At 41.3% G+C, this 288,358-nt stretch overlaps 5 protein-coding genes and 1 long non-coding RNA gene across 16 annotated transcripts; 2 read left to right on the top strand and 4 right to left on the bottom strand.

The window, feature by feature from the left end:
* Positions 1-947: 947 nt before the first annotated feature.
* Positions 948-54,386, bottom strand: ptprea (protein tyrosine phosphatase receptor type Ea). 10 transcript variants are annotated; one of them, XM_034212645.1, is made up of 23 exons: positions 54,263-54,323; positions 54,100-54,167; positions 30,774-31,040; positions 13,676-13,753; positions 13,025-13,121; positions 12,547-12,620; positions 11,627-11,671; positions 10,622-10,758; positions 10,023-10,113; positions 9,135-9,211; positions 8,760-8,796; positions 8,553-8,650; positions 7,829-7,948; positions 7,372-7,535; positions 7,022-7,157; positions 6,741-6,890; positions 5,657-5,750; positions 5,326-5,402; positions 5,079-5,213; positions 4,721-4,846; positions 3,585-3,736; positions 2,823-2,958; positions 948-2,690 (listed from the first exon to the last, which is right to left on the bottom strand). In XM_034212645.1, the coding sequence occupies exons 4-23, from the start codon at positions 13,746-13,748 to the stop codon at positions 2,616-2,618; spliced, it is 2,094 nt and encodes a 697-aa protein (XP_034068536.1). In that variant the 5' UTR covers positions 13,749-13,753; positions 30,774-31,040; positions 54,100-54,167; positions 54,263-54,323; the 3' UTR covers positions 948-2,615. The 10 variants fall into 10 exon arrangements, with proteins under 10 accessions (XP_034068536.1, XP_034068548.1, XP_034068525.1 ...); XM_034212657.1 differs by lacking the exon at positions 54,263-54,323 and adding an exon at positions 31,876-31,930 and having other exon boundaries at positions 54,100-54,145; XM_034212634.1 differs by lacking the exon at positions 54,100-54,167 and having other exon boundaries at positions 54,263-54,386.
* A 1,069-nt stretch (positions 54,387-55,455) lies between these two features.
* On the bottom strand, positions 55,456-59,815 carry LOC117544876. Of its 2 annotated transcripts, none has more exons than XR_004568731.1 (4): positions 59,629-59,815; positions 59,280-59,433; positions 58,936-59,044; positions 55,456-57,612 (listed from the first exon to the last, which is right to left on the bottom strand). It is a non-coding gene; the product is annotated as an uncharacterized LOC117544876 (long non-coding RNA). The 2 variants fall into 2 exon arrangements; XR_004568733.1 differs by having other exon boundaries at positions 59,280-59,413.
* LOC117544871 (clarin-3) lies at positions 55,646-58,552 on the top strand. The gene is made up of 3 exons (XM_034214362.1): positions 55,646-56,009; positions 56,565-56,753; positions 57,373-58,552. The coding sequence occupies exons 1-3, from the start codon at positions 55,778-55,780 to the stop codon at positions 57,648-57,650; spliced, it is 699 nt and encodes a 232-aa protein (XP_034070253.1). The 5' UTR covers positions 55,646-55,777; the 3' UTR covers positions 57,651-58,552.
* Positions 59,816-81,187: 21,372 nt separating the features above from the next.
* foxi1 (forkhead box i1) lies at positions 81,188-83,172 on the bottom strand. Its single transcript, XM_034214336.1, has 2 exons — positions 82,492-83,172; positions 81,188-82,220 (listed from the first exon to the last, which is right to left on the bottom strand). Exons 1-2 carry the CDS (start codon positions 83,087-83,089, stop codon positions 81,700-81,702), a joined length of 1,119 nt encoding a protein of 372 aa, XP_034070227.1. The 5' UTR covers positions 83,090-83,172; the 3' UTR covers positions 81,188-81,699.
* A 10,633-nt stretch (positions 83,173-93,805) lies between these two features.
* Positions 93,806-278,322, bottom strand: dock1 (dedicator of cytokinesis 1). Its single transcript, XM_034212611.1, has 52 exons — positions 278,084-278,322; positions 253,584-253,667; positions 253,209-253,249; positions 253,032-253,087; positions 252,391-252,487; positions 251,623-251,771; positions 250,875-251,010; positions 249,278-249,435; positions 248,161-248,242; positions 246,443-246,578; positions 244,662-244,734; positions 242,183-242,262; positions 240,221-240,346; positions 239,760-239,884; positions 236,115-236,213; positions 235,536-235,608; positions 232,650-232,753; positions 232,074-232,257; positions 227,011-227,108; positions 225,286-225,375; positions 224,148-224,248; positions 223,916-224,044; positions 221,847-221,955; positions 219,122-219,192; positions 215,704-215,810; positions 210,891-211,018; positions 208,598-208,693; positions 155,476-155,577; positions 153,025-153,119; positions 133,802-133,880; positions 132,876-132,976; positions 126,492-126,550; positions 125,702-125,850; positions 124,503-124,588; positions 124,058-124,214; positions 123,337-123,377; positions 122,859-122,949; positions 119,210-119,323; positions 117,880-117,969; positions 117,688-117,792; positions 113,217-113,358; positions 112,707-112,788; positions 110,621-110,705; positions 109,065-109,151; positions 107,321-107,497; positions 106,192-106,275; positions 100,603-100,740; positions 99,606-99,748; positions 99,100-99,298; positions 97,166-97,343; positions 95,404-95,555; positions 93,806-94,600 (listed from the first exon to the last, which is right to left on the bottom strand). Exons 1-52 carry the CDS (start codon positions 278,124-278,126, stop codon positions 94,505-94,507), a joined length of 5,607 nt encoding a protein of 1,868 aa, XP_034068502.1. The 5' UTR covers positions 278,127-278,322; the 3' UTR covers positions 93,806-94,504.
* Positions 168,703-203,551, top strand: LOC117543945 (inhibitory synaptic factor 2A). Its single transcript, XM_034212623.1, has 4 exons — positions 168,703-169,136; positions 178,230-179,460; positions 189,200-189,271; positions 202,585-203,551. Exons 2-4 carry the CDS (start codon positions 178,235-178,237, stop codon positions 202,766-202,768), a joined length of 1,482 nt encoding a protein of 493 aa, XP_034068514.1. The 5' UTR covers positions 168,703-169,136; positions 178,230-178,234; the 3' UTR covers positions 202,769-203,551.
* Positions 278,323-288,358: the final 10,036 nt, after the last annotated feature.

The raw sequence follows: 288,358 nt of genomic DNA, 5'->3' as shown, positions 1-288,358 counted from the left end.
GTGGGCGATATGACGATATATATCGTCGTGACGATATTAGGTCTCCACGATATGCTTTTTCAGAGATATGGTATCTATCGTGATAAAAAAAAAAAAAAAAACTATAAAAAAAAGAAACTGATGTGAAAGACATACTCTAAAGCTGTCTAGTCAGGATTCAGACAGTATTGCACTTCATTTATTGTCTTGGTTGATTCTGTTGGCTTATATTTAATTTTATTTGCGTGCATATGAAACGCTAACCATTCCCATTGAGATCATTAAAACTGTCATTTGAACGGCGATCAAGCCTGAAGCCACAGAGACGGACACGATCCCCTGCTAGTGCTACCTCAGAAAGTTCATTTTTATACTGAGAAACTGTGCCTTGAAGCCATATCAAAATGTTGAATTGTTCATTCAGGGATTCATTTCAGAAATAAAACCAGCTTGAAATGCTATTTTGGTCTGTTACTCCTTTTTGTTTTAGTTTCTGTTACCTTGTAGGTGCTTGTACTGTTAAGTAACTTGAAAAATAACCATAATAACCGACATGAAAAAATATCGTGATATATATCGTCTATCGTGATACTGCTTGAAAAATATCGTGATAATATATTTTTCAATATCGCCCACCCCTAGTATAACATACTATATTATGTTGTTTTTTTCTGCTGCTTTAGAATACATACCACACTAGGACGACTCTCCATATATTGTCGATGTCCGATACTATGTTGTTTTATGTTGCTTTCGACATACTTTACACAGACGATTTGTATCTGATATTTTCAACACACTGTAGCTTTTTCCTATATTTACGACATACTATATTATGTTCCGTATTTACTGTATTATATTAGTATGACTGTTTATGTATTGCATGCTATACTATAACTATATAATTTGACATCCTGTATGATTTTTTTTTCAAATGCATCTGAAGAAAACTGTGACTGACCCCGAAAGCATTTTTAGATGAATTTAATATTGCAACTTGCATTTGAAAGACATTGAGAATCCAAAAATGGATATAGACCACCCACAGAGAGCAAAGGCAAAGAGCTGTGGTCTAAACAGACCCTCCTCCATACTCTTAACAGGAAGTGAGAGACAGAAAATAAACCGTGGTTTAATAGACTATGGGTTATTTTGTCAAATCTCTTCTTTAACTTCACTGCACATCTCCCACAGACATATAGCACACAAGAAAATGAGCAATGACTTGACAGTCCCTTGCTGCTCAGCCATTTTGATGTTAGCACTTTTTCATGTAGTATCTACAAACAGCATTAACAGTTTTTTAAGGATTCGATCAGAGCTGGGTGAAATTATTCCAAATGTTGTGTTAATGTTTGAGTACCAGATGAATCGGGAGCAGTGTCATATTCAGATGCTTCCCTATAAATAAAACAACCACTAGATGCTTTTCTATGAAAAACTCTGCTTCCTCATTTTAACCCATGCGAAAAAACAAGGTATTCCAAAAAGTGACTGAACAATGATAGTACTTTTTTTTCTCTGCCATAAAGCAGGCACTGAAGCACCACGTGTGGTTTTACCATAACATGTCTTATCTAATGTAGCACTTTATATACTTGACTATGCGTTTACAGTGCATCTGAAACAGGTTGTCAATAAATCGTTCCAACTCTACTGCATTTATAGCCCACACTTACCTTTCCCTAAGATCACCTTTCATTGCTTGGCCTTCACTCTATAGGTGTTCTACTTTTCCATGTCTTACAAAAAGTACATATGGCACTGATTTGTGAAAAATCTATTATATAAAGCAATAAACAAACTCTTGGAAATTGCAGGTTCTTGGCAAAAGGCTTAGTTATATGTGCTTTTGAATGTGCAGTCATTTTAGCAAAACTGTTTTTGCTGTCTACAGAGAAAAGGCAGACTGTTACATCCATGTTAAATGCAGTTGCATACCACTATTTTGAGGTACAAAACCAGTTAAATGTTATTGTATGACTGTGAGAGAAACTTCTTCCTGAATCTATCCGTAGGAATTTAACTCCAGTATTGTCACCTCCACCTCTGTTGCATAAATTCATGTTTTCTGCAATATGGCTGTGGTGATTCATTCTTTTTCTGAAAATATTTCCATTGGAAAGAGTATCGCATTCGTGATGGGCATATAGTTTCAGTATCGCCTCCAATCTCAGATAGAAGTCATCAATAAATGAAATTATGTACGGTATGTTTACATAAAAACTAAAAAATATCTTAACATTCCCGTCATGTTCTCCAAACTCAAGAATGGAATGTCATCGTCAATACATAAATACATTTACAATAAGTACAACTTTTAAAAATATTACATGGTCAAAGTAACACTTAGATAAACATTTGAAGTACAGTATTATACAACATAACTGAAATAAGAGACCAACACTTCATGACAAATTAATTATCATACATGATGTGAAATATACATTAATAATCTAACTTTTTTCATTTACAATTTTCGTCAACTGACATACATTATATTACAGCGAGGATGGAGTTAATGGAAGGACAAGTGCATAGCAAAATAGATCATTTGACTGAGTTAAAGAAACCCATAAAACTGACAAACCAGCTTTAGAAAACAACATTAAAAACCATGTTTAAGGCAAATCTCGTCATTTAAAATTGGCATAGTCTGAGAAAATGTCGACAAAGTCTTGTACCACCCTGTAGCAGAAGTCATATTGTTCCTATGGAATAAAGAGAAAAATAAAAGTGGATTAGGAGTCTGTCAAATTGATTTTCAGTCAAGCTAAACATCAACATGAGGTGAGGAATATTCTATGCACTACATTTTGGATCCAGTTGATGTAAATACTCACCACGGTTTGGACCATATGAGGCCTCTGCATGCGTAAACTCTTCACAGTTTGGAACACGTCCAGCAGGCCCTCTGCTTTGACTCGCTCCAGGATATTGCTCAGTGCAATGAACGTACCTGTTCGCCCTGCACCAGCACTGCAGCACACACAAAAACTCAACTCAATTCATGCATAAACAGTTGCTTGCAAATACATCATCTGACTGTTTTAAAGGTCCCGTATTATACTGTTTTTCATCAAAACATGTCTCTGAAGTGTTTGACTCCAAATACCAAATTTGGGGGGGTGTAACCTTGTATCAGATCAAATCAGGTTTTATTTATATAGCACATTTTAAAAACGATTTTTGGTCGAGCCAAAGTGCTGTATATGCAAATAACACATTACTACAGTCACAAACAGAAGACAATAAATTACAACAGCAAATATAAAAATCAAACACAGGGAAAAGTCATGAGTCGTGCTCCGCTCTGACTAGAAGGCCAGGGAGAAGAAGTGAGTTTTTAGTGTTGATTTAAAAATGGTTTAAAAACCTTGGTTGGTTATTGGCTAATGGTTACACAACCCAAAAAAACATTATGACATCAAAATCTGATCAGCTCATTTTCACAGGTTTTTGTATAAATGGATCAGGACAAAAAGAGAGCCAATTTTTTTTCCTGAAACTTTCAGAATCTCTTAATGCAGAGGGGACACATGTTGATTTATAAAAAAACATGAAAAAAGTGGATTTTGCACAATAGGTGCCCTTTAAGTAGCTACCTGCAGTGTACGACGATGGGATGGTTGCCAGATTGCTGCTGCTGTCTCTGCACCGAGGCGATGATGTCGATCATGCCTTTCCCCTCGGCCGGGATGCCGACCTCTGGCCAGCCGTGGAAGTGGAAGTGCCTGATCACCCTGGTCTGCTTCTCCTATGAGAGGAAATGGACGGAAGAGAGATCATAATACCGTTTTAAATATGATTCATCAGTAGTATATGAAAGCATAATGGCAGGTGCAATGTCGGTGGAGGTTAAGTGTGCAGTAGATTAGTGCCGGGCTGATGGGTGCTGCACAGGGAGGCAGCAGTGTACTGAGCCTCTGAGAGGGGATGTGGGTCGAATGTAATGAAATATGAGATAGGAATCTCCCACTCAATAATCCTAAACACATCCTGCCCACCACATTTCCTCTGGCAGCCACAAGAGTTTCATCGACTCACTTTGCTTTTTGCTTATAAGACGATTATGTTAGATCCTGTGTACGTAAACGTTATACTTTATACAACGCTTGAAGGCTAAAAGAGATTATTATTATTATTATCAAATAATTATTATCAAATAATAACATTATCAAATCACAACAATGCAAAGATTAGAAAGATAAAATCCCATTAATCATCTCATTATTCTCTGTGACTGTTTTGAGAGGATCATTATCAGCAGGTAAATGCTAATAGAAACATCTACAAATAAAATGTTAATAATATATCACTTAAAGAAGTACTTTTCCCTTTTTATTATACCTTTTTTTAATTTCCTTTTAGAAGTTGAAGTTCTGCATTTAAAATGGTAAGTAATGCATTATTTTTAAATTGGGGTACTGACACTTTTTCTTGAGTAAATGATGAATCATTCTTTCACCCCTGGAAGTCATTATAAATAATTTAATAGGAGAAAAATCATAAATGTAAAGTGGAATTTGGGATACAATCTTACTCGATCATGGTTTGTGTAGTTACAATTTATCATGATGAAGATGGTTTTGCATTCCTTGAAAAAGAACGAAGGCTCAATGGGTTCGCATGAATAAATACAGAAGATGGTCTTTTATCCTGACAGGCAAATGTGTAATGAGCTGTTAACTGCCTCTTTAACAGTAGTGTGATAGTGTGAGTTTAACTTTAATTTGCTTACCGGCACAAAGGTGAGTACCAAGTCTCGTAGACTGAAGGTGTCACACAAAGTGTCTCCCTTCAACTCTACTTTGTAATCTCCGTAGGTGATAGAGTCCTCTGCTGGCCAGTAATGGCAACATTTGTCCTGCAACGACAGACAAACAGATACAAGTGTTGATTTACTGCAAGCAATACGTTTGATTTAATACATGGAATGTAAATTGAATATTCTGAAGTAGTTTTGGCTAAAAGCTTGAAAGACTGCACAAACATGAACTGAGATAAAGTACAGCTGTGTGAAAGAAGCAGGGAACAGGAATATGCTTTATGCTGCACTGCTGCTGTAGTCTGTGCTGAAGCCATTAATCACTGCTCACCTGCTCCCTCTCCTGGAGCTCCGTCAGCATTACAATGGAGTGACATTTCCATTCCCACACCATTCTCCAGAAATCCTCCACTGTGTGTGTCAGAGGGCCCTGGGTGGCGATGAAGTAGTCCTTCTGTCTGTAGCCCTGAGTCGAAGCAAAACACATGCTCCTTCAGCTTCTAGAAATGCTTTTAATAGCAAAACTATCCCATTTATAAATGCAAGAAGGAAAGGGTTAGGTAAAAAAGAGGGCTTACATCTATAAAAGACGCGTTGACGTAATCTGTGAACTCCTGACCTCTTCTCATGGAGAGAATGACTCTGTTGAAGTCATCTGAAATGGAAGTGAATCAGGGAAGCCTTTAAAGACATTTAGAATAAAGCGACCTATAAACATCATCACAAAGTATCAAGTTCACAAAGTGGCCGAGTGGCTCTCTGAGGAAATTGAATTCCACGACGCACACGATTGAAAAAACATGTTAAGATTCCAAATATCGTGACAGACAATAACATTTGGAGGTCAAAAGTTGACACGTGGAACAGACATCCAATCTGTTCTCTTCTATGGTTTTGTTATTTACTTACATGGAATAATTTGCAGAACTCTGTTCTTCTTCATGTTGGCAGGGAGGTTCCCTGTTCTCATGTTCTCCTTCATTATTCTCATGTTGGTCAGTTTCTGGGCACAAATGAAGCAAACGGAGTGTTACAAATCGTCAAATGTTCACTATCCTGATGCTCACAAATGACCATAGCAAAATACAATTCTTAAATTTGATTAAGTTTAGAGTATAAGACTTTCGAAGTACAATACATACATTTGATTCTGGCATCTTTTCTCAGTTTTTTCACAAGGCATGTTTGCAATTGTATACAGTACGTGCAAAAGGCAACACTAGGCTTGTGTGTGTATATGTACTGTAGGTAAAGATACACTTTAATATGCACACGCAGCTGAAACGGTTCTGGGGGAGTTATTATGCCCCAAAGCTATGGAACAAAACACCTATAGACATCAGGGAAGCCTGCTCGGTCTTTACAAAAATAGAAGCTCAAAACATAATTGTACAATTTAGCTTGTTTTAGGAAGCTAACTCCTGCTCTCAATGCATTTTAACCTGTCTCCTGATTTTGTGTTCTATTTGCACTATCCTCCTTTAATGCACAATTTTATCGTTGTAACTTTAATCTAAATGTATTTTTTACATGTCTATTACTGGTAACTGTATTCTGTGATATACATTTTCTGTGAGTATTTAAAGAGATGTCTACTGTGAAGCACTTTAAAACTGCAATTCTTGTATTAAAGGTGTTATTATAATCATATCATAGTATTATGAATTGTTTTAGTTTTTGTTATTAAGTGACAAGCATCTATAAAGGAGATGGAAAGTAGTGAAAAGCCCAGGCTGGAAATAATCCTGTCTTATTTGATGATTATAGAGACAGTTTGTTTTCTGTGCAGGTTTTTTTTGGTAAAAATATATTTGAATAAAAAATGTAGTGTTTTATTCTGTATAGTGAATTCAATCATTTCTATAGTATGGATTTGTATACTATAATTCAGAAGCCATTTTAAATAAAGAACTCCTGGTATTGAAGCTATTTCTGATTCTGTTGTGATTAAATGTGATCTTTAACAAACCAAACAGTAAATAAATCTGTTTACCTTAAACTCTTCCTCTAGGCCGACCCGGTCACCGGTTGTGAATGTGTTGTGCAGTTTGTGCAGATGTCCTTCCAGAGACGACACGTCCAGCTCCGTGTCTCCGTAGAGGTAGTATTCAAGCAGGGCCTGGTAGATGAAGGAGTACTGCATCTGGAGAGAGAACACACAAACAAATCAACACAAACACTATGCAGAGGCACATTTCACAGATGAGAATGTACTGTCAAGTATGAGTTCAATGTCATGTGGTAAAAAAAAAGGGGAACTTGTTTCCAACTCACATCTGTCTGAACAAGCTGTGATCGCTGCTCTCGTATCTTAGCAACAAACCCAAACGCATCAACTTTCTGCCCTGCGTGCATCATGTCGATCATGGCGTCTATTACGATGAAGGTTCCTGTCCTCCCAACACCAGCGCTGCAGAGAAACAAAACAACATCTGTTAGTCGACAACAGCAGGTAAACAAAGGGACATCTGTGCTCGTAAACATGTATTGTTATGGTCACTCAATGTTTAATTGTCTCCATAGAAACACATTGAATGATTAAAACAATTTCAGAGGAATGTAGCAAAAGCATGAATCTAGTAAACAACACTTAACAATGATGTATTATCTCAGTGTTCTGGTACCTGCAGTGGACCACAATAGGCCCAGAGAAGGGTGGATTGACCACCTTGACCTTTTTGAGGAACTTCAGCATGCCGATGGGGGAGAAAGGAACTCCAAAGTCGGGCCAGCTGGTGAAGTGGAGCTGGGTGACAAGCCTGGGAGTCTTAGCAGCATCGCTGGCCTGCTGCACAGAGACACAGACGCAGACAGACACCGTTTACAACACCTGCACTGCAAATTTGACATCTGTGATAGGTCACATGATATATATGATAACAGTTCCTGTTGCAATTGAGACTTGACAAAAGGGGACAGCTTCTTTATTTAGAAATGATAGACATTCACAGCTACTACTGAAATATTCTAGTTGACTCACTATGAAAAAGGAACTGAGCTTCACACTTTAACGAACTTCACCCATGTTCCTGTCAATTTCCTATAAAGCACAGTTATTTCATGTCACCGCATGACACTTACATATTGAATACAGAACTTGCGGATGGTGTAGTCCACAAGAACAGTGAAGTCTTCCACTGCCACCCTCACACTCCCATAGGTCCAACAGCCCTGATCTGGCCAGTACTGGTAACACTTGTCCTGTAGAGAGAGACAGTCATGACTTAACATGTATTCAAGGAGTTTCTTTGCAAGCAAAACAATGGCATTCATAAAGCTGAGCTACACTAAAGGCTCTTGTGATTCAATTCCACAGCCAGTCAGTCTAGATCAGTATAAGTGAGAGGGGAGAAACCACTCAATATAAGACAATGCTGGGTGATTATGATAGTGCTGTATACTGTAGGACTTCATTACACATTATGTAGTCATGGATTTTAAAGTGTCCACGTGCTGATTGAAATCTTCACCAATTCTCCTCCTATTGATCTTTCTATCCTCTCTCCTTGTTCAGTGAGGGAGTTCTGGTTCACTATAAAGACTGAGCAATTAAAGCAGAAAACAGAGGGGAGATTACAGGTGTGAAATTAATCATTTTTAATTAAATCCACGGTCTCACCTTTGACCATTACTAATGAAATCAATTTGGATTTTCAAATCATCTTGATGCTTCATTAATCCATACAGACAACTCTGATTTTTCGCTTGTCCCCTTCACAGGCTCGAACAATAACAAACACTGGAGCTCGTAGGACAACAGGAGAGCAGAGACACATTCAGAAAAAAACAACGCCAAATCACTTACCTCTTTCCTTTCTTTAAGATTTGTCAGCATAACAACAGTCGCTACTTTCTGCTCCCATATCATCCTCCAGAAATCTGCTACCGTGTCTTCTTTTGGACCTGTAAGACAATATGATGGTAATATTACAAGATTTATTTAGACTTTGAAATAATTATAAAGATCTACATAAGTATGCATCATGTAAAGTATAAGCTCGCTATATCTTACCTTGTGCTGCAATGAATTTTTTCTTTTCCGTGTAACCCTGTTGAAGACAAAATGAATTAAAAAAATGTAGAAATATGGACCAGAAAAGATACTAATGAACCTTGAGGGGACACTGTCTCTTCAAATGCGGTTTCTATGGTAAAAGTCTAATTACTTTTAATCTTAATTTTCAAGCCAACATTAAGGAAAAGTATGACTGGGCAAACTGATTGTTGGATATGATCCAAAGTTCAGAATAAATATGAAAGTGTACCTTGCCGTGACCAACCAACCATTATAGGAAATTAGGAGGACAAATTGTTAATATGCCACAGTTATTGTTGCCATTTTGGCAAGTGAAGTTGTTTAACAGAAAAACTAAAAAGCAAAACTCACATCAATGTAAGAAGCGTTCACATAGTCCGAACAGGGATTTCCATCTAGCTGAGTCAACACCACTCTGGAATGATCATCTGTTTAGAGGGTAACAGCAGAACAACAATACTGAGTATGTAACTTAACTGATTAAACACTCTATCAGTGCACATACTGTAGCATAAAGAGCATTAAACACAATCATCGCATCAAGTTAGACGCCACTATGAAGCTACTTCCTCCATAAAGACTATAAATATATGGGGAAAGGAGTCTCCCCTGGTTGCCTGGCATGTGCTTAAGCCAAACAAAGTGCGGCACATAAACTCCTTTGAAACAGCCAACTGACATCAGGCTACTGTAAAGATTAACAATTAAGATATAACATACTTATTTGTGAAATTTCGAAGTGCTGGTGTTTTCTTTTAGCTTTTGACAGAGACAATCTAGACATTTTGTTGCTTACGCTACACATGTTTATTGCAGAAATAACATCAGTTTTTCAATTATTTTTTCATATTTAAAAGGGCAGTTAAGCCCGGAAATGAAAAATGCGTATTTATCAATCTAGATTTCTTTGGTGTGAACTGAACAGGTTAATGGGAAACATATGAATGTTTTGGTGTACATTGACTCTATAAGGATCAGAATGTTGCCGTTTGTTGCAATGAATGCATAATGAGAGAAAGATAAGTGATAGGAAGTGCAACTGTAAAAAAGGAAGAATGTTGGTGAAACAATCAGGACCGAGGTTTTTCATAGTGAATAACAGATGAGCTGATGGGGAGGATCTGCTCTGTCTGAACTGTGAGAAGAAAAAAAGACTCAAAGACACGTGCACACAGGCAGGAAACTGTGAGCTCTGGGTGTGAGTCGAGTGAAGTTCTGCAGAACAGAAAGTGAACTCACAAGGAAGGATGTTGGGGTATCTGTTCTTCTCCTTGTTTTCGTCCTTGTTCGCCTCCTCATACGTCCCTTGGGCATTCCCCCCAGGCAAGGACTGCATAAGAAAATCACAGTTAGATTCTACACAACCTCCCATAATGACATGTAACTACTCACGGCCCGGTGCATTGTGTTCTGCTGTACGTAAAGCTTTGTTCAGCCTCGATGTAGGCACTTCCTCTGCTACCTACAGTAAACATTCCCCTATTAAATGCAGAGAACTTCAACTTCCTCTGTCTGTACTGACACACTGTCTGGATAAGAGCATACTTTAAATGTGTTACATGAACCATGAGTTATACTGTAAGCTTTACTTGACTCATAGTCATAGCCATAAATAACCAAATAGGGTATTTCTTTTATGCGTGTGCGGGTATATGTGTACAGTATTTGTTATGGACACTGTGACACATGTAACTCCAGTAGTTTTCCTGAATACAAATTAAACGCATGTCTGCATTTTTTGCCTCCACATGAACAATCATCGCAATTGAGGGAAACCTGCCAACTCTGTCTTTTCACATTATTTTGTGACCGTCAGGAGGAGAAAGGAGGATGCTTACATTGTACTCCTCCCTGAAGAGCTTCCCATCGTCGGCGGAGCGGACCCTGTTCTCGTCCTCCAGGTGCTCCACGGGGATGGGGAAGTAGGTCTTAGAGGCTGAGGGGGATCTGGGCAGAAGGACCACCGTCTGTTGCTCTGTGGGGAGAAAAGTATGTGGGTTAATGATCTCTGCTGGACTCAGATTTGAAGAATAATTTGTTGAAATATTTGTTTTTTTTAAGAAAATAATGTTATTTTAATTTGTTATTAAAAGATCTATAACAGGATTTGGGTTAAATTAGACCAATGGTTCACAACTAAATGTACCCATAAAGCACTGTCAGCTGAAAACATCACCAGTGATTGATATATAACACTACTGATTATTTGATTGTTAAGAATGTCTGCATTCAGCGGTCAGTGTTTAGCTTGTTTTCATTTTTACTTCCATAACTTTGAGTGGCAGAATTATATTTGAACCATTAATTTAAAAAAAATAGCTAATAAGTCAAACAATTCATTCATTAGTTTGAAATAAATGTTTTAAATTGTCTTTCAAAAAAACGGATTATGCTATTGTAATATAATTAAATGTTGCATCTCATTTTAATTGAAAAATATATAACAAATGTAATATTTGCAAGGATCTTTACCAAAAAGAGATTGTTTCTCATGTCTCTAGAATATAATTTGTAGGCCGGAACACAATATTTAATTAAAAATAATATGACACAAATTTGCTCTACAACTGATTTCAAATTGTATGACATGTTTGCATGTGTGCCAACAAATTGATCATTTCAAAAGAGGAGTGTGAGTATTCGAAGATCACCAAAAACATCAACAGTTGTTAGAGAATCAAAGCACCCCAGGGAGAAGCCACTTGTTTCTGAATAAAACCTCTCCAAAGAACCCGACTAAGCATTCAGTTAGCACTCATAATTTAGAAAATAGATGTTGAAAAAAGTACTGCGAGAGTGTTAGTAACACGAGGCCTCTGATACCGCCACCCTGTATACCTGACCTGGTGGCACAGTGGTGTATAACGACTCAGAACTGTATCCAAACTCTAAAACACAACACATGTCACATCAGTCATAAAGGCAAAACACAAACAATACCGTCATTTAACATCATGTTTCCTTAAACATCAGAACCACCTTACAACAGAAATTGTAAACATTTTCATCTACTTCCTGACATTATTCAAATGTTGACTTCATGTAATTGTTAGTCTATATATCTATGTCTGAACATATTCTGTCGTGCTTCCCAGCACGGAAAACTCAAAGTGAACATTAAATATAACGTCACTCTCATATGACCATGTGTCATGTTTGCAATCATAGTAATAAGCAGCTTGGCTAATACCTTGACATGTACTCAGTGTTTGTAACAGCTACTTCTAGGTGTGTGTGTGTGTGTGGCGTGTATTCCAGCCATATATCCTCGCTACATTCCTATCTGCAGAGAATACAACCCCTCTGAACTTTCTATTGTAATTGTCAGATAAGAAAATACTTCCTAAAGAACACTCGCAGCTCCTCAAGACCAGTCGTTTCCTGTGAGGCCGAAAGCTGGAAGCATATTTCACACAGCTCATAATTTAATTTCAACAATGCAGCCTCAAAGCCAACATCTTCTGTGATCTTTGCACCTCTAACTGTGTATACTTATTTTCTATGCAGTGTACAAAAGTCTGTGAAAAGTAGTGAAGATGATGCCGAATTGTTTGTCGCATTTACCACAGGAAGTACACAACCACAAAGCTGTGGGGGGACAACCTGCATCTGCAGTTACAAACATAAAAATAGTGCCTGTTTGCTTCTGTATGAACCTATGCTGCATGTTTCAGTATATCTACTTTAAGCTCCAACCATGCTTTTTTCCTGACAGCCTGTTGCTTTCACAATCTCCTTCACACAGTCTTATCTACAACGTTACCTTGTTCCTCCAGGATGCCATTTGGTATCTTCTTGTCAACTGTTGTGACGACTGCTTTTCTCTGGTTCTTCACCCTGTCAATAAATAAATGCAATACAATGAGAAGTAAGTTCAACTCAAAGGAATCACACCTCCCAACATTACAAATGAAATAGGTAGCCATCAAAAAAATCTATACATCCTACCATCTAAAACTTGAAAAGCCACTCTTTCTCATTAGCGGATTGACGGTTCTCTATTCCGAATGTGATACAGAATTTGTTCTTGGTTTTCTTCTGTTGCCTGTCTAGGTCTGCTGTCAGAGCCTGCTCTCCTCTCACTAAGCATGACAGGGAGTCAGCTAGCAGCCCTTCCTGACTGGGCTCCGCCTCGATGACTAAAGGAGGAAGTGTTTGTCACCCTGAGCTCTGCCCCCGAGCCTGGCTCACAGCCAGTCAGCGAGGCCCAGAGAGGGGGTGAGGTGAATGGGAGACTTTACCTGAGGAAGTACCAGGCCAGTAGCGCGATGATGAGCAGCAGCAGGGACAGGACCAGCACAGTGGGGAGGACATGTTGGCTGGGGGACGTAAAGCCTTCTGAGGAAGGAGAGGCAGAGGGTCAGGGAGCAGCGTCAACAAAGAAGAAGGAAGAGGGAGCAAGGCCGGCATCATAAATGTGTGTTTGTGTGTAGCTGCATTCATGGGTTTGAGCCATGTGTGCATCGCATTAACTGATAAAACAAAATCAATACTTGGCACCTCCCAGTGTTCTCTTCTGGACGCAGGCCTGATTTAATAACTGGCCTCTGCAGTATTTTGTCTACAGAGATAAGTATCAGCTCATTTTGTCCTGGCGGTATGTCTGCCTGACAGAAAATGAGAGGCTCTTAGAATAGAGAATCAGCCAAGAGTCACAGCCACACAGCCAGCTATTAGCTGTGTTTACAAAGACGCACAATAAGCCGTAAATGATGGTCCAGGGCTGCTGAAGTTCATTGTGACCCGGTAATTATTAAGGCTCTAGAAAAGGCTATTATTAAGCAATGCGTGTGCTGAGGAAGTCTGAAGAAGATGCCTGCAGTGGATACTAATTTGATTTAGTTGGTACCTCAAATTTCTCAGTCTCACATGTCTCCTGTTATTATTCTTACCTTTTGTATGGTTGCCATTGCCAGTGGAATTAGATGATGTTGTGGTTGCCACCAAAAACAGAAGTGGGACCATTGTGACTGCAGGAAAACAAAATTAAATTGGATATTAAATGTAGTGATTGCAACGTTAAGCCTTGTGAGAACATAGCTGCTGGATAATAAAACCATTTAGGGAGCACTAACTCTATTGACCGATCTGAGGCATATTTCTTAATTCATGACTGTTGCTTTCAGGAATGTGCTCATCGGTGCAAAGTTCATGGAGACACAATGGAACAGCACACTCATATCCTGGTCATTTATTAGTCCTGTCATAAAGCACACAGTGTAATGCCTAACATGTCCATGAGGAGGCACAATCCACCAATATTTGATCAAACAAGGCTTGCCATGATAACATGCTCACCAACCCATTGAGAAAAACATTCCAAAAGATAATAGGCCAAGGAAACATCGATTTTTCCATTTCTAAATAAATAAATATTAAAAGAAATCACGTGTCCTTCATTCATACCCAATGCTGCTACTTACTCCTCTAATAAAGGCATGCTTTGATCAGTGCATTATTAGAATGAGACTGATAACACTGTTTTCCTTCAGCTGTTTTCCGTGGCAATGCTGAAATGTGGGATTTCCAGGATATAGCATGAGTAGGGTCTTAATGTGCTATACCTTAGAAACCACAACACACACACACACACACCAGGGTGTCAGCTGATGTCGTGTGGCTAAGCCGAGCCAAACTGGATGTATCCGATCATGGTGAGCAAGGTCTAGAATCAGGCTGCCATAGGCTTAACACCTACACCCTCATGCTCTGCTCTTTGCCACCTCCCCCTTCACTTTTTGATATCCTTCCCCCAACACAAACACTCGCACACGCGCACATGCACGGTCGCAGCAGCACCATGAGCTCTATGAGTGACATTCATAAGTCTGAATGAATCTGATCATCCCTTCATTCTTCTTCCAGTAGACAAATGCAGAGGAGGGGGGATAAAAGACCATCTTCGATCGATTATCGTGTTTGAGCATTCAGAATAGGTTTCCCATCACATTGATTTGAGCACCTCCTTTCTTCTGAAATCTAAGGTTGGGAACCAGTAAACATTAAGATCCAGGCAGTTCTTTTTATTTCCATAAAGTTCAGAGAATCTAAGTGCAGAGCTGCATCTCCCCATAAAGAGAGCAGGGTGTGCTTTGTCTCCCCAAGGCTGCAGGTGTGTGTGTGTGTGTGTGTGTGTGTGTGTGTGTGTGTGTGTGTGTGTGTGTGTGTGTGTGTGTGTGTGGTGCTCTGCAGCTGCAGTGAAATGAAAGCTAAGGCCAAGTGCATAGTGAATGAAGACACTGTGCTGAAGCCTCCACGCTGTGCCGCAGTGTCCTGTAATGTGTCCAGGCAGGACACCGGAGGAATGTGGGGGCAGCGGAGCAGAGACACTGACTGCAGCAGGGAGAGAAGGAGCAGAAGGTCCGGGTCAATAATATTTCCTGGGGCGATTAATAAACCCTGACATGTCTCTCCGTTCCACGGGGAAGACTGATGAGATCATTCTAATGAGAGAAGAGGGGAGAGGAGGAGCATGCTGCCCCCTTCTCCAGCTCTCCTCCCTCTTTATCCCCCATCTTTAAGACTCTCTCTGCAAATGTCACATGCCTGGATGAGGGGGAGGCTATTGACCTAATACAGTGTGGGAATCCTTAGGGTAGGGCTGTGTGTATAAGACTTGAGGTTTTGTGATGTGGAAATTCACTCAAGTAGCCGTATGGGACTTTCTGCTACACAAGCTGCGAGGAATTTGATTACTGTGTCTGTTTGTTTATTTGCGTGTATGATGGTTCAACAGGGACAGCCGGCAGAGCGCTCATAGCTAGCCCCAAGGCTGTGTCTTGTAGAATAGTGCTACTGCGTCCCCTAGTTCCTGGCTCCCTGTTTCCCCCCCATCACCTCTGGAGATATCACCCAGTCACGCCTCAGCCTCAGCGTGGCTTCAAATGCACCCTTGGGACCCGAGGCTGTACGCCCCGTGCTCTAAAGCTTTTCCCATCTAGTCATTACAGTGGTCTCCAGCCTGACCTTTTTAACATCTCTCAGGAGATCGCCAACTTCCTTTCCTCCATCTTTGTGGGGAAATGTCCCTCATGTAACTATAAATATCACCGCCTCCTATTCCTCGGGGTATATAATGTGTTCTTCTCTATTTCTCCTTGCTCAGCAGAAAGTCTCAAATTAGACTATTAGTATAAGTCATCACTTAGCTTGGGTCAGACTCTTGGTAACAGCTATCATCACATAGTACGTGCTGTCATCTGTGTATTGTCCTCCCTTTAGCACTCAGCAGCTGGCCACCAACCGTTAGCCGTAATGAAAATAGGTCATGAGAGATGTCAGCTAAAGGGAAGTTCTAATGCGTCCTTATTTTCTGATAGGACACATTTGCAAGTAGCCTAGGGGAAGGGTATTGTCCTGGCCAGCTAGACAGTTTTTTCAGGGGTATGCGTGTCACCAGTTACTTTGTATAGTATTCGCTGTGTCACATGCTGTATCCGTATCGTCCTCAGCTGCAGAATTGGAGGCTTTATTCACAGGAACACCAGCACTTTAAATACAATGTATTAAGTAGAACACTAGGAATTATTTTGAACTTAGCTTAAACTACTGCAGAATTACAAAATGACGTGGCTGAGCTAAGGTAGGGGTGTATTTCACTTACAGTATTGGATTGCAATGTAATTAATAAGATGGTATCTTTTTACAAAATGATGCTGTCCAAATTACATACTATTTTATATATATATATATATATATATATATATATATATATATATATATATATATACCCTTAATAGTCCCAAAGAGTGGAAATGTACATTCTGCATTTGACACATCCTAGTGTTAGGAGCAGTGGGCTACCATTATGTACGGCACCCAGGGATCAAGATTTCAACTATAGTAAAACAAATACAAAATTATAAGAGAAACATTATGATGTTGAAAGGCATTGATGGATAAACAGTAGAACCGACAGTTTGTACCTCAAAGTACAACTGAAATCAAATCACATGTATTCTAATGCTACAGCTGCTACATATCCAGTAATATAGGTAAATACTTTGTCAGACCACAAAAGGGTGAAAGTCATATGTTTTGATCTCAAGATCAACGACTTGTAATCAAAAACAATACATTTCCAAATTGAACCATGTTTTGATCAAATATCTTTGTGTCTCTTGATATATTCACAAAGTAAAAGCTAGACAACAGCCTTCCTCACATCACAACAAAAGCCACTGACAACACCCATTAGCTATATGTCCACTATTTATATAACTACATCTCTAAGGCATTGTGGCAAACAGCAATGGGACCGGAAGAAAAAAGACATAATACCTTCAAATTTAAATATTTATGATGCTTTTTTGCCATACCATAAATCACCTAACCAAGAACACATCCTGTATGACCACACCTCAGCCCCTGCCATGTGTTCACAGAGATCTCCAGCACCTGGTCTGCAGTGTATGACTCACAGCTCTGTCTCCACTGATTACACCCTGCCATCTCTGAATACCTGTAACCTGACAGCATGTAAACAAAGATGTGGACAGTGGACACTAACACATATATCACACAATGCATAGAGAGGCAAACAGAGAATACAAGCAGGCCTCTCTTTGCTTCTTTATCCTTGCTCCTAACATGAAATTGGCAGTTGGGGACTCATTTATAGTCCCAAACCAGAAAGCTGATAAATGTTCTTCGCTGACAGTGTTTTGTTTTTGAGGATAAGCTATCCCTCCCTGCGGTCTCGTGTTTTCCTCGTGGTGTAATTCCCTGCTCTGTCATTCTTTCAGTCTGGGTTAAAAGTGACATAATGATATCCCTGCAGTTCTTCTCCGTTGTCTCCCTAATTAGCCCGAAAACCTTACCATCAGAAAGCACAAGCTTGTTACAATTAAAAGATAAGACAGATACATTGTCTGTCTTTGCCTTTGACAGGACACATGGTGTTCTCTGGCATGGAGTCTTCTCGCAGACAGACCACTGTCAGTTCCACTGACTGTGGTTTCTCTGGGCACAGAGTCGCTCTGTCTCTTCAAATACATCAGCTGGGGAATTTAGAAAATGGTTGGTGGGTGTAGTGATGTGGCAGGGTGAACAGGCAGGCAGTAGGTACATTGTGTCCTCTCAGGAAAACCCTGCCAGACTATTTATCCTTTAGGCAACACAGTTTTATTTTTATAACTGAAACCTGTCAGTTTATTAAAGGAAAAACAACCCCTAACCTTAAGCCTTCTTCTCGTTTCTCACCGCGGTGTTCAAAACATATTGTCAACCTTTTGTCCTGCTCAAAGCTGATCAAGTGTTTAGAAAGCATAATTAGACATGCATTAGTTGTAAATGTGATGTAGTTGAAATAGTAAACTAATTGGGAATAATATAAGTTTCATTTTTGCAGAGGATTATATATGACAATACCACTGTCATATCAGTACGTTAGTCTGAAGCTACTGTATAGCAAGGAGACTGTTAGCTTGGCTTAGCAATACATGCGAAACAAGGTGAAAACAATTTGGTTTAAAAACGACGCTAATGCTCTCCCATACTATAAGCATATAAGCAGAATAAGCAAGCATTTTTTTAAATTGGCGATCAGAGATCAGCCTATGCCAGATCAGTAACAGTATACAAGCCAGGGAGTAATAAGACATTACTGTTATTGTTTTAAACAGTAGGTATATTTCAAGGCCGAGGCTATATACAGGACGGTCCTGTACACAACGCCAAATGGCTATATACAGGACCGTCCTGTACACAGCTCTCTGAAATGGCTATATACAGGACCGTCCTGTATACAAGCTCCGAAATGGCTATATACAGGACCGTCCTGTATCCATTTCAGAGAGCTGTTTACAGGACGGTCCTGGATATAGCCATTTCGGAGCTTGTATACAGGACGGTCCTGTATATAGCCATTTCCGAGACCTTATATACAGGACCGTCCTGTATATAGCCATTTCAGAGACCTTATATACAGGACCGTCCTGTATATAGCCATTTCAGAGGGTTGTGTACAGGACGGTCCTGTATATAGTCATTTGGCGTGGTGTACAGGACGGTCCTGTATATAGCCACTCCCATATTTCAATGTTATCCAATTTTTTCATATTGAAATATCAAAAATGAGGATCAACCCTAAATACTTTAGGTACAACACTGATTCTCCTAAATGATAATACAGAAACATAAACAGCCCATTTAACATCAAGTGCATAGACCTTACTTACAACACGTGGTTGTGGGCGATGGCATCAGTTTAGTCCAGAATGTATCATGAATGTAAGCCTGGCTTATTTCAGGTTCAACACACTCATCTTCACTTTCTTTGTCTACTTCTCACACTGCAGGGCTACCACAGAGTGACCTGTGTGCAAAATAGAGGAAACGTATTTACAGAGCGTGCGTGTGTGTGTGTGTGTGTGTGTGTGTGTGTGTGTGTGTGTGTGTGTGTGTGTGTGTGTGTGTGTGTGTGTGTGTGTGTGTGTGTGTGTCAGAGTTCCCGTTAGCCGGTAATTACCGGACTACGACCGGTAAAATATGCTGAAGACCGGCAAATCTAAATCTCTCCGGTCAAAGTGTCCGTTCAAAATAATTTCCGTTTAGCGCAATACCGCATCAGTTGCGCAACTTGTGCCACTTATGTGACAGACAAAAGAGTATGTGACAGACAAGAATAGTCCATTCTAATGTCTAACACTTAATGTGGAGAAAGAGATGTCCTGTGTGGGTTGATTGTGCGTTGATCTGTTGGTAATGCCTCCGGGTTCCGGTGGGCATGTAAACAAATGCATAATGCTGCGCTATACTTTGTGGCCTCACCCAGTTGCATAGCGACACTTATTGTTTAGGTGTCTTTTAATAAGCAGGTAGTCCTATCATTAGCTAGAACTAGCTGGATCTGATCGATATGGACATAAACGCGAGTAAAGTCTAATCTGGGGCGGGAGAGAGAGAGATCAGTTGCTGCTGACGAGTCGACAGGCAGCTCTGCATAATCACCTGCAGCGGTGAGCGAAACAAAACACACACTTCAGTTTAGAATATCACACATAGCTATTTTAATGACCTCTCAAACTACCTAAACTAGTTATAGATATGTTTAGTTTTACTGTCGGGTCACTCATTACTGATCCGCGAGCTGCATGATACTGACGGGCTGTCAGGAGAGGGAGAGCGCTCCGTTTATTATTCCCGTGTTATTATAAATTACTGTACACTTTTGAATAGTTAATCTACTATAATTAGTTTGTTTAATATCGAATCATATCAATTAGTTTTAAAGCACAATAAATAACAAAGAAGGCCTTTGACCGGCACTTTTTTCATTTTGTCCGGAAGATTTAAAATGTAACGGACATGTTGACCGGCGAAAACATATTCTAACGGGAACTCTGGTGTGTGTGTATATACAACCCAGTCTCACGGCATTTCGTGTTTATCAACACGATTTTTAATCTATTGATTCGTGTTCACCAACACGATTTGCCCCTTTTTTTTCGTGTTGCACAGCACGATTTTAAAAGCAATGTATTTCTACTGCCTGCAGCACGTCTTTTTCTCCGGTCGGGTCGTGGGAGACCGGAAGCTGTGTGGTTCATAAAACATGTTCTTACTCAATATCAAGCCACAATTATTGCTTTTATTTGAAATCGTATAATTTCGGACTTTTGTTGCCGTCTGTGAGGAAAATAAATGGGGCTCTGAGCCTCAGAATACGGAAATCTGTATTTTAAATATTTGTTTCCTTCTAATTCGTTATTCTTTTCAAAATAACACACTGTTATTTACTCACCAATAACACACAATTATCCTTGCTTTTATTTATTGGTTTAATTCCATAATCTCGGGCTTTTTTGGCGTCTGTCAGGAACTGATTTTCAAAATAAAAATAACCGGAAACAACCGTAGGCCTATAAGGGACATTTCGAGCATCATTGCGATTGTCAACATTTCTGAGTTTAGGATGGCCAAAGACACTACACTACCCATAATCCCCAGCTATCGTTTAGGACTACAGTCCCCGTAAGGTTACGCAGAGCGTCAAACAGCTGTGTGAAATGGAACGAAACCACGCCAGACTATCCAAAACTGGAATCGAACGCCCCCCCAGAACTACACATGCTGGCTATTGTGTTTCGCAAAATGTTCTATGGGACGTCTCTACTGAACGGTTTCGTTTTTCCCACAATTAGAAGTTGCCAGTATTAAACACATTGGTGTTATCAAATGTAAAACATATAATTAATAAATGGGTGAAAATCGCTTGTGTCCATAATGCGCAGCATTAATACCCACATGACAGCTCATTGTTACTTTGTAATTCTACTCCACTACAATTCAGAGGTTAACCTGGCATTTTTACTCCACTGCATTTATTTGAGTTACTTTGCAGATTCTGATTAATTATGTGAAATATAAACAACCCTTAAATCAGACTTTAGTTACACCTGAGTAAAATTCAGGTAAGGTGATTGTCAAGTGCCAACAATCAGGAGAGATATTTGATAGTTGGTGCTTGAGAAGACTAAACATGTATCTGCAATTGACATGAATGGAAACGAGTAATAAAGTATATTCATTACTCGTTATTCTCTACTAATAGTTAATTAAAGACTGTATATTATGGCTATTTTGCATATCCCTTTCAAGATTTTCAAAGGTTTATTGACATATCATATACACAACTACGGTGTAGTTAGGCAATGAATGAAACACTTGGGTCACAGGTTCCTCAACAGTGCATTACAAGACATCTATCAATATGTGTTTACCTCCACCATTAAACTGTCATATTCTGCACATTTCTTATTCTATCTACATACATAAGAGTATAATTCATATGTATAATATCAGTTAAAATAAGTGCTTCAACATAGTTAACATTGCAGGAAAGCAATATATTAGACGTTAAGTATTTTGTCAGGCTTAATATTTATCTGTAGATAGATACCCCCAAAGTTTTTTTCTTATTTAAAAGAAGACCTTAATCTGTTATTTAATGTTTAAATAAAAGTTAATTCGTTTTTCTGTTTTGCACCTACTCCTATTAATATCTTTGTACATTCTGCACTAAACTGTTTTATTGTAGAGATCACTTATAGTATCTTCTTGATTTTTTATATTCTATATTTATACTTTCCTCCTATGAAAGTATGTACTCTTAATATTTTTTTAATCAAATAAAACACAATAATTCAATAACGTGCTTTAACCACTAGGAGGTGCACACAAGGTACACACAGCCATAATAACTTTGTATTATTAGTGTAGGACACTTCTGTTTTCGTACAACATCTGAAGATGTGTAGTTTTATGCATGCTTTCACATAATTTTACAGCATATTGCTATACTATTTCAGACTCAGTATTTACATTCTTACATTCAAAGAAAATCAGTAATATCTTTAAAAACTACAGTCCTTTTATATCAGCTGTGCACCGTTATGGTGTAAATATAACCTATCTGTGAATTAGATCAAATGTAAAAGTCAGCCGAATTAGTGTTGATACTGCAAGGAGACGTATTGTGTGAAGAGAAATTGAAGATGTTGTTTAATTGTTGAATATATTTATGATCCACGTCAAGTATTCAGTTTCGGCGGCATTTTCTCAGTTTTTCCAAAGGTCTTCTCATCAGGGCTCTATAAATAAAGAACTACGGCAGATCTGTAATATGTAATGCAGCCAAACCGTGTATTACAATGCCGTTATGTGATGACTTTCAAAGAGAAAAGCAAGAGCGCTCGGAATTAAGTATTATTTTATTCTTTTAAAATGTTTTCCGGATTTCATATCATATAAACACCAAATCCCAGCATGCATTGCGGCTAAAACATCCAATAAGTGAGCTTAAAACCATAGCTGAGGATCTTGGGTAATCGCTCGAAATGCCTACGTCTGTTTCCGGTTATTTTTATTTTGAAATTCAGTTCCTGACGGAAGCCAAAAAAGCCCAAGATTATGGAATTAAACCAATAAATAAAAGCAAGGATAATTGTGTGTTATTGGTGAGTAAATAACAGTGTGTTATTTTGAAAAGAATAGAAGGAAAAAAATATTTAAAAAATACAGATTTCAGCATCCTGAGGCTCTGAGCCCCATTTATTTTCCTCACAGACGGCAACAAAAGTCCGAAATTATACGATTTCAAATAAAAGCAATAACTGTGGCTTGATATTGAGTAAGAACATGTTTTTATGAACCACACAGCTTCCGGTCTTCCTCGACCCGACCGGAGAAAAAGACGTGCTGCAGGCAGTAGAAATACATTGCTTTTAAAATCGTGCTATGCAACACGAAAAAAAGGGGCAAATCGTGTTGGTGAACACGAATCAATAGATTAAAAATCGTGTTGGTGAAAACGAAATGCTGTGAGACTGGGTTGGTATATAGCATGCCATGTACAGTCACAATGTGCCTTCTCTTTGTATTATACATGTATTTTACGTGGTTATTTAACTGTACATAACTTTTAAAGAAATGACCAAAATCAATAAAAGGTGTTGGCATTGCATTATGGGACGTATAGGATTTGATGCATTTTGCAGCATTACCAATTTTATGGACTCTAATACGGCATTGATTTTGACCATCATTTTTTAAATACGTCTCCTCTGAATGCTTAACTTTCTTCAATGCAGTATGAAATCAAAAGGACTATGAATGTTATGCGTTTGTATATCTCATGACAAGGACATCAAGAAAACCTCTAAAAGAACACCTCCAGGGTAAAGTGTTTTATCACCCAGTTTAGACCTGAACTGCAAGTTCTGGTTTCTATTTCAGAACGCCGTCCTCATATATTGCAGCTTGTCTCTGTCGCTGGGCTCTCTGCCTTTGGGAGCTGCAGAGAGTAGACCTGGGTCGGGTTAGCTATATAAAGGAGAGTGAACTACATTCACAGACTTCACTGAGGTAGGGTGTCCATCTGCTCACACAGATGCACAACTGCCTCTCATGCAATGTAACCTAGTTGGGCAAGGTTAGCAGTGTTGCTCTTTTTAAACTCATTCACCTATTCCTGCAGATATCATCCAAATGCAGACTGTATCACAATGTAGTCCATGCGAATATGCTTTAGATTGAAATAAAACTACAGGGACAAATTGTCTCCACTTGTAATGTAGACTATTTAATAATATATTTTTTATTAAAAAAGGCACGCTGTGGAAAATGTACATTTGTTTTATTATTTACATCACATCTAACATCACTGTATTTCACAATGTGTTCCCATGGTAACCTGGCCAGCAGTACTGCCACCAACGTGGCACCTGTGAGATGTCGAACTCATCGGGTTTATCAAGAATTAAAAAATAAAAGCCAGGCATATAGATAGACATTAAAAACCACTGAACCTTTTTTTTAACAGCTCTCGTAGATCAGTGATAATTGGTAAAAACAAAAGGAAGGCAAGTGTTTTGTATAACGTTTAACACCCCTGGATCTTAAAATACAATTGTTATATGTTTCCCATAACATTTAGAGCGGGTTATCAATCTAGATTGTATAAATTGAGTTACCAAGTGTTTGTGATATCATAAGTCCTTGATGGATATCCTCGTGGATTCATCTTCCTGCATGCATTTCCAAACATTTGGACTACATGTTGTAAATGTATTATCTTTTCAATTTTTTCCTCTATCGCACGTCTGTCCGTCCTGGGAGAGGGATCCCTCCTCTGTTGCTCTCCCTGAGGTTTCTCCCATTTTCCCTTTAAACTGTGGGTTTTCTCCGGAAGTTTTTCCTTGTACGATGTGAGGGTCTAAGGACAGAGGGTGTCGTATTGCCATACTGATATTCTGTACAAACTGTGAAGTCCACTGAGACAAATGTAACATTTGTGATATTGGGCTATATAAATAAACATTGATTGATTGATTGATATTGCCATAGAGATGTCTGCCTTCTTTGGCACTTGCTGATGAGTAATTAGTTCAGTTATATCATTACTTTTGTAATTAGTTAAGAGTAATTCAAGAGATTTATAAAGCAACTTGGCCAACACTGTCCAAACTGCCAACTGAGAATGAGTCATTGCTATATAAATCCTTCCATCAACACCAGCCTCTTCACTGAAGATTACATTTAGAAACAAAAAGATAACTATTATTATCATCATCAGCAGCAGTAGTTGCAGTACTGAGTCACACCCTGCAGTATGTCACACTAGCACTATCTATAGCACCGTTATACAGTAACTCTGCAGCGCTGCATTCCTGCCAATTTGGGCTCCTCCCCTCCTGCGCTCCTAGCATTGTCATTAATCAATCCCTGCTCCTTCCCAGGGCGCCCAGACGCTGTGGCAGTGGTAATGACCTTGGAGACCCGCTGGCTCCGCTCTGCAGAGTCAGCCTTCCACCTCTTTGGGAACAAACGCAGCATCTCCCATGGAGATTCAGCAGCATGTGTGAGAAAATGCACATATTCTTATATACGTTTGCATGCAGGAAAGAAACCTTTACAGAACAAAACAACTGAGACAAAACCACTCTAGCCACTGACGGGTGAAAACAAAGTGTGGTTGGTTGCTAGGTTCATCCAAAAACATCCTGTTGACTGAAATATGTCAGCTACTGTGTTTGACCGTGAAAACCACTGCCATTAGAGGTCTGCACGGGAAATAAGAGCTTTTAGCTGCTGCATATTAGTTAAAAAATAACACGTTTCTAGATGAAAAGCGATTATGGATAATCCTCTTAAAAACATTCCAGTCATAACATTTGAGAGCTGCTCTCATTTAGCGTACACCATCATGCTTTTACCGTTTAAAGCATTTAAAAGTCACACTCTGGTGAGGCATGGAAACCAAGAGCGTAATTGGTAGTAAATATTTACTCCAGTCTGTCGTCTGCACTTGCAAACACCACATCTGAGCTTACACTTGGTTGGCTTGTTTGAGTGTCATTTAGTCTGTGTGGGGTAAGTGTGTCACACACTGTCACAGTTAATTCTTCTAAGGAGCCAGTAGGTCATTAACTCACTTCTGATCCACAGATATACACGCCTGTGTTTCTGCCCAAAATCTGCTAACAATTGGCATGCACATCGACATTGCCTGGCATGACACATGACACATGACACATGACACATGACACAAGCATCACACACACACACACACACACACACACACACACACACACACACACACACACACACACACACACACACACACACACACACACACACACACACACACACACACACACACACACACACACACACACACACACACACACACACACACACACACACACACACACACACACACACACACACACACACACACACACACACACACACACACACACACACACACCAGGGCCTGTCTGAAGACCACCGTGCCAGAAATCATTCTACTAGTGGTCCATCATGGGTGTGGAGACAATCTTCCCCTGAGGGTCTCATCATGTCCGCCAGGCCCCTTACACCTCCAGACCTGACAGCATTGAACACCGAGCCATCTATCTTTCTACCACCTTGACACCTCTGGGATTTACCTCCTCCCTTCTTTCAATTATTCAGAAGCAGAGCAATTACGGCCAGGAATCAGAGCCATCGATAGCCAGCGTAATGCGTGGCAGCTGGGCTGGAAATGATGAAGCCGGCGTTGTGACACTTCTCATTACCACCCAGCACTCTGTGATTATTGGAACTGTGCTGTGAACAGGTATTAGTGTGAGAGACTTGTGGAGGAACAGAGAGAGAAAAAGAAGAAGATGGGATTTTGTTTAAGCTGGGCGCCCGTCAGCGCGGTGATGTATGGGAAATGTATTGCTTGAATTGTTGAGCTATTAAGAAGAGGATGAACGTTAAATAGAGTGGTAACGTAATGAGTTCTTAGGTTATTGAATATGAGGCGAGGGTCCTTTTTGGTGGTTTGCTGGAAATGTATGCATGCAGAACCTGCATTCTTCAACTGGTTAAAGGACAATTCTGGTATTTGTCAAGGAGGGTGTTATCCTTATGTTTTATGATTATTACTTGCAGTAAAACAACTAATGATGTTGAGGCAAGAACGCAAGACTCCTACAGCTTTGAAAACAAATTTGCATAAAAAGTCTCAACACTTGTCCATTTAACTGTTGAAGTAAATTGCATAGTATTTGTAGTACCTTTGCTTATTGTTTATTTTTTTAAATGTAATATCGTTTGGAGATATCTAAGGGAACTATTTCATGGCAGGGTGCAGTGACTTTGTCAGGTTGCCAGGCAACTATCTGAGGCTCCACTCAGTCACTGGCTAGCTATTTCCCCCACTTCCAGTGTTTATGCTATTCTAATGTGATGGGCTGATAGCTGTAGCTTCATTCATTGACTCGAGAGTGGGATCAATCTTCTCATCTAACTTTGCAAAGTGTTTTTCACATAACAGACAGCAGTTCCTTTTTTTTTTCTTTTTTTTTAAAGCTGTAGGATGCTCTTTTGGTGCTGTGTTGGTAATTGACATGTGACTACCATCAATAGTCATAGTAGTGACAGGAATATGAAAATGACACCCAGTATTTAATCAGGATATCATTTTCTTTTCTTTTAAAATGCATTTGTTTAGCCTGTGTGGTTCCCCTTTTAGTTGTTCTGAGGCATTTACTTAGAGGAATCAAAGCGGAAACATTAGCCATGCAGGAACCACATCCTTTCTTATAATAAGCTTAAACATCAGAATACATCTGAAGCAATAAACTAAATGATGACTGGTGGCAACATTAGGGGAATATCACTTCTTAAACTGACCATAAATCAAATCAGACTTCCTTTTTAGAAACTTTAATGGTCAATAAAAAGGATTAAGCAGATTAGACTGTAGTTCTTTGCAGAATCATAACAGCTGACTCAGATTGGCATCTGGGAGGCTGGTTTTAGAGAGCATTACAACCAACCACGCTGCCTCCCCTGAGAATATAAGGCTCATTTTTATGTCATGTTATTCAAGCGTAGAAATAACAGGCAATTGAGAAATCCTGTGGGATAGAGAAACCTACTTCACTCAAATGAGGTAGAATAAATTGCAGTGTCAGTGCCTGTAATCATGACAATCCACAACACTTGTTCTACTGGTGTGAGATTTATTTAACATCAGCGCAGAGGCAAAGACCAGGCGTGTGGAAAACCAACCCCCACAGAAAGAAGTGGGGGGGGGGGGATCTTGCATAGAACCCCCATTTTCAGACACAGACAGAGATAACCACAGTCTTTGGGGATCAGAGCAGGACAGACAAGATCTATCCCCCAAAATATCCTTTCATTCCCTGAGAGGAGGACAGGGAGGAAGTGGGGAGGGCACCCGTGGAGAAACAAGTGATGTGCACTGCTGCGGGAGAACAAAAAGCCACTTGATTTCTGAGGGGAGGAGAAGAGGAAGAGGACGAGAGGAGATGTGGGACCAGAAGGGATAAGTGAACGGGCCACGCAGTGAGGAAGAGGAGCCTGCCTCTGCTGCTCTGCAGAGATAGAGCAGACCTGTGCAGACGCAGGCTATAAAACCCTACAGTGAGACTTTAAAAAGGGATGTGAGTGACTCCTAGAGAATCTGGAGATGGCAGCACAGTTATTATGTTACCCAAACCAAAACCCCAACTTAACACGTTTTTTTACAATCCTCTTTGCAGGATCACGGCTCCTGCAGAGTATGTTATGAGCAGCACTTTGTTGATTAAGATTGTGTAACCCTGTTGTTTGGTCTAGAGGAATATGAGTCAGTCAGTGGGGCCTTGGGAACCATAGTGAGCCTCATTGTCCTCCCTCTTAAGCAGGCTTGATACATGAATGAGAAAATGCACACACACACCATATGCAGAGCAAATGAGGAGTTTACGCTTAAGGCCCTTTGGAGAACTCGCTGCACTCTTGGAAACAGGAAGTTCAACGTCTTCACACGCTGTTGACAAAAGCTCTGTGAGTTGGGCCTGCATGCAGGGATAGACCGGGGCCAGCACTAACAACTCCTGACAGAGGTGTGGAGGCGTGACAGGCCATCAGAAATCAGGGGCATACACACCAGGCGGGGGGGCAGGAGGGGTGGAAGAGGAGGTGATATATTGGGTATCATTAATCTCAACAACAGACAAATGTGTTCGACCTGCAGGCCACAGAGGTAACATAAGGGTCAACATATCAGTTCTGCTAGAGCTCAGGGGATGAAAAGGAAAACTGAACTGTTGTTTTGTCCCATCCTGACAGATTGAATCCTTGGGTTCAGATCAGTTTAATCTGATATGTTTTAAGTTTGGGGAACAAAACCCTTTCTGACAAGCTATTGAAGTAACAGCAAAAGTCCCTGATGTGCAAAGACTTTTTAACTTTGCTGTTTTTTTAAAGGTGAATACATTTTAAAGTTGAAGAGCAACAAGGGACTGCAGCACTATGTTGAGTATAAATATGATATGGGGGGGGGGGACTTTGAGAAAAGTCACAAGGGCAAAATAACCTTCTAGCATAACAAATAATAATGTCTTTGCTTTTATAAAAACATTTCAAAACTGCAATTGAAATGCCAGAGTGCTCTATCATTCTCATTCAACCAGAACTCTATGAAAACTTCTCTATAGCTGACAATTGCAGAGTGCAATCTGGGTCACACTCTTGATAAGAGCTAATACATTTATTTACACATAGTTCCTAATGTGTGTAGGACTACATGCATGTGGGCCTTTGTGAGTATGTGTTTCTAAGCACATGCTGTCCTCCATCTGCTGTTTGATAGGGACTGTTTCCTTTCCTGTGCAGCTAGCCAACCAACCAGCCAGCCTTCCTGTACCGCTCTGATCCAAAGCGGAAACGGGAGCGAGACCACCGCACACTACTGAAAAAAAACCTGGATAAGATACGTGCACAAGCAAACACATGTTGATGGACAATGACTTGCCCCCACATTTGAACAGTCTCCTATCCGTCTTAGACGTCTGATTTGTTTTCCATTTCTCCATCTACTGTATGTGCTCATTTTCTTTATTATTTCATGCTCAAACACCTCCAGTCTTTAAACAGCTTGGAAGGGGACCACAATATTGTATTTGCTCAACAATGAAGGGGATTGTTCAATATTAGCAAAGTCAAAGCACGGGTGTTGGGAGGCTTTCGCAGTAATAAAATACCGTTAGCCAAATACCATGGGTTGTTATGGCTAGTTTATCAGTCCATAAATATACAGACTATTACAGTATGTGTGTATTTATAATGTTACAGAAACAGACCAACTGTGAAAGCTCAAGTCAGCTTAGTAGATGGCATAGACTAATAATTATTTAAATCAATAGAAAAATGTGTTTTATTTAGTCATTTAGTCTCCTGTAATGGTGTCATATCTCTTTTATAATAATTTATAAGATAGTCTTTAAAAGGCCGTGTTCATTGTTTACTATACTTTTAAGCGAGTGGAGGGTTGTCACCAGACAGCTGGATCTTAAATGATCAGAGAAACAGTTAAGTTAAACTGCTTTATTTAGTGTCTGTACAGCTTAACTCACAGCATTGATAAACTCCCATGAAGACACCAGCCAACTCCCTCTTTTGATCTGTTTTATCAGTCTCAAGTCTCCAGTGAAACATGTTCAAAAGCCTTTTTTTTTACATGCAAGACAGGATCTACAGTAAAACGAGGTCTTCCAATAAAATGCACTACAAAACATGAATACAAACATTACCAGTGTATTTTCCAAACAATATAACTACTTTGAATAAGCCTGCAGTCAAGCTAGTGGCAGTTTTACTACAGTGTACCTACAGTACAGCCCTCTGTTCTCACTGCTGTTTCACACTACTGTCCAACTTCCTGTTTCTCCGTCCTATTTACCAGCTGACATAGGCTCAGGCCATGAATCTCCCGAAAGAGGAAGTGACTGAATAGCCACAAATATGTCAGGAACTTGTGATAAGAAAATAAGTCCAGCAAAACACGAACAAAAATAAACAGCCCTGTGCAAATCAAAGGAGGTTGAGAGAAATCCTCAAGAAACCCGCTATGTCAAGAGTGAATTCATAAAAAGCAGCTGAACATATTCAAACAATCTAATGTATGCCGGGCACGTGGTGCTGAATTACCTTAATGAGTGTTGATTCAATGTATGGTGATTCTCAGATCCATAACAGCAGGTCACATGGTTCTGACAGAGTCCAATCGTCACATTGTCGTCTTCAGTGAGAGGTTGGACAGGAGCTGGAAGGTGGAGGGGGGTTGAGGTCTGCTCTCACAGCCCAGTGACGAGAGGCGATCCCTGGATCTTGGCTGTGCAGAGTTGCGGTTCTCAGCAGTCCTCTTCCAGGGGCTCACTGAGCAGCAGCCAGCCTCAAAGGGATGCTGCTCACCACCTTTGTTTTAACAAGGGAGCAAGAAGGACAGAGAGCATATTAGAAATGTAACAACAGAGCAGAGACAGACGAGGAGCAGAACCTGGAGGGGGAAGGCGTGATGCAGTTCCTGTCTTAAGCAGAAATGGTTTGTAGCAAGAAGACAAGATGTGAAGTTAAGAGTAGATGACCGCTTCCTCAGAGGAGGAGGCTGTGAAGTGATAAGGAGAGCCAAGAGCATTGTGAAACAGCATATATCGCTCCGTAGGTCACACTTTGCAGATAATGATGATGCTTTGAGGGAAATTCAGAAGAAAAGTATGAACATTTTAATCATGGAAAATAAGTAAAGGAAAAGAGAGGATGGCACAAAAAGGAGCCCAATGGTGATGGGCAGAAAATGTGACCATGAGTTTGTGTTTTTGGGGTGAACATTTTGCAGAGCGACTATAATGCAAATGAGTCTTCGAAAACCAGCAGACACCGACTGCTAATGTATCCAGACCAACCTCATTTAAAACTAAAATGGTTCCCCTGATTTCAGAATCTAAAGACAGAAAATATATGCATAGATATAGAGCCACATTTCACATAAAGCATTTTGCTGTCTCGCTACTAACATATTTATTTTGGTACAAAAAAGGAAAAATAAATGTACTTGGATGCTTTTTTCCCTATTTGAGTCTATTTTTATGACAACATACTGGTGCATAAGCTTTAGTAGAGATGGCAGGTTGGTGCCATCTAATATATAATCCCTGCTAGTACCCACGGGAGGCCTGAAGGCAGTGTATAGACTAGAGGGAGGAGGGGGTGGGAGGGAAACAAAAGGGGACAAGGAGCACAATTTATCTACCTGGGAACGCTGAGCAGCCAAGGAATCTGGAGGCAGCATTTTCACGTGGAAGTACCTTCAAATCAAGGATTGTGGGTAAAAACTTCAATGGGCTGATTACATTCATTAAAACGTAATTCAATCATTTATACATCTGCAAAAACGTAAAACCATATGCTAACAAGTCTTCTTTACTCTGCTCTCGCAACTTTGACATTTTGTAGATACAAGGTTTTCTCCCATGTCACTGGCAGGGAGCATGCCGAGCGGTTGCCATGGTGACGATCTCGTCTAGTCGAGCAAAAGGGAGGTGTGGAGGTTGTTTTTTTCTCTAACGATAAATGAATGGGCACATCTCCTACAGCCCTCCCCATCTCCACCCCTCTCCCTTCTGGAGCTCAATAAAAACAGGCAGTCAACATTTGCTCTATGACATCTTGGAAAATGAGTTGTCATGCTTGAGGATTGCCATGACAGCCAACAAATGGCACTCGCTAAAGAGTCCGTTCTCAGAAGGCTGAAAGGAGTGAAATGGAGAAAAGAAAGAAGAAGTTTTATCATTAATCCTGCGTATTACAGTTTTTTATTTACAACTAAGTTCCTGGAAAGCAATGTGAGGGAGTATTTAAAATCCATATCATCTCAAAGCTCATAAATAAATAATAGCAGGTCTGACAGTGGAGAATCAGATCAAGCAAACTATTGAATAATGGAGGAACCTTCCTGGAATGCAATCCGATGCAGAGTATCAGGCTTTGGTGAGAAAAACACAGCAACACACTAAAGCTGCTGAATGCAGAATATGAAATGATTATAAAAGTCTAGGTATCCCCCTTTTGTGTGTGGATCTAACAGCAGCCCATCAAGGGAGGGACAGCATTGTGTCCTCTCACAGCATCAAGCAGTCAGTACTGCTGCAGCGATCCACCAAGCCAGCAGGGACTGGCTAGTTGAGAAACGTAAGAAAAGATAGCCGAGAGGCAACATAATTGAATTGTTTTGAACCTTTCAACAAGGTTCCCCAGGTTGTGCCCCAAAGACAGAATTATTGATTTAAACAGCAACACCCTTTATTACAGACTTTTTATTTAAAAAACAACTAATTTCAGCATTTTTTCTAAGATAAAATAAGACAATGAGGATTACAGGGTTTATGTGAGGGTAAGCACTGAACCGACAGAATGTGGTGGACAAAGCAGCCCTTGGTGACTGTCATTAGCTATTAGTGTATTATTTCCCCAGTCATGAATGGACTACCAGTGCATGTGGTAACGGCTTTTTGTAAAAAATCCATAACAGCTGCTAATATCTGGAATCAGAGCACTAGCTGTTTGTAGTTATTAAATATGTAACGCAAAAAAACTCATGCATTCAAATGAACACAAGGAATATTTGCTTCAAATTCAACATGACAGACCTTTCTAAGGAACACAAAACATACACAAATCGGTTCTGATACCGGCTCTCTGCTCTTTGGCAGACCAGATGCTAGGTCTTTGCGAAGCAATGCACATATGCATATCACGTTAATGTACGTCAGACCTAAAAACACTGTTTCTCCCAAACTCTCATACAGCTGTTATTTCCCCACAACAAGACCCTGCTTAGCTCAGCTGAAAATATCTAGAACCAAGGTGGCAAATACCAGGTCAGAGACACACAAATATATGGATACACACAGCAACACACAGTTGGCTCAACCTTTGGGGTTGTGGTCAATCAGATTACAAGATCTCCCAGTGCACCAACACAAATCCATTTATAGAGATAAGCTCTGATGACAACTGCTGCCCAACACCCAGCAGGAGAAAAAGAGAAGGAGAAATGACACTTGACCGACTGAGGAGCCATGCGGGTTGCTTTCTGGCCCCAGCATCAGTTAACGCTGTTTTTACAGAAGTCCTCTCTGAAACTCCCACTGTGTCATTTAAAAAAACAAAAACGTTATGCTTTCATTACATTACATTGCATTTAGCTGACGCTTTTGTCCAAAGCGACTTACAATAAGTACATTCGACCAGGAAGACACAACCTTGAAGAAAACAGAATCATATAAGTATATCAGGTTATGCTTTCATAAACAGTTCATGACCCAAGATAAATCTCATAAGGTCATATGATAATTCAAAATGTCTTTCTATTCAGTTCTGTCAAAGGTTTAGGTTTTTGTTCAAGAAAACATCTGCAAAGGCTAAAATCCCAATGTTCCCTCCAGAGGGAGTTTCTCTCTTTTATTCTTCCATATGACATCACATTGTAACACTCACGCTTCTTTTGGCTAGCAATCCAACACAATGTAAGTGATATGCTAAGGAGTGGGACATCTCTAAGCTGTTGACAAATCATAACAGAGCTGGCCAGCTAACCAATCAGAGCAGACTGGGCTCTGGTTTCAGACAGAGGGTGAAAAGAGGTGCTGTAGCACAGGCAGTGTGAGAAAAATAAAGAGCTTTTTGAACATTGAAGCATGGAGACATGTAGAGACACATAATACAAATATGAAACCTGTAAATACAAATACAAATAAAGTGCAGGAATCACTAATGAGAGATTCTTTCTTATGAGCGCATTACTATTTTCTAAATGCTGCATAATGGAAAATAAAAAGCTATACAGTAATAAGGTGGTGTTGAATTTTGAATGAGAGGGCTTTAATTAGAATAGAGCAGCAGCAGTCTAGCACCTGCTTTACAAAGTCAGTGTTAGAGGGATGTAAAGGGGAAAGAAGTGTCGAAGCTTATTGTGATTTATGTTGTTCAGGCAAACCTGAAAGGGACAAAATCAGCCCCAAGATAAGAAAAACTGCAGCAGCAGGAAATTATAATAACTGGCACTGCAGGAGAGAATTGCATGTGTGTGGATTCAATGCTTATGATCAAATGAGAAATGCAACGTGTCCTTGATGAGCTGCTGTCCACACACTGTGAGCTTAATGTTGCAGAGCGAGAGGAAAGAGGGCAACAACGAGTGTGCTTTTGTTAGCCCTCCCTCCCTGGCCTGTCTGTCTGCCTTACCGGTCTTTCTTGGCATCAAGGTTTGCTGAGCACCACTGAGTGGCCCTTGGCCAATGCAAGCAGGATGTGAATGTGATAATATCATAGAGCTGCACTTCTAAACTTGGCAATCGCTGTTATAATCAAATATCTGGAAATGTCCCGGGGCCCGTTCAGGACTAGATCATTTACCCACCGACAGTGTATGTGACAGACTATATCAATAGTGGTATTCATTTAGTGGGTAATTCAATGAGAACCCTGACTTAATACTCACCTGTGGCTGTGTAAAATCAATAAGAAATACAGTGATGGAATAAGCCTAACAAAGAGTCCTTCCAAAACTAAGTATGAGAGTCATATAAACTGCTGCTAAGGCCTAATTCCCATCTAGATTCAAAATATATACAAACATGAAAAGCTAATGACATCGGACTTTGTGTTAATAACCTATCTTTGTATGCTAACAAGTTTAACTAATATGGAGAATCTGGTAAGCCTTAAACCTGCTAAACATCAGCATGCTAACATTGTCAACATGAGCATGTTAGCATGCAGATATGTAGGATGTATTTTGACTTGCATCTGCATTGATTATTCAAAGTCCATTTGTCTCGGGAGTATTCTTTATTTGACCTCCATTTCATGTTGCAGCCTGTTCATTTTTTGAATGTCCAAAAAAGGTCTGTGAGATGTAGCTTCTTTAATCAAATAATGTGCTTCACTGTTGGAGATTTTGTATTACTTTCCATCCTCCTACACATCTGCCTTTTGGGTTTGCATTAGGATATACATTTTGGTTTAACAACAATTAAGCGGACCCTTGTAGAAAGCCTGTTAATTCCTAGTTCTCGGTCGCAAGGCCCAGACATGACTAACATCTGGCCAGAGGCCTTAAAAAATCCCTAGGTTATTATAACTGCAGCATGTCAAAACTGAAATTATTCAGACTTCCATCCCAAAATCCGACGCACTTCACCTCCGTGGTGATGTCTCTCTCCCCTTTCTCCTCTCCCAAATTCTCCAAGGCACCTGGGAGCAGCTCAGACAGAACGGGGTTAGGATTAAACAAGTCCCCCGCCGAAGATTTCCTGCAACACTTAAACTCCACGAACCACATCTGGGAAATATTCATGATGACAAAGTGGTATTCTAGGGACAAGGGAGGAGTAACAACCCCATATCCACAGATAAGCAGATGCAGACCATTCTCTAATACACACAAGGACACATGCAATATGGACTGACATTAATGGGCATGTTAAGAAACATGTACAACCACACAAAAGGGAAAAACATCCTGTGGATTTCTCAAGCGTTCTGTGTGTATATCTGGCTACAGCCCAGGGCTCCTTGTCTCGTCTGTCTGCACAACCTTGTCTGGAAACGGAGATGTTTTGCACGTTGGTGAAAGAGCCATGAACGCCTCCGCATCTTTTACAAAGAACTGTCAAAAGTAGGAATCGGAATGAGAAATAAAAACACAAATCTAGCTGTGAAGTAATATGAAACAGTGCTATCTTTTCAGGAATTTGTTTTATTTAACGGCTTGAGATCATTTCAAAAGAAGCTGAGGTTGTCTAATGGATGGTTTGCACAAACATTAAAGGTCACCTATTATTCAAAATCCACTTTTTCATGTATATTATACTCAAACATGTGTCCCCTCTGTGTCAAAAGATTCAGAGAGTTTCAGGAAATAAGATTTGCTCACTTTTTGTCCTGATCCATTTATATAAAAACCTGTCTGAAAATGAGCTGATCAGATTTTGGCCACTTGATGACGTCATAACGATTTTTTTGGCTTGTGTAACCATTAGCCAAAAACCACCCAAGGTAACTTCCACCCCCCCCATCACCTGAATCTCCTCCTAGAGCACCATTGTGTTATTTTTAACCAAATGTCTCGCAGAGGGGCGTGGCTCCTTATTTTCATCTAAAGAAAAAAACAGTAATTTATGGGATGCTACAATGATCCGTTTGGTATTTCGAGCCAAACACTTCAGAGACATATTTTTTATATATCTGAGACCTATAATATATTGAAGGAAATCAGTATAATTGGGGACCTTTAAATTGAAGACATGGGTGAGAATTGTGTTAAAGAAGCTGATGTAGGCTCTATGAATAATAAAACACAAACACCCCTGTCCCTCCAGTCTGTATATATCTTACACCTTTGGCTAGTGGTCAGAGGAACTCTCTCTGTCTCACGTCTCTGTGATTGTGTGAAACTGACTCAGAAGACTCGCTGTCCACAAGTAGGAAGAGAGGTAGTTTAGATCATGTCCTGTGTTTCAACTGTGGTTTACATCCAATCACAGGGGTTATAAAATTAGCCGGTCTGTGAGAACTAGAAAGAGAACAGACAGAGAGCCAAGGGAATGACTAAACCCCCCACTCACAAAAAGACTAGGTTATAGGAGAGTGAAAGAGTTGGAACCATTCTTGGAATAGCTCTGCATGCGCCGTTTTCCTGTCAAGTGTGACAACTCGGGCTACGCTAACACAGATGTCAATGTTTGCTCAACACCGGCTAAATTGTGTGGTATATAAAGCCAGATTAGAGAAGGAAATGGCTCACTAAAACTGCATTTTGTGAGCTATGACCTAGAACATTTAATGTGGGTGTGGCCAGGGTTGGAGTTACAAACTGAGCTCTATGGGGGTCTTTAACACACACACACACACACACACACACACTTTTGTGTTAGCCTATTTACCTCGTTAACGTAAATAATACTCATTACATTGACACATGCATTATTTTTGATTAAAATAATGGTTGTTGGTAATGTATTAGCGACCCCCACAGATGTATGATTTCACTGCGTCCGTGGGAGCTCAGACCCCTCCTTATGGGAGCTCAGCTCCCATTGGCTCCCACATAACTCGAACCCTGGGTGTGGCTAACACCCATGAGCCAAGTGTTACTGGTAGTGCCAAAAGTAATGAAAAATATAAGACCAAAGCTGACCTAGACCAGCTTATAGGCAAAAAAAGGTGTTACGTCATGAAACACAAGCAACACTTTGTCAATTGTAGGGTGTAAAGCTTAGTTTTGGGGGCTGACATTTAAAAAAAAAATCTTAGTCATTGTTGATACAAGCTTGACTATTACAAAATGAAGGGTTTGTTCAGGTTGTCGCATTGAGTCAAGTTAAGTAGAGCTGCACCGTACCATTCATTAGAAATGCAGCCTAAGGGAGTTAAGAATGATTTAATGTTGTAATTAATCTTATAGTTAACGCATCACAGAAGTCAAGTGAACTGTGATCTCACTACAACAGCAGGACACCACTATACTGCCCTGAAGAAAGTATGCCTACGACAGGAAGTAGGAGCTCATAGGAAGAACGCCCTGTAAACTTAAATCAACAGGATATGGATGATTTACAGGCTAACATCCACTCAGTCTGTAGTAGTAACCAAACAGAGCTGAAACAAGGTTCTCAACAGGCTCTGTATCTTTCTCTTCAAAGGCATCACTTCAGCTGATCTATAGGCAGGGCTGTGCGCTCAAGTAAATACAGTAATCTAGTCATCAGATAGAAGGGGAACATGTACCCCCCTCACCCCACCCTCCTTTCATGAAGCAGTCTTGTAAATACTCTGCTAACATGCAACATAAAACATACTGAAGGACACTGGCTGCAGCTTGGAGGGCAAAAGGATTAGATGAGTAGGGCTGGGGGCAAATGCAGTAACCACAACTTCAATATACTCTTAAAAAATAAAGTAAAGATAGAATAACATCTCTTTCTGCGGAGAGGCTGTTCATTTCACCAACAGTCCCGAGAGAATTGAATCCTGTTCTTCAGAGTATTGTGTTACAGTGTGCCAAACAAAAAAACAATATCAAAAACAGGATTTCATCTTGGAGTGCAAAATATTCAGGGGCTCAGATTACAAATGCAAATACCCTGATGTGTTTTTGTTTTTTTTAAACAGAGGGAAATCATGATCTGGAGAGCTGGGAGAGAAGCCTTGCTTGTTGTGCTCTATCTAAAACAGGTAACAGGAAATTGGCCATTCAGCACATCATCCACTGGCTGCTCCAGTCATGCAGCGGACTGACGGATGGCAAGTCACACCGGAGCTGCGACACCATTGATTTCTTCGCATACAACCCAGGACTGCTGATTCAAAATAATGTTACATTTTCAAAAAGCTTTGCTGTGATATTGTGGTGATACATTCAGCCCAGGAGACTGACAGATGAGCTCAGCAAACATTGACGAGTGAGATTTATTTCCAGGGCATTGATTTATACGTCTAGATGATGCACATTATTTATGGTTTATCGTTAAATGTGTTCTTTCATTTCTGGTGCAAGATCAGTCCTTAAGAGACAAATGTATTATTGAGAAGGCAGCAAAACTCCAACCGTCATAAGACCTGTTTTCCTGTTAGGGAAGTTAAAAGCTGTGATGAATGTCAAATACTGTCTTTCCAGTGAACCACAGTGTCATTTAATGACATTTTCAATATTTACCACATCACAGTTCACATCAATTATATAAACTGAGGCCTTTTGTGATTTTGTTGTTAGCCTCCATTGATCCAAAACATCAATGCCCTTCTTTGACTTGTCTGTAAATCAGACTTTAGAGCTACAGCAAATATCACAGTGCTTAGATCCAGAGATATTCTGTAACCCTTTATCTTTTTTACAATCCATGTTACAGTTGATGAAACTCGCACAAAGTCAGCTTCTCCCTGGTTTTTACTCCGATGCACACTAAGCTGCAGCTTTTCACAACCAAACAGAAGCTTTTCATATAAACCAGACACTTTTTTAAAGGGCTGGGCAAATCAGAAAACGACTCAGGCTTTAGTGCAGATGGGTTAAAGGATGGCTGTATTCAAACACAGTTTTAGTTACCATGTTAAGCTGGAGGTAGGGTACCAAATGTGTGGTTCTCCCTGACTGTTTCACTCCTTAACAGATGTTGACTGACCAATAGTTTTTTTTTGTTTATTGAATTAAAACCTAGGGAAAATAACATATTTTGTAATTTTCCTGTCTATACGTTGGAAGGAGATCTTTAAGAAATCTACATGAAAACACCAGGTTCAGTTTGCTTAGCATGTGCATGCGGTCGTATTGCTAGCTGTGGTATCAGTTTTGGCCATCACTGTAGTGGTGAAAGGTTGGAGTTAGTCAGAGAATCATGCTACCTCTACCTGTCATGGGGATTATGCTGCGCATCATTGGAAAGAGCTGTAAACAAAAGCGACACGTGCGCAGCTCTGAAGAGAGTAGATAAGGAGGGATTCTGGTGCCGGGAGGGGGGGATGTAACTGATCATTGTGCCAAGCTAGCAGCTGTGTGATGGATTTCACACAGGTCTACTCGTCTACGTCTGTATCCTTTTGTGTCTAACGTAGAGCAAAAGAGCCCCTTCTGAGTGCACGCAGTGGAGGATCCCCATTTCACCATTCATGTAATTTGCCCTCGCTGCGTGTCGTGCACGGATGAGCAAACACACCCCCACGGTCCTTTGGTGTGATGAACACAGGCATGCAGATATTGTGTTTGTCAGCCACACTGGTCTCATGCATGAATATTTAAGGAATGGAAGGTAAACAAATATATTAAAAGAAACAATTTGCCATCAGGAAAGCTGGTTGAATTTAAAGTGAATCAAGGGATAAACAATACAAATCCAGAAACATGTCAGTGCTGCATTGTCTGCGCTGGTATCAGACAATTGCAGCATCTTGGCTTACACAGCTGACAAAATCTGAACAGGATATTGCATCCCTTGTGTCATAAACCCTGAGCAGCCCCCTTCATTTTTTTTGAATCAGTGACATTACACAAGCAACTAACAACAGAGATGCCATGTCAGCCTCTCCAGAGGGCCAGAAATGTGCGGATTAGACTGTCATTAATACGGAATCTGGATTATGGCAATCCTGAGGCAGCTCTACAGCTACAGATTACTTCTATCCCAGCCGCAGCTATGAGAGACAATGGTACTTTTTGTTCCCCAAGAACTGTCAGTACCGCACAGTAACAAAGAGGACTCGTTTCTAGTAGGGTCGGGAGTGATAAGACAAGTGGCAGGCCTGGCAGTCCATAGAGAGGCCAAAGATCCCCCAGAATGAGACTGGATTTGTCAGATTACGACTCAAACACCAACTCCAATTATCCTATTAGTTTAGTTAAATGTTGTAAAACAGGTAAAAATGGCAATATAGTCTCTCTAGGCTGCACCTTTTCAAGATTGTATTGGTATAACATGGCTCTGTTGGAAAAAAACAGACTGAATTTTAACAGAATATGTCTTTGCAGGATCCATCAGCGCTACAAATCGCACTTTATTGCGATAAACAATTGGCACCCAACTGTCTAGACATCCCAACATACTGTAGATTGTTATTGCAGGCTTTATGACCGTTGTGATCATTTATTAGACCCCCACAAAAAAGTATAATTTTACACTGAGTCTTACAGACTCTAAAGATCTTCCCCTATAAAGCAGACTAGTTGTGTAGTGCTATGAGTGTTAATAATAATACAAGTGGAATTCTTTTTCACACTTTTCTTCGCTATACAATCTCAAGCAAAAGCTCAGAAATATACTAAATAGCTTGTTTGTCTTCTGCTATCTCAGCTATGTTAGGTAATTTTCTACAGTGATGTATACAAATCTGCACTATAATGATATTCAGACAAAAACCAGTACCAATGTTTCTTTCTTATGGCACCAAACATAAATCAGAGCAGTGGGAAATAGAGTTTTTTCATGCATTAACAGTCATTTTAGGAGATATTCTACCTTGGGTTTCCTTAGCATTCATTTGTTCACAATAATAATGTTTAATGGTATTTCAAAGGGAGAAATTCAAAAGAAAGACACAAAAGAGAGGATCAGTGGGAGTTACAGTAAACAAGAACTAAAGACAAGAAAATCTGAAGAGTGAGGGGGCATAGGGCGGGGAGAGAGACTAAGTGGGAGAAAAAGAAAGAAAGAAGAGAGAGAGAGAGAGAGCGAGAGAGAGAGAGAGAGAGAGAGAGAGAGAGAGAGAGAGAGAGAGAGAGGAGAGAGAGAGAGAGAGAGAGAGAGAGGGAATACAGATCAGCCAGCGTGACCTGTCCTTGCTGCACAAAAACAAATGACATCAGAGTAGCTGCCAATCAGCTGACGTGGCTCAGAGGGAGGCTGTTAGAAATCACTCCAGCTTTTTTCTCACACTATGCCATAACCTTATCAACAACGAGAAAAAATGCTCACTGAAATGGCACCGTGGATTGGTGAAGTCACACAATGTTTTAACACACAACATCATTTTTTCATAGGAGCCTACAGTAGTGATTGATGGTTAAACAAGCTTGGCCTGTTATTTTTCATGAATAAATCTTCTTTCAGTTAAGGGATTCTAAGACACCAAAGTCTAACTCATTAATTAACTAATCAATTTAGAGGGACATTTTATGAGCAGTTACAGTGGCTGGCTTTAATTAATTTAATTAGACTCATCTTTGGTGATGAGGCATAAACCATTTCAAAAGGAAGTGCCTCAGGCTCACTGACTGCCTTTTCAAAGCCAACATTCTCATCACACACTTACTGAGTGGAAGCACTGCTTCATCATTAGAGAAAACAACATCTATGGACTGCACTTCCAAATTAAATATGATAAATCAAACAAGATTTAAATGTACTCATTTCTAAACCCCTTTCCCATTGTTCAATAATAACCAGTTGTCTAGCACGTGGAACATAACATCACCGGTGGACTTTGTTGCATGTTACCATGCCTATCCTATCACTGTCAAACTGTCCAAAAAAGGACAATGCTTAAATCTCACCTTTGTCTTTTCGAGAGCTATTTGGCGCCCAAAACAATTATGATTTGACACGTATTTGCTTGGAACAAGTAGCTTCAGCCTTAGTCTTTAAACTTCATATGAAATACTCATCACCTAACCAAATGATTTAGTCTGTGATCACAGGCTGTACATGAGAGTATTGTATTGTTTTTAAAACTGGAGAGGCACTCCTTATGGAATCAAACACTGTTGACAGAAAATCGTTTCAAATCTGGTGAGAATCCAAAGGTCAAAAGCATGCTCCTGCTAATCAACCCACCTACTGTTCCAGAACATGGATTTGAACGCCTTATTTAATGATCTCTATTTATGGAAAAAAACTAGACAAATATTGATTTTAATGGCTGAATATATTGACAAGGACCTTCAGAGTTACTGTGCCAATCATACAGCAATGAAATAGGCTGTTCAAAGTGCCTAGCTCAGATTCATCATAGAAATGTAAATATAAAATTATAATGTCTGGTTTATTGAACCTAAATTCAGCCTGAACGCAGTGGTCGCCAGCTGTTTCAAGCAGATTAAGCTAATTTAACTGATTTACGACGGCCCCCACACAATGAAAGGCTGAGCTACATTTTAACAAGGAACTCCAACACAAATGTGCAACAATATAATAACTTAGAGAATTTCAGGTCTGTATGCAAGAAAGCAAGATAAACAGAGAGCAAGTGCTATCAGATGATAACTATGATCTGTGCAGGAAGAATGTAAATAGCAAAACATGTTTGGTCAAGATAAGGTGATAAGGAGAGTGTTCTCATATGATGCAATGACGGAACTGAATTCATTATCGATGTTGCATCATAACGACAAATTAAGTGAAGGGTGACAATCTTATTAACACAGCATTAATCCTATTGAAGTCACATCAAAGTAAGTGTTAAGTCTATAAAATAATATGAGGACATGTGTTTAATTAGCTTGTTTTGTCTGACCAACAGTCAAAACTTGAGAATATTTAATTTACATTAAATAGAGAATAACAGGAATAACTCACATTGTAGGAAGCTTAAAGCATCAAATGTTTTGCATTTTTGCATGATAAATGACATATTTCAAACAATACTTTAATTTGTGCTGTTATATATAAGCTCAAGGGTAAGTGTAAACACATGAAAAGATGCCTTATAAAACTGCATAATTTACTCCCCAAAAAATAAATAAAGCCAATAAAACAGGCTCAGGAACCAAATATTGGCACGGCCATGTCATGTCTGGCAGCCACAAGAGAGGAGATCCCAGAAGCAGCCGTGCCACCAACACCCCATCAGGATCTGAAGGAATCTGGAACACATGCAAATGAAAGATGTGTTGAACATTCCTCTTCCTCATGGGGGAGGTGTTTTGGCACCAGCCACCACAGCTCCCTGTTTTTCATCCCAGTTGTGCTGGTGGTTGTATTTTGAAGTGATATATATACACCCACCCCCTATTTCTCTCTCTCTTTCTCTTAATTTCCCCTTCACAGCTCACAGCTCACACCCAACCCCCCCCCCCCCCCCCTTACATTTTGACAATAACCAATTTCAGGCATAGGAATGCAGGGGGAAATGTGTGGCCTGGAGCGTGTAGGTTGTATATCATACTCCACACCGATATGATTGTAACAACATGGGTGGGGAAGCTATAAAAACAACCCTCTGCTTCACCTTTCAATATTTTTGGAGCTTTTGGAAAATTAAAGCCAAAGCGGTGGCTGGTGGTGTCAAGCTACCACAGGCAGACTAATAAAAACAATCACGCAGAGCAGTGGCGGTTCTAGACCAATTTGACTTGGGGGGCCACTGGGGGGCCAGTTATTTTCTGAGGGGGGCACAATAAATGCAGGACGAAAAAGAGAACTAGACAGTATGAAGTAATTGCGCATAAGAAAACAATGCAATACAGTTATTGGTATTTGTTTCAGTACACTTATTTATTTCAGATAGATCTTATAGTTATTACTGTTAGCTTCAGCTTAAGTTATAGTGCAATGTTTGCACTAACACCATATTTATATAAAAATAAAGGCAATGAACAGTTACATCTCTACTTTACATAAGGGTGTCTGCACAATCTCACATTACAGCAACAAAATCCTGCGGTTTTTGGCAAACCGAGTACCAGAAAATATACATTTAAAAAAAAAAAAAAAAAAACTTTTCATTGTTAGGGGGGCCACAAGGGGGTCAGAGGTCAGTGTTAGGGGGTCAGAGGTCAGTGTTAGGGGGTCAGAGGTCAGTGTTAGGGGGGCACTGCCCCCCCTGGCCCCCCCTAGAACCGCCCCTGAAACAGCTGTTTCACTGTTTCATGAGTGCAGAGCGCCGAAGGACCAACTGCTTACCGGAGCAGCCACAGGAGAAGCAGCGTGTCGCTCCAGCTGAGCATAATGAAAATGGACTCAAACCAGTCTGCATTAATGAGTTCTACCTTGAGACTGAAGGCATCTCTCTCGCTAACTAAGCAGCTAACTAGACCCCTGCTGGGGCCCAGCTGCTGGATGTGAGAGTCCAGCAATGAACTGAGAGCCTTTTACTTATTTCCTGTTGAAGTTCTGCTTAGTCGGACATACATTGCTAACACTTTAGAGCTTTGTCCATGAGTGGGATTTGGCTTAAAATGCTGCCTAGGACAAAAGAAACTCAACAACTGTCCCAAATCAAACACAACACAACAAATAAACTCTGCAAAACAAAACAAGTCCCTGTTCAGAGACCAAATCCCAGCATGCAGTGCTTCTAACAAAGCCAGCAGACCTAGCATCCACATCTTACACTAGCTCATCCCAGACAGTCATAAAACACTGCAAATGAGGGAGTGTCTTCAGAGAGAGCAAGGCGTTTTCCCTCTCCAGGGAAGACCGATCTGATGATCAAACCCTTTCCTGGTTGAGCCCCTCTCCGCAGAAAAACAGAGGGTCTCTCATGTGTCACGGTCTGCTGCCCACCAGTTTGGATGAAAGGCTCAAATATGTACAGCCAAGAAAGATTGCACTTGCAAAATATAAACAAGAAAATCCGGAACTAATTACAGAAAAATGTACAATCCCCAACATCCATTCATAGAAACCTCATTTTGTGCAGAAATCAACTGGCAGTGATACCATAAGCAGGTAATGGTAAATAAATACATGTAAACAATAGACAGCAAAGGAGGAAATGGTTGGATTTATTTATAAATAAAAACAACACAAATGAAGCCATCCCCTGTGGTTGTTGTAAAAGCGGCCGTGTAATTTCTAGCAGGATAACAAAGTATTCATTGTGGAAACACACAGCACATGGAGGAAGCCCACAGGGGAAGCAGACTCTCCTCGTTTTTCAAAAACACAAGTCCCATAATGTATGTTTGTCTTCTGTTTAAAGCTCCAGATGCAGAGAGTGAGTGCGGGGAGGGGGAGTGTTCCAACAATTCATAATTCACCAGCAGTAAAATAGATGTCTGTCTGAAGACCCGCCCACAAACAGCGTGGGCCTACAGAGAGAAACACTGTGTGATATCCAGCTCTGGGACACATCAGTATTATGATTACTGTGATCTCTAACCTTGCCTGCATTTCTTAGAGCGCTAGGAGCAGAAGAGAAAACACTTCTCCTCCACATCACAACTGTCTCACTCTACAAGGTGCTTTGAAACAGGGAGGATGGGCAGATATAAGAGGAAATAGGTTTTTAGCATTTGTTGCTCAAATATCAACACTACAGCTAGCAAAATCTTCAAGAGCTTATCAACAGCTCTAGGGAGAAACAACAACCACGTTTTTTACATCCAGGTTTGTGGATTTGAGTGATGTTATTTGTATATGATTCGGTCTATACAGGCTTTAGTGTGCTACACTATAACCTAATTTCATCAGCAGGTCATATAACACCACAACAAATATGTGTCCTTACTAGTGAACGAGGATTTGTTGATTTATTTCTGGTTTGTTATAGACAAAGCAAGTTGCAACTAGTCCATTTATTGAGGAAACATAAATATTTACCAAAAATATTGAGTTGCAGACGTAGTTTAAACCCATTTCCCACAAACTTTACATGCCAACAAAAGCCCAAATGTGTTGATTTATGCAGCCCAATCATGTTGACCACCATGTGCCGTAACACACAACAAGCATTACAAATATAAATAAAGAGAACAATGAAAGAAAAACACAATTAACTTCCAACCTTCTGATAAGCACATGAATGCCCAGCTAATTCACATTTTTTGCAGATTTATGCCAACACTTAACACTATTTGAAGCTTAATTTGACGCTATGCTCTATATCTATATGGCATTGCCATCCAATTACTGGTTCTCACTTCTGTAAAAACATCACATTTGTCCTGATGGTTGAATCTCTGCTGGCATCAAAGCGGACTGTAATTATGATAAACAAATATCCCATCACTGGAAGTGTTTGGTGTGGATCTGGCATTGTTTCTGGCTGAGCATAAAAAGGCTTTGGCAGTGTGTGATTGTCAACAGTGTGCCACAACGCTGCAATTTATAGGAACAGCATTATTTAGTTTTGTATATATGGAAACCTAAACAAACAAACATAAACAAAGAAAGGAAGCATGTATGTGGAGTTATGACTTGTTTTGTTCATTCGTAACCCTGCTGCACTTATAGATTAAATCTCCAGATCTGAAGGTCAGTGGGACAAAGTCGTGGTGTGGTGTGGCATGTGTTTACATGGATAAATCAATCCAATCTTCCCAAGAGGACTTGTGAAATTGTATTATCTATTCAAAAGTATTATTGATGACTATGATGTCTTTTCTGATGGATAATACCTGGCGTGATGACACTATAAAGAGACCAGAAGCGCCCATCTAACTTGCTTGAAGCAAACAATTACGTTAATCAAATTCCAAACACTTTTGAGTAATGTGATATGAGGGTTTTATTGGAGAGGTGGCATCTGGAACAACATCTTTGATCAGCATTATGAAAATGAAACGCTCTATAAATCAAACAGTGTCATTTCAACAGGCGTAAATATATCTGTCCTGTACAAAATGAATGGATAAATAGCAGTAATGGCAGCCAATGACAGACTTCAAGTATTCATCAGTAAAGATGTGACATGTGGGTACTGGGTGGGTACACATCAAAGTTAGACAATGGAAGTTTTGTGACTAGACAAAATCAGCTGATATTAGCTTACCATTGACATAGTGACATTGATAGGCATTTAAGAGTAAAGCAGTATATCAATGTTTTGCAGCCTTTTTGGATGAATTCTTTAATTATAGTTTAGATTTGAGTTGAGATGGTTTGGATTACCTTTGGTTATGTTCATTGTTATGTATACTTATGAATTACATTTGCCTAAAACAAGAAAACTAAGGGTTACCAAATAAGGTAGCGCAAAGCAAGCTGTTGAAAATAATCTGAAAATATTTCATTCTGGAGAAAAGTCCTGGATCAGGCCAACATCCCTAGAGCTAGCATGTCTAATACAATAATGCTGCTATTATTGTTTTTAGATTAACCCATCTACAGAGTTGCTGTGTTGTACTTAATCCTATATTTATTTCTATGGGGCTTCATCAATATTGGTTCATTCCAATCAGCAAGTTGTCAGACATAAGAGAGAGAAATACTGGATTTTATGTTGACAAGGCCTTCATTCCGTTTAGGCTATCATCAGTGATAAACATGTGATGTTCCTTCCATCTATAGGTGTTTGTTTTGTATGTTATCTAAAACATATCCTCTCTTCTTTCCACACAAAGATGGACACCAACCCATAAAAGCAGCTGAAATTAAATCTTTAAAAACTGACAGGAATTCAATAAACTGAAGCATGTCCAAGGTCCATCCCCTCGTTTAATTTCCGACACACTGTATGATCCAGGCTGCCCTTAACCTTGGTCATATATCAGCCAGGACAGCTGTGATTATCCTACCATACATTAACGCTTTCTGCTGCTCGCCTGAGCCTCACATCCCGATCAGCATGCAGGACATGTCAGCTAACCCCTGACTACTGCGGGCTCTCTGCAGCATCTAACGGTGCTCATTTAGACTCATCCATCACAGTCAAAACAGACCTCAACACTATAAAGCTTCCTGGAGAGTCAGAAGTCAAAAGGTGCTTTGAATTAAAGAGATCCTATCAGCTTAACACAAAAAGTGACAACGCAAACATTGAATTAATGCTTGTTGCTGTCACTGCAGGAATTTGTGATGTGATCAGCTCACTTTTAATTACTACAAGCTTCAGGAATACTGATGTTAAAAGGAAACAGATAGATGAATGAGAAAAGAGTACTGACTGTAGGGTGGGTTCAAATTGTTGCTCTGTATTTGACACAACGATCAAACAAAAATGAGCCCTTATTTTGAATAAGCCTGTTGTACTTTATAGGAGTTACTCCGGTGCCTTCAAGCCGCATCATGTTACTGAAAAACACAATGAAAATATTGAAGGGCTGACATGATGATCACACACAACTCCCTGTGTGTAGCAGCCTCGAAAGAATGAATAGGAAATGGGCTGCTTTAGTATGCATCCATTATTCATTAGAACTGTACTCCTCCATGTCAACAACCAGCTGTAGTGACACAGCCAAACCATTATTTCCTCTTTCCCTCACTTTTATTCTCACTCTCCCATGTGTTGCAGCAGAAATGAGAGGGGATAATCACTCTTTCTATATGCAACATTTCTTTGTGAGACACAGCCACTCACCTGCTGCTCTTTGAACTATTCACAAGATGTCTGCATCAGATCAAGAACATTTAAGAATATTAAAGATCAATACCGTTGATTTGAGGGAATTAAACAACTAAATGAACAGAAGTACTAATAAGAAACTTCCATGTTTCCATGCATGTACACATGTACAATACTTAGCCTCAGTTTCACCTTTTTTGCATCGTCTTTTAACCCCGAAGACATGATCCTAAACATCAAGCTATCTCTGAATGTGTGGGTGTTATATTCTTGCGTTCATATAAGATGATTGCATCTCAGAGTGAAGATCAAACAAACAGCCTTCAAAGAAAATCCACAATAGCTGAGTATTATTCTTCCTGGATGTCAAAGCAATATTAAGCATGTTCTCAGCGTGTGGGTCGCCCTTTGTCTTGAGGAGAAAACCTAATATTTGTTTTTCCATGGTCTTTCATTCAGATAAAATAAAGTACACTGAAAGGTAGCAGGAAATGTTTGCTTTCACTTCAGTTAAAACCAGGCCATATAGCACGGGGAGTTAATCTCTTTTGGGCTCCACCCTGCTTTCCCTGAGCGATCAACGACATTAGGTTGCCATATTTCAGACAAAAAAAGGCAGCGCTCAATAGAATACGAGTTATCAACTGACATCTGTCAGCATGCTGCCTTTACCAGCAGCTGATGGTAAGTATGGGACTGTGGGATTATAACTTTTGGCTTCCTTTATGGCTTCTCTAAAGGCTAAAAAAAGCAGACAAAACATACAGGTCTTAAAAGGTGTTATCAACAATGGGTTTCTCCCCCTTTCGAGACTCATAAAACAACTGCAAGGTCACCAGCTCAATCTCCCAAAATGAGTCTTTTTAGAGCTTTGTGGTGTACTTTGTAATGCGCTCATGTAGCAACTGACAGAAATACAATAGAGAAACTATGTGTTGCCTGGAGGGAGGAATACACCCATATTACTATTATAGGCAGATGTTGACAAGTGACATCATGCAGTACTTCCCTGGGACTTATTCTCTTATTCAAACCAGACGGAGGTTTAACCTCGTGGTTCCCAAGCCTGAAGGGTCCTAGGATACAACTGAGGGGTCACAAGACAATTACAGGGACAAAGATGTATTTCTGTTGCGCAAAAATCATGATTAATTGTCCTGACTTTTCTCAAAATATTAGACAATTTAATCTCTTCAGGTCTGCTTTTGCTTTCAACTCCAATGTTCAAATGATAGTCCAAATCCCTAATAGCAAATTACCGCATTTGACTTAGAGTCATCAAATGTTTTGAATTACAGCTTGATAAGTGATTAAATCCATCATCAAAAAAGTGTAATCTCTCCGTCGAAAGAGAGGTTCAACACAGAGTGGTTTTTGTAGCACTGTTTTGGAATGACAGATTGATTTAGTATTCACTTTTCCCTTAAGGACCGTCTTTCTGTTGTGCCTCATGTGTTCAGCCTCAATATCTCTGAGCAGCAACTTACAATGGCTCCTTTGAGCAGAAGGTGGGTGAGTTCTGACGCAGCTTTAAAAAGGGAGAAACCTTGATCTCTGTCCAGCTGTTTCAGGGCTGCAGTGGCTTAGCTAAACTTTAAACACAGATATCGTCAACAAATACAAATCTGCACAGCTTGAGTTTGCACAAATATCAATCAGGAGCCACCATAGCAGTATCTCAGTTCCCCAGCAGCAGCCACAGCAGTCGTGGCCCTTGGAGCAACACAGATCAGATGGTGAGGGGGTGTGTGTGTGGGCTGCAGATAGACTGTCCTTGCGACAGCCATGTGTTGGATAGGTCTGACAGAGACACACCTTCTCAGTGTCACTGAGGTCCCACCTCTCTCTGAGGCTGCGGGGGTTTCCGGATCCTTTCTCCCAAACAGGAAGCAATACACCGTTCACAGGCTCCGTTTCTGCTTTCCCTGCTGCTATTCTGGCAAAGTTTCCAGTCTTAGTTCAGAGTTTCTGTTTGACTACAATGTCACATCAATTACTGGCTGAACACAACCCCTCCTATTACTCATTGCTTTCTTTTAAATCCATTTGACTGGTTAGATGAGGGGTTAACATGTCTTCACTCTGCTTGAACAGTAATAGGTTTTATCGTTAATAAATTATTTAAGCATGAGCCAAAATCCAAAGGATGACTGCAGGGTTCGCATTCTGTAGCACTAGCCGCAAGCACAAACAAGCATACGGTTGCAACACACTGCAGCTTAATTTGTTTTAACAAACTCCCACTAAGGAAAAATAACATGTCGGATGCTGTTTGTATTAAAAGTAAGATCACTATGAAAGTCCTAATGTTTTAATCATGAGCCCCTCTCCAAGGCTGGCTAAACCTATTTCTGCCAGCAAGGATCTGACACGTTCTGGGTCAAACCAGGCACATCACTAATTGTCGGGAATTTATACCAATTAGATCCTTCTCCGCCTATTTGAGAAAAAAGTGTATCTCAAGCAGAGTGTAGTTGATGTGGTTGCAGCCTCAGAGAGCGCGCAGCACAGCGTGTAGTCTCACAGTTTAAAAAGTCTGGCTCTGAGTGTTTCCTAGACTCAGAGAGAGGTGGCAGATACAGAAATAGAGGGTGGGCGAGCTTCAGGGATTTACTCCAGGCTGGCAATTTAAAGTTTATACCTAGAAAGCTGTTAACTCCAGGTATGCACAATTCATGACTCTCCACCTCGCTGTGGATTTCATTAATCACCACATCTGTTCGTTTCACACAGTGGCACACCCACGCTCCAATAACAGGCACTTGACAAGCATACCAATATGCCTTTTTGCAGGTCTAACTATAGCAGACAAAAAGAAAAAAAATAACATCTTGGCAGTGTGATAAAAAAACAATTAAACGCAGGTTGGAATAGCTACTGCAATTAGAAACCTGTTGAGTTTTTGCACCATTTTGAGATGTAGAATGTGTAAAAACAACCTTCTTTATCACAGTGAAATCATCGCGCAAGATATACTGCACAGTTGATATTCTTCTCCAGAGGCCTGACAAGAGTAAGACAATTGAAACGAGATAGAAGCCGAATCAATCTGCACACAGCACTCAGCAGTTAAATGTTATTTCTTCCTGCGTCCCACCACAGTCTCATTTGTCTCGAAGAGCGATTACTATTTATTTATTTCAATGAATCCTTATTAGCTTCTGCCAGAGTAATTGTCCTTCTTCCAACGACCTATACTGTGTAACTGATATGGAATTTACACTGAAAAATCACCGCTGTTATATGTAGGACAGAAGAGATAACATAGTTAAATCAAGATGAATGAGGATATCTGCATACACTAAATAGTGTAATGCAGCCAGGTGTGTTATAATAAATATGGAAAAATGTTTTTTAACTAGTTATTAAAAAGTGGATTGTATGGCTCCAAATGAATATTATTTTCAATGTTGTGTTCTATAAAATGTCAGAATGAGTGTGGAAGTGTTTTTGGCATATTCTAAATGCAGTTTTTTTTATGATTTTGAGATATTTAATTTACTTTGATGGAGAAGTAAAGCAACAACAACATATTCATATTTAAGATGCTTGAATCAGACAATTCTTTCTGGTCCTAAAGAATTACTCAAACTTATTTAGATCATAAAATGAGTTAATAGTTGACAAATATTTGATCAAACTTAGGAGCTCTCGTTCTAATTATTTAAGTTAGAATGAAGAAAAGCTAAACTTATTTGAAAATGCTGCCTTTTTCAGTGGAAAGGGAGCAGAACTAGAAGTGACAGCAACCTGTTACACATTTCAGTGAAGGTCCTATAAAGACAGCGAGGGGCTGAACTCGAAACCCTTGTTTTTGGCTTGTTAGAATTTTGTATTCAAAAATAAATAAGGGTCATTTCTTATTGTTGTGATAGTAGTTCAACTTGCTATGTTAAAATGTGTCTGTTTTCTTGCTCAGCATGCAACACATGTCCCTGTCAGATGGTCTAAAAAAGATTTACTAGCAGAAGAAGAAGAATCTAGCAGTATCTCTCTGATGTTTTCAGTTTCATAATGATGTCTACATTAAAGCGTCTTCAGGAATACAGGCTGTCAGAGTCCTTAAGTTCTCTTGTTGCTGGTCAGTGGGGCACAATGTTGATGATGTCTGGGTTCATTTAACTTTTCATTTCCATGGTCTGATTAGACAAATGTCGAACACGGTTCACCTCCTCTTCCCTTAACCCAGCTCCTTGCCTGTTGGAGACAATCTGCTCCAAGGATGCTGATGTGTTGCTGACCCTGACCTCTGACCCCCCCGGGGACAGACCTGCCCTCCCTCTGGAGATAGATATCATGTCCAAACCACGACTTAATCAAAATCTGTGAAGCAAACACAACATTAAGCAACCAAAGCTAGAGTCAACATCTTAGTGATCTTACCACATAACTCAAACACCTCGAGGAGACCTCCTACAGTAACAAGTCTTAGCAGATCCATCCATCATATCTGAAGTACCAATATGTTCCTCTACATGTTGAAACTGGCTCAACTGCAGCCCACATAGACAAGCACCTAGTCACCAAATATGAAGCAAACGTTCAAAATCTTCATTGTAATGAAAGACAAACATACAAACGAGAGGAAAAACACGAGGGGAGGACACAAACTCTTGCTCCATTTACCCACATTGACACTGACTGAAGTCGCTGCTGCAGGTAGTCAAACAGAGAGCTCTCAGAATGTAAAAACACGGTAAACATCGCCGGTTTAACGAGGAATGTATTCACGGCAACGTAAAAGCTAAAAACGCACCTGAAATGGGTGAAAATCAGCCGCGCGCTGCTGTGCGTAACGGACAGGTAACACGGCGTTCTGTGTGACTGAAAAAAAAAAAGGACTTGGAATTTGACGTGTTCTGCGTGAAAATTGAGATGCAAAAGACAGAGCGATGACACGAAGTAATGAGTTCACTCACCTTGATGGCACCGACGGTTAGTCCCGGAGCAGACCGGGCTGGAAAAGGCGAGGCGATGCTTCAGTGTTGCCGCCTGTCACACTGGGAAGGAGGAGTTTGAGTTTACTCCTACAAAACACAACTGGCTGTCAGCGAGCACGGTCCTCTCTGGTCTGGAGAGGAAAAGGGAGCCACCGTCTGGTCACACACTGTGTTACAACATGTCTGCTTCCTTACTGTAGGTGGTCCAGTTTGTCCACAGTTGTTGTACTTGTTAATTTAATTCCTGTTTGAATACAATGCGGAACGTTATTTGTCAAAAACAACCTCACTGATAACTATGATTTGAATGAGTTTCTTACGATTTGAAACATTGTGTGTAATGTAATGTGTCATTGCTTCTTCATAACAAAAGTACCACACTGTGAAAAAAGAATGTAAGTTATGAAATAAAAATGTAAAAAGTTAAAATTATTCTTTATCAAACGTGATCTGTAGGACTTTAATACAATTGTAAATTATAAAATGGTTAGGACACATTATTATCGTCCATTCAATGTTGTTTTGTAATGTATGACAGTTATGTATGAAATACATTTTTATAAACATGTTGCTAAAATGATGAACCTTTTCTTATTGTAGTTACATCTAAGGAAAGAGGATTTATAGAAACATTTCATAAAATAATAGACACATTTTCTACCATTAACAGGAACCAGGAAGTGGTGGAAATCCTGCTGGAAAAGAGCGCACTCTTCCTCTCCTGTCTTCATTTTTGTGCCATAAGTCACCAACACTGTCATTTTACACCAAGAGGTCATTTTTCTCTGTGTTTTTCCTCTTTATTAATCAAACAAGGTCGCCAATTTTAACTGAAAAATAATATCTGTTTAAAACAATGTTGCACTTTTAACATTTCTAATCGTGAACCCTGATATCTTCTATGCAATAATAACAACCCATTATCATGGCTTTATTACGTCATTATATCACTCACATGAGATCATATAACCATTCGACTTCCAGTAACTCTTTTTAGGGAGTCAGGTAAATAATTAATCTGCGTTATGTTTTATGACCCTATCATTTGAAAAAAGGACTTTGAACCCAAGACATGGTTCCCTCAAAGTGTGGGTGTCTTTAAGAAAATGTCTTGAATGTATTTCAGGCAAGAACTGAAGCAGCTTTGCGATATTTTTATTTTGTATCAACTGTTAGTACAATTCAGAAAATAATTTGAAAATATTTCTCAATCATCGCAGACCATTCAGATAACACATATGACCAGAGATGACGCAGGGAGTAAACTGCTGTCCCTTCCATGACAACCAGCTCTGTGTTTTCTTTGCTAACCAAAGGTCACTGCCATAATCAAGAGATTTTATGACCAGCAGTCCACTCCACCCAGGAAGGTAGCTCATACCCAGAGTCTTTAGAGGATCAGATGGTCCTAATCTGCTTCTCAGGCTTCATCCGAGTTTTAGAGACGAGACGCCGGGATTTAGATTGAACTAGTCCAACTGGAATACAGCAATAATGCCTTCCACTACGAAGACTCTGCTTTTCTTGTCCAGTGCTCTGGCTACCTCCCTCTCTGTTTTAGTGTTGGGGTACGGCATGTCAACACAGTGGGCTCAGACCACCATGGAGTGCACAAGAAGTGGAGATAGCTTCACCAATGGGAGTGCTCTGATCACTTGGAAGCTTTTTGTGGGGGATTTGAACAGAGACTATTGCCCCTTGTTCGGAAACAAAGAGACATTTAAAGGTATATATTCTATCCCTTAAACATCTCTCGAATCAAGCCATTCCTATACTTTTGATTTGATTTTCCTTTGTTTTAACTGTCTCTGAGATGTTTGCCTACAATAACAACACTAACAATACATCGAAAGAGTTCCACAGCAGCATGTCTTTCTTGAAGCAGTGCCTCACTTTTTTCTGTCGAAAGTATTCTCAAAGGTCACCTATTATGCAAAGTCCACATTTTCATGTTTGTTATACATGTGTCCCCTCTGTGGAAAGAGGTTCTGAAAGTTTCAAGAAAAAAGATTCGCTCACTTTTTGTACTGATCCATTTATATAAAAACCTGTCTGAAAATGATCTGATCAGATTTTAGCCACTTTATGATGTCATAACGATATTTTGGCTTGTGTAACCATTAGCCAATAACCAACCAAGGTAATAGGGTTTAGAAATACTGAACATTACTGCTAGTCAGATTTACATGCAGTTTGTCATATAGTGCAGTGCATTCAAGGTGTACTTAATTACATTAGCCCAAATTCATGACTTTGTATATTGTGATTTTATGTGTTTTAGTGATTCCTAAATTGGTGGAAACAGGAGAAGTTCCCTCTGTGGTCCTTCACGGTTTGGTGGTGTGCCTGTTGGCCCTGTGTCTGCTGTGTTCCGCCGGCAGCATCCTTATCTCCCTGTACAACAGTGTCAGCAACCCATATGAAACCTACATGGGGCCGATTGGCTTATATGTCTGCAGCTCGCTCAGTGGTAAGTGACACAAAGTCAGAGCAATAAGCATCAAGGAGTTGAGGCCCCTGAGCAAAGTTGGGGAAAGTGATTCATGATTTACTGGTGGTGATGATGCTTACTGTGAGATTTAAAAATGTTGTTTTCATTTTAAAAATACACAGATAATATCATGAAAATAATCCAGTGCCTTGTCAATAATATCCATCTGACTTATTTCTCACTTTCCCAACACCTCATACACAAACAAGTGTAGAAAGAAAGAAAGACAGAAAAGACAAACAAAAAGAACAAAAGATCAAATAGCTACAAATGTAATTCCTCAAATCCGCCATTACACATTATTTACTGTAAAACAGAAACTTGCCCAACAAAACATTGAATACAAATAAGCAGGTAACTAGGAGATAGGGAACATTCATAAAACACACACACACCCAGATAAAAACATGTGTATGTATAGGCCTTTCTACACAAGTATGCAAAAATATACAAATCCGTATATACACTTACAAGAATATACAGATTTTCTATGCATTTTGTTATTGTACATTTATTTTAGCCAACATTTTTGTGTAGAAACATTTCAATTTTATGGAATTCCTATCAGGTATATCATCTTTCTCTCTTTCTCTTGCAGCATGTTTGTCTGTATTGGTCCTCATTCTATTTGCGGTGAACCTGACAGTGACCAGAATGGCAGAGAAGTTGGTAAAGATCTCGACGGGAATTACTCAAGCAGACCTGAGGAACGAGTCGACAGAGATGATGCTCGGATACTACCTTGTCATCCTTTACACAGTGCTCTCGCTGGTAGCCATCGCTGTGATCTACATGTACGACCAGGCAGCCTACACACACCGGAGAGAACAGCAGAGGCCTACAGAGGACGCCCCCAAGGAGATCATGATGTATTAGTGGCCTGCCATGGAGACACATTTCAGTGACATTTATGAAGACTTTCTGGAGTAACTCACTGCAAAACAGAAAATCTACAATACCCAATGACATGTTCTGTGTGTTATGTAAAACAACTAATGAGATTAAGTCTTACTACCAATTATTTAAAAGTATTACATCCAACTTGTAACCTGTGGTTTGAAATGTAATGTTTTAGATTTGCGGGAAAATGGACAAACCCCAACAACTATTGAGATTAGAATTAAATCATATTTGGGGGTTCAATGTAAAAGTTACATTTAAATAATGGTGAGAGAGGTTTAGGAGAAATATGGGAAATAGACACATGGGCTTCACTGATCTCTACTGCCCTCTATCTCTGAGATGATGTCAATGCAGAAATATATCTCGTACCACAATTTTAAGACAATACCTTTCCATGAAACAGGGGGGCTATAGAATAACAGTTTGCATATTTTCTTGTATTTGCCTGTTTAACTATGGGTACATTTTGTAAAATGGTCTGACTTAAGAAAGAATGTAAAGATCGTTTTCATAGGCCTATATCTTAAAATCTTGAGAGCACTGAGACAAGACTCACACTTTGATTCTGAACAAATCCAGACATGGGAGAGACCAGTTGTTCCCAAAAATCTTTTCAGATGTGACCCAACCTGTCAGTATCTTACTGTAAGTATATTTTCAAAACACTAGCTATCCTGTTTCAAATGTCTCAAGTTTATTTGAAATGTGATGTGTTGTACATTTACTGTACCATTTCCACCATCTGGAAATACAGAAGCTGGATGTTTCAACTATTTTTCTAATACTTGCATCTAACTATTCAACTAGTGAGCAATCTGGTCATAACAATAAAGCTGATCATATGTAATAAATGGTTGAATTACCTCCAATTCAAATATTGCCACTCCACTGGTTATCCATTACCTTTATCCAACAATTTCATTCAAATTGTATTCATTTACTTTAACTATGTTTGACTGTTAAGATTAACCATTTATTCATTGGTTTTCACCTTTTTTTTTTTTTACTATTTTCTCACTTTATACCTTATTTTCTCTGACATGTTCTTAAGTCAAAACACAGCATTATAATTAGTTAAAAAATGGGAGCAAATATGTATTTCTTCTTAGTTTCAAGTCATGGCTTCTGTAATTTGGACCTCTCTGCTAACTAGTTTTTTTACACACTTTATCGCAATACTGTTGATTTTCTCTACACTCTTTCCAAGTACTGTATCCCATAGCAACTGCAGAGGTTCCCCATGGATTACTTTACTTACCTTCGTCGATTCATGGCTCATGGTAGCGGCAGTGCTTAGCTCTTTAAACTGAAGTCATGCCTTGCATCTTAACTGTATCCACTTTCACGTGGGATTTACTTGCAAAAGCCTTGAAGAGAGATAAACATAATTACAGATCTGTTTAATTCATTTCAAAAGTCTTTTTATAAATAGAAACACAAATACTGCTGACATATATATTGATCAAAACAAAGCTTGCTGAATGTGTAGAAGCTGAGATAGTTCTTGCTGAGAGTTTATTGTCTCCTGGATCTTCAGACGCTCTCACAGCTGTATATCACATGACTGTGTTGACATGAGAGCAGAGCGAGGTGTCCTCTTACCGTTTCCCGTGTCCCATCACTCAGGGCCTAAAGTCTGTTTGGACATGCCCTTCCCAGCGCCTCTCAGCCCCGCAACGCCTTCTACCTGCCTTCAAAAGAACCACTCTTCCTTCAAGTCTCACACTTCAAGGGACCTGTGGAAGGATGCAGCAATCTGCTTTGTGGTCGTCAGTGTGAATATGTATTACATTTCTGAGGATGCGTGCTTTCTTCAATGAATCAAAAGCATTTCAAACTCCACCACGCCTTCTGAGGTGCAAAAGTTTCAGGACAGAAAAAACACTTTTATTCTACTAAGGCCATTGAACTACAGAAATCAATATTCAAATATTAACATTTATCTTCTCACCAAAGTCCTTCTGTCAAGATATTCATGATGCAGCCTGATGCGTCCCTTCAGCTGTGACGGGGCTCAGTGTGAGGCCGTAGCAGGTTGTATTCTCTGGAGGAGGCCACGTCAAAGCCTGTTTCAGTGCAAAATCGCCTGCTGTGAAATTGATAAGCTCTTCACCAACACAGCATCAAACTGTCAACAGTTAGAGACCATCCTTTTTATTTAACACCCTTTTAAATTTGAAATTGACCTGATCAGACTGCAGTGAGTCACTACAGAAGAGATATTGTGGAACAAGATACTAAAATGGACTTCTAATATAATTATTTAAAGGTATTTGGGAAGTGTATGAAGTTCTCGTCCCTCTTTAGCCAAAATAAGACATAAAAGGCCTCTCATGGGCATGAATACAATTATTTTCATGTTGTCAAAGATCCTCAGATTCTCAACATCAACCTGTTAAACAGTTTCTGGGGGAAACAGTTAACTATCTATTACCGATCTCCTCCTGCGTGCACTGAAGTGTGAAAAGCTGAATTTCTTTTGAGAGATACCTCTCATCGTTTGCTGTGCAAACATTGGTAGAATAAAATCAGAAATGGACAGTAATCTCTTCCTCTCTGACCAACTCTCTGTCTCTGGGCTCACCAGAATGGATAAACCCGGGATTATGCGTGAGCCCTGAGCCCTGACCACTCACTCTGTGTGATAGGATTAAAGCGGAAACTTTTGTACCTGTGAAACCTTATCCTCTCAGGTCCCGCATTACAGAGGCCTGTGAAACAGACACCTCCAGCTGCAGGGCAGGGGGTGCACACATTCAGCCATGTGGAGCCCACTGTGGAGGGGCATTGCGGGCTGGGGGAAGGGGTCTGGTCTTCTTCAACCTTTGGGAGTTCATTTCACATTGAAAATAATGTGACAACTGAGATGTTTTTGGAAGGTGTATATAATTAAGGGGTTTCTACAACATTAGTTCTAACACTTTCACAAACACATTACCACCCTAAATACATCAAGTCCACTGAATACAAGTACACTACATACCTGCTAAGTCAACAGAAACATTCATCAGAGAAAAAGCTTAAGTCTATCAAATGGAAATGTGCAACCATGCCCCAAAGCCTTTTTATTTGATGTCCTTATCACTACTGTGGGACCTTCTCCCTCCTCACAGTAAATAGGTGTATGTCCCTGTTGCATTTTTCTATGATGTAATCAACATTTATGGTGCTGTTTAGTGCCGTGTCTTAGCAACAACTGTGATACAGTACATTACACATTTAACATGCATCACACTTAATGTGTACTGTTGTTAAAGGTTGTTTGTATTTTAAATATTTCCGCACTTTACTGTCCCATATTTTAGTATGTTTTAATGAGAAACTATTCACTCTTGATGACTTGGATGTAAAATATGGTTTTCAAAATCAGGCAAAACATTGCATTTTTCAAAGCAAATATAACCCTGAAAAAACTGAAATAAATAAAAGATGCACTTTTTTATCACTGATTTTTTGATGTGTCTTTAAATTCTTATATTAATACCAAATATGTATTTTAATCTGATCTATTTTTTCGGTCAGTGAATGAGGCAACAATGAATTTCCCTGCAATCTCTTTGCCCCACACCAGTGAACATCCAGGGGCCACAAATTGATATTGTGGAATCGTACAAGTGCCTGGGTGTTCCTCTGAACAATAAACTGGACTGGTCAGACAACTCTGCTGCTCTGTACAAGAAGGGACAGAGCAGAGTGTACCTGAGGAGACTGAGGTCTTTTGGGGTGCAGGAGTCCTTCATACAGACCGTCTATGACTCTGTGGTGGCATCAGTACGGTGGCTGAGAGGTGCAATCGACAATTACAAAGTGTGAAACACTTTAACAAAGCTTGAGACAAATTTACATTTTCTAAAACAAATTTAGATTCTCTTTTTTTGTTTTAGAAAATGTAAATTTGTCGATTGCACCTCTCAGCCACCGTACATCAGTCATCTTTTATGATGCATCTCGGCTGCTGACAGGAAGAGACTGAACAGACTGGTAGAAGGCCAGCTCTGTCCTGGAGAGTCCTCTGGACACTGTGGGGGTGGTGGGAGACAGGAGAATGGCAGCAGAGCTGTCCTCCCTGCTGGACAATGTGTCGTCGTCCCCTGGTAGACCAGCACACTCACACAACAACACAAACTATAACACCTCAGGTTAGCAATACTACTGATGTGCAATATATATACCGTAAATAGCTGTGCAACATATACTTCCACCTTTAATACTTTGCCCTGGCTGCTATCTCAAAACTGTACTGGTAATGGATATGCATTTAGTAAATTGTGTTATTTCTACTTCTATTTTTTATATTTTGTATGCATGCTTCTTAATTATATTAAGCTATATTTGGCTCTTTACTTCCTGTAACAGTGTAAATGTTCACTCTGTTGGACGAATAAATGTATTCTGACTCTGATATGTGTAATATGAAAAATGAACCAGGGAGAGGAAAAGTTAAATGGGAACAGGTATAGGAGAAAAACTGCAATTGATTAGGTGTACCTTGTTGTTCTGGTGAGGTGCGCTCACACTCAACCTGACCATACGGTATTGGAAGGCAGGCAGGTTCCTTACTTATCTCCGTCATTAATCTTAATTTGTCAGAAGGCTGAGGTGAAGGAGGAGGAGGAGGAGGAGGAGGAGGAGGGCTGAGAGGTAATTGCACCCCTGCTGCTCCATTATGGTGTCATTCCACTGTTAACACAAGATAAGATCTTCTCCAAATCACCTGAAGCCAATTCTCCACTTTACCTGGCTGGGACAGAGAGACAGAGAGAAAGACAGAGAGGGTATCCAGCCTGGTTTCTACAGCTCGAGATGGAGACAAACTGAACTAATCAATCTGTGCAGAATCTTTCTGACCAATCTGCAAGTGTGACGGTTTACAGCAGGAGTGATGGATAGAGGGAGGGAGGGCCAAAGACTTTCTCTGCCCCATGCCGCTCGACACCATGTTGATTTATGTGTCCCTGATTGGCAGGTGTGATAGATATCTGCGCGTAGGGACACACAGTTAACCTACTGATACAGCACATGGAGCAACTGAATTGTTGCAATTTGACACAGACACATAAACTGTAAAAATGCTGCATATAATTTTATATATTTTTGTGTTTGTAAAATTAAATCCCATATTTCAGACAAATAGAAACAAATACGATTTAAGAGAGTGTTTAAAAAGAAGATAAGATTTTTGTGAGAAATGGACATGAGAGAGTGAGTACATTTTTTCTATATATATGCTGACATTCAAGTATTTTAAGTGTTATGTTGTCTGTGAATTTGTTTTATATCTCACATTATATATTTGCATATCTTGTACACAGAGCTGACTGTGACCTATTTCTGTCGAGTAATGATGCCTTTAACAAATCATCCTTTTAAATTTAAAATTGGGACATGCAGACATTGCCTATTTCCTGGACAAGATACATAAATGTCCTCAGTTGCTCTGTGAGTTCCTGTAGATATATTTTTCGATAAATAAATGAACAATGCTGTAAGTGGTTGAGGTGTTTGAACAGTGTTAAAAAAAATCAGCAAATGGGAAAAAAGATGTAGGCCTACATTGTTATTCTGCACTGAGATTTTAACAGTACATGTGGCAGAACTACACTTTGAGACTCGTGAATGAGGCACATTCGAATGCACTTCAGTATGATCCTCAGTAAGTAAACGCATCACTGTTCCTGGCCCTGATGTGCAGCACTGATTCCAACTCCCATCAGTTCAGGGTGTCACATTCAGTTTAGATACTAGCCTCTTAAGCCCCACGGACCCGGTTCTGGGGCCGAAATCGCGTCATTTGCAGGAAACAACGTCTAAGGAACCTTCATATTTAATAAACTATGAATATTTTTTATCTATATCGGGAAAAAACTAATTTAACTGATCTTTTTCATTTTTCCCCCCAAAAAAAACACACAATGCTAACACTGACCCTCTGAATTAGCCCCGAGCGAAAAATGCTAACCTATTACTGCACCGAAAATCACTCCTAGCTCCCTTATTACTTATCCTAGCTGCACATCCAACACATCGTTTATGATCACCTCAACACTGAAAGATACAAACTCGCGACGTTATCAACAAAAACTTACATCAAAACATGTGGCGTTAGGTAGCCTAAAACGCTAACATGGCTTACCTTGGTTTTGTCTGGTTAAAACTGGTCTTCAATGGCATTAAAACGATAAAAACGATGCTGTAGTTAATCCATAGGTTAATATCCAATGTGACTGTGTCCCCTTTGAAATGTTCTGATAATCTATAAGCAATAAAACTGCAATTCCGTTTTCAAATATCAGAGCAGGGATATTCCTACGCTCTGCAGAAGATTGCATGCGCTAAGACGCACCTTTTTTAACACGAGTGTGTGCGGGACGATTTCCCTTTGATTCTATTGGCTCTAACGGTCAGGAAGAGATGTCACATGTCAAAATCGAGCAAGGGGGGCCAGAGATAAGGAAAATCCACCCAAATGGCCCCAGAAGAGGTTTTTTATGCTAAATCTGTCTAAAAATGTCAAATATCACTTGTTTTGATAAAGGCAGGGTACTTATTATATGTTGTACTTTGGATTCCTAAAGCTTATAGTCTACCAACCCATCATCCAAGGTTAGTTTTCACTATAAGTACAAAATATCTTTTGGACGGACACTATAATTTACAGTTTTTTACCATGTTCAATCTGAATTTTCTTTAAAATGAAAAACATCTATATAGATTCTGACTTTTCTACATCCAACTCACAGGTTTATCATTACTTTGAGAAAAAAGATTATGAATTTAACCCTTTTAGAAGGGAAGATATGGTCATTTGTTCTGGGAATGTCATTTTCGAGCCTGAAACCTGAAAAACAGGCTTGGGGCTTAACAGGCTAGCACTGTGCATGAAATTCATATATTTTTTCTTTGACAACACTTAAAGTCACACACAGTCCAGCACCAACCTACATTTCCTCCCAGAAGTGTCGGTTACTCAAGCTTTGCACCAGGTGGCAGCATTCAATAACTAAATCAAACAAACCCCTGTCTGACGCTTGTGATACAAATAGCTGCATTAACTGTAACACAATTATTAATCTGTGTACTTTGTGTTACAAATCAGGACTGAATGTCTATGTCATATAAGCTTGTGTTCTACAGAAAACAACGACATAAAATCAGCTTGATTAAAACCTACTGACTTTACCTCTTATTTCTCATGTGAGTTTACTACTCCTAGCAGTTTCCAGGTTGGGCTGTGTCTCCCTGAGATAAAAGGCTTCTGTGTGAAGGAGGCGCTCAGACTGTCACTGGAGCGGGACACAGATCCATAGATCACACACACTCGGCTGTAACCAAGACACTCAGTCACAGACCGCAAGCTGTTCTCCGATCCATATGGTCATAAAACTACAGTCTGCAGCCATGGACAGCACATATAAATTCTAGCCTGCCATCCACAGTATTTCATTACCCTTGTTGGTCCTTTTCTGAGTAAAGGGTGTATTAAGATATTGTGTGCATATTGCATAATGAGCCTCCTACATATGCTTCATTAATACCATATTGAATTTCCGTGATGAGAAGTCGTGTCTCATAAAACGCTCTCAATGCTGCATGTCATCATCCTGTCAAGCCTCTGAGGGCGCTGAGTGTCTTTTACAGAAGCCAGATGGGGAGAGGTGCTAGGATAAAGTGCATCAAGTGCCCCCCTATTGAGCTTTATGAACGGATTAAAGGATTTGCAAAGCTCTGTCATAAGGCTGTCAATCATTGTCACACCCATCCTGAAATGTACAGCTCTGACTGCAGAAAGAAAAACCTTGGCCTATCTTCATATAGAGTATAACTTCCTCTGTCAAGTCATACACCTCAACATCAACACCTTGAGCAATCGGAATAAAAAAAGAAAGAAAGAGAGGGGAGACAAGACACTATACAAATTACTACAGCATTTCAATACCTGAAGTTAACCTTAGGGAATGTTTGTGCAATTCAATCCTCTTCTACTTCTTTCATCATCAAGTTTTCCACCACTCCTTGAGTAGTGTCACTTTGGCACTTCAGCCTGTGATGCAAGGTCTTAAAAGCTGCACTCACCTGCCTGTCTTTCATATAAAACAGAGGTTCTTTGAATAGAGCAGAATTTGATATCGGCTTTCTAAATCCTGCATAAGAAACAATGCAGCCCCTCTACAGGAGGCAATATTCAGTGTCATTCAGCATCGACGTGGAGACACGCTGTCTGTCTGCTGCAGGGATCAGAAGTGCCTCAGGCCTGTTTGCATGTTTATGAAACAATTTGTCAGCCTCTATAACCAGCTGACCCCTCGCTCACCAAGGATAAGTGTGGTTTAGGTCTTGTTTGTAGTTTTGGACGACATTTCTATTGATATGAGAATATTATACTCACCACACTACAGACACTTTGAGACATGGCCACAGCAAACTACAAAGGGGCACCATCAAACACAAACAAGTCAATCAGACAGTTTACCCTGATTATAAAAATCACTTTAGTTTGGATTTAAAACCAGAAGTGAGTGCACCAAACTGTTGGTTATAATCACACAGGAAATATGTATTAGCTACAGTACTATGAATACAAGTTGATTTAAGTTTACAAGGTTTACTGTTACACTTTGATTTCTCCAAATAAGTTTGCTTTTGGATTTCATTTTAAAACCTGTGATTGTATTTCTTGCCCTGCTAGACTACTTCTTTGTGAATGCATTACATTGCATTTAGCTGACGCTTTTAACCAAAGCGACTTACAATAAGTGCATTCGACCAAGAAGATACAAACATGAAGAAAACAGAATCATATAAGTACATCAGGTTTCATAGAGCCAAAACATTTCAAGTGCTACTCAACTGGCTTTAGATAAGCCAGTCCTTTATTAGTATACAAGTGCTTTGTTAGTAATTTTATTGCTCGAAGTGGAGTTGAAAGAGATGAGTTTTTAGTCTGCGTCGGAAGATGTGTAGGCTTTCTGCTGTCCTGATGTCAAGGGGGAGCTCATTCCACCATTTTGGAAGGATAGCAAACCGACGTGTTTTTGCTGATGGGAACTTGGGTCCCCCTCGCAGTGCGGGTGCAGCGAGCCGTTTGGCTGATGCTGAGCGGAGTGCACGTGCTGGGGTGTATGGTTTAACCATGTCCTGGATGTAGGAAGGGCCAGATCCATTCACAGCATGGTACGCAAGTATCAGTGTCTTGAAGTGGAGCAGCAGCGGGTTGTTGCAGCGATGTTTGCAGTGAAGGAAAGGTTGTTATCTAGGGTCACACTCAGATTCCTTGCAGTCTGAATCGGGGAAACAACAGAGGGGCTGATGTTGATTGTTAGGTCAAGGGTGGGACACTCTTTTCCCGGAAGAAAAAGCAGTTCAGTCTTGTCAAGGTTGAGCTTGAGGTGGTGAGCAGACATCAACTGAGAGATGTCAGCTAGACAAGCAGAGATGCGTGCAACGACCTGGGTCTCTGAGCGGGGAAAATACAGAATTACTTGGGTGTCGTCAGCGTAGCAGTGGTATGAAAAACCATGCGGGATAATCACTGATCTGAGCGAGTTTGTGTACAGAGAGAAGAGGAGGGGACCAAGGACAGAGCCCTGAGGGACCCCTGTAGTTAATTGACAAGGGTCGGACTCAGACCCTCTCCAAGTTACCCTGTAGGTACGGTCTTTGAGGTATGAGGTGAGGAGGGAAAGTGCAGAGCCTGAAACTCCAAGTTCTTGGAGAGTGTGAAGGAGGATCTGATTTTTCACCGTGTTGAATGCAGCAGACAGGTCCAACAGGATGATGACAGAGGAGAGGGAGGCTGCTTTAGCAGTGTGCAGTTCCTCAGAGACAGCGAGGAGAGCAGTTTCTGTGGAGTGACCTGCCTTGAAACTAGACTGGTGCGGATCCAGAAGGTTGTTCTGATGGAGATAACAGGAGAGTTGTTTAAAGACAGCGCGTTCAAGTGTTTTAGACAAGAACGGGAGGAGAGAGACAGGCCTGTAGTTTATAACATCAGACGGGTTGAGAGCTGGTTTCTTTAGGAGAGGGTTTATTCTTGCCTCCTTGAGACTGTTTGGAAAGTGACCAGAAGTTAGAGAAGTGTTGATGAAATGGGTGAGAAACAGTAGAATATCAGGAGTGATAGTCTGAAAGAGGTTTGAGGGGATAGGATCCAGAGGACAGGTGGTAGGACGGGCAGAGGTAATGAGGATAAGAACCTCACTTGGAGAGAGAGGGGAAAAGGAGGTTAGTGTGTGGGTGAAAGCTGGGTGATGTCAGAAGAAGAGCGAATATCATCAACCTTTTTTTCAAAGTAGTTAACAAAGCCGCTTGGAAGAAGAGAGAAGGGGGAAAGGGCTCTGGGGGGGTCGAGGAGGGTGGAGAAGATAGAAAATAGTTTTTTGGGATTGGAATAGGAAGAATGGATCTTATCTTGAAATAAAGTGCTTTTTGCCTGGGAGATTGAAGATGAGAAAGAGGAGAGGAGATGATGTGATGTAACATGTTCTTCATTACAGCAATAAACCTGAATTTAACATTTAAAGACCAATAGTATTTGCTTGCAGATTGATATTCTGTTTATGTCAGTCAAAAATTAACAAGTAATTGCAGTTGAGAAATAGCAAACAGTGTGGCACTCTGAAGTGCATACGTTGAAATATCCTGTCCTTGTTCTTTTTTTTAACATTTGTGTCTTAGGTATTTTATTTATCTCTAAGTAAAAAACTTTTTGGCAGAAATTGCTAAAAAGAAAGGAAAAATAAAAATACTCAGAATGTCAAAGCAATTAAATTTGACTTTAAGTGCTGTATAATAACAATCCTCTATACATAATTAGCCTATACAAGAAGCGGTAATGGTGGAGATAACACTACCGGACCCGTCTTCACCCTCTGCGTCAACTCATCACCTCCTGCTTGGGTGTCAATGAAGGGAGGAAGAGGAGTAGGGGGGTGGCGGGAAGGAGGGAGAAGGGGAGCGGCTGGCAGGAGATGGATTGGGGGATGGGGGGGGGGGAAACTGAAGGGATCACCTTGCCAAATCCGCTGTGAAGGCCTCAGCTCGGTGGTGCACTTAGCGTAGCGGCCGGAGCCAACACGTAGCGGGGACTGGGTCTCCCTGAGGCGACACTCAGGCCCCCCCGCCATTGTCATCTGTCCGTCTCTCAGCCTCTCCATCCAGCAATCAGCCTGGAGGATACTAACTTCCTCTCTCCACATTCTTCTTCCCTCCATTACCCCCAGGAGGAGCAGGGGAAGCTGTGTCGGATGGGACTCCCAGGCAGTATCGATGTCGGAGCCTAAATGTTGAGGTCTTGCCACTAATTAGATCACCCATAAAGCTGTAAAAGATATAAAGAAGTGAAAACTCCATGCATATATACTCGGGATTAACGCTAAATTGAACCGTGGATGTGTATGGCTTGAGCTGATTGATCTCTGACAGTGATAGGTGATAAGATATTCACACACCTCACTGAGCGGAATGGCAAATATGTCATCATCCTGAGACAGGGTCTAGCCGGGCCGTTTCAATGAGTGCACCCATGTCAGGGTGATGTATGGACGCAGTAACACAACCTCTGAGAAGGCATAGGGGGGAAATACTGCGCTGCCAAACAGCCTCTCAGATCCTGAGCAGAAGAATAGGGGCCGCATGTAAACATTTGAGACATGTCACTCATTTTTCCTCTGGTGATTTATAACCGTCCTCTGCAGCCATGTGTGCAAATCGGACTCAAAAAGCTCCACTATAGAAGTCAAAAACTATCCTGACGTTCAATGATGAAGATAGGCATCAGATAGTTCAAACCAGAGGTCAGACACTCTGCTTTAACACTATGGATTACATCTTCAGAGGTTTGTCTGACAAAACCCTGCCCTTTGGCTGGTTATACATTTTGCAAAGCTCACAGAAAGCCAGTCCCTAGTCTCTTAATGGAACTGGCTTGGGATCTCATTTGTGAGGAGCAGCAGAGAAACACTATGTCTTGGAGGAATTTCTTCCCCTGGGGATCCCTAAGTGATGTCCATCTCCCCTCAGTCCTTCAGAGAGCTGAAACTGGAGAGCATGACTGACACTTTGAGTTCTTCACTCGGGAGCTTTTAAACGATCTATCTATCTGAATCCAGCAGCGGTTCAGACACAATTTGTATTACCTGTAATAGTATTTACTGCCGAAAACACCAGACATTAACTACACCTCTTTGTGTTTTTTAAAGAATGGAAAGATTACAGTTGATACTCTCCAAGGGCATTTTAGTTACCAGGAAAGTATCCTCGTTGGTAACTTTTTTATTATTTCTAAAAGTTTTTAAATGAAAAGTTCCATTTACCTCCAATGAATAGGGTTGAAAATTCCTAGATAATAAATCTTAAAATGTCGTTAGATATATAACAATATATCACTAGGGCTTAATAAGAAAATATACTTTAGTTTTTCAAAATGTAATATATATATTTTTTGTATTATTTCATGTTTTAGCATTATGGAATTGTGTATTGATTTAGAAAAACCATTCATAAGCCATAGTTAGTTTTTCTGCTGTCTATGCCCAGATGTGCCTAGACAATAGAATAAAAAGTAATATAGATATAAATAATGTAATGGTTTAATGCATTAGTAAGGTGCATTCCATACTTAATAAGAATGATTTTTAATTCATTATTTTATTATTATTAAGCTGCAGTTTAAAGTGGTCAGTTATAGAGGGGTATGCAATACGTTTTCACTGCCAGGAAATTAATTAGAATTTCTTGAAATATATTTTTTTGAATTCACATTCCTCTGAGTGCTATCTGTATAACAAAAATATTAGAGAAAGAAAATCAATATTATATTGGGAAAAGATTTAAATATTTTAACTTCTGTCTTTTGTGATATCAGTGGCACAACCTGCCCAGCAGAGGCCCTCGTTCCCTGTCCTCCCTTCAGTCAGAAACCAAAAACCTCTGTCACCATACCAAAGCAATATCAAGACGAGTATCCTAAGACACAATAAAATCGGAGATGTATGGGAACCATCTAGGTAGAAATGTCAGCAGTGATTTATCCCAGCACGCCTCTCCCAGTTTAGACTCAGACATGCCTCAATGTGAAGATTTAAATGTGAGATACAGGTGAGGGGGATTTAAAATGACCCTGGCAGAAACTATGAAATATGGGAACATAAATGTACATTCTGTCAAATGGGTAAAATATCATATACACACACTCGTCCATACAGTGAACCCTGCCAGGTCCTGGATCAGTGCCCAAACCTGGATTCTTACTATACTCAAAATGTGCTAATGTTGACCTACAAATAAATGTGTGGTTCATTGCCTTGATGACCTGCTCAGTAAAACTGTTCAGTAGGTGATTCCAAACATTATTGGTTGTGCTTTTCAAATGCTTTCTAATCCTTTAAGTGTGACAGAAACCCTTAACAAAGGAATGCTTCTTCACTGTGCTTAAGCACAACCCACTGAGAGGAGAGTTGTACTTGTCACAAGATGTCAAAATAATCAGCTCAGAGTGTTCGGGCGCTGGCACAGCCTCAAAGGGTCGGTCATCATGTATGACACAGCCAGAGTCTGCAGCAGGACTCAGGGAAAGCACCATGAGTGCAGGGGACACATGTGGCCACACAAACACACAGTGATACACAGTAGTTCTATTTTAACCTGTTTGCAATCTTCAGCATTACAAATAATACAAAATAAGCATTTTAATTGTAGGCCAAACTGACTAAATACCTTACTGCATTCAGTTAATAAAGAATAGACTAATCTGATTACAACCCAAACCATTATTGCCATAATATTTCCAGCTTCTTAACTATCCGATGTTATTGTTTTATTGGATAGGAAACGGAATATAGTTTTGATTTGAGTCAAAATCAAAACTTGAAAATGTTATGTTGTTGTTTTGACTGATATTTATGTCAGTTTTAGTTATATTGTCATGTCATAATGAAACCAACATTGTCACTGCTTGTACCAAATATAAGGGATCTCAGCCTATTTACGTGGTACAGAGATGACTTATTTGCTTTAGACTTATGTTCATTATCCTTGAGAAAACTGATACAAGTGAATAATCCTGGGACTCAGTAGCAGAACATTATATTTTCTTCACATTTATGACAGTACAGTAAAGGTGACCATAAGCCAGGAAGCTGATTACTATTCATAACTCTTGATCCATCCCACATGTGGATCCCCAGTGCTGTTTACTGTAAACAAAAGTCCAACCTGACCTGCTGGTGCTCTTCCTTCCAACAGTGGCTGAGGAAAAATGAGACAACCTGACAGGCAGTGGGAAGTTTTCATACTTCAAGATATGTCTGAGAAAGATTTGAGGCCCTTGTCAACACTTCAGAATCCTCTCTTCCACCTCCATTTATTTCCTCATTCATATCCACTTATCAAGCAGCCTTTCACTTTAGAATCAGTGAGCAGCTAGGGCTTTGTTGGAAAATCTTGGGTTATATGATATGGACGTTGGAAAAGTGAAGGATGCATTGTCTGTGAGAGCAATGTTTTTTCTGTCTTACAACACTGCTGACAGCTTTCCTGGCTCTGACATGAGCTTGGCATATCATCAGAAACAACACTGCACTCCTGATCAGTCCATTTGTGCTGTTAGAATACGCCAGAACATCTATTCCTTATCAGATATCTCAACAGGGCTTTGCCTCTTGTCTAAAATCCCACCAGTGGCACTTCCATGCATCTGCAGTTAAAAACACATTTGATCATTGAGTCCACTTGAAGCCTGATTCATCTGAGGATCATATTAAATGGTCGCTTGTCTCTGACCATGCACTTTAGCAGGTGGCTCTTTTCATTAAACCTAAACGCCTGATGATTGCGCTCTTCATTAAAGGCTGTCCAGTAATACAGGCCCGAGATGATTGCCCACTGCAGTGGTTAAATATAGTGATTGGACAAGGCCTCTGCCGCCGCGTAATGACAAAAGTCAATAGAGCCAGGGCTATTACGCTGTCAGCGCTCATACCATTACACACCATTAAAAACAGCACAACTCTCTGATTCATCCTCATTATATTTATTGGATAGATGGCTTGATCTAATTGTAGGAGCAGTCCCATCCCTGTGTCATCTTTTTAGCCTCTCTACAGACACTCTCCTGTAGTATCTAATACATCTAATCATTAATCTAACACTCTGTCTTATTAATGAGGGATTGATGTTTTCAGTATATGTGAAACGTGAGAAATTTAGTTTTACCTCAATATTTTTTACTTTCTCGCGAGTGGAAATAGTGATTACCACTATACTAATACTTTCTGCTCATTCAGAGAGAGAAAAGTGCTAAACTGTAAACTCAGCCATTAGTGTGTGACCCATACAAGCCCCCGGTGTTGACATGTACGCAGAGGGCAGTGTGCCTGGCTTATTTAACAGAATGGAAATTAACCACTTGTCACTCCCCCTTCATCAAATTCTGCCTCAGTGCTATGGGTCCACATTTGGCACTGTTGAATGCTAACTACAAAGCCCTCAGTTTATTAGCACAGGTACAAAAAGGGGATTTGTGAGACCTAAACGCGCACGCCCAGACTCTATAGCAGACCAAAACAAATTGTCTTCTGTCTGCTCATTTGTGAAGGCCATTAATGTCTAATCATATTCAAATGCTCTTGAGGAGGTGTCTGAGCAGCCCACCAGTATGCAGATGCAGGTCAGGTTAGGGGGGCCTGCCCTCCAGGACATGTCCCAAGGCAGCTCTCCCCTCCTGGATTGAATCCCCTGTGGGCCTGCAGACATGTCGCGGCCCATCACCCTGCAGACAGACAGCTCTGTGACTGGGGTCGTCCACCAGACTGGCAGACTAGCTTGATAGCTACTGTTGACCCCACCTCCATTGTGATTTAACTATAAGTACCATTAGCATAATGATAAGAGATAGTGACACCTCCCTTTGAATTATATCAGGTAGCCTGAAAGCTGAGTGTAATGAAAGGGATAATTACACAATTTATAAAGGGAGGGGCTCTGACAGTTGCACAAAGCTATCTGGCCATGGCCTGACCCACCTAATTAAGACAGTCCTATCAATCTTGATGTAAGTAAGGTGGTCCCTGGCAGTTTTAAGTAAATACAAAAGTGTGTCTCCTAAAAATTCCTTTAGTGGCCAATTTAGGATAAAGTGGTAGAGTGGATTCTTTTTTTTAATAGAGTTCGTAATTTCATGTTTCAAAAGAGTCAAAAGGATATGGGCAAAATTAGTTTCATGGATACCAAAGAGTAGATTTACTATGTCAAGTGACATCTTCATTTAAAGCATCAGCCACAAGAGCCAAGATGGCGTTTGTATGTAGACGGGGCTTCAGCTCACAAAGAGCTTTTTTCTTAACCATTTGAATTCTAAAGAAAACTTGATCATTACAGACCCTATTACAGAAGCCATTCACTGCATGCTTGTTGTAGTGACAAGGTTTTAAGAAGCTGCTCCATGCTGAGAACAGTAGGGGTTAGAAAAACAAGGTTCTTTCAATCACAGCCTGGTTTGCAACAGAAGACAGCTGAGAGGGAAGCTGGTAGATAACGTGACTACCAAACTGATGGCATTGGCACATGATCCATATCCACTCATACAGCTTTCAAATGAAACATCAGCATTACACATTTTCTCTGTTAGGGCAGAGAATGCATCGTAATACACTGGCATCTGCTATCACAATAAAAATAAGCATAATAAATTGTTAATCTCACTAAAGAAAAGACTGTTCCCTGCAATTAGGCTAAATATATGTTTCTATATCAGCAATGACATTTGGCAAACATGAGTTGGATAATATTTCGGCATATCAGATATCAACCAATATTTGACTAAACTAACATTTAACAGTTTTTTCACTGATACGGCAGTTTCTCTACAAGACCTAAGGCCTATGATGCATTCTTGGTTTCCTGAGTCTATCTATCTATTGTAATCAGATGATCCAAGGTCTTTTAAATTGGGTCTCAGGTAAAGGAAAACATACGCTGCCCTCCTTTAGTGTGCCCTTCTGTGTTCAACACAGGGGCATGAGAGTGGCCCAGTGATTCACACAGTAATCAGCACCATCTCAATTTCATGGGCTAAATACAGTGCTTCCCTTGCGCTGTTTTAATTACGCCTTTGTGTGCCTCAGATTATCAGAGGCTTGTAAAAACCTATTTTCCTTCGTACGGAATAAAAAAAGGCCTCTTTGTCAAGTGGGGGCATGTCAACACACTTCTGTGGATGCTGTCTGCCTCTCAGTGCTGCTGTCAGCATCACCGTGGAGTGGATACACACGCACATATGAAAACACGCACTGCCGCACGTGTGCATGTGCATCCTGGATTATGTCACAGCACTGGAATGCCATCACATGACAAAAGGGGAACCGACTGTGTTAAATGAGTTAGAGCGACACAAAACTTTCTTGTTTTTATCCCGAAACAGCATGGCTAACAATGGCAGACTGAGTTTCAGCTCACAGTGTTAACAGAGAAGCATTTGCAGCAGCGAGCCTGAAACACTGTTTCCCCAGACAGGGTGCACGTCTTGTGTTTATAGTTGACACAAAAGCTGTTTGGGGTAGAGAGACTCCAATACCAGAGTCAACACATAGCACTTGCCATGCGCTGATGTTTGTTTGAACACTTGTCTGGCAAATAAGCATCTCCTCTCTGTTTCCTGGCATGCTGCCGCACACAGGCTGAGTTTCATGTCCTAAAATAGTCCCTGTGTTACATGAGGACATCATCGCATTCAAAAGTTTTCTAAGTATTAAAAAAGAGGGACAATGACTAGTCTGTATTTTTATACTGTGTTGAAATGTCAGCATGCTAGGCAATACAAGACTCAATGTGTGTGGTAATAATATTAATAGCTGATTGTGTATAATTGCATGCTTAAGGGGGTGATCAACTTATCATGGTATTACATCTTCTTGATTAAAGCAGTTTAAAAGTGCAGCCTTTCTTTCCCTCCTCTTTAAGATGATAGCAGCTGCCTTAGAAGTGAGCCCGGGCCTTGAAGTGCATGCTGGGATTAGAGGCAACACAAAGGGAGCATTTGGAGGGGGCCTGCCTGTCCCTTTTGAAAGGCTATCATTTAGAGCCTTCAGCCATAGATCATCTGTGGCTTACATGGGGAAAACTTGGTTAAATGTTGATCAGGCCCATTATTTGACTCTCTGTGAGGGTTGCGTTTGATGGTTTAGGTCCAGGGAGGGCTCCAGAGGTCTCTGAGGCTCAGTCTGTCTCCCCTCTCCTGTCTCTCTATTGGTATGCATCCCTCATAATAGAGGCAGGAGGTAGGGGGTCTCATTAGGGACCGGGGGAGTGTTGTTTTGGGGGGGAGCACTCAATGAATTCCTCGGGGCAGATGCACCAGCATCACGCAGGACTGAGGCCGCGTAATGCTTCATGGGAGCAGGTGAAACACATAAGGTCAATTTTCGTTCCTGTAGATAAACACTATGTGCTTCTAAAAGACGTGCTTAGAGATGTATCTCCAAGTACTCCAAAAGTGTTCCAGGTGGGCTGCGTCTTTTGACAACAGGAACTTCAGCCGATGTAACATTCACACTGAGAGATAGCTTCCTTTAGTACTACTGACAACGAGTGACAAGTGGTACAGAGGTAGCTATTTCCAGCTCCCCTGAGTACCGAATCACTTCCGTCTTGCCACCAAAAGTCCAGCCTGCGAGGGGTGGAACAGATTCCCTCTGGGTTGCTACTTCCTCTGTCATCTGTCACCACTTCCTGTCTGTGAAGAGCAGGTAATGACAGCACGCAGGTGTTGCTAGCCGGGTGGTATCACTGCAAAGCGTCAGCACCACAAAACAAACTATTTTCCCTAGAAACGTGTACGCTGTGATTAGTTTGTACATATAAGGGAAGAAGGGTAAGTCCTTAGTGACATCTCGCAAACGTTTATTTTTTATTTTCCCCTTCATGGACTTTTTACAGTAGCTTTGATTTCAATTGAGCTATATATTTAAATGTTTTGTCTCCCATTACTTCACACTGCAGCGGTCCCTATGGTGAGTTTTACTGTGTATAGATAGGTCAAAAGCTCCATTATAGTAAGCAAGACTTAAAGTGGTCCCTGAACCGAGCTAAAATGATTACATATCGGCCGTTACTCAGATATTTGTTCTGCTGCACTGAACATAGAAATTGATGTTCCATGAACCCTGGATATTGTTCTCATAGGGTCACGGTTTGGAATGTCATGTAAGTGATGAATGGCTGATGATTTGCTGAGGAGCTTATGAGTAAGACATTGACTATATTGAGATTATAAGGGAATAAAGTTATAAAACTAAAAACGTGATAAGGAATTTTGAAAAATTGTCTTTTCATATTAGATGTTTTGAGTCAGAATGACCCATAACGTATAAGAAACCTCAGCCTGGTTGATGTGAACTGTTTTTGCTTCCCGGCAGTGTGTAAAACCACTGCCACGGTTTGTTATGACAAAGGTCACGGATAACGGATGATCTGCCTACAGTTCCCTAATGTGAGAACAAAGACTTTGTCAAAATATATTCCCGCAATAGAGTGAGCAGGGGATAAGTTACATTGTTTTGGGGATAGGTTTTCCAGACGGAGCGATGTGAAGACAGGCCCTGGCTGTGGATTTACTGGGACTCGTTCTAGTCCGTTAATCCTTGTATCTCTTTGACTCTTTCAGCAGGTTCCTCTGCTGGCAAGCCTTTCGGCCTCTGAAGTGGCTGCCCTTCCTTTGCTCACCAATAATTCTAGGTCTCTAAACCAGCTTGTTTCCACTCCTGGAATGGAGGGAAGCACTCCAGGTTGACATGATAAAAAGAAAATGATATGTGCAACAAAAATAACAAAATAACATAGCAGGAAACATGATTTAACAGTAAAAGATAAATAGTTTTTGGATATTTTATGCTGTGATAATACCCATATTTGAATCTAACTTAAAACAAATCTATTGGATGTGTATTTTGTAAATCGTGTAATTTTTGTAATGTCTTTATCTTTAATATTTTTTAAGGACTAATTTAAAAATAGTTAGTGTTAGGTAAGACATGTGGTTTAGTGAGAGGTGTCTCCACTTTTTTCTCATGCTCTCAACAACCGAGCAATTTGTGCTAAAAAATGGCTCTTGTTCTGTATAAAATAATCCATATGTCTGCTGGTCTGGAGCGGAGATCCCATGCCGTTACCGGCCCATACGTTAGGACTTTTATGGGCCTCGGAAGGAGAATGATGAAACCGAATCAGGTCATGCCAATTGATAGACATTCTCCTCAGCTATCATTTGCACTGACACTCCTTTTATAGTGCATTGAAGAGTGGTGTCCCCCCCTTCCTTTCTGCATTCCCCAGAAGCTGTCATCATATTGTTCCCTAAAATATTTAACTTCCTCAAGAGATTGAGCTGTAATATAAGAAATTATCCCTATAATGCCCACTGACTGCTACAAACAGATGTGAAATGTCAGGGTAGGCCCAGACTGTAATCTTCCCCCCTATGGCCAAGATATCATGTTCTTCACCGAGGTCAGACACAGAGTATCCCTTTTCATATCACCACTCAGATTTGTCTGTAAGGTAGTGTTATATGGGCTGTGGAGAATTATTAAGCTCAGGAAAAAGCTTTTTATTTGAAACCCTGAATGCTTTACAAACCCACAAAATGCCTTAAAGCTCATCTTAAAGTGACCCTACACATCATCAACAATAATCCCACAGCACAGGGCAAAGAGCCTGCACAGCACATTTAGAATCAGGTTTAGGTTTAAAGACGGGTTGCAAGTCTTGTTCTAGTAGCTTGTTTATCTGTCGAGGAGATCTAGCTTACCAGCTAAGGGGAGTTACGTTTCTCACTTTGCTGAGTGCAACTTTATCCAGTGATTCATCACTCCAGTTTATGTCACTCACTAGATAACATGGACAAGCCTCCGGGTCGCAGGCAGACAACTCTTCTTCAAGTGTTTCTGTTGAGATGTTTAAAATGTGACATCCAAAATGTTAAATTAGTAAAGTATTTGTTGATGTACTCTCTCTTTTTAGTAAGATCTTTCTCAGTCAAACTATCTGCAGCTGAAGGTAATTCCCATACCTGCTCTGCATAGTGAGCTTTGTTTGGAGTATTTATTCTGGAGTATCCCGCAAAGAGAAAGGGGATTGAAATATTCCAGTTTTGATACACCAGCTCCTTCTAGAGTGAGTCAACCTCACCTTTATAGAGGAATGACCCTTTGAGGCTGACACCCATCATTATAGGTTTAGCCCACTGGGCAAGTGTTGGGGCCGGGGCCACCCTTATGCTGAGGTATTCTGCTGGGCCTTCAGTCCTGCAGCCGGGGGCCCTGGAGCAGGGAGAGGACAGACATGGTGGCCTGACTGATATTCATGTGGGCCAGGTAAATGTGCCCTACAGGCACAGGGCACTGGAGCGTTACGTTCCTGAGAACTGAGAGGGCTGAATCGAACTTGGAAACAAGTGTTTAAAATACTCTGTCAAGAAAAAGCTTTCAACATATTCAACATACTTCAGGGAAGACCCTACAGAAGAATAGGGTAACATTTGTACCTTATCTCAAGGAAGAGCCTTGGCAGTTTAAGATATTACCTCGAAGACAATTATTTATTATTATGGGTGACCTGAAATGTTATGTTTAAATATGCAAACAAGGTGCTATCACATTATATATTTGATCATTTGAAAGAAACACAATTCTGAAACACTGCATAAAGCAAGGTAAAGAAAAAGTATTTTACTGTAGTTTGGATGTAGTATAAGTATCAAAAATATAGTTAAAGTATTAGAAGTTATAGTACTTGTACACAGAATAGTCAATTTCAGAGGAATTTATATTAAATTAAAGATGCATTTATATATGAGCGTGTTGCTCAACTCATGTTGCAGTTGGTAAGGTGGGCCTAATTTTAAATAATTTTAAATTGATTACATTTTGTATTATAATTCTGAATCAGGAAAATAACTATTTACTAAAGCAAACAAATACGTAAGGCAGAGTAAACACCGTCATAATGTATTAAGAGTAAAGTATGCAATTCAAATACAGTATTTTAATGTATATATTTATAACTTATAGATGAAGTATTGAAAATACTAAAGTGCAAGTACGAGAGTAATTAAGTAAATGTACTTTACATTCCACAACTGCCTGTTTTACTAATACAGTATAATACTGAGTTATCGTGTCCTGACAATTCCACATGAAAGTGAAAAACTAGCTGATCTGAGTGCCAATAAAATGACAGTAATAAGAAGTAAAAGGCCTTTGATCGTGAAAGCCTTTACACTCTATTCACTGGACGTGATGAGGATTTCAACAGAAAACTTGTTACTGTGAGAACCTGCTGCTGTATGACAAAAATCCTCTTTGTCTGATCAGTGGCCCTGCTCCACAGATAATAGAGCAAAATGAGGGAGATAATTTGTTCCCAGATCTTCAGATCCCAATATTTTCATTTGAGCCCAGGAGGCGATCTCTTGAATTGCCAGCTTCCATTGTGTTCCAACAAGGGGGCACGAAAGTCTTGTCAATTAATTTCTCCTTTATTCCCGATCACAGAACGCCTGAGTGAATTCAATTATCAACCAATTAAGAGGTGTTTCCTTTTATTTACAAGCTTTGATTCCGTGCGTATCTCTGGAAATAAGACAAGAGCGGGGTGTTAAATCACTTGAACATTTCCTCTGCGTGGGATGCTAAATATTTTCTCCCCAATAGCAGGCTTTGTGTCCCCTGGGTCACAAGCGCAACAAAAGAACATTACATGCCATTGAACTCTCTTGCAATTGTTCAGCGGATGCTCTTCCAAAAGTGGTTCCCAATACAACAAACAAAAACACAAAACTCCCATTAACAGGATTCACGCACACTGCAAAGAGCCAGCTTTTTGCGTAACAAGACTTTGGGAATAGATGGAAACAGGTGCAATATTGAGCAATAGGTTAACATCAAACAGGCACAGTCTGAGTCAAATCCAGAATCAGACAAAAAGCTGAACTCCTGAACCTTGTGGAAGTAAGTTAAAGGTCTTATTGCTTGATGAAATGGGGCTATTGGAAGTGACAAGCGGAAAATGTCTCTGTCTTACACACTTTACTTACAGCCACTTGACTTCAGATTTCCTGACAGGCTCAGAGCATTTATAGGTTGTAAATGTATTTAGGCCTACCACTTGGGAACAGTTTGAGAACTTTAATATTTGCCTTCTGTTTGCTCTCATTAAGAGACATATAGCTCAATGGGTGTCCAAAATATTATAAACTGACTAATTAAAACTGTAAATCTAGAAAATAGTGGGTTTACATTGGTTATGCTTCAGCTGAATATTATGTTGTACCAATTCTTAGAAACAAGGATACCCTTCAGAAATAATACAATTACATTGGCCCTATACACCCTGTTAGATTCAATGGGAAAATATAATAGGAATATGAACGTTTTCATCAAGTTTGTGTTACAGTCTCAAAGCAATCTCTCAGATTGTTTCATCTAACACTCATGCAAATATGACACATAAGCCTTGAGTTAAAATAGAATGACTTTTATTCAAACATATACGTGTGTAAAAAAACACACACAACACAATGCAGTCTAAAATACATTTCATATGGTCTTATGAAAAAGTATTTCTGTACATATGTTTCTCCTTCTTATTCAAGACAGTTAGCCCAAGTGGGCAGCTACAATTAGAAAATATGGTAAAAAAAACATCCATGAGTTCAAGAATAGATTTCCATGGGCTGATTTGTAAATTGATTAATTATCTACATATAAACACGTTTGTTGTACTTGTATGAACAAACCAAAATGGAAAATTGACAGTTTGTTCAATTCCTTTTCAATACAGCTAAATAGATTTCCAGTTAGGAAAGGAAATTGTGTGGAGAAAAAAAAAAGTGAATGTCCAGTGCTAGTTCAACATGAGGCATACTAAACCTGGAGTATAATAATAGCAGGCTACTAAAGAAATGTGAAGACTAACAATGAGTGATAAATAACTTTTTTACGTCACATCCCAACACTGAAAGAACGACAGTCTATACTTCTGTTCCTTCCCGGCTGTATATGAGGTTATTAACACTAAAATGGTTGGACAGGCTCTGTACGGATGTGTAATAGTTGATTCTGTTGTTGTCAGAGTTCAGAGGAGCGATTAAAGTGGGCGAGTAGGCGCCGAGTCCTGACATGCCCTCTCTATTCTGGGACAGATGCCCGGAGCCGTAGTCCCGCTCCCCGGCCCGTGAGCCCTCGCTGCTTCCCGCCAGTAGCGAGTTCACGCTGGACACGAAGTTGCTGTAACACGGGCTGTGCTCCGCGGAGGGAGACGGGGACGACTTGTGCTCCGTGGGGGAGGCCGGGGAACCGTGCAGGCTGGGCGGGGAGGAGCTCAGCAGGCTGGCGGTGTCGGCGAGCTTGTGCGGACCGTCCTCTGAAGTGACTGGGAGAGAGGTGCTGTCAGCCCCGCTAATGTCAGCTCTCCTTTTCCTCTTCCGTCTGAAGTTCCCATTGTCGAACATCTTCTCACAGTTGGGGTCCAGGGTCCAGTAGTTTCCCTTACCTGTTTAAGAAATAAAATGAGGGTTTAATGTGGATGTCCAACTTTTAGCTCACATTTTACCTGCGTACTGAAGTGATAATCTATGTTTTTTCACATTAAAATGTTCGTAACAATGACAATGAACTGGGATTATTATCCTAATTGTTTAAATACAAATTGAAAGAAATGTGTCAAGGGAAAATACAGCATTATTACGGCAAAGCTACAAGAGACACATATTGATAACATCTAATACAAACATATCAAACATAAATATTTAATTTTGATTTACCGGGGTCATCTTCATCCCGTGCCACTTTTTTGAAACAGTCGTTCAGTGACAAATTGTGTCGGATTGAATTCTGCCAGCCAGCTTTGCTCTTCTTGTAGAAAGGGAAGTTTTCAGCCACATATTGATAGATCTGACTGAGAGTCAACTTTTTGTCTTGGTTGTTCTGTATGGCCATGGCGATCAGTGCTGAGTAGGAGTAAGGTGGTCTGACCATCTTGAAGAGTTCCTGCTGGCTGGATATGGACAGCCAGCCCAGGTCTGCGCCACCAAACCCAGTGGGAGGCGGTAAGAACTGCCTTTGGTTTGAGCCGTATCCAGACTGAATATAGGACGAGCCGTTGTTCCCGGGGAGATACGGAGATGAGTTGATGCTGGGTCCGTTCAGCCATAGGTACGGGTTCGTGGAGGGAGAGGTGTATTCTCCGAGGCCGTAGCTGGTGGGGTGCGTCGGCGGCCTCTGAGGGTGATGGTGGTGGAGGTTCTGTTGGTACACACCGTAGTTATCGCAGTACACGGCCATGTCCAGGATCTCCTGTGCAGTGTGGTGCTGAATAGGGCTGGTCTGCTGGTTAGATGGTTGGTGTCCAAAAGCGTTCATAATCCACTCCAACCAGATTCCCCAAACCTAAATGCGTCTGTATGTGTCTCCTTCAGGACTGAACTCATCCTCAGAGGGCGGAGTATTTATGCGCAGTGCCCGGAGACTCTACAGGTAGCCCATTGAAAACTTTTGGGTTGGTCACACCCCTTTTTCTGTCCCGCTGCAGCTCATTTCTATTGACCCACATCTCCCTATGAATGAGCACTGATACTGCCTTTAACTGCAGTGCTGAGCTCCATATTATTTACGGTTTATTCCCATTAAGGCACGTTAGTGACTTATAAGTGCCCGTGCGTAATTACGCACTGGAGTTTTTGTTAGATATTTATTTACATTTGGATTTGTTCAAGCAGCAAGTACAAAGTGCAGCAATGGATCTATATCAATCAATAAATATGTCAAACTGGCGAGGGTCACGAAAGTAAATACTTTGTCTGAACTTTTATGGTTTTGAAATATAATTCGGATTTTTATTTTTATTAGGATGGAGTGATTTGTAAATTAGCGGCAGTGAATCTGATTTTCTTTTACAACATTTCAATCTGGAACCAACAGATCACCATTAATCTCACCTAAATGTGTCTTAAAATATGTTTTCCAGTTCTCTGGATGAACATTAAATTATGGTTGTAACAGCTCGATACAAATCGAACCAATATTATTCACATGTTGTTACGCACTGATATAGTCATCATGTTGGGACTTGTTGACTTTCTTGAAGAACAGTGTCAAACCCAAACAGTGACGGCCCGCGTGAGTGTGTAAAAAGCCAGCTTCTCTTAAAAGAAATCCGTTTGCAATAAACACTTCACAAGTGCCAAAGGTTTAGTGTCAACAAGTGACTCGTGAAAAAAACACACCCAGAAGGCTCCAAGGAACTACGGCTCCTGAAATAATAACAGTGATACTTAGACTTGATAAGAACAAAAACGAATTTCGTAATTAAAATGAGATGTAAAAGAAATTACAACTCTTATGGTATAATACCTGTTAAACGTTTAAAATTACTTTACAAATACGAAACTTGCATCTCTTAGCCGCGCTGATTCAACTTCAGATATTGAATTGAATTAACATCAACAATGTATATAATATATAGCCTCCATCCAGGGAGGTTTTTTAAAGTTTTCGGAAGAGCACATGCACATAATTATCTGCTCTGAAATGACGAGCACACTATTCTAATTCATGTATGTGTTCACAGGGAACAATAGTCCTGACGTTTTCTCAGAGCTGACACTGATCTGAGTTTCGATATGGATAGTGATAAAGCCCATAATAGCCCACCGAAACTACAGGCGACTCGCCTTATAAAAGTTTGACTTGTCTCCCACGATATTACGTTATTATAAGACGTCTGGAGCTTATTACAGCATGGCCGTGAACTACTGTATGTAATAAATCATTTTTGAAATGTGCTGCCGTTTTAAGGGCACGTCTAACAGTTCTCCAGCATCAATTTAAAGGACACAGTTCTTTAGGACTGGATTTAACATTTGTTTAGGGGTCTGTGGTCATCCAGAGACGCTTCGCAGGAAGCTGCCGGACCCCTGCACTAATCGGCACAACATTCCTCCTCTCCATGACCTTGATGTAATTGTTTGGCTCCGAGGTGTTGTCCCAACCACAGGCTGTACATCAGCGGCGAGCAGTGGACTCTATGGGGGGGAGCAGTGGCATTTAATCCCCGACATGAAAACAACACAACCTGTTAGGATATATATCCAACAACCAATGCAGCTAATTATTGCTGACTGGACATCTGAATCTCAAATGATGATTCTTCTCAGCCTAAAACGATATCATCCAATGTAAAGGAATTTGGTGTTGCTGAGGTGTCATAAACCATATGTATTATATTTGTAATTATTACTATATGTGAATAATTCTTTACTTTAAGTGCCGTGATGATTGTTTTATTATTTGGTATTATGGTAATTATCCCATCAATGTTGGGTTTTGATTAAGTGGCCATCAATCACAATCCCCCTATCTTTTCCGATCTTTCCTCCCAGATTAAGTTCAGAGATGTCAAATGTGGCTCAGCATGGCAACCCCAAGTCCCCATGTCATTGTAAAGTAATAATTCCAACATGCTGACTGTGAGTGTGTGTGGAGGGGAGGGGGATGTCTATTGTTGCTCTGCCATGTCTGTCTTCATCCCCTGTTTCCTCAAGCTTTTTGAGGTCATGGGAGCTTTTCTCTGGGAGATCAAGTCAATCACGGCGGGGTCAGAGAGGCTGAGGTTCCGCAGGCCCCTTCAGGCTGAGACTAGAGACAACCATTACTGCAGGTAACAGGAGAATAATACACACTGCAAGTCAGCATGTATCTGCAAAACTAACTTCTGGATTTACAGATGAACCACAGAGGAATCAACGAGGCCTTAAGGGTTTATAGAGCTTGTGTTCTGTGTGAAACCTTGGCTTTAATGCAGCTATATGAGTTAGATATCTGCTACTGTTTGTTTACTGCTTTGAAGTAATCACCAGACTAGATGCTCTTAGGCCAATACAATCATGAGAGATAAAGTCATCCATTCTGACTGTGTAAACAACTGTATCCCTTTATCTATCCAGGGGCTTGCCCTGCTCAGAGTCTCCCCCCAGTGGAGGAACCAGGCAAACCAGACAGCGGTGCTAATTAATGTACATGTGAGAATCTGGTCTGGCTCAATACAGAGTGCAGAAAGGCCATCCTCAGCAGGTCTTACTTAGATTGAAGACACATCGACGTGTTGCGATGGGAAACTTGGCAGGCAGAGGAGCTGTCTGGCCTCTGAGCATCCTTCATTTTTACACTCAATGGTCTTCATTCTTCAAGAAGGAAACGCCATCTCCACTGCAAGACTCATTTATAATAGGGTCTCTATAGCTGAGCTTTGGGCATTAGGAAAATGATGTTTAGCATTTTATACTCACATTTAGCCGTGGAGAAATGCCATTCCTACAAAATAATTATAGACAAGTACAGAGTGATGATAATAATAGCACAGATCAATTTCAAGATCTCAGATGTGTGTCTGGTTTCTCTCATATTAGTCATTCTGAAGTGCACTTTTACTGTCTGCTCCTTATTTCAAAATAAATGAATATTAAAGTATTTTTCATTTAAAGTTTGACTACGAGGCAGCAGTTGCCCTATACCGCTGAAAAGAAAAATCCCGATGGATGTTCACTGTAGGCTTCAAGTTCCAATATTACCCTGGTTTAGGTTACATATTGAAGATTGGCTTCCAAACTACATATGGTCACACAATCATGTTATTCAGACACACCTTTACTTTAAGTTGAGGCATTATCTTCCTTCAGCAGATAAAGCCACACATCAGTCTGCAAAGGAAAGTCCAAACATCCAAGTGAAGTAAGAAAAATAAACTTTAAGTTTGCTTCGAAAGGCATTTTGATCAACAGCCTCAAACCATCATTAGCACATAAATATCTCGAGGTATCCGTCTACCTGCCAGGCCCAGGGGAAGGGAACCTGCTTCTTAGTAATTAGACGTTCCTCCAAGTTTAGTCCCCATCCGACCAATTACTGTTTGACCCTGACACTCCATCTCCAGGAGTTAAGGAGGCAGCCCTGCAGACAGCACGCTGACCGAGGGAAAAATACCACCACCCCCCCCCACAACTGCTGCACGCCAGGCAGATTTACACCTCTGCTCCTGATTACATCCTCGGAGAGATCAGATGTTACTGCTCTGTTCCTGCCAAATATCACACTCTGCTGGGCTCACAATCCACTATGGATACTGGTGTGGTCTTTAAAGTACAGGAACTTGACATAGAGAGAGTCATGAAATGAGAATTAAACACTAAAACACATGCTGCTTCGATTCACAGTTGCAAATATACTGTGGACACGAGTTGACATAAAAGGGTGCTAGTGTCAAGTCTATTAATTTGACCTTAAATTGTTCAACCACAAGCCAAAGGTTTATGTTTCTTCAGTTATTAGTCATCCAGGGTTGTGATGCATTGACTGTTTTAGCCAGATGAGGGCAGCATTGCTTCAAACATACTTCCTTCAGCATTACTCAACAAACCAACATTTTTACAACACTCATATATCAACCATGCAGTGCAGCTTCCTGGGATGCAACATATATCAAAATGCAGAATCTGATCAGTGTATTGATTTTAATCACGCTGCATTTATGAAAGGAGGCGTTAGAGTTTAAAGTGAAAGTAATTAAATATGCTCCGCTGTCTGGAAGTTATTGCAAAGGATTTTGCTTTTACAACTTTATATTTCACTGATAATAATTGTACTATTTGTTTAGCCTTTCTTCTTTAGAATAAAGCATTATATTAGGAGAATAAAACATATACATAAGGGCGGTGGTGGCGAAGTCCATAGGGACTTGGTTTGGCAACAGGAAGGTCACCAGTTCAAGTCCCGGAAAAACCAAGTGCTACAGAGGTTTCCCTGAGCAAGGCACCGTTCTCTACACTGCTCCCCGGGCGCCGTATATAATGGCAGCCCACTGCTCCTAACACTAGGATGGGTCAAATGCAGAGAAACCGTTTTGTTACATAGTACGATAATGACAATAAGTTTAATCTTCTTCTTCAATATTCTGCTGTGAAAAGGTTGACAAACGTCAGTGTATAATAATGCCACATGTAAGCATTACCAGAAATATAATAAAAAAGTCCTTTGCTCTCAGTAAAAAAGTCTTAGTATCAAAATATCAATGTGCTTTATACTAGCACAGACCATACTTCTGAAGCAGCTCAGAAATATAGACATGAGATCAAAAAGACCAAATTACAAAGATTTAATGAACTGGCTCAAATCAATATTCTGCTATTGGGACAGCCAGCCTGAAGCACTTCAAAGTGATTTCCGTGTGCACCGACACTGGCTGGGAACTCTGCTTCCTCATCAAACCAGCTCTCCACCCCCCATCTCTAGGTATGTCTCCTAGCAACACGTCGCACCGACTGCCTGGGAAAACCCAGTGCTTCATAATAGCCTCAGCTAATATAGATCACCACCAGTTGGCTGTTCCCCTCAAACGAAGATAATAAGCCTGTGTACAGAATGTACATTTTGTGTTAACGGTTGGATGCAGATTTAAAATGCTAACCTGTGCTTTATAGACGGAGTAGACTCTGGGCTTGTAAGAGTCGCTCGTAACATCCACACTTGATAAGAGAGTGATGAGTGTCTGTCTGGAGTGTGTAAAGTTGGAGGCAGAACAGAAAAACAGCATTAAAGTGTTTCAATCAAAGGCTTGCAGGTGTTCATTATAAGCTCCTGCGACATGTTCAAAGGACAGTTTGCTATCAGAAAAATCTCACCGATTAACAGTGTGAAGACATTTCAAACTTCACTTAAAGTAGCTACAAATACAATTTTATAAGTATTTGCTGCAGCTTATATAGTTAGTGTAAGACTGTAACTAATTATTACTCTCACCAGAAAGAGCAAATCCAAGGCTGGATCAACATATGTCAAGTACCAACTAGTCATAGTAGTTAGTACTGTTTACACTGTGATCCAACAACACATATTTTCCATATAGGTCATAGAGGTTAATCCGGTCTTGATCAAATGTATTGCTTCGTCCAAATTAAAACTAATATGCCTTTCTATAATTTCAAACAATCAAAATATGATAATCTTTTGAGATACTGGAATTATGAAATGTCTCGCATGTTTATGAAAAATCAAGCAATTTTCAAAATATAATAATATTCAGTCAGACATCTAATTGTTTGCTTAATTAATAGAGCTTTAGCTAAGAAGAGACATGCAACTTAATGTACCATTATATTTCTAACACCGCCTTTATACGAGGATCACAATTGAAATAATTATACAGTACGATGTCCCAATCATGAATCTGTTAATATGGTTGTAACTAAATTGAAAACAATCTACAGTAACGCACAATGGAGACTAATAACACGAGCCTTGTAGTTGCCACTCAGGAGATGTTTGTCACAAAACACAATCCATTCAAGCAGTTTAACTGAACCACTGTGACAATCAAACAATCACTATCTTTGACAGCCACACACAGCACAGTGTCATGTTGACATCGATTGGCTGCTGGTGAAGATCCATGTTTGTTCCAAGCAGCAAAAACAGACAGGTGTTGTACGTAGAGTCTGCATCAGGTGATGTAAATGCAAATCTTTTTCATTTAGTTTCAAGCGCTGACATTTCCTTCCCTTTACGGCGAGTCTTTCTTTATTGTACAGTTAACTGTGAATAGCATCAGTAAATACAGGGAGAAAGGGATGGCAATGAATAACAACGTAAACGTGTATTCATCCCAACAGGGATTGTTGTGCAGCAGTTGCAGTGCAAAGATGAAAAGAAGGACAATATCAATGAAGAAGCAAGTATACAATATATCAGACACAATTATGACAAACATATAAACAATGGTAATGGTAGGGATCACAAGCTGCTCATATTTTAGGTGCAAATCCAGTAGGTTGGCACGCAGGACATGATTATTGACATACAAAGCAACTTAAGTCACTAAAGAGTTATATGTTTTCAGCAATCTATAATAACCTTAACCATTCCTGGTCAATGCCTAACCTTAACCATCTCGCTAGAGTTTCACAAATTAAGGCTTACTGTCTAAAAAACGCCCAACAGAGCTGCTAGCATGGCACTTATCTAAAAATGCCCACGTTTTTAAAGAAAATATGAATGTATTCTAAACAACATACACTTACATCATTTATGTGTAAGTTAAACAGACAATAACCCTACTCAACTAAAAATGTATCTGTATAGCAATACTGGTTATTCTTAGAAATCTGTTCACCACATCTACAGTAGGCTATAATAGGAACAATCCTCCATGGTGGTTTCTGGTAGCACGTCTACATTTGGGAAACAGGGATGGAACTCCTACATACAGCTGTGATTGGATATATGGAAGATTGTTGATTTATGGTAATACAGTCCTCTTTCATTATGTGAATGAGACATTCAGGGAAACATGCACATTTGCAGCAAATGAAAGTGTGTCTAGAGGGAAGGAAAATATACACATAATTCCAGGCTGAAATGGCAAATGAGAGGAGTATAGAGTGCACTGTAAATATATTTCTCCTGGAGAGTAGGCTCACAGCTCTCCCTCCCCACAAAGCCCCTGGAAATCCCAATGCTTTGAGGAGAGAGAGGGTGAAGCATAATGCCTGAGCATAAATCACTGAGAGCCTATTGAAAAAGCTGCCAGTTAACTATGTAATATTACCACTGCTGAAATGCGTCACCCTTTATCCCTTTTCAATTGCAAGGCAAGTATGCACTGGGTATTCTTCACAAGTGAATTATACTATTGACGAAACTTTTGAATCCCAACTCACAGTTTGAAGAGCATGTGCTCATCATTGAAATGCAATAAGCTGTTACAGTGACTATTAAAACGGATGGAACCCCTTGGACTTTGTAAAGTGTTATTGTTTTACAACGTTGGTTGTTAAAGACTCTTTTCATTCAAAATCTTTTAAAAGCCCGGGTGAAAACAACTCTGTAAAATTGATGTAAAAAAGTACAAACATAAATAAATAATTGATTGTATAAGGATTCACCTGCCCTAAAACTTTATTTAGTTCACGTATCTTGAATCTATGCAGATGGATCTGTATCAGCTTTGCACACAATTGCAGTTTTCATCCATTGTTGTTTGCAGAAAACTAACTCAGAGTACAGTTAGGTTTACTTTATTAATGCCACACATATATTGGACTAAGGTCTGTGCTCTGACTTGGCAACTCATTAGTATTGCTGTAGTAAGGCCATTTCTGTGTCCCTTTGTCTCTATGTTTGTGGTCACTATCTTGCTGAAATATAAATCTTCCAAATGGTACATCTCTTGCCGGTTGCAGCAGGTTCTCCTCAGGGATTTCTATGCATTTATAGTGCCTGTACTTTTACTAACGTCCCCCACTGTGATACACTGCCACTGCATGGCATCACAGTGTGCCATGTCTTTATTTTCTCTTTAACCACAGCTACAGAAAGCTGGGTTTGCTGAATCACAGAGGCAACACTTTAGTATGCACATCCTCAGCTATAGAAATAGCTTCTCGTGTCCACAGCCCCGCTCAAGGCAGATTTACAGCGGAGCCATTTGTTTTTTATGATTGACCTCACTGGGCTTTGTTGCTTTTCAGTAATCTTGTTGCATGTTGATTTACTTTGTATTTACGATGTAGCCATGACAGGGCATTGACTAAGTAGGTACAAGATGAATAATTGACACTGTATCAACCTCAAATCATGACCTTGATTACACGAAGATGTTCTCAATTTAACCAAAAACTTTTGTATTTGGGTTTAATATTCATTAGTGTGGGTAGTTGTTTTTTAAAATGTGAGATACAATTATTAGTTACATTTGATGTGATCAAAATACAAATTATGAAAAAGTGCCCAAAAATGTAACGGGGAGGTGAATACTTCTCATAGGCGCTGCGTACAGGAAAAGTATACTTTAAATCATTAATGTATAAAGCATTTATGTTATGTTGTTTAGCAGTGCAGTGTGCAACATTCTATACCTTGACTTGTATTGATCAGGAACAAGTTAGTGGCCATTAATAGTCATTCATTCTCCAAGTGACACCTAATTCTCTCCCTTAGCTTTTTTGATGGAATCAATTGAAAGCATGTATTCAACAGTTGGATGTTCAAATTACCATGGAGTGGGTGGAGTGCACATTAACACTAGAAGGCTCTAATGAACACCATCATGTGTTTTTGTTATTGTAAGCAGTGTATGGTACTGCACTAAGGCAAGGGTAATGGTCCCTAGAGAAAGTTAGGTAGGCGAGCCTTGGGTGGAACTGGAAGAAGGAATGAGGAAAGAGGGGAAACCACGAGAGAAAATAACATTGGTGTGATAGTAGATCTCGCATTTTTATTGAATATTACTTACTCCATTTATTTTAGTGTTTGGAGAGCAATGTATCATCTAGACAGATAGTATATGGTCAAATGAAGGTGGAGCACAGGCTGTACCTTGTGTTCAGCAGTGGTAACATATATAGGATTTGTCCACAACAGGAGGAAATGGATCTTACAGTCGGCATTTAGGGAGGAAGGAGCGTGGTGATAAAAAAAGAAGCATGACAAGAATTGTAATGGATTCCAAATTATTATTATTATTATTATTATTATTAATACAACTATTTTTTAAAGCTGCACAAACTTTCTGATTCATTCTATCCCATTAGAAGACTGGTTCGGTGAAAATGTATTTAAAATCACTAAGTTTATGGATGAACAATAGGAAACAGACTCTGCATTTTGATAGCGGTTGAATTACCAACATCTTAATGAGACATTTTACAGGCTGAGAAAATATCACACATGAGCTAAAGTATTACAAGTTGTCTCTTTAAAATGCATTCCCCACATAACACTCCAAGGGAAAATATGTCATTCAGTGTTCCTAATTAGGACAAGAGAGCTTCATAAACCCCACATTTCTTGAGCTGTTAAGAAAACGCAGATTCAAACAACAGTTGCTTCAGTTTGAGCGTTCATCCTCAGGCGAACACCCACTCAGAGTGTCAGCAGAATAAAGAGGAATACGAACCACATGGAGCTTCAAAAAAAATCCCAACAAGACGGGGTTTGTGGTACACACAACGGGGCCAGTAACTACATTTACAAAATGTGTAAATGAGGACTCGGATATTGAAGGTTTCAGAGCCTAATTTACAGACGCTTTCAGCCACTGGAGCACAAGTAACAGCTGGTAAAAGACTACATATGTGTGTTCAGTTTGCGCAACATGGAAAGGAAATGAGCTGCTGCAAATCACAGATTATCATACGGTAATTTAAACTGACTGTGCCGATAGAGAAAAGTCTGTTAAACACATCACATTACATTAAAAAGGCATTATGATTAAAGATTATACTTCAGAAAGAAGTATGCTTAAATGTCATTTATGTAAAAATAATCAGTCACAGAACTTTATATGAGTCATGCTATTTCACCAACAATACAACTGATGCACATATTAATAAAGTAGTAAAGTGTTATTCAATTTAAAGCTGCAACACAACAGATAATTACAGACTGACTTAATGGCTCAAACTCTAGTCATTCATAATAATAATACATTAAACCCATGAAGCATTGAAAGCTGAGAACAAACTTGCCAGCCTGAGTCTTAAATGGGAGTCCCATGACACCAATCTATAATTGTCAAATGACAAAATTAAACAAAACCATAATTTACTCTTTCACACAACGTGTTATTAGGCCGCAGCAGTGCAGAGAAACCAGCGTTTTGAATACATATCCTCAAGTGTGACCTTCAGCAGTTTCTATAAAGCAGAATTCACAATGCAAGGACAAAGCTGGCACCTGTTTGTTGGCTCATCTGACTGTGTTTCAAAAATGGGCCGCATTCCAGATACGTACTTCCAGCTTTGAAAAGAGAAATGATCGCTTGGTGAGCGGACACATTATGTAAATGTATTGCGGTAGCTGGAATAGAAGTCATTTTGTGGCGTAACGCGTCCCAGTATAAAATGCCTGTGTTGATAATGATGGGGATGTTGTGATGGCTGTCAATCAAACGTGCAGAAAGCTTTGTTACGGAGTGTTCGGTAGTGAGGAAAGCGAACAGATTCCCAGATTGTTTTGGATTTCAGAAATATAGAGAAACACACATCTATTTACAGCTTCTCGCTGAAGTAAAATAATGAGGCAAACATCTTTTTAAAAATACATACAATTTAAATTTTATTCAGAAGTCATATCAGTAGTGAATTGGGAACAGTCAATATTATTGAAATCCAAGGTTACAGCGATCTATGAACAATGATAATGCGATGGGAGTTAGTTGTATGTGCACTCCAAAGTTTTACCATGATAGGTTCTCACATGCCAACTCTGTAAAGTCCCTGTCAATTCAAAACCTACAAGCCCTTTTTTGTTTCATATAAATGCCACTTAGTCTAATGATACGTTAATACAAAACATGATCAAATCACATACAAAAAAAACCCTGAAATAAAATAAAATCATATATACAAACCTCTGTACATAGTGGGAATATGAATAAAAGAGAGGGATTATTATTTATGAGCTTCCATATACTTGGGAATGGGTCAGTTTAGTAAAGCGGCTGTCTGAACAAAATGTCATGATTAAGTCTTGAAGTGGCATGGTTTCGGGCGTCCCTGTTGAAGACTGCAGCGTCGTCAAACTGTAGGCAAAACAAGATAGGAAGTAAATAAAAAGTTGATAATAGGGGGCGGGCTTCAGTGAGGTATTCATCCTGTCAAGCTGGGACAGGAAGCAGGAATGTGTGGGTACATCTAAAAAGAAACAGCCGCTTTTTGGTGGCAGCCGTTACTGTTGGTGCTGTTTTTGTTGTGTTGTCAGCGTGTTGCTTGGTCCTATATTCTTTGTTCACTGTACAATTCCTGAATCGATAGAGGCCTGTTTCCTGGTGGTCTTGGGAGGTGGTGGAGGAGGGGTCTTGCTGGGCAGAGGAGGTGGAATGTGCTGAAAACAGACAAAAACAGTAACCTTGAAACGCCATTTTCAGGTGCCTTTTTCATCTATCAGACAGACTTACATGTTATTTTTGTTAATATACCCCATACTTGTGAGGTCAACAAATTAAGATTAGGGCTTTAACTGAAGGAACTAAAGATGTTCTCTGTCTATCTGAGTGCCCTCTCTAAAACACCTGAGTTTATAACAGATAAGGAGTTAAGCTCATCACTGACCTCACCTCTGCCTCCATCAAGGAGTGTAAATGAAGAGCGGCTGTCACTCATCCTGTGAACATCTGCTCTCCCTGCACTACTGTCCGCTGAGGCTCCGCTTTACTACCTGTCCACAGGCCGTGGCAGTGGATAAATAAGATTAGTTAACGGAGTGGCGAGGCGAGAGGACGGGCAGCGTAGACGCCGGTGAGTGTGGAGAGACGCACCGCTGATTAACAGCGGGAGAGCTCCTGATGGATGTGAGAGGTAAAGTAACCATCCAATCCATCACGTCTGAGCACTGGGCTGGCTGGGGGAACAAGTATAAATAACAGCGGGGTGGACAGGCGGGCGTGGGCCCTCGCTGCTAACTGACTGATGCCTATACATTCTTCTGTGGCACAAATTACAAAAATGAAGCACAAATGTGGGAGGAAACATGCATGAACACGGACATGAACACAGGACGTACAGGTGTAGGTGGGTGTACCGGGGGAGGAGGCCCCGAATGTAAAGTGCGTGTCGCGACCTCTTGTTCCATTATATATGTGCCATACATCATTAGGGGCTTCTTTCAGTCGTAATTAAAACACCTACTCTTTGATGTGGCGGGGGTGGCGGAGGCGTCGAAGGACTCGTCAAGTCTTGATTATCTAGCAGGTTGCCGTAATCAGCGTTGCTGCCTTTCACCGGCAGCGGAGGAGGGGTTTCACCTTTGTCGGAACAGCCCATCCCGTTGAGCTCCAGACCTGTGCAGGGGGGGGGGTCATCAGTTCACATTCATCAGAAAATACATCAGGGATCAACAGTCGGACTGGGATCCAAAATACATCACATGGCCTGTTTCTAGTTCATTCACCATCACAAAGGCTCATTTTATGTTTTAAAGAACACAACAGTGATAATGAAATGTACCAGAGCTAAATGTCTTCACACGCCTTAAGGGGAACTTGATTGATTTACCTGTTGAAATCAGTTCAGCAGTCAAGAGGAATACTAGTGAGGCTCAAAAAACAAGTGGATCTTCAGATCAAAACATTATTTCCAATATTACATATAAACCTAAATGCTCAACCTCGATCCCTGAGAGTTAACCTAACTCAGAGAGTATACCTATGGTAAAACTTTACCTGAACCCCCCGGGCACTGTATACAAATATAATAAAAGGTTTAAAAAATAATGAGAGTTGACATCGCTAATAGATAATGGCTAGCCTGTGTTACAGAATGAGTGTGTGTAGATATTCTTTCTAAAAAAATATATTGGTTGCTGTTGGGGAATAATTTGCATAGGTATTCAACCTTTGACACAGTTCATAATTTTCCTCTTTTCACTGTCTCTTTCCCATGGCATAGGTCTACGGCCTTGGGTATTGCTGCTATCTCTCTTAAGGAGGGGCAGCTTGGGCGCATTGTTGTTGCCAGCTTATGACAAGCTGACATGAGATAGTTTATTGTTCAGGGACATCTAGAAGCCCTTCTTTTTAGGAACGTAGGTTCCCTGGCACACATTCTTTTCTATGGACGACAGCTCTAGTTAGATTCAGGGTCCATATTTGTTTAGTCTCGCTGATAAAGAATGTTGATTATTACACTCTGAACTAGTTAAAACCTGGAACTACAGAAGAATTCTTCAGAATTGATTGTGGCATCTCAACCGTGTGGTCAAACCGTGGCCCGTGACATGTCTTGTGAATTCTCCGGCCGAAGCTCGTAATAGACCGTCAGTGTTTGCCATCAAAGCTCCAGCTCTCCTCGTGTCTCTTTGAGTCCTGACTCCCATTGCTTCAGAAGTTTCCCCCACAGTTGCTATGCTGTTAGACTTGCATCATGGGAAGTGTAGTATCCACTATTTTACGAGGTTGACCAATACAGTTAAAATAAAGTCTGGATATCTCCGCCTATGTTATATTGATATTTGAACAATTTTTTAAGCAAATGCAAGACCAAATAGGTGGAGCAGATTGATATACAACAATCCTCTATCTTACTTGCTGGAATGAAAATGATGTATGACCCTAAAAGAGGAAGCATGCATGTGAATTTGAAGATATTTTCTAAAACAATGGATATCCTTGATAAGTTAAGTGAACAAATTGAGCCTATTTTGAGTGATTCTGGTGTTATCAGCCAGCTCAGTGACAAAGAGTCACATTTAGAGGTAAAATGAGGTAAATGCTGAAAGCTGTCATTTGCAAACCATTTAAAGAAACTAACATGACTCATAGCGCTGTTATTCATATCAAACGGAGCGTCATGGTGTCGAACAGTGATGCAAGATTTCTAACAAAGTCAAAGGCAGAGAGGGCCTACAGAAAAAGTTAGGTGTGTTTAAGTGTGTAAGTAAGATTGCTCATACTGGAAACAGTGAGCAGGCTGAAGGAGAGTTTGCTCCTGGGTGTGATGGGCGGGGGTCCCGGCGAGGAGGAGGAGTGCATGGATGAAGAAGGGGGTCCGGGGGACACGGAGAGGCGACGGTCTCCCCCGATCTGGCTGAGAACTTGACTCCTTGGTCTCTGAGGTCGCAGGGGGCTGATCTGATTGGATAATATCCAAACGAAACAAGTGAGTAATCAGAGTAAAAGTATTTACACTACAATTCAATTAAAAAGGTAGTTGAAACAAACTGTATTTGAAAACGAGTCGAGTCGATGGTGAAATATTACAGAATATTAAGAAAAGATCATTTAAAAAAGGGAAATTGGTTTCACATCTCCTCTGGGGCTGTTGACTGATCCATGCTCGCATTAAGACGGCTGTTTTTATTCCTCAAAAATAAACCATTTGGATAAATATGCTTGGTTCTGCAATATCTTATTTGTGGTTACAATCATTGCCTGAATGCCAGACAGACCACATTGTCCCAGCTCTATGGCAGGGATTTGAATATGAAAAGGTCTGTCCTCAGGGCTATTCCACACTGTAGGCTACATTAACAAACATCTTTGTAATTGGCCAAACTCAAACAGTCAGCTACAAGAGAGGCACTGGAAATAACAACACACTTCTTTCAAGGGTGTAATACCCTTCCAGAACTAAAACTAAAACTGCATTAGGGGACAGAAAACAGTTTTCTTAAAATGTACGTACTTCAGATAATAACTCAAATCTACTATATCCTACTACTTCTTGTTAACTACCAGAGACCCCTGGGAGCCTTACCCTTGACCCCTGAGGCAAGAGGCTCCTATCACAAGCCAGACGGCTCCACCACTGCCAGGGACCTCTTTAGGATCCTACCCTTATCTTAGTGCTGTTAACCAGTGAGCATTCCCACTGGGCATGCAGAACACAGTGATACCTCTCTGCTGTCATGACACTGGGGAAGAGGGACTTTAGCACAGGGGAAAGATAAAGATATGTTTAAAGAAACAAAAAAAGAAAGCATTCCGTTGGGGGGTAGAAATGTGAGCCATGTGACTTAGAGAGGAGTAGTTAAAAGAACAAAGGGAAAGGATAAAGGTCCTGTTGGAGATATGAAGATCATTTCAACACCACATTCAACAGAGGCCTTTCACCGCTGTGGCACAAAAGTATATTTATGTTTTAAATCAAAGTACATTTGGTGCATTTAGAAGAAAAGTCAAACGGATTGATAACAAATCTACAGGATTCTTCCCTTTATGAAAAAAGTTCTTAATGCCTAGAAACTAGAAAAAAAAAGAAAGACTGGCTTAGATGAGTCCATAGTAAAACAAAGTAGGGCTGCTCAATTAATCGTATTTTAATCGCGATTACGAATATGGCTTGCAACGATTACGAAAACAACGTAACCAAATTAAAACGATTATTTTTTTATTATTTTATTTTTTTGGTTTTTCAGTTGAATTATACTTAACGTTCAGGGTAATCAACTGTTCACATTTTTTTTCTCCAATAAATGGATGTTTTCAAAGTCAACGAATAATCGCATTTAATAATCGCAATTACAATTATTGACCCAAATAATCGAGATTATGATTTTTGCCATTATCGAGCAGCCCTAAAACAAAGTAAAAGAAGAAGCATTGTGTATCTTAAGGAAGGCTTTTAATCAATTGCAATACACAATATAGTCCAGTCTAAACTGCTTTGTGTCAAAGTCTACTTGTGAACATATGAAATCTTCTCACTCTTTGTGAACCCTGAACACATACAGCAAAATGTCATTGCTTTTGTGTAAAATAAGAGAGAAAAGAGAGAAGCAGGAGAATACAGAGTGGTTTGGGATAACAGCAGATCAGTTAAAATAAACGGAAAAAGAGGGAAGGTAACACATTGGAGGAATTGCAGTACAGGTCACTTTTTCAGTACCGTCTCTGACAGAATGACGGCTTCAGCGGGCTGCAGTAGGATCTCTGTGGTCTTCATCTCTTTGTCAAAGATCTCCTGGTGCTTGCTGTTCCTCTTCTCCTTCTTCCTGTCTTTGCGGTCCCTCTCGGGGTCATCGCGGTCCAGCTTGTCCGTAGACTTGGTGTGCAGCTTCTTTGGCAAGAGAGGCTCCAGGGCAAAGCTGAAATGAAGACGGTAGGATAACGGTCCACTCGAAGTTAAGATTGATTTACATTTTCAGAATTAAGTTGCAGAGGATTTATGTTTAATGTGACAGAAGGCATCAGTCATTGCTTAAGCAAATCCTCTTAAATTTGACAATAGAATCTTTGAGGCCTGATACTTAGTACTTGATATAACAATAACGGCGCTTAATACAAGACAGTAATCCGAAATCAACTTCTAAAACTGCTCCAATAGGATGGCCAAAAAGCAGAAGAAGTTGTCTGTTTTTTTATCCTGTAAAAAAGCTTTGAACTAGGAGTTACCCATCAGAGCCAGGCCTGGAGGGCGAGTTGTCAGAAGAGATGGAGTTGACTGAAGCCACCGACAGCGGCCTCTGGGAGGAGGGCATGGTGAAGGAGCGCACCATGGAGTGAGGACGAGACCCCCGCCGTTCGTCTGCTGCCGGCTGACACCGCAGAGAAAAAGAAAATCACAAAGAATTTAGCTTAAAAGCCACTGACTGCTTTGAAGTTACCTGTGCATATTTTCTGTTTACAGTACTGGAGGAGGGACAGGGGAACTGTGAGGTTAATAGCAGTATTATGCTAATAATATAGTATGTACATAGAGAGAAAAAGAAAGAAAACTCTGGCTCTAACAATGAACCCTTTTGTATTCAAGTCCTTTCAAGCGAGGAAAGCTGCCATGTAACCTTATTATCAGACCATGGAAAGTGATGGCTTTCCTCTTGTTTGAAAGGTCACCACCCGCTCCCTTTAAATTGAGCAAGGGCGCCTTCACCTCGGGCAAGATTGAGGGTGGAACTTGGCCAAGAAACAATTAAAACTTAAAAGGAGGGGAGAAAATGTAAGCTGCAAACAAGCTGACTTCAGCTAAAAGTTAAAGCAAGTATGAAATACATGTTCTAAGTGAATTTGGTGGACTTCGTAAATGTGTAGCTTATTAAAGTATGTTCTTGACATCAGCTAGCTCTTGGAAATGCTCTTAATTGCAGTCTTATCTTTAAATGTTATCTTACTTTTTCAGTCATAGAAAATACCAAGGATGGAACATTGTCTGATAACACAATTGCATCTTAAATGTATCTGTACAAAAACATGTTTAAAAAAAGGGAACAGGAGGACGAGAACCCTTAAAAAATGAATGGCCTTAAAGGGGATAATAATAACATGCTGCTATGTCATTAACTGTGTATTTTACATATCAATTTCCCTAGAAATCTTTTGCAACTAGAAGAAAAGGCTACATCTTCCAGTACTTCCTGTATCAGAAAGCGCCCAAACAAGCAGAATCTCTTACCAGGGACTTCACCCCATACGTTTTCTCCACCTTCTCCCTCAGTTGCTTGAAGCAGGCCTCCAGGCGGTCGTGGAAAGGCCTCAGCGCCTCCGTTACCTTCTCTCCGTGGATACGAACGCCTTCCGAGAGGTGTGGGACCTGCCGGGACGAAACAGTAGAGTAAGAAAAGTTTCATCAAACACGCCCCGGAGAGACGAGAGGTTAGATATATGCTGGTTCTTCATTGATCAGGGAAATATGCTTCTGTACCGCCACATAGATCCAATTTAACTCACAGGACCTTTGCCCTCTTCTCTGTGCACACTCAGCACAGGAAGTGAGTGTACTATCAGTCTCAGTGCACAAGAAGAAATATCACTGCAACCTTATCCAGGTGCAGAATATAAAGAAGACTGTTGCCATGACACTCCCTTCCTCTGCTTCCCACCTCCAGCATCATCACATCATAAGTATATTAAACATAGACTGACTACATGTAAAGGCATGTACTGCACATGATGGATGTTTATCTCTCCGACACAATTAAAGACGCAATGCAATGTCAAGATCTGAAAACATACAGAAGCATATCAGGTAGAGTGAAAGAAAGGGAGACAGATAGAGAGAGAGAGAGCGGGGGAGAGACTGCTGAAACTAGTCATTAGGAAACCCCGTGTCACTGTCGGTGTCAGCAAGCTCTGCTGACTAATCTAAACACCATCCCTTCCCGAGTGTTTGAGTGATATTTTCTCTCTTCTGGTTCACAGGAAGATATTTTTTTTAAATGTTATAGACTTGGGTGTTAGTGCTACATGCCATCTTAGGTTTGGAACATGTGTGCAATAACCTGCCAGTAACCAGGTACAGTCGGCTGTGGTAATAACAGCTCGTTTTCTTTCCCATGGCAACTGTAAAAATATGTCCTGACTGTCTAAGTGAGAAATACTGTTAAAGGTGAAATGAAAGCAGCGTATGCTTTTGTGCTTATGAATAAGTAAAAACAAAGTCAACTGCATTAGAGGGGATTTAATTCAGATGTTCATATTAAATCGGTCAGAGTAGTTTATTTGCCCATTTGGAAAACAAGAAAACACTTAACTGCAGAGTGCATCTTGTGCCTCATCTCAAGTACAGTAGCTTTAAGGGCTAATACATCCCCCTAAACCCTTGAGCAAATGGAAAAAAGGATCCGCTCGGAGTACAAAGAAGTGTGTGAGGTTTCTGGCATAGGTGGGCCAGGAGGGGGAGAGAAGAAGAGTGTGTCCTAACCCTAGAGACTCCCTAGAGACTACTCGCCTTTCTTCCTTTTCTCTGAGGGCAAACTGCTGGCTGCAGCCTGAACCTCGCTCAGCTGGCACGCACCGCCAATTCACTTTCCTGATGCAACATTTTGTAATCATTTCCAAAGGTGCATGTTTTATTTACACAAGTTTCAACACATGGTGGGCTTATTAACGGAGGACAAAAAGGCTGATGCAGGAACATCAAAATGTTGTAGCTTCAGTTTCTCAGCCATGTTATACACTGCACTGATAGATTAAACAGTATGCTATGATAGGAGAAGCACATCGTGAGCAGTCTGCTTTGAAAAAGATGATATATCAAGATGTGAAAAAAATCCAGGATATTTCACTCTGCATTTAAGCTAGAGTGCTGTGCTACATACAATCATAGCTCTGGCACAGAAAAATAAATGAGAGAAGGCTACAGACACCCTGCCAGGATTTCCCATGATACTGAGCACCTTCATCATCACCGCTGGGACCTTTTGGAGGAGGCGGAGAGAGAGAAGGTGAAAGGAAGAAAAAGGTAGAGTGGAAAAGGTTTAGGAGAGAGGGAAGTCAAAAAGGACGAGGTGTTGTGAGACGAAATAGACAGAAACAGACAAAAAAAAGAAATTGAGAGTGAAAGCTGAGGCAAGATTCCCGTCTCTCAGGATACCCACATCTTTTTTTAGACCTTAGGATGATCAGGTGCAACTGTGTGGCGGCATGGCAACAGCATTCTGCTAAGTGGCCACACAGCGATCAGCTAAGTGTGGAAGACTCAAGGTTGCTAACACACAGATGAATAAACGTTTTTTTGATTTAATTACATAAAATAACTTTTTGAAAATGTTTTTTTCAGTCGGAGAAAGAACCTGTTAATATGAGATTCACAAAGAGTTGTTTTTATAGGAGAGAAAAGAGCAAAGCTGAAGCTAGACATTTCTGTGAGAGATAACTAAATGTTAGCTGCTCAAGTTCAAATGTCTTAGCAGGTATGAAGCACAGAGTAACATTAAGTGTACCTGCTTCAAAACTGGACCTTTATAACATTTACTTTTATAAAATGTATTAAAAGAATAATGTTAGAAGAAGCGATCAGACACAAAATGCATTGAAAAAGGTAGAAATCCAACTTCAGTGTGCAACAGTAAATGAGAGGCTGGTAACAGAGTTGAACATGCCTACGATTAGGAGACTGATGTTAATTGGTGTCAGTTACACTTTGCAAGGCAGCAACACTTGCAAAGTGGTCAGAAATCCTTTACTGCAGCTATAAATGGGGACATCGTGAACCTATAAAAGCTGACTGTAGTTAGGGAGCTAACTAGACAGAACGAAGCAACACATTTCAAAATGAGGACAGGATGTTCCTCTGCAATACGAGTTCCCTACACCTCCAGAATACATAAACGCAGGGTCAACGTCTCCTTCTGCATAAGCACTTCTCCCATCATATTTCCATGCACATCACAACTTATGAGCTAAACATTCACCATTCATGCTGCAATCTGTGGGCGTGCTGTGATTACCAAGAAAGCACCTTATCCATTGACATAGAAGAAGTATCATAGAAATACTACCACGTCTTTATTTCAGCAGCATCTCTCAGAGCGAAGTGTTTCTTGTCACCCTGCCACACCCTTTGGTCAGAAACAGGGTATTAAGGCTATGATGACATATTAAGACATTTCATGAAGGTCACAAAGTTGCAATAGATGTCAGTAAGGAGTCAGACGTACTAGTAACAGGGAGACTAAATAAAGAAATGAAAAAGCCGGAAAAACCCAGAATATTTAAAAAGACATAAAAAGACATAAAAAGACAACTACATGTGTCACCAAAATATTCTGTTTATGTTGACATTGTCTCCTGCGCTGTGATCCAATTTATTGATTACTCAGCTATCTCTGACATCCGTAAACAGAATGGATCGGGCTGCAGTGAGACGTTTAAGGTGCTGATTTAGACATCTGTCTAGAGCTTTAATTATATCCAGATACATCACAGAAAACTCAGACCTTATTTATAACAGGGAGCCTTTTACAATACCTAATTTCCTGATTCCCAGTTGCTCATTTCCTCTCTAATGACTAGACGAGGACAATGGGTATTTCAGAATAACAGTGCACACTGGCTCATTTCGAACCGTTTAGTTTGCTCATTGGAGCAGCCTCTCCTTCATTTGTCTCATTTAGACGGATTCAAGATGTGAGATAAACAAGCATGCTGGCTCTGGCAAAGAGACAGCTGATGCCATTTAAAATCAACAACTCTCTGCCTTAATCATCTCTGTATAGGTTCCTGTGTGTTTGTTTGGCGTGGGCAAACGCATTACTGCTTTCTCTATGACATGATTCTGTGATGATCACAACACACAACTTCAATCATGTGCAATCATTTCTTGTGCTTTTGGAGGAAACATACCACCATGATTTCATACGCTTAGTTAGCTTGATGTGAAGGAGGTCTTTAACTGGGCACATACTGGGTCTATCTACATCTATCTACATCTACATAACTGGGATGAACAACAGAGCTCCTGCTAATTAGCGCTGTGGATTGTGGGTGGAGGATCATTTATAAATGGCAGTTGAATCTAAAATGAATGCCGGGATGGATACGGCTCTCACTTCTTTGCATTGGAACCAACGCACAGATTTAAAAAGACAGACATTTTTGTTCAGTGGCTTTGCTTCGAGATTGATATACAAATAACTCGATAGGTCTTAAAGGTAACATCGAGTTGCATACCCCACCCTTGTCAGATATAATGTATTTGTGATACTCATGTCTTTCTAGAAGTTATGAAGCTGCAACTGTTTATTTTTAGGGTGCACACACCTGCTTTGACTTCAGTCGGTTGTATTTTACATTTCGACATGTTGGCATAATCTGAACGTCTCCAAAGAAAAAGATGGAAAAACTAGTAATTATTAGTTTTGTTTCTAAGGAAAAGATAAACATGCAATCATCATACATGACATAAAATAAGAAGCCACAATATTCCCAGGTGAATCATTGTGACTTATAAAGAGCAAAGTTTTCACAAACACACAAAATAAAGTCAGATTCGAACATGATTCCCCAGAGATGCAGAGCACAAAGTTGACCTATTTTTCAGCAACGGAGAGGGGAACAACTATTCCAAATTAACTTACTTTTCCCTTGCAACTAGCGATAGGAAGCAGACACGACTTGTTTCTTTGCTCAATTCCTGTGTGGACCATAAGGCAGGGAAAACCATGACTTCCTGATTATTAAAGTGACTCTTAGATCAGAATAATATAAGAAGGGAATCAAAACAGAAAACCTACGATGCAGCTTTATAAAATCCCAAGGGGAGAATATGTTTGTGTTTCCACTAGAAAGCACAGACAGCCAGGAGTTTATTAATTGAAGATGAGCCACAAATGAGCCCAAGATCTGTGTGAGTTTCATCGTAAGCTGTTAAACAACACAGGCTGCATTCCAACAATCTGTGTGTGTGTTCATTTCTCATCTGCTGTGTGTGCACTTCCTTCAGGCTCAGTGAGGGTGCAGAGCTCGCAGAAAAAGTAACGCCAATGCTGATCTCACACTGAGGAGCATTCTCCCTAACTCCAGAATGTTTGCTTCAGCACTCTCCCTGGCTATTATCTCCAGTGAACTATTTAACACACTTTTCCCCACGCTCACTTCAGTTACTGTCATTGGACACTCTTGGCAGTGCACTCAAGTTCTTTCAACTATATTTTACTTTAAGTTGTAACCTTTAAGGATGCAGCAGAAGTGCTTTACTAGGGGAAAAACATTTCAGATAAATGCTATGATATACAGGACGAGTATCTATCATTTAAACTCTCTGGTGTGCATGTGAAGGACTTTCAGAAGACTGAAACAAACTGCTGTCGGGGTGGTGCAGGACTCCCAAATGTCTGGGGCTGTTTCCATAAATAAACCTCATAATACCATACCGTACATAACTTACATATACGGCCAATATGTGAATAGCCCAAAGCATTCACATGCGAATTAAGAACGCTCAATCACGCTGAAAGGCCAAGTGGCATGTATTCTCATTTCCATGCATCTCATGCTCCCGTACCATCCCAACATGCTCAGTGCTTGGCTGCCTGCAGGCTGTACCTCCCTCTGCTCTTCACATGTGCCACAGAAAAAGAAACACCATCAAACGCCGTCTTGTAAAGTAAACCAAGCGTGCTATTTCTGATGAGCAGGCAATTACACTTTTCTTTGAACCCTTACATGTTTGGTGATGCTTTACAAACTACAGTCTGATGCGTTCTTATGACCATAAGCACTTCACAAAGCAGCAGATGAGCATGATGAACTTCAGTCTCACCTGCCAGGCGATGAAGTCTTTGAGTTTCTCAATCTTCTCAAGGTCCTCTGGGTTTTCCTGCATGTACTTATCATTGAAGAAGGCCTGGAGAGGAGGGAGGAAATACTGGGGTGAGTACAGGGGAAGACAGGAGACAGTCGGAGATGTGGAGGGGTTTGCATTATAAATACAATGAGAAACTGGGGAAAGATGACAAGTGAAAGAGGACTGCATTGGAAGGGGCTGTAAAGATGAGACAGATGTAGACAAGACATCAGTCTCTCCTCTATCACCTACACTATTTCCCTGAGATGAAGGAGTGACCTGAGGGCAAATAATTCATGCCGTTCCTCCTCCGACTCACACTGCATCTTCCACAAGAACAGTATGAATCTATTCCAGGTCGTTATATACGCTGGGAACCAACAGACTATCCATTTTTTTTCTATATATCAAACACAAAGTAAAAAGAGTCGTTATTGAGTTACGGTGAAAAGAGAGTGCAGTTGAGACCAGGGAGAACACTAGAAATGCGCATTAAAACTGGATAGCATTTCTAAGTCACATGAACCAAAAACTGATTACGATGACCTATGATTTTAGGGAACAATATGGGAGTAGTCACACGTATAGTGGTAACAAAATATTATAGCTGAAGCTTGTAGGGTTTTAAATATTCATGAGATTATGGTTTCTAATTTAGTTTAAACATAGTTTAATCTATAACACAATTACAGACTTTTCTAGATATATAAAATGTGTCAGAAGAACTTTTGTGGATCACATTTGGTCAATTCTCTTATTCAAATAAATATTTCGAAGAACGATGAGGAGGTTTACACTGCTCTTATGTCTGCTTGACATGAAGCGGCTCCCTCCTAATTCTAGTTGATTGTATTTCAAGTACTGTCAAACTGTTCTTTAAATGCTTCTGTTAAAATAAAAGGGAGATGGTAGATAGAGAGAATATAACATGACTTCGGCAGATTTCAGCAAATTCCATTGAACACGTTTCAAGACTACTGTAAATAGAATGTAATTGAATAACATCCACGTTTTTCTGCAGTCATACTGGCAGAAATATGAAGAAAATAATTGAAGACTTCTTAAAGACAAGCTTGTATAGGATAATTGTTTTAATGTTGACTACCTTCTCATAGTTGGTAAAACCTCCCATGACCGCTGGGTCCACGATGCCATTGAGCAGCATGGAGAGGGGGTTGATGGGAAGGTTGGAGTCGTTGAGATGCCTCTGCACCATGCTGCTGATCTTCTCATTGGTCAGCTGCATCGTTTCCATGGCATTCTCCAGTGGACTGATCTCCTCCTGTGCAGCACAGTAAGTGAATGCGTCATTAAATATATTCTCAGCCTATATTCACCCGTTTCAGTACATATACACACATACATCAATCCTATAATCCCACCAATCAAGCGGAGGCATTTTGTGTTCACTGACTGGAGATATGAAGATGGGCTTTCCAACCCTTAACTACGCTCATAAATCATGTAGGATAGAGAAGCAATGAATCATTTCCAAGTGTCCATACATGAACCTGCAAATGTCGAATGAAGATGGATAGCACATATGAGTACGGGAATGTTGGTTCCCATGTCAACAAAATATGAATTCTGAGAAAAGATGAATGAAATGCTGACATACATTTTAATACTTTGTATTCGGAAATTATGACTGAATCGGTGTGATTTCACATGGAGGCAAACTAATAATACATCAAATTCTTGCAGCTTGCTAGTAAGAATTTCAGAAAAACTGATTGTTGGAGTGGATTGTTGCAAAAATATAAGACTGTGATATGTATAAGATCTGTGCTGGTATGTTTTGGGCCAGCTTGATAAAATGCATTTTCAGATGGAATGCTTTTGCTTGGTGAATGTCAGCCGAGTCATTAAGCTTTAAATAGAGAGTCCAACCTCGGGGACCCGGCCTCTCCCTGGCTCATCTGGAGGGCAAGCTGCTCCTGACAGTTTGCTCTGACCCAGCCTGAAGGAAGAGGCCTCTGCTGTGAATTAGTGAGGCAATGGAGAATAGCCCTTTACAGAATGGATTTGGGAGTAAGTAGGGGATTGTGCTTAGGTTGTAGCGACGAGAAGGACCCCTGTAGTGAGCTAAATGTTCAGGCTGCCTGGTGTGTGTGTGTGTCATGTGGTGCTATTCGACAACTGTTAATGCTGACTGAGAAAACTGTAGTTTAACATGTTGGCTTAAGATAACCTTTGAAAAGTGCCCTTTACTTTAGAACAGACAACTGAGTAACTAATCAAAGCGCCAAATAAAGAGTAATTGCATAACACTTAGCCGGGCTAATCACGCTAAGTGGTGTATTTGTATCTAAGTGATACTGGGCTCAAACTCACTGGACTCATTTCCACACTCCCTCTTCCACCAGACATCATCCCGATCCAAAATGGGGACATCAGACTTTAATTAGTCACTACAGAGCTAAAATAATAACATTTGAATGCAGTTTCCGTGGGATGGAGGGGAAATGTGTGAACTCAAAGTGCTCCAGTAAACACTCAGAGTCATTTGTTGCAGCCTTTAGACCATCCTTTCATCAACGGGGTTTCGATACAGCAATCCAGGTATTTCTATTACAGGAAAATCAACAGAGAGTGAACTCTCCCCAAGTTGTATTTGTGCTGTGTTGCTATTTCCAGTGGAAACAGTCTTTTAGGAGTGCTTGCAGAATCAATGTGGGCCCTCTGGCAGAGAGAACGTGCGCCGTTGTTAGTCCAGGGCGCGGCATGCCTGCGTCCACACGGCTGTCTATACAGCTTAAGTGGACAAATCATATCGATTGGCTCTGCGCAGGGCAGCAGATCTTATCTGATTAGGACGCCTGCCTGGTACACAGGCTGTTCATACTCACTGTGGAGACTGACTTGACTTCAAACCAGCGCAGGATGCCAGGAAGTTTGTATGCTGTTGAGTACGTGGTCCTCTCGATCCACATGTTCTGTTGACAAAATGACAAAGACACAAAATCAGAACGCAGCCAGTAATACACTGACGCGGCAAGGCACTTTGGGCACATCCATTTGCTGATGTTTTTGTGCCAAACAACATTGAAGTAAGCTTTCAGACTGTTGCTGCTTGAATGTGAATAAGATGATGTAATGGTTGTTCAATCATATCCCATTATAGGGGAGCGGGGTGGATGGAGGTGTGCATCTCCCTGTCTGGAACGCAGTTTATTAATGCTCACTCACTAGATTAGATGTAATCTCCTCTAAAACATGATGGAGATAAAATAATGACTCTACATCTTAAAACACACCATGTCATTTTCCGTGAATACGGTCCCTGCAATCCAAACAACCGGTATAAAGCGTAATAAAGCAGTTTCACATTTCTCCAACGCAATTCATCCGCTGCTAACATTTATTTCTCAAATTCATGTGTGAGATGATTGTAAAAATGTGGCTAGATAAAAAGAAATACATATAGCAAAGAAGCTGATGATTCACTTGCAGAGAGTTTTACCATGTATTGATGTAGTGGATGAATAATACTACCCCCATTTTTAGAGCATGAGCTTCAGAGCTGATAGCTTGCATTAGAGAGAGGTGTGTTTATTGACATGTTTAATAGGTTTGACGGATGCAATATGTCAAGCTATAGATATCACTTAAACCTCATGACAGAGAGTCCTGTCACTCTAAGTAAGTCAAAGATGAGGTAAATGCACCCTGACATGGTAAACACACAGGGAAGTTTGATTGGGTCTTTTTTGTCAAGCTTGTCATTTTGCAATATGGATTAAGAGCGCACAACACATAATTCAGTAATAGTTGCACTAGGCAACCAGATTTAAATTCCTGTCAACAATTTTATTTTGTCTAGATCTTCTGGTTGCAACTCAGTTTTACCTTGTTTAATGAGCTCCACTTCCCTATTGATTTGTTCTTCGTTAAACAACAAACAATGTGTTAAATCATCAAAAATAAATCCAAAACAATAATACAGCAACATCCATCACAAAATAGAAGTAAGAAAACCTAGATAAAGAAAATCTGATGAAAACAGACACAATTCAAAAGTTGCTGAATCTCAGCACCATGGAGGACTGTCCAATTATTGCACATCATTATCATGCCTATTGTAACTATCCCAACTTATAACTATATCAACTCGCAGATGTGCAACCTTTTTGTCCTGTTAGTGGAACTGATCACTGTGAAATATATTGACCATTTGCGTGTTTGTGTGGTTTATTGTTTTTATTTACCGTGAATGATTAAACTATTTTGTCACTAAAAAGTAAAAGTAACTACATTTCTGATGTTATAGTTTAAAACGATTATGTTTTTTTTAGAATTTTATTATTACTTATGTATTTAAAAGAGCATAAACCTTATGCTTACTCGGATTCTTATGTTAACAAATAATTCATTAAACCCTTTAGAAAAAACAAAGGGCAATTACCGCAAACTCGTTGTCCGGGTCCTTCTCCCCCTTCCTCACTGGCCTGGAATACTGGAATGTATGCACTTCATTTACTGTGTAGAAGCTGGGGAGGAAGAAAATCAGAGGCTGAGTAAATTAAAACTGTTATGGGCAATCTACGGCGTGATTCAAAGGTTGATTGCTTTGCTTCAGGTCAAACACAGGACAGCCCCCCCAGGAACTGTGGTATTTAGCATTGGGTTCTGACTAGCTGTCTGAGGCATGGCTCCACATGGCAAATACATTCATTTTTGGGTCACACTCGTCACTGGTAGTACCTGAGGTGAGTCAGACATTGCGTCAGACATTAAAAGAAGCTGCAGCTTACGTGACAGAGGCACATGACTAGCGGGGATGAACTTTGCCAAATCAGGTTAATAGACTTTTCACACTAGGAAAAGGATGGTGTGGGAGCAGCTGTCTGGGCATATACAGACTCGCACATAGACACATGGCTTGCTCTTTTTACATATTATTCAACTGCCTGCATCGCCTACAGTAATCTACACTCACACTGTTCTGGGGAAATAGCTACAGAGATGTTAAGCATATTGCATTACTTAAACCAGGGGTGCCCAACCTTTTTTGAACCGAGAGTATTTTTGAGATATGTTATGGCTCTTGTGACTGTAGTACTCTGGTGTTGCTTAGCTGCCCTTTCAAGCTTTGAACTAACTCAAGAGCATGTTTGATTTCCGAGCAACAGTTTGCCGGTCGACTGGTTGGGCACCCCTGACTTAAACAATGCCATATGTTTCGGAGAGCATGCTTTGCTTATTCGCAAACTATTATGAATAATATATGAAAGGAATCAGAGTGATTTCAAAACTGCTCCCCATTTAATGTACAGTAGCAGTTATAAGCGTGTGCAGATGGGATGCGTTTGAGGTTTTTTAAAAGCATTGTTTATGTAAGCTAATTAACAGTTTTTGGTATTCAAACTCAAGAGAAATTGTGCTCAGGTCTTGAGCTGCTTATATTCTACCGGCAATCACATGTTCCTTTCTGTGGTTAGTCACAAAGGGCAACACACAGTTAATGAACATGATGAGAATCACTCCCAAATTAGCTGAAAAAATATGTTAACCAAGAAAAAAAAGTTTCTGATCGAATAAACAGATTATTAAAGTAGCTTTAAATCGGCAGTGCTGCCCCAATTAAGTTTTTTACAAGCCATTAACTGACGGGCTTGAGAGATGATGCAGTAGCATGGTCTGAACAAAGCAAGGTCAGGAGGGGGTGTGCTCGGCCTGTTGCTGTGACCCTATGGCTCAAACGGCTCAGTCTCATTGCTATGCATCGCTGATCCTTTGCACTGGATGAGAGAGTAAAGAGAGAAAACAGAGAGAGAGAGCCTAGCTGGCAGGGACAGAGAGACGGACGGACACTTGGTGTGGAACAGTCCTCTATCACTCTCCAAACACCGCTGTCTAATCTAGGCTATTAACAGAGTTACATATTCCAATCAGACACAGTTCGCAAACAAGCCAACAGGCTGCTGCGGGGAGGGGGGGGGGATAAGGCCTCAGGCTTGTGATAAGATCAGTGTGCAGGTATATTTGCCTAAAGGTTCTCCAAATAAATGTCTTATTTTAATTATGTCCATTGATGCGTTGGGTTGGCATATCAAAATGAATTTGCACAGCTGACTGACGCAGTGCATGGCTGGCGTACAGATTGGACAAACAAGAGAGAGTGCAGGGGGCCCCGCTGTTTGCCGTGGCCCCGCTGCACGACACAATGGTATTAATGATGTCAGAGAACCAGTGTTGTACTTGGCCCGGTGACTAATAGCAGATGGCTGGCGGAAGTTAATAACCACTAAAACAACAAGAAGGTCAACCACTGTTTGTTCTACACAGACACGCATTTACATTGAGATGTAATCGCTTCACCACAGCGGCCCACGACACTGCGCACTAAAAATATTTGCTAGTTCACATCTGCATGTCATCACAAGCTCTCTAAATTGTTTGTGAGTGACTGGGGATAGTACATTGTGCTCGCTGTGTTGAAATGCAAACTTTGAGGAACACACTCTGTAATTGTAAGATATTCTGCTTACCTCACTATTTGTTCAGAGACGGGTTTGTTTTGGAACTTGGCAGGCAGGTCGAGGATTGGTTTAACCGTGAAACACTGGATGTCTTCAGCAGAAACATCAAGGGAATAAATGAAACTCAAAAATAGTTGGAATACATCAATTAGAACCGGGTCATAATACACTATCACTATATATACAAGACTACTATGCAAATAAATGATGTAATTCAAAAACGTACTCAATAAATAAATCAAGTCTTTCTTTTATACTTGTGAAGCATTTTGTCTCATGTACTACATAACAGTAAAAGGCAATTAAAGTATGTTTTATTTATAGTATTAATATTAATATTGATTAAAACCATGTCTCCCGGCTTTAAAAATACTCTGTTGATATGCATTTCCTTTCATCTGGTGTACAGGCAGTAATATGGCTGCACTGAATGACTTAAAAAAAAAACAAGTGATAAAAGTAAAAAAAAGTATTTCCTGCTATTGAAAAAAGTGAATTAAGGGCGCATGCTGAGGATACATTGTAGAGAGGAACACTTTGTGTCCTCGCTGGGCGGTGTGGTTGTCTTCATCTTCTCTGCGTTGGGGAACTGTGTGAGAAGACGAGCTTCGAAGTCCTCTCTGCGCTCGTACTCTTTGCCACGGTAGATGAACATTTTGTTCTGAAGCACAACAAAGAAAACAGTGAGAACTTGGACATGACATGACATGAGGGCATTTACCAAATAATGCAAGAAGCAGTGGATATTATTCACACTTTATGTGGACATACTGTAAGGTAGTTTGTGCTCATTTTATGAATATTGCATCACTGACAACACACAGGGTCAGTTTATAGAGCGTTTCACACGAGATAAGTTCCAATAGCTAACATTCATACAATGATGGCAGTCAGGACAGACGTGGGACAGTGAGAAAACCGTAATATTAACATAAAGCTACATGGATGAGAGTGGCTTTGATTTGTAAATCTACTTGGCCCGGTACTGCGGCTGGGTTAAAATGCATTATCATAATCTCCATATTAAATACTTGGAAATGATGGTGACGGAAAGTTCTTGGCACCAATTCAGTGACAAGTCAATCCCAGCTGAGTTTGGAGAGTGGGCTTGCTTGGGGAGGACTTCTGTTTTAGCAAACTCAACCACTGCAAATGGGGGCTACCATTTAGCTCGGGGCCCTTTCACTAATGGCTGCTGCTTACTACAGAGCAGATGAAGATGCCTTCAACTCACTCTAATGGTTCCTACATCTTGCCATTTTCTAACATGTGATGTAAAATCTTAGCAACTGAAGAAGTGCCATCTCCCCATATCAGCTGCTTATTCTCCAATGGATATAACCTAAGGAGAATAGCTGAGCCATTTTTTACATTTCCTTCTTTCTTTCACAAACCTTCACTGCACAATAGCTCACACTGTGCAACCTTTACTCATGCACAGCACATCTCGCAATTCCCAAATTAATTAAAGGAATTGCAGCCATGAAATAGCCATGGGCCATTTTTAAATTAGCTTTGACAGATAAGTTGACCAAAGCTAGTTTATATCCAGAATCCTTCCTCTAGAGCCGCAGGAGAATCTGTTTAATGAGTCTGTCAATACACTGCTGCATTTGTCTGAAACAACAACTGCAAGCTTTTCTTTTTTATCATTTACATTTAATTGAGTTCAGCTAATTTGCTTTCCTTCACTGTATATTGTATACTTATTCATAAGGGAAAAGGAGATGTGGATTATGTTGTGGTGCATTCTGGTCAGAAGTGCAGTAATCCAGGTATCAAGATTATCGTTGTTATTATTATCCTCACACCTACACTGGCTATTTCTGGCAAATCCCTGTCATTGACAAACTAATTCATGCTAAATTATTTCCTTAGCCGGTGGGTTGAAAGGCGATTTCATATAGTTAGATGACAAAGCAGCACCAGCTTATATTGTTGCAATGTTATAAAGTTCAATTGAACCACATTCCCTGACCCTCGTGGCAGACAACATTTCCTGGAAAACTACAAAATGTATTGATATTCCTATCAATCTACTGTAGAATCACATAATTTTGAACAGGCGCAGAGGCTGAGAAAAAGGTCATTTTGTTTTTGCTGAAAACATAGATAAGCTTTACAAGAAGAGTGCTCCTAAAAATGTATGAGGCTGGAACGTTCCTTCATCTCCCTGAGAGTGCTCAGGGGTCTGTCTGAGGAACATTTTGAATGATAGAACATGACGGCTGATATCCGAGTGTCTCTGAATGGGCTGTGTTAGGATACATATTTCAAACCAACTTCCACACACCCTCAACTGCTCTTTAAGCGGAGTGCTCACAGGAAATTCAGTGCAGAGATTAAGTTTGGCATTGATAGGAAAATAAGGGAGTGGAGGAGAAATACGCAGACTGGATGCAAACAGAGAGACACAATTGTAGAGTCTTTGGAATTCTGAGAATAACTTCAAGGTGTTTAAATGGTAAAATAAACAGTCATTCTAAAAGCTTTCTGACAATGGACTGAGTTTCAAGGTTAAAATGACGACTTGAAATATTCAGAGCATGTCTTTACAACATTTTGGAATACTTTAACCGTCTCTAAATAAACGCACCAATGGAAACGAACACAAAACTACATACAAAAGAAGAAAACTGGGATCAATGGCTTACTTACGTCTTCAGATCTGAACAAATGACATGATATAGATAGAGCATAGTACCCTTGTGTCTAACCACATTAACAACTAATAAATCATAAGCAGCGGAATCAAGCACTCTTGCATAAAATCAATTCTAAAGGGGGTGGATACAACATTCCATTATCAGAGTATTGATTTTCTCACATAATTGACTTCTCCCGGAGGACACTGCGATGTACTGTAGCAACATAAACAGCACTATGGGGTGTGAAACAAAAGGTCTCCGAACTATATGTATCTTAATAAGTAACCCACACTGGAACACTTCCCTTTGTGCTCACGTGGAAATCTTTCAACATAATTATTAAATATATCAACAGGGAGTGCAGACTCAGAGCTCTCACAGCAATGTAATAGCTATTATGGAAGTGACTCAATCTCCATTAGGATAAAATGTGATATGCTTTATTCATAATATAGATACATATTTAAGACCAGCTTGTACGATACCTTACTGTAGCATAAGGAACAAAGACAAAACAATGAATGGTAAATTATTTTCAGATTCCTTTTAATTTGGATATACTTGCCCGGGGTAATTCAGGTGAGGTTAAACTACATTTAAAATAAAAGAAGTAGAGAAAAGAGAACTCAAAGATGTCCTTTGAAAGCTCTCTAAGCAGCCTGTTAGATTAGGCCAGTGCAGCTTGCCCTGCCTGTAATGGAGTTCCTGCCCTGATAGATGAAAGAGGTTAGGAGGGGGTGTATGGAGATCGTAAAAGACCCTTGTGGAATGGTTGTTGTTCGTAATAGAATGAAAATGGTATGAACAGAGGATCACAGTGCTTGAAACTGCACTTTAAAGGTCACATATTATGATCATTTCCAGTTCAAGCATGCTTTCTGGGTTTCTACTGGATCACATACTAACATGTGATCCAATAAACATGTTGATTTTCTATCTTGTCGGTCTGAATATTCCTGCATTCACCCTCTGAATAAAAAGCCTTGTTTGAGCACTTGTCTCTTTAAAAGCCCTTCCTGTCTGATGTCTTGTTGAAGTTTTCTGACTGAGGCATCCCAAAAAAACTGAATAGGTGATTTTATATGTGTGTTATATGTATGAGCACAAGAAACAGTGAGGTTCAGTCAAGGAAATAGTGTCTTGCTTGTGAGAAAAAAAGTACTTCATCACCAGATGACAGCCTGAAAACAGCTGTACTGTAACAAGAAACATGTTTCAGAGCAAGCAATTCCTCAGCACTGCCAAAAAAAAAAATTCCACAATTATATTTTGTGTTTGAATAAAAACGGATGTGTGGACAGAGCAGGACACCCGATATGCAAACAGTAGCTCTTCAGACACTGAATACGGCCGGTGAGGAGATATCAAACGGCTGTTAAACAAATATTAAACTTGTGATAAGCTGTGATCAGATTGGCACAGAGCCAGCCAGGACATTTGGAGGGGAAGCACACATCAGTTCAGGTTTAGCAGCCAAGTATACTTTGCAGGAGTTCTGAATAGACTTCAGAGTAATTATTCCGTTTAAGTGTTCGTATTCATGATGATTAATGGCCAACTAATTGCGGTCAATTTAGAAATGAAGATGGCTTCCACTTGTAAGGAGCTCCAACTATCTAAACAAGATTAGATCTGAATGTTGTGAGATTATAATGCATGATTTAGCAGCCTCCAAAAGCAATTTACAATGTGACCGTTTCACTTCCTTTCACTTAGTATTGGGTCCATGGTGTTGTTGTGCAGGGGGGTGAGGGGACTTGTGATGCAGGCCACGCTCACGGTTTGGAGAAAAGGATGTTCAGGTGATGGAATTAAAGGCAGTGTGATCAGCCTTTTGATCAGACAAACAAAGATTGGGCTTTTCCTTGTGGTCATTAAAGGCAATCTCCTGCAGTGATGTGATTCATGCTGCAAACACTCAGATTTGGACATAGATAGATAGAAGGGATAGCTGTGAGAATGAAAGACATTGTTTGCATTCATGGTTTTATTTCCACACTTTTCCCCTCACTCTCGGTCATCCGTCCAGCACAATATTCTTGATCTTCTATGTAGCCCACCCATGCAACAGCTGTTTATGATTCACAGTGTGCTTCCTGTGAGTGAACCGTCAGTGAGGATTCGATCAGGTGGGATGCTTATCAAGTGCATCCCTCCAAAACAACCACCATCCTTTGGGAGCGAGAACGTGTGATTCAAACTGCAACTGAGGATGAGAACTAAGCAAGCACTGGTAAACCTATTGACCATCTCTTTTGACAAGTGGCTCACCCACGCTGTGCTATTAGCCATGTGTGGAGTGCTGAGAGTTGCGGGGGAGGTATGTTGATGTGAGTACTCACGCGTAGGAAGGAGGGGAATCCCTGGCCGTAATAGCCAACGGCAAAGTAGTCTGGTTTTGGCCGGATAACTTTCACTATGTTCTCGTAGAACTGGGCCTGCTTTCGCTGTTGAGATACACAAAGGGGAGCTTCAGTGTTAGGAAAATATGCTGCTCATAGGTGATCCTATGAAAACATATCATTATTACTTACCAAAGATGCACTGAGCTGCTCAAAGTCAAACATTTCATTCTCGTACTGCTCAGCCAGTTCCTTTCCCAAAATGATTGCCTCCTCCCACATCTATTGGGCACATAAACAAACCGAGACAGTTAGTAACTTAATTAATTATCAATATTCAAGCTGAGATTAAGCATTCCCTTTTCAGCCAGTTGAATTTAAATTAACTCTCCCAGGCAATAACATTCAAAACAAGCCCTTTGAAAATACATAAATGTGTTTTGTTTTTTTTAAATGTAAATATTTTTATTACATTTTTTCATCTGAAACACTAACATTTTGTATAGTGCTGCATTTCCCCTCGAGACTCATCCAATGCGGTGGAGTGGTGTCACAGATAGATATGAGCCACTCAAACATGTTGAAAGGCTTCCAAGTGGCTTTTCTGATGGACTAGATCGGGCTGAACTGATCTGGGCCAGACTGGGATGGACTGAGTCCAGACTGCTACTCAGATCAGGCTGCCATCAGTGAGGGTGGCGGTGGCATCACCATCTGGGTCTGCTTTCTGGATGACTTCGATGACACTCTCAGACAACTGAGCACCCCCCTGGAGTGTTGGTGTATTCTTGCAGCCACTGTAACACTTCCTGATCGCTCTGCTGTGTTTGTGTGTGCATGTTTAGCCAACTCTTGTCAATTTGTTGGCAATATCCTGCTGAGAGACAGTTTGCTGGAGAGTGGCGGCTGCCCCCCAGCACTGATGACACATGCCTAGGGACATCATCTCTGAGAAGCTCTGGCTGCAGTCCTGTAGACCCATTCCAGGCTCAGCTTACCGGCTCAAACACATTTTTCTCCACTGGAAGAAAATATGAAGAGTGTGGCGGAATAGTACAGTGACCAGGGCCTACGCAATTAGAACGTGTTCTATCCAATGTTTATACAATTGGCATGCTATGCACGTCCCAATGGGATGGCATCATACTGAGATGATAATCAAGTACTTCACTGAAGTGGCATGAAGAAAAAAAGATAAAGCGGGTGAAAACAGCAGGAAATAAGGTTTTATGAAAAGGTAGGAGACAACACAAAAGAGTCATATTAATGCATGTGTGGTGTCTGATACGCGCTATTGTCCATAAGAGCATCAGCTAAAAGAAGAGGATTATTGACAATCCCCAGAAAGGAATACAAAACTTATATTGAGCTGCTCTTCTTCTCTTGCCAGAAAAAGGTATTTAACAGAGATGACAGCGACCAAAAAGCATCCTCAGAGTCCAGGATTTATCATGATTATGACCACCCTTCTGCTTCTTTGTGAGTGTCCGTCTGTGTGGGAGAATGAATGTGTGTATCTTACCTTGCCCTTGTCAAAGTAATTGATAATCTGCTGGTAGAGCTGGTCCTTAAGCTGTCCTTGAGTGGCGGCATGGTCTCTCTGGGTCAGGTGGGCTGCACACTGCTCGTCGGACCACTGCAGAGGACAAGTTAGCATTGGGGTCAACGATGTGCAATACAATACGGAGTAAAAGGGGAACATGTGACAGGGAATCGATCGTGATTTATAGCCGATGCAAATGGCTCCGACTGATGTATAACTGACAGGGCAAGATGGAAACTTGAGACATGGGCAATGAAACATGTGTCGATACATATTGAATGGCTCAGAGAGCATCGGTGCAATACATGGCTTTCTGTGGATAATACTTGCTGTTGTAGGAAATTATGTATTCCTACAACTCAAAAGTCGTCCAATAGGTGTGTTAGCAGCTTTAGGAAAGGTAACGGAGATTTTTTTTTTTAACAAATACAAATTGATGTCAATCACTTGAACACTGATTATCAACATGCTCATTATACATGTACATCTCTGAAACACAGGACATATGTTTAGTGAACTAGATAAAAGGAATTTGGTGGTGTAGTATTACTTAATCACTCAAAGCTATGGATTATGCTTTGTTGTTATATTAGCTGGAACAATATGGTTTTACTTTAAAATGTTTATTATGATTTTGTTTGGCTTAAAGATGGTTAAAAGCATTATCATGTTTTGTTTTCACTTGGTACTTGTTAATTACATGAGATGAGCTGTTTTTTGACGTTGGAATGTATGTATGTGGACCCCAGGAAGAATAGCCAATGCTAGTACTACTGCGAATAGGGAATAAAGAAAGGAAGAAAGAAATAAAGTGTTCCAGTCGGCTAGCCCACCAGTGATGTGGAGCTATGGGATTAGAGAGAAGCTTTGCTTGTGTAAATATAAATCTGATATAATAGAGTCATATCACGCAGCAGCGTAATCTTATTCATTACAATTGTTCTTGATTTTGTAAAGAATATAAAAAAGACTGGTGCAAAAAGAGAAACAACATGACTGCGGGTGCTTGCTTTTTGTGCTGACCGTGTACTCCATCATGCCTCTCCTCCACCCAGCATGGAGAATAATGAGGTTTCTGACAAGCTAGAGCAGCGTGGCTTACGGGGAGATGGACAATCTGATTGGCCTCCGTGTCGAGGAAGCATAATCCTGTGCGTGCTGCCGGGGCCGATTCATTACCAGCCAGTTTTTAATTGGGATTCTGATGTGTTGTGAGTAACCTGAAGAGATGAGATCTGTGTGAAATCCGGTCCAAGTTTTCGTATGAGTGTTACATTTGAATAGCAAAGCCAAGGAATTTGCATACCCTGTGCAGGAGATGGGTGAGAAAAGTAATTGCTCTGCACATCACGTTACTGTGGCATGAGGAGGGATGCTGGGAGGCTTTGGGTTAGGTTATCGATTCCTTTACAGCTTGAACAGAGTTAAAGGGATCTCGCTTTATTCATGGATGGCTGATGACATCCACAAAACTAAAGTGCTGATACATCTCTGACTATAAAAAAAGTGCTGGAAATTGTTCAAACCTTATTAAGCACTGCTGCAGGAACTCTACTGGAGGACTAATTATTACTACTGGAGCCAGTTTTACTCGTGTTTACTGCTGATGGAAGCAGCGTTACGCATCTATCATTCGTCCTCATTCAAGCTTGTTTACACATGCCTGTGTGGGAATACAAAGGGAGGACAGTGACTTCAGAGATTACACAGGGCCCGCTTATTGGAGAAAAAAGGATTTATCCAGACTGCAGTTGAACAAAATGAACCAATTTCCAATATAATAGTGAATCCCCCTCTGAAGGTATGATCAGGAACGCCACAGCTGCAGAGATATGAGCAGGATTAAAATAATAATAAGAAAAACAACTCCTGCAAATGCTACTGTGACTGCTCGGCGCGGGAAATGTGATTCAGTCACAGCTCGCTCTCCCCTGTCGGGACCTGTACAAAGGGCGGATGCAGCCAGCTATTTATGCAAATGCAGATGAGATGTAGGGTGAAACCATTTTAGATAAAAAAAAGGCAGTGAGGAACAACTCCAAATTCAGGGTATACCGAACCCCGTCTGGGAATAGACACTGCATACTTTGTGTGAGGAGCCCTGTGTGCGAATAGGACATCTTTTTTGGCAAAGATAAAAAACAACTTTCCACACATTAAGCAAAAAGGTGTGATCTTGGAAGAAATGCTTTATGATAGGGTATATATCTCATTTAAGATATCATTGCACTAAAGGTGTGGTAGAAACCTGCCGACTTTACCACATCTCACCCGAGGTGCATTGCACAGAGCAATGTGATTTACAGCAGAGGATTCTTTGTTTCCTGCTGACAAAGAGGACAGGAAAAGTACACCTTTATCTTGAAGCACCTCAGGTGGCTGCTGCTTTAAACTATGCCTCAGCTTTTTTTTTCAGGAAGGATCAGATACTCTGTGTGATTTGCATCGACTAGGCAAGGTGAAAAAGATGCTGCTCAGCAATTCTGCCCTTTTAGCAGCCATCTCATGCCATGGTGGGATTAAAAGGGGATGTGGCCTTATCTCTCTAAATCCTGTACACATCCACAACCACGGACACACTTGTTTAATGCCTGAGGTTAAATGCCAACGGTCTGACAATAGCTTAACAGTGTATTTGGGTTCTGTTTGAAGAACATTTCTGTGAGTATGCTTCGGTACATTTTGTTTATATTTTGTTTATCTATCGAAATCAGTCGCATTGACCCGAAGACACATTTTGAGTTGTATAAACTGTTGGAAAGAGGAGATTCCTAGCTTTCTAATGATATCAGGATTGTTTTTGTACTCCAAATATTAAGCGAAATATGTCACATTATATAATGACTGTCACCGAGTCATCATTTTGAGAAAAAGGCCTTCAAAGTTTCCTCTTCTCTGGAATCCATCGATCTGATTGATTATTAGCGGCTAGCAAATTATCAAAATACTACGGAGGGAAGATATTTTCGTTTGGATTACTGGTCTGGGGGAAGCTCACGAGTGTGTGTGTGTGTGTGTGTGTGTGTGTGTGTGTGTGTGTGTGTGTGTGTGTGTGTGTGTGTGTGTGTGTGTGTTTGGGTAATTTTGCGTTTGTGTGTATTGTGTTTGTTTCCCGGGGAAAACCCTCACGAGAAACACCGGCTGTTGTTATGCCTGCTGTGACGTTACGTTACTCCGTTCTCCGCTTGTAATTATGCCGAAGCTTCAAAGTTGTATTTATCATCTGAATTTGCCGAAACAAGTTTAATATTCTGAAAGCCAAGACTTTGTTTAATTGAAATCAGATGAAAACAAACTGTAACGGACCCTGCCGTGTTATTTATGATTACTATACGCGTACATTCATCATGTCAGCCAGAGGGAGGGGGGGCGGCGCTGCGGAAGAGCAGATTGCGAGTGAGAGGTGCCTGTCTTCGTCCCTTTACAAGCTTCAAAAATGTATTTATCGTGTGATTTTGGAAATAAAAGTTTCATATTCTGAAAGCCAAGACTTTGCTTATTTAAAATCAAACAAAACACCCGAACCCCGAAAAAATTGTTTTTTACGCAAATCCACGTTTATTTTGAAATGAGCCGTTGCGACTTCCGACTGATTTCGATAGAGCGGGTCACATTTGTGTCTGTGTACCTTGAGCAGTTTGGCGTGAAGCAGCAGAGTGTAGGCAGCCTCAGTGTAGTTGTCGCACTCTTTGTGGAGGTCACACAGCTTATATAGGTACCTGGCGGGAAAAAGAAATGATGTATGGGTCGTGTCTGGATGGGTCTTTCTAACTCGAACAACAGACAGAAAGTTAACTCTGCTAGACTGACGCGTCTTGACAGCCAGCTTTACCTGAAATAAAGCTTGACAGACAGGTGGGAAACTCTAACTCGTGAGATTGTGGAAATGGAAAAAAATTGTTTTCATCCAATCATTTATTATGGATATCTGTGGACGGCTAGGAGACAACATGTAGAGAAATAAATCTATGATGGGTAAAATATAAAACTTAACTGAATTTCACAGCACTGAATACTAATGTTAATGTTTATAAAATGTTTGTAAAAGGCTTGATGGCTTAAAGATTCATACATGCTTAACAGGCACTAGGCCTAATTTGACTTACCTGATGTACATCTCTTCTCTGTCTATCTCCTTGTAAAAGTTCTACAGGATGAAAAGAGACAAACAATTGAAATGAATTAAAATGGTTCATAGACTTCCAGTTAAACACTGTCATCATACTGTTTACAAAAAGTTCAGTGTATCATGCTTACACTGCACTGTAGATTCTTTTTAAACTTTTTTAAAAGGACATTATTTTGGCAGGGTGACAACTGAATCTCCAAAAATATGGAGACAAATAAATATGGTCCTTTCTTGCGGCAGGAAGACATGAAGTATTTACTAAAGACAAGCACAGTGTCTGACATCAGGATCCCCCGGCTATAACATAAACAAATTCATTTGACACAAGCCTGGCACAGCATCGAGATAACATGAGTCAGATTCATGCTAAATATAACCCGTTAGTCTTTTCAATGCCAGTACTCATGTGACATTTCAGTGTTCCAAAAGGAAATGTCACTTCCCGGAGGAGAGGATTTGCATGTGAATCGCTATGTGATAACATCTTAAAATGAACTGTGACATGTGGTTGTTATTGTTTCTTCTGTGCCGCTACAAAATAGCCACAAAAAACGCTTATGAACGATGCCTAGGTGTTGATATTATAGATTTGGTAAATGATGTATAGATTCTACATGTCATTCTTGCAGGGGGATTCCATTTGTCATCATTATCCAGATTGTGGGTAATCAGAGACTGAGAAAAAGAAGGCGCCTTACGAGCACATTGACGGTGCAGCTCATGCGGTTTTCTTTGTTCTCGTCGTGCATGATGGTCCTGTAGTCCAGCAGCCTCTCCAGCAGATGCACCACCAAGCTGACGAAGTTCTCGCCCGTCTTGGCCAAGTACTTGTGTTTCCTGCAGTGCTCCAGTAAACTGTGTGTACACGTGAATGAGGAGGAAGAGAAGCCAGGGGCAGAGAGAGAAACAAATGTGAAAGCATGAATTAGACCTAAAGATTTGAGAGAAGCAATCTGTTTCTTTTTGCCCATTGAGGCAGAGTTAGCATCCGACAGTGCTCAAAGCAAATACCACAGTGGCAAGCTGTGATCGTCGCGTGATCATCAGCGCTCTGTGATTATTTTGAGGCGTGCCATGTTGCAATTAGCATTACCTAACTTGAGAGAGGCTCGGGCGTAATCCTGCCCATTAATCAGCACTTACATTTTCTGAAAGAGAACTTTGTACTGCTCGTCTCCGCGGCCGCCCTCCACCTCGTGATCCAGCTTGGTGATGATCTCGTTCTCAAACTGCAATTAGACAAAGCAGGCGTAAATAATCAGTGTAGCTAATTTTTCAATTCATTAACGCCATCTCCCCGTCTCACTCTGGCTCTCTCGCTGCATCAAGGCTTGGCTGAGGGAGTCTGTGCTTCCACTTTAATCGCCCTTCTCCTGCAGCACAGCTGGTTGCTTCAGCTTGTGTTTTCTGTTCTTTAATCTCATTATTATCTGTATCAATTTGGTTAGAACACAAAACAAAACTGCATCCTGACACACATCCTATTTACTTTTCTCTGTTGTTGCGGTAGCTCCTGACAGTGATGCATGTACCTTATTTCTCTGATATTTGTATGTAGCAGCTGCATAACATCAGGTTTTATTGTGCTGAAACAAACCAATTTTCACTGACTTCTTTATTGGTGTGTTAAATAAAATAAAATAGAGGAGAGGAAAGTGCTACCAAGTAAGAGAAGATACCAACGCTGCCCTCTGTTAAGCCCAGGATTTACAACAAACACAAAAGGAGAGAGAGTCGGTTAAGGACATATTAGCAGCGTACAGCATTAACGGGGGTCAGGCTAATGTGAAATTGATCACATTTTAGTAAAGGGAAAGGCTGGAAAGTGGCATTCACCTCCAATGAGTCAGATCCTGAGTGACACATGGATTTAATAATCAGTGCTCCTCTCCCTTCAGAGAGGGAGGGTAGTTTAACTACCATTGTCTGAGACAGGACAACAAATTCCAGCTGACCCCAGGAAGCCTTTGTGCTGCTTTACATTTTGATACAAGTACAATAAGCTTCACATACTTTGGCTACCCACATAAACATCACAAGGCTGAAAACTGCCTGAGACATCATATGGCTGAACCGCTGTAGCCAAATTGATTTTCTTCAAGCAGAAAGGCTTAAATTTGCCTGGGAACGGGAACATAACATTAAGTTTCACTTACCGTGGCTGTTGATAATCGGAGCACAACAAAATGAGATATTTACATGAGAATAAAAAAAAGGCTTGTGGCTATTGAACTTTTTTCTGTTTATGTGTTAACTCCTGCTCAAATTGCAACAGAACCATCCGCTACTTTTCATACAGTGATTTTGTTACAGTGTTTTCTGTTATGTTTGAGAGGACGAACCTGCTGGAAGTTGCATCTGAAGTGAAACTCGCACTGCATCATGTCGAAGAAGATGGGGATGGTGGCCTTTCGCAACTCGATCTCAGGAACCAGCGTCATTTCCAGGATTGGACCCACCATCTCGGGAATGAATTTTATTTTGTGTGGCCCTTAAAAAGGAAAAAAAGAGATATTTGCATATAAATGGAAAGTACAACACAACAAATTTTAGCTTAAAGTAAAACTTCTTGATCCTAACAAGTTGGGCATGAACAGATTTGCAATTAATTGATATTACAAAATCTGGCTCCACATGTTTATTAAGTCTCTCATCCGAATTATCCACAAAATCATGCGGTATATAACTTCAGGTAAAAAATAGCAAAAGGCTAATTAATTACAGTGAATGATTGAATCCAATCTGGTGGAAAGATCTTATTAAGGGGTCAGATGGTGTAGGTTACAATGAGAAGACTGTTAGGGAGGCACGGGTGCCCAATCTAACACTACAATCACACATCGCAATTTCACTCCATTGAGAATTGACAGCTGAGTCTCTCTGATCACACAACACAAATCTAATTAACACATGGATTGCTATATTTATCTGCTGTTTTGTACAATGTGACTGATAATAATTGCTAGAGTAGTAGTTTGGCAGATAATCATTATTAAGAAAAACACGTGTGTGTTGCTGGAGTTCTATTGCAGAGTTTGTTTGATTGGCCTTTCATCATAAAAACAAATAACAACAACTTTCTTTGGATACAAGGGAAACTGAACAATTGTGAAGCAAAATTGGTCAAATTACCGAGATTGTACCACATGTCCCTGATTTCAAAGCCAATATGTCTTCTCATGTCCTGGTACCTAAAACACAAACAGAGGAATATGTTACACACAAGTCAAATCATGGCATAGAAGATAAAATGCAGTCTCAAGTGAATGCAATACTAACGAAAATGAGATGTGGCTAACAAATTAAAATGCTTGATGCGATGTCATGCGTGTGTCATGTTTCAGCTGTGCCTCAGCTGCTCCAACCGAAGTTAAAGTACTATAATATGAAGATTTCAGTTTAAGTGAGAGAAAGAGTTACTATACGTCCACACGGCAGCGTGCAGCTTGCCGGTGGGCGTGTCTGGCGTGCGACCAACAACCAATCACATTAATCTCCTGCCACGGACACACAAGCACACGGTTTGATTGGCTAGAGCAGGGGTTCCCAACCTTTTTTCCCAAGGGCCCCCCCAAATGACTCCTGTTGGAAGTTGCGCGGTAATTAAAGTTTAAAAGTCTCAAAAATACTACAACTACTGTCACAAACTGGATGAATGTGAAGTATTTTGTTAAAGGACGATGAAAGTGGAATTAAGGAGCACTATTGGAGTGACTTTGATGGTTATTGGACTCAGGATTAATTCATTTGGATTCCCGCTGTATGAAGAAATTAAAGGACGGTGCAAGTGGAAACAATTCACAAAGGGATTACACTGTTTAAAACACATGCTCAAAGTAAGCCGGATTTTGCCGATGTGTTTATGTGGATTCAAAAGTCGTAAATAATCTACAAAATGGAGGAGACCGATCTGATCGGAGCAACTGACAAATAATCCAACTGAAACGGGCATGGACAATGACTGTTTAAAAAATGCGCTTATCCAGAAAAGCCTGGTTTGGACACTTTACAGGCAGAAGAAATATTTCTATTAAAGAAAGAATTATACATTTCTGTCTTTTTATGCCTTTAATAGCTACAAACTTGAATTTGTATTCAAATTAATTAATCAATTATTTTTTATATTTTATTGTAATGTAGAGAAAAGGCTTTTAGTGACAATCATGTATTGCGTTACAATTATATGTATAATTTTTTATTTTAAATAAATAAAAGTCTAAATATGATATTTGGCCCCAAATCATCTGAAGCCTGACGCCCCCCCTGCAATCTTTTGCGCCCCCCAGGTTGGGAACCACTGGGCTAGAGCTTGTACTGGCATATGATTTGATTGGCTGGCGCTTCCGTAGACGCTTGCAAAGTTGAATTTTTCTCAACTTTCGAAGCGAGTAACGGAGGCAAAGCGACACGACGGAACCACAATGCAGTTCGGCAAAGCGTGACGTCACCCCATTCAAAGTGAATGGGAAGCGTCTCTGTTGAAGCACGCAACGCTGCCGTGTGGACGTACCGTTAGAGAATTAGCCAAAATATGAGGAAAATATGAACTAAACATTAAACTTATACAAATGCTGAAAACCAGGCCTCTGTTTTAAAGCTTCCAGCAACATCCACAACACAGTGGAAGGCAGTTTCTATTTATTTATTTATCAAAGCCAGACTTATCTTCTTTTGTTCTTGCAGTCATAGAGTAAAAACTGTATTTCAAAGCCCCTCCGAGTGCTGCTTTGCTTGGATGTATTGACCAAGCTAAAGAAAATATACTGTATTGAAACAATATGGGTTATCTGTTCCTGAGCTAAATAAGTGGTGGAGAGCAGTTCCTTCAGTTTCTATTCCTCTATTCCTGAATGACAGTTCACACAATGTCGTGACCATGGTTAGTTTGTTTTGTCTTAATTCGATATTTGGATCATAAATGTACATCACGAGTCATTTCCACTTGTGAAAGTTTGCGACACACACTCATGCCAGCATTCAGCAGGCTGTCAGCTGTCTTCGGCTTTGTGTATTTGACATAGGACACAACGCAAATGTTTGATCACAAGGTCTTTTTCGAGGTCGACTCTGGGCTTCAAGAGCCCTTATATAAAACAAAGATTTGCAACAGAAGCTGGATGGCTCAGGCTTTGACTTTTTGTCTAGCGTTTGTGAATGAGGGCTTATAAGCTGATCAGCTCTGCCATGTCTAGGTCATGAACCAATCTTCACGGCAGCTTGGGGCCCTCTCCCTGCTACCACACAGGCCCGGGTCACGGAGAGGACAAACAGTGAAGTGGAGAGGACAGGGAGGAAAAGACAGACAGTGAATGATGGAGAGACTAATAGGGGTGGAAACAGTAGGCAAGGAGGCAGACAGTGAGAGCAGTTCTGCAAGAAGGATCGATCAACCACAGAAATGGATTCAGCTCTTTGAAAAGCGATTTCACAATGGATAAGAAAAGAGAGTAGGTTCAAGCCTGAAATTGTTTTAAGATCAAGAAAACGGAGGACACAATGGAGATAACAGTCCTCAGAGAGCCGTTTCTGACTGTTTTACTCATATTTCTACTGGCCTGGTATAGAAAGCTTTTGCCGCACCAATGCATGCTGTCATCAAATGTATTTTCACTGCTTGCTCATGATGGGGAATAACTGCACTGAAAGGCATATTGTGATTATATTTCTGAAACAGTGCCAAACTTTCAAAGTCTTTACGCTCAACCAAGACATGCTCATGCATGGTGTTAAAATTCAAGATGCAGGCAAAGTCTATGGGATCTATCCTAACTGCCATGCCTTGGTACCCACTGTCCTTTAATGGTAAAGCAGCGTTCAGTTATTATGCTCCAAATATCTGGAACAAACTCCCAGAAACCTGCAGGTCCGCTGCAACTCTGACTACTTTTAAATCCAGGCTGAAGACTTTTCTTTTTGTCGCTGCTTTTAATTGAACTATTCACATCTTAGACAGCACTGTAACTTTTATCCATGTACTTTTTTCTTTTAATGTTTATTTTATTAGCTTTTCTTTTTAATGACTGATTTTAAATGCCATTTTCTTAATCTCTTTCATTTTTTGTAAAGCACTTTGAATTGCCTTGTGTTGAAAAGTGCTATATAAATAAACTTGCCTTGCCTTGCCTTTAATATGTATAAACATCAATTAGGCTGAAAAAGTCAGACGGTACCCAGCATACAATTACAGATCACTTGACAATGTTGGTTAATATGGAAATGATTTGTATTTGGTAACAACCTTGTATTCAAGCTAGATAAGTGGTTTTAGATGATATTTGAACTCCCTCTTATTCTATTGTCATCTTTATAATTATTATTATTTACTGTATATTGCAATCATCAACATTTAACAGTTCGTTATTCGTTATTTCTATTTCATTGAGATGTCCGTACATTAAACAACATCATTTCTGTCCATTGCTTGTAAGGCACTTCAAGTGTGTTTGATTTGTTTAAAAGGTGTTCTAAAAACAACGTGTGATAACTTGGTAACTGTGGTAAGTCATAAACACACCTCTTAATGATATAGTGGGCACCAATACAACAGTGCAAACCTTTATCGCAATGCATCAGCAACACAATAAATCAACTATCTGGCATGTCTTTGTGCGACATTTAAAGTGAAATGTGTCATCAATAACTCTTTCCTCTAGTCTCACTTCCTCTCCAGCTGGTGGCGCTGCAGGCGGCTGCACATTTGGCCCGTACCAAGAATCAGACCTGCCTCACATCAGACTCTCACGCTGAGTGACAGATGGAGCCATGGTGGCACCTCTGTCTCCTTCTAACACACTGATGGCATGACACCTTGGCATGACATTGGAGAGAAGTACAAAGATAGGAGTTTGAAGCTGGATAACTCTCCTGTTCTCTAATTAAAGCCTCTTTCACACAGTGTGACATTCCCTTGCACCCTGCGGCCCCACTGGAATTCTGAAACCAAATTGATTGTATTGCCAATATCTTTCAAAGACATCCTAATGTATTTTGACGGAAAGGACTGAACGAATCTTTAACGAAGAAGCTGCGTCGACTCTTTGTAGCCTGGCGGGTCAAAACACTTTACCACATTTAGTTGTCAGAGGGAAGAGTGAGGCCAAAGGATTGATCTCTAAGCAGAGTATTGGCAAGATGATAGAGTATAAAATGATTTGCCCGCCTCTATAAATGACTATAACGCTGCATGCATTATGTATTACATCTTTCAACGTTTTTGCCTCTCATCCACACTTTGCAACTCATGTGTGTCTTATTATTAATTCCAGCACACATCTGCATATTTAGTTGTTCTCCTAGCTTGCGTTTTTATACATATAGGTGCACAGATGCTTGCTCAGGAAGAGGCCTCATGTCCTCCTCTGAGCTGCAGCAGATGCAGGATGCTGTTCTGTCACACTCCTGTAGGCAGGGGGACAGACGGCAGTGACTGTCGGCTGTCAGGACTTACAACACATCGCTGACAGCTACGGGTCGGATAGCTCTCAAAGAGGTGGGCTAAGAATAAGAGAGTGAGGATAGATAGAGGGTCAGCGGTGAGCAGGGAGTAGATCTGGGGCTCTCCACTGCCACTGCTGAGCAGAGAGCAACACTGTGAGGAAATGGACATGGAGGAATGAGATGATGGGAACAGAATACAGGCATGGGAGCATACAGGGCAAGAAAGAATAAAACACACAAGTAATTGACAAGCCGTGTTGAAACAAATGACGTGATCAAAGCCTGAAGCAAAGTCAATTCACAAAACCTGACAATATGACAGTGTCTCTCCTCAGAAAACAATTGTGAATAACATGACAATGACATTACTGCATGCTCATTTTATACAGCTCTCTCTATGTGTATGTCAGGATCTGGCCGGAGAACTCCTACATGAATAAAGAATCATTTCAGGCTTATAAAAATGTGAACTTATTTTGTGGTTGATTTTGGATTGAATAAATAACAATATGTTCATCCAAGTTGAATACATGCTGACATCTGGAAACAAAGAAAATGACTTAATCAGGCCAGGTGCTTTAAGTTGGGGCAAATGGGCCAATTAGTCTCATTCCCTTACACAACCCAGTTATGCAATACTGCCTTTTTTCATTTTTACTTTTTCCAGCACAGATTTGTTTGCAGGCTTTTTGATTGGACAGCAACATTAATTTTTTAAGTCAGATTTTGTGTTTTTGGTCAGTATCAAAGCATCCCTAACAGCTACAAGAAGACGCATGTATCTGTATGTCCAGGCCTTGCAGTACTGTACATGTCTGAAAAACATGTTAGCATGCTGTCAGTACCCTGAACTTAACTTGAGAGGGAAACAAGGATCACCAGGCTGTCACAAACATCACTGGAAGTCAGGTGTGAGAAAAGCCGATGCTAAAGAGCCATGCTCGACACAACTGTGATTTTACCCCTTTGTTCTTTGCTTCCAAGCAAGGCACAATAATTGGTATTGCAGGCAAGACTGGCAGTTCATGCGTCAGCACACAGAGAGACAGGGTGAAGAGACGGAGAGGTAAAAGGGAGAAGGTGAGCTGTAGGAGGAGAGGGAGAGAGACACAGACAAAGCAGGAGAGTGGGCGGGTAGAGCTAGAAAGAAAAACCCTGTATAGAAATATTTTTGGTTGCTCTGGTTGTATTTAAATGACATATTTGGAAGTTAAATAAATAGTCTGGAAATAGCAATGGCAGAGAGCAGGCCTTTTGCTCTGCTTACACCAGGAATGGCAGTTCTTGTGTATGAGAATGAAATAGCTGTTTCTTTCAGGGAACGCTGACAAGTGGAGTAAGGCAGGGTGGGGGTGGCTGGGAATGTCTTATTGGCAGTGTTTGGCTGTTTGTGGGGGAGCTTATCAGGTCCGATAATAAAGCACTGACCAACGAGGAGCCTCGCAGGCTCGGGCCAGTGTGATGAATGCTTTAGTGACAAAAGCTCCTCCAAATGAAGATTAGAGCCAATATGCTCTACGTTTGCCCAGAAAGCATTTACACGTTTGGCTGCATTACCAGACTCTATGAAAAACACTAATGCAGATGAATGGCTTTTGGAGGCACAGACAGTGGATGAGCGAGAAACAAAACCTATGTCTGTATTTATAACTGAGTGAAGCCTCTGGAGCAGATTTTAAAGCCTATCAAATATTTAAACTTTGTGGATTTCAAATGTTTTCGACATTTAAAAACTCGATATTTAAATGTTCTCCCCTTTATCTGTTAGGGAAACAAATAGGAGCAGTTTTAAAGAAGGAAGCAAAGACTTGTTTCCTATATTTCACGAGGGGATTCCAAACTTGTATACCTTGGATTTGAGTACAAAATGTGCTCTGTGTAACCCCTGGAGTTACGTTGAGGCTTTGTTCAGAAGGGCAAGCAACTGGAGCAGCCTCCACTGGAGCCACGCTGCAGCGGATTTCCCATGAGCTTTTGTGTGATGAATTATATAAAGCCTGTTCATGCTGCTGAGGGAGCTCGGGCCGTGTCCGTGTGCGATGAGGAGACCCTGTGGATTGAGCTAGAGCTTGTACTCACTTCTGGAAGATCTTGGCTCTTTTGTCACTTGAGAAGTTCTCCAGCTGCAATGACTCCTGGGTAAGGAAGGCTACAGCCAGGTGAAAGTAGTTGTTCCACAGCTGACCCACATAAAAAAAAAGACAGAAAGTGAGGTGAATAAAAAACATTTAAAAAAGCAGTTTTACAGCAATATGATTCATTCCCAAAGTCAATATGTGGGCTGGAGGGCTATTTCGTTCCCTTCAATCAGAAGGTTTATATGTGTTGGGGGCACTTTTGTGTCGGGAAGCTTTTTTTCACAGCAAGTAGTCAGTTCATGCTCAAACAATGAGTCTTTATATATATAGTTTTCAGTACAGACTTTCCTAATGAGAATACCCATAAGCCAAAATACTACATTTTTCAGGTACAATTGCAAAACAAATGGCCATACTTTACATACTATGTGATTATATCAGGATACATTATATGCACCTCTGGGCTTTAAAAGGGAAGAAAAAACACAACACTTTATTAATAAATCACAGAGAGCTCCAACTGCTCTGAGTCACACTAAAACACTGGTAAAACAATGGATTCAGGTTTTAACTGCAATCTTGTCGGCAACAACATTAATTTGCTTCAATATGTTAGACATTTAAAAAGCAAGCACAAAAACTTGTTCTAAGCTGGGAGCAGCAGGTTAAAATATTCTGAACTGAACATCAAATTGCCGACCATTACAGAGTAATTGATGTTCCCTCTCCACCATTTTTATGTCTACTGCATACAGATTTTCTTTTTCTTTTGCCCCTCTATTCAGAAGTTCCAACAATGCCGCATCTGAAAAACCCCAGTAAAATGCCATTCAAATTACTAAAAGAACATCCTTCTTCAGGTGGGAGGGAGGACTGTCGAGGTGTTTTACAAGAAAAAAGAAAAAAATGTACTGGTTCAGCTCTTACCTGTAGCTCAAAGTTGGTCTGATCCAGAAATTTCTTGTTCAGCACTTCTGCATACTGATTAATGGCCCGCAGGAACACTCTGGAAAAACAAGAAGAAACACTTTGGATTTTGTCCTTCTGAATTCTGATGAAACACGCTTTTCTTTCACCACCTTAATATATAAGTATTTACATTCTGTTGTTTGCAATTACATGGTCTGACAAGTCACATTCAGACAACTGTGCTTTGCCTACTCAAGTCGTAGGTATCTCCCAGAGTCATATTCACACCCCATGTAGACAGCAATTTACACAAGAAAATGTCATATACAGTAACAACATTTTTCAAATAGTTACAATAGCAAAAAAGCATGAAGCAATATGATTTGAACTTGAAGTGGACTTTATAAGAAATAATGGAAATTGTATTTAAAAAAAGACTAACTTGGGTAAGTTGGGGGAAATGTCTGACTTTGGATGGGAACCCTTAATGTCAAGAGTCTATCTACTTAAATAAGTGGCATTTCTTCCTTCACAAAGCATAAACACTACTTTTACATTGTATACAGAATTGCCAAATATGAATGAACAAATTGGTAGAATACTTTTAAAGTTGGAATCAGACAAAATAATGTTCGCCCTAAAAACAGAACAGTGGCGAAGCACAGGTTCAGTCTTTCTCTTGCACAGAGTGAGGTACATAAGGGGCTCGAAGTACTCCTGAAAAAGATGCTATGAGTAGATTGATAATGAGAATGCTGTCTGATGGGTTAATCCACTCCGATGTTTCAGAATTAAATGTTAATAATAACTTAAGTGGCATGAAGCTTTTAGAGGGGAATTATGATTGCTGCTTACAAAGTCAGAGGTCCATCTGCTATTTAACTTCATTCCCTGGCAGATACAGCAATACAACAATGTATGAAGTACTCGTGGAGAGAACAAAAAAGCCTTATCATGAGTGTGGGGGTAAAAAAAAATCAGCAAAGCAGATGGGATAACCCAACTTTATGTAAAGTAACCCTATAGGTTCTTATGGTGACTTAATCATAGTTGCAACTTAACCTGTTAAGCCCTGAGCCTGTTTTCCAGGTCTCAGGCTCGAAAATGACATTCCCAGAACAAATGACTATATCTTCACTTCTAAAAAGGGGTACATTAATAATCTTTTTTCTCAAAGCAATGATAAACCTGTGAGTTGGATGTAGAAAAGTCAGAATCAATAAACATTTTAAATTATAGTCCGTCTAAAAAAAAAAACATTACTTATAGTGAAAACCACCCTTGAATGATGGGATAGTACAATAAAAGCTTTAGGAATCCAAACAACAACATATAATAAGTACCCTGTATCAAGATTGATGCAAAACAAGTGACATTTGACCTTTTTAGAGAGGATAGCAAAAGAAAAAACACTTCTGGGGTCATTTGGGTGTATTTCCCATATCTCTGGAACCCATCGGTCGATTTTGATGATTGACACCTCTTTTTAACCGTTCGAGCCAATAGAATCAAGATGGAAGTTCCTAAATCCATCTAAACATTACCCATTGGTGAATGAGTGAAGCACAGCCAGAATGCCCAAAACCGGAAGCTGGGTTGTAGCTCTCACACACTCTATATGAAATCTCAGTTTTTGACAACAATTTTATGATGGATTATCAGTAATAATTTCAAAGTGACACAGACACATTGGATTAACCTTCAACAGAGTTTTTATGCGTTTTAATGCCATTGAACACAACTTTTGATCAGAAAACAGCAAAGGTAAGACATATTTGCCGTTTTGGCTCCGTAAAGCTACGTCGTGTGTTATCTGGTTTTGCCAGTTTGAGTTCTGGGTGCACAGTGATGATACTTATACCTCTAGAATCTGTGGAATCTCAGCTTTCATTTGATATCGTCAGTTAGCTGAGTTTCTTCCTGTTAAGTGGGTATGACACATTAATAGGTTGTTAAATGTTAAGAAGCCCTGAGACACAGTTTCCGGCAGCCCCCGCCGGGCTTAAAAGGTTAAGATAATGTGAGCAAAACCACACAAATACTAATCAATATTCAAACTGCAACAAATGACTTCCAAAGTCAGTAAACGAAGATACAGTGATAAAAATGGCAAGGTGAAACAAGGTCTGTTTTTATGCCATTTACTGTAAGTGGATTGCATCAAGGTTTCATGAGCGGTAGGGTTGGGAACCGAAACTCGGTTCCAGATGAGAACCGATAAGAAAATGCCGGGTACCGGGTACCCATACAAAATACACAATTTCGTTTCTGTTTAACGGTTCCTAAACGCGGTAGACCCTGTATTCCACCGGGTCCGACTGCGCCGCGGCGCCGGCGGTGACCCGGTGGAATACAGGGTAAGGGCGGACTGGCCATCTGTGTGTTCTGGAGAATCACAGAACGGCCGGTCGTCAGCGGGCCGTTGACGGCCAGCTCGGTATGCTGACGGCCGGCATCGCCCTCAAGTTTTTTAAACAGCATCATGTAAGTTGCGCTGACAGGCGACAGAGGTCTACAGTTGCCACGCAGCGAGGCTCCCCCGCCCTCCCGTAGACAGTTCACGAGCTCAGTCACTTCATAACACCAAAGATGGATCGCGGTAAACGCTCTAAAGTGAGGCTCCACTACACTAAAAAAGAAAAAGACAAGGCACAGTGATATGCCTGTTAATAGCTTGCCACAGGCATAGCTCAGTTACAATAAAGCACAGCTATTGTGCAATACATTTGTATTGCATGTATATTTTTTATTTGTAAAACTGTCAGTTACTGTAAAGCTTAAAAAAATAAAGATATTTTTGTTATCTAAACGTTTGACCTCTATCTTTTACAATTTTGGAATCGAAACGGGGAATCGATAAGAACCGGAATCGATAAGCAGAACCGGAATCGATATATTTCAAACGATACCCATCCCTAATGAGCGGGCAATAAAGTTGCATGAAGATGTAATGCTCATGCAACTGACACTGGCAGGTGCACCGACATCTGCTGCAGAGCCAGCTCCAAGAACCCCCTCTTCTTTGTCATAACCCAAGGTAAACGCTTATTCTAACTGTGGGAATCAAGAATTCCCCACACTTCATCTTGGAGATTCTTACTTTATGTAGTTTCAGATTTCATTGCCGTGGAAACAGGGCATGGGTTTCCCTCATCGCCTGTCTAACTGACCTCTAACAGGAATAACCATTACTGTTAAGACGCCAATGCTTTGGGATCAGGGGTATTTAAAGCCATACAATATTCATGTCCCACATTTATCTCCATTGCTGACAAAATTCGTGGCCGATGTGTGATACATATTAAGTATCACACATCGGCCACGTAGAGTCACCTTAATTATTAGCTGGAAAGGTTAACTGTCATTGAACACCTTTGAATAAGTCATTAGAAGTCCATTTCCCCGGCGCTCTGGCCTCAGAGTGGGAGACCCCCCTCCCATCTCCCATCTCCTGAGCACTCAGACAGCCCATTACCAGCATCCTGTCTGCACAAGCGCAGCCCCCCCCCCTCCCACCTCCGCACACAATTTTCTGCAGCTGTGAACATGTCAATATAGTTGATGCGCTTAACACCGGTCTAATGCTAAATTGTGGTTGCATCCACTGCGACTGTGGGCTGAGAAATATTACTGCTCAATGGGGGCTCATTATTTTCAGTTATTAATTATCGAAAAAAAATAATGTTTTTTGAAGGGCTGTACCAAATAGTTTGAAGCCTCATTTATAACGTTAACATTTTCATCAGCCATAAACCCAGTATTTATGCACAGCTGCAGATAAAGATTAATCTACATTATTATAGTGGTATTACACCATTTACTAATCATAGTTTTCCATTGCTAAAGGCTTGGATATCGGCTAACGGTGAGATGGGTCCAACTAAACTCATTCATAATCCCTAACAGGTGTACATTTCTACAAACATTAACAAGGTAGCACACAGCTCCCACTGCTGGGTCACACAGTGAGGGAACGAGTGTGATCAATACTACTCACAGCTTCTGGCTAAATATGAGTCAACAGGCAAAATGCAGCTGTAATCAAATATTTCTACTTGATCTCCCTTTTCCAGAAGCAGCACTCCTTCACGGTTTCACTACTTTTGTTAATTGCAGGCAGATGGGATCTCCTGTGCTCGCTGTATGACTGATGTGCAGAATCTGTAGATCAGCGTGAGGTGTTTTCCATAAACATGCTTTATGACTGCTTCTCTCTCATGTTGCCTTTCACATGACAATATAAACTCCATTACCCATATGCCTATTTGTAGCCAGCAGTCTACCTGACATCAGACGTATAATGGACTCTTATGAACAGACAGGACAGTTCCTCCTGCCATTAATTAAAGTGAAAAAACGTAATGAGGCGGATGGAAATAGAATATACTCTCCCTCAGTGGGCTCTGACTGAGACACTACAAAAGAGCCATTTCAAACAAGATTAAAGGCATTCATAGATTTAAAAAATGTGTCTTGGAAAACATCTTTGGATAGAAATTAAGAAATTGGGGTTCTTAAATAAATGTGATATACTTACAAAAGTTCTGTAGTCCAAAGGTATTATTTATAAAAATAAATGTAATTATTGTACAGTCATAATTAATTGTCATATTGATTTCCGGTAGGACCGTATAGTGAACCCTAAGTGCATGTTATACAGTGTGTGTGTTGCGCCCTGCTCTTTATAGCTTGCATTATTAACAGAGCCAAATGCCAGGGGGAAAGATGCTTGGCTGTCTTGCAACATCTGTAACGGCTGGTCATTATGCTGCAGAGGGGAAATAAGATGCAGATGAAGAGGCAGAGACAAAGACTAAACAGTTCTTTATAACTCCATTACAACTACAAGTAACACACTAATGACTGGGGAGATTTAAGCTGCTACTATAAATGTAATCAAAGACTTATCCAACTGATTTCAGAGGTTCCTTTTGCCTTCAGCAAAGCATTTCTGGGGAAACGTGTAATTCCTCAAAACAACCTGGCTTCTTACTGATTTGTATGCTTGTTTTTTTATCTGTAGTTCAGCAGGGAAATCAAGGTAGCTCTTTTCATCTCCAGATATCACAGGCTTCCCTGTTTTCTGCTTAACGAGACAAAAACATAACTTGGAGATCCTTTAACTTTTTAATTAGGCAGTGAGAGAGCGGCGTAGTACCTCCTACACATTAGAGTCACTCAGATACTTTATACATATGGCATCATTATGATAAATATGCTCCATCAAACTGTCAGTGTCAGGAAAATCACCCCATTACGGCTGATTGATGGGTGTGCTCTACATTTACATTTCAGCACAGACAACAGAGCATTTGCTTCTCACACCCTTGTTGCTTTTTAAAATGGTATTTCAATCAGCTAACTTCCTGCAGCCGTGGCACAGACACGTGAGCTCTGCTGGTGTGTGCGCCGCAGACACCTAGCTTAATATGCTAATGAAAGTTATCAGCAGATCATACTTGCTAATTGAGTTCAGAGAGCATCCCGGATAATGATCACAAACTATTTGCATACTATTGCAGTTCATAGCTGGCATATCTGCCTGTGCTCAAAGATAAGGCAAGGTCAAAAACCTCCATTATCACAGCAATTTATTCAATTCGATTACCTTTATTTCAGACACCTGATCTCAAATTAGATTGATTCATCTGTCAACATATTTTCAACCCAATTCTATCAGGCTCTGGATAACGTTTAACCATGCAGTAAGAATGAAAAGCGAGCAGCAAACCCCAGGGAAGCTGAGGGAGACTCAAAAATATCACTGGGGTGAAAAGAACTCCTCTCATCTGCTCGACCTTTTCATTTTCACTGAGGGAAAAATACCTCACTCCCCAACTCCACTTTAACATTTAAACCACTTTTAGCAATATAGAGCTCTTACATCTAGCTGGTCTGATGGTGCTAAAATGAAATATTTGCACCAAGAAACAAAATGGGTCTTACATCTTAAAGGTGACATGTCATGCTTTTCCGGTTATTACCCGTCCCCTTGTGTGTTATGAAGGTTTTTATGCATGTAAACGGTGTGCAGAGTCAAAACCCTCAAATGCGGCTTTCACACCAGCGCTTTTCCCTTTCTAGCTCCGAGCGGGAGCTTTTCTGGTTCAGCTCCGGTTTCCCTTTTCTGCTCCCGCTCTGTTCACACCGCCCAGCACCCGACTGGTGCTGCCGCTGCTGCGTCATGACGTCACCGTTTACATCGCTGATTTGCTCCCCAACGGCATTACGGCGCTCACAACAACAACAACAACAACAACAACAACAACAACATCGTGTTGCTTTTAATCACACGAAGCCAGATTAAATTGAATAACGACTTCTCCAACCTTATACTTTGCTCCAGAGTGCCGTGGTTCATTGTTTATTAATGTGTTTCTGCAGCATTTACCGACCGCTGCAGTGTTGGCTGCTCTTCCACGGGAGTTTATTCTCCTCCGTTAGCTCCCGGTTAGCTCACACTGCTGCGGCCGCTCTAAAGTATTCACTGTCCGACTCACACAAGCAGCTGATACATATCCCCAGTTCCCCTTAGCCTAAGTGAATGTGTGTCAGTCTGAATTGACGCTGTTTGGTATCACAACGCTGTTATGAAAGTTTCTCTGGTATAAAATGGGTGATGTTAGCATAGCAACCGAAGCTAAACTGACTACTTGCTATTGCTATCCTATTGTGGCATAAACCGTTTTCTACAGGCACATTTTACCGGCGTATTTTTATTATGATTCTACTTGTGATAGTCGGACACGACAACCTGTGCAGCCCATGTATTGATTCCATCCGATAGCTGCTATAATACAACACAACACGTCTGCCTCTCTCCACAATGATCAATAACAGTGAACGGATGGTCAAAGTAAGGTACAAATAAACAGAATCACACGAAGCCTGGTTAGTGTTGCCTGACTTTATAAAGTGTGTTTATAAGCACTACTGCTTGTAGGCAGGCATGACAGTCGACCCATGTTCAGGGGAGGAGGGTTTAGTTTCCTGCACGCCTCGACGTAAGAGAGACGTAAGCGACGCCACCTCTTAGCTCCGAAGCTCTTGCCTCTAGACCGACAATTTTTTGGAGCTGGAAGTGAACCCGATTCCGGAGCTAAGAGCCGGCGCCGCTGCGGTGTGAACATGAAAAACCGGCGCTTTTCAGGCTCCAGCTCCGAGCCGGAGCTGAAAAAGCGCTGGTGTGAAAGGGGCAAAAGTACACCCTGTAGCAAGTAAACTCTAACACAGAAAATACCTCCCCACAACGCCTCGTTGGAGATACGTCACTGTCCATTTGATTCTTCCGGGGACATCATAATGTCGTCCCCGGAACGAAATGGACCAATCCGTGGAGCCGTTACGTTACGTCCGCGGAGCCGTTACGTTAAGCCCCCGCTGATTGGTCCAAATTGACCAATCCACGGACTTCCTCACACACTCAGTGCAAGCAGCTCTGCTGATTTCTCCTCCCGGGCTGCAGGCTGATAACAGACAGTTGGGATCGCGGCGAAATTCTCTCTGCAGACCCATTCTCTCTGCAGACCCATTCTCACAGCGTTTATCAACCTTTTTCTTACTCAATATCAAGCCACACTTATTGTTTTTACTTCGGCTGTGACTTTGTGTGTGCTCAGCTGTGTTTCGCTGTGTATCGCTAAACAAGGAAATAACACCTCCACGGAGCTCAGCGCGATTCACAACGTCCCGACTGGTCCCGACCAATCGGAGCACACTGGGCTCACAGGGTGGCGGGGCAAGAGCTGCAACGAGCTGTTTAGTGGAGAGAGTGAATACACAGACTATACAGAGATGCTGTATGCGAAACCAATGTGAGTTTGGAACATTGAACAATGTAAATCTATTCTAGTAGACCTCAACAATGGAATTATGATCAGTGGAAATGGCCATGACATGTGACCTTTAAAGCTTAAATCCATCAAGTGCTTTAGTTAATAAATCTGAAATGGTGAAGTGCAGTTTGTGCGGAAATACTACAAAGACTAGAGATTACAGAGATTATAGAGATTACACATTTGTCGTGGTTTTTAGTTGCAATACCAAGTGAAATTGTAAATTGATTAGTTAGCAGAACATGCTGTTTTCGGCCTGTAAAATATGGATTTTTCTCTGTTTGATTTCATATTAAACTGAAATATCTTTGGGCTTTGAACAAGACATTTGAAATGACCTTTGACTGATAAACTGAGATGGAAATTCTTCTGCAATATTGTTTAATCAAGCAAATAACCGTCAGATTAATCAATACTAATAACGATTGTTAGTTTTGGCTCTAGGTCATACACAAATACAATATATATGATGCATAGTTAATGATTCAAATATTACTTCATATCTCTTGGAAGATACTTTCAAGACCAGAAGGCACACATGTTTGCTGCTTTTTATAGAACCCTGAACTGATAACAGAGGCCACGGTAGAGATGACTTTAGATACGTGTGTTTGAGAGTTGGTCCTCATAGAATGGGTATGTGAGACGGTATAGAATGACGGTGAAAAATATATGATTTTTGTCTGACCCCACAGGCCACTGAGGGCCCATCTGTCATGCGAGTACTGTGAGAAAAGCCCGGACCCTTTGACTTGCAGCATCAGGCAGATGCCACTGTCAGAGCTGAAGATCATAGCTTCCGCCGGCCTACATGTATACACACAAAGATCTGAGAGGTAACAATGACAGCAAAAAGCTGCTTTTCATCCAGGGAAAAAGTTTGTGAAGAGGTGAACAGATTACTAATGAGACAATTCGCACTGTTCCAAATTCTAGTGAGCCGGAAGACTCCAACTTTCTGCACTGGAGTTCATGTTGAGCAACAGATGAGATAATGAAGCATTTTCAAAGTTGAAATCACAAAGCAATTAAAACTGATTCCAACTGTCTAAACCTTTAACATTTTGTGTTTTTTTATGGTCACGAATCCTTTTTAGATACACATATCGTGCCTGGAGCAAACTACAGTGTAAAGTAAAAAAGCTTCTGCTCTTTGTTGATCGTGGAACATTTTGAGAAAAATGTTCGCACTGCCTGAAAATCTTTTGATGAAGTCAAGTTTAATACAGTGAAACTATTCATTTGGAGTTATACCATCTACAGCAGCCACAACCAGTGTGTTAAAGATGACTATATAGGGCCTTAGCATATGGGCAGATGTGCCGTTTTGGCTCATGTGGATTGAAGTGTGCATCAATGCTGATCTGTATGGCAAATGACATACTCATCAAAAATGCAGTCAGGAAATGGAGCTGTTTGGTTTGACACACTGTCAAGTAATTTGGCTATCAAATGGAAAGAAGCATTCAGCCGATTTTACAGCAAACATGTCAACTATTTTCAGAAATCAGCTGCGGCATATTCACTGCGTCTCCAATGAAGCATCTGCCTCAGTGTAGCAAGTGATGCTTATTTGATATCTGTCATTTCACTTGTCTGCCAACACAAGACAATAAAAACAAGGTCATTTTTGAAAAAAGCTAATGCTTAATTTCTATCGTATGCTCTTTTTTTTACTTCTATTCCTCTGCAATCCTTAATTAACTGCTACTTTGTGGAATTGACTTGGGTTTCAACACATTTTCATCTTATAATTTGTGATGCACATGCTGAATACTTCCACTCACAACCACCCTGCTGCTTCTTGATAATGACTTTGCTAAATCCATGTGGAGAAAAAGATAAATCGCATGTTATTGCTCCTTGGGGGTCACTATTCAAAGGCCAGCTCACAGGATACACTCAAGAGCACTGCTATCATAGGCAACACAATATCAACTCACCTCATATTAAGGCAGGTATAGTGACGGACATGAACACACACTCCAGGTAGTGCTCTCTGATTAGTCTGTGAAGGTGGTGTGTTTGGCTTTAACATCAAAGCCTTGTGAGTATGTATGTTGATGTGAGATTAATGTAAGGCTCTAACCTACACTGGCACGTCGCCAAACAAATACCCGTAGCAGCAGCTGGTGATGTTTCATGTCTCTCCCACGGTTCCTCCGTAAAGCTGTGTCTTAATCTCATTATTGCAGAACTACCACTCCAAACACACACAAGAGAGAGAGAGAAGACAACTGTCAACGTATTAACAAAGCAGCATAGTAGGAAAGCCATGTAAAGGTCAAGCTGTTCTTTGCAGCTCAAAATGCCAAAAAGCATCAAAGCAAAGAGGCTTGAGAAGCACTGGCGTTGAGATGATTGTGCCCACATCATTTGGGAGGCTTACTGTCCAACATCTATGCAGCTATATATAACATGTCCTCTTTGTTTTTTACTGGATGCTAATATTGGAGCTTTTCATAAATATACACAGTGATATCACCACTAATTCCACGTCAATTGCATGTGCCATCCATCCTACGCTTATATAACAGCTCAAACATGTCCATAAAGTGCAATCTGCCCTCAAGAGGGAACAAGAGGGAATTTGTTTATATGATCATTTTTCTAAATTTAGTCCTCTACTTTTTTTGAATGGCATGTATGGATGTATCATTTATTTTTCATGACACTACTGTCATTACTTCCCAAAAAATAGGTTCGAGCAGAGAAGGCCAATGCATTCACCTGGCTATAATCACTGCTGCCATGATCAGTCGCAAGTCAAAACACATGCATATTACTTCATTTAAAAATGTGCAAATAGCAGAGGAGCAACAAGATGCTCTTTCCTTGGCAGCCCAGTTAGGTGTGCGATTCACACTTTAGGGGTGCTTTGAGAATTACACATTTAGTTGTTGTCTTATTTGTGCAGGTGGAGCAGTTTGCCCATCAACTGGTAAATGTGTGTAGTGGATACTACAAGTTAAACCATGTCCATAGGTGTTGTGTTAGGTCAAGGGTGCCCAACCAGTCGATCGCGATCGACCGGTCGATCGCGGGGAGATTCCCAGTCGATCGCGAGATGTGTCTAAAAATAGAACAACAATATTCAGTTTTATCGTTAATGTCCTATAACATAATCTTCCTGTGCCAGAATAATGCACTTGAACGCATCAAAGATTTGTGATTGACTGGCGTGACCCCATGTGTCGGGGCGTGGCTAGTGGGCAGTGCACTAATTCGCTAACGTTGTCCGTGTCAACACCAGGAGTGACAGTCCGCACACACACAAGACCGCAATTATGGCAGAAGCAAAACATATATAATTTTCACTCCGAGTGGGAGGATGATTATTTTTGTATCTATTCCAATTCAAAGTCCATCTGTCTCATCTGCAATGCGAGCGTGGCTTTATCGAAGAAGGGTAATTTAGGAGCGGCATTTCAAAACAGTGCACAAACGCTACGAGACGGAATTCCCTCCTAATTCTGCCCTACGCTCCAAAAGGGGAGGGGCCTGAAAGGACAGCTAAATGCACAGCTGTCCATTTTCACCAGGCCCAACAACAAGAGCAAGGCTGCTTAACGTGTCAGTCACGTTCTTGCGTAACACATGAAGTCTTTCAAAGACGGCGAAGTTGTGAAAGAAGCATTCCTGGAGGCTGCCGATGCGTAATAAAAATAACAGTAGCATTTTCAACAGGTTTTTGATATGATAAAAACTCAAGTTAGATACCGTTATTAATCAGCTGTAAGTTTGAGTTTGTTTGAACTTATTCATTATAATTATTGTACAAAATGGTATACGAATGCAAACTTAAATTGATTATAGTCTATTATCAATTCAGGTTAAGAAACTAGTGTTGCTTGCATCCTATTTTAAAGGCATTTCTTTTTATAATCTACTAAAATGCAACAAAAAAAGGGTTTTATTCTATTAATTTTGTCTTTTTTATTGTGTAGCTTCAGATCTGAGTTGTCTTATTAGTAAGCCTAATTTATACTTTTGTAGCAACACTAATTTTATATAATGGCAAAGAAAGGGTTTAGAGTGTTTTCTCTTTTTCCCTGTGTCATATGTGGCAGCACTGTTCAATGTTTCTTGAAAACATTACCCACTGTAGTGACGTGTGAATAAACTCCAACTCTGTATCAACAACACTGTTGTGTAACTTCAGTTAAATACTTGTATGTGTGTAGATTAGAAAGAGGTGAGATAAAGGATCTGCAGTATTTTATGAAGTATTAATCGTACAAAGGTCAGTTGTATACAAGTAGAAGTGTGTATTTACCTGGTAGTAGGCTGTCAGTAATGGCTACGCCTCTCTATTTGGACTGGTAGATCTCGGCAGACTGGCAACTTTAAAAGTAGCTCTCGGTTCAAAAAAGGTTGGGCACCCCTGTGTTAGGTGATGCATCATTAAAGTTCCCTTAATGAAGCCTGAAATCATTTAAAGAATTTTGCTTTTATTAAAGACACGCAGGACTATCCAGCCGGCTTTCTAGTCAAATACCCATAAAATCATAGGCTCTCTTTTTCTATCTTTGTAAGTGACGTGTTGTACAGGGGCAAACAGGATCACCACATCATTGACAGGTGTTTCCCTCTCTGTGAGTAGTCTTCTTCCTCCTCTCCTGCCTTCCAGAGCTGCCCTCCAGGTCCTGGATTAGTCATGGGGAGAACTCCGAACGGCAGCCATGCAGCCTCAGAAACACTCTCCTAATGAGTCTGTGAGGGACTGATGGCTTGGCTTATCCAGTTAAAGAGCTGCTTCTTCAGCTTGTCTGGGCTTTCATCTTTTCATCTGCCACACTGGGCTCTCTGAGAACTCCCCATTCATCTCTCCATCTACCAATCGTACACATAATTAACCGCTCCACAAGAAACTTTTGGCGTCATCTGGGGAAATAAACTAAATTGGAGAAGGTCATCTGATGTTCACTCGGATCTAATTTCTAAAGAGTTTTATCACCTGTCCTAATAAGCCTGCAAGGCAACACAAACCAATGTAGTCTTTTGCATGTTGAGACAAAAATTAAATAAGAAAATCACCAAAAACAGTGTATTATAACTCTTTAAACTTGATTATAACCATTTTAACATGTATCAAATTACCAATGATTACAATTATTTTTCTTTTTGTGGTCAGTTAACGGTTTGATTAATTTTAGCGGTTAAAGTGTAACATTTTCGCTTGGAGAATAAAATACTAGTTAAAATATAGCTAGTTACAATTGATCTATGTTAAGTATTCGGTTGTTGCTTTTCATTGTGACTGAAAAACAAAAAAACATTGAAATCAAAATTGGTCAGATTGATGATGATGACAGCACTTAGTTAGCAGTGATTCAGCACATCTCAAGATATAAGGTTGAAGAGCACAGAGCTTTGAAAAGTTGACTATGCAAATCTGTTAAGGAGCACATTTAGCTGACTGTACAAAGCAGCCAGCAGCTGTTTTCTCTTAAACATTTTTGATGCAAGGCTTTTCATCCCTGGGAGAAAACCAACAGTGACTCTATAACGCTTAAGCAAATGCCAACTTCCAATTCAGTAAGTGCTCTTTAACAAAAATCAAGGTTTAACTACAGGGTACTTGTACCTCTAAGAAGGCAAGAACACATTCACATACAGTCTTATATCGGCTTTCCTGTAGCATTTACAATAATAAATTGTATAAGGAAAAAGCAAACACATTCTAGATCTCTTGGTTAACACCAAACAAGGGTGCAAACAACGTGAAGTGGGATTCAAGGTCAGGGTCTTCAGAGTCTGTCATTATCAAGCCATGGTCAGTTCGGTGAAACAGCAGTAAATGTTTGATGCAGTTTTCCCCTGGGCAATTAGAGCCCATGAATCACTTTACAACCTGTAAGAGGCGATGGGTGGAGAAGAACTGGGAGGCAACGACTTCTGCTGATGCCCACCTCATTAGTGGTGTTATCATGATGTGCGGACATGAAAGAGCCATCTGCTGGTGCTGTGGGGGGGTGAATGTGGCATGTGTGAAGAGCCCAGACTCAAGAAACTGTGAGGAAGGACTGAAGGATCTCCAAAGCTGCTTCACAAGGCTTCCAAATGTATCTTTAGGTGCCAGTTATATAGTGCAATTTGTAAAAGCACTTGACAATATTTAAAAGGTCTTCTAACACATATGTTTCTATAAACAATGACCTTGAGCACTTATCGCCCAACCTTTTCAATGATACTTAGGCCCCGGCCACACGAGGACGAAAACGGTCGTTTGCGTTACTGTTTAGTGTCATATAGACCGTTCAGCCACACGAGGACGACCGAATACGGCGCTAAACGACTGCGGAAACGATAACGGGTTCCAAGGTGGATAGAATGGCATACGCAACGCTCTGGGGGGTCCAACGGCTCCGTGTGTACGCCCTATACGATCATTTTCTGATAATGATGAGGCAATAGCCCCGCCTCTCCCCACCTCTGCTGCTCACCGAAAGTAAACTGCACACTGAATTCAGATTATTTATCTTTCTCTCGATATGGACATAAACGCGAGTGAAGTCTAATCTGACAGGACGGAGACACCTCTCAAACTACCTAAACTAGTTATAAATACGTTTATTTTTACTGTCGGCCGGGTCACTCATTACTGGATCAGCTGCTGCATGAAACAGACACTGACGCTGTCCGAAGAGAGGGAGGAAAAAGAGAGGCTCCATGTATTTTATTATTATATTATATAGAGTCGTTATTCATTTGTTTTAAAGCTCAATAAATAACAAAGAAGACCTTTGACCGGTGCTTTTATAATTTTGTCCGGAAGATTTAAACTTTAATACACGTTGACTGGCGAAAAACTCTGCCCGGTTCCCTCGGCCCCCACCGCGGAGAATAAACAGAAGGGCAACCATGACAACCATGCTTCTTCGCTGCTTTTGTGGAGGAAGTTACAGCGCCACGTACAGGCTCAGCATATGTACTGCAGCTTCTCCAGCGGTTGGAGCTAAACGGAGCTGTCTCGTGTGGACAGACACTATCCGGTGAATATTGCGTGTGGACGGAAGCTTTTTTGCGATTGCGTTTGCGTTAATCCAATGCGTTTAGCCGTTTTCGTCCTCGTGTGCCCGGGGCCTTAGCTATATAGAGATTTTCTAACATCTCTTAGCTAATTGTTCTGGATTTTCCACATTGTTCTGTCTAACAGCTCTCATTAATCCTGAAGTTCTGAAAACCCCTCTCTTTACTATCATCCCAGCACTTATGGGACTGTCTTAGGCCCCGTCCACACAGAGACGAAACCAATTTAGAACCGAAGTCGATTTCAAAGAAGTCTTCTGTCCACACGGAATCGGTTCAAGAAATGTGTCCGTCCAAACGAAACCGCTGGAGACGCTGTAGTACATATGCCGGGCCTGTAAGTGGCGCGGTACTTCCGCCACAAAATACACCAAAAGCAGCGAATAAGACCGATAACGATTATTATTATTATTATTATTGTTGCTGATGGTTGCGGTAGAGGAGCTGTAGATTTTGCATGAAAACCTGTGCCATGGTCAGTAGCGTCTGGAGCACGAACGCAACCCTGTGATCCGCCATTGTTGTTGGTGAAACGCATCAGCAATGACGCGGGGGTGAGCAGGAGAGGTGGGGAGAGGCGGGGCTATGAAATGATCGTATAGGGCGTACACACGGAGCCGCAAGTGTGTCATCTCCAGACTTACCCACTTTGGGAGCCGGTTTCAAAGTTTATCGGTTTCGGGCTCCAAAGCCGCGGCTCCGTTTCGGCTTCGTGTGGACGAACTGTCTATACGATAAAGAACTTTAGCTAGATCCGCCGAGACGTGACTTTTTAAAGTTTGCAGGGAATGTGCTCTGGCATTCAAAGAGTGCACAGCAATAGAGCTTGACGAACAAACACACCTTCTTTGCCCATAGATAGTTATTGCAAAACATGTAGAGCTCATGGGATGAATGAACGTGTCACCTTGGGTTCCCACTGTGGGGAGGGAGAAACAACCGATCAAACGCATACTGATGGGTGGCGAGCAATGAAAGAGTTCTGCTAATTGGTGGCAAAGCCGACACCTGCAGTATTCACACAGGATAAGGTTTAAAGACTGAGACCCTAGCCGGTCAACATGTCCGTTAAAGTTTAAATCTTCCGGACAAAATGATAAAAGTGCCGGTCAAAGGTCTTCTTTGTTATTTATTGAGCTTTAAAACAAATGAATAACGACTCTATATAATAATATAAGAATAATATACGGAGTCTCTCTTTTCCTTCCCCGCTCCGGACAGCCCGTCAGTATTTTCGTTATCAGAAAATGATCGTATAGGGCGTAATCACGGAGCTGTTTGGCCCCCCAGAGCGTTGCGTCCGCAGATCAACCCACCTTGGGACCCGTTATCGTTATCTACGTTTCCCTGTCGGCCTCGAGTGACCGAACCGTCTATCTATATCAGGGGTGGGGAACCTTTTTCCTCTCAAGGGCCATTTACATTTTTACAACATCCTCCGAGGGCCGTACAAATTATTGACCTCTGCTTAAATACTAAAATCACAGCCCATTCATTTGGCCTTTCTTTCATGCTGTGCAAAGAAAAAGCAACCTCTTAATCCAGATATCTTACCATGACTCGCGTATGCATGCACGTGCACGGTTGTGGCATGACCACCAAAACAGAAAGATATTGGACACAAGATGTGTGCAAATGTATTTAGTGGGGGACCTAACCCCCTCCTCCGGGGGGCATGCTCCCCCGGGAAGATTTTTTTTAAAATGTTGAAGTTAAAAGCATCAATCTGGTGCACTTTGAGAGCAACATTAAGAGATCTATGGATACATCTCTCAACACATATGAAACAGAACTGTAAGCAGATTTCTTTTTCTTTATGGACATTTTACAAATCACTCCCCTTTCAAACTGTATTCTTGTTTATTAATAACAATTTTTTTCCTGTCATATAGTATTTTATACCCGTTTACTTTATTCTCTTATTTTTTTATAACTATAATGATCATATAAAGATGTGCCTTTACCTCACTGGTTATAGAAAAAGCTTCTTATATACGTTAGCATAGCTAGCTAACCAGATGCTAATAACAACAAAGTTATTGACTGTATGATCAGTATGACAGATCGCCACCGGGCTTTCAACTAAAGACCCAGCCACGCAAAAACTGCGGCATGTGTACGGCTCCTTATGGGTACTGCTTGGAAGTGCCAGAGCGACGTTCTGGTGCTCTCCGTCAGAACTGCACCCCTGTCAGACGAGACATGTACCACGTGATGACACGTTCGGTTCGTGTTGTGTTCAAAGACCCTGACCTTGGCCAGGAAAAACAGGCACTCGCTTTGTTTAATTATTTTGCGGTCTAATTTTTTTCTTTTTTGCGTGTGTTTATAAATTACCTTGAGGGCCGTACCAAATGGTCTCGCCGGAGGTTCCCCACCCCTGATCTATATGATAGAGAACTGTAGCGGATACGACCCGTTTCGTCTCCGTGTGGCTCGGGCATGAGATGAGTCAGACTTTGACAGGCTTGTTTTTCATTGAGTTGAACAATGATTTAACGCTAGCAAGTGGCTGGATGCGCTGACTAGAATGCAGATTTAATCAAACGGCTGTCAAAAACAAGTGATAAAGGGTTCGATTGGGATTATTCTGCTGAGGCATGGGAAATGGCCTCTAGCCTGCGAGTCAAAAAAAAATTAAAACATTTCATACACTACCAAGCATGATCTGGGAATTAACCACTGGGAGCTCAGTGGTGCTCATCACATCCCTAAAGTGTGTGTGTGTGTGTGTGTGTGTGTGTGTGTGTGTGTGTGTGTGTGTGTGTGTGTGTGTGTGTGTGTGTGTGTGTGTGTGTGTGTGTGTAAGGAGGGTCAGGACCGCATATTTTTACGCCATCACTGCAGTTCAGAACAGATGGATTTGCACCCCTGCAGGGCACAGGGGGAACATCATGACCGAGTAAAGCCAATGAATTCTCCATTGTGAGTGACCCAGGTGGATGATGATGTTAATTAGAGAGTGGGTGTGACTTCCAAAGGGAAACTGACATGTAGTAATGAACTGGACTGATGAAAGCATTAGAACAAACATTGAGTTGCATTGCATTCTGTAGTCAAATGCCCTAGCTGGTAATGATGTTGGAATGGTTTTGGGAGGAGTGCACAGGAAGTCCAAGCGCTTACAGTCAACTAGGGGCTGCTTTACACCCACCGTAAATAGTCACTTTGAGGCGCTTGAACAGAAACAGCTCCAGGTACTCTGTTGCAAAGTGAAAAGCCTTGTTGTTTTTCTAATTTTGGTGTTTCTCTTTGGTTTTTGTCTGATACATGTTTCATGAAAAACAAACTCCATTGATTTTACACATCTAAGTGTGTTTAAAGGTGTTGGGGCAGAGACAGTGCTGCATATTTAAACATTTTATAACGTTTTGGTAGCTCCAGAGGGAGCTGCATGAAATGTAATATGTTGACTCAAGTGACGTCACTTAAGTCTAAGTCAGTTTGGGCCGAGTACTGCACGTTTGGAATTGGAAACATAAAATTAAGGTCTGGAGTTAGAAAGAGGGATACTCCTTTTCTCTGCTTTAGATTGATGAATCAAGTTACATTAAGCATTACGAAACATACCACACTTGAATTGTTAATAAGTCCTGTCTGCAGGTGAGGTGCATTGTGGGTAATATAGGCATTACGTTTGAACAAGAAAGAGGAATTTGTTGAATAAAGCTGATGGTATCGCTGGATTTGCTCAATAGATATTGAAAATATTTCCATAACTTTGAGTCTGCCAATTTTAAGGAATAGTGGCTAAATAAGTCCACTCTTTTAACAGATACAGTATGTAAAACATGTACAATGATTATGGACCTTTGATCGTAGTTAAAAACGCATCTCGCCCTCTCAAAAATGAATGGATGCTGTTGAGGAAGAAGCAATTGTTTTTCTTCCCTATTTAAAAACTGACATTTCATAATAGAGCACTACAACACATACAACAATTACAAAAGATGACATAAGCGCCTCTAAGTGCATAAAAGCACAGCTCTTGTCTAAACTCCTAAACTCCACAGAAGCACTTTTCCCCAAAAAATGGAATCAGGCAAGGTACCTATTAATAAAACAGAAGGCCGTGGCAGCACAACAAGCAACAAAGTAAAGAGATGCAGGGACTAAGTTTGGAGATTAGCAGGCAGCATAGACCCCAGCATCTATAATTCATGGCTTTGTTTGCGGCTGCGCTGACTGCTACGCTGCTGAGGCCTTGTGCCGATATTTGCATGGAGAGAAAAACATTAGAAAATATCCTTAGCCACTTCTGACTGCTGTTCCTTAGCAACAACAGTGTAGGGAGTTAAAGGCAGCATGTGTTATGTGTGTATGTGTGTGTGTGTGACGTGTATGTGCACATGTGTCCAGTGTTGCCGTACTCACTTGTTTTGCATCATGTTCATTATGACCCAGTCTGAGGAGTAGACGTTTTTCCCAATGAGATCTTTAAACATGATGAATGTCTCCATTAGGAAATCCTGCAAGAGAGAGAAAGTTTTCAAAATGAAAACTGTTTTTCTCTCCACCTCCAAGATAAGAGAAATCTGAAATGAACTGTTAGGAGTTTGGCTTTGAGGCAGAACCAGCTTTTGGATTAGCTTTTAAGGGCAAGGTGACGTATGTATATATATATATATATATATATATATATATATATATATTAGGGCTGTCAGTCGATTAAAATATTTAATCGCGATTAATCGCATGATTGTCCATAGTTAATCGCGATTAATCGCAAATTAATCGCACATTTTTGATCTGTTCTAAATGTACCTTAGAGGAATATTTTTCAAGTTTTTAATACTCTTATCAACATATGAGTGGACAAATATGCTTTATGCTAATGTTTATTATCATTTGAACAATGACAAATATTCTCAGGAATATTAAACACAACAACCTCTGAACATTACAAATATTCGCCTCAATTCAACCTGGAACCTCTCTCATACAATAATACAATACAAAGTGTGTGTGTGTGTGTGTGTGTGTGTGTGTGTGTGTGTGTGTGTGTGTGTGTGTGTGTGTGTGTGTGTGTGTGTGCGCGCGCGCAACTCAAGGCATATGCTCGAACGGGAGCTGCCTGGACGCTGCAATCATGTTGCGCACTATCCGAGCTGAGTGTGCTGACTTTTCGTACAATGTCCCACTGTCTGGCTTCCTGCATAAAGTCAAGTGCTCGGCGCAGTTGTGGCGAAATGTCGCTCCTCTGTTTTCATTTAAACAGCTCCATATCCATTAGCGCAGCTAGCTAGCACCAGATGCTAACAACAACAATGCACGCAAGGTCTCTCGCTCGCTCGGGCCACACATACACACACCCTCCTGGTCCTCCCAATAGCCAGTCGGTGCCTGCCGGTGAGCGTGGAAGTGTGGTCTGCCACAAGCGGCCGGCAGGAGCGGGGCTGTCAGCATCAGCTTGTAGATGGTATTTTAAACTCGATGCGCTCTGAAACTACGGGGCGGCCGAGGACAAAAAATACACATGCGTTAATCGCGTTAAAATAATTAGTGGCGTTAATTTTTTTTTGCGTTAACGCGTTATTAACGCGTTAACTTGACAGCCCTAATATATATATATATATATTCCTTTTACAGCGAAATCCAGCGGTTTCTTAATGCTGTAAACAATGACATTCCATCTGTTTTACTGCTCCTGGGAAAACAGTTCTTGTGATCTTTCTATGAAAACTTGATAACTATATAGGTTCATTTATAGTGTTAATAGAGGCTCTGCTCAACCTTATCTATACAGTAGCAACACAACCTCAAATTCTCAATTCCTGTCAGGTCTGCAAAGTCATCAACTTTCTCTCAATCAGAGTTGCAGCTAAATTCCCAAAACATAAATATGCATGTGAATCTATTCTTGGCATTCGATGTTTCACTCCTGGGTGAATCCCTGTGCTTAGTGGTGGTGTGTTTAGAGAATAACTGCAAAACAACAAGGTCCTCTGGGCTGCAGCCAGTTCTGAAATGGGATATGGCCCACGCCAGCTTCAGGAACAATAACTCAGTGGAAAGATCTAGCTTCATCACAGTGATTGTTTATCCTGCTGTGGGAACTAGACAAACAGCCTCTAACAAAGCCTGTGTGCAATCATGAAGGTCAGGGAGATACATTCAGGCTGATTTATGTTGTGGTCATCTGAAAGATACCATAAATGACTTGATTTAAAAGTGTAGATGAATAAACACTGTTTTTCCAGAGTTGAGGGAATAAATCAACTCAATCAAACATGTACAATTATTGGTAATCTCACTAAGTGTATCAATTATTTCAGGTGTGTGCATCTATTCAATACCAAATGAAAGCAGATGAAGCCGCAAGTGAAGCCAACATCTCCATTTCATTGGATAACAAAGCTTCACTTGTAATCTAAATCTGATTCTTGTTCCTGCTATGACTTTTTTTGGGATAGAAGCAAACAGTGGAATATCAATACTCGTACACTAACATAATACTAATCTGGCAGCAGATTCTAGAGAATTACGGCTTTAAGGGAAGACTTATTCAGAGCGGAAATCCATAACATCAATGACATTTATCCCTCCTCCACAACTTGTTGGCTGCGAAGAGCGATCTGCCCCCCCTTAGGAGTTACTATCATCAAGAGCATGCTGTGCGTATAGCAGCCTCAGAGCAAGGACTATCAGAAATTCAATTACATACTTTATAGTGGAAGAAATACATTTTCCTTGCAGATCTAATCCGACTTTTGATTTTAGGAAAAGAAAGAGCCAAATGAAACCGAACTGACTAAGATTTAAGTGATTACTTGACAATGTAGCCTGAAGTGTCTCATCTAGAAGACATTTGTGAGGTGTACTCACCACCACATCGCTCCTTATCTTGCCAAAGGTGCTGATCAGATGAGCATAATGATAGTCGTCCATCTGCCTCAGTGTGGCGGTCATGCTGGCCACGAAGCTCCCCTGGAAAAGAGAAAAGAAGCTCATTCAATTCACAATCAAGTTCAAATTGAAGGTTGAGGACGGAATGACTCTGCGCCTGTGATTTTGATGGATACTGACTAGCTGAGTTGATTGGATGTGAATACTGAAGCCTCCCAGGTTTGAAAAGGTAGGTGCCCTCACTCTGTGGCTGATCTCATTAACCTGCTGGCCTCCACTCCCCTCCACTCTGTGTCTCCACTGATTATAATGTGTGTAAGGTCCCTACAAGAGCTGTCTCTGCTTTACAGTGTGCTTTAACGGCTCTGGTTAGCACGCAGAACATGGGCTGTGCAGAGCAGATAAGGAAAGGCAAATGTGTGTTAGGCTAAATGGAGAGAGGCTGCTGCGACCATCAAGAGTCCTGCCAGGGATGTCTGTGCAAAGTGGAGAAAAACAGAGGGGATCTATTGACACATTTCGGAATTTAGAAAGGGCCCTTGCTTGACTGTATGTGTGACTGGGTTGATGTCGTACAATTTAAGGATGGGGGGGAAATTCACAGGAATACATGTATCAAGTAAAGTTTTTAGACAGAGAATCCTGACGATGTACTGCCAATTAAAATACTCCTAAAAGACGAGTTAAAGTATTTGCAACTATACTTTTGAAGAATAAGAAAAACACAGTACTTCTATTGAACTCTCCCAGACAGCTGATCAAAAAAAGTATACAGAAGATAAGCGAAGTTAATTAAAACAGCATTGTCACAGAATGCATTAAAACACCTCCAGATTAATAAATATGATAAGCGTTAAATTAGCGAAAAGCGTACAGGTGACGGTCTATCTCCAACTCAAACACTACTGGATTATTAAGCATCCATCATATCATTGAGACTAACCCAGCACAAACAAGAATTTCCTTACATTTAAACTACAAAAGCATTGATTTATGAGAAACAAGTATTCAATAGGGGAGAAATATTATTATTAATACATTTTCAATTTTACCTTTTTTAAGATAATGGTAGTTATTGTAATCTCAAACTAAAAACACATGTCTTTACACAAGGACAGATGCACAATGCAGCTGTTATACACATTGTTTAGAATTGAAAGGTTTATATTTATTGATGTCGTCTTAAACATGTTGTGATTGGAAGTGGTACACATGTATTTCAGGGGAAATTTGGCCACAATAATACAAACAGGTTTTTCACATGCGAGTACTATTCCATTATTAATCTTCTAAACAAACCCTGGGTTGGGATTTTAATCTGGACAGGGCCTACCTCAGTGAATTGAGGATTTAATGCGGCAGATATAACTGCTGCTTCATGGTATTTAATCCTCACCAGCATGCTGTTTCGCTGGAGAACCTCTCCTTGAGCTGTAATTAGTCCTGACCCACCAAAACACAGCAGAGCAGAAACACACACACACACACCTCTCTCTCCAATTCAGTTTTTTTTTTCAGATTGACTTGTAGTTATTGTTACATTGCAATATCTTTGGAAAAAGGTTCATTATTATTGTTAGTCAGCAATTACCTTATTGACAGACATAATAAGATAATCATCTAAAAGACACCTAATCAATAACAAACATATTATTCATGTTTCCCTCAGTTTTTTCTTTGTTCTCCTACATGGGGCTGATTGCCACTTCAGTCCCCTCCTTTAGTAACGAGGGTCTGAATCATGTTATATTTTGATGGAAATGTTTTTATCTCAAGCACAGAGGGCAAGCCTCTTTCATCTGTGAGGGCATGTAAGCCTTAGTTCTTCAGCATTAAAGATGGGAAACAAATTAAGACCGAGCCTGATTAGAAAATACCAAAGTGTCTATAGGAGTCACACTTCTGTAATACCTTATTCTTTTCACCAGAGAACAACATGTGTCGCTACTTAATCACAAATGTATGGATTAACCTCTGGTATAGATGCAATGAGTTAGTTAGGGGAGATTTGACGTATAGAAAAAAATATTCAAAGATGCGTTTTGGGTTGTTTCAACAGTCTTTCTACATTCAAACCATTATTCCCGTGATCCACAAGTCTAACTGGCGTGAGGGGACAGGCACTGCAACCGCCCTCACATTGCACAATTACTTTATAAATAAAAGGAGTGAAAGGCATCAAAGCAGACAGCAGTCTTCAGAAGTCCTTGGTGCATCTTGCAGAGTCTCCCCTCACAACGTAGACTAGATCAGCTGGAGGGAATCCCACAGTTGTTCGTATTTCTTCAGCTGTGAATGCATCCGAGAGAAGGAGCCTTCAGAACGTAACACGCTGTAAGTCTCAGTGTGGGACTCGCCATAAGGCACCAGCGCTGATTACAGTAGTATAAACCCCTTCAGATTATTTCCAACGTTCAATTAAGACTGCCAACAACACAGGCATTCAAACGGCACTGTCACTATTGATTTTATAGGTGTAACTTGTTGCAATTAATCTTAAACTTCCAATCAAATGTAATTGCTGCTGGAGGCTGAAGGGTCAGCTGGCAAAACCTGATGGTACGAGTACACAGACAGAGAATGTCTCACAGAAAAAGGATTCAGACGTTTCACTGTGCGGCGATTAAGATCTAAATGAGGAACAGAACACATGCCGCACCAGCTGTTATGGGCTAATGTGAGAAAAGATGTGCGGCATGACGGAAAAGTACAGGTTTACTCTTCTCTGCAGCTCTAAGTTGATAAGTGCATACTGTGATAGCCTTTGCTGTCAAACAGCTGACTCCACAGGTCCACTAGAGGGTACCGCAGGGTTCGGAGAGAAGAACTTTCATGGTTCAGCTGTCACACTTTTATCACTGGGGTAATCCCTGCGGTGTTACCATGACGATGCAATGATTTATTTACATTTTTAAAGCAGAGAGAAATTAGGAAGGTAAAACAGACTGGTGAAGGAAAGAAGAGATCGGAGAGGGAAAAAAAAGAAGTATTTCCCTCACTAGTCATAGGCGGGCAAATCCTTCGTGATTTTGTGGGGGCGACGGATGTATGTGAGTGCAGAGAGAGGTACTGTAGCAGAATCGTGAGAAAACAACTTGAGTCATGCTAGGACAAATTAGTTGTACCCATAACATATACACTACCCTCTCTGGATTTGTGCTTTCAATGTGCCTTTTAGTCAGGAAAATCCACAAACAAATGAATAAAGTATTTGGAGTTGACATTCCTTTTAAATGTGAAACTGTTTGAGAACAGAGCCGCCCATAACGTATATGACACTTCCTATTATAAAATATAATACTGAAAGTTGATGTGACAAAATACATTGAGGCTTCTTGTGTCTATAAAAACACTTTTTGTAAAAACTATTGCACCTTTAAAACACTACACTTGTCATTTATGATGCATAATGATGATTAATAAGTGTCCACAATAGTAATCTTCAAAGCACATCAGTGACCCATTCAATAATTGTCATGAATATACAGAAGAGAGCTCTTTGAAACAAAGCTCAGGACCTGAAATACAAAGTAGCCTACATAAGCGAAGCAAGAAATCCTCATTTTTAAATTTGACTATTTCGTTCCACTGGAGATGATAAGGCACCTGAAGCTCAGAACAAAAAGTGTTCCAGATGGGTACACAAGTCAATCATTTAATAGCCAGCATTTGAGCTGTCATCAATCTCAAGCATTTATCCACCAAAACAATTTCCCAAGCTTAACAATAAACAGAAACTTCACGATTGATATCTATCACAGAGTCCAGAAGCTGAAGATTTCCAAAACCCTGCCTCCATATCCATCTTAAGCTTAAGGGCAAATGAGGCAGAATTTTAGCGGAAATGAAAAAGCGGTTATTAGAGGGCAGAGCCAGATCCATCATACGCCGCTCTCTAGCTCGCATCTCTCTGATAATTCATCTCACTTTAGCGCCTGACAGCAGAGAAGCGAAAATTGATGTTTGCTGTAGTAGTGAAGGGTTGCCCCATAAACACAGCATTGTTTTAAGCCTTTAATTAAGCCAGTGGGGAAATGGAACGTCGGTCTCTAGAGAGATGTAGATGGAGAGAGCAACCTGTCTCTGGAGGAGAGAAAACTGACACAGGAAGATGATGATGAGGAGGAGGAGGTGGATGACCAAAGGGGACACAATGACTCCCTCTTAGTCTCTATTAGCTTCAGGCCTGATGAAATATGAATTTGCTGGCTCATTACAACGGAAATCACAGAAGCATACAAAAAACCTCAGGTACTCACTATGCCATTTAATCAGAGAGGAATTAAGTCACATCTCCGATGCAAACAAACGTGAATGATCCACACGATGCTAAGTCATGGAGGCAGTGAATCGGAAAGCATTGGGTATATGATGAGGTATCCAACAGCACACCAGAAGATCTCAATACAAACTTAATTGGTAGCCTCGCTAACAGAAAGCATTGTTGGAGCTCAGATCCAGAAGTGTCCATTTTCCGACGATAGTTCAAATTAAAACGTGAAACTGCATAAATAGCCAGGAGGACGCAACATACAAATATAACAAATGAATTAACCAGGAGGAAGACAAGTGTCTTGTGATATTGTATTTGTTGTAGAATACACCAACATAATTGGTTTAATTTATACATTTTCTAACTAGAACTCACACGTAAAACATCCATATACAATTACATGTTTATTTAAATGTAATAACGTGTATTCAAAGCAATGAACTGTGTTCTGCTCTGAGGCATTACATAAGACAACATTTAATATATAATTAACAAAAAACAACCCTAAAAAAACGTTCTTTTTGTTAGATAAAGATATATTCAGATTGTCATGATAGGATATATGGAAATATTAATCATAACATAATGTATTGACGATGTATGATTCCCAGTCAGCTGTATACTGTTGTTTTAAAGTAATAATAACATGTATGAAAATGTCATGCAGGTGCTCTTAAACAGTGTTGGGTGTAACGCGTTACAAAAGTAACGGAGTTACAGTAATATATTACTTTTTGCTGTAACGAAGTAATGTAACGCATTACTAATGAAATGTGGGTAATATATTACCCGTTACAATGCTCAGTAACGCAGTTACAACACATTTTAACCCGAAATGAAATGGTGTTTTGTTTTTTAAGAATGTAGCCTACTAACATAGCGAGACATTCCGACACCAGAGACAAATTGTGCGGGTAGATTAGTAAACCTGGTGTGTTTACCCTTCAGGCTTCGGGGCAGTTGAATATTATGCACCCTCTATTCAAAAAAGAGAACGGAGCGAAAAATACTAACAACAAATTGTGTCAGGTGCGCGTGACCTGCTCCGCTGCGCGTGCATCATTTCCAAAGTGCTTCCACAGCAGTGACACACATCTGTGGATAATCATTTATACGAAAATGGTTAAAGCAACCATCACTAAACGCCAGCAACACTGCATCTACTGCAGACAGTAGCAACAGGCCAGATGGGGACATCACGTTACCGTTACGTTACGTTGTGGACACTAGCTTACTCCCGCCTGACTCGCCGCCCTCGCCCCCGGAGCAGCAGTCTTCGTCATCCGAAACTACGCCGCCCCTCTGCGGCCCGCAGGTGCCAGGATACCACGGCAAAACAGAGCCTGCCCATGTATATCTAAACAAGTACCCGCCTGTACAGTGGGGTTAGGCGGTCATTTTGCAGCTCGTGGTACAAAAATAGACAAGGGCTAGAATATTAATGTGAAAATAGAGCCATATTCTGCCAAGCCTGTAGAAATGTTGGGTCAAAAATAATGCATACAATAGCACAGATGCCTTCACCACGAATGGCTACAAAAAGATCTTATATCCCAAGCTTATCAACAAGCTGATGTTGCAGCTGAAATGTTCTCCAGGTCACAAAGTCAACCTCACATGATGATGTGAAACCAGTTTTCAAGCACAGTAAATATTCTCTTCCCAGAGTATATGATGGGACCAAAGTGATGATTTAGTACATGGTTTTAATAATACTTTTGCTTTTCAATGTTTGCCATTTCAAACCATGAGCTGGTTCAAATAATATTTGCCTTGATTTACAATATGTTCTCATTTGTTTTATCAGTACAGTTTTGAAGCTTTGTGCTTTTCCTTGCCATAGTCCACTTTGGACTATATGACATATTTCAGGATTGCACTTTTAACTCACTTGAAATGTTCTCACTTGCTTGGTTTCAAAACATAACAAATGCCATAATCTGTTCATTGGGGACCATCAATGCTATTTTTCATTGCTGTTTACGGCCACTATTGCTCATGTAAACCTACTGCTCTGCGCCCCCTGTAATCTCAGAGGCACCCTGAGTCATTTAGTTCTGGAAACGTGCCTGTACACGGCCATATACTAAACACACTACAGAGCCCATTCCGTGTCCTGTTATTGTTTACTTCCTGCCTTCTTCTGGTGATTTATCTGACGTCCAGCGCTCCGTCTTTTAACCTCTTTTCCTTTCTCTTTCTTGATCCTCCTTAGCAACCTTCATTATAGTCCTTGACAGTGGTCTGTACTGTATTAACAACGTGTCACATGTTAAGAATTTACTATCAGAATCGAGTGTTCAACTAAGCTGTGTAATACAAGTTGTTAGTAGCCTTAAGGGCCTACACAGTTGTTATGCTAAATCACATTGCCCTTCACTGGATGTATAATGAGCTGCACTAAACTACATTTTAGCATTTAAAATACCTAGCCATTCTTTTGCGGTTATTTTGGTGAAAGTAACTAAAAAGTAACTAAAGTAGTGTAACTCATTACATTTCAGAGACAGTAATATTGTAATGTAACTTATTACTTTCAAAAGAGAGTAATAAGTAATATATTACATTTTGGAAGTAACTTGCCCAACACTGCTCTTAAATCGCAATGATCCTTTTTGCTTTTGTACCATAGAGATAAATCCATCTACCCACCCCCTTCTTTCTACACACCACTAGCACACACACACACACACACACACACAAACAAACAGTGCAGGACAAAACCGAGAGGCAGCAGCACTTGAGCACTTTTCACACTGGTCTATCAAAGGGAGGCCGAGCAGACACATACAGGGAACTTGGCCACTGCTGCAGGACTTAACAGAGCACCCACTTGGCTCCAACATCAGGCCAACAAGGCGCCCGGCAGGCTGGTCAGCCAATGGGAACGGATGGAGGATCTGTTTGAGGCCTGCTGAAACCATTCACCCTTTAGCAGCATTTTCCGTAATGCATTGTGAAGTCCAGATAAACACATACAGTAGCGATAAATAATAGACAAGGTAAATCTGGGCAGCCAGCCATGAAAGTGACCCGTTATGCCATTCATTCGGACAGCATCCAACTTAGACAAGCTTCAGGAAGAAGCACTTTCACACTCTGATACATCAAAACATTATACTTCCCTGAACAGACACCTTATGGCGCGTTTCCACTACAGCGGGTAGCTCGCTTTAAGCGTGCCGAGCGGGGCCCGTTTTTGGTTGCGTTTCCACTTGGCCTAGTACCGGCTAGCGGGTCCTAATTCACAGTTTTTCTGGCCCCATAAAATCGTGGTTCTAGGGCCAGGAACAACCAGGCTGAGTCAGGCTGAGTATGCTAAACTAGAGAGAGAATCGCTGGCAAGGGGGCTACAACTACAACAAGATGAACACATTTGACCATGATTTAATTGTAATACACGTTTCAAAATGATGCCGAAGTAACAACATACTGATACCGGTTAGTAAAAACCATGAATTAATGCTTTGACAAGTCTGCAGACAGACGGCAGGCGAAAAACCCTTTTAAAATGCGTGTTTTCTAAATGGAGCTTGGCTAAGCTAACGTTATATATGCTCCGACCGTCCACACTCACAACAACGGCCTATACAGACATAAATAAACCAGCGACTGTATTCGCCATGACACAGGCAGTCTGTGGTTTGTACTTGTTTAAAGGTGACATGTCATGCTTTTCCGGTTATTACCCGTCCCCTTGTGTGTTATGAAGGTTTTTATGCATGTAAACGGTGTGCAGAGTCAAAACCCTCAAAGTACACCATGTAGCGAGTAAAACTCTAACACAGAAAATACCTCCCCAAAACGCCTCGTTGGAGATACGTCACTGTCCATTTGATTCTTCCGGGTACATCATGATGTCATGTCGTCCCCGGAACGAAATGGACCAATCCGTGGAGCCGTTACGTTACGTCCGCGGAGCCGTTACGTTAAGCCCCCGCTGATTGGTCCAAATTGACCAATCCACGGACTTCCTCACACACTCAGTGCAAGCAGCTCTGCTGATTTCTCCTCCCGGGCTGCAGGCTGATAACAGACAGTTGGGATCGCGGCGAAATTCTCTCTGCAGACCCATTCTCTCTGCAGACCCATTCTCACAGCGTTTATCAACCTTTTTCTTACTCAATATCAAGCCACACTTATTGTTTTTACTTCGGCTGTGACTTTGTGTGTGCTCAGCTGTGTTTCGCTGTGTATCGCTAAACAAGGAAATCACACCCTCCACGGAGCTCAGCGCGATTCACAACGTCCCCGACTGGTCCCGACCAATCGGAGCACACTGGGCTCACAGGAAGGGGGGGGGCAAGAGCTGCAACGAGCCGTTTAGTGGAGAGAGTGAATACTGCTGAATACACATACTATACAGAGATGCTGTATGAGAAACCAATGTGATTTTGGAACATTGAACAATGTAAATCTATTCTAGTATACCTCAACAATGGAATTATGATCAGTGGAAATGGCCATGACATGTGACCTTTAACTTTTGTCTAGTTTCTGAACAGATATGAAGAGCTGTGAGCTCTGAGTGCTAAGAGCTAACGGCTGTGTTGTTTTTCTAGGGCTCTCATTGAAGATGACGTCACGGCTCGGCCTACACTGCGTTACTATAGTAACTACCCCAGTTCTAAACTGTAATGGAAGCGCAGCATTAAAGTGAGCCGGGCCTAATAAGGCCTAACCAAACCGAGCGAGGCCTGCAGTGGAAACGCGCCATTAGTTTACACCAGAAACCCCATGCTGAGCTGAGGCCACTCTTTACTCTTCTCTCAAAAGAAAGCTCTGTATGTTCAATTCCAAGCCTACATCATTCACTGGAAAGGAAATGGATGTCACCATTGTTGCCGTGTCAGACTATATAGATGGACTGAAGCGTGAAGGGAATTGTATAAGCAGTGATTCCCACAGCATGTTAATACTTTCGGGGGCCCCCAAAGTATAATGGCTCCCCCCAAAGTATAATTTGTGTGTTTTTTGTTTTTTTTTACTCAGTGAGCACTCATTTGCATTTGCATTGGTGGCAATGAGTGCTCAGTGAGTAAAAAAAACTTAAAAAACCATAAATTATACTTTGGGGGGAGCCACCCATAAATTAGCCATTATACTGGTAAAACAGCCTCTATGGGCGCGAGTCCAGACCCACTTTTGGAATCAAATGATGACGTCAGTGGGATTATCTCCTTTATCAACTCCTAAGCATCCCCGGGACAACATCACTAGCCCCACCCCTAAAAAGGTGTGAACTTGAGCCAATCAAGGACTACTACTACTAGGTCGTCCTTAGACGAGTTTGCCAACGGGTTCGCCAATCCTCACGGTCATCCATACACCCGGCCAGCTCTGTGGAGCTTTCCACCACCACATCCTTCCTCAGCACCTCCACGTATGTTGGCGTGGGGCGCCCTCTTGGTCGGTGCCCGTGTGTTGGCTCCCACTTGGTCAGCTGTTTAACACTTAAAGACCTAGACACCATAACCAGTTGTAGGTTGTCTGAAGTGCAGTGTTACTATGAAAATTCACTAGAATGCAGGAATTGAGAAAAAAAATCTCAACATTTTTCACGGGGGGGGCACGCACCACCCCCCCCCCCCGCCCGCCCCGAGTCGTTCCCCCAAAGTATATTTAATTTCTGCGGGAATCACTGGTATAAGTCAATAATGACTTGATGTACACTGTCTAGATAGCTTTACATAGTGTGGTTGGAGGCAACGCAAAAAGTGTTGGATATACCGAACTGTACCTTCAAAGTTGATATATGCAACAGTATCTATCACATTTCGGACTTTGCTTAGGGTTCTTCAGACTCTCGCTGACGTATCTGCTCGGCACATTCTCATCTTTGTTTCTCACTTGGAGACTAGCCGGGGTAGAGCAGTTGACACATCACACCAGCCTGTCAGACACACACTCACCGACACACAAGAGTTTCCCTTTCAGGATTGCTGTGAAATCTAAGATAGAATAAATCGACAGCTCTCTCCACTATCTAGTAATACGGTTCCAAACAGATATGACACTCAACACTCTAAAGTACTCGGATGCACTCAGCAGCTCAGGGGAAGGATTGGAGTTGCGACAGAGAGGATACTAAAAATGAAAGTTACATCCAAATGCAATCTGGGAATCAGTAGTTTAAGAAACATGTTGGTAAATTGGTCTATTTATTGTGTTACTTTATTTATAGTATTCTTTCCAAAGCACATACAGAACCAATTCGCAGTATGAGCTGGCAAAGAGAGGTGTGAGGGGTGATAATGAGGAAGTCACTTCTATACCTTGGAATCAGTAACAACTCTGTACTCGAGTGACAGAAGCTACGTGTCTATTAAAATGTTATTCAAGAGGATGTGATAAGATTACATAATCAATCAAGTGCCAGTAATGCAATATCGATGTAATACATCATTGTGTTTCATTGTACTTATTTCAATCTAAGATGACATTTGTAATCTTTAATGAATTAATTTGCCGCTTTTGATCCAAATGTACGTTGTGGTGTTTTTCTTAGTTGCTATGGTGATAGTAAAGAGGGGGCAACATGAAACAAGGACGACAACTGGACTTGAAATGGGGACACTGCGGTTACATAATATACACCCCCTCCTCTTCCTGGTTGAGGCATGCATACAACAATGATTGGAAGATTGATATAAATGTTATTTTTCTAGAAAAGATAGCAATTTGTTTTGTATGCATCATGTCTACTCTTCCAAAAACACCAGACCTTTGTTTATTGTGGTCTTGGAAGATATGGCGAGAATATCGAGCAACACCATATTGGTCAAGATAATGTTCCTCACATGTCCACGATCACAAAACAACATATATGCAATATATTCTGCCTCTCTTTCTCTGCGACTCCCATTTTAGTTTTTACTTAGGAAGGCAGAGGTACATTAATGGCATTTGTGTGTTTTTGTGACCCATTTTAGCGTTTAGATTGTTCAATTAGTCTGAGAGACACCATTCATCAATGATTAACTGGTGGTGGCTGGATGCTGCTGGCAGAGCGGAGCCCTGGGTCTCGCTGAAGTATATGTGTATATGATAAGACAGTATTGATACTTTTGTGAAATTAAACGGCATAAACAAATGAAGGACAGCATCCTCCTTTAACCACAGAACTGTGTTTAGCATACATGCATGGGGACAAGGACATCAAGCAGGATTCCCCTGAGGACTTGACTTCGAGGCAATAAATCAATAGAGGGTGACTCGTCCCTTGCCACCGGTTTATCTTTCTGAGACCCACAAGCTTACATAAGCAGGTTGATGAGCAGATTCCAATCAAAGAAAACAGTAACGCTTATTCCAACCCCATATACAGTATCCATCACGCAGGAGTTCCATTAAAAAATGCCATTTACCCCTGGGTTCAAATCCAAACATGTGGTAAGCATCTTTCAAGGTCAAATCATTACAGACATTTCATCAGCTTGGTCCTGTGTCAAACCTGCAGCCTGTGGTTGCCTGGTAAAGTAAAAAACAAGACTGAGAAGCAGATGTGTTTTCCTCACTCCCAAACAAGAGTCGGTCTCATAAAACTGTGTTGTGAGTGTGTTAATGCAGTGTTCAGCAACTTTAAGGTGCAGTCAGTCAGCAAGAAAGTGGGGGTATTTTAAGGGTCGATGGGATAAACGAAAGAAAAGCAACATTTTCTGTTATTGACATGTCATAAAGGGCCAGGCAGAGAGAGCTGTGATGCAGAGTCAAACTGAGACTCAGCAGTAATTCAGTCACGTCTCTTATTCCTGAAACATGTTTCAGCACTATCTTCCACATCTGGATCAGATTTTGATTTAACATGATAAACCTTCTCTAGGAAATATCTTAAATATTTATGAGACCTTTAAATGGTTTATTTTCACCCAAAATGCATGTTTACACAGCTCAGCTTTATGTACTGAATTCAAGCTTACAGTACATGCATTTTGAAAAAGGTTTTAAATGATGAAGGATGTGGCCTGATTTTTCCTGTATGGGCGCCTGTGCATTGTAAATATGTTGGTTCTTTGGTAGATATACTGTAAGGTAGATGAAACATTTCACATATTCAAACTTGGATGCACAAACAAACACGGCAGCATCAGTTGGTGTCTGGAGAGCTGCAGCTCATTACCATGGTACCTGAGGCTTAAAGCACAAGTCAGGGTTTCCCTGTGAGAGTGAGCAGAAGCACTGAACACCTCCAACCGGGAATAAAATACAGCTCGACTTTTCACATGATCAAGGTTTCACTACGAGCGTTATTCCCTCCCTCCTTATTGTCGTTTGAACAGAACAATAGTCCACCACGATCCAATTAAGTCGAGGAGGAAAATGCACATTCCCAGATGAGAAGCAGGTATTCTCCTCCACAAAACGGTGTTAACTACTAACTAGCCCATGACATGACAGATGGATGCAAATCTGTGATGAGATGAGGATAACAAACTTTAGAGAAGGGGGGGAGGGGGTTGGCAAGCAGATGGAACATTATTCCCACACAAAGATAAGAGCAGTGAGGACTACGGGGAAACTAAGACGACAGAAGGTGGATGGACTTGTGCAGAAACTCTCAAGGTTGATAATACATGACAAGTGTCATACTGTAGCAAGGAAATAATTAAAGACATGATAAAACAGATCCCTCAAGACGAAAAGCTGGCATGACGGGCTGCAGGAAGTTTTCCTGGGTATATTGTCTCCACGGAAGTGAGTTCCAAACAGCTTTGAGATGATATGATGTTGCATGAACATGCCAGATGTAGCCAAAACTGTGGCTGTACTTTCTCCACTGCAACCTTCCCTCCTCCCTCTGCTCTCCCTCTTTCACCCTCCAATGCTCCCTCCCCCTCTTGCCTAACCCCCCCTCTATCAGTCTCTCTCTCTCTCTCTCTCTCTCTCTCTCTTTCTACACACACTCTCAGATGCACACACGCAAAAAAGAGGAGAAAGCCAGAGAGGAGAACTGCGGCGGCACGATGGGGATATTCCGCCTGCGTGGGCTCTGTCGCTGAGGCGTCCGGAGTTCAGCCTCTGTGTGTGTGTGTGCCTGTGTGAGTGTGGGAATGCATGTGGGAGTGAGTGTGAGCCCCTGTCGACAAGGTGCCGGGGAAAAGGAAAGGAGAGCGGGTTGAGAGGAGGAGAAGAGAGGGGGAGTGTTGACTCTGACTGGAGGGAGAGGAACCCCATGCCACTGGATCAGAGGACTCCAATGTGCAACAACTACTCCAACTACTACCGCCGCCGCTGCCTGTCCTCTTAACTTCTGCCATGGCATAGCCTCCTCTTCCAGCTCATCTCTAATCCACAAGGACACGGGCATGCATGGGCAGAACCAGGGATCTAGGCTAACGCATCCTTTACGTCAGTGATTCAGTCTGAGGTGAGTCGCTCATCTCTGCTCTTGTCCTCTCCTCCATTTCACCTCTCAGTGTGCAACTGCAACGGGGAAAGTCTGTGGGACTGAGCCTGGGATTATCCACTGGGAATGTTTTCACTGGAGATTTTCCCGTTTGATCGTCTGATCAAATATCAAATACGTGTGGCAGATGAAAGGAGGTAAATCTCAGATTAATTTGAGTTGAGCTTAGTTCCCTCTGATGCTGGGGCGAAGTGGTTAAGGGGGATTCTGGGCAGTGTCTGTGGAATGTTCTGACTTTAAGAGACGATTCAGTCAGTTTAGAAAACTTTGAACATAAAAAAACGTTTATATCTCAGGTGGAATATGAGGTCACTGCCATTTCTCGTTGACATTTCTGAGATCTGGCAGGTCGGTTTTCTGTTTCCTGAGAGGATTCTGATCGACATTTAACCTGACTGGCTCAGCATACAGAGCTAAAACAGTGCTTACGTACAAGGGCTTGCATGATGCTGCATTTCCTCTCAGTTTTGAAAGCTGAGTGAGGATTATATAAACCACACCGGTGTCTATACCAAAAGAAAAATGATGTGAGGCTGTTGTCCCACATATGAAGGCAGCAGTGTTTAACATCACAGCGAAATAGGTAATGAGCGCCGGCCATCAGACAGTTGCATCTGATGAAGGACCTTACCTAAAGGCTAATCTTGATTAATGGACTGCATGAAGTCATCTACTTACAGATTGTTGAAGAATGGGTGTGTGTGTGAGCGTGAGGGAGAGAATGAGAGAGAGGACCCTCACATCTCCACTGTCCTTCAGATGCCACACAAAACGCATGTCACTCCCACTCATCTCCACGGAACCTCCTGCCATCGCTCTTCGTCTCTCCTTCAACCTTATTTCACATCAACGCTCTGATACAATCTCCCCTCTGCTCTATTTCACTTTGCGCAGACACTGAGAAGAGGACTGAGGGAAGATGGATAAAGACAGAAAGAGATATACTGTAGAGTAAAGGGAGAATACATCGTCTGTGAGAAATAATAGGGAGAGTATGCCGGGAGAGGATATTGAATTATCTTCTTTTTTTTTTTGTATCGATAGGTATTATGTGCCGACATGAAAAGTACATACCTGCTGTCAGAGCCGTTATGTTATGTAAGAACAATTATATGAAATGACAGGATAGACATGAAAGAAGGTTTCCGCTTCAGAAAGAAAATTCAATTCATCCGTCGCTGCCTGTCTTCCTTTAACCCCCATGCTGCCTCTGAGAGGACTGGGCATGGAGGTCCAGGAGTGATGGGCATGTTGGCCCACCGCTTCAAAGCAGATCTTTATTTTTAGGAATCAGTCATTTCAGCCTTCACTTCACGCAGTAATGCCTGCCTCTTATGATCATCATGCAAGAAAGGAGTGTGTGTACACGCCACTGCAGGACGTGCAAATCACTCCAAATGTCATGAAGATGTAAAAGGTAGAACAGAGCTACAATTTCACACGGAGATATCAAAATATGTCAGAAAGTGTGAGGGAGCATGTGAGGTGGGCATTCACCCGGTGTGGCCTGGCTTGCTGGGAGGGATATTCATTCATCCAGAAAACAAATTGCCCTCCTGTGAAAGAGTGACTGCTTTTGGAACAAGCCAGATGTTACCTTTCATGTGGTAATAGGATTATTCATTAGGAGGCCAATTTCTTCCCTGGGAGCGAAACAACAAGGCCAAGCAGTGGAGGTGAATCACGTGCGTCTGCTGTTGGAGAGGAGAAGGTGTCTTTGTGAATGTACTTCTGCTCTTCCCACATGATCCCACCTGGGTGTTGTTGCCTGGTGTAGTGGCGTGTAAAGCATGTGTTCCCCAGTGCTCTGCGGTAGGGGCCCATCAGTGGGGCTCCGGCAGCCCCAGAGGCAGAATAGCAGAGGAATGGAGTTTTCTTAGGTAAAGCTGAGTGGAGCAGCGACCCACAAATGTTTTGATTAACAGTTAAGCATTACCATAATGACCAATGACAAAGGCTAAATCAAATAGCTTGTTTTGTAGGGTTAGGGTTAGTTAGTAATAGTATAAAAGCGACTCGAACCATAATTTCATCAAATCTTTCTGGGAATGACTATTACCAACATTCTGACATGTATGTAATTAGACCTTGACGGGCATACCTGGGAAGATCTTTACTCAAAAATGTATCAACATTTAAAACTATATTTATTTGTGGCCTGTAAAGTAACTTAATACAGCACCCTCTTATCCTCTAATACTTGCTGTTCATGGGATTCAGTTGAGCTGACAAAATGATACATCTTATCGACAAGACATGATGGCTTTCGCCGTCTACTCCCCTCGGAGCCAGGGTCTTCTTCTCTATGGCTTCATCTTCCTTCTTCATTATTATCCGTCTATTTCGTTCACATTCAATTCTGCTCCGCTCAAGCAGAGTGAAAACTATACACCTAGAACCATGCTCCTGTTTATTCTAGTCTCTTGCTCTCCATTTTTGATGTGTGTGGAAGTGTGTGTGTCATGTTCCTTTGCTAGGGATGACTAGGAGGAATCTGAGAGCAGCAGGGGAGTTCTCTAGTTCCCATCAGCTTTGAAACCTCAGCGTGGCTCCGAGGCAAAGAGAGAGGGATAGACAGAAAGAAAACAACAAAGAGTCACAGAATGAAAGGAAGAAAACTAAAAATGAGTAAGAAGAGAGAAATAATGTTCTGTGGAGAGACGAAGAGGAGAGGAAACGGAAGAGTGATCTGATGCATTCTGATCAGAGCCTCTGCAGCACATATCCTTTCTTGAGGTCTGATCTCCATCTAGCATGCATGTTCACTGACGTATGGATTACAGGCTTCCTCTGAATCCATCAAGCTCAGAGAAGCCACCTGGGTGCAGGCAGAGCACACAAATTCAACTTAATACGGCGAGTAAGGGAATAACAAAGAAAAGCACAATTCAGTGGGGACAAAGTGAGTAGAAAATAATAAGGCTTCAATGTCCGCAGGCTACAGAGCAAGCATAAGAAGTCCTGCATGAAAACAGCAGCAGGCTGACATACAGTAAACTGGGTACTTAAAGCAACTTAAAGCAATATAAATGTAAAATAAATAAATGCTGTGCATATGGTAGAAAACATATAAAGGATATTTTGAGTGCTGTGGATTAACTGCAAATCTGGATTTATCCCGTCAGAGTATCAGCATTAAGGGAACACTACGTTTATGTAAATTAATTAACCACACCATAAAAGTACAGTAACGCTCCAAGACTATTATGCTCTAGATCATTAAGATAAATAATTTGGCCTCATCCATGAGGTTTATTTGATTAGAAATATGTCCCAATACACATCATTGTATTAACACTACTGCTTTATAGTCACATTAACAAACTCACTGATCCTGGGTCTGTATGTGATTGTAACAAGGATTATGTGACATCTGTCTTTCTCCTGGGTTTATAATGAACTTTCATGCTGTGCTCTATACAAAATTATAGTTTCTGGTGTTATTTAGTCATTAATGCAGCACACACGATGAGCAAAATCTCCAAAATGGTGCTTGGCAACGGCGCAATGGTCCATGATGACTGAGCTACAATTACTAGAGAGACAATCCCTTCAAATCCTGTGTTTCCAGTGCCATTCCATTTGACGGCATTAAGCTACCATTAACTGACAAAGGACTTGCTGCGTTTGGTGTCAGCTTAATGCACTGTACTGCAGTTATCGCTCAAACACTGACCTGTACAGTCAATCACTCTGCTATATATACCCTCACATCGCACCCGGAGAGCATTGGAGCTGCTGCAGCAGAGACAGAAAATAAAGACCCAACAATAAACCGACACTGTCTAATGACCTTAGCAACACAAAGTAAAAGTAAACGACCAGCCCGGATATCTTTTCCCTGCATAATCAGTGTGCTCTTAAGAGGCACATCAAAGACTTTTTAAAAACACCACTAAGCCCCAAGTAATTATGAACAGAGGCTGACAGAAGAGAGGAACGAGGAAAACAAAACATGGGTAGATAAAGCTGGATTACTTTGGAGCCTGGAACTGCTACGCTCATTTGTTCAAGCAGCATCTGAGGACACGCTGAGCTGTAATAATGTCACACTGCAGTGATAGGATAGCAGGATTTTGTTGATCATGTAGCACAGGGATGGGCAACTTAGATGGTGGTGGGGGCCACATAATGTATGTACTGGCCACCAGGGGGCCGCAGATTCACTTGGAACACACACACGCACAAATGGCATGTATTGTATGTAATTATTAACAAATATACTAAGTCTGACATCTTCATTGACATTTTACAATCTTTCAGGGAACATCCTCTAATAAGCTCACTAAACAAATATCAGTTCAGAGAAATGTTATTGGCATGTTAAGTGTCATGTTTGTATTGAACAGTTTATTTAACAGTGGAATAAAACTATTTTAAACTATTGAAAAGCACGGAAAGTGTGTGTGCATCAAGATGAACCATTAAGAGAACATAAACATGATGTCATGGACACTAACCCAGACATTAGTTGTCTCACTTGAACCTAAGACACTTATTAGTCTGTCTCTGCTGACGCACAATAAGGATGTCAACACAGACACCCGTCAACCCGCACTCTGCTGTTCCTCAGCGCCGCTCCCCCTCCCTCCCGCTGAAATTATGAATGAAAAGCGTATAGTCATCATAGATAACACGGCAGGGTCCGTGACAGTTTGTTTCATCTGATTTCAAATAAACAAAACTCTTGGTTTTTAGAATATTAAACTTGTTTCGCCAAATTCAGATGATAAATACAACTTTGAAGCTTGTAACGGCATAATTCCAAGCGGCAACTTAACGTCACAGCAGGCATAACAACAGCCGGTGTTTCTTGTGAGGGTTTCCCCGGGAAACAAACACAATACACACAAACGCGTCACAGATAATTTTTTGCGGTATTTGGCTGCCGAACGAAATCATGTACGCAGCTCGCGACGTAACTAGGAGTCTAGTGGACGGTATCAGTACTACAAGTAAAAAAATAATTACGTTGTTTATAAATTAATCTGAAGGCCGCAAAAAGAGGAGGTGGGCCGCCATTTGCCCATCCCTGATTTAGCACAAGGGCAGACTCCCTTTGTTGTTTTGAGAATGTGATGCATTTAAAATATTGCAGGGTTTATACATGAAATGGTCTAAAGTATTGCTAAACATTACATCCTTACAGTATAAGACCTTTTTTTTAAAGTAGGCATTAGGTCATTATAAAGTCATCAACCTTTCTGAGTCACAACCACTTTTTTCCACTCAGCAACTTGAGGAACAGTGACAACAAGGAGGTTGGTGATAAGTTCCGTCTCACAGTCATCCCAGTTGATCCCATAGGTGTTGAGTGGGGATGACATGAAGGCTCTGTGTAGGCTTGTCAAGTTCACACTAGAAAAAACACTGCTTTAAGAATTTGGCACTGTCATGCTGAGAAAGGAAGACTGTTGGACAGCACAATGCTGTATACTTAAGTATTAGGTATATTACCATAGACAAATACATAGATAGGGAAACATTGTGTACAATAAATAAAGAGATAAGTTAAAGTCTTAATGAGTACCAAGTGAAATGCTTGAACCGGAAAGGCTGTTAGGCTGCTAATTGTCATGTACAGCCATATTTCCAACATTTACTCAATTCAACGGTTTTGTGATGCATACTAAATTAATAAATGTTCCCTTTCGTTGGGCAGAAGCGATAAAACTGAATTAGTCAAGATGAAAGTTACAATAAATGTTCCTTCCCCCGGGTAAAATGAGGACACTGAAATCTCCACCTTTTAAGATTTAACCCGCGGGCGAGCAAAAGTTGTATTATGCAACTGCCATTCAGAAACCTGCAGACTCATATGCCATTTAAAATAATATATGGCATTTCTTAAATTCAAAGAGTGTTACATTGAATGAGCACTGAGCATAAAGACCATTAAAGAATAATGAATTGCTGCAGTAATATGGATTGTCCTTGCAGCAATGCAAAGCTTGAAGCAATGGCTGTACTAGTATTCCCAAGAACCAGCAGGGCTAAACAGCCTCTCATCACGGACAACATGAAGTCGTGTCCCTGGAAATAACCCAAATAATGACCCTCAGCACCAGTGTGACAGCAATGTGAGCTGAGTTGCTAAAACAAGGTCAGATGCGAACAAGTCTGATGTGTTTTGCGTTTCGCACTTGACCCTGTGAGCTCTGTTTTTGGTCTGTCCTACTGGGGAGAAATAGTGGGTCAGTTCACTTCAATTACTTTCCCCAACATTACAAAAATTAAAAAGGGGCAGCTTTCGTGATGAGTCATAGCTGTTTATGCAAGAGGCCAGAAGGTGGTCTTCTAGCCGGAAGTGAGATACAAGTGCTGCTGCTGTCGCCTGGGCCTGTACCGTGTCTGTAAAAATCAGATATGTGGAGCCAGGGACACATCATTCAGCCTGCAGCACTGACATGTCAAAATCGCATTTAAAAGCGAGGATATGATACAATACCATGAAACTGTTTGCATTGTGAAGGCTGTGTGTAGGGAATGAGAGATGAGAAAACACTGTTGCTGTTTGGCCTGACAAGCTACATCCATGTCTTTATATCTGATGATATAGAACAGGGTGGGGCACCGTGAAATCTAATTACATATACGTTTAAACAAATTGCAAAAACTGTTTGATCTGGGCCGAAAATAACAGACGTTTTTGCTGACCTCATTTGGAGAGGGGATGTAGGGTAACAATGTAATCTCTTATTTAAAATGTCATCCTTTGACAGTGACGGACCAGGAGAGCACAGCAATGCTGGTGATGGATGATAGCCGGGCACTAAACATTGTATTGTCAGACAAACAAAACAAACTAATCTGACTATCTTCCACTGGAAAGATTCAAATGCTGCACAGGCAGATTGTAATTGTAAATTGCTATATGCAGCCGTGATTCTTCCCCTTTACATTGTCATATACTCTGCATTCATTGCTCAAACAACCTATTGTTAAGAGGGTCAGAAGTCTTTGGGTCGTTATATGCATACACGGTGGAGTTGTGCTTTCACGTATAAATGCACTTTATCAAAACTGTTTGCTTTTTAAATGTCTGAGGTCTTTCTGTGTGCATTGACTGGTGCTGATGATTTCATGAGAACAAACGGTATTGCATTATTTATTTACTTTTCACGTAGTGTACGATACACGGTATAATGTATCTATGTACTGTATGGCAGAAGTGTCTATACCGATGGCAGAATATCTTTCCTAATGTATTTTGTGTTGGCTGTATACCTTTTGCACAAACATTGTTTGCACCGTTATACCTGGTATTTGGATATATCTGTAATTACCTACTGTATGTGATGAGAATCAAACAAAATGCACTACAGAAACCTGCAATCTTTTAACCTGTCGGTATGGGCATGCTACAATACTGGGCAATGTTTGGACATTTTTAGTGGTGACTGTCAATTTGTGGAATTGCTGGGTCCATCTGTCTTTAATAGTTTTTTTCAGTTTTACCCGTGGGATTCTTTTTGACAAGACCTTTAAAAAAAAAAAAAGCGTCCCAATGCCTGTGAGATATTTGGCATTTGGCACACAAGACAGGCAACTCTGAAAGTTAGGTGTGATGAAGCAAGCCAAGATACTCTGAGTAAAACTGTTTGGTTTCCATGCTAAGTGTGTGGAGTGGCAGCTTTCTAATTCTGGAAACATGTTTTATTCATAGAGAAAAAGTTACCATATCCTAAGTAAGAAGATTGCCAGGCCAGCTTTTGCAGATGGAAATCTGAACTGTTATGCCAACATACTGGCATAATAAAACAAGATTATAAATGTCTGTACATTAGACTGTTAGATATAAAATAAATTAATCTGACTGTGGCTTTCCTTTTTCAAGCAGAACCTGAAACCAGGAATAACATCAAGCAATAATGTGATGGTGAGAGAGAGACAAAGGCTCCCTTTTATAGCTCCTGGTTAAGTGAACTGACATGTTTGAAAAAGATCTGAAAATAATTCCCTGTTGACTGAGAGCAGTCATGGCAGATAATCTTAGACTGGTAATCCTGAGCATGCTTTTTGTAAATCAGAAGGCAGAAGGAGCATTATATATATCTGTCAGAGAATTAGAGGCTAACTGAGTTGTTATTCTGAGACCATATCTGTGATAGTGGGGAAAGATAATCCCCATTTCATATTTATATCTCTGGCTAGGATTTTTCTCTTTAAGGGGTTAATCTACAGTTATTTGCAGGTTTGGCCCTATCTTTTTTTGAGTTTCCTTGACTCTGTTTATTTAGTAACTGAATAATAAAATGTGCAATACTTGCATATACTAGAAGATTAAAATGTGCTCCAAAATAGGTTTTTAATCCAAGTTCTACTTAATAATTAACTGTGATAGAGAAAGGTCAGACTCCTGCTGAACCTAATGAACCATGGACATCACCTGCAGACATCATGCACTGTCTACAGCACACTCAGCAGTATGCTGTACAGTAAGTGTCAACTAAGGGTACTTGAGTGTGTTAAAGTTTGTAAAAGCAATGACTGAACGCTCCCATACAAACTGAGACACAAACACTCATCAAGTAGAAGAGGCGGAGGAGGAACTGGTAGTCAAAGCAGTTTGAACTGGCAATGATACATGAATGAAATTTGGAGTTATTGGTTTCACAGAGAAGGAGATTAAATGTACCAAGGAAATCTGTTAAAACCATTTTTAGCATGCTGATATTGCAGTTTTTTCTAAATAAACACAGTAGGATTGGAAGACATGAAAGACCCTAGCCAACTGGCAATAAAAAAGAAAAGGTTCATTTTCATTCACGCCGCCAGTGTTGAATGTAGAAATTATAACTATTTTAAAACTCAAGTATTCCTAATATACTTATTTATTAAGGGGACTAACTTAAAATGTAAGACAAATCTGCTGTTGTAAAATACATATTTGCTTTCCTTGCGTATGTCTTTTTCAGAATATTCATTGCATATTTCCACCCGTTCCTCCCTACGTCGTTTTCTGTCAAGTAAGATGTTATGGTCTGTCAATAGTCTTTGTCCAAGCCATTCTGTACAAATGATTAACACAGTGTCTCTCTTTATGCTTCTCAGGAAACATGGTGAGCAAGGAGAGTGGCAAATGCATGCTCACCAACTCAGAGTCTGACTCGGAGGCAGCGCCCTCAACCTCCCTGGCGCTGGAGGTGAAGTATTCTCTGGAAGCCAGTCGACAGGTGAGGAAGAGGAACAAGGCCCTGCAAGTGCGTTTCAAGGATATTTGTGAGGCACAGAACGAGCAGCGGGAGGCGGAGTTGCATGCAGCGGGGAAAGGTGGCAAGCCCATCTCATATAAAGTGGCGTACCGCAAATACATGACCGTCCCGGCCCGCCGATCCATCCCAAACGTCACGAGGAGCACAGGCGTGCAGACGTCACCTGACCTGAAGAAACGCTATCAGACCTTTCCCTTTGAGCGCAAGAAAGGCCACACCCTTAAACACGTGGCGGCCGTGGAAACTTATAAAGGTCAGAATAACGGTTTTGCCATGGAGGTGAAGCAGTCCAGGGCTGCTGAGCAGGGTTTAGATGAGGAGGAGGAGGAGGGAGCCAGCGGGGGGAGCGGAGTCCGGAGGACCAGGGCTCTGCTCCATACTAATGAGTACATTGCCACAGTGGAACAGCACACTGCACCTGATGGCCTGTGCTCTGACGCTCTGCAGCTCAGTTGCTCTGCAGACACAGACTGCCTTGCAAACACACAGAGAAGAAGAGGAGCCGGAGCACAGGCAGAGTACCAGCTCTGCAGCGTCCCATCCAAAGCCAGGGCAGGATTACAACACAGGGAGGCCGATACAGACCGCTCGGCCAAGAGGCAGCTGCTAAATCTGGAGGAGGGCTCGTCCCGGACCCTGCCGGTCAGGGCCTCCAAGGTTACCGGCCCCCTCGCCTGGAACTCCCTCACGCAGGTGGAGTGCCTGGACAGCCCGTCTGTGAGGAGCAAGAGGAAGAAAGCCCTGCAGCTCAACGGGCTGCAGAGTCAGACGCTGCCCCGCTCCAGTGGAGGCTGTACAACACAGGCACAGTGCCACACAGGACAGTTATCAGCCCGGCCTCTACGGGCGATGGAGGAGCCTCTGACACCCTGCAGAGTTGGGGAGGCTGGTGGGGCACCGTCTGGCCAAACACAGGAGACCTGCAAGCAAATAGTGCCTATGAATCAGGACGGGGAGGTTAAAGCACAGCTCCAGGCCATGGAAAATCTCATCAGCTCCAGCCAAGAGACCATCAAAGTGCTGCTGGGGGTCATCCAGGAGCTGGAGAAGGGGGAGGCCCACAGAGAAGGGTAAGATCTTACTTACAGCTTGTGCTTTACACTAGAGATGCACCTTTTTGACTTAATCCCTCCCAGTTCATATTCCATTATAAAAAGGAGTTGGTACAATAGAACAATACAAAATGAGTTCAAATCCAAAACCAGTGCGATGTTTCTCCAACATTTGAATACCAATTTGGAATCTGCATCGAAGTAAAACTTGAAAAAACAGAAACCAAAGATTACCTTAGCAACAGAGTGACTGGCCCACCATGAATTAAGTGATTGAGTAAACACTCAATATTTTAACAACATAGACTAAGAAACTGTGAATCAGACACTTAATGGTTTATACTCAATATGTCTAAAAGATTAATATTGGGGCTGCTACTGATGCACCAAATGTGATTTTTGCCTCCATACTTTACAGTGATGTCAAGCATTCGTTGGCAAAAAAAGACGGGGACAAATCAGAGACACAGGGCCCATGATTCAGCATGAGCAGGACAAGTCCCCTCTTGACGTGTCACATCATTTCTAAATCTTAACGACAGGCATGTACGTGTGACAGCTGTTCAGCAGAGCCCTACGTTTTGAAAATGAGATTACAGCTGCATGAAGCCGGGTTGATCTGGCTTTTACCTGGATGTGCCCAGAAATGCCATTACAGCACAGTGATCATTTCCCTTTCAGATATGACAGAGCTGCTGCAGAACTTATTAATAGCCGATGCATCTTACCAATGTGGGCCCAAGTGGTGGTGACCCATTGTGTATAACACTGCCTTTATAGATATGGCCTTAAAACCATATTCAACCCAATATGTCTAAATATCAGAATTTCATTATCATAATGCGGAAAATAATATAATTCCAAGGGGAACATACAATCGTGGAGTGATTTTTTCAAGTACTTTGCTAAGTGCTAAAAAAAACTAGAATTTTACCAAATGGCTTTATCCAGCTGCATGCAGTGTTTGTCTAGCAAGTCCAAGGCCTTTGAAAAAAGTAATTTACCCTCCAATGGAAATTGAGTATATACAAGGTCTGTAGATAGCATCCAACCCAATGAAATAGAGGATTGATTGTCTGTCCAAAGGGACGAGGCAAACAAAATGGCCAATCTGTTGAATGAATTGCTGGGGCTCTGCACTAAGATCACTATCTGTTTTGACCAGCACCGTGGAGAGGTATGGAGTGAGAAAATACATATAATCAACATCATACCATTACCAACCTGGAGTGTAAAACCTGTTGGAATTTACCACACAGGTACATGTCAATCTTCTAGCCTCACAACCACAAAAGTGTTTGAAAGCAACTCTCCATATCAACTTGACTGAATGACGGGGTAACACTCCTATTCAACAGGGCTTGAGCAAAGCACAGATCTTACAACAGTGTGAGAAAAAGCAATTATGCTCCTTCAATCTTTCACAAGGCAATAATCTCCTTATCACCAAACTCATAAAAGTGTGTTGTGAGTGAGAAAAGTGTGTGAACATGTGGTGCAGCATGGGGAGCCATCTTCTCTGTGATGCCAAGCACATCTGGCTTATCAGATGTGTCTAAAGTGGCAGGTGGGAGAGGAGAGGAGAAAGAGAAGAGGCTTTACTTGTAAATAAAACAGTGCCTACTGTTTAATGGTGCCATCGGGTAATATACATCAAGAAACATTGTCTTCCCATATGTTAATTCTAAAACTCTACATTTGGTTAAACAAGTATAAGGTTCTTGTATTCTGAGCCCAACTAAACCTCTACTTTCTTGCCCTATATATATATTTCTATTTTTTCAATCAAGCCAAGTAAAAAATGCTGACTATGCTTATGTCACACTACATTAGCTTCAAGCTCCCCTTACATAAATGTCACTGATACAACAAATAAGAGTGCCCTCAGGCTATAGGTGAGCTTGGTGCAATTATCTAATGTATAACTGCTCACGTTATAGGACATTTTTCATGTTAAGAAATGCAACGCTGGGTGCATTCATCACAACGTGTGTTCATGACATGCTGCCTCGGACACAAATTGAAATTCAATGGCTTATGTGCTGAGACTGATAAAAGCACAAGACACAAATACACACATACAAAAAAAAGTTAAGGAATGGCTATGGAAGTCATGATAAAAATAAGTGAAAGATTACATTGATATCCTCAATGTTACTGTACATAGAAAAAGCTTAAGTTTCTATGGTTAAAAAAGCAGGCGCACATCCACTGTTGCACTCAATAAATCTAACATTGAGCAAAGATGCAAAGGTTAAAACAGTTTAACTGCTGAATAAGAATGTTAGGCTCTGCGATTGGCAGTCTAACAAAAATGCTATGTTTTAATTATAGCAAATATGAAAATGATAAAGGCTTATACATTTTGATGAATAATCTAGAAATGATCTAATATAGTTACTTTGTACTGATTATTCAACCTAGAATAGCTAATTGAAGTCGCCTGACATTGTATATGGAGAAAATTACTTTCAAAACCCCCTCTATGCATGTGAGCACACATTCATATATATCCCTGATTAACAGCAGGGCATACAATACAACCCAGTGTGAAGGCTGCGCTGCAGTTCTACAGCACATCATTGGCTGCATCCAACGGTACAAAGCTCAGGAATAAATGTGCTGCATCATCAGCCAGTGTTGGCAGGCTGGACCCAATTAATCACACTCATGGGGACTTGTTGCTAGCCTGTCTATTAACACTGTGTTTGTTTTAGGCTGCAGCCACACAAGGACGATAACGGAAACGCACCAAAATCGTTATCAAAAAAGCCTTCCGTCCACACGCAATAGGCACCAGAAATCTGTCCGTCCACACGAGACAGCTCGAACCGCTGGAGACGCTGTAGTACATATGCCGGGCCTGTAAGTGGCGCTGTACTTCTGCCACAAACTACACCAAAGGCAGAGAAGAAGACTTCTCACGCATGCATGGTTGCCCTTCTGTTTATTCTCCGCGCTGGATTTAGCAGCAGAGGTGGGGTTTCGCCGGTCAACATGTCCGTTAAAGTTTAAATCTTTCGGACAAAATTAGAAAAGTGCCGGTCAAAGGTCTTCTTTGTTATTTATTGAGCTTTAACACAAATGAATAACGACTCTATATAATAATATAAGAATAATGCACGGAGGATGGAGCCTCTCTTTTCCTCCCCCTCTCCTGACAGCCCGTCAGTAGGCCTACCCGTTGTCTCATGCAGCTGGCTGATCCAGTAATGAGTGACCCGACAGTAAAAATAAACATATTTATAACTAGTTTAGGTAGTTTGAGAGGTCATTAAAATAGCTAAGGGTGATGATCTAACTTGAAGTGTGGTTTGTTCCGCTCGCTCATCGCTCCATCACAGCAGGTTATCATGCAGAGCTGCGTGTCTCCTCTCCTGTCCGATTAGACTTCACTCGCGTAATTCTCCAGCCCTCCTGCAGGTGCCACGTGTCTGATCTCAATCACGGTTTAGACACGGACCACTATTGCGGTAAGCATGTTGTAATTTCCGGTTGTTGTTGTTGTCATTGTCATCTCCGGGTATCCCGTGTGCCTGTTCTGTTGCTGATAGCTTATTATCTTAACTTAATCGATCGTTTTAAAACTCTTGATCACGGCAACTACCTGACGTTGTAATCACACGTTACTACAGCTTAAGCACTCACAACTCTCCTTCTCTTAGCGACTGTAACTCCACAGTTGCCTACACTCTTTTCGGGTTTGCTAACGGTAGCTACTTGCTAGCCATGGCTAGCTTGATAGCTAGCCATGGCTCTTTCCCCACCCTCGGGTGTTATTTCCTGCTCTTCCTGTCTCATGTTGGTTACTTCCCTACCTCCTTTACTGGTACCGATACATGTGTTAAATGTAGTATAGTTGTTAGGTTGGAGGCGGGAATCATAGCCATAGAATCCCGGCTCCGCATCTTAGAAAGTAACGGCCCGTCTACACTACAGGCGTCGAAAAAGCTCGAAGCTGGGCGTGGCTGAGGCTTGGCGATTTTTTGCGAGCAACGCGACCAACAACCAATCACATGAATCTCCCGCCCGACATACAAAGCAATAGCAATGTTAAAACGAAGTAAACTGGATATAAAATCCCCAAACAGGCGAAAACCTACCAGTTTCACCCACTGTCTCTGCCTCCTCCCTCCATGCCTCGCTCCTCTGGTTTGTATCCCGGTAGATGAACAGAGACTGATCATACAGCACCGGGTGATTCACTACCGCTATAATGAATTTTCCCTCCATTTTTTTGAATATGAGGAAATTACCTGCGTAGTCTCTCCCAGCATACACGCGGTTTGATTGGCTAGCGCTTGTACTGGCAGATTTGCATACACGGGATTTCATTGGCTGACGCCAGCTTCGAGCAAGCATCGAGCCTCAAAAGTTGAACATTGTTCAACTTTTGACGCCGATAGACGCTCGCGATGCTTGCAACGCCTTGCCATGCTACCCACAATGCAGTTCGGCGAAGTTTGAAAATATCCTACGTCACCCCATTCAAATGAATGGGCGAAGCGTTGAAAGCATGTTTTGACGCCTGTAGTGTAGACGGGCCGTAACTCAGCTACAGTAAAGCCCATGTTAGCCGGTGCGGACCGGCAAAAGGTAGCTCCTATTAGCCGTCCCCCGGCAACTCCCGAGCAGCAGGGAGATTGGGTGACTGTTCAGAAGGGGCATAACGCGAAACCCGCAGGTCCCCACCAACCCGTTCACGTATCTAACAGATATTCCCCACTCATCGAGATACCCACTGAGAAGCCAACTCTGGTTATTGGTAGCTCTATTATGAGACACGTGAAATTAGAGACCGAAGCCTCCACAGTCACATGCATTCCGGGGACCAGAGCGGGCGACGTTGAGGCGCATCTTAAACTGCTGGCTAAAAATAAACGTAAATACAGTAGGATTGTTATTCACGTCGGTGGTAATGATATTCGTTTACGCCAATCAGAATGCACCAAACTTAATGTGGAGTCGGTGTGTAGTTATGCTAAAACAATGTCGGACACCGTGATCTTCTCTGGTCCCCTCCCCAATCTGATCAATGATGACATGTATAGCCGCATGTCATCATTTCAGCGCTGGTTGTCTTGGTGGTGCCCAGCAAACAATGTGGGCTTCGTAAATAATTGGACAGCCTTCTGGGGAAAACCTGATCTGATTAAGAGAGACGGCATTCATCCTACTTCGGAAGGTGCAAATCTCATTTCGGCAAACATTTCAGGGCTTTGTGGGCTTAATCCATGACAAACTGGAGTTGAGACCAGGAGGCGGAGTCACAGTCTTACACGCTTCTCTGCGCTCTCTCCTAGGCAGTCATCCATAGGAATCCCGAACCCAATAAAATACCCAATATTAGCGGTGTGTGTGTCTGCCCAAGGACAATTTAAGGTAAAACCTAATAGAGGTGTCATACATAATGACCTAATAAAAGTAAGTGTAACAACTACTACAGTGCAACAAAACAGGAATATTAAATGTGGTCTCTTAAACATAAGATCTCTAGCATCTAAAGCAATATTGGTAAATGATTTAATATCAGATTATAATATTGATATGCTGTCTCACTGAAACTTGGTTGAGACATGAAGAATATGTCAGCATAAATGAGGCCACTCCACCCAGCCATATCAATACTCATATTTATCAACTTTGGTACTTAAAACAGATAAAGTAATTATCGTAGGTGACTTTAATATTCATGTTGACGTTGATAAAAATAGCCTTACTGTTGCATTTAACTCTATATTAGATTCTGTTGGTTTTTGTCAGAGTGTAAATAAACCAACCCACTGCTATAATCACACTATTGACCTTGTTCTGACTTATGGTATTTAAATTGAGCAACTATTAAACGAACCGCATAATCCTGCTTTATCCAACCATTTCTTAGTAACTTTTGAAGTACTGTTACTAGACTACAAAGCATTAGTCAAAATCTCCTGCAGCAGAAACCTATCTGTTAGTGCTATAGCCAAATTTAAGGAAGAGATTCCACCAATATTTAACTCGATAGCATGTCTGCATGTAGGGGAGGAAACTTATACAAAATGTACACCACCCCAAATTGATCATGTTGTTGATAGTGCTACAGATGCGCTGCGAATAAAATTAGACTCTGGTGCTCCTTTGAAAAAGAAGAAAATAAAACAACATAGATTAGCTCCATGGCATAATGCCGAAACCCACAAAATAAAGCAAAAGTCGAGACAACTTGAAAGGATATGGCGTTCCACTAAACTTGAAGAATCTCGTTTAATTTGGAATATTACTCTCTCAATGAATATAAGAAAGCACTGCGTAAAGCGTGAGCAGCCTACTACTCTTCATTAATAGATGAGAATAAGAATAATGCAAGATTTCTTTTCAGCACTGTAGCCAGGCTGACAGAGAGCCACAGCTCGATTGAGCCTTCTATTCCCATAGCACTCAGTAGTAATGATTTTGTGCTTTTTTAACGATAAAATTGTTACTCTTAGAAACCAAATTAATGACCTCTTGCCTTTGACCAGTATAGTGTTATCAACAGCTCACGGGAACGTAAGTTCTAATATTACACTAGATAGTAAATTAGAATGCTTTTCAGCCATAAACCTTGAACAATTAAATTCAATGATTCTCTCTTCTAAACCATCAACGTGTATCTTAGACCCAATTCCAACTAAGCTGTTGAAGGAAGTTTTTCCATTAATTAGCACTTCTTTATTAAATATTATGAATATGTCTTTATTATCAGGCTATGTTCCACAATCATTCAAAGTAACAATGATAAAACCGCTTCTTAAAAAGCACAACCTCGATCCAGAAGTTTTAGCCAATTGTAGTCCTATTTCTAATCTTCCGTTCCTCTCAAAAATTCTCGAGAAAGCAGTCGCAAAACAGTTGTGTGATTACTTAAAAAACAATGATTTATTTGAAGATTTTCAGTCTGGCTTTAGAACCCTTAGATTCAGCCCCTAGTTTTGCTGATATAGGCTTAGTTTGTCGGGGGACATCTTACTTCTTCCTTCTCTCTGTCTATACCTGTGTACTCTCATGTTCTGATTAACCCAGCTTCCCCAAATGTCTTTCTTTTTGGTGTCAATATACGCTGGGATCCGGAGTCATGGATGATCCTGCGGTCCTGTGTCCTGCATCGCGAGCCCTGGATCTTGAGTCGTGGCTGTGGTCCTGGATCATAGGTCCTGGATGGATAACCTCGTGGATTCATCTTCCTATTATATACACATGCATTTCCAAACATTTGGACTACCTATGTTGCAAATGTATTATCTTTTCAATGTACACACGGCATCTATTGCACGTCTGTCCGTCCTTGGAGAGGGATCCCTCCTCTGTTGCTCTCCCTGAGGTTTCTCCCATTTTTCCCTTTAAAACTGTGGGTTTTCTCCGGAAGTTTTTCCTTGTACGATGTGAGGGTCTAAGGACAGAGGGTGTCGTATTGTCATACTGATATTTTGTACAAACTGTGAAGTCCACTGAGACAAATGTAACATTTGTGATATTGGGCTATATAAATAAACATTGATTGATTGATTGATGTCCATATCGATCAAATCTAGCTGGAAGCTCCTGCTGGGTGCACTGTCCTGTGAGATACCGGGACCTGGCTCGAAACACTGGGGCCATTGCGTCATCGTTAGCAAGAAATGATCGTTATAGGGCGTAATCACGGAGCCGTTTGGCCCCCCAGAGCGTTTCGTCCGCAGATCTACCCACCTTGGAACCCGTTATCGTTATCGTTTTCTGCGTTTCCATGTCGGCCTCGTGTGTCTATCTGATAGAGAATTGTAGCAGATACGACAGTTATCGTCCTCGTGTGGCTGCAGCCTTAATGCCTTTGGACTCCCACCCACTCAATGACCTTTGGGAGGGCTCACCTAGTAGCACATGGGGGAGGTAGGGAGAATACATATACTGTTAATGGCATGGTTTTGGCTTCACTCTCTCCAGGGAGGCTTGCCAAAATGAGTTCTGCTCTTTTATTTTCTCTTATTAACTCAGTGTGAGAGAAAGGTGGGGAGGGATGGGAGAAGAAAAAGATCTAGACAGCGTGAGGACAAGAGATAGAGAGCATAAGGGTGAGTTAATCAAAGGAGCGAGTTGCCCGTGTAACCCATCGGAGTGTGGAGATGGCCTTGCACTGGCACTATTTCTGGTTATGGAAATCCCCTAAATGACAATGCTCCGAACTGCAAACTTCCCAATATCACTGCACTTATTATCTTGTCGGATTGTCTGAAATTGGCGACAGCTTTAAATAATAAAAAAAAGGGAGTATATCACTAAATGGAGTAGATTAGGAGAGTAAATATATGATAGCGGTTTAATTTTTGGTGAGCACCTTATGGGCTGAATCCCTGAGAAAGACTCAAAAATAGGGCTCTCCTACTACAACAATGATTAGGACGAGAATTAAGTGTTCATGTCAGCCCATAGACATCAACACAGAGGAGAATTCAGTGACTTTGAACTACCAGTCATTTTAGAAATGTCAGATTTTTGGTGAATCGGTTTATTAGAGCAAAGGCCTTACACTGGAACATCTTAAAACCTTGACAAAACAATGTTTCTTTTGAGTGTGCTTTTTGCTGCAACAAACCCAGCTTCACATATTTCATAACTGTCTTACAAAATGATTCAAGTAGTTTGTAATTAGCCTGGTAAAAAAATATGTCAAACTAAAAACGGCTTTGTTGGCATGAAACCTGGGTAAATATCAGCTACGACAGTTAAACTGGGTTTTCAAGACTACTTTCATAGATCATGATCATAAACAACAAACAGCAGAGCATCTCCTTCCAGTCCATGCCATTGATGGAGTAAGGCTACAGTACTTCCATATGTCGTTAATTATAAGAGGAAACTATGCTGTCAATCAATAGGCACATTTTCACACGATAATCCAATAAGAAAGCCATTGAACCTTTGAAGCATGAAACCAAGGAGTTCCATTCAGGGCCATCACCTGGTATTTAGCTGCCCCCTTGAGAAATGGGGATCTATAATGGGACCTTGGTTCATGACAATATTTCATCTCAGCAGCAACTGATAATAGAAAAATATAGGGACACACAGGATATAATAGGATATTGATGTTTTGAATGTGAATTCAGTGAATCAATATCTCAATTAAATTGCCAAAGGAGCTTCTGTTATAAGCAAAATTGTCAACATGTATCTGATAAGATTTTCGATGCTTTTTTTATATTTCAGATGATAAATGGTTATTGAAAATATGTAAGATGACTAAATGTATTACAACAGTATCTTGTTCAGAATGATTCAATTTCTTTAGTGCAAGTAAAAAAACATTGATATTAGGATAAGTAGTCATATTGGGTGTTGGGAAATTGTGTTCGTTTTCTTACATTTATATAGAAAATATATGTTGATTGATCAGTAACGAAAATAATCCTTAGCTGCAACCCGACCTATTTTTCTCATTATATCAGAACATTTGTAATGTAGGTGAATGGAAAAGTAACAATCCTGTTACACCTACTGCTTATAAACTCTTTCTTTGTACTACTTTGCCTTATCCGACCTCAAAATCAGTCAACCAGCGCTAATGGCCGACTCTGTGCTCTCTGTGCCCTGGCTGCTGGACAAGGGCCACTAAGGAGGGCAGCATGACTCCTCCTCACCCTCATTTACTCGGGTCCTGCTAACGAGGGGCGACAAACAAGATGAGAAAGGAAGGTGTGAGGGAGCAGCTTAACAAAGTCCTGTAATTACTCATTCACGACTCTTATCTTCCCCGCAGACTCTCCTATCGAACCGGACAGGACACGGCCAACTGCGACACATGCCGGAACAGCGCATGCATTATTTACAGGTGAGTGGCTATTCCTCTTCAAAGACACGATGATCCAAATGTGCCCTGTCCTTTCTCCTTGAGGGAAAGTGAACAGGTGGAAAAGGGATGTGGAGAGGAGCAGGGGATGCAAGACTAATGTGGATGCTGTTAATGAGCACATGGGGACGTGTGACATTTACACATTGCTTCCTCTCTCTATCTATGCATCAGATTCTCCCACACAGCTTCATTCACTGAAGGGTGTGAAGCAGGAATAGGGTTAGCTGGATTTAAATATAAGAGGGCACAAGGTTGAAAAGCAGAGAGGATACATGCAAGGGAATGAGTGAGCACAGAGCAGAAAGGTGAAATTAATTATCATCCGAGCATAATACAATACGTTGCCAAGCCAACTGAGTTACAGCATACTTTCAGTTTCAGTTCAATTGAGTTGACAACCAGTACAGGCGTGCGTCCAAAGTCATTAGTCTACCATGGTACACAGTACTATGAAAGTATGTGTGTGTGAGTTTGTGTAAATTGCTGCTATGGATTTGTGCATGAAAGACAAGAAATCAATGTAACAATTAGTCGGCAGCAGAAGATGAATTGCCATTTATTCCAGTATTGTGTTTCAATAGCTTTGAAGGAAAAAGTGAGATTTGGCTGTGAATTTAATCCCTTCCAGTTTCTGACAAGTTGTACATTTCAGCTCTCAGAATTAGTCATGAGAATTAGTCAATATAGTTTGTTATTTTACATTTTTTAACAAATAGCTGGTGAATCATAAAAAGCTTAATGAAATGTGGGGTAAGGGTTACCATTCCAAAATGCTGAAGTTTAACAGGTTTATTCTTTACTATGGTTACTATATTTGCTGAAATTTGAGTCATAGGCCAAAGTATTGGATGTTATCTGATCTAATTTAGCTTCTAGAGAAAGGTCAGTGGATCACCAAAGTCATTACAGAATATGACAGAATGTCCTTTTGGGACCTTGAATAACTGTACCACATCTCAGCAATCCATTATGAAGCTGTCAAGATAGTTCACTGTAGTTCACACCTGGAAACCTCATTGTGGCACAAGGAAAACATTTTACGGGACCAAAGTTAGTAGTACACTACCTCTGGGCATCATGAATGTCCTTCTAATCCATTCAAAAGTTGTTGAGCTATTGATTTAAGTTGTAAATTAACTGACAATGGCAACTATAGAGCCAGGTTACCAGGGAGGCTAGAAATCCATAAAAATAATCATATAACAAAACCTGCTTGTGCACATGCGTACTGATGGTGATTCCTTCCAGTCAGAAACAACAGAGAATTAAAGAGAGGGGATCAATACAATGGTTTTAGTGTATAAGTTCGCCTCAGTCGTCACTAAACCTCAAAATAGCCATGTATATCATGTTCTATTTGAGAGCAGGGTCAAAGGATAGATTTTTTTTATTGAGTGCACTGAGATTTGTGACAAACTGTAAAGTATTAACCCATCACTGTACGCTGTATGCAAGGGCAGGTTTGCCTTCACTAACTGTACGGAGGCTCAGTCACTGGTACATTTTTATATACAAAGCCATGTTAGGGAAACTTCCATCCTACATCCCTGATCTCACGGCGAATTGTAAGTGGCTACTGCCTGAGATCGCATGTTGTGGTTTTATTAAATGTGCCAACTGCTAGGACTGTCTTAGGGAACATAGCTTTTAGATGCGCAGCTCCTCTGTCTTGGAATAGTCTGCAAATTAAATGGAAACTGAGCAATCTGGTGCCACTAAATGTTTGTAACGCTCGGTTGGATGCTACTCAATCGGATGCCGTTGGTACCTGTTCATGTGGATAGTTATGTCAATTGTAATCCCTGTAATGATGCTGTATGATGTCCTTGTTTGTTGTTTTATGTTTTTATGTTTCATGTGGAACCTACTTGAGCAGGTCTCCCTTGAAAAAGAGATCAATGATCTCAAGGGATACACCTGGATAAATAAAGGTTTGAAATGAAATAGATGACATGGGACAGACTGCTGGGATGGGAGCTCAGCTGGTATTATAAATTAGTCAGCAGCATGTGTAATGGTAACTGTGTGATTTGGCCATGGGGAAGAGAAGGCCCTGCTCTCTGCGCTCTGGCTGCCAGAGCCTCACTGTGCCCGCCTCTGAGACTCTAGAGACGTTCACTAACCATCTTCCCGAGACTGTGAGAACAATCTGCAGCGTGATAACAAGTCTAAATATATGAGCAATTCCATTCTGAGGTTCTTTTTCTCAAGATTGTCTTGGCAGCTCAGCTTGTACCTGTACTTAAAACTGTAGTGTTGGGAAAGGTGCTTCAGTGATATATATTGCCATGACCTGTATTCCCAATGAGGGATTTCAATATGCAAAACACAGGCTGCAATAAAAGCTCTGATTAAGTGTGCCCATTTGAATATGAGCCAATCATTTATACGTGTCATCCATCTTATTAGGTTTTTTCCATAACTGCTCTTTTAAATCCCCAGAGAGAATCAGATTGAATGTTATTGAAAAAGGGGCACAGACAAAACCAGGTCAGATTTGGCCCTTGACTTAATGTGTGAACAAAGATAAAACTGAGGTAATGTTTTTTGGAGCCAAGGCAGAACGTATAAAAGTTAGCGCTGAGCTTCAGTCTGCAATGTTCAAAACAACAGATAAAGCCAGAAATCTAGGTGTAGTCATGGACTCTGACCTGAGTTTCAACAGTCACATTAAAACAGTTACTAAATCAGCCTACTATCACCTAAAGAACATATCTAGGATTAAAAGACTAATGTCACAGCAGGATTTGGAAAAACTTGTCCATGCTTTTATCTTCAGTAGACTCGACTACTGTAATGGTGTCTTCACAGGTCTCACTACAAAATCTATTAGAAAGCTGCAGCTGATTCAGAACCCTGCTGCTCGAGTCCTCACATAAGAAAGTGGATCACATCACTCCTGTTCTGAAGTCTTTACACTGGCTTCCTGTGTGTCAAAGAATAGATTTCAAAAATACTGCTGCTGGTTTATAAAGCTTTGAATGGTTTAGGCCCAAAATACACTTCTGACCTCCTGCTAAATTATGAACCATCCAGATCTCTCAGGTCTTCAGGGACTGGTCAGCTTTCTGTCCCCAGAGTCAGAACTAAACACGGTAAAGCAGCGTTCAGTTATTATGCTCCAAATATCTGGAACAAACTCCCAGAAACCTGCAGGTCCGCTGCAACTCTGACTACTTTTAAATCCAGCATAAAAACTTTTCTTTTTGTCGCTGTTTTTAATTGAACTATTTACATCTTAAACTGCACTGTAACTTTTATTCATGTATTTTTTCTTTTAATGTTTCTTTTATTATCTTTTCTTTTTAATGACTGATTTTAAATGCCATTTTCTTAATGTCTTTCGTTTTTTGTAAATCACTTTGAATTGCCTTGTGTTGAAAGGTGCTATATAAATAAACTTGCCTTGCCTTGCCTTGAACACACAATTGTCTTCAAAACAGCGCTTTACTATATCTCCACATTTTGCTTCCTAGATCTGCCACAATCAATTGATATGCTTCATCCACAGGAAGTGCACAAAAACAAAAACAGTACAAATCTCGCCAGCGCCTAGCAAGGTTTCAACTTGATACAGGGCAGAAATTCCTAAGTGAGATGTTTGAAATATATTAAATTGAACCAAGCCCTCCTTTAAAAGTCTGGCTTGGCATGGTAAATGATGTTGATTGGACACAGAATCAAAAATAACAGTTGTTTTCACACAGGCAGGAGGATTAAATGTCAATCTAATTACTTAGATCTCCATGAAAACAACCTCTCCGGAGCTGGAGGAGCACAGCATAGGAAGCAGAGCTGATAGAGAAACAAACACTGTATGTGGAAAGGAAAGCTGTCAGTTAGAGGGGTTTTTTCTGCGTTAATGTGTGTGCCATGGCCAAACCCCTAACTCCTGCATTTATGATGTAGCTGGTCTCATGACCGGAAAGGGCATGTACGTCTATAAATCATTTTAACTATCCAAGTTTGGAAGCAGCCATGCATTCTTCAACGTAATCAATTTGTCCAAGAGTTTATGGCATCATCTCAGAGCCCATCCTTAGCATAATAACTGTACCAGATCAATACGTTTCTGAAGGCGATAGGCATGGATTTCAAACAGAATACACAAGCTGCTGTTTTATGTTGTCCTCGTTTGGTCCCACTTTCCTCATTTTAAAACCATCTGGAACTTTCTTTTATCCTCTCTCTGTAACTTTCTCTCTCTACCTCACCGTTTGTCCTGAATACCTTATCTCCTCCAAACAGCTAACTGTGTGTTCAAATGAAATATTCAATGCTTAATACAACATACATGCCATTAAGACAGAATTGTTGAGGAAGGGACTAAAAGATTATTGTAATTAATTCCATCATTACAGGTGATGTGCTACTCAGAAAGGTGGGGAGAAATGTACAAATAAAGCAGTCTGGCAGTAAGCAAGACAGACAAACAGTGAGAGGCTGGGTGGGAAAAAATGAGATGGACAGGATAGAGCAGAAGCTGGGGATTTGAAAAGCATTCCACTTTATTTTACAACCCGAGGCATTAAGTCGTGAAGGGTCTTGATGCAGAAACCCTGTAATCCCATTTTCCTCACATTACATTTAAATGGACTAATGTGCAGATCAAACAGGAAGATAGATGTAAGTGAATGTGATTAAGGGAGGCGGTTGGGGGAGGTCCCCGACACTGGGAGTCATTGTTCACAAAGGACTATCACTGCAATTGTGTCATTAGCTTGCGATTAATTCAGCAACAGCTAATCATTCAACAACTATCTGATGATAACATAGTATTTAAATAACAGAGCGCAGTGCATCTAATATGATATTAAAAAGGAATGGGTATTTAATAAGGGGGAAATCTCCCATCTAGTGTGCAAGGCTATGAAAATCAATTAAGCGTGGCTAAAGGCTGAAGAGATGATTACATTAGAACATATGGAAATGACGGAGCAGCCAGCCTGTCCTCCTGACGCACGACTCTGCTGGGGGTGGACATCTCTTTTTGTGCAGGCATAATGATGTTTTCCAACATGGTGGCAAGCCGGTTTCCATAGCTACAAAAGTGATCTTCGGTAGGACAGTGTGAAGGGACGGCGAGGTTCGTCAGGGAGCGCACATTCACACCCGCGGAAGATAAGGCTAGAAAAAAAGCAGGCATGGTGAGAATGTGAAACAGGTAGACACCGAGAGGATGAAGGTGACGAGGAGAAATAAAGTCTTGCGGAGGTTTAAAGTGGGGTAAAGGCAGGGTTGGGTTGTAACGGAATACATGTAACAGCGTTACGTAATCAGAATACAAAAATCAAGTAACTGTATTCAGCTTGCGTTACATTTGAAAAACGAGTAATCTGATTACAGTTACTTTCGTAAACCTGAAGTGAATACATTTTGGATTACTTATTGGAATTATTGGTGGAAAGATTTCCTCACAACATTTAATATTCATTACTAAAGGTACAGCCGAATCATCAAAGCCCACAAAACCTATTACCGCCGCAGATCGCGGGTCCTCTCAGTGAAACAATAACAACGAAACATGGAGGAACAAAAGTCTGCGTTTAAATCGCGTGTGTGTGTGGTTAAAACACATCAGCCTGCGGTCGCTCTTTCTTTAGCCTTACTAATGATTATTTCTGAAGGTAAACACAGTGAAGGCGGTGCGTGAAAGGCGGTGCGTGAAAGGCGGGGCGTGAAAGGCACTGCGCGCTCGTCTTCTCAGAGGCTGAGTTAACCCTCCCGCTGCCTCCTGGTGCTGCAGAGATTTCATGAAGTGAAGGAGGTGTTCCTTCTATAAAGCAGCTGCGGGCAGCAGATACTGTGAGTCACAGACATGAATTCATAGATCAAGGCAGACTGGTGCACACACTCTCCTGTTTTGCCAATCCGGTGCTTAAACAAATATAGCTCTACACCCCTGGCCGACATGTCCTTAAAATGAAGTCCGAGTTTGACATTTGAATTCATGTCCTGCCAACACTGGCAGGACAGAAGGCGACACGCCCGTTCTAAGCCGTGTCCCTCACTCCTCACATCCCAAGCTGCATCCCCAAAAAGTGAATTATGTTGTTACATCGTTTCAGATGTGATGTTTCAGTTGTGCTCTTGATAAGCCATTAAAACAGTCAAAACACATTCAGTGTCCTTTTGCTTTTTGTGTCTCCTGTACACCAAAACATTCCCATCTGTGATGGAAAAAGAAAGTAATCTAAAAGTAATCCAAAAGTAATCTGATTACGTTACTTTTTTAAGACACGTAACTGTAACTGTATTCGGATTACTTTCAGAGCCATGTATTCAGTAATCAGTAACTGATTACATTTACAAAGTAACCCTCCCAACCCTGGGTAAAGGGCAGGTGAGAGGTGTGTGTGTGCGGATGAATGATTTGAGTTTTTCTTTTCTTGGACTTACACTTTCTTTCAGAGAGCAGGAACATGACGGGAAGAGAGTAGGAGTGAGTGAGAGGGATACAGAGCAAGAGAGGTTAAAGACCCACAAGGTCCAAAGTGTCTTCTTCAATTGGTTCCGCACCCACAACCCACTCTCGGCTGTGGGACATAAAGATGCCAACAATATTCACTTTTACTAACAACAAAAATAAAATCTAAATGTGGAGCACCACATCAGGAGGTGTTGATAACTCGGCCGCGTAGAAACGGATACATTTTTTATTAAAAGGCCTTTGGAGTACGTTTCAAAGATGAGATGATTATCTTTTCACTCTATTTTTCCCAAATGACATTATGCAGATTTTTTTCCTTTCAATGACATTTAAATTGTGCTGCTATGCTGCTCCCAAGACACATGCCACGTCACCTCGTCTTTGTAAAAATCTCCTGGCAGAAAGCTGCATATTTGATAAGAGTAGCACATTTAATTAGTAGCTCTAACAAAGATAACTCGGGGTAAGATGGAATAATAAGCTACCAGGACCACTGTGTTGAGAGCAGTGTGAATCTACTGGTTGTTCTAATATGTACACTGAGGATCTTCGATGGAGTGTGTTTATGGATTTAGTGTGAATTCAATACAGCTAATAAAAATAGAAAAAACAAAGATAGCATGTGAACTTGAAACTTGCTTATAATGTGTCATCACACACACCAGGAATCGAGATAAATGGTGTAAACGACGTGTCAGGTGAGGGATGTAAACATAAATAACTTCTCTACAACTGCACAAGCCGTGTTCATCTTAACCCCTTACAGTGACATTTCTTTATTTTAAGTACTAAAGAAACAACAAAAAGTAGTTTAAAGCCCTTCAGGTTATTCTTGTCGCGACTCATTTTCTTTTTTATTCGACCACATTGATATAATAGTTAATGTAATACATATAAGAGAAAATGTAGTGTAAAATGTGCCTTTTTGGTTGATAAGGATGCAAATGAACACAAATTCCCACTGCAAATAGACAAGTAATGCTTAAATAATGATATAATTACTGTAAAGTGTTATGCTTACACACACAACATGAACTGTACAATATATAGCAATTGAAGATGATCCGCTGGTTGTATCAATATGGTTAAATTGCTGTGTCCTTGCAAGGCGATAACCTGGAGCCGTGGATGCACAGCAACAACAGTATCGGCAGTATTAGGCTTACACTGCAGAGCGAGGAAAATCCTATCATTGTTATGGCGCGTTTCCACTGCAGCGGGTAGCTCGCTTTAAGCGCAGGGTTGCCAACTCTCACGCATCTGGCGTGTGACACACGCTTTCACTCTCAATCTCACGCTCTCACGCTGCCCAAACTATTCTCACGCCAAAAACAAGAATATCGAAGACTAGAAACGGTTTTGAAAACTTTTGTCACGTAGTGATCGTCTTCTCAATATATCTTTGATAATGTCTTCTGGCCAATCAGAATCAAGATAACAGCGTGGTGTTGTTGCAGTCCCGACGGAGAATACTTTTGCGGTAGTACATCTCTATATACATCGATACAACATTACGTGTTGATAGAAATCAACACCTAATGAAATAAGACCCCACGGTTTGATGATTGATAGGTGTGTGGCAGGCTTGGATTTTCGTCATTTTAGGGGCAAGGCCATTTGGCCTTTGGTGTCACACATTTTTTCAGGGCGGAAAGGCCACATGCCAGGGGACAAAGGCCATTGAGGGAAAAATTAGGATTTGGAGCTTACAAATAAATAACTTCACTTTCTAATGACAAAAAACAAATAACTTTTTTAATATCAATAATCGTATCATCATATAGGCCTATGCCTCCTTAGTATTACCGTATATAAAATGAAATACTTTACTTAATTTAATAATTAGTGTTTGGTATGTTTTCCATCTACTACTTCTCACAAAATTCAAAATTCACAAATCCGAAATGAAATCTAAAAATCAAAAATTCTATTAATATGTAACAAATATATTCCATTTCAGAGCAGAAGAAACAGCCTACAAGGGTCAAACTCTGCACATATATCATTCAGCAGTGCACAGTGAAGCTCCAACATCCAACTGTATGAACAAGCAATACTTTGAAATGCAAAAGTGTGTGTGTGTGTGTGTGTGTGTGTGTGTGTGTGTGTCTCTTTAATCAACTCCTCACAGATCCTCATATCTGTTCAGAAACTGGACAAAAGTTAAAGATGTACAAACCACAGACTGTCTGTGTCATGACGAATACAGTCGCTGCTTTAATTCTGTCTTTAGGACGTTGTTGTGAGTGTGGACGGAGCAGCTATAACGTTAGTTTAGCCTGATCGATCCAATCTCCATTCACAAAACACGCATTTTAAAAGGTTTTTCGCATGCCGTCTGTCTGCAGACTTGTCAAAGCATTAAAGCATGGTTTTTACTAACCGTTATCAGTATTTAGTTACTTCGGCATCATTTTGAAACGTGTATTACAATTAAATCACGATAAAATAGGTTAACTTGGTCGTAGTTGGTTTCCACCACAGTATTTACATGGAGATACGCCCCGCCCCCTCTCCAGCGCATCCCGTTTGAATGACAGGAGTAAACACAGCTGCGGTGAAACTCCAGCGGTTAGAGCAATGCGAGTATTCGCATCTCGTCCGTTGTGAACGCAGCATAATGCAGTTCAGAAACCACTGTTCTGACGCTTTTAAAGCAACTTTTAACAGTGCGAGGGGCCCAAAGGCCATGGTGGCCGTAGGACGTACAATTATCTGTGGGGCATAACGGCCAGACCGAGGGGCTACGACGGCCATGGCCGTCATGGCCGGCGTGAAAATCCCACCCTGGTGTGTGGGCTGTCTTTCATTTTGGCACACAGAACAATGGGGGCTATCCACCCTTATCCACAATGTAAAGTAATTCACGCAGCCTCTTCCCTCTTCTCTCTGTGAGGAGCAGCAGGTTCAGCTTTCAGAATAAAGTAACAAAAAAGGCATTCATTTTTTAAACATGTCGTGTAGTAATAGATTTATTTATTTTTTCTTCTCAACAGAGTAGCCTACCAGAATGTGTATTTTATGTTAGTATTTCAAAAAATCTCCTGGGGGAGACCCCCCTGCAGGGGTTGGGTTTTCAGCATGTCAACTCTTTCACCTGTGGAGAAATTGCAGGATTGGCTCCAGGTCGTCCTTTTTATTTACTACAAGACAAATGTGCCTTTTTATTTCATACAGTTCAATTTGGATTGAGACAGGGAAATAATCTAACCCTCACGCGTGGTGTTTCACTGTCAAGGAGAGCGTGTATGTAATTATATTGCAAATACTGATTTGAGCCCCACCACTGTATGGGTTAGCCCTACCATAGATTACCCAACAAAAATACTCTGGAGCCCCAACTGCCGACCCGTATTGCGCATGCACAGATCTAAGATCCAGTAGAAATTATAAAAAAGTAAAAGTCTGCTGCTTATTGTTCTAGGCCAAAATAGAGTCAAAGAGTATATGAGAGTGAGAGTGTGTTAATTAATATATTTGGCAGTTTGGAATAAGTCTGTAGATTTGTTTGTGTGTGTGTTTCATAGGCCTCTCACGATAATTAATTTTGTTGGATACATTTTCCCGGAAATTATTGTCGGCACCGTTGTATGACCATTTTAGACCACTGACATAGTAATATATAATAATAATTCAAGTACATCCTTTCAAACGGCTAGTCACATCCTCATGTAAATGGCAATTTTTATTTATCGAGTTCATTTTTATTTATCGTACGATAAGTCAATTTCTTATCGCGACAGGCACCCAATAAAACAGTGGAAACAAACATGTGTTTGACTTTCATTAGTGAATGAAACTGTGTGTCCTTTATAGTCTGTGTCCAATATTGTGTATTTGTATATATTGTATATATATCCTATATATATATATATGCTAAGGTCTCGCTGCTGACACGATAGCAGTCATTTTGTGCACATATGTGTAATTAAACCCATGATATCAAAATCTCACTCCAGCCAGGTGCCCAAAGTTGGCAACCCTGTTTAAGCGTGCCGAGCCGTGCGGGGCCCGTTTTTGGCTGCGTTTCCACTTGGCCTAGTACCGGCTAGCGGGTCCTAATTCACAGTTTTTCTGGCCCCATAAAATCGTGGTTCTAGGGCCAGGAACAACCGGGCTGAGTCGGGCTGAGTATGCTAAAATAGAGAGAGAATCGCTGGCAAGGGGGCTACAACTACAACAAGATGAACATATTTGACCGTGATTAATTGTAATACACGTTTCAAAATGATGCCGAAGTAACAACATACTGATACCGGTTAGTAAAAACCATGAATTAATGCTTTGACAAGTCTGCAGACAGACGGCAGGCGAAAAACCCTTTTAAAATGCGTGTTTTCTAAATGAAGCTTGGCTAAACTATTGTTATATATGCTCCGACCGTCCACACTCACAACAACGGCCTATACAGACATAAATAAACCCGCGACTGTATTCGCCATGACACAGGCAGTCTGTGGTTTGTACTTGTTTAACTTTTGTCTAGTTTCTGAACAGATGTGAAGAGCTGTGAGCTCTGAGTGCTAAGACGGCTGTGTTGTTTTTCTGGGGCGCTCATTGAAGATGACGACACGGCTCCGCCTACACTGCGTTACTATAGTAACTACCCCAGTTCATAAACTGTAATGGAAGCGCAGCATTAAAGTGAGCCGGGCCTAATAAGGCCTAACCAAACCGAGCGAGGCCGAGCGAGGCCTGCAGTGGAAACGCGCCATTAGAGGCAAACTGTGTATCTGTTTGTGTGGAAGAAACAAATCCCATAGAAATTGAGCAGCATTAAGCTACAGTTCTTCAGGAAAAAATGAAGATGGATTACTCTCCCTGCCTTTCTAAATTGAAGTCTTTTTTATAGGAGTAAGAAAAAAGGATATTGATATACTCTCTGCTTCACAACAGAATGACACCACCACACACTCATTAGACTCTGACAAACACACCGTCATTGATCACAGTCCTTTGATGCCGTGTTACTCCGGTTATTTGATCTGCAAGAGCCTGTTCATTTTTCAGCCCATGAATTACATTTAATGTGTGAGCTAGAGTTAAGACACCGTGATCTTATTATAAATGATGACGCAGAGGGCCGTGATTCACACAGGAAGTGCAGCTCCCTGGGGCAAGGCCAAAGGAAATGTTTTAAAACGGGTAGAAAGTTACTAATACTGTAGAGAACCTAGTGAAACAATTAACAGCAGGAGAGGATCAATAAAGTGATAAGATAGTGGAAAGATATTAAAAATCAAATTGTCCTCCGTCAGCTCAATTTTGGACCAGTTGAATGCCAGAACGAGTAAGTTGAAGAAGATGGGGTAAAACAATACAAGGCATGAATTACTTATTTCTTAAGTCAAGAATAGATTACATGTTGAAGATGTTACCGAGCTGAGTTGCATACCTCAGGACAAATATATCCGGCCAAGCATCAAAAAGTCATTGTTGCAATGTAATCATTGCACCTACATTTATGTGTGTTCATCTTATCAATTCCAAAAGCATCAGGGTACATATTAGAAACCGAGGTATTTTACCGTGACACTTTATTTGCAATCGTCCCACTTTCAAATTCTCATGTGTAATGCCTGGAAATGAATATTTGGCAGTGCTTTGATGCAACTGACAGAATAATGTGCACTACAGCTCACATGTAAAACTCATCATGACCAACTTCCAGTACTTTGTAATGAATATATTTTCAATGAAATGTTCTCTCGGGAATATACCTTGAGTAGCAACAGGCAATCACGCCATGTATTTCAGTCGGAGCGGGCGTCTGATGCCCAGCTCACCTTGAGTTCTGCATAATCTCTCACTATGTAAAAGGTAGTGTCTGCTGTAGCCAGACAAACTGCAGTATTCATGAAGTGGATCGTGCTGTCGTTATGCCAGTCTGTCCGACTCAGGCTAGTGGCTGGAAGAAGCTTTAGCAGATTAAAGTTCCTCTACATTTAACACAGCTGAGGCAGTAATCTGAGTTTCACTTAGCAGAACCTAGCAGTCAGATGTGTGCGGGGGTGGGATTACAATGATGGCTGGAACAGATAAATCCCCTAGCACCGTGGAATACATGTGGAGTACACAGAAAAGGGAGAGAATGTGTTTGTGTACAACTTGGCATCCATATCTTTGCTGATGTTGCAATACTGTACATTGATCACAGCAACATCAAATCAAGCCAAATCCTAAAAAGCTGAGGAAAAGATCTTCTGCTCAACACCCCCTCTCCAGTGACCAAGTACTCCTCACTGGGACAAATACTAATGGGCTTCCCTCTCGCTTTAGGAATCACGATAAGAAAGCAAATAACACAACCACCACAGCGGCGGCGGCAGCAGCCAAAGTGGGCAGCCAGATGTAATTACAAACAATCTGAATTGGGAGATTTTACAGGGAAATAAGGATAGAGTAAGCCATAACATGTAGGTCGCTTCAAAGGCTGAGCAATGCTGCGACAGATGCCTGAGCTGAGGTCAATGAGAAGAGGCCAAAATGTAGAAACTTAATATGGTTAGAGGCAGAGTGTGGCGGTCAAAACATGTCAGGATTAAAAGAAGCGTGAAGGGGACAGAAACCAGAGTGGTGTCAGTGTTAAAGGATAAAGGAAGAATATACAAAGCAAAAGCAAAAGACAAAGTATAGGTTGGTTAAAACAATCCATATTTTCTATTGCAGTGAATACAAGTGAAATATACCAATGATCACATTATACACCAAAACAAAATTATAAACCTAGTTTGCCATAACCAAATGCTGTCTCAGATTTGTATGTACAACATGTTTTGCACTAGCATTTTAATAACTTGCTGTTAATACCAGCATGATATCATGTTTGATCTGACTTTGTGTCTCTGTGTCTTTGCTGCAGTGTGGAGCTGGACTTCAAGCAGCAGGAGGACAAGCTGCAGCCGCTGATGATGAGGCTTTGCCCTTCGGCGGACGGCCACTTCCCCTCTTTGCCTTACCCCCAGGAGGCCTTCACCTCCACCCCTAAACGCAAGTCCAAAGCTGACTCCAAGAAGCACGCTCGCTGGAAACTTTGGTTCCTGTAAGAACACAGGACCGTCTCCTCCCCCACTACTGATGCACGGGATTTATGCGTCTGTCTACTCATCCATATTCGTTTGGTTTAACCATAGGCTTCAGTTTTTTTTATCAAATCTCTTTTGGTACACCTGGTGTTAATGGAGAGCTCCACCACTGGATACTGAGCCCCTTCTCGCAGAGGACAGGATGTGTACTGGGACACATGTGCGGATTCCATGGAAAATTCAAAAACGTCATGCTTACCAAAAATTGATGCAGAGTTATTTTTGAACTAATTTCTTCAAACAGGGTGTGAAATTACACCACGGACATTTTTCACAGATCAGCAAGGTGAGAAGACACATTTGACTTCCCTCTGGCTATTTGCATATATTTTTCTAGCTGACGTCCACAGGGTTCTATTCTAGAATTAGTCAGTGAGCATCACATTTCTATTCACCAGTTGGGACTGTCTTTTTTTCCCCCTGCCTCCAGGAGAGGTTGGCCCTTCAGCCGCCACGCTCTGAGGTCTACAGCAACAGCATATCGCCGTACTGCAAAGCACAATTAACACTGTTCAGGATACATTTTCTGCAGAGTAAATAAAAAGAACTATTTTGCGTAATAACTCACATGTAGATCATCTACTAAGACTTTCATCACATCAAAAGAAGAGACCTTAAGGACAAAGAAGTCAGAGATGTTTATTCAATCTCTTTGATCCACTTTCTATCCATCTCTAATATGTCTCCTTGAATCCACTGACTTTGAAGTAAAGAATGAATAAATAACAGTTATTTTCTTAAAAACATTTGCAAAGGTAGACATCAATGTACTTTTTTCTATATAAATATATATCTATATACATTCATTTTAAGGTTTAGTGGAATATATTTATTTGAGCTGGTGTGAAGGGGGCTGTGCAAAACTACAGTGCATAGAAGGAACATTTCTGATTCTGAATTCCTTTTCATACATCGAACCTAGTTCTTATAAACCTCACAGTGCATATGATCATACCTTCATGAGTATAAAACTAAAGAGTTCTGGCTCAAAATACAGACAATTCAGTTCAAAGTTCAACACCTTGTTGGTTTGTAGCACATGTGAGGGGAAACAGAAGATAGCTGTGATTGTATTGCTGCATTGTTCTGCATCAGCTACTCCGTTAGCGAGTGACACCGAGCCACAGACTGAATGTGCCACTTCTGATCACAACCAGGGCTTCTACAGTGCAGGGTGGCAGGCTTGTCACCTAGCATGCTTTTTACAACCCTCACATTTTGCAGGATATTTTCTAGCTTTTAAAGAATTTATAAAGAGATCTACAAAAAATTGTCCACAGCCCTACCCCCTTTTTTTTCCTGCTCATCACTTTCTATCGATCCGACAGCAACTCATGCCGCAACTCCAAACAGAGTTCAAAGACTATGTACAGAATATTTGTTGTATAGCATCCAATAGGGCTAATACAACTTTAATGAGAGGGAAAGCAGCCAATATCTAAACAAATAGTTTACCTTAACATCGCCTGCAGGAGCTTAAAGCCTCTCAAAGCCAAAAACACTGCCCAAAAAGACGAATGAATACAAATCTTTATCTGCCGTCACAACAACACCATGCAAACTGCTCGACGTCACTGGTTTGACCTTCACAAGCTCCGACTCGCTGCTTTCTGTTGGCTACATGTGATCACACCTCCACTCTTGTACATGCAGAGTAGGTTTCTTTCAGTAGTTATGCTGTAGCATCAAGAGAGAAGTAGATGTTTATCTGTACCTTAAAGAAGTGCAATTGATTTAATATGTGCAATACTGTGTATTTTATACTGTTTTTTTTTACAAAAGAGAAAGAAATAAAGATATTTAATATGCAAAATGTAAAAAATAAACCAGACATCTACAGAGCTCTCAAAATCTGAAGAAGAATGGGTGTCATTTGCGTACTATATTAGTGACTTTACCTCTGTAGGTTGTTACTTTAATTAAGGCAAGTACTAGTTAAAAGGTTTGACTAACAACAATCTACAACAATATACATTCACCTCTAATGGTATCAAACAGTTCGCTGCAGAAATCTCAGAGACACATATCTTGTGGGCCAATAGAACTTAAACTGTAAACAAGGAGAAACATGCTAAATGGGGTCTATTTGGATTTGAAATTGGTTGGATTTAGGAGTTCCATTGGCTTAGTTTGAAAAATGTTATGCATAACAATCACCTCTACAATCTTATGTGATGCAAAGTGAGAGAAGATCAGGCACGAGCAGAATGCAGCACAGGAATTATCAGCGCACAGCTTTGGGTGCAGCAGACGACCTGCTTCTGATCCAAAGCAACCCCTGCCTTGCTTACCTTACCGTGTGTATGGACTTTCAGGGTCACGTCCATGCGTTTGTGTGCATGCAGCTGCCTGATGAGACCTCAGACCGGCAGAGTAAATGCCCCAGAGATGCAGAGTCATCCTCACATGGATGCACGAATTTGCAGGAACCAAAGTTGCTTGGGGGCAACACTACCCCCCCTCCTCTCATCCGTAGCAGGGCGTCCCCTCAGGTGAATGTTTATGGCTCAGCAGTGAGGGTACAAACAAGACATCTCGCTTCCTTTCACCGCAGCCCCTCTGTGGTTTGAAGGTGGCGTCCCGGTAGTTTCCCCACAGCGTTGACAGTGAGCACACACCTGACATGATTTGTTGCCGGGTCAAGATACCCAAGAGGACGCTCAGTCAAAGTATCAGTATAGCAGAGGGGAGGAGAGGAGAGGTGAGTGATAACAAGTGCACGTCTGAGGCATTATGATTCAGTGCCATATCTCACTATGCTTCTTTTCTGTAAGAGCTCTGCAGCAGTCTGGCCGGTAGAAGAGAGAGACAAATAGGGAGAGAAGCAGGGAGTTGCTGGGAGGAATATTTGCACAGAAACCGATATTAGGACAGAGATAAAGAGGTAATACAGATAGGCCAGGGATCTGATGTGTATAGATGTCATTGAGATGGCTTTGTTGTAATATATTCCCTCTGAGAGTGCATGCAGCAAAGAAAGAGCTCCAGGCCCTATAGCCGGTGAGCTTCATCCTGTCAATCAATAGCGCAAGTCCTTCCCCTGCAGCTCTCCACTCCATCTCTACTGCACACTGCAGGAAAGTCTGCAGGATACCCATGAAGCACTGCTGCAAGATATCTAGCTCATTAGTCCTCAAAACTAAAGCCAAGTAAAGTTAGATAGGTGATTTAGACAACATTATGTAGTCAAGCTTGTTTTGACATCCAGATGTTTTCTGACAATGCATAACAACATGTGCAAAGATCAGTGTGGATAAGATGGACAAAACAAAACGCAAAGCTTTGTTTCATTATTCCGGCTGTAGCCTCATTCCCATGTGTAACTGGATGGCTCATCCGAAAGCTTAAATCTAGAGGAAAAGGTCATTCAAGGGCATTAAGGTAGAACTTGGTCATTTCCGCAGGGGTGGCCAAAAAACAATCCTAATGTAAATGGTTTAACACAAGGATTAATCTGCACCCGTGTGAGGGTGGACTTGAATATAAAGAAGTGGCCTGTTGAGATGTCCGACGATGCGAATGCTGAATGAGTCGCCAACAGGCGTAGCTCTGCAGGGACACCGAATGACAAAAACAGACGCCCCCAAACCGTCCCTGTGATGGCTCTCATCATCATTCTGTATCCACCACCTCCAGGAGAGGAGAGAAGAAAGAGGCGGTAGAAAGAGAAGAACATTAATGCAGAAATCTAAAAAGGTAAGCGCGATGCCACTGAGAGGAACAAGGTTGGTGGTTGGCTGCGGTGTTGTTTGAGCAGCAGTGCGCACTGCCTGCTGAGTAGGCAGCGGTGCAACAACAGTCCTCCGATTAGAAAGCTACGACGCTTCCAGAAGCACTAACTGATCTCATAGCTGTCATCACAAACTGTATTGATCGTTAGGGAGTGATTCAGGGATATGATTCAAATGAAGCCTCTGTCCCCAAGCATTATATTACGTTTGAGTGAAAGGGCAGTAGTGCCCTCAAAAAGACAAGGCTTAGATGTGACCTCTATCTCCCACTGGGTAAGAGGACACACTGATGCTAAATATTTAGCAGGTACTTAGGAATGTCAAGGCAATCGAGTGTGGCCAGCTAGTTAGGAGACAGCCTCTGACTAAAGGTAGCACATGTATACAAAGTAGATTCAATAAGGGTCACAGAAGGTCATGGGTAGAGCAGATTCATTAACCAGAGAGGAGGCTGGTCCTCGGGGAATGCCTTTTCACCTACACACCGAAATGGATGCACTTAGTGTAATACAGCAGACGGGAGGCCTGTGTGTGCCGCATTCATGAGCTTTCATAGCCTTTCTGACTAAGCAGCAGGTAAGTCCCATATCAGAAATACACTATCAAAAGAAAGAGGAAAAAGGGAAGGAGCAGAAGGTGAGCTGGTCCGGACAATATATCTACCAATACCATATTTTTAGAAAATCTGATTTTTCACATCACTGCAGAGCCTGTATCCCTGGCATAACAATGAATGGACTGGAGTGCTACAGAGGGAGAGTTAGTGGGAGGTCAAGACCCCCGCCAAGCAGCTGGCTGGGAGGCAGGGGCAGAAGGGAGACCCTCGCCCACCTCACAGCTTCATTAGCCCCACATTATGCAGTACGAGGCGATCAGTTACTCAACAGAGGGCTCCCAGCTGACGCGATTAGCTTGGTGGTGCATTGCTGAAATACCTTTAGAGGCAAGTCTGAAGGAGAGAATCCCTGCTCTGAGAAGAATGAACAAGAGGGTAGGGCAGGACACGGGGGACAAAGGACGAGAGCTGCAGAAAAGCACTGGTTCATAACACAAATGCTCATAAACACACACTGATGATTAGTGTGTAATGACTCTGGGTTCTAAATCTGCCATTGTGGTTCAGTACCTGGAAAAAAAAGAAGATTCTACACAGACGCAAACACACAAATATGATAAATAACCAGAGACAGGAGGAGAAAGGATGCTAGGCCATCCAGTAACAGTATGAATATAATGAGTCAGTATGATACAACGTTCCTATACATACTCAGAGTCCGGACAAAATGTCCATCTCATCGCTCTGCTGTATTTAAGTAAGCTGTAAAAGTGTCTTTAAGTGCCCTCAGAGGAATCTCCATCATAAAACCTAGCATAAAAGCATGTGTTTAATACCCAAGTCTCCCTTTCAAAGTCACATCTCAAGATACATGCAGCTCTAATGACTACAGGATGTAATAGAATGAGTCAGACAATACCAAAGTCGATATTCATGACTCAACTGGTACAGAAGTTGACATTTATTGGAGTCTTTGGACTTGTGAAAGTGGTTTAAGGCTTTGCATCTGAAATAAAGCAGCATATTCAAACAGTGACTGATAGCTGCATTAATTGCTACCGAGCTGTTGCTGGGAGAGTGATTGGGATAAGGATGCTAACTGCAGTGTTAGGAGGAACACGCTTTGTGTGATTTGATGACAGCACAGAGCATCAGAAAAGGTTTTGAAAAACAAACGCACACAATAATACATTTAAAAAACACTGAGCCACACAAACAACTGGCTGGAGAATGATATGAGCAGATCAAAGCCGCTCTTAGGTTGAGGTTTGTGTGAAAGCATGTTGCCAAGGTAGACTTTACCTTTAATGATAGCTTTGGAATTGAATTGAAGTTGGCAGTGGGCCCGTGGGACTGGAGTTAAGCTGCTTGTGGTACAGAAGCCTAACAATTGCACTGTGTGTGTGAATGTGTGTGTGAAACCAAGAAGAAGAAAAGAACAGATTGAGAGAGAGAGGCGGGAGTACAGCTAATGGTTACAAAATAAAAATCAAACAAACTTACGATGTGAGGTGAATCGCGGCCCATGGAAATGACTGTCCTGTTCACTGTCCTCAGCAGCTTCTCCATGACGATCTGCACATGCCACTGGGTGGGACCCTGCAAATATGATCAACACACCATTACAATTTTTGAGGAAAAGTTATGTGAAAACGTTGTATTGTTACATAGCAGTGTTTACCGTTTCAAAGTCTCCTTGTGATAGGAGGTTTTCTACTTTTTAGTTATTCATTTCCCATCAACCCACATTTTCTATTTCCATTTTTATTTATTTCATAATCCAACAATGACTATTTACACATCTGACAGACCTGATATATATATCACTGATGCAGTCAAAAGTATTTGAACTTATGGAGGGAAACACCAATTGGCCAGCTGTATGGTTGTAGAAAGTGGGACGATTTTCCCTGGACCTGCTTATTAGTGCGTGTGAGTGAGCGCAGGGCTTCTTCCAATGCCTCTACTTTTCTGTGGGGGGAATCTTCTAAGCACACCGAGCTGTGAAGCAGCAACCTAAACTTTCAATAATTTACTCAGCTCTTCCTGCGGTCGAAGAACTCGCGCACGTAGGTTTGGCACAAATGCCCACACAAACATTGACACAATTGCAGAGGAGAACAAACAATCTGAAGAGGAAATAACAGACATTGCCTACCAATGCATGTGGGACGTACATCTTTTTTGAAAACCAAAGAAGTTTCTTGATATAATACATGGTAGGCTATATAATTTTCTGAACAAATCAAATGCATGGAGAAAATTATTTTTTGTAATATGATGTAGCCTTTTACATATAGATAACTTTTTCAAAAGCGGTATAAATGGAATTGTAACTTAGACACTAAAGGGAACAGAAGTATTTTTTCATTTAGTTTTCCTTTATAAATGGACGATGCAGCCTAGAGCCGCTTTCACACCAAGTACTTTGCCGTACTTAGTTCCCAGCACTTAGTTCCCCCATGGAACTAAAGAGCAGATCGCGTTCACACCGGCATAAGTCCCTGAGGGAAGATTACGCTAATGAAGCTGCTGACATCACTTCTTCTTCTGCTTTGGGTTTACTGGCAGGCCGCAAACAACTTCACGGCGTATACTGCCACCCGAAGTCCCCGGCCGGAAGTCCCCGGAGTTGGGGACTGGCTTCCGAGTAAATCGCCAGAACGCCGACACCTCCTCATCACTCCACCGCTCCCATGTTTCTTTTTGTGTTGCCATAAGTTATTCTCTCTCCGTTGGTGCACGGGGCTAATGCTAATAATGCTAATACCAGCAAATACGATGGCAGCTTCACAACATTTTTCCGAGTTTTACGGGGCGTGGTTTGCAATTCGCCCAGTCAATCAGAAATTGGAACTTTTTTCTCCCCAGGAAAGTCCCTGCAGGGACTGAAAAGGGGGGAAAAGTTCTCATGAACTAAGTTCTCTTTTTGGTATGAACGCAAAATCCCAGGAACTATCGGAACTAAAAGGGAAAAGTACGGGGTAAAGTACTCCGGTGTAAAAGCGCCTTATGAAAGTGTGCAGTGTGATACAGGTATGAAAGAGAGAACCATGCAGGGAGAGGAAATGGCAAAGCGAGAGACAGAAGGAGGGTGAAAGTGGAAGATAATCCCAGGCACAGTGGAGTGTGGGAGGCCAGGCCGCGGTGATCAATGGTGAGGGGAGTCTGAGGGGGCCTGAGGGAGGACATCAGGAGTCTGGGCATGGAAGAGGATGAGAACACACTCGCCAAGCAGCTGAGTGTTTGATGGTGTGTACTCATGTGAGTGATGCCCAAGTGTAAGGGAAGTGGACTCCAGTAAAATAATCATATCCATCATTTCTTCACACCAAATTTTGACACATAAAAAAATATCAGAATTCTTAGCTGCTTTTCTATGGTTTATGTCATTGAAAATTGAAATTAGGACTGTTCTTTTTAACAAAAGAAGCAACTGTGCTAATTACAGTCAGCTATTTTTTGGCCACTTTATAAACTGTACAATGTAATGATTCAATGGCTAAACTATTTATACATTAACCGATAATGAAAGATCCTTGATCCTTTGATTGGTTACATAATGCTCTGGCTGGATCACCAACTCTGCAGGTTAGTAAATAAACAGTAAATGTGCTGCCTTCAGGGAATGCAGGACAATAAAATAAATGGAAAACAGCACATTGATTAGTTGCTATTCAGTCAAAACCACAGTCCAAATGTGTTTCTTTTTTATGGAGGGGCTCCTAGTTCCCCTTGTTATGCAACTATTTATCCCAGAGGTAAAGGAAAATAGAGTTAGCTGTTCCTCACTCACCACATCCTTCCTGTACAGCACCTCCAGGATGTCACTGAGCAGCTGGCAGCACGCCTTGGGCTCCTCGCGCTTCTCCAGGTGGAACTTCAGCTGGTCCGTCATCAGCGGCAGGAAGATCTCACGGCAGTCTGCAGGGACACCAGCGAATTCACACATTTACAATGCCGCTCAACACATGGAGCAGATGATGGATCACACAAGGCAGTGCAGCATATGCTCCAGACAGACTCTCCATGAAGAGGCACGCAGCTCGCTAATGGTTTCCTCCTCACCGCTCAGAGGATTACATTAAAACTGAATATAAGAGATTTTATTGATTACACTTAATGTGGCAAAATCTCCCCAAAAAAATGTGTGACATCATAAGACTCAAAACAGGATACAATCAGAACTGTACAAGTGGTTTTTTTGGATATAGAAGACTGATTAATTACTTTGTAACCAGTATTTTTTATCAGTGTGTTTTGCACTTAAGATAAGCAGCAGAAACCACAAACGTTTCTAAGTTAATGCAACACAACATCCGATCAAACCAAAAAACGTTTGCTGATGTAGACGGCAACATCAAAAAGTGAATTTCCATATTCAAAGTGAACAGAATTTGGTTGGCAATGGGACGTAGAGGACAGCCGAGATAAACCAGAGGATTCTCAAGGGAGGTAAACTGAAGGCATTCTGCCACAAAATTATCATATTTTTATTAAAGCCTCTGATTTCAATCTCAGTGCCATTTGTGTATCAGTGTGGAGGTTCAAAGCCTAGGGACAAATACTGCAGTTAGGCCCGGTTTGATAATAATATGCACAGTATCAGTTAAGTGACTATCTTTGTGGAGGGAAACTACATTGATAACCTCTCGGCAAGAAAGGAAAAGACGTTAAAAATAAAACACCTCTCACTCCGACAGCCTTTCTTCACCAATGCAGTGGCAGACAACAGGGACAACAACACACTTATATAATACACAATCCTTATCTTAAGTTGGAGAGAAACTGCTTTACCTACAGTAAGTGCCACCCAGCTATACTTTCCAACTTTAACAAGACAAACAATTGTGATGAAATAAAACAGTATATTTATTACTCATGCAAACAAACCCACATGCACGAATAGAAAGCTTTTCCAATTGTCAATACTGCTCAAGGCCAAATGATAAAGAGCAGGCTCTAACTGAATAACATAGCATGATGCTGGCCTCTTCATAAACAATTCCCAGCAGTGTAATATATGAATACATTTGTTGTGTTATATTCTCTGACCCCTTTAAAGGAGCTCCATGTTAAACTGAGAGGTATGGATTGACTTCATGAAGATAGATGAAGAAAGGAAAATCTACTGCTTTCAGCCAAACATGCACAGAAAAGCTATAACTGGAATTAAACATAACCCATAAGATAGGGCTCCACACTGAGACTATGATGAGGCGTTGTAATAAAAAAGGGGTAATGAATGCCTTATCTAGTGATTAGAAATGTTACGAATAAAAGACTCCCGGAGAATTAAAAATGATATTTTTAATGACTTAGGCATTGATTAGTGGATCGATTTAACACAATGATTCTTTTGTAGCAATCTAGTCAATCACATGTAGCTGCTGGAGTCCTATTGAATTGCTTTTAATAATCATAATTCAAAGATAATTACAAGGAAGATCGGATTTTGAGATCGGATTTTAACTTAATATGTGGTCTAAACAGATACATTGCTATTAAAGATGTTTGTATTAAATGCAACACTCCAGTGGCTGTTCGTGATGCTTATAATAGAAAGAAAACTTTTAAAATGGTGGTGGAAAGTATGAAAGGCTTGACCTGAAGGTGGCACCAAAGGGAAAGTAGTTTATCCTCTGATGAGCATGAACATTTCCTAATGTGTTTGCATAAGTGTGGTGCTATAGAAAAGGAACCTCTACATGCATCTCATCCTCTGAGGATTATTAAATAGCTCACCTTTTTTCACTGCAATCCACCAATTATATTACGCATACATTTTAAAAATGGCTCACGCTTTGGGGACTGTGCTCTGTAGATATCATGACTATCTTTTCTGTAAATATTGGGAGTTTCTTGTGTAAGAAGTTGTCAATCTCATCTGCGTGTGTTGCTTTAGAACAGGGTAGCCTTTGGTAGAACATTGTCCACTGCAAATTACATATCTTATCATAATTTCTTGAAATATCTTTTTAGGAATGTAATTGTTGGAAAGGGCGCAATCTAGTCTTGTTGGTGGAGCTAGATGCTTGCTCATAGGATTACTAAAGTTAATAGGACTTATCCCAATCCACCCAATGCATGGACAAATGCTTTGACTAACATCTGAAATACTGTAGCTACAGAAATCATAAACAGCCCCTCATGGCTGCTGGCAGTGTAGTGGAAAGGCTGACCTACAATACAGCTATAATTTACATACAGCTCTCACCAGGAAATGTGTCAAAAGGAAAGTCATGGATGTTAAGTGTTTCTCTTGTTTGGCTAAGCTAGCCCTGACTCAAAGTGACAACCATGTCTCCACTGAAATATTTTTGGTTCTGTGAAACAGAGCACCAAGCTATCCGCCTGATACAGATTGGAGCCAAAATGTGTATTTTAGTTTATCGGTGTATTTGTGCTCCGTAATCTTCTAGGGTTTAAGCACAACAACAAATGTGAGGGAGTGTAACATTGTGTGGAGTGTTTAATACCTTGTTATTTACAGGGCACTCATTCCCTTTGTGCAGCCTCCAAACTGCCATGCACACAGGTGGAAACACACACTGGTGCATAGCAGAGCATAGACCACACATTACCAACTACTTTTACCCACACACTAGCAGGGTGGGAGCGGGACAAGCAGACTGGAACTATCAAGCTAGGCCATGAGCGCTCTCTTCAAACTTCCAGCGCAAACAGATTGTAGGCGCTACAGTGATTTCCCCCTTTAACTCAGACCAGGAGAGCAGCTGACAGTATTTGTTCTCTTCCAATGAGCCCATTTACAACTGATTCACATGCAACGCCCTTCTCTATCCTATTACATCATAAACAGTGAAGGTGACAACAGTTTTGCCTGCAGAAAAGATAAATGTCCTCTTTTCTGAGTTCATTAAGTTTCCATCTGCAGGAGGGAATAGTGTGTGCATACCAATTCCATTCATCTCACAGAATTTAAATTTTAAACGAAAATATATAACCTGTGGATAAAAGATGTCGTCTTATTGACTACAGTTGTCATTTTGAAAGGGAAAAAAGCCTGTTGGGGAGTGAAGAACACTAATTTCAGACATGCTTTTACGCAGAAACTGTTAATATGTTAATCACTGTGCAGTCTACAGGAAAGAAAACACAACAGTGATCACGTTGCATGCATATTGAAGAGTGTGGAGACTGCCAAAGAAGTATCTAGGTAGATGCCTCGTGCTGGGTGTTCATTGCTCCAAGCATTCCTTCTAGTACATTTCACTTGAGGATTGGCTAGTGGAGCAACCTTTCAGTGACCACCTGGGGATCAGGGTGCACCTCACAGTGAGTCCCAGGAGCATGTGCACTTGCCACAGCTGATTAAACCACATTTAAAAACAGCATGGCAAACCCCTTATGCTCATCGCAGTGGCCATTATCTGTGATAAAAACATCTCCAAAGTGGAGCTCAGCTTGATACTGATGTGGAAAGGACAGTTTTATTGGCAATTAAGCCTTCTCCATCGCCGTTTAAATACACGCATGCCCCTAATAGACTGCTGGAGATGTTCAAAGCGCCGGTGCGTGGAGCTGTTGTTGGAATGGAGCGGCAGGGTAGCCGGTATCTACATCACAGCAACGGCTGATTCACAAGCATCGGGGAGGCTCGCCTGTCCACAATTACATCAAACAGATCAATAGCCATTACCTGAGCACCACATGCTGAGCATTGCCCTTAAATAGATAGCTACACACTAAACCACTAATCAGACAATTTCACCTTGCTTGAGTATGTATGAAAGGAGTGCATCATTAAATTGAAGGCATATTTTTTTCATGTGTTCTGTTTAATATTAGACGACACTTTTCACAAACAGGACAACTTGTAATTCCTGTACTGATGCAGAGGCAGAGAGCAGCCTTGCAAGAGTATCATTGATACTGCTTCTTGAACCGGCCCTTTAGAGGCATGTGTCATCCCTGACAGCAAAATGTGATCATTGTTACCGTTTCACTGGGTTAGGAACTCTGCATTTTAATCTACCACCACAGGACAGTATGTGTGTTGGTCTCTAAATCAGGACCTAACCTAAATGGGCCTCGGAGGACGGTCGCCCCCGGCAAAATGCTCGTCCCTCGATAGTCGTGCAGCAGGGACCTGCCTGAGGGAAGCTGCAGACTGGATTCTCATTAAATTGGTATACATTCATGCCCTTTATATCGGACATGACATGGCCAAAATGTAGAGCGGTATGGTGCTAATGTGTACTTTGAAAGTGTGAATGTGTATGATTTTGGATTGCTGTTAGGGCAAGAAAACTAAAGGGAAACCCAAACAAAAATAATAATAATATATTGTAAACTTATAGAAAAAAAGATTACAAATTCAAACAAAGGAAAGCAGGGGTTGGGACTTGAAGACTAGGTGGATGTGAATGTTGCTACAGTCAAGTCTTGGGATTGTAGCTCTAAGATTGCCTAACTCTCTCATATGGCAAAAGGGATTTCCACTACGCCTCACCAATGACCCTCATTGTGGGCTCACATGGCTAGGGGAGGCAGGTGGTGTGTGGGATTGCCTTTATTACTGCTCTGTGAGTGAAGGTTCATGCACCGAAGAACTGGGAGTACAGTTTGTGTATGTGTGCACTTACCGTGATGAGTGAAGAGATCGCTGTGGACGATGTCAATCAGACAGTCTAGCTTCTGTTTCACCAGGCGGCCCAGAGGAACCTTTAGGATGAACTCTGTGAACAGCTTGCTACGGAGACAGACGGATGACAATAAAGGCGAAAAGGTCAGAATGATCGGGCATCTTGGGCCGGCTGACTGCTTCCCATCACGAGCGATCATCCAAAACGCAATTAAAAGCCCCGCACACCCACACAGGTCCTTTCAGATATTCTGGTTGGGTTGGAGAATATGACAAATATGTAGCATGGGACAATGTAGATTTGTCAACTGACCCAGAGGAGAACCTCGGGTGAACTCTGAGAACAGCTGAGTATGAGAGATCCTGCTCTATCTCGGATTGTTTTATAGGATAGCGGTGAGTGTTGCAAATCAATCAAATAGATGCGATTGTTTTACAGTTGTATGTGATGCCTAGACCCACGCCCTCTTAGTTGATTAGTTGACTAATTTTTAGTGGTGGTCTAATGACATTTTCACAGATATGTTGATTGAATGCACTAATCAACTGGTCAACAAGTAGTCCACTCAAATTTAGAATTTCCTGGTTAGTACTACATTTCTCATGTTTTTGATACCTTATTCAACCATCTGTTGTTTTTTTCTTCAATAAATATCTCCGGACTAAATCCAGAGAACATACCATATCATAATATACTGTATTTGGCTGTTATTATATCAACTTAAACATTACTTGAGCTTGAAGGTTGTTTAATGACTGAACAAAATCTCAGCACAAGGGCATTCACAGTACTGAATGTTATCTATGGAGACCACATCTCATGGTGTTCATCGGAACAAGGAGTCTACTTGATCTTAAGGAGATTATCATTATTACATGAAGAAAATCCCCATGATAACAACTGAAACATCTCCATGACAACTGAGCAAACTTGATGTGCTGATTAAAGCCTTAGGATGTTGTTGAAGGATCTAGAAAACATCGAATAACAACTCTCGTCTTAAGATGTTAACCATACATAACTTGTATGCATATGGTCCATATGGTCTATTATTAGATTTTGTAATATAAAGACATTTGCTAAGGTCTCTGAACTCCATGTACTTACAATGGTAATATAAATAAAGTTTCCCAGCTGACGTCATGAAGGTTTTCTAGTCCTACAGTATGCAGCCTAGGGCTGCTCGATTATGGCAAAAATCATAATCTCGATTATTTGGGTGAATAATTGATATCACGATTATCAAAAACAATTATCCATTTACTTTGAAAACATCAATTTATTAGAGAAAAAAAATGTGAACAGTATGTTTTTAACAGTTGATTGCCCTGAACTTTAAGTATAATTCAACTGAAAAACCAATAAAAAAAGTAATAAAAAAAGTAATGAAAAAATAATCGTTTTATTTCGATTATGTTGTTTTCGTAATCGTTGCAAGCCATAATCGTAATTGCGATTAAAATACGATTAATTGAGCAGCCCTAATGCAGCCTTGTGTAACAATGCATACTGTTCAACTTAACATTTGTATTCCAATGTATCTTTTTCTTAAGGACAAGATACAGCATAGCTCAGCAGGATCGAACTATGAGCATTCAACAATTCAAAGCCTGAAAGATAAATCCTTGTCATTCACACACCTAAAGCTGACAGTTTTCTCCTCCATGAAGGGGCCAGATGCTTGTTATGCTGGCAAGCTGAGGCTCAAGGAGGAGAGACAAGGTTCTGGCAGGGGATAAAACACCCCGACCCTCAAGGCTTCAGTTTAGTCGCTTCCAGCTCAGCCAGGTTTACCCTCACAACGGGAACAGCTGATGCCTTTGCTCAGGCAAGAGAAAAAGCCATGTCTGTGATTTAAAAAGGTAAATGGTTCATAAGGACCAAGGCTTTTAGAATGAAAGCTGAAACCAAAAGCCCTATTATCTCACATATGTGCTACTTTGTGTTTACTGCACTCTTCCTTATAGCTCTGCATAGCAAGAGAGTGCAGAAAATCATCAGTTAATTATTGTTCCAGTCCCAACGTTTTAAGTGTTTCCTATTATACTTTAAAATGCAATTTGAAACAATTGAAATGAAACATAATCTGTATCACACGGAGAAGGATTTAATGAATTTCATTTAGAAGCCAGGTGAAAAACATTTTAACAGTCAAGAGCGCGGTAAAAATATGTGTGACAATAATGTGAAGAGGGATTCTTTTGTTTGAGTTTCTTGAATAATTTAGTAAACAGATGATGATATTTACAATTGCCTCAATAATGTAGTCTTCTTTCAATAGCTTCCATGTCATGTGACCAAATGTCTGGAAAGTCTAATGATGTTACTGTGATTTCATTATAACACAAATAGAACAAAATAACTCGTGTATCACTAAATGTGTCTCAACTAAATATTTAAATGTACCTTTGACAAAAATGGGAACAAAATATGTGTTTGAAAGACTCAACTGCAGCAGAAAAGTATTTTTGCTGAATACATAAGAAAAGCTCTCTTCAAATATTTGTAAATATGAGGTTGTTTTTATTTATTTTGTGTTGTGTCTTTATGGCATAAAATATTAGAGGCATTCAAATAGAGCAGAACATCAAGGGCACACTCAAGAAGGATTTATCACAAATGGCAATGTCCTCTCAGTTGTGGAACTCTGCCCCAAAAGTACATGGATATTTGAAATTGACAGTCCGTTAAGTTCTATATTGTAAGAAAAAGCCATTCAGATGATAAGGACGGATTGTCAAATTGTCTTTTCCATTTGGTACATTATTATTATGAATGTGTAATTTAGTAGCACAGTCAGATCTGTGTGCGATACTTCAGAAGTCATTTATTATAAAGAAGAGCACTGAGCAGTGGCAGATCACATTCACGGTAGACATTATAACTAAAATGGACACTTGAATGGATAATTCTCCGGGTTTCCCAGGCAACCGGAGCATGTTTAACAACCGCTGGCCATCACAGTACAGCCACTGAATGTTTAGCAGTTAAATACAATTCAGCCTAAAGGTAAAGAGCCAGACACACACAATAAACAGTGCCTCTTTAGGATGGCACGATATCCCATCAGCTTGTTGGGCATTCATCGAAACATGTTATTTTAATGAAAGTAAACGCAGCACAAACAAAAAGCTATTTAAGGCCAATTTGCTTTAATGTCAGTTTTAGAAACGTGCAGATTACACCTATATCTTACCAAAAGGTTAAAGGAAAAAAAATAACATAAATCAGAGTCAGAAATACTTTAATAATCCTATGGGGAAGTTGTTTTTTTCGTGATATAATCCCAGTAATAGTTCACATGGAGCTCAGTCCCCCTTTACCATTGAATATGTATTTAGTTATCAAATGATGTTTTGCAGAGGTCAATGTAACAGCGACAGATCATATGAAAACGCAGTAGATCAAATGAATTTACCTTAGCTCCTTTGGATCAAAGACCAGCTTGACATCGTTGACGATGGTGGGAACGTACTTCAGTGCAGCACCCTTAACCAGGGAAAAGAAAAGAAACCATTAAGCCATTAGTTCAGTCATTGATTGATTTCATAAGCTTCTTCAGCCCACATTATGTTATACAGAAAGTAGGGAATCGTGTGTCATTGTTGAGTTAATAGTGAATGTGTCTGATGCGGTAGCATCAGACACTCGGTAGCATGTACACTCTACACTTTACCGTCTGTGGGCCATGAACAGAAACAACTGTTGATGTCTAAGATTATTTTGAATAGCCCTATGTGCTGGTATATGTCTGCAGTGTGTTTGCATTACACTCGTATTGGCTTTACTTCTTATACTCACTCCTACCATCTTCATTCTTTTCCTTTGCCGTGCCACAATAAATCAACTGGGACAAACATATGGTCTCTCTCTCTATAGTGTTACCTTTATAGATAAAATACAGATATAATCACCAATGGCCCATCGGTACTATAATAAAGACATCACGTGTGAACCCGATGGCTAATTACTGAGCCATCCATTAATAAAATAAATGATTAAGCAAGCTGAAAGTTCCCTCTCTAACTGCCTGCTGCTAAAGAATGGCCAAGGTGGGTTGAGGGTGTTTATACGGCATCTGTGCAGATTAGCAGCAGAGCCAGTGTGTCTGTCAGCGGTTGATTAGCCATACAGATGTGTCAATGTGCATGGTTTATTTCTGAAAATATGTAAAGGGTTATAAGCAATGTTCAGAGTAGGTTGCTAAGAGAGCAGATTCGGTTATTTACTTTTGTAATCGTGAAAAAAACTTCTCTCTGAGGTTTTCTGAACATGGATATAGTCATGACGTCTGAATAAATGTCTTTGTCGATCTTCCCTCAACCAAATCGAAATGGTTAGTGCTTAAATGCAACTCAACACCTTCACCACCTCCTGCATACATGAAGAGCTGTGGAGAGTGAAACTTAGTTTTCAAAAAGGTTCCGTTAGACCTTGATTCAGTTGGGAATCTTGGCTCTGCTCCACTGCATCTGTTTACCCCTTGAAGAAGCCGCTTTAACGCAATGTCTTTTTTTACTTTGTTCTCCGCAGCAACTTAATTCCCACATGTTGAGTAGCGATGTTTCAAGTAAAGTGTCACAACAAGTCTCAGAAAAGTGTTGTCTCCTGCCTGTTCTTCACAGCTACCAGGAGCTTGCATTTGTTTGTGTGTGTGTCTGTTTATACAAGTTGTTGCATATATGTGTGTTGTTGTGTCCAGATGTTCATCAGGATTCAGCCTTGAGGTATGATGTGACTGCTCAATAGCTTCCACCTGCGACAGTGCTTTCACTGAGGGCGGACCTGGGAAGGAACCGGATTCCTCGCTTTCATGCCCGTTCCTCAAGATCAGTTTTTAATTTACTGACAGTAAAGCTAATATCTCACCCAATTACACAGCAACTGACTCCTAATTGACTCCTGAGCTTCTCCTATGGTTGAGCGTGTACATGGATCTACTGTAGGTGTGCCAAGGTGCATGTGCACTGTGATTAAGTTATCTCTAAAAGCATAGGTGTGTGTGTGTGTGTGCACATCGACATGTGGGGTGTAGAGTGAATCTGCAGACAGTATACGCCTGCGTTTGTCTCAAATCTGGAGTCGGTGAGTCTGGGATCAAGGACAATGAAATGCAACAACAATGGAGAAAGCTTAAAGGCAAAGGAGCAAGGCAGTGAAATAAATACCTTAAGGAGCAGCTAAAGAGCAGAAGGCCAGAGGAGCCCCAGACCACAGGACAGTCAAGGTCAAAGGGAAACAGAGAGAGAGGAAAAACACAAACACATATAGAAGAACAGACAACACAGGAAAAACAACATACAAAATGTGTAGAAGAAAAACAAAGCTGGAAGGTTAGGGCCGCAGATAAAAGCCTTCAGGTTTTTTTTTCTCAAGCAGAGGTATTTCTGTACAGATCAAAAATGTATTGAGGTTCCAGACTGAGCCCTAATCTTCAAGGAACAGTTTGACATTTATGGAAAAACACTGTGCTCTTTTGGCGAGAGTTAAATGAGAAGATCGATACCTCTCAGAAATAGTCCAGCACAAACAACAACTACAAAATTGTCCCTTTTACACTTTCTTTATAGATAAATTAAACTATTCAATGAGGCTCGTAGGCTGATTTTGTGACTTTTAGCCGAGTTATTTCCTGACCCGTCTCCAGTCTTTATGCTAAGCTACGCTAACCAGCTGCAGCTTCATGTTTATTGTACATATATTAAAGTGGTATCCATCATCTCTTCTACCTATATTTCTTTCAGCACCAATTTAAGATGGTTTTCAATACACCTCATTTTATTTTATGTTCAGCCCTAACAAGGTCACAAAGAGAGAAAATGAAAGTAAGATCAGGAAAAAAAGAAACAAAGATAAAGTTAAAGAAAACTGACCATACAAAACAAACAAACCATCAAGGAGCAACATTAACAACCCCCAGAGCCCTAACATTAACATCTCGTAAGCTGCTGTATTAGTTTACATCTGACAAGACAGATGCATCTCCAATTACAGAGCGTGTCATCCAAAGCAAATCCAAGCAGATTTATTTACTTTTCACACAGCAGCAGTTATTTACTATATTCCCGCGGCAGCAGAAGCTATTTCCTGGCGCTGAGTTTGAGCGATAGCATGCGGTGTGACTAGTGTGTCAGTCAGCCTACCTTTACCATGCCAGTGTTCTCGGAATTACTGTTCATCATGTCATTAAAGGATGTGAAAAGGTTCCTCAAGGACTCCATGAAGTCAGCCTCTCCTTTGTTCTCGTAGAGCCTGTGAGGAGATGAAGTGGAGAATTACATTGGCAGGTGATCACAAGGCTGTTTGTTTGTTTCATCCCTGTGTAAACAACCCCGCCCGCAGTGGAAAAAACAAGAGTTTGATGCTTCGCTGTTAAATCATTAAAAGCAGCCAGCAGAATGGCCTGTGTGTGTCATCAATGCAAATATAACTGGATCAGAGCCACAGAAATTACTCTCTCTGCCAGCCAGATTTGAAACAACACGACAAGACCCTGAAGCAATCTGAAAAATGTATGATCTATGCTAACCACTCTGCTCCAATACTATACGAGGAACAGAAAGAAAGCCAATGTGATGTAAGGCTTTACAGTTAGTAGGATAGGTGGAGCAAATGCTGCCCAGTGACTGCAGTGACTTAAAGCCGGTGATCAAAGAACAATTGCAGAAAACCATTTTTAAATGGAAGGAGACACAAAGCAATTGTTCTCCATAGAGCCCAAAAAATGCATTTCATCCCTTTTGCAGAGCCGATAAATCTCCACTAACTGAGCATCAACTGTAAATGAGCCACATTGTGCTCATTACAAAGTAAGTGTTTCAATGACTCAGATTTAATCATTTAAAAATAAGGATAGGTAAGACAGATTTAAATTGTTTAAAGCACACTGAGGCAGAGGGAGGCAGGTCACAGAGGAGTGAAGTGTTTACAGTGCTCCACCATATCAGATTTCACTTGCTTTCTTGCAGAGTGGTGGGTTTTTGTGGTGCCACAATCTCTCAGGGGTCTGCAGGTATTACATGGCCCCTGATAGTCACTGTTGAGGGCTTACGGAAATCATAGGATTAGCAGCATCCGTCTCAGGGCTCCCACAACAACAATTACCTAAAGCTGCTTCTCATCTGCAGCAAGGAGGACCAGAGTGAGCTCCTGACTGCCACACCACGCTCAAATCAAACGGGGGAAAGTGTGTGATTAGAGTGTCTATTCTGCCATTTCATAGGAATGTTCCACTGGGCCACAATAAAAGCCGAACATGTGCCCATGTAGCCTTGGTACTTCTAAACAGAGTTTCGTAAAAGGCTTCAACAGACGCAGTATTACAGCTTTGAACATGTTCCAACTCAGAGGCCAACTGGCAACAATGGCATGGCAGAGCTGATACTAGCACAACTAACAACTAAAGAACGATAAAAACCTAAACAGAAAGTCCACTTTGAGGTTGAAAGTCGCCGTCCGTTATTGTGCAACAGAAACCACTTGACACAATGTGCACAGCTCTAAAGACAGTGTGATTTCTTTAGTCTGATATGTGAGGTAAAGGACAAAGCGTCCTCTAGACATTCTACTGAAAAGCAATCAAACTCTGCACACTCAATTAGACCAGGATCATACATCAGCTCCCTCAGCCACCAACAGCTTAGTTCTGTGGCTCTATACAACATAATCGTCCATTTAACATCTCCACAGCCCATTATAAACACATCCATAGAGATCACCTCACTATAAAAAGACCATTCACCTTTACTTCACTCATACTGCTGAACACAATCAGTGCAGCACACAATATGGATTTATATTATACAAAATACATCTGAAACTTGAGTATCATATAAGGAACAACTAAAGCAGCTAAAACCTATTTAAACTATTACAAAGTGAAACATTTTCATATAAAAAAAGACAATAAAAAAATACTGTATGGACAATGAGAGTATGTTACTATGCATATACAAATATATTAAAAAGATGTTTTATTTTATAAACAGGCTTGAATGTGATTCACTCTGTACTTTTAAGTTCTTATACATCTTGATCTATTACTTATTGCATATTTGTTTATTGGCGTTTAGTTGTATCTGTTTCTTCTACTATAACCTTTCTTATTGTGGATCCATTTGGAGTTCTTTGTACATATAGCACATTGTAAACAGTGATTCGAAAGTGCGATTAAAAGCAATTATTATAATATTATGTGTGCTTTGGAACATACTGGTTAAAGAGGACTCTGGAGCGGACGATAAACTTGAAGATGTACTCCAGAGCCTTCATGGCCCTCAGCAGCTGCTCCGTCAGCTTCTCAGCGTTGTCCACGTAGTTCTTCAGAACCTTGGTCAGCTTCCTGCAAACACAATAGCATAGTCTGTTAACTCTTCTCAACACAGAACGGGATGTACAGTAATTCATTACTGCGGTCGTCAGTGTAGACAGGATCACTAACTCACGTGTATGCCAGAGTGGCGCTGAAATGCTTTCGAATGTAGGTCTCCAGGACAGGGTTAAAGTGCTGGAACTTTCTGTCTGCTATGAGCCCGATAATGAACACCTGTCAGAGAACAGAGATATATTCATTAGAATGTAAAGCACGTGGCTCATAATGGAGAGCAGGACAAACTGCCTGTCCTACTCAATATGCTGAAATATAACAAGATTGCATTTGGACAGAATATGATTTCCTCTCAATCCCCTAGCATACAGAAAATCTAGGGCCCAAGAAGAAAAAAGTGTTAATTAAACTACACCCCATGATGTTAGGCATGGTGAATAGGATTCGGTCAGGTAGTTCGTCGTGTATTGAATCAAGTACAAATGAATGCAGTTCATGTTCTTTTACCAAAAAATAGGGAAACATTTGTGAGCCACAATGTTCATATTATATACCGTGTATATTGTTTTGGCGCCGTTAACTAATACTTTCACAAATGAAATACATGTAACATTCACACCGTTATAGCGTATAAATGGCAACTATTTTAGCCAAGAGTCAAGACCCATATTGATTTTGTTTTTCAAATGTACTGAAGAATATGTGAAGGTCCAAATGCTTGTGGACATCTCTGCAGTGTGGTGTTTACAGATGCAGGTAGGTGTCCCAGTTGAGGCATTCTCCACCGAGACATACCTCTGGCACACACTCAACATTCTGGGGAGGAATTAAGGCGTGTACTCTGCATACTTCACTTCTGCTGTCACAAAACATGTTTCCAAATTGAGGTTTTCTTTTTTTTCATAGACTCTTGTAGCAAGGATAAATCATGCTCAAACACAGTTACTAAAAAAAATGGATGATATTATTCTTATGATACTTTGTCGAATGTACTCGTATCTCCTATAGTGTAGAGCTTCCTCTTAGAACCAGAAATAGGTAGCTGCAAACAAACAGGTTTTTGTTGTTGTGAGATCAAAAGGGCCGACACACAGAGCAAAGATGCCAGTCAAAAGGAGGGTTTGGCATGTGAAAGATCAGACAATATTTTATATTTGCATCCGAGTTGGGAATGCGTCAAAGTGTTAGTTTCCACTGACAAGAAGCTCTGCTGGTTTGCATTCTTCTCTGATGTTATCGTTTGCTTCTTTACTTGCCAAGGCATCGAACACCAGAGTATCAAAAGTGTCACTGTCGGAGTTTTCCATCATGATGTTGAAGAGAGCATCCAGAGTGTCTTGCAGGAACTAGAATGACAGATGCATAGCATGTTGTGGCAGGCAAACAATAAAACAAAGCAATAAAGAAGAAACATGGATATTGTAAAATGCCAGAACTGCTTTCACAGCTCTTTCAGATCAAACTCATAATCATTTTGTTCTTTAAGGGAGGACATTTCCCACCCAGCTGGTGACATTTAAGCAATAAAAGGGCCAGTCCAATGTATCTGTTGTATCAAGAAGAAATAACATAGACATCCTTCTAAACAAGGTGAGATGTATTGTGATTTCTGGGGTGTTTTTGCTATATTCAACAGAGTGGATGCAGAAAATCAGTAGGGAGACGTGGGCATTAACCTTATTGGATGAATAAAATACATCCCAAATAGAGCCAGGCCAAAGAGTTTAAATAGTTATCCTAATAGTGGTACTATAAGAATATTTTATAATGTTCTGTAAATATCACAACAGGGAAAAAATGTACAGTTAATGTCCAATGCAATACAATGTGTTAGAACACTCGAGAGCCTTTATTTAGTTTATCTTTAGTATAATAGTTGTTGTATATCATTGTTCTTCCACTGAGAGTTGATAATATATTATTTTCAAGCCATAATTCCAAAAACCCAGTGTGCAAATATGTCAAATATGAATCTACAAAAGCTATATGATGGACCAATATGGCATGTGAAGTCCAGCTTTGACAGGGCTGTCAATAAGAGCCCATACAATGGCTTGTTGCTGGGGGTGCTGCTGACAGGGAAATGATTACCAACTATACACATCCTCCTTCTCAGGGGAAACATGCTTCATTTACTCAGCCAATTCTGAGGCAAGGTGAAAACAGATGTAAAGTGTCAGAAACGGAGCCATCACTCTGGACTTCGCTTGGTCTGTCATTCTGGGATGGATGAGATTCATGGTGCTCTTAACGAGAAACAAACACACTGTTCACTGCGCAGAGTTTAAAGCCCGATGCAATCTCACAAAGATCAGACCGCGAGACGGGGACGAGAGAGGAGTCACTACGGGTAACCATTTAAAGCCTCCCGGGAGTTTGATCTAATCTTTATGCATAGTATCTGATATGCAGCCCATCCCCCTTTACAATGTATACCCTGTTGATGAATTGTCTTTTAAATGCCAAGCTGCCAAAGTGTTATCTAATTGCACACCGGCAGCCTCGGAGCGCTTTGGAGAGATTGAGTGCTAATGCGCTGGTAATAATAATCACACCCCTGTGGTTTAATGAACTGGTCTCGCTGTGGCTGACACATCTATCAGGTCGGATCAGAACTGTCTGATCTGAAGGACTTCCTGCGATACGCTGCAATCTGACAGACCCCCAGCATGCTTATGTTAAAACTTTATCTAGAGTCATTTATTCATCTTCATCTACCTCCACACTGTAAACAAAAACTAGCAACCTGTTCCTTAGACAGGCAGTGAAACAATTTGTGCAAACTACTGCAAAAGAGCTTCAGGAACACTAATGTTTGTGACTGTAATGTTTGTCACCAGCTGTTGAGATATTTGTATCCAGACAATAGAATGAGGTACATTTTCAGGATATAGAAAAATATAAGCTAAGGTCATTTAGTTTTCGCTTCAGCTTTGAATGTGACTCCCGAGGTCATTTCAGAATGAGCTTCGTCCTCTGACCTTGACGACTTCGCCCCCTTCCACCTTCATCAGCTGACGGAGGTTCTGCTGCAGCAGGCTGATGTTGGAGCGCCACTTCAGCAGGCCAAGTAAGTCCACTGAAACAAAGAAAGAAACAAAAAAGCACAGCATGACGTTTGTCCTGCCAATGGATAGACAGCGTGGAGAGAGATGGAGAGGCAGCGAGAAATGACAATTAAGATTGAACATTTGAAGTAGAGCTGTGGGGCCGGAAGTTTTCCCCAAACATACAAGTCAGTTTGAAAATGTCCCAGACACAACTTGAGTATAAGACTTAATTATTGAAAATTAAGCTGGGAACAAGAGGATGAGTCATGATGTAATTAATCACGCTAGATGGAGCGCTCGTTCAAACCAATTTTGGCAGTTTATCGAATTGGGACTGTTTGACACTGACACTGAGTTTGTTAGCCATGTGAGCAGCCTTTAGATATTTTTTTTAACATTGAAATATATTGGATTAATAATTGATTAACAGAGTAATTGTCCCAGCTATAGTCCAGTCAGATAGACACTTCTTATGGCAGATTCATGTTGTTTCTATAAAAAACAGTTATACCAAGGAAAACATGGTTTATAGAGACGCCTCTGTGGGACCCTTGCCTCCATCTGCTTTATTATAATTGAATGTAGCATTGAATGTAGCATTGGAGCTGGGGTTCAGTTAATGCCCCAAAAATATGTTAATTAGAGTATGAAAGTGTGACTTCAGAGTACAAAATTAGCTGGATCTTCTGCCTCTTTAGGCCCTTAAAGGAACCCCCCAAGTGTTCTTCTTAAACTCCCCCCCCTTCTAGTCGCATTGTCTGAGCTCAGTAGAATTAATTGAGGAATTAAAATTATTTTTGTAACTTAGTCTAATTTGCTTTTGAAACTTTGAGGATCTAATTATTTGAATGAGGTCTATGAAGTGTTAGAACGAGGACCTTGATTAACCGCAAACCATTTTTACTGACTTACAGATATCCCCTTCCCAATGTATGTCTATAGGTACAAAAAAGCGTGACGCTGTTGATGGACCCATTGACATCAGGTGAAAGACCCAGATATCCTCAGTTTGGCCACTTTGTCGAAGCCATGCACTCTTCCTGGGGCCATGGCTGCTCCCTCTCTCCGCTCACCATGCCTGATCAGCTATGTGAGGACCAATCGTGCGTGGCTAGACAGTGATATATGCCCGTCATCTGCAAACCTGACAACCTATCGGGCTTCAGTCACAAGATCCCATCTCAACTACCAAGGATCCCACTCCCCAAGGAGACATACATTTGAAAATTGACGGTTGCAGCTCAGAAAGACAAATGAGAATAAATCATCGGGGAGCTTGTTCCCACTGTAGCACTGCTGTTGGAGGCCACACCATCTGTAGCACATGGGACAGTGAGGGGGGGTGGGAGGTATTGTTTGCATTCAGGAAAAGTGCCTTCAAAACTATTTCTGCCCCAGAATGGATGTCTTTTTCGTCAGCTGGATTTAAAAGCAGCAAAGCTGGCAGATGTATTAAAATGATTAATTCTGGGACAATAGGTAAAACTGTCAGCGCATAACAGTTATCAAAACGCCTTTAAATCCCAATTTCAATGTTTATTTGTAGTACATCTTGCCTGACAAGAGCATTTTTGTTTTCTTAATTACAAGAAAATGCAAAGTAGTCCGAATAGATTGTTATTTTTATTTAATAGTTACAACCTTGTTTTTGGTTATAAAATGTGAAAGTGCAGGTTTTGCACAGTGATGTAAGAGCAAATTCACACTGTACAAAAACGTACTTCTCTACCGTGCGACTTGTCCTGGTAGGAATAGGATGCAAATCCACCTGTATATAAAGCAAGCAGTCTGTTGCAAGGGTCATTGTGGGTATTGTCCACAGTAGATGACCATTACATGTATGATCTGTATGTGTAATGTGTATTTGTAAAGCGCTTTGAGAGTCTTTGATAAAGCGCTATAATAAATATAAGGATTATTATTATTATTATTATTCAAGTGTGTCCCCGCCCCCCCCTGTGGGCAACCAGTTAGTCTGAAGCTAATATGAATCCAACCAATAATGGAGGGAGAAGTATAGACACAATTACAGGCGCGAAAATCACGTGTTTTTTATTATCGGTTAATATGTTGATTAATTTGATTAACAAGAAATTAATTCATTATTTGTTCTCTATATCGAAAAAAAATGAATATCACCAGAGAAAAATGAGATTTTTAAATTGCGAATTTTGATTAGGGCAGCAAAGGCTCAGGATGTAGAGCGGGATGTCGTGCTAATAACTCGGTGCCTTGGGCAAGACATTGGACCACAGCGGTCTCAATGGTCAGGCAACGTTTTTGACGAAAGTGCAATATCTATTATGTCTATAGGAGCACAAGATCACATATGAACAGCAAATACATTTTGAACATTTAGCCTCATGATTTAAAAGGTTAAGGTTAACATTGTTTGTCTCTCAACTCTTTGTTGACTTAAATACACTGTTGGAGGGGGAAGGTTATGTAAAATTGTAGAAAAGGGAAATTAGAAACAAATAGTGAGCGAGTGAGTGAACGAGTGAGTGAACTAGGTGTTTAGAGTTTTAAAGAGCCTCCAGGTTTTAATAAAGCAGTCAGACTGCAGCACAGACAAAGAGAGATTGGCTCGGCTTGCTTTATTAAAATAACTTTTCCTAGATCTTCAGTGTGGGATGAAACCCCATGGGAACACACACACTCACAAGCACACAAAGAGCTCTGTGTTTAATCAATCTCAGTGAACAAGGCAGCGTGATCCCAGAGCACCTATTGGTGCCATGCAAATTAACAGCACAAAGTGCCAGGTAAATATCAGCTGCTCTACTGGACTGAATCTTCTCACCAGGACACACGCTGCTGCTCTCACACAGAAAACAGGAAGCTTGGAAAGGAAGGTAATGTGGATAAGAAAATGCTACAGAATGATTTCTTCCTCTGTGTTTTATACTGTCCTTCTACAGTTGAAAGACAACGGTTTGAGCTCCTGACATTGCTTCTCCCTATCTATTGTAATGACTGAGTGTGGGCAGGTTCTGCTTCTGTAACTAAGGCTGCTGACATCACCACCCACTGAGCAGAGTAGGAGGGCACACACGACTGTATTTTAATGACAACTTCATACCGCAGACTAAACTTAATAACCCTCGGAGGGAACGTTACTGAAACAACACAGAACGCCCCCCTCTTTCAGACAATATACTAAGCAGCACTTTATGACAAAACTATGAAGAAAAGGGAAGATCTAACCGTGGCTGTTCTGGGGTCTTCAGTGGTCCACTAACCGAGGCTTTTAAGCAGTTCTTGTGCATGTTATCCGAGCCACATTTAGGAGAGCAACAAGGAAAAATCGACTTTTCTCTCGCATGCTGTTATCTGGTATCTTTCAAGATGTTCTACAAGGTAAAATAAGGCCTCCATATTAGTATGTGGCTGGCAGAGGAGGATTTCAAGTGAAGATTGATGCAGACAGCTGTTCCTCTTCTGCAAAGTCACAGTCAGGTGAAAATGTCAGTGAATCAAGATCAACAACTATCTTCTTTTTTATTGTAAAAAAAAAAGCGCTAGAATGTTTTCAAGTGCAAGAGGTCTTACACTTTTGCGACTCAGACTATCCTGTAGTATAAGCAGAGACACTAAAGTCATATCACTTTATCATATCATATTTCACAGTGTATTCAGTGAGTGCTCTGATGCCGCAAAGGGCTCAACCATGCAAAACATACATTTGCGTCAACGATTCACCTTAAGCATTTCCATTCAAGATAGCCTTGTCTGACTATTTAAAATGATCCTTGCATTAAAATGTATAAAAACATTAGAGGTTTATTCAAACAGGTTGTTGAGATGGGCAGGTACATCTATGAATTACTATGCCAGTCAAAGTAAGCCTGCAGTGAATGTGTCGCTTCTTCATTTTTATTCCCTTTGAGGCTGCGGCCAAAAAGCACTGAGAGGAATGAGGAAGCATTCATTTCAGCTCTAATTAAAATGGTGACCAAACAAAGCAAAGAGTGCAGAGGAAAGAAAACCATCACTAGGACTACCGTGTTATGAACACAATCTGGAAATACCAACATGCCCAGGGAGGGTTAACAGCAATGTCTGTTGGGGTTTATGAACATGTATCATGTCAAGGGAGAACAGAGGAGGCCAAAGTCCTTTAGACATGAGCCCCAGGGCAGTGATGGGGATTTCCCCAGCTTAATGAGTGTAGAACTTCTCAGGATCCATGGAAATGACTCCACCTGATGACAGCAGTATACAGAGCAGTATTCGAGATGGAGTGAAATGTACTGACTGATAGAGGGGAGTTCAGGAAGAGAAAGTAAGTAAGAAGGGGAAATGGATGAAAGACAAAGGACAAACGTCCAGCATGTGTTCACGTTTGAAGTCCAGGTGAGAAATCCCGGGGTCTTACTCTAAGTAGCATGTGTATGGTGAATGGACTGCATCTATAAAGCACGTATTTAGCCTTTGAGACTACTCGAAGCACCTTTTACAGTATTGACCACACACAAATCATGCAGAGACAGAGGGTACCAGACAAGCCACCTGCACATCAAGAGAGAGCTAAATGTAAACAAACTCACACGCAGTCAGGACCTACAGTATATGGGGCTTAGTATCTTGCCGTAGGACATTTTGACCACAGGGGTCAGTAAAACCCCAGCCTTCTGATTGTCTGCCCTATGAATAAGTTGTCTTTAAAAGTCAGGCACTTTAACCCAAGGTTGGTTTTAAAATCCAGGGTCTATGTTGTTGAAATAGATTTTGATATGCATTTTTCCTTCAGTGAGTGCTTTTCTTCAAAGTACATTTAAAAATGAGGGTGATCATTTGGGCTAATGCAAGCGTTTCCTTAAAAATCGGCTTTAGGGTTAGAACACTTAGGTGAAGACCTTGATTATCATAACTAAATGTATAACTGTTAAAGATCCGTGGGGACCCTAACAAATGTGCTTTGTAGAGAAGAAAGTGAAAGAGCCCAGAGTGTGAAAAAGACACAATATTGACTGAAGTATAGAGGTTATTACCGTTCTGTGTGAGTTTGGTGGAGCAGACCAGGGTGGCGATCTGGAAGGAGTCCTTGCTGATGGTGCAGTTGCCCAGGTTCTGGGTGTTTTTCCCGGTGGTGGAGTAGCCCTTCTCCTCCAGCTCCATCTTGGTGGTAGGCAAGTTCAGGTACAGAGAGGAGTCTTCCAGCTTCTTTGCTTCAGCCTGAAGAGAAATCCATATCAAGTGTTGTGAACTATAACTTTTCTCAATAGAGCAAGAGTAATTACAAAACTCAACTGCAGTGTAAAATGAGATTAGACTAATCTAATAGTGGGATTGTGTTCCTACATTAAATGTTATATTAAGATAATTAGCAAAGGTATCATTATACCATTTTAATCGAAGGTAATTTCATTTCACTGAGGGGGTTGATGTGTACAAAATATACAATCCTACATAGAAGGCAGGGAAGCTGTTATTACGCAGCTCCTCATAATACGGGCAAATGTTCTACCCTAGTCTTTTTGTGGGCCAGCCCTGCAGGTATGCAGCCGGTAACAAACAAACAAACCAGAAGTGACTTCTAACCGTGCTATGGGCTCGTTCATATTTACCTTATACACGATGAGATCATGCTCGCCGTCCCTCAGGGTCGTCCCATCGTACCTCATCAACTTCACGAAAGACAATGCGAATATCTTCTCCGATTTGTCTTTGGCTGTGGGAGGAAGAAGAGAAACATGAGAAGGACAGAAAACAGTCAGAGGGAAGGAGATGTAAATCACTGCATTTCAGATTCATACATACTTTGGTTTTTGGTGTATATATAAAAATATATTCAGGTGTATCAATATGGTGTTTTTTTGTTTTTTTTAAGAATGCAGGGAGTGGTTAGAGACAGGCTCCTTCGCAGTAAACTATGCTGTAGGGCTTGCTTTACAACAAGTCATTAACAAGTTACAGACAATCCCAAATGTAAATCTCTACAGTACCGGCTCCGAGTGAGATCCTGAGCTGGCACAAGAATCTAATGTTAATGTCTGTATTAATGCTGTGTCTGTATCTGTGCACGAGTTGTTCATCACTGCAATTATACAAGGTTGCAAATGAACTGTGGATGGCAAAGAGCAGGTGGGATATGCTTACATTTTATTTTTTTTTAAATTATAAGCCGATATATGCAGCCTCTGAACATTGATGTGATTATTATACAAGCATATGACATATAAGCATATAAGCATTAGACATATGGAAATAAAAACAGCTGTAAAAGAAGAAAGAAAAATGCTCATTGCTTGTGTGTATGTGCACACACACGTGAGACAGTGTATTGGGTTGTTGTGGGGAAGCGCTGCATAAACAAGCGAAAGAGTTATGACTTTGTCCTGTAACCAAGCGTTTGTATACGGCCGCATATATCATCATTGTGGATCAACAAGCTCAAATGTACGCGCAGGGCGACGTGATTCATCGAAGTATCTTGTGCATTCTATCTGCATAAATCCCCTCATTGGTTTGCTGCCTGCAGCCTCGCCAGTGAATAATTATTGGGTTGGCATCAGAGGAACCAGCGGAGGGAAAACACTGCACGCATGTCACCCAGTTAAGAAAAATGTATAAGTGACTTTCTAAGGAAAGGAGAAACTTGGGATTCTGGGAAAGAGGTCAGTTTCAGGACAGCGACTCTCTTTCAGCTAATCAAAGTCAAGTTTGTAGGAAAGCTTTGTGGCCTTCTACCTCCAAGGTGGACTGTCACTTCACATTCATGTTAAATGTGCTGTCCCCATCCTCTGCCCACTCACCAGGTAGTGACATAATGACAAATGGAACAGAAGTGAAAAGATGGCAAGGATCTCTTACAGCTGCGGTGGCATCTGTGATAGCAGCCATTGGTCTGATGAGCCCTGACAGTGTTAGAGTGCTGGTCTAATTCTGAACCAGGGGCTGTGATACAGAGCACATGAGCTGTAGCAGTGGCCCTTATTAGCAGCTCTGTCACTCTGTGTTTCCACCAACAGTTCAGTCCTACTGAAGCTGGGAGCAGTGGAGGAGGCGGGAAGGACACAAGCAGGAGACGGCAGAGGCAGACAACTGAGAGGACTTGAGAAGTGCTTTGCTGGTAGAATGTAGACATTTCTTCACTTTGGCTTATTCTTATGTTCGCTGATTTCTTTTATTTTTAAATGATCATTGTGTGAGTCTCTAAAATACTATTTGTAGACTAGATCTAAACAGTTAATCAAAATCGTATATTGTCATTAAAAAAATAGTACAGCTCCTGCGATAGTCAATAATGCAAATGTTCTTACATCTAAATTACCAATTTTTTCCAGGTTCGATAATAATGATTTCAACGTTGATATCGAACTGGAAGTCTGTCACACAGGAATATTGAAGAGAAATTGCATCAGTTGTCTTCCAGTACAATTAAAAGGGAGAAAACCAGCAGAGTGGTAAATGCAACAGATAGTGTTGATAGTGTTTATAGGCAGCCAAAACTCAGACAGCGTAGAGACATGGAAGTAACATGCGCACAGGTGTCTGCATAATGGGATACAAGTGTAAACACTGATAGGAAAATACAATGCATAAACCAAACCAATATTACCCGGCCTATGCAATCCAACTTATCTCTCTATTGCCAATTGTTTGTGAGTAAAAGTGTGGTAGCATCATTATGCCCCTCAGGTCCCAGAGTCACTTGAGGTGAGCAAGTTTCTAAAGCAACCGTTGCAGCATGATAACAGCAAGTCGCAGAGTTTCAAAGGCATGCCTCGTAACAGCATTAGTCCCCGCAGAAGCAAGGTGACAAGAAGGCTCTCCAAGTGGATTATAAGACCTGGCCGTTTCTGCCCAAAACACCTGCATGTTGGTGAGAAGCCAACAGAGCTGAAGGGTTTTGGAACTGGAGGATGACGGCAGCTGTAGATTATTTTAGGGAGGAGGTTTACCTTTCCGTTCTGATATATACGCTTTGTCCTTCTCTTCCTTTTGTGCCATGTGAAGTAATTGTTTAATACACCTGTTGTCGCTCCCATTACCCCACCAAATCCTCTTTCCCTGCCACAGCTCGGCTGCTGGAGGGATGGCCTGGCCATGTGGCGGACAGATGGGATGGCAAGGCTGCCAGTACCAGGCTTCCCTGCCCTCTACATCCCCAACATTAGAAAGGATGTTAAAAAAACAAAAGGCCATCTAACACTGGCTGCATTAAGCTAGACACTGGTCCCGATAAACAAACGAGTCCCCGCAGGCATTTTTTCACATCCCAGCTGTAGTGTCGGACGAGCCACTTCATGATGCTGCTGTGTGCATGGGCAGACTAATACCTCTGATTAGTGTGACAAAGGGTGAGCTTCAAAGTATTTATCACTGTGCCGCACATCTGCTCCGATTGGATATCTTCCATTCGGTTTTTTTCAGCGGATAGATTAGCCGTCCAATTGTGCATCTGGTCATTGGCGAAAAGTTATAATTCACACGCTGACATTTGTACTCACAGTCCTGCGATGAGCGGTGGCGAAAGGTGAACCGCAAGTGACTCCGGTTCACGTCTTCAATAGGGATAGCAACCTGAGGTGGTGGACAGAAAAGGGTTTTGTAAGTAAACATAATATCACAAAGCAGATCTTTAAGGACACACTGGGAAACACATAAGCCCCTGATTTTAGATGTCCATATTAACGTAGTAACAATGTTTAAGTAATAACCATGTCCATTGGTGGAAAATGGTAACTTGTGATACTTAAGTCCAATTCATTTGTAGTGAATGTGCTAAAACGTGAAAAACCCCTGATTTGGACCTTATTTTATTTATATACATTTCTGCTGCCACCAAATTAATCATTTAATATACTGCATGGTTTAATATTGATTGCCATCTTTCTATGCTTCAAAGCTTCATGGGTGAATATCCACCAGTGTTCATTCTACAGACCGCTGGTGATGGAAACCAGTGTAGTGATGAATAATGGATTTAAGAAGGATATAAAACGGGAGGCAAGGCATTCGAGGTGGAAAATAATCACAAAATGATTACCTGCAATAACGGAGAAGAAAATGTAAGGAGTGAGACGCACCTTTATGGTTTCAAACCAGCGTGGCTGCTTCACTTGGTAGTAGATGACAGACTTGTACTCGTTGATCCCTTCATCCCCAGCGCCAGGGAAAATCACATTCTAGTGCAGAGAAAGAGAGTTATCAAACAACAGGACTAGTTAAACGGACAATTCAAGTTTTAAAATCATCATCGTTTAGCTATTCTCACTGTCAAAATATTAGCATCATCCCTGCATGTAGGAAACTGACTTTCACTTTGTTTGTAATAAAAATGTAGTCTGTGGAACATAAAGCCTTTCGACTATAATGGCCTTTAAAAGTCTGTATGCACTTCATGCATGCACACACGCGTGTTGGCTGCCAATCTCATGACAGCTTTGTGGAAATAAGAAATAAATGAGATTTTAATTATTTAAGGAGGGGCAGTGGCTCACATGCAGAGAGAAGTGGAGGAGAGAAGGGAGAAGAGCAGCTGGTGCTGATGGAGCCAGCCATGTAATATTGGTAAGGGTGCGTTATGTAAAATACTATGACCCCTTGGGGACTTTTGGCACGAGGATTGGAGTGACAGCGGATGGCAAGCATGCCTTGTTTTCTATCAATCGGCACTGAGCCTGCCCACCTCCCGCTACTCCAGCTGACTCCCTGCCCTGCTGCTGCTAAAATACTCTGTCGCTAATGGCTTCTGACAACCAGCAATTACGAGGAATAACAGGCCTGGTCTCCCCAAGCCATGCCGAGCAGATCTGGGGGGCAGGTGCGGGCTCTAGTGACTCTTCCCCTTACACTAAAAGGCCTGGATTCAGGAAAGCTTCCGATTTTGCAGAGGAGAAAGTGGCCGAGGTCCAGCCACAGCCACAGGCTATTTTGTCAAGGTCATGAGAGGCCACTGTCTAGCCCAGGGGTCTGCAACCCACGGCTCTGGAGCCGCATGCGGCTCTTTAAGCCCTCTGCTCTGGCTCCCTTGAGCTTAGACAAAAATAAGAAGGAAATAAAATAAAATATATTTGTACGGTTGAAAAAAGGTTTTAATTAGGTCAACTAAAATATGCGTCATATACTGCTACGGTCCCCCGGCAGCGCCTTTTCTTGCAGGTGAATAACCTGACCCCCGGCTCGATGAGCGAACTATGGATAAATCAAAGAAAAGAAAAGTACCGGAGGAACACAGAGGGTTTAATTCTGCGTGGTTAGAGTTATATGCTTTCACAGCAAACGATGCTGGCTTACCGGTATGTTTGATATGTGGAGAGAAGTTGTTAAAGGTGCTGCAGCCTTACGTATTGGAGGAACGACACGGAAGAGGAAGACAGCTGACGATCTTCAGTCATAATTCAATCAGTAAACTAGTTTTAGGGTGCAGCTATATGTTTTTTGTATTTCAAAGTGGGCCCATTTTAATTATATTCATGTTCTTCACATGTGCAGAGGACTCCCCAAGTGCTGTGTTAATTTATTTTAAAGTAGGCCTGGGTATTCTTTTTTATTCTCCTTATAAGAGTTATTTGTTTCTTATTAAGGTAAATGGTAAATTGAGGTAAACAGTTTTCTATAATGTAATAAATAATCAATTTTAAAAAACAGTAGTTTTTGTCTATGATATAACAATATATACAACTTTATAAGCTATCAAGCTATCAAATATGTTTTGCGGCTCCAGACAAAATAAATTGGTGGAAAAGGGGGCAAAATGGCTCTTTTGGTCAAAAAGGTTGCAGAGCCCCTGGTCTAGCCTCTTACTACACAACATCACAAATATGTTATCAAATTGAGAAAAGATGATGAAAGACAGTGGTAGAAAGAGACCAAAGAAAAAGAAAGAAGAGACGAAGGCTGAGACATAATCAGAGAAAAATCAAGGGAGAATTCGACAATAAATGAAACTTGCAAAGCAAACCTATTATAAACCTACATGTAGTTTGTAATGTAATTACATTTTCCTATTTTCAAGTGCCTTGTGTATGGAGGCGTCTTTATTATATAACATAAATGGCTTGATGTAAACAAAAGAGTTCCTTTCTCAAGGCAGTAGTTGCTCAGACACAGAATTGTCCTGCCAATTAAAATCCGGGAAGGAAGACGGAGAATTTGACCAATTAGTTGTGATCCCTACAGGATCCAACAGATGAGAATGTTCTATGAAAAGCTGCAAGGCAAGATGTTGAAGAGAGCTGCAGCGCTGCAAGGAAACAAGGCCATGACATCCGCAGGTGTGATCAATGAACATAAGCTGACAATTTGGGTATCCTTACAAAAAAAATAATAGTAATAATAGAAAACCGATAAGTACACCATGTTTAAAAACTGTATTTGTAACAAGCTATCAATAAAAAAAAAAAATGGTATAAAGTATATAATGTCTTCTGGTAGATGACTTGTAGACATTGTAGTACAATAAGTATAATACAGTATCAAAAACATTGGAAGTGTGGAAGTTTGTGAAAAATCTGTGACCAGTGACAAATGTGTCCATATACTGCATTATAAATGATACCATCAAGAACAGTCACTGAGAATAGTTGTCTAGCAACGAAGCAGTGGATAATTGTGTGTATTTCCCGGGACTGTCAAATCAGAAAGAAGTTCAGATCATCCCTTCTCTCTGCTACTTCAGAACTGCATTTACAGCATAATCACTACGGATGCTTATACTTCCTGCCTGCTGGGCCAAATCACTGACGAAGCCTCTCAATCTTAGACTAATGTGTATAATTACAGCAGCAAAGGGTAATAGCGCTCTCCTTTGATTGGCTGTTCGCTGCAGGCCGTCCCTGCAAATCACTACTTCGTCATTAGTCCTTGTGACTTCAACTAAGGCATAATGAGTGTGAACATTTTACTGTTAATACATGTAAGAAAGCCTTGCTAGAAAATATTAGCTGTAACTTAACTGCATGTAAACTAAATACGGGTTAAATTAGTCTCTAAAAACAAACTGAGTGGGTTCATTCTCCCACGAACAAACACCTCCTCCCAGAGCTACTCGTACATACTCGTCATGATCATCTCCCTTACACCTCTCTTATCCCTCAAGAGGTAAAGCCATTCCGGATGCATAAACATCAGAAGAATGGCTAGTCACTTTGGATAAAACACAGCCTTCATTAGGACATTAGACACCTGAAGCAAAAGTTCATGAAACGTGTTCCAACTTGCACATTTGGGAGCCATCATAAGGATTTGAAACCTAGATTTTAAGAACAGTTTCTCCATACTGTGGGAGTGCAACTAACTACTGTATGTTATACACCCACAATCAAAATAATTACCTTATTTGACCCGACTTCTACTAAAAAACTATAGCATCCCGTTTAAATCCATGCTCCTTTTATTGCCTGTCTGCATGTCTTGGTCTATAACTGATTCTGACAATGACAAGGTTGATTCCCGCATTAGTGAGCCAAATGTTCGGCTACTCAATCAACCACAAAGACCCAATATTGCATTCTGTCATTTTTTGACGGGCGGCAAAAGGCGCACAGTCTGGCCTGGGTATCATGCTGCTTTACAGGAGTGCTAGTCAGTTAAGCAGCGTGCTGAGCTGTGTGAGATTAAAGAAAGCCTGCTGAATCACAGACTGTCTGAAAACCGATACAATACTTGTGTCCTGAATGTTGAGAATGAGCTGAACCGGGACAAATAAGTAGGTTAACATAAAATCTTACCTCTAGTTTCTTGCCATCCTCGTCGTAAACAGACATGGTCACCTCAACGTTTTTGGGTGTGGTCTTGCTTCCCTTGTCAAAATCCCCCAGAGCCAGTGTAACGTAGATGTCGTTTCGAACGTCACCTTGGAGTTACAGAAACAAGCCGGTCAGGTGGGAGGAAATCTTCCCTTTTATGGGTTTTCAAGGAGCTCAAGGTCAATTGTTTATGTGAATATTAGTGCAGAACTCATTACATCTTAAGTGGGTATTTGGCACCATGTACTTCCTGGTGACTTCAGTCTATTAAATAACTAATGTCTTCATCAAACCTTAATGTTCTTTTCTCCCTCACTCACATTCTGTAAAATAGTAGCTCTTAATTTAAAATCACTTTCTGAATGATTGATATGTTCAGTCAATGACATTTAAGAAAAGGAGACGTTCAGAGAGACAAGGTCAAATGTTTAAAAAATCTCCACCTGGCATGATGATCTCAGGAAAGCCCATCTTGCGGGCCACAGCTGTGGATCGGTCCACCAGGTGAGGGAAGTCCTTCCTGATGTGATGGATGTCTCCAGGAAGCAGCTTCAGAGTCACCCACAGGCCTGGTGATGAATGCAAGGCAAAGAGGGGAGGGACCAAGATAACGTCAGGAGGAGACAGCGAGAGAGCAAACGGCCTCGGGGATTACTAAAAAGTGATTTCTAGGTGTGTCTTCTGCTGTCGGTTGCCAGAGTGACATCCAACAGCTCGAGGGCAAGACACTACATTGAAGCTACCCTCAGGGATGTGATTAGGAGAACATGACAGAGGATACAAGTGTGTTTTCCTCGTGCTCCGCTAAATGTGCAGTATAGAGTAGTGGGTGGGAAAACCTACAAAACCTTTAATGTAATATTAAAGCTATTTCAACAAACAAACGGAAAAACTAATATAACAAAATATGCAAAGCATGAGCCTAGATGTGTGATGCTCATCTACATAATACCTGTATATGAGCACATGTATTTCCTTTGAGGGTGTCTCTTTACATTTGCATAGGTTTGACAAATGTATTGTATTGTTACTGTAGTTAGAAATGTCAAAAATACCTTTGTTTAATTAAAATGTCTACTTCAGAACACCAATACATGGAAGGTAAATAAGTGTTTCCGTAAAAAACAAACAGACCCTTGGTACCCCTATAAATGAGAACACTTTAGATAAAAAAAATACCTCTGCCAAGTTCATAATACTGTCCCCAATAGCAAAAACTTTTATTTTAACTTTCTATTCTATTAGGAGAATATGTGACATTTATGATAGAATAGTTAAACTGTGCAGTAATTCAGATGTATATAATTGGTATTGGAAAGACCGGAGAGTGCAAAGCTATAAAAGGGAAACTTGTTTCAGTATTATTCAGAGACACAAAGTGTCTTCAGGGCACTTTCATTGGGTCATATTTCCTAACAATTTAACACCAGTAGCTGTCCTGCTTTTCTCCTGTTTTGGAAGGAGAGCTTCTGTAATGCCGACAGCATAATGTGCCAGTTTCGGTCCATGTGATATTCTCTCAGGAAAAACAAAGCAGCGTAGATGCATACCTCTGGTCAAGACAGAAAGAAAAGTGGATCCAATTAAAGCAGTCATCATGCAGTGCGCCCCTTCAAAGGCCACCAGAGTGAGCGATGCCTGAGAACCCAGAGGCTTTCACAGGCCCCATATTGTTATGAGGGACTTATCTCTCACTCTCCAAGCAGGAAGCCTTTTGATATGCGAGTGTGACCCAGGCAGCTGCTCTCAGTGCTCCGCTGTTCTTCCCGGTGTGGGCCAGAGCAGACCTGAGATTTATATGAGTACATCTTCGTATGTCATGACAATACCATGAAGGCTGCATGTCGTTTCCCCCCCCACCCAGCACAAATCCCTCAAATGGCTAATGTTGATCTTCTAACCACAGATGTCAAAAGCCCGATAAGAGCCAGTCTTTGCTGACGACTCAGCAGCTTAATTAACAGCTGGATTACTTACATCGTGTAGTCATGGTGATGAGGGCAACTATTTTTAGTATGAAAGTTGATGTATGATGTGAATATTTGACAAAGAATAATGTTCTTAATAAAGGAACTGTTTGAATTCCCTGTCAGTATATTGCGGGTTATGTTACCTTGTGTGAACAGAGCTAAAATTGCATAAAAAACTGTTTATTAAAGCAAATTAAGCTAAATAAAATATTACTCTCCGACATTAATTATAACAGACCCAGTAAAATAATTAGCAGAGATGGAAAATGAATAAAAACACTTTTAGATAGTGACACTAATGACACTTCACAATAGATGCAATTTCAAATTCTATTAGCATTTCTATTAGCATTTCTATCAGCGACGATAAAAGACTGACAGCGTGGCGACTTCCCTCCTCGGCTTTGGTTCTTGTGTCTGAAATGTTCACTGTACCTTGGCCCTTGTGATTGACCTCTTTGGCGGTGATAACTTTGTTGATGACGGTCTGGAGGAAGTCGTTCTCCCCTGCCACCCTGGGTGAAAAACGGGAGATGTTCAGCTGCTTGTGGCGAATGGCGTCATCCAACGCTAGCCTGCAGTATGCACACAACAGGCAAACACCACAGAGAAGAAGAGATGGAGGAGAAGGGGAGCCACAGAGTGATGGTTGTGAGGTTGGGAGTGGGGTGAAAGAGAGACGGAGAAACAGAGACACACCGAAGAATGATGCGAATACCGTGACAGACACAAAGCCGCTTGTTAGCAGTTAACATTGAGCCAGGAAGGGTGATGAAAGAAACACAGAGAAATCATCATTTAGGAAGTTATGCCAAGTCACCATTTAGGCTGCATTCACACTAGGCTCTGCATATCCTACTATATCTATGTCAATGTGGGTTATTAAGACGTGATGGCTACAGTTGCAGCTGTTTGGAAAAAACAACCCAGCATCACAATTTGGTGGCTTATCACTTTACTGTGTTGAAAAGTGCAAAACCCTGTGACATTAAGGACATTAATCGTAGTGCAGTTTCTTCACAGTAAGTTAGCTATTCAAATGACACTCCCACACCATCAGATAACCCTGCACTAATTGCAGCAACGTTGATTTGGTGTGAATGTTATAGCGCCACAGGAGCAGTGTGAAGCTTGACCTGGGGGTGGCCTTTTAATGTTTTCAAAGTGGGTAACGATATAAAAAAGGCCTCAAACTCAAGACTATACCCAATTATTAATATTCTAATTCTGCTTTATTGACAAAGCAAATGTAAAACACTATTACATCATGTGCTGTTCTCAATGGGGCTACAGGTGTCAACAGTACCAACTGCTGATAAAGGGGACTGGACACAGGAACAGTGCTAGGCTCTGAAACCAATTAGTGACCAAACTGTTGAATTACAACTTCCAGGTCCTTCATGTGATCAAAAAAAAAGTGTTTCCAAGAGACTGACAATTTGAAACTGACGTTGAACAGTTAACGCTTTTTAAGGATGAATCGCGGTATAAGGAAATGCTAGTGCGCTTGCTCTATTGGCCCCATAGATGTGACAGATCTGGTAATTGTTTACCACAAGTTAAACTTGTTTGGCTTCATGAGCCATTGGACTACTTTTATGGTAAGGACCCCACTTCCAGTGTGGTGCCAAATTCCAATTAAACATGAAAGTAAGTGTAAGTGTGAACAGAGTATAGGGAGGTAGCAGATGTGATCTTGGAAACACCACATGTGGCAGCTGTGAGAGAAATGTTTGCAGTTGGCGGCGATGCCATCTGCAGTGCAGAGGACTCGAAACAAGAAGAAGTAGAGCATGGAGGAGAAGACAGCGGTGAATGATGTGAGCATGGAGGAAGCAGTAAAAGATCTCTGTCCCTCAGGCTGTCTTCAGTGCCTCCAACCTTGAATCCAAAACCAATCCAAGCAAGGAGGCAGAATGAGGGACATTTATGGGACATGTACAGTGTAGGACAAGAGGAACAAGGGAGATTCACCCTCAAATGTTTAAAGTAGTTTGATCCTAAGAATTTGCCACAGTGGGACATTGAAATTCTGTTGAAAGGGGCATTGGATTTTATCTTCCCAGAATCCAAGGTGAAGTTGATATCACTTAAACAAATAGTCATGTCAGCATGAAGTGAAACTTTGCTAGAAAAAGCATTATATTAATTTAAGTTGGTTTGATTCTAGACAACAAGCCAGAGGAGAGCTCATCTGTAATAAGGGTGTGTCTTGGACAAACAAGAACAACCAACAGTTTCAGTAAGATTTTGATCTATGTAGTCCATTTTCTGAAAGCCATTTCCATTTTTGTTTGGATGCCAGGAGTCCATCCAAAATACTTCATGTCAAACCGACGCTAAATGGCTTTCTTAGCCTTGAAAACACAGAGTGATGGCAGGATTTGCGATTTCATCAGTTAAAATTTAGTGGAAAATATTCACACTTCATAAATAACACCTTGTAGAACCTGTTCTTTTGGGCTGGAAGGCTCTAATTTCCATGATTTATGCTTACAGATAAAACCGTTAAGTGTGGTGATCTGCCAGCTAAACTGCCTGAATCTGAAGCCTTTCCAATTATGCACAAAATCACATTAAGGAAAAGGTTACTCTGTCTCTGTACGCAGTCCTACGAGAATGGCAGCAGTTAATGAGATTGCCTTAATTGAGTCAGCAGGGAAAAGGGGAGCACTAACGTCTTAAAACCCCCGCTAATCAGGTGTCAAGGATTCAAGACTTTAAAAAATGAAGTTAAATACGACCGCTAAGTTTCCGACATACTGTGCTTACTCAAATTAATGGGAATATGTGTAAATGGCAGAATGACATCAGCTTTGCTATTTTATGCAACATTATACCAAGCTTAAAAGGAACGCTATGCTCCCTTATGTACTAATGTGATTTTTTTTGTGGTGCTGGACAATCCACTTACGGCTGAAATGGGATAAAGTGCTGCTTGTCCTCATCGTCCAGTTTGCCCGTTATGATGTCGGTGACATCCATTACTGTGGAAAAACAAGGAGAGATGGTCAAAACATTTTCAGTAAAGCACGGCTATAAAAGAGCCAGAGAAATGTATGACAAGGACACATCAGGGGGTAAGAGCAGCTAACAGTGGCCTTTTCTCAGTAAGCACTAATCAACTAAGATGGTAAAAGGACGGAGGGAGGGGTCTGAAAAAACACGATGTTAGAATATCAGCATATAGAGAAACTTAACGCATTAAAAAAGTATTTTCTGTAAACTTGCCAGGGTTTTCATTCCTTCATTTTGCTAAAGTGATGTACATGTGTACTCCAGGACCCTGTGACGTCATGTTTAGGTGTGGTTACACTGTTGACCATACCAAACCACTTCTGGGTTTAGTTGAGTAAACGAGACTTAAAGGTCACCTATTGTGCAAAATCCACTTGTTCATGTCTTTTATACATAAACATGTGTCCCCTCTGGGTAAAGAGATTCTGAAAGTTTCAGGAAAAAAGATTTGCTCACTTTTTGTCCTGATCCATTTATATAAAAACCTGCTCTGATCAGATTTTGGCCACTTTATGATGTCATGTTTTTTGGCTTGTGTAACCATTAGCCAATAACCAACCAAGGTAACCCCCCCCCCCCGCCTTATCACCTGAATCTCCTCCTAGAGCACCAATGTGTTATTTTGTAACCAAATATCTCTCAGAGGGGCGTTGGGAGTGGCTCCTTGTTTTCATCTAAAGTAACAGGCAGAGAATCAGCACTTTGGAAACAGAGCTGTTATTTCAAGCCAAACACTTCAGAGACATGTTTTGTATATCTGAGACCTATTAAATAGATTTCAACCAGAGAGGGCAGCAAAACACTTGTTTTCTGTCTGGTGATAAATTACTCTTTAAATGTATTTTAAAATGAATAACACTTGTATGAGAGCAATGCTGGAGTAAGCGACCTGATAATGTAATATTATACTAAATTGGGTGCTAACATAGTCAGAATAAGAAATGTTTTCAAACACAACATGCATTTTGCTATCAGCTGAGTGTACAACCTGCAGGTCAATGTTGACCAAACATGAACTCTGACCAGCGGAGCCGCACACCAAAACAGGAAACACATTCTTGAAATTGCTTCAACTTAAGCGAATGAGGGACGGTGCAGATAATCAGAGTGATTTGTGCAGCAGTCTTTACCCCTCAGGTCACATGTAAACCATATGATTCCTGTTACAACAGCGTCTAAAAATAAGCAAATCTCAAAAATGCAGCTCTCCATCATGCTGATGTCTAAGGATAAGCCATCATAAATCATGCTGTCATTTTTCTTCAAGTGGAAGTGGGGAAAAGACACTGAAAGAGGGGTATCATTTGCTCTGTTTGATAACTGTGGGCAAAACACCAATCTAATTAGTTTACACCTGGCAGCTTGCCAACAGGAGATACATCAAACTGTAATTCTTCTTTCCACTTATTTGAGATATCTATGAATTTTAGACGAATACAGTACATTCACTCATCTGGGCAAAGACTTTGGCACATACTGTGGAGTACAAGGCATAACAAGGGATCTGTTCTGATCGGTTTCATTTACATGGGGTTATTCAAGCAAAGCCAGAGGGGAGGATGGAACTTCAGAGAATCAGTTCTAAAAAAAAAGGTAGGTCTGATTATAGTAACACGAGTCGTGCAGCTTTTTTTGGAACAATAGGGTGTCACTCAGTGTCTCTGTCGTCTGCTCTACCTGCCACTCCAAAGGGTCTCCTCAGTCCTGACGTCAGCTTCTTGGTGTTGTTGTCTCGCAGCTCCATGCGCCCCACTCTGACAATCTGACACACAAAGCTGATCTTCTCTCTCTTCAGATCTTCACTGCCCAAGTCCTGAAGAGGGTTGGAAAAAAGAGAAGTTATGAAAAAGAATGCTTATGCTCAGTAGAATCGATAGATATGACCATAGGCGGCGCGTGAGGCTCAGGTTTGGGAAGGCTAAATCACTTTTTTGTACCTGACGCTGCCCGCCCCCGGCGTCTATAGAAAAGAGATGAACTCAGTGAAAGCACCGCCTGCTGACCAATCAGAGCTCAGTGTGCGGAGTTTAAAGCTATCAAGTCATATTACAGGATAAAGGAAATACAGTTTAAACTGCCGTATACAGGGAAGAAGCCGACGTGTCGCACTTATCATTCATATCACACTGATATCACATCATCAATCAGATCATCGATCATATAATATCACAATATTTCATTATCTGAGTCAGCTGAGCCGTATCTGGCCGTGCAACACTTACATTGTCACATATACTGTAAGCAGACATATTATTTTAAGCAACACATTAAGTTGACGAAACACTCAATTCAAATGTAATTAAAGTCAGATCCCCTCGTGTCTTAGATGGGGCAGTATCATAAAACTGTTACGCTTTCAAACACTCTGTAGTTTATTTATTTTTTAACCAGTTGTTCTGTATTCACCTTGCAGGATTATATATATATATATATATATATATATATATATATTTAAGTCATGGATGTTTAAAGTTCATATTTGTCTAATATTAGTTTACTTTTCATTAATGAAGTATGACGCTGCGCTGTCAGTACACTTGTCCCTGTTTGTGATTGGTCAAATGTTGCTAACCCCGCCCCTTTCACGTGAACGCGCTCTCAGCTGGAGAGAGAAATCCTGGCTTGGTTTACCGAGTTGATAACCAGCGTCGTAGGACCGCTTAGCGAGATCTCGTTTGTTAGGGTTAGTTAAGATAACTCAAACATATCCAGGGTCTGTTGAACTGGCTTCGTAGTACAGGGCACAGGTGGCTGCATAGCAGCGCTAATGTCAAAAACACAAACATTATACATTATATTTTTATTTGACCAGGATGCAGTAACACAAATATTTGGGAAGGCTTAGCCTTCCCTAGCCTACAGTACCCGCCGCCCCTGGATATGACTTATACCTTAGGTAGACAAATCCAAAACCATTACAATGGGGTTGTATATTTGCCCTGAGAAAAAGCATTTGGATTTAAAGCCTAATCTGGCAACAGCATTTTTTTTGTTCAGGCCACATCAATCCTAGGGTGCACAACAACAACTGATCGATTAAAAGCACTATCTTAAGTGAAGATGAGCTTGTGTTCCGGGCAAACTTTTCACCAAAAACTGCTTCTGCAACATCTGTGATTGTGTCCCCAGATTCATTTTCTGGATGCAGTGCGTACCAAACCTAGCAGAGTGCTCCCAGTGGATGCACGCTGACCCCTGCGCCCTTGGGCTTCCATTAGATAGCTTTGTAAATACATATGACGAGCCAAGCTCTTTCTGAGAGAGCTCAACAAATACAAGCTCTGCAAACAGGCTCCCATATGACTCATAACATGCCTGAATAAACAGTGGGCTGGCCACAGGCGTGTGTGCACACACACACACCCAGGGACACATATACAAGCAAACACACTCACCGTGAAGACGGCCCGCAGGTTATGAAGCTGGTCTATGTCTTTCACCAGACCTGAACTTGACCATTTCACCAGGTAGTTTTCACTGTAAGAGAGAGAAAGCATGACTCATTCTTTTAGTCTGTCTTGGCAGTTTTTAAGATTCACATAAAATTCTCATAGAACAAAATTAAAAGGCAATCCGTTGGGTTGCATTCAATATCATTTCCTTGAAAGCTGAGGAAGCTTAAATGTTAATCCTGACACCGATCCGCTTGAGAAGCAAAATGCAAGAATGATGTTGGATGCGAGGGAAACATCCCACGGCCGAGCTGCTCTACTCGTGATAATGTGCTGTCAGAATCCTAAAACAATAGCAAATCCCCGGGAAGCAGGCTGCACTTGTTCTGGTCACGCTCCAGCATGGCGTGCGTCTGTATCTGTGTGAGTGTGCTTCCAAGTGTCTGTCAGTGTTTGTACTTGCTGATAGCTGACGATTCTGTAAAGTACGAGTAAGTCTGAAACATCATATGTCATGAGGACATCAAATCTCTTCCATACAGGGCTTTATTTTTAGTCTTCATAAGAAAAGCGCATGTAAACTCATCTCCACTCTATCTAGAAATACCAACTGTGTTTGACTTGTCACTAATCTCTGTAGGCTACACGTAGGTGTATAGTTCAGAAAAATATATTTAGGGATATTTTAAGCATCAATTGATGAACACAGTTATGTTTAAACTGTTGTAGTTTAGTATATGTAAAGTTTATAACCTGTAAAATGTGTAAATATGTACATTGATATTTAATTTGATGTGCATTGTTATTGCTGCAACATCTGCTTTTATCACTGATCTATTTATTTGTGTCTATTTATATTACTGCAGTGAGAGACGCCAACCAAATGTCATTATACCTTACTATATATATATATATATATTATGTATGATGGCAATAAAGATATTCTGATTCTGATTCGGTGTCTAAAGGCACAAGTCCACCATCTTTACATTTTCCTCTTAAACCAGACGGGAACTTTGGTTTCAGTTGACATCCCAATGCTTCATCAGAACGAGGTCTGTGAATATGAGTGAGTTAATAAAGGGAATAAAAGAGATTGAATATACGCCAATGGATTTACCTGACAAACTTAGAGTCCACTGGGTCGTAGAGGGACATGAGCACCTCTGCATCCTCTCCGATCTTACACACCACATTCTTTAGAGTCACGAAGAGGCCGAACGACGGTGTGGAGGCAAACTTTGCTTGCCTTGACAGATCAATATTCTGCTTCTGAGACTGTCGGAGGGAAACAGAGATATAGCGCTCAATATCTGGCAATTGTCAATAGCTTTCTGTCACATGCAGGTAGACCTCAGTGCCGTGGAGTTTAAACAATAAGCCCGGGGACGAAGAGATACTGTGCGTTGGTGTGGTGAGCAACAGCACACCAGATAATTGAATGTCAGACACTGGTTCTGTGCCTTTCTGAAAAGTTAAGCACAATGTCTATAAAATAAAGGTCAATGATCTCAAGGGATACACCTGGATAAATAAAGGTTTGAAATGAAATGAAATGAAATCAATCAAAAATTGAGTTCCAATGCATTTTGTCCTCAGTGGAATAAAAAGCATTAACATGTGCTTGATCTCCAGAAGTGAATCCGCAGTATAAAGGTGGGCTGATTCCTTGGACGCCCTTCAAAGATATGCTGGGGCCATATCATTAATATTTATCGCGTTGACCTGGACACTTTCCGATTGCCCGATATGCAATAAAGACCTCTGGATTAAAAGGTCATGTACAATGAGACCACATAACTGCAGGGCACTTAGCGTCTGACACTCCTACATACTGCCAGATGACATTTAGGTGAGGGATGCCACCGGTACGCCAAGTAAAATAGACAGGACATCTGGCTGAGTGCCTGGCTTTCTGAAGAAGCAGTGAAGGGTTTGTGTGTACAAGCAGTGGCCCAATTGTCCCCACGTCTGTGAATTGCGCAAATGCCACAATGCCATTTTAGATGCAACTATCATTTCTCTGCATTTGTCTTACCTTAAAAAACACAGTTTGACCATTTGTTTTATTTTTGTTAAAGCCTGTGCTGTTTTTACTTGACGTGTGTCATTTGAGAAACAAGTCATTTTTTAAAGCAAAAGAACACAATGGACTTTTCAATGGTTTTGCAATCAGCTAAAAGCGAATGTCTTGTTTGTTTTGCAGGTGCTTAGTCATCAATATAAGTATTAGACAAATTGTCATTTTATAATGGTTATAGATAAAACGTTAGGGATTAACATGAATTGCTTTTGAATATCTGTAACAAATTTCACAGTAATCCATCAGCTAAGATATTTCAGTCTGGACTTAATTGTTCGGCCGACCAAACTACTGAACATTGCCATCCCTAGAGCCACACAGCTATCTAAATTGATACACATGTACATAGATATGGAGCAGAAAGTACTGTAGAGGAAACAGTCTCCAATGAAGACGAATGAGGGGTCATAGCAAACATTTATCTCATATGAAGCGCTGTGAGAACCGTGGTGTGTTTGACTCTGGCTGAGAATTAATTAGTCAGAAAAACAAGATGACCCCATTCAGATCCCAACTATTCACACTTTGCAGTCAAGTGCTTTCACTTATCTCCAATATACTGTCTTGATAAAGACCCATGTCTAGTTGCAGGTGAAAGAATGGCGTCCAGAGAAGCAGGAACCTCTATCTTTACCCTCTCTTCTTGAATCCGGTCCTCGATTTGTTTGGAGGCCGCCTCGTGCGCTCTGAACAGGCTGACGGTGCTGGTTGTCTCCGGGTCCAGGATGTTCCCATCTTGGTCTCTCACCACCAGATCCAGATCCAGGTACCTTTCAGAAAAAATAATTGAGAGTTAACGAGTGCCAGAACCCGCCAAGATGAAGACATACAATAGATATACCGTAAGAGATTAGGTAAATAAATATTATGAATGTGTAAAAAAGGAAATAGCATACATTAACTGTAAGCTGCCACACCCGTTGCCACATTTTCTACTCGTATAACATTCCCTGAGCTCTTTCAAAGCTCCACTATATTGTTCGACTCTTTCTTCCATGGAGGGAGTCGGGCAGACATGCTGCCAACATGCAGTCAATGTATTTCATCAGCACCCTCATTCTGTGGAGGCAAAAGCCATTCCTCTACCTGGCCAAAGGTTTAAAGTTTCATCACAGGAGGAGAATGGAGCTTTCAATTTTCAACCGATTTTCTAGGCCCAGTGCAGACAGCAAAGAGCTGTCACTTCATGATGGAATACAGTATGCTTTGCTGAAGCTAAATCCCTCCAGTTTGTCCTCAAGCTAAGCGATGACCTGTCACTTTCTATTGACTGACACTGCTGACCTATTCCAACAAGAGTCATGTTTTCGGAAATATATGAGGATAAAGGGGATATCAGCTGAGGGGGGGGGTTAAAAGGCCTCTAAAGACAGGATCCTCACTTGTTGCCGTAGTCTATCTTGGAGGTGACTCTCTGTTTGAGTTCGGTGAGCTCATCCTGCGGGAGGGTGCCGGACAGGATCTGGGAACGCCATTCGATGAGGTCGTAGATCATGTCACGGACCGAGTTGAACATCTCACGTTTGTCTCCCTGACAGCGGAAACAGGTGGACGCACATGAATACAGATTAGACACAGAAGGACATTTGGAAAATCTAAGTGCTCTTTGTTTGAACTGTTGACTGGTAAAAGAACTGTGTTCATGCTGGAAGGCCAGACCTCTCATTAGCAGCAGGTTCAGCACAGTGAAGGTGAAAAAAAGCTCTTAATTATTAAGAGCAGGTGGAATTACCCGAGGCAAATTCAACAAATTACTTTTCAACAGGCATATGTTCCTTAACAATACTGCATTTTTCTCTAAACTATTACATTTGCTTGATAAATGACTCTACGGGAACTATCCATAACTGTATTACCTATGGCTAAGTATTAGTATTTAAGTAGCTTAATATATAAAAAGGTTTACCAAGACACTTTGAGACACTTTACACATTATTGTAGGTCCAGTTTGATATGAGACTCAGTTTTACACATTTCCGGGTTACTTCCTCCAAGCCTCTTTCAGCTAACAACAAAAATGTGGAACTCTGTACTAGTGTTTCTTCGCAATCTAACATCCATATGTAACGTTACCATATCTGACATGAATATGAGTGTGTGTAAGTGTGTGTGTCTTATTGTTTCTACAGGCTTTGGACAGTCTTGCTTACCACATACAAGTCCCTCCATATTGTGGCCCACTCCCGCAGTGTGGTGGTCACCTCCTGAACCAGGGGCAGCTCAGTGGGAATGATCGTCTCCTTTTGCCTGCAGGGACAGTGAACACATTTCAGACATGGATTATGTGTCCTTCCTGTCCTTTCCCCCCCCACGTGGAGAAAGTGTCGGCTTAAATGTTGCCTTTTATCTGCGTAATTTGAAATGTAAAAAAAATGTTTTTATTTAGTATTGTATGGAAACAAGTGTCTGTTCTTCAAGGTTCCCAGCTGCATTCAAGGACTTTGAAGTTGGGGGGTGGGGGGCAGGTAAGGTAAATCAAAGAAGACATGAAAACAAAACAGTGCCACAAATTGTGCAAAAACAAAGCCACATGTCACATCTGATCAAGTACTGACAAAACCTCAGAGGCTGTCTGCATACAACTTACAATTCACCAAGCTTTTCAGTAGGTCAGGAAAAACGATGGGAAAAACTTCTCATTCATTTGTATCATGTTGCTCTATATACATCTTTAGCTTTTGTTATGTTTGAAGATGAGTCATGCAATTATAATGCAAAACAAGAACATGCAATTGTCTTACTCGTGAAAAAACAATCCTAAATTAAAATGTGTAAGTGGACAAGTAGTTACCCATTCCCCTCAACTGTGGCTTCTTTCAGGTGTATATAGCAAGCAGGAAATGTGCCCTATAAGAGGAAGACACAATTATAGTAAAACCACAACAGAAGTTAAACAGCTGAAAAACAGAAGCTGTAAAGAGTAACCTTTTAGTAACAGGAATATAAGGATTCATAAAAACGTGCTCACCTTTTTGGATTTTCTCCTCAGCCTATGCCCTCTGTACCAGTCTGATAGAGAACAGGGTTATGCATGTTAGCTTTTTACATACAGAGTATCAAATATGTTTGAATTTTTTTTACAATGTTTTCGGTTGTATTAAGGAATTCACAATAAAGAATGACATTTAAGTCTAATCTAACCCTAGCAGGGGCAGTAGAGAACAGTATGAGGTTGCTGCAGCCTTCATTTACACAGCATAATATTCATTATTGCTATATATTATTGAACATGTGAAGAAAAATGTTGACAAAACAAAAGAAGTACCAGAGATGACAGGAAAATAATCGGAGACATTGGCGTGTCAGCTCTGATCATGTGTATCATCAGTTAGCCTCTTCTCACCTTCATGTGTCTCAAGTATGTGCACTGTGTCTCCAATCTGCAGCGACAGCTCCTCCTCTCCCCGGGCATCGTAGTTATAGATTGCTGGAGAGAGATGAGAGAGGACAATATGAGAGGAGGAGATATTACAGGAGGAGGAAAAAGGCCAATAAAGCGTTTGGCTCCCTCGTGGCGCTAATTGTGTGCCATTACAAAGTGCAGTAGAGGCATCGCACATCCACAGGATGTCTACCCACACAGCCTGACACAGCCATGGTTGGACCATCAACACTGTAATATCAACATGCTTCTACCGCCCACTGCAAAGAAACCAATAATGCTGGGGGGGGGACGCCAAAACGACAATAATGCCAGTGGAAATAGAGATTTGCTCAGAAATATAGGAAAGAGAGGAAATTATAATAAGATATTATTCCTGAGGTGTTGAGAAAAAAACAATAAAGACGCTTGTGTGGCTCTCGAGCAAACAATACAAAAGCCCATTTTTGTCTGCATTGTTTGCTAAATGAACAAGAATCAATAGAGCCCGTTACAGGTGGCTCCCAACATGTTCTGTCGAGTCGCCCAAAGGAAAACTGTGCTGGCATCTTCTCAATAACAACAACTTTAATGAACACAATTTAGCAACCACAAACTGTGCGCCATCTGAAAGTGTATATAGTCCATAATATAGGTGGAAGAATGTGCAGACATGTAGGAAATCTGACAGATCATGTGATGCATATTTGCATTTCATTTCAAGAGAAATGGTCAAAATAAAAAAGATCTCTTAAATTGCGTTCCTGGATCTGCTCCAAAAGCAATCAGATCCTCCTCAGCCTTAACTTTCTACCATCTGTTTACATGTGTGGGGATAGTCTGCTCACAAACAAAAAACAGATGGGCAGAAACATAAATGTGATTATAATGAAAACAATTCAAAACACATTTAGAGCACTTTTTTCTAAACAGATTCATGCCATACATGAAGGGCAACATCAAAATAATAATTATACATTTCTGATAAGTGAGCACTCTTAGGAGGGACTAAGAAATTGTCACTAAGCACAATAAAAACAATTACATTTCCGTACAATGAAGACATGTGTTGACTATGTTTTCAGGCCTTTCTCAATCTAGTATCAGAGATAGATCAACAAGTCAAGGTCATGTTATAAGGTCAATCAAATCCTGATTGTTGGCACTTGTTCTTTCAATCAGTGAGAGGTGAACAACATGTCGCTGTCAAACCAGCCATGACCGACATCTGTCATACACACGTGCACACACACCACACATTCTAAACACTGACAACTTGAAAAGTGGCCGTGTGAACATATGTGTTAATTTTGAGGAGACCTGTAGAATGAAATGACACAAGTGTGTGTGCGTGTCTTGCTGAGGGAATGCATGCAGGAACATTTCAGCAAAGGTTTCCAGAGGTGAATGACGACTTAATTTAAAAAAGACCCTCCCCGCAGGCGCCTTCCCAGCATGCTATTAGGCGCATTCACACTGCGGTACTTTTCCCACAAAGGTTCATGTGAACTTAGTTCATGTGAACTCTTTTATCGCGTTCACACCAAAAAGAGCCGGTACTAAAATTAGTTCATGTGAACCTTTTTACCCCCTCGAAAGTCCCTGTACTGCTAGAGAGCAGACTTTCGAGCGGCTCTCTTGTGAGAAAAGAGCTATATTTCTGATTGGCTGGGCGGATTGCAAACCACGCCCCGCAAAACTCCCAAAAAGTTTTGTGAAGCCGCCATTTTATTACCCTCGCATTAGCATTATTAGCATTAGCATTAGCCCATCGCAGAAACGCAGAGAGACTAACTTATGGCAACACAAAATAAAACATGGGAGTGGTGGAGATGAGCAGGGTGTCGGCGTTCTGGCGATTTACTCAGAAGGCTTCAGTAGAAGCTGCTGGGACTCCCAGCAGCTTCTACTGAAGCCAGTCCCCAACTCCGGGGATTTCCGGCCGTGGACTTTGGGCGGCAGTATACGCCGTGAAGTGGTTTGCGGCCTGCCAGTAAACCCAAAGCAGAAGAAGAACAAGTGACGTCAGCGGCTTCATTTGCCTAATCCACCCTCATCTCCACCGCTCCCATGTTTTATTTTGTGTTGCCATAAATTAGTCTCTCTGCGTTTCTGCGATGGGCTAATGCTAATGCTAATAATGCTAATGCGAGGATAATAAAATGGCGGCTTCACAAAACCTTTTGGGAGTTTTACGGGGCGTGGTTTGCAATCCTTCCATCCAATCAGAAATATAGCTCTTTTCTCACAAGAGAGCCACTCGGGGTAAAAAGGTTCACATGAACTAATTTTAGTACCGGCTCTTTTTGGTGTGAACGCGATAAAAGAGTTCACATGAACTAAGTTCACATGAACCTTTGTGGGAAAAGTACCGCAGTGTGAATGCGCCTAATGGTACATCAAGTGAATCGACCGTTTTCTCCCACAATCACCTGCCATCAGAGGAGCCAATATATTTAATTACAAGGTTGCTGTTTGTTTCCCTGTTAAACACGTTTTTGTTTTGGTTGCAATGGGGTGAAGTCATTTCATGTATTCTACTCCCACACAGACTTTCCAAACAGATTGTCTCAAAGTTAGTTCTTTTTTTGCAAAGCTGTAATTAGTTTTTGAACTACTAGTAAAAAAGTGTTAAAATGAAATTAGGGGTATTTGGTATCATATTTGATTCATCAAAGACAAAATAATGGTCAATTAGATGAAAAATAACCATCAGATTACTTGATTTCCAATTCAATAAGAAAATTCTATATAAAAAAGGCATCACACTTGCAAATGCGCTAATTACAGAAAATACCAATTAGTACAGCTTGTGTCAGCTATGGAAGAGGTCATAACAACGTGTACGATTATTGTATAATTGAGTCATCCGAGCAGCATAATGCAATTTACATAAAAAGAACAAAGAGGCTTCGGAAGTTCTGGCTAACTGACTGGCACATAACTTGCAAACAGTGAAAAAGTTTGACAAAAGCAATGGTATGAAAAATAGTAAACAACATATGGCAACACAAATAGGGAAACTGATTATTGGTCGAAAGAAGAAGAACCTGACTGACACTGAAAGTTCATGAGAAGTTGTCACCCTTATAGAATACAGCTTACAATCAAGCGTGTGGTTATGTAGCGCGCCTGACAGTCTGTATCTGATGTTCTGCATGTAGAGTCAGGCAGCCAACCACTTCAACATGTAGTTGAGGGCATGAAATGCCATGTGTAGACCGTTTCATTCACCCCTGTGTTGTTTTGTTATCAAAGTGTGTGTGCATCTGCACATGCGTGGACACAATACATTTTGCGATCGCCAGAACAATCCAATGAGCCCTGCGAATTTACCAGAACACGAGCAGCGAGCAGAGAATAGAACAAAGACCGCAGGAAATGAATTCATTGGTACCACGCTGGTATACACAAAGGATACTTACAGGGAGAGAAAGCAACAAAACAATCAAAAGGGAGGTGGGATTAATCTGTGAGCAGCCATCAGAGAGCAGCCTCGTCACTGTGCAGCGAGGTGCGCTCAATTTAACCATCATTAAGAATGGCCAGAAAGGCCTGTGAAGCCATTAACTGCTGTGTTTGTTTGGAACTGGGTCACAGCAGGTCCAGCTGATGCAGCGTGTTGTTCTAAATGACAGCCCAAACCACAGCTCTGATAGAGACGTAAAGTATCATATGTTTCCCCAGAGAAAAAGGGAAAAGCTGCCCCTGTGCACACTGCAAATGAGACTAGATCTCAAGTCAAACAATCGGGAGCTCAGAGGATTTGGGAGATTCTCACTGGGTAGGAGGTGCAATCACAAAATGAACACAAATGACACTCTGGGAAGATGATGAGTAAATGACAACCATCAAACACAACCCTGACATGGGAGGCAATGACGGTGCAATTTAAAAACAGCAACCAAAGTGATTCTTGTTGCGTGGGGGTTGAATGACAGCTCTGATTACTCATAAACCTGTATTTGCATACCCAAGAGTAAACTGATTTCAATTTGGAAGCAGTGAGGAAGAGAAAATCCATCAGGAGGAGAACAAAAACAGATGAAGAGGATGAGGAAGTGGACCATATTCTCCCTGGAGTGTGGCATGCAAATTATTTTTTGGTGGAAACATGATAAACAGCGGCATCATTTGCCCGGGGCTCATTAGCATACATAACGTCTTGCATAAGACTGTGCAAACTCGGAGAACATTATCATCAGAGTGAGGAATCAGATTACAGAGCCATCTACTTAGCCGGCGCACGTCTATGCCCTCTACACAATTATAAGCAGTCATATAAACACTGGACTGATTCTAATTCTACACGTTGAGTAGAACATATCACTACACTCGGATGAGAATACAGTGTGCTGATGAAGGAGGGGTGGGGAAAAGGGAGGAAAGTAGAGTGCATATAAATGCTCATTGGAAAGATATTACTGAGCCTCTTGATGTTTTGTAAAGTATAGAAGGAGCACTACAGAATGGTACCTTAGTATAAATAGTGAATGTTGCTGTACAAATTACACCATACGTCATGTCCTCATTTACTCAATTTCATTGTAATTTAAGGGGAAATAGCAAACATTCCCTACCTGCAGCTTCTCAGTAGTTATTTTTCACAGCAGACATTTGGAATGATAGTAAAAAAAGAACAGGTGTAATTACAACTAACGATGGTGCATTCCTTTAGTCGTTAACTGTATTATTTACACCTGTGTCTTTGGTGAAAAAATGACTATAGTGAGAATGTTTGGCTTTTTTTGTGTTGTGATGATAAACTAAAAAGCTTAAGGTTTTAGATTGGTGACATTATGTTTATGTTAGGAAATGTAAAGGGCCTTTTGACTCACTTAAAAAAGAGTTACAGACAAACAATTAGTGCTTAATAAAACATCTCCAATCTGAAATAAAATAAAAAAATTATTAGTTGCAGCTCTACTTTTGACCCTAGGGTTCTGGCACGACATGAGTCACCTTTTTTGAATACTGAGAATAGGAATGTGTAGATTATTTTGCACAAAATTATTTATGATCTTGTCAATCCTTAATCTTGGTTTTGCCTTGTTGTTGAAAGACAAAGACAGCCCAATCAGGTATGAGCCGAGTAGTCTGTGACAAAAAAAAGTAGTACACAGTAATATAGTGCAAGGGAACATTTATTGAATACAGTGCTTAACTTCAATGAGGAGGAGATCAATAAGCACACAGCAGACTGAACGCCCTTTACCAGGCAGCGAGACAGAATAGAGAATGATTATTACACTCCAGCTGCACTATGGGTATACAAGGCAAGACAGAGGAGTCAGCAGAGAGAAGTAACACACACACAAATTAACACACACACACACACACACACACACTTTATTCTCTAAAGCAGTGACCACCAACTGGCGGCCCGCGGGCCACATCCGGCCCGCCAGACATTCTCATCTGGCCCGCACGACGGGGGGTGACTGTGGCGTTGGCGGAGTGGTTAGTGCGTTCGCCTCCCACCCATTTTTTTTTTTTTACAACGTCTCGTGAGTAAGGTGCAGTACCGGAGTCCAACAGAGAGGCAGCAGCTGCGGGACAGTAGACTGCGTACTGCGAAACCTTCCCTGCCTTGTAGAAGAATTGATCCTTCGTTGTGAAGAGTCTGATTAATGCGCTCCGCACCACAGCAGTAGAGCTTTTCTGGTTCAGCTCCGGTTTCCCTTTTCTGCTCCCGCTCTGTTCACACCGCCCAGAGCTGCCGCTGCTGCGTCATGACGTCACCGTTTACGTGCCTGCTTCATAAAATCCAAACCGCGCGGAAATCCCTCACATCGACAACAACAATGGCCGATTGTATTGAAGCGCTGTTCGCTTTGGTTATCCTCTTACGAAACGAAATGGAAGGCTTCGGACGACTTTACAAGGGACGACTTTACTTGGAACTTTACAAACATCACACGCAAGCATTTTGTTGTTGTTCAGGAGGCTGATCATGCCCCTGCCCCTGAATTATTGGTGGAAGAGTTTCCTCACAAAATGTAATATTCATTACCGGCAGAACTGTGTGCACACTGCACGGCGCTGCAGCATGTCTGAGTGAGAGAGAGATGCAGCGTGTCTGTGAGGCCCCCGCCCCCGCACACAGATGAGAGAGAGATCTCTTTTAAAATATATTGAAAGTTAGAAACGGAGATGGTTAGATAAAATGTGCAAGATAACGTTTATGTAGCATGTATTTATTGTCGAAATGATGACATTTCATAACGGGATCAAATCAAAGTGAATGGCCTGCTGCTGCTGAATGCATGGGGCAAGTGACTGGAAAACGTTTTAAAAGTTATTACATCGTTTCAGATAATAAATAATAATGATAATTCATTCTATTTAGGGGCGCCTTTCAAAGCACCCAAGGACACCTTACAATTCATAACATATTCCAAGGAAAGGTTTTAAGACAGTACAAAGAATGCAGTCCAGTCCAGTAAAATAAGTGTCTCCTGTTCACCAAAACATACCCATCTGTTATGGAAAAAGAAAGTATTCTAAAAGTAATCTGAATATGCTGTAACTGTATTCTGATTACTTTCAGAGCATGTATTCAGTAACTGATTACATTTACAAAGTAACCCTCCCAACCCTGCCTAGAAGTGATCCTTCGTTAGCGTGAAGAGTCTGCTGAGCTTTATGTGGTCAGCAGTACCTGAGCGTGCTACAAGATGCTACAATTTTCCCACCCATGTCACAATTATATCACTGATTTCTAGGGCAAGTTTGTCTATTTTCTGAACTCCTATATTGGTATGAATTTGGCATCATGTCCAATATCAGTGTTTCCCACAGATCTGAAATATACTTGGGGAGGTGGTGGTAACGGGGGGTGAGGTGCCTTTGTGACATGCAACAACATTAACATTAACCTTTCAGTTGGTCGCTTGTTAGCAGACCCTTCACGCCATGGCAGAGCGAACAAGTTTTAAAAGTGTATCTTACCTTTTTTCACCTAGTTAACTTTTTATTTATTTATTCATGCATATTTTACTAATCACTACCCTCTCAAATGGAAATATGTGTTTACATAAATGGTGACCAAACCGTTTGAGACCCACTGAGAACTTAGACTAAGTTAACTATCTAAACACTCAAGAGTCCTTTACCTCACCTGAGCTGAGGTTATCCCGAGCTCGAATGACACACAGAGACCAATCAAGGGCTTTGATTTATGATCTGTATGACAGTGGCCATGTCGGCAGGCCACATCATGTAGACAGCCAGTCACCCTGTGTGAGGCAGGCCACTTAACAGGCCTGGCCATCGGGAAACCCCCCGGTCCTCCCGATGGCCAGTCCGGGACTGGGTACAGGAGGCGTAGAGCGAGGGATCATTGTCCACAAGTAAATCAATCGCAGATGGCTTCGTGATCGCGGACACACAAAAAAAACCGGGTCGCGAAATATACTTGGGCGGACGTTAATATACCTGGGCGGCCCGCCTAAGTATAGTCTATGTGTGGGAAACCCTGAATATATGGAATGCCGTTTAAGCCAAAATTAAATAAATAAATATATAAATAAATATGGTTATGAAATACATTCTGAAATAAATAAATGAGGCAATAAATATATATACATGTACATTTAAATACACATTTATTTCAAGAGACTTTTATTTCATAATGCCCCGTTTATTTATTTCAGGGGACTTTTATTTCATAATTTTGGCTTAAACAGCATTCCATACCAAGAGGCACGGTATTCTAAATGAGTCTTGCGAGGACATGACTGGAGTAGAAAACAAACAGTCCCTTGTCCGACATCACGGTGAACTCATTTGTACGGGACAAATGTGAGCTGAGCGAGATGACGTTGCAAGTGTTTGCTGTGTTTTCCTGATGAGCCCCGCTGGTGGTGAGACTGCAGCGAGCTCTGCTGAGCTGACAGGTATTCTACAGGGATCTGCCAAGTGCTGTTAGGATAACATGGGCTAGGGGGGGGCCCATGGTCACTGTCTGTGGACTCAAAGTAACTCAATATTTAAGAGCTTAGAGCTTTCAATCAAATTCTCCATATATATTGTGATCTGATATGGGTTTCTGGGTAAGTTCGTCAAAGCTTCCAATTGATTGTGTTAAGTGTGAACAAAGCCCATTAGCAGGAGATAAGTGTATGAATAAAGTCACTCTCACAGCTGACAAGATAAAAGGTGAATAAGTGAAATTGTCAGCTAAACACTTATAATGTTGAGAGCACTCAAGTAATGTTGAGAGCACTCAAGTAGAGTCAGATTTTGTTTAAAGAGAGGCTTATTTATAGGCTATTTCAAGAACTAGGAAATTACAATAATTCTCATTCTTTTTAATTGTTTTCTATTTCTAAGATGATCATTTCAATCACTGTAAAATAAATGAAAGTCTCTAAGAATGTCATTAAAAATACACAGTGATTCAGTCCACTGGGAGACATTCTCTGTCAGCGACACAGCATGTTGTCAACAGTCAGATGGGGAAAGGGCTTTCTAGGTGACATACAACAGGGGAAACATAATAATTAATTTCAAGTCCCTCCCTAATAGGGTTTAATAAGAGGGTTAGGCGTTAAGACGTGAGCCCGATGGTTCTAATTTAGAGACAAATGCAGTCAGTGAACCCAGGATTGTGAAATACCAACAAAATAACCCTGTTTGTTCTTAAACCAATTATATTCACTAAAGCCTTTTAGCTTCATTTGCAGTTGGAAAATGGAGATAATGCTATTGTAATTAACTTGAAATTAATACGACACCAGCTGAGCTAGGAGAGAGGAAAGCCCCAGGACTGTCTCTCTCTCTTTCTTTCTCTCTCTCTTTCTCTCTCTCTCTCTATTAGAACAAGATTCCTCCTCCCTCTGACTGGAAACAAGCAGGAAATGCCACTTCAAATAACACTTTATGACAATAGATAGGGCCTTTCCAGTAGGCCAAAAGGAAGTACTGATGCTTTACAGGAAGATTAACAATATCTCTCTTCTTAAGGTAAACTGAGAAACAGAACACTGCAAACATTTAAACTTATAGAGCAGAGAATGTGGGAGGGTTTAGTGCTGAAGGAAGAAATCAAATGAAGGGAGGAGCAGGTGAAGAAAACTACGACGTGCCAGATCTGGATGCCAACAGCAGTAATACCTTTTGGCAGAACTTTCTGTCACCGTGCTCCAACATGGGCCTCAGGGTCTAATGCAGGCCGATAACTCTGCTTCCATTGCCTCTGCAGGGCCTTTCATTGAAAATCATCTTCCCAATACAACGGGGAGAGAGAGAGCAGAACGCAGCTCATTACGGAGCACCGAGCTCTTCACACACAGTTTCTCACACAGGGGTCTCTGGTGTTATTTGTGGCAGTGTATCTGCATTGGTGTGTTCCTGCTTAGTATGTCTGCATTGTGCACAAACATCTCCTGAAGTTAGGAATGAATACGCAGTATCCCTTTCTCTATGACTCATCGACAACAAATGTGAAAATCATGAAAACAGTCAATTAGTCATAGACCTCTTTTCATATGCATCGTTTGTTGGTTGTATTAATACCATCTTTACCCCAAAACACAGCATGAGAAAGTGGCAGTATCAACAAAGATTAGCTTCATGCACAGCAAGAAGTGGCTAATTACGTCCTGCCCTTCGTTGCATCTCTTGTGATACGCATGCTAATGAGCGCATAATTACCTTCAAATATTTGAGAACTCTGCAACCGACTCAGCAGGTTTACTTTGAAAGCTTTAGGTTGGCGCAAGAAATATGACTTCAATGACAAACATATGACACAGTACTTTGATCAGATGGTTTAGCAGTGCAAGTAGAGCGAAATAAGCAACAGGAAATGGCTGCGACCTGTTCTTCATGCTGTTATTTATAATCACAAACCGAGGCTGTGTTTTACTGAAGCAGAAGTAGCACGGTCAGTGATGAGAGCAGCACGGCATCAACACTTTGATATGTCCAACAGAAAAGAATAAGGACAGGGCAATCAGTAATAATGTTAGAAAAGGTTGACTGCAGTCACGGACTGCCAACATCAAACCATTTGAAAAGCCAGAGAGGGCATTGTTGCAGAGTGAGGAGCGGTCAAAAGACGCATAACGGAGCACTGCAGCGCTAACTCTTTGCTCTGATTTACTGAAGAATATACTTCCTAATATTAGCCTGATATACCTGCTCTACTTTAGAACATGCACACCTCTAAAATATGTTCAATTGCTTGAGTAGATTAAGGCAATTACCTTCCAGTGTAATCCACTGACCCCCACATCAACTGGTGTATAACCGAGGGACAACAACGATCCAACAATTTATTTGGCGTTAATATCCTAGGCTGTGGAAATTAGCCACCTCACTGCTCTCCCAGTGATTGCAAATGATCACTTGTTATAAAAGCATGTATAGAGTACCAGCCGCTAACACTATCATCATGGAGCCTTTAAAACGCAGGGCATTGTGAACCCTTTTCCAATAAATGACTGTTGGATATGTTCGCTTGCTGAATGGCTCACAAAGGCCAATTGCCGGATTGCATTCTTTTCAGAAAGCAACCGTGTAATCAGTAGAGAAGTCGTAACCATACATCCGTACAAGCGCAGATGCATTTTGTTGTGATATTACACTGTCCTTATTAAATGGAATGTAAAAAACACGTTTACTACCCCGCCAATCGTTTCATTTAACAGCCTAATTGAGTAGCAGAGGCCAGACGTGAATTCTCGGAAAACAATTTGCAGCCTGCAGCAAATAAATAACAGCATCTAATGATATATTTATAGGCCAGGTTCTTGTGTTGCTTTGTTTGCTGAGCCTTATATATTTATTTATTTCAGTTTTCAATTGGTTACGTGGCTGCTGAAAGGTGTTGATTGTGGTTTCACAAGGACTGTCGTGGTTTGATAACAAGGGGAGACATTCTGAACTCTTACTTCTGAGAGGTGCAAAAAGCATGACTGTTCTGATTATGCACTCAAAGGCTTACATTTTCAGATGTTCGGACTGGAATCATGGTTTCAATTTGGTGTGTTTTTTTTACAGAACAAAGAGTTTATAATTGTTAGTGACTACCGTTCTTCGTAATATCAGGATTTCTGAGAAATTAACCACAGCCAGTGTGTTGACATTTGCACCCAACTGCTTATTCAACATCCGTACAAAGCGTTTCATACATTTGTATTAAGTTTACGAGAACCCTTACGTCACTATGATCACTTATGAAGCTCAAAGTAAGTCTGTGAAAAAGTCTTCCATCACAAATGTGACTATTGTAACAAAAACAAATTGCTCTTCATCAGCTGGACTGTATAAATGACGGTATAAACTGTTCATAAGCTGGTGTTGAATTGTTATGCAATTTCAGGAGAGCTAAAATAATATCTATAAGAAATATTTAAATCATTTTAGTCATTGCTTTAGGGAACTGTGATTGCAATTATCTGACGTTTTATAGATTAGTAATCAGTAGACTAGTTGTTAATAAAGTTAATACCTAGTCATATCAACAATCTAACAAATACTGAAGAAAGAGTAAGTCTTAAAGCTCAGGTAGAAAACTCGATAGCCCAATGAAAATTCTTTCCATGTTCCCAGAATCTCGGTCTTTTCTTTTTTGTTTCTCAAGGAAACTGAGGTGTCAGCTGAGACGACTTCATCTAGATCCCTAAAGGTTGATCACAGAGCAGAGCTGCCACTCACTGAAATCTGAAACTGCCTGCAGGGAACACCAACATCTGAGCTGCATCGCTGTGACTTTATCATGTATTTAGCCAGTCACACACTAACACACTCACACACAGAGACACACACACTCACAAAAGGCCATTTCATCAAATGCCAGGCGTACTGAAAGGCTGTCTCTTGCCGCACGTGGCAATCCCAAGCCCGACTGCGACCACAATCAATGACTGACATCTCCATTACAAGGCCCCAAAACAACCCACGGGACATTTTAGAAGTGACACATGCAACATTAATGGGCTGCAGATGATATTAATGCTGACATTTCTATAAACTGAATAGCCCCATAGCTCTTGAGCCCTATGATTTCTGCTAGGCAAGTATTTCAACATGTGGGATTAGAAGACCCAAAACCAATAGAGTATAATGACTGGAAAACATAACTCTGGGCAAGTTAACTCGGGCACAATAAATCATTTCGGTGGAGAATATCTTCTAGCTCATGGGACTTTAATAACAGCTTGTAAGTTGATGCTGTTGGCACTCGACTTTAACTCTACATACAACCCAAGACATACCTGCCAACCGCCTACAGCTAGTCTTCTGAGGTACCTGGGAAGTGAGTTTTCCCAGGGAGCCCGTTCTTTTAGCCCATACTTGACCCACAGAAACAGACAGGAGGTCCTGGCACAGCTACAGCTCAGCTGCAAGCTCATCACTCTGTTAGAATAAAGCCTCCACCAGTGGTCAGCTAGAAGATGCTACGAATACTAAACACAGAGTGGGTGTACAGCCTTACACTCCCTGCCAATTCTTCCCTCTAGTTTTTATTCCCTACGTTAAACCGTGTTTCCATAAAGCAGTTGTGCTGACCATTCTCTTAATATAGTGTCTCCTATGAAGACAAATCTAAGGAAATCAATGCTTTTGTGGGAGAGTATTTTAAAAGTACACCTAAAAGTAGATGATAGCTTGTAAGCAGGGGGACAAATTATAAATGAATAACAATCCATAGGGAAGATACATTAAAAGCGTTTTGTTTTTTTATCAAAAGTAATTTTCCCATGCAGCCATAATAAAGAAATGTTTTACTTTTATTTTAATAAGCCTGTAGAGATGTCGTATTCCTGCCAGTAGTCATCAACACACATAGTTCATTGTTCATGTCTTATAGACGAAAGTAGTCAGGTGTTAACCTAATCTGTTTAAGATTATGAACCAACGACTTGTTACAACCATGTCAATAACCTGCCTGATCAAATATGGCAGATAAAAGGCTCTTTTATATCAATTTCATCCTGCCGACTCTAAATTATGTAATAAGCCATGTCTGCATCAGTGACCTTTGTTTCACATTGACGTGTTACACACCATTAGCCATCTGTCAGGCTAGCAGAAGCAGCACAGCAGGACTCCTTTCATACAATGCACAGGCTGCTTGGCACGTCTGCAATCAATACTCGGGGAGGGTACTGGAGACCTCCTGCCTGTGTAGCCCAGCCAATCGCACTCGTCATATATGATCAACCCATATGTGTGTGTTCTTTCTTCTTCATGTCTCGCTGCCTTTGACAAACTGCCCAGAAAGACCATCACGGCTCATTGTCATTGACGTCCACGCACGTTCATCCCTACGTGCGTCACCTTTAACTACAAAGTCAGTTTGCTTTTCAAGTCAAATTGTGTCATCTTCTACCACCAAAGGCAACCAATTGCATTTACTGAGCAACCATTAAGTAGGGTAAAGTGTTCTCTTAGGAGTACTTTAGGTCTAAATAACCGATTTCTGTAACTCATTATTCTGTATCCTACGACAAAAACAGCCGAGATCAAGAATGAGGACAAAAGGTCCTTACAAAGGCTACACAAAATGATTACACAGGGTGTTGAATCATTTCTGATTCATGAGTCATGACATTAAATGTTTAGCACTCTCGAGATTTAATTTTTTCTTTGTCACTGAAGCAGCTCGTTGTTTTGTTGTCAAAAGGTTACACACGTTGGCTTAGTAAACAAATATGGTTGCAAATACTGGGTAAACTGCATTGTTTATAAATCAAATTTCCAGCTGTGTATCCGCTTCATGCTCCTTCCATGTCAACCTTTGTGATCACAGCGACACTCAAAACAAGATGCAGAAGTGTTCCAGCTTTGTTTCAGTGGTGGGGAGCCAAAAAGGAATCGTGTGGAACCACTTATGCACTGATTAAATAGGCCAGCTGTCATTTGTCTTAGCTACCATCTCACAGCAAGCCATCGGGAGCTGTACTATTAGAATTGCTTCACCAAGCAGCGTGGCCCATAGTTAATATATGATTCTCTTTCAAAATGAATAACAGCAAAGTCGTACTGACCCCCAAAGAGAGAAGATGAAGATGATGGGCAAAGTTTTCTCTTATACTTAGAGGCTAATGAATACTTACAGAGTATATCATCAATACATTAAAAAGATTGTTTTAAAGGTTTTCATTTAAATAAAAAGGTATGTTAAGTCAATATCTGATGCCAACTGATGGAAGCCCTTGCATTTTGCAGGCAGAATTACAAACTGGGTGTCTGTGGTGACATTCACGAAAGAAAAGAAGAAAAAACACACAGTTTGTGATGCGTTTCCCATCACCTATCAATGTTTGGTGCACCAGAGAGGGTAACGCAATAGCGTAGTTCTTCTGAAAGTCACCAGTATCAATGGCAGAAAAAAGAAAGAAAAGAGCAATGACATGAAGACAACATTTTGGAAACAAGTGAAAGTGAAAAAAAACTGCAAATACCACTTATAAGTGTCAGTCCCTCGCCAAAACAATGAGATCGTTAAAATTGTAACTAAATAATTTTGCTTTCAAAGCTTAATTTACTTATACGATAACAAATACCAAAAGTAACCCATTAAGGGACATTTTACAATAGCCAATCAATGTAAGAATTACTAGCACACAGCTATCTCAAACTGTGAGCTAATTCACACCACAAGTGACCGCAGTGTCCCTATATACAAATAGCTGTGGCGCAGCGCCGCTGCTGAAATATACGCGCCGCTGCTGAAATATACGCGCCGCTGCTAGGGGGCGCCAGCCAGATACCCAAAAAAAAAATCAATTAATAAAAAAAATTGTATTAATTAAAATAATAATAAGTGGCGACCCTTTTTCGTTTTTGATTGTTTGTTATGTGTATTTGTGTTCAATGAAGGTGTATTTTTGCTAAATCTTGAGACATTGCCACTCTATGTACTGGCAGGGCCGATTTTTTACATAGGCGCTGTAAGTGATGAAAGTGGGGGATGTTGGCTTATCAGGCGCCCGCAGCTCACAGCCAAAGTGCGAGTGTGGGAGCGAGAGAGCAAGTGAGGGAGAGAGAGAGAGGGCGCACCGGTACCGGCGCTGTTGTTATTAGAATCTGGTGCTAGCTGCGCTAACGGATATAAGAAGTAGATGTTTCTACAACCAGGGTGGAGGAGAGCTCTCCTGACAGACTGAGAGGCTCAGTGAGGTAAAGGACTCTTGAGTGTTTAGATCAGTGGTCACCAACCTTTTCAAGCCCAAGATCACCGACCTCGGCCTAGGTGAAAGGCGAGATCTACCTATTGCAGAATTGAGTGAAAAAGACGGCCCAGACAGTGCTTCCAATTTGAGGCCTTTTATATAATTGTTCTGAATTACTGTTACAATGAAGGCTCCATAATCAGCTCACGGCATATAGGCAGGGGTAAAGTGCTATTTTTTTATGTGTGGGGGACGGACCTCACCTCCTCTAGGGGGGTCCTCACCTCCTCTAGGGGGGTCCGGGGGGATGCTCCCCCGGGAAGATTTTTTTTTAAATACTGAAGTTGAAAGCATCAATCTGGTGCATTTTGAGAGCAACATTAAGAGATCTATGGATACCTCTCTCAGCACCCATATGAAACAGAACTGTAAACAGATTTTCTTTTTAATGAATATTTTACAAATCACTCCCCTTTTAAACTGTATTCTTGTTTTACTGCCATATAGTATTTCATACCTGTTTTTCATTTATTCTCTTATTGTTTGTATAACTATAATGATAATATGAAGGTGTGCCACGGAAATAATCTTTTGAATAATTTGTGACAAAACCGTTCTAAACACTCAGTCCTTTAGCTCATCTGAGCCCCTCAGTCTGACAGGAGAGGACTCTCCTCCAGCTTGTTGTGGAAACAGCTCCTTAGCTAGCTAACCAGATGCTAACATCACGGTCCCCGCTAGCACCGGTCCCTCTCTCTCCCTCTCCCTCTCTCTATCACACTAAATGCGCTATTGCCACACACACACAGAGCCGAGCTTGAATGACACAAGCACACGTGTATTTCCATGCAACTCTCTGATTGGCCTGGTGACTTGCCTCTGTTGCATTCACTGAACACGGGAAATTAAAGGCCTGCCGTCCTCTCTTGTGTCATGATGAGGTTCACGTAAAGCACGGTTAATGTATTATATTATTGAGGTGTCTCAAATATACGTCAATCAAGTGGCACCTGCTAACGGGGTGGTGGATGATAGGTTTAAATCTAAAAAACGTTATTATTTTATTTTTATTTTGTTACTTTTTTTTTTAACGGTCCGCGATCTACCCGCACCACACTCGACTGGTTGGCGACCACTGGTTTAGATAGTTAATTTTAGTCCAAGTTATCTCAGTGGGTCTCAAACAAATATGTGTTTACAAATTATGTAAACACATATTTCCAAGGCACTCCTTTATAATTATTAGGATAAATAAAAACAGGTTTCAAATCATTCCAATGTATACTATAGGACAGTAAACCAAAAATATGCATAAATAAATAAATGTTAACTGGTAAAATAAGATATAAATGAACAACAAAAATAAAATAAGTCACATTTATTTGTTATTGGCTATGGTAGGTTATTGGTTATGTTCACATACTTATTTGATTATTAAAATGTAAACCGATCTTTTTCATATGGGTGTTTAGAGTTGTACCCCCTAGATCTAGTCTCTAGTAATTGTGTGCTCAAAGTGCACCAGATTGAAGCATTTTACTTTAAAATGTTCAAAACGTTCAGTCCTCGGCCCCACCCTTTTCACCATATACATATCCCCCCTTGGTCGTGTCATCAGCCGGCATTGAATATCTTTCCATTGCTATGCTGATGACACACAGCTCTACATCAGAGCAAACCCAACCCCCTCTGCACCTCTGCCATCATCCACAATAACCACATGCCTGGAGGAGATAAAGGTGTGGATGAAATGTTTGGCTCTATGAAACCTGATGTACTTATATGATTCTGTTTTCTTCAAGGTTGTGTCTTCCTGGGCGAATGTACTTATTGTAAGTCGCTTTGGATAAAAGCGTCAGCTAAATGCAATGTAATGTAATGTAATGAAGCACAACTTTCTCCAGCTAAACAGCTCCAAGACTGAAGCCATTCTTATTGGCACTCCACATCAGGTCCGTTCATCCGCCATCACCAGCATCACCTTCTCCGGTCAGAACATTCCACTCTCACCTACGGTTACCAATCTGGGAGTTAAAATGGATCCTCACCTGACATTTGAGGCCCACATCAAGCAAATATGCAAGACCTCTTTCTACCACCTGAGAAATATTGCAAAACTCCGCCCCACACTCAGTCTGCCAGATGCTGAAAAGCTTGTCCACGCCTTTGTCTCCTCTAGGCTGGACTACTGTAACGCACTTCTCTTTGGGATTCCTAGCAAGAACATCCAGAAGGTGCAATACATCCAAAACACCGCTGCTAGGATCCTGATGAGAGTGCGGAAGTACGAACACATCACACCCATCCTCAAATCACTGCACTGGCTCCCTGTCTCACTCAGGATTGACTACAAAATCACCCTCTTCACTCATCAGTGCATATATGGAAATGCTCCCTCCTACATCAAGGAATTGCTCACCCCACAAACCTCCACGAGGAACCTACGTTCAGTAAAGGCAAACCTCCTCATCCCACCAAGGACAAAACTGAAGACCATGGGAGACCGAGCCTTCTGCTCCGCTGCTCCGAGACTGTGGAATGCCCTCCCAAACCAGCTGAGGACACCACAGACTGTGGAGGCTTTCAAAAAAGGCCTAAAAACGCATTGTTTTAGAATAGCCTTTAACTAGATTTTTTAAATCCCCCACATTATGCCATGCCGGCATGAATGTCACAGCTTTTATTATGTTGTTTTAATTGTTTTAAATTGTTTTTATTGTTTTGTTTCACCCTTTTTAATTTTTAATTTTGTAGCACTTTGAGTTTTGTTTACGCAAATGAAAAGTGCGCTTATAAATAAAATATATTATTATTATTAAAACAAAATCTTCCCGGGGGGGCATACCCCCGGACCCCCCTAGAGGATGAGATGTCCACCACCGAATGAAAAAATGGTCATACAATACTGAATACATTTGAAGCCATGTTGACGTATATGACCTATGTCAATACGTTTCTGTTTTTGTAGTGTATTTGTCTTTTGTAGAGATTTTTAATTTATTCTTTATATATAAAATCTCGCCTAGGGCAGCAAATTGGCTAGAACCGGCCCTGGTACTAGGCCTCAAGAGCCTTTCTTGAGCTGGCAGACACATAAGGCGCATTCACACTGCGGTACTTTTCCCACAAAGGTTCATGTGAACTTAGTTCATGTGAACTCTTTAGTTCGCATGAACTAAAAAGTGGAAAAAGTCCCTGGGGGTGGATTAGGCAAATGAAGCCGCTGACGTCACTTGTTCTTCTTCTGCTTTGGGCTTACTGGCAGGCCGCAAACCACTTCACGGCGTATACTGCCGCCCAAAGTCCCCGGCCGGAAGTCCCCGGAGTTGGGGACTGGCTTCAGTAGAAGCTGCTGGGAGTCCCAGCAGCTTCTACTGAAGCCTTCTGAGTAAATCGCCAGAACGCCGACACCTCCTCATCTCCACCGCTCCCATGTTTTATTTTGTGTTGCCATAAGTTAGTCTCTCTGCATTTCTCCGCTGGGCTAATGCTAATGCTAATAATGCTAATGCGAGGATAATAAAATGGCGGCTTCACAAAACTTTTTGGGAGTTTTACGGGCAATCCTTCCAGCCAATCAGAAATATAGCTATTTTCTCACAAGAGAGCCGCACGAAAGTCCCTGCTCTCTAGCAGGGACTTTCGAGTGGGTAAAAAGGTTCACATGAACTAATTTTAGTACCGGCTCTTTTTGGTGTGAACGCGATAAAAGACTTCACATGAACTAAGTTCACATGAACCTTTGTGGGAAAAGTACCGCAGTGTGAATGCGCCTATAGAAACAAATTGGCGGGGCGCACTTTGCACGCGCTCACATTATGCAGGGCCCACGTGCCTTAGCACCGCTGCTATGACTCCATCCTAGGGGAAACACTGGACCGTGCATCTAAACTCATAAAGTCACAGGTCAAGTTTTACAGATGATGCAGAGCTAGCTAAAAGAAAGGGGAAGATGCTGTGTTGACTTGTCTGTACAGCCGCTCAATAAGTGCAGCACAGTTAAATGTGGGGGAAAACTAGAGCAGAATGAGTTCCCAGGTGGAGGTTGTATGCAGTATTCTGCACACAGGCAAAAACAAACAATCCAACGCCATGATACACAAACTCATAAATTGGAAATAATAGTGTTAGCTTAGCTCTCAGGCGATCGCTCAAGAGTCTCACAGTGAGTGCTAAATAAAAACACTTATTGGTCACCAAACCAAAGGAAGTATGTGCTGAACAAATAGTAACGTGGTTCTGCGCATGCTTTAATTTGATCACGTCCCTCTGCTGCAAAAGACTAGCAATGTGCTGTTTTATTTATGAGCAACGGTGGCTGATCATAAACACCACCTGGCTGTACGAGACCAAACAAAGATGAAACTGTTTTCCTCCCGATAAGACAAAATCCCCACTCTTCTGCTACCCTCCACAGCAGCTCACTTCTTCTGCTGGCTCCTTCCTATTAAATCAGCTTCTATATTTCACGGTAGTAAAAGCACTCCAATTTTGTCAACTCAGCTTCTTTTCTTGGAACAACTTTAAGCGTATGGAGACAGAAATCAGGTGCCTTCTTTCTCTAAAACTCAACTGTGTAGTTAATATTGTAGAATGCTTGGTTATGTCAGAATTAATAGCTGCGATATCTGGCAGGGAGTACGGCGATGACAAGAGCCACACTTTTCCCCCTTTCATATGTATTATTCTTCAAGCAGATGCGAGACCTGTTCTCAATGAAATGTAATAAAAGGAAATCCTAGCTTATTAAACCAAGAAGTAATCTGATAAAAGGGAATGACACAAAGTTCACCCTCTCAAATTTTACAGCAAATAGCTTCAGCCAAGGCAATAAGATCTGTGTAAAATACGAGGCAGGGTGTTGTAAACACATGGTTAGAATGTATGTAGTAACCGAGACTGTGTTTTAATTGCAACCATATTTGTGAGCTTACTGCAGTTGTGGGTGGGAGATGGTTTTTGTTTAGGTGCAGGGCGGGGGCTTCACAAATTACTTACGGCTTCAGTCGTCTCTATTTTCTGCTCTGAATGTGTCACTCACCGCTAAAATGTTCCAAATGAGAGCTGTCAAGGGCTGTCAGTCCTATTGGCCTACAGTCTGCCACACACCAGTTTAAAATATGAATCATAGCCACACCAGAGAGTGTCACATTTAGAGCTTGTGTGTATGTGTGTGTCCAATTGTCGCCTTAGATAAGCTGTGACCTGACCTACAGGAAGCAGCATGTCCTTACCGACCAAACCTGCAACTGCAAGCCAGCAGAGAAAAACAAATTGACTGGATTTTGTACTAGTGAACTTTTTCTATATTCTGATATGGTATTATGAAACCCATAGAGAAGTGGAAAACATTTGTCATGACAGCAGCACATCTCACAAGGGTTATTTAAAGTCTCGAAGTCCCTGTTGCTTAGTGTTTCCTGGTTTTATTTTCTAGAAGCAAAAGCCTCTGACGTCACTCTTAAGGAACAGAAACATCCTGATGAAACTGAATTAATGAAATGAGACTTGACATTAAAATAAAAATAAAAATCTGGTTAGTTCATCACTGAAGTGGAAGACGACTGAAAAACGTTTCTCAGGTTTGAGATGACACGAAAATAACTACTTCCTGTTCCATTTTATTATTGCTGGTTGTGATGTCACGAGAAAAGAACGGTGTAGTGAAATTAGCTCTAGGTTAAGACTGATATTAATATTTAAGTGATTGATAGATCGCCTCACTCCACTTTTATGATATGATAAGGGGTCAAAGATTGAGGTAAGGCCCTGAGCCTGAAAAACCTTAACTTCCATTTGAAGTGAGTCAATAATTCTGTTTTTGTGCGACTGCCTCATGAATGCCAATTAATTCCGACAATTCAGCAGATCAGCGGAGTTAACTGCGGTCTGATGGGCAGCATTCTGAACATGCCAGTGGAAGTGAAGACATTGTTTGGAGAAGGAAGTAGAGCTAATGCCTCAGGGTAACAATTATCCTGAGAAACAATGTAGAAAGCAATAATGTGTGTTGCCTCTGGTGGGATGAGGAGGATTCTAGACGCATTAAGAACATGAGTTTCCAAAATCAAGTCAAGCTGCAAACATACCAAAATGTATTCAGTGGGAACAAGTCTTACAACACAAACCGATGCCTGTATAGCCCAGTGATGGAAGAATCCGATCCTTAACATAGGTAAAAATGGCAATAAAACTGGTGCCACTGGTGCCATTGCAGCGACCCATTTTTGAATGTCATTGTTGCATTTTGTTTCCTATCCATCTTCTGCAGTGTTATAGCAAAGGCAAAATAAGCCTCAACCTTTAGAAATACAGAAGAAGTTCTTAAAGAATCATGGGTAATATTAGTCATATACTGTTGTAGCTATTGGGCCTCGAAATGAAGTCAATGTCAATGGTAAAGTAAAAGGTATATCTGCTGTAAAGATGTATTTTAGTAGAAGTTAAAAGCAGTATAGAAATACTCAAACTAGTTGAATTGCCCTACTGCTGTTAGAACAGGGAAGTACAGAGTTGTCATGACTCATTACTCACTACAGCTAGGGTGTGGCAATGTTGATGAAATCAAATATCATGACATTCATAATGAGTTTAGATGGATATTGGTAGTCGAAAAGGATATCAAAGAAAAAGATAGAAAAAGCCAATTATGCGATGGATATGATAGCCGAACGGGCCTTAAAGGTGGGGTAGGTAATTTTGGAGAAACCAGCTCGAGTGCGCTGGAATGATTGGTCGTGCTTTTTACAGTACTACGACTTCCACAGATGAAATGTTTTTATGGATTTTTGTCAAAGCACTTAAGATATTCATTGCTATCGGGATGTTAAGAGCATTCCATGGAATATAACAAAAAGTGGATCTCGAGCCGGTTTCTCAAACTTACCTACCCCACCTTTAAGTGTTCATTTCATTGTAGAAGATCCTAAGAATGATGCCACAAATTACAAAAAAACACAGCTTTGAAGACTAGGAAACACAGATTTGGTTACATTATCATCATAGCTGAAACAATATGGGATTTTCCAACAATGTTTAATAATTGAATTCAAACTTCTCCAGTTTATAGACTACATAATATATAAGATGACTAAAAAATATTTCACTATCCAATTCTAACCACAACCAATCATTTGGGTTCACAAAGAGAGCTGAATATAATGAGCTGGTGAGGCCTTTGGTTGCCAGACATAAGGGCCATTGGATAACTACACAAGCAGCCAGGGAAAAGAAGCCATGAATATTTTATGCATTCATATTTTTTTTGCAGTTATTACTGTGACACAAATCTATTATGGTTCAATTTCCAATATTGTTTGCTTTGGTGGATCTAGCTACTGTGCAAAGCCTTGCTTCCCCAATCATCAAAGTGCTGTAATATGAATCTTCTGCTATGATAACAAAGTTCTTTATTATCACTGCTCTGCTCTATGGAAGAAGACAGTAGCATGTATTATTAATACCGCTGTGAAAAGTCTAAAGGGGACGCTTTTCCTACATACACTAATAAAGCCATGGGGCCCTTATGAGAGTAGTAAATGGTGTGACTAAAGTTTTGCTGAAACAGGAACAGGTCCACAGTGAGTACTGCCAACAAACGAGGGCTAACACAAAGTGCTCATTAGTGCAACTTGGTCAACACATGAAGTATTAAAACTGCAATGGCTGTGCACTGCCATCAATCCTTTGCAGCAGTGATGTGGCAGCTGCCTCTCTTTCCACTATGACTCATCCTCTCTTGAGTTCAGTGGGAACTTAAGATTTGTCAAGACCTTCCACTTATTTGAGAAAATACCCACGCAATCATTATTGTAAAGAAGTCTCACACGCACTTCATGTAAAACAGAACGGTTAAATCTAGAAAATAACCAGCGGAATAATCGATAATGGAAATATGTGTTAGTTGCAGCCATATCTGCTCAAGACACATTGACAGCAGGCTCATACAGCATGGAATGGACTGAAAAGCACAGAGCTCATTTGGAAGCTGCAGAGCGAGATGAGCTTTGGTGTAACCTGCTGAACTCATCCATCAAACAGCATCAGCATCCCTCACACAGCTGCAAACCCTCGCTCCCACTAATGGAGAAAGCTAAAAGGGACTCAGTATGCATGTGGCGGAGTACATAGCACACATTAGAAATAACGAACACTGTCCAAAACCAAATTCTTCCGGGAAAAAACATGCAATTTGATGTGGTTACTGTCCAGGACCAGGATGTTTCAGGGGCTACCCAGAACAATCTGAATGGATGATGATATTATTTCAAGCACAGCTATCTTGTTAAACTAAATTATTGTCATATTTCACACTATGTTAAACAAACAAAGAAAATATGTTCCGATATATCATCTTTTTAAATGTTTTTCTGGCTTTATATACGATACATCTTTTCTGAACAAGATAAATACAAAAAACGTAATTACAAGCGTGTGTGATCTGCTGTGCAAACAGTTATGAAAATGTATTCAAAAATCAAATGTAATACAAATAGTAGTTACAGTCTGTGGTCCCTGGGCCCACATTTTCATAAAAAAGAAACACTGCAGTTTGATTCAAATTATTTTTGAATTAAGTTGTTCAAATAAAATGGTTTATCAGCGTCTGCAGGAAAGTACTTACTCATAGTGCAGAAACAGATTATATAACTGTATTGTTCAAACTGAGAGTAAGATAAGTGATTAAAACACAAGTAAATAGGCTATTAACAATATCCATGTCGGTTCTACAGTTGCAACACATTACATAATGCTCCTGTAGCATTTTCTAAAATAACGTCAGTAATACAAGCTGCTTTGTGATGATATATGTTTAGTGTTGCTGAATAATGCCCCACAGGAGAAAGTGGAAGCTAAACGGGAGAGTGCTCTCAACCAATGGTGCCTGGTTTCAAATCCTTTGAGGAATGACAATAGCCTAAATACCCACAAAACAAAAGTTTTTCCCGCGTAGAAGAATGAGACGTAAACACAAACAACAAGACAACTAAACACATACAAGTTGTGCGTAGCCTGTTACTAGCTAGTTAGTTTGTAGCGGAGGCCCCATTACACAGGAAACAGAGCTACAACTAGGCGCGCCTCTAACAATTCCCAATCCACGCACAGAGCTCTTTCTCACAATAGACATTCCTTGTTTTGCGTTTCGTGCAAAACTAGCAGGGAACTAACCGACACTTAAACTTTGCATTCGCACAGTTAAGGCACATTTGACCACACAAATCCCGTGTACAGCCACACGAGAAACAAAAACAACCAGTCGCTTTCTAATCACAATCCTTCCCAAACTTGTGCAATCTGAGAGCAGAGAGCTAGGACGAGCTAACGATGGAGCATGCAAGTTTTCTTACGTACCAACTCCATACTTTTCCTTCTTAGTGGGCACCCAGCGAGACATTCTCCGTGTCGAGGCTTTCCCGAGTTGTCGTGTAGCCTGTTAGAAAAAGGTCCAAAAGTGACCAGTTGTTATTTATCACGACTTTTTTCAGTTTTCTCTGAGCTTTGGGGAGCCACTCCGAGCAGCCATTTTCAACCAGTGACAGGACGCTCCGCAAGGGGGAGGAAGGGAACACACAACTTTCAGCCTCCATACAGAAGAGTCCGTCCGGCTAAACTCCCGCTGTTGTTTATACTGAGGCGGAAACTGATAAGACTGATTAAAAGTTGTATACGTATGATACATTAACTTTATTAACGTTTACAGGAGCATATTATTATAAATATGACATAAACAAGTGAAAGATAACGCGGTAACGGTAACCATAACATTAATCTGCTACATCCATAACATTCATCTGCTACTTAGTAATTATGTATCTATTTATCTATCATTCCAATAACTTGCATATAGACTCTTATTGCACTATTTCACTTTTTTAAACTATTTTTATTTTGTATTTACTATATTACTATTTACTTGCAGTATATTTGTCTGTTTATCTGTGTTATTGTGTTGCGCTGTTGGAGAAGCCTGTGACCTAAGAATTTCATCGGCATAACTACACTGTAGCTATGTATGACAAAATAAAGAACCTTGAAGAGCTTCGCTGGGTCATCTCAATCATAACATATACACAAATACAAATAGTGCATACTTTATGCTCTTATATGTTTATTTGTATACATTACTTTTATTTTATAGTCATCTTTCTTTAACTTTAAGGCTATGTGAATTAAATTATATTTTTGTATTAACATATTGTATTAACATTTACAAAAGATATGCAATACCCCAAAAACACAAGAGTTTTATGTAAGATGATAACAACTTATATAAAAACAAAGGCTACACTAATACTGGCCTACAAGTAGCAATTGTAAACTTACACAGATATATGGAAGATACAATATATTGAGTAAAAAAATACTAGTAAGTCAAAAGTAAAGGGGTGTGGTGCATAAATAATAAGTTGTTATAGTTTGGAAAAAATGCTTTTTATTTTCTTTATAGGAATATTATAACTGTTGGGGACAATTAAGCTGTTGTCAATAATATGATTATTATGCTTCACTCAGCTTGAAATAAATAGATGAATAGTACATGACAAACTTATTTGTTTAATTTATTGTTTCAATTTATTCTAATCCTATTAAAACAGTTAGTACAGTATTCCTATAAATAGATATTTTTCCTGCAGCAATATTTTCCTCTATGTTGTTTTCCCATGGTAAAACACACAGACATTGTTCCCTTGATAAGCTCAACCATAACATTTGTGTCCATGCTGTCTTTTTCCATTTCCTTTGTTCTTTCTTTCTTGTTGTGCCTAAGGATGAATCTACGGGAGCCAAACTATTCTGAGCAGTGATGTGTAATAAGAGTTCTCATTCATAACACTCCGTTCGATGTCTCACTATGGGATGCGCCTCATCGCGGAGCAAACAGAAGCATCAATCTCATTACGCCAATCCTGATTGGCTGGTGATCTTGACGTCAGCGTCAGGGAATTCACCCCCTATAAGTAGCTTGCGCCACGACGCATGCGTCATTCAAACACCTCTTCTCGCTTCAGAGCACATCTCTATAGTAGCCGGACAAGCTTAACGGTCCACACACTGAACCCAAATATAACAATTTCGGTCGACGGGCGCTCGCCGGCTACTCCTTCTGCTTTGCAGGAAGACGGTAATACTAACGCCAATTAGTATTGAAATCGACCTCGCCGTTCTCTTTCCCCGGAAAGTAGGGTAGGTCTGATTTTTTCAAGCTAGCAACACACCTGTTGCTAGCTCGCTCCCTCACTATCGACACCACGGTAGCGAGGACGTTTTTTCTTTTCTCTTCCCCACGGAGGAGGAAAGGATTAAAGGAGCATACTGTCACACCAGTCAGTATTCTCCGGGAATAAAAGACCCACACCGTCCTTTTCTCCGGATTAAGGACAGGGTGGTAACACCTTTTTTCTCCCAACTTATCTGTTGAGAGCGGGTCCTCTCCACGCCACGAGGCGAACAAGATGGACGCCTCTCTCCCTCACAACAGAGGAGTCAGGGACTCGGTGGCTCGACTGCGGCTGCGGGTTGAAGATCTCGGGCACAGACACACACCAGGTCTGCTCGTCCTGCCTCGGGCTGGAACACGCCCGAGGCGCTATCGACAACCCCGGCTCGTGCGGACATTGTGTCCGCTTCACCGTGAAGAGCCTCCGCCGATGGCTAGCACGCCAAGCTAGCCTGTCGGAGCAGGATCCCCCCCATGTCCACTGACCTGCCGGCCGGCAGTCAAGACGCGGGGGCGTCCGCCGCAGAGAGTGAACCCCTCTCCGTGTCGGTCTGGGGCTCATTATCTGCGATGGCTGCAGAACCGGAATCCCGCGCCCTGGCAGGCCAGGACCCGGTGACGGCAAGACACGCGGGAACGGGACCCCACGCTTTACCGAGCTGGGGCTCCCGGTTAGACCTCACCATGGTCTCACCCGCGGAGGATGTCCTCGAGCTGGACTACGATGAGGACGAAGAGGACGCCTCGGTGTTCCTCCTGTCCGAGTCGGATGAACATGAAGAGGAGATCTTCATGTCATCGGCTCAGGCTGCAAAGCCTGGAGCGAGGGCTGCTCTCCCGGGCGATAGCACACCAGCTTCGCCCTGTCTGAGCATGGACCTGCAGGCCGTGTGTAAACGCGCCACGGCCAGACTCGACATCCCGTGGCCTGAAATGGCCAAGGAGACCTCCAGGTCCCGCTACGAAGGGAAACATTTTCCCCAAGCAGCGCGGACGAAGAGGCAACTCCTTCCGGTCTTCCCGGAGATGTTGGATGAGGTGTCGGTCTCGTGGACAGACCGGCCCTTCAGCAACAAGGTCCCAATCCAGGGTGCCTCCTCCCTAGACTGTGACGGAATGGAGAAGCTCGTTCTGCTCCGCATACCGCCCATGGAACCACTGGTAGCGGCCCACCTCCTACCGAGGATGGGCCCGTCACCAACCAGGAACCACACGCTGCCAGCAAAGTCGGACCGATTTCAGTCGACAATGACTGAACGGTCCTACAAAGCCGCAGCGTTGTCCGCCAGGGCCCTGAATGTGTCCTCGCTGCTAACCGCATACCAAGCGGAGCTCTGCGAGGACCTGTCGGGTAACCCGGGGGCAGCCACTCTGGACGAGATGGCAGCGGTCACGGACATTTGTCTCCATGTCCAACGCTGCGCCGTCCAGGCCACGGGCAAGGCAATGGGGATCATGGTGGTGCAGGAAAGAGCGAGATGGCTCAACCTCACCAACCTCCCAGACCGGGAAAAGGAGGATGTGCTGGATATGCCCATCGTTCCCGAGGGAATTTTCGGCTCCGCTCTCGCCTCCATGCAAAGGAGGTGTGAGTCGAAAAAGAAGGAGGACGAGGCACTCCACCTCTGCCTCCCTCGAAGGGTCCAGCCGCTGCATTCGCAGCAGCAGTCCTTCGCAGCAGCAGTCCTTCGCCCAAGCTGCCTCGAACCCTGCTCGGTTTAAAACACCGAAGACGCAGAGGTCGCAGCCCGCCCCGAGTCTCCAGAGGCGAGCTGGCCTAGAAAATCTCCGGTTCCGGATGCAGCTCAGGCGCAGCCAACCCAGAATTTCGGCCAGCAGTCGAGGAAGAAGAAGCGAGCGGCGTGACAGCCCCTCCTTCTCCCCTCTGTGACAGAGCTGGAAGTCCACGGTTCCCCAGCTCTAAATGTGTTCCCGCCGCCTCGAGAGATGCCTCAACACCATCCTCAAGTCCGCACAAACACATGTCACACATTTGTTGATTTTTCTGTCATAAAACATTTGCCGCTGACGCATCCAGGCTTCAGGCCGAGGGCGCAGCTCAAAAAAATGAAAAGAAAAACAATGAAACCAATAAACAGCCCGTCAACTGTTCCCCTTCTGAGAGCAGCGACGGCATCTCTCAAAAGGCGGATTACAGGCGGGTCTGTGAAGGCACCACCGCCACGCGCATGCGCAGTGCCAGCTGGGGCTTTAAAGGCACCACCGTCACGCGCATGCGCAGTGCCAGCTGGGGTTGTGAAGGCACCCTCGTCATGCGCATGCGCAGTGTCGGTGGGGATTGTCGAAAAGGGGCACCACTGTGTTCAGACACTAGAGGGCCCCATAACACAACAAATAGAGACTCAGAGGGGAAGAGACGTGACATCTCCACTGGCTCTAAGGAGCATGCAGTGGAAAATGCTCACATCATCTGCTTGGGTTTTCAAGACAGTAACACGGGGCTACAGACTCTAATTCGCTGTCACCCCCCCTCGCTTCTCGGGCATTCTGCATTCGCAGGCCCGAGGAGAGTCAGCCCATATTCTGGAGAGAGAGATTCTCTCACTCCTAGAAAAGAGGGCTATATCTATTGTACCCGCCGAGCAGAGTCAGGGCGGCTTCTATTCCAAGTACTTCCTCGTTCCCAAACGGGGAGGGAACGGAATTCGGCCAATACTTGATTTGAGGGCTCTGAACAAATATCTAAAAAGATATAAGTTCAGAATGCTCACTCACACATCTCTGCTGCGGCTCGTGCGACAAGACGACTGGTTTACATCAGTCGACCTGAAAGATGCGTATTTTCACATCCCAGTATATTACCCTCACAGGAAATATCTGAGATTCGCATTTCAGGGGATCTGTTATGAATACAGAGTACTCCCCTTCGGTCTATCTCTCAGTCCAAGGGTGTTTGTACGATGTACGGAAGTCGCGATAGCCCCGTTAAGACAACAGGGTATTCGCCTGGCGACCTACCTGGACGACTGGCTGCTTCTCACACAGTCGGAGCAGGAGGCTGTTACGCAGACAAATGTCCTCGTAAAGCACCTGCTCAACCTGGGTTTCATAATAAACACAGAGAACAGCATGTTGTGCCCCACGCAGACTATACTCTTCCTGGGTTTACGCCTGAACTCGGTGCCCTTTTCAGCTCGCTTGTCAGCGGAAAGAGTGAAAGCTTTCAGAGCTTGTCTCGCTCTTTTCCAGCTGCGCAAACATGTTCTCTTCAGATCATGCCTGCGATTGCTGGGGCTCATGGCGTCAGCCATCCTGGTCGTACGACTGGGACGCTTACACATGAGGGAGTTTCAGCGCTGGGTGGCCACCCTAAAACTAAACCCAGTGATGGTTACTGTGAAATGCATAATGGCACTGCGCCACTGGCTGCACCCGACTTTTCTAGTACGAGGTGTGCCTATGGGTGCTGTCCTTTCACGGAAAGTGGTCACCACGGACGCATGTCTGACAGGTTGGGGAGGTATTTATGAAGGTCGCCCGGTGAGGGGTCTCTGGAGCAGAGACCTACAGCGGGCGCACATAAATTACCTGGAGCTTTTAGCGGTGTTTCTCACCCTAAAACGCTTTCTGCCTTTCCTCAGGGGACATCACGTCCTTGTGAGGACAGACAATACGACCACAATATCGTATATTAACCGCCAAGGGGGTTTGCGTTCTCTCCAGTTACACACACTGGCGCGAAACTGATCCTATGGACGTCTCCTCTCTCTGAGAGCGACGCACGTACCGGGAGTGATGAACCTCGGGGCTGATCTACTGTCCAGAGGTATACCACTTTATGCAGACTGGACTCTACATCCAAGGATTGTGAGCCAGCTGTGGGTGCGTTACGGCAGGTGGATCTGTTCGCATCGAAAGACAACGCTCAGTGTCAGCTGTTCTTTTCGATGCGCGATCTAAATGCACCGTTAGGCGTGGATGCACTCGCGCACGATTGGCCCCCGGGCCTTCTGTACGCGTTCCCACCCCTGGCTCTGATACCCCCAACTCTGGCCAGAGTGAGAGAGCAACGCCACACACTTATCCTGATAGCTCCGCACTGGCCAGCTATGTACTGGCTAGCGGAGATATATCAGCTGCTGTGCGGGCAGGCATGGCAGCTCCCACTACGCAGGGACATACTGTCCCAAGCGGGGGGGGGCGATCTTTCACCCACACCCAGAGCGCTTGGCTCTATGGGCCTGGCCCGTGAGTGGTACAATCTGAATACAGTGTGACATGAAGCTGACCCTGGCAGCTGCCAAGCGAGCCAGTGGCACTCATGCGCTATCTGTACAGTCTTCATGCACTCAGTTCGCCCCAGGGCAAACAGACTGTGGTTGAAGCCCATCCCTGCTTTTATCTTAAGGCGGTTGGTTCAGGTACCACATTTGACATTGAGGCATCCTCCCCGCCACTGTATTCCTCCGGGGAACAGCGGCCGGATTTGCCGTGCCCAGCCCGTGCTTTACGCACGTACAGGGACAGATCAAGGGTGCTTCGTCATAATGACCAACCCCTTGTGTCCTGGGCTAACCCTTATAAGGGCAAGCCTGTTACTAAGCAACGTCTCTCCCACTGGTTTGTGGAAGCAATTGCTTTGGGGCCCATACGAGTCAGAGTTCGCAGGCACCCTCGGGTCCGCGAGCTCTTTCGACTCAGGGTCTGGCTGCATCCTGGGCTCTGTCCAGGATGTCTCCCATCCAAGACATTGGTGCAGCGGCGAGCTGGTCCTCGCCGCTCACTTTTGTCCGCCTCTTAACAGGCTGGACGTTCTGCTCCCAGTGTGACTCAAGCAGTGCTGGGCACCTGGTTGAGTCAGAGCTCTACCTGTTAAGTTCTGGTTGGTTTGGTGATTTTCGAGATAAGCTCGTCTGACAATACGGGAGCTACAATTTCCCATAGTGAGACATCGAACGGAGTGTTATGAATGAGAACTATAGGTTACTTACGTAACCCCAGTTCTCAGAGTAACATGAAGTGAGATGTCTCACCAGACGGCCCTCCTTGCTATGGTGAAGCGAGAAGAGGTGCTTATTTTGAATGACGCATGCGTCGTGGCGCAAGCTACTTATAGGGGGTGAATTCCCTGACGCTGACGTCAAGATCACCAGCCAATCAGGAATGGCGTCAGAGTTCTCGTTAGCCGGTAATTACCGGACTACGACCGGTAAAATATGCTGAAGACCGGCAAATCTAAATCTCTCCGGTCAAAGTGTCCGTTCAAAATAATTTTCGTTTAGCGCAATAACGCATCAGTTGCGCAATTTGCGCCACTTATGTGACAGACAAGAAGAGTATGTGACAGACAAGAAGAGTCAATTCTAATGTCTAACACTTAATGTGGAGAAAGAGATGTCCTGGATGGGTTGATTGTGTGTTGATCTGTTGGTAATGCCTCGGGGTTCCGGTGGGCATGTAAACAAATGCATAATGCTGCGCTATACTTTGCGGCCTCACACAGTTGCATAGCGACACTTATTGTTTAGGTGTCTTTTAATAAGCAGGTAGTCATATCATTAGCTAGAACTAGCTGGATCTGATCGATATGGACATAAACGCGAGTCTAATCTGACGGGAGAGAGAGATCAGCTGCTGCTGACGAGTCGACACGCAGCTCTGCATGATCACATGCAGCGGTGAGCGGACAAAACACACTCTTCAGGTTAGAATATCAGACGTAGCTATTTTAATTACCTCTCAATCTACCTAAACTAGTTATAGATATGTTTAGTTTTACTGTCGGGTCACTCATTACTGATCCGCGAGTTGCATGATACTGAAGGGCTGTCAGGAGAGGGAGAAAGCGCTCCGTTTATTATTCCCGTGTTATTGTAAATTACTGAACACTTTTGAATAGTTAATCTACTATGATTAGTTTGTTTAATATCGAATCATATCAATTTGTTTTAAAGCACAATAAATAACAAAGAAGTCCTTTGACCGGCACTTTTCTCATTTTGTCCGGAAGATTTAAACTTTAACGGACATGTTGACCGGCGAAAAAATATTCTAACGGGAACTCTGATTGGCGTAATGAGATTGATGCTTCTGTTTGCTCCGTGATGAGGCGCATCCCATAGTGAGACATCTCACTTCATGTTACTCTGAGAACTGGGGTTACGTAAGTAACCTATTGTAGTGCCGTGAAAAGAGAGTCGGAGGCGGTGTATTAAGAATGGAGTTCCAATCTTTATTATCCATTACTTTCAGAGAGGTTAACACATGCACTGCTCTGCCTGATGAGCTAGCAGGAATGGCAGCTAAAGCTACAGGTGTTCCCCACTAAAGGGTCCGTGTGGCAACACAATAAGCAAGGTGAATTATGTCCAATAACGTGTCACCACACAAGCCCCCCCAGAATTCACACATAAACAAAATCAGCATGGCGGGGAGGAACGACATGCCGACCCCCACGACTCCTGAGCACGGGAGTCGGAAAAGTGACCCGGAAGGGGAGGGACCGGAACAACAGGTCTTAAATCCGTGACAGGGGACGAGGCCGGGAGGCGGCCCCGTCGCGGAGGTCGAGCCAGCACCACAGGCTGGTCCAAGTCCAGGTGAGCAGCCTTCACCCGGTCCACCGAGACGTGCTCGGCCTTGCCACCCAGGTCGACCACCAGGTGCTTGTCCCCGTGCTCCAAGACCCGGAAAGGCCCATCATAAGGGGGCTGCAGGGGGCCTCTGTGCGCATCGTGCCGGATGAACACGTGCTCCGCCGAGCGGAGCTCTGCGGGAACCTGGGACAACTGAGTACCGTGCTGAGTAGTAGGGATCGGAGCAAAGGCCTCAGCGGCGTCACGCAGGAAAGCCCGCTGGGCCGACGCCGACCAGGGAGCCGATGCATTTGGGAGGAAATCCCCCGGAACTCTCAGCGGCTGACCGTAGACCATCTCCGCTGTAGAACACTGCAGATCTTCCTTAGGTGCGGTCCTCAGGCCCAGCATCACCCAGGGCAGCTTGTCGACCCAGTTACCGTCCGTAAGGCCGGCCTTGAGGGCCGCCTTCATGGAGCGATGAAAGCGCTCGCAGAGGCCGTTAGCCTGAGGGTGGTAAGCGGTAGTCCTGTGCAGCTTAACCCCCAAACCGCCTGCCACAGCGTTCCAGAGCTCGGACGTGAACTGAGAGCCCCTGTCTGAGGAAATGTCTGACGGGGTGCCAAAACGACACACCCACGTTGCAATGAAGGCCCGGGCAACGTCTGCGGCTGATGTCGAAACGAGCGGAACCGCCTCCGGCCAACGGGTCGTTCTGTCCACCATGGTGAGGAGGTAGGAAAACCCCTGAGAGGAAGGCAACGGACCAACCAGGTCAATGTTGACGTGATCAAACCTCCTCTCAGGCACCAGAAAACGCTCCAACGGGGCCTTCGTGTGGCGGTGCACCTTAGCGCGTTGACAAGCCACGCACTCCCTGGCCCAAGTCCTCACGTCCCTTTTCAGTCCTTGCCAAACGAACTTCGCCGCTACCAAACGCACCGAAGGTTTAACGCCGGGGTGTGACAGGCCGTGCACAGCCTCGAACACAGGACGCCTCCAGCTGGCAGGGACGACAGGCCGCGCCAGGCCCGTAGAGACGTCACACAGGAGAGTAATGCCCGCGTCGCCGAACACCACGTCCTCCAAGCGCAGCCCCACGCTCTCCACCTTCAGGGCCTGGACGCCGGGATCTGTGACCTGGTCTGCCGCCATGCGAGTATAGTCCAGGCCCAACTGGACGGCACCGATGACGACCCTGGAGAGGCAATCAGCAACCAGGTTCGACTTGCCAGCCATGTGCTTAATGTCCGTAGTGAACTCCGATATGTAGGACAGCTGCCGCTGCTGACGTGCCGACCAAGGCTCCGCCACTTTTGACATGGCGAAGGTGAGCGGCTTGTGGTCGACAAACGCCGTAAATTCACGGCCTTCCAGCATGAAACGGAAGTGCCGCACGGCCAAATAAAGTCAGAGGAGCTCCCGGTCAAAGGCGCTGTATTTGCGTTCTCTAGGCGTCAGCTGGCGGCTGAAAAAGGCGAGCGGCTGCCAAGCGCCCTCCACCCACTGCTTGTGCACTGCGCCGACCGCGTAGTCTGACGCGTCCGTGGTGATGGAGATGGGAGCCGTAGATGATGGGTGTGCCAGCAAAGCCGCCTGAGCCAACGCGGTCTTGACCTCAGCAAAAGCGCCGTCCGCCTCTGCTGTCCAGTCGATCTCCTGGACGGGGATCTTGCCTTTCAACGCTTCATACAGCGGCCGCATGATGTGTGCGGCCCGGGCGATGAAACGGTGGTAGAAAGTCACCATCCCCAGAATCTCACGGAGCGACCGGGCTGTGAGCGGGCGAGGAAACGCCGCAACAGCCTCCACCTTCGCTGGCAGAGGTGTCGCACCGCCCTTGGTGACGCGGTGCCCCAGGAAATCGATGTC

The sequence above is a fragment of the Gymnodraco acuticeps genome, unplaced genomic scaffold, assembly GCF_902827175.1.
Source record: "Gymnodraco acuticeps unplaced genomic scaffold, fGymAcu1.1, whole genome shotgun sequence".
Taxonomy (NCBI): Eukaryota; Metazoa; Chordata; class Actinopteri; order Perciformes; family Bathydraconidae; genus Gymnodraco; species Gymnodraco acuticeps.
This window is presented reverse-complemented; position numbering and strand designations above follow the sequence as displayed.

Coding starts and splice junctions, on each gene's coding strand:
- ptprea (XM_034212634.1), bottom strand. CDS start 13,748: ATGGTCCCACTTCTGTTTTTGGTGGCAACCACAACATCATCTAATTCC. Junction 12,621..13,024: donor CTGGCCTGGTACTTCCTCAG/GTAAAGTCTCCC, acceptor ATTTATTGACAG/GGTGAAGAACCAGAGAAAAG. Junction 11,672..12,546: donor TGGCATCCTGGAGGAACAAG/GTAACGTTGTAG, acceptor GTTGTGTTTTAG/AGTTTGGATACAGTTCTGAG.
- LOC117544871 (XM_034214362.1), top strand. CDS start 55,778: ATGCCTTCCACTACGAAGACTCTGCTTTTCTTGTCCAGTGCTCTGGCT. Junction 56,010..56,564: donor AAACAAAGAGACATTTAAAG/GTATATATTCTA, acceptor TATGTGTTTTAG/TGATTCCTAAATTGGTGGAA. Junction 56,754..57,372: donor TGTCTGCAGCTCGCTCAGTG/GTAAGTGACACA, acceptor TTTCTCTTGCAG/CATGTTTGTCTGTATTGGTC.
- foxi1 (XM_034214336.1), bottom strand. CDS start 83,089: ATGAACGCTTTTGGACACCAACCATCTAACCAGCAGACCAGCCCTATT. Junction 82,221..82,491: donor ACGGGATGAAGATGACCCCG/GTAAATCAAAAT, acceptor TTTCTTAAACAG/GTAAGGGAAACTACTGGACC.
- LOC117543945 (XM_034212623.1), top strand. CDS start 178,235: ATGGTGAGCAAGGAGAGTGGCAAATGCATGCTCACCAACTCAGAGTCT. Junction 179,461..189,199: donor GGGGAGGCCCACAGAGAAGG/GTAAGATCTTAC, acceptor TCTTCCCCGCAG/ACTCTCCTATCGAACCGGAC. Junction 189,272..202,584: donor AGCGCATGCATTATTTACAG/GTGAGTGGCTAT, acceptor TCTTTGCTGCAG/TGTGGAGCTGGACTTCAAGC.
- dock1 (XM_034212611.1), bottom strand. CDS start 278,126: ATGTCTCGCTGGGTGCCCACTAAGAAGGAAAAGTATGGAGTTG. Junction 224,045..224,147: donor AGCGCCACTCTGGCATACAC/GTGAGTTAGTGA, acceptor TTGTGTTTGCAG/GAAGCTGACCAAGGTTCTGA. Junction 117,970..119,209: donor ATTACTTTGACAAGGGCAAG/GTAAGATACACA, acceptor TGTGCCCAATAG/ATGTGGGAGGAGGCAATCAT.